This window comes from Cryptomeria japonica, chromosome 11, assembly GCF_030272615.1.
Source record: "Cryptomeria japonica chromosome 11, Sugi_1.0, whole genome shotgun sequence".
NCBI lineage: Eukaryota > Viridiplantae > Streptophyta > Pinopsida > Cupressales > Cupressaceae > Cryptomeria > Cryptomeria japonica.
The window spans coordinates 626,151,867-626,440,224 of record NC_081415.1 but is presented as its reverse complement, the minus strand read 5'-3'; the positions used below and the strand labels follow the sequence as shown (position 1 = coordinate 626,440,224).

Here is a 288,358-nt window from a genome sequence, read left to right as displayed (position 1 = left end):
GTCGACGATGTTGGTCGTAATTGGCATATCCAACTTAATCCTGCACTTTGGGCCTACCGCACGAGTGTCCGCACACCTACAGGAGCTACACCCTATTCACTTGTCTACGGCGCTGAAGCCATCTTGCCTATTGAGGTCGAGCTACCTTCTTTACGGGTCTCTTTGCAAAACATCATCAATGATGAAGCCTATAGGGTCTCTCGCTTACAAGAGCTTGAATTACTGGATGAACGAAGACAAACTGCTTTTAATAATCTCAAGGCTTACCAACAACGAATGAGTCGCAGCTACAATCACAAGGTCAAGCCTCGCACATTTGAGGTAGGTGATTTGGTTCTCAGAGAAAATCCCAAAAATCAGCAAGACAGAAAGAAGAAGAGCAAGTTTGAACCAAATTGGCTTGGTCCTTACATCATTACAGCAGCATATGGATCTGGGGCATATCAGCTCTCAACTACAGAAGCTGAACCTTTGGAGGATCCTATCAACAGCATGCACCTTCGCAGGTTCTACACATAGCTCTTTGGAATATCCTAATTCAAAAATACAAAAAAATTATAAAACAAAAAAATCATTACTTGGTGAAAACCTGGCAAACAAGCGCCGTGTGACACAAAAAACATTGAAAAAACCGAAAAAAAATAAAGAGAAATCATTTCGTCCAACGGTGAAAACCACTTCGGTGGTGCCCTGGGCAAGTACCATGGTGAAAACTAGGTCACCAGCACCATGTGTAGAGACATTGCTCCTCCCTCCTTCAGGATTCACTTTCATCCTTTCACTTTGCACACACTCACAACCTATTCGTTCATAATAAACTTACCCATTCCCATCATGGCTTGTTATTGATCTACTCAAGATTGGTTAGCCATTCATAATAAACCTCCCTTTTCACCTCCCTTTCCATCCATAATAAATCAGATCCTATCAGTGGCTAAGGCAAATCCTACGTCTAGTGATGGGTGTGGAACTGAGAACATCACATGTTTCGTGGAGTATAGTTTCTTCCAACTTCCTTCAGTCTATCCGCACACAATTCGCAATAAAGCAGCATTTGCATCACAGATCCGCAATAAAGTTTTATCTTCTCCGCAATAAAGTATCAGTTTCATGGATTCAGTCTGTTTCAAATGAGACACAGCAGCAACAATGGGCTTCAACAAAATCAAATCTTTCAACAGACTCAGACAACATTATGGTTCAGTGCTATTTATCCTTTCTGTGAAAGTAAACATTGTGATCACAATCAAATAAGACTTCTACAAGTGACAAGAGATACTAAATTTGAGGACTACAATGGATTTTGGTGTCGAGTCTTGGTTTTCTTTTGATTTCATCTTTTGGTGACATGTCTTTTAGCTTTTTTGGGATGTCTCTGACTAGAGATTCTATCTTCAGGATGTCTTTGACTAGAAAGGCGAGGATAGGATATCGTCACCTATTCGTATTTGCTGTCTGTGGATTGTTTCTTAGTAACACTATGACTTGTCCAAGGATATGAGGACACTGTGAGTCTAGTATGAACTGGGGCATTCCTTGTTTGTGACTGTCTTATCTCCATGCAAACAGGTACAATGACTTTTTGGGTCGAACATATGTCTCGATTGTCATAACCTACTTGCCATAATAAAGCTCAATGATGATAACGCACAAGAAGCTCTTTCACTTTCATATCTTCTGTCTTCCATCCCCCTTTTCTTGATTGACGTCCATTGTCCTTCTTGAGTCCGTGTAGCCTGCTATCACATGACTGAGTATAATGACATGCCAAAAACATTTACATTTCATGTAGTTGCACCTGCATTATCACATATAAGCATTTCATACATACATATAGATATCACAATCGTATCACATCCTGCACACAACACATATTAGCACAATTTACATTTGCATTATCATAATCATCTGCATTACATACATTCACATTTGCATCATGCATATACATAAAAACATAAAAGAGCAAAAATACTGCATTGCATCATATACATATTTGCATCCATAAACATAAAACAAACATCACATAAGAACATCTCATCATATAGGTACACATGCATATAGCTCCCGCAAAGATGAATCATCTCATATATATAATCATAAAGTGTCATGATACAATGATGTCAAAATCATATGGCTACAAAAGCACCCGCAGGTGTCTACATCATCATACAAAAATGGTACAATACTGATACATAGGGAGCCCTCTATGGCTATGATGAACTCCCTCCCTCGGAGCCACCTGGCCTCGATGGAATCTTAGCCCTTGAAGGACCCACCCCAGGATCATCCCGCCTGTCCCCTCTATCTGGTGGTGGTGGAGGGCCCATAACCCCACCACTCAATGCCTGTCTCCTCCGGCTCCCTCCCGTAGCTGTCGCTGTATGCGATGGTCTATAGAAGCTCCTCGCTTGCTGATCCGTTGGCACTACACCATAATAGAGATCCCGCCAGTACGCAATCTCCTCCCCTACTCGCAAGACATAAGCATATCTTGCCCCTATGTCCTTCGCTGCCTGTCTCCCCACCCTCAGTGCTGTCTCAACCTCTGTATAACGTTGAATAGCCTAATCTCGCTCCCGCTCAGTATCTCTGAGCCTCCTCCCGAGCCGATCCCTCTCCCTCTCCCTCTCTAACTCCTAGATCTCATCTACCTGTCCCTGGCAGATCTCCCTCAGCTCTATCAGCTCATCCTCCTCTGCATCAGCCCCCTTCGCCTCTGCCTGTGGCTCCCCCTGTACGGGTTCCTGCCCTTGTGCCTGTACCTATACTGGTACATGTCCCTATATCTATCCCTGTCCCTATACCTGTACCTGTCTGGGACCCTATGCTACTGGCACCTGTAGCGGCAATCCACCGCGACCCCTCACCACCCAAGTCTGTCTCTCCTCTCCACCCTCCCTCCATGGTACAACCCTCCTCTCTCCAACTGCTCCCCTCCTCCTCCGTCGGCCTCTGCCCCCATCACCTCCACCATCATCATCATCTCCACCACCGTCTCCATCTAATGGCTATCCCGGATCCGTCAGGTGTGGGAATGGATGCTCTGCCCAGTATGTTGTGTACTCGACATCCATGTCGGCATCCTCAATCTCTGGCCACATGTCCCAGGGTAGGGGCATCATCTCTACCAGCTGCGTAATTGCCTGATCATATGACAATAGGGGTCCAAACTGTGTCTGATCTCTGACAGTCCGTGCATACATGTCTGAGCCGTGGGGCATCCTCTGGATCCTAGAAAACTGCTGGCCAACCCTGTCCACTAGCTGCCTCTCCAACACATAGGGCATTCGGTCAATCAGATACCTGCTCTGGAAGGTGTAGGGAAGCTCAACTGCATCATCCTCCCACTGCTCGCATCCCAGGTATGGTCTCCATATGACCATGTCAATGTCATCTATCACTCACCGCCAGTGCTCCAACCTGCCAATCCATGGCTGCGACGTGATCATGTCATATAGGTGCACAAAACTACGTCCATGTCCCCTACCTCTGAAGTGTATCGGCCTCTTCACTGGCAGATGCTCATAAGCCCACACCTACAATAATGTCACCCCGCAGCCTAATCCCACTGATCCATGGTATATGAACTGATGCAGCTCATAGTAGAGGTGTGCCAGCACACATGGTCCCCAAGCATATCTGGTGTGTTGTGTCACCAATGTCTCCAGTGCTCCTCCCCAACCCATAGCCAACCCCCGTGTCACCCTATCCGGACACAAGAACCCACTGATCGCTCCTCCTACCACTGCTGGCAGCGCTAGCCCTGTGGCTGTCATAGTGTCCCATGCCACATGTCCTGCCCTCATCTCCAATCCTGGGTCCTGGAATACTCGTCTCAGGGCCTCCCTATCTCCATCTTGATCGTATGGGATCAGCTCCCCATCGATCGGTATCCTCAAGATCCTATATACATCCTCAAGGGTGACTGTCATCTCCCCCATCGGCAAATGAAAAGTACATGTCTCGGAGTGCCATCTCTCTGCCAGCGCAGTCAACAGTCCCATGTTTTCCCGAAACTCAGGCACATACAGAACATGTCTCAATCATAGCCTCGATAGCAGCTCGCTCCTCGATTGTCAACTCAGGTCGCAACCTCTAAGTAGACGGGAATCTCTCCCGTGACTCCAGCATCGGCAAATACTCCTGCAATCAAGAAAATCACTCATGTCAGTCATAGTGGCATTCCCTATTTATCACAAAATGCTACTTTTTTATCTAAATGCATATGGCTATCTATCCTAGTGACACTCATTGTTCATCACAAAGTGTTGCTATTTATCACTAGTAGTACTCCCTGTTCATCACAAAGTACTACGTGTGTGACACTCACTGTTCATCACAAAGTGTTGCTCACATTCGCACTCACTGTTCATCACAAAGTGCTGCTCATTTCTTAGAACTCCCTGTTCATCACAAAGTACTCTATCTTAGTACTCACTGTTCATCACAAAGTGCCTTGATCTATCCTAGTCTTCCTAGAAGACCTGCTTGAGTGTATCCTCTCAGCAGTTTATCCAATCGATAGCGTATGTTCATCACAGAACTGTCGATTTGACCTAGAAGACAAAACTTCACACTTTTTTAAATACAAATGCGCCTGACCATCACAAACGCGGCCACATTTGACACAGACGCGGTTTCAAACTCAGACGCGCTTGACACAAACACAGACGCGCCTGGCACCAACAAAGACGCGCCTGGATGTTTTTGGACTTTTTTAGACCCTAGTCTAAGCGCATTTATTGCCCTATCTACCATGCATTAATGACAATATTAAATGCATCAAAGTATGAGGAGGTTTGGTGGTACTTACCGGCTCTCCTACCTCTGCTGGCCTCTGAAATCGACGAATGAGGTTGAATCTGTGAATGAAGGCCATCGTTGCTGACTGCTGCTGCTCAATTTTCGCTCTGCATGCTGCTCTCGTGGATGTGTAGATGACAATGAGGATGTATTTTCCCCCGTGGTCTATCTTATAGCCTACCCTACCCCTAGCCCTCGTTTCCTGAGTCAGTCTTCATTATCCCGTGACTCTGTCACTTTATCCAGTCAGTCCATTCTATCCCGTCTTTCTTATCGAGAGATTGTCTGCAATCTTTTCTGACATTTTCATCCAATCTCTCGAGGGGGCATATCATTCCCATCTTGGGGCAACTTTGTATCAGTTCATCTTATCTTCTTTGAAACAACGCGACAAGCCGCATTGTTTCAAAGAGGGGCAAAATGTAGACACCCAAAATTGTCCAGTCTAATTAAATAAATATTTTATTTATTTAATTATCTAAGCCTAATTCTTCTATTAATTAAATAAATCTTTATTTATTTAATTAATTCATTTATCCTCTTCTAGCCTTATTTCTCATTTAAATAAATACATTTATTTATTTAAATTACCCTTTTCCTAAATTAAATAAATATTTTTATTTATTTAATTATCCCACTTCTTCTATTAATTTAATTAATTCATTAACCTTTTCTACCCATGACACATGTCATTCATCTCTTAATTCATACACTACCTACCCCTTTCATTATTTTATTATTTCTTTTACCTACCCTCTAATCATAGCCGACCTCCTTTTACACCTCTCAATCTTATCCCTTCATTTCATATAGTCTTCTATATAAGGAGATGCTTCCTTCATTATCAAACCCTAATCGTTCTATGCATTCTAATCATCTTTTATGCACTTGACTACACTACGATCCTACTTGCAACCACATTCCGTTCTTTGTTGAGCTCTTGTGCACATAAAATCTGAGAGCAAATATATCAAACAAGATCAATGGAGATAGGAAGAATGGAGATCAAAACCCTATTGGACATGTGATGGTATAATCTTTGTGATTTCGTTTGATTTGCATTGTCTTAGGTAATCTTCATATGTTATGGTGGATCTTTGTTGTTGTTAGGCTAGGGTTTTGTGGTTGAATTCATTTAGCCTTTCAATATCGTTATTATTGTTATCAATTTTCACCATATACACTATCTTCAAACCATTTTTAGGTGTATACAGTATGTATATGTGTGTGTGTGTGTACATATATACATATGTATATATATGTATATGTATATGTATGTATATGTATGTATGTATGTATATATATACATATGTATATACATATACATATATATATGTATATATACATACATATGTGTGTGTGTATATACATATACATATTGTGATGCTAAAAAATATGGTTAAATGAAACAAGCATACACATAGATGAGACACCATAATGAAATTACGAAGCAAATAGAAAGCTAAACAAATGGAAACCAAATACTTATTTGAGATGTCCCATCTTCCTCTATTATTGAGGACCTTGAAGGTTGAAGAATTGTTGGCTCTCAGCGGAGCAATGACCTCCAAAATGGCAACTCAAGAGCTGAGTAGCTACTTCATGATTATGCAAATGGTATGAAAAACATGATTATTATGCATGATTAATCCAATATTCTAATCATGCTAGATGATTGAAATGAAAATGCCTAGAGTAATGATGCTAAAACTATGAATGAAAGGGATCCTTATTTCTCCAAAATGAGGGGTATTTATAGGAATTCCAAAGCCAAATTTGAAGTGGCAGGAATCGATGGTCCAAATTTGATCTGAAAATATCAAGGGTCAAGATTGAAGAAGTTGGAGAAGAGGTTGGAGGAAGGGACACTTGTCATCTCTGTGGTGACAAGTGTCAAGGAGCCTTACTCATAAGAGGGCAAGTGTCCAAGGGAGGAGACATGTGGCAAAAGTGCCATGTGTCTCAAGGGGAGAATATCCAACCCATAAGAGGCTAGAATAAAATAGGTTAGGATGTGCAAGAGGATAGGGTTAGTTAGACCCTAGGATTAGATAGAATGGGTTGGGTTATGGGATGGTTAGGTTAGGTGGTTAAAAGTTAGGAGCCATGTGCTCATTCGAATTTAGAAATTCAAATATTTAGAAAAAGATAATTAATTTCAACAAATCAGGATTTGATTTGTTTTAACTAATTAGGAGATTAGAAGAATGAATTTAAATGAGGGGATGATTAGATTAATTAATCAAAAGGGGATATGAAATTAACTATATAAATCAATCTTGTAGATTTATTTACTAGTAGATGAATAGGGAAAATTAATCAAATTGCTTGTAAATTTAATTAATTAGGAAGGGGGATTAATTAAATAATTGTGTATTTAATTAACTATCTTCAGACCATTTTTAGGTGTATACATTTTGCCCCTCTTTAAAGCGATCTGTGATGACACGTTCATTCAAAGAAAACTCGATTGATTATGTTGTTGATATTGATCTAGATAGGATGCGGATTTGGTCTTGATTTCGATGCGGATTCGGTTTCGATATGATACTGATTTGATTTGAGATAATAAATCTCGATATGATGCAAATTTGATGTGGTTTTGTTTTTTGAGATGATAAATCTCTATATGATGCCCCAGACGCTGATTTATAAATTACAATGTGAGGATGCCCCCTTGGGAGATAAATCGGATAATTTTTCAATGTTTTTTAATATTTCATAATTTTTTAATTTTTTGAATATTTTTGAAATTTTTAGATTTTGAATGATTTTATGATTTTTAGATATTTTTAGAGATGATCTGATTCATTTCCCGATAATAAATTTGAAAATACAGCCCTGCCAAGCTAATTAGTTGATTAAATGATCGAAAATAAGTGGAATAAAAATCCCACCAAAATGCCCCACTTTGAGTTTAAAAAGGTGAATTCCTTTTACCACTCTTCATTTATGCACTTGAGTTGTTTGAAAAATTGCTCTCGAGGAAAGAATGGCGATCCCGTACCACCAGCATAGGTTTGAGCGAGTTCGGCGACACGAGCGTCCTCCGGCCTACGGTCCACCGGTACGTACTTCAAGAAAAATCTAGCTTTATAAATTTTTAGTTTGTTTTTTGAAAAATTTAGCTAGTTTTAGAAAAAAAATTGGTTTTTTAGCATTTTTACCATGTGGGTTTAAAAAAAAATTGCATTTTCCTGCTGGGTTTTTGGTGGGCCAAAATGGGTTCTTGGGATTTTTGAAAAAAAATTTAAAAAAATTCAAAACTTTTACATTTTTCAAAAAGTTATTTAATTTTTTGCATTTAAAAAAAAAATGCATTTGGGAAGCGGGGGGGAGGGAAGTGGCGCCACCAACATTAAGGCCTGTGCCACGGGTGTCGTCGGCGGAGGCACCATTGCTAACACCACCAGGGAGAGCTTGTCAAAAAAAAAAAAATTATTTTTTTTTTTTGTGAGTTTTTAGATTTTTTGATTTTTTTTTTTTGTGATTTTTTTATTTTTCAATTTCACATTTTTGATGAATTTTTTATTTTTAAACGCGATGTTGGATTTTTCGATTGTTGACATGAGAATTTTGATTTTGACTTTTGATGACTCAATTATTTGAGTTTTTTATTAGATTTTTGATTAATTTTGATGATCTGATTTAATTTTTGAATGATTGATTTTGATGATTGCGATAAAAAAAATTGTTGCTCCTCTGACTCCTAAACATCACGATTTTTGATAAAGGTGTTGAAATGTTGTCAAATTGATTTGATTTTTTATTTTGATAGGGTAAGATAGATTTGATTAGGTATCTAATTGATAAAATTAGATAATCCTAATTGATGAAATTTGATGATCAGTTTTGATTATCTCGATTTACATGTGAGATGAGATGAGATTGATAATGACCTCATGATAGATGAGCGTCATTGATAGGGGTTCAATGAGTTTTGATAGAAAATTCAAGTGAGCAAGATAGACTAATAGATAGAGAAATTGAGATACTGATATGATGATCTGATTTGATTGCAGGAGTACTTTAGTGTTCTCCAGTCTCGGGAGTGCTTCCCGAAGACATGGATGTTGATACCCCGCCTTAGTCAGGCAAAGAGAGACCACATCGATAGGTGTGACTTATCTTCCCTTCTTGACAAGCCCCGACTTTTGATTAATCGAGGATTATTGACAACACTAGCGAAGCGTTGGCACAACAAGCATAATACTTTCCACCTACCCACTGGCAAGATGACAGTGGCACCTGAGGATGTGTATCAGATACTGCGCATCCTCGTGATGGGCGAGCTGGTGTATTATGAACTTAGTGAGCAGGGTGGGATAGATGCACTTCGAAGATTATTTTATGATGATGAGATTGGTGGATATGACCTTCCTTGGTAGGAGATGCTAGATATAGGTTATGCCACACTACCTACTGTGCTCGTCGGATTCATCAGGGGTTTCCTTTGTCCTGATCACAAGTCAAAGGGATTATCCGTTAGATGGGGTCATCTCCTTGAGTAGTTGGTGACACAGGGGACTCGATTCACTTGGGGATCATGTATGTTGGTCCACTTGTATTATGACTTGCACTGAGTTGTGTACTAGGGATCAACCAGATTATCAACAGGGGTGATAGTTCTCTAGATATGGGCCTGGGAGCACCTGTCTATCATACAACCATTGGCTAATAGAGATAGACTTGTAGGTAGGCCCTATGTTGACGGATACCCAGGCATCATTGTCTAGCAAAAGCTGGGCAAATTAGAGTATTGGTGACGAGCACTAGATGATCTGGATACTATGATATGGAGACCGTACAGAGATTGTGAGATGTGGCCCGAGGATTCAATGGAGATGTCATATCTATTCTCGACTCGATACCTGATCGGGTCTACACCCTATGTTATTGAGTGATTCCTTTATATGAGGGTGTTGAGACAGTATGGCAAGATACAGGGGATACCACAGGGTACAACTCATTATGCTCGCAGGAGACTAGATATGGCTACTTGGGGGGCCTCTATTTCATATGAGCAAGCATGTGCAGAGAATCTATCATTGGGGCCATTGGATTGGAATTATCTACCAGGTATGATAGATAGCGGGATGACAGTTGAGTACATCGTATATTTTACTGCACACAGGTTTCCTAGGTTGACATGTCCTGATGAGCCAAAGCCAGTTCTAGATGAGGACAACAAGAGGCTATGACGCAGAGCTCCCAGATGACTAGGGGATGGTGGGGGGAGAGGAGGTGGGGGTGGAGACGGAGGGGATGATAGAGATGGATACAAAGGAGATGCAAGAGATCATGGTGTTGGAGATGATGATGGAGGAGATGGTCAAGTAGTGGCAGTGGTATCGACAGGGACTCTAGGAGCCAGCAGTTCTAGATCTTCTAGAGAGGTATATATGGATTGGATGACCCGAGTGGTCAGACAGAGGAGATCGGGTCTAGTGGATCAGGGGCTTTAGGTTCCAAAGCGAGAGGTTCCCCAGGTTGAGCAGGTACCTATAGAAGTATCATAGGTTGAGAAGGTACCTACGAGAGTATCATAGGTTGAACAGCCACAGGCAGAGGCACCTCGACGAATCCTCATTAGGATGTTGTCTCATCAGCAGCAAGCTTAGATTACAGAATTGCAGGGTCAGGTTCAGTAGCTAGAGAGTCGACTAGCAGAGAGGGACTCTCAGCTAGCCTAGCTAGAGGTCCAGATGACACAATTATAGGTACAAGCATAGGCACAGATGTCCAAGGTACAGACATAGGCACGGGGCCAAATTGTCCAGGTAGAGGCCCAGATGGCCTCTCTCATGGTCAAGAGAGATGCAGCTAGGGATAGGTGTTGGGAGGTCGAGGCACAGGTACAGATGTCAAGAGAATCTAGTTCAGGGAAGGCTACTCTGAAGATGATGTGTCAGGCGGTCCGGGATGCTGAGTATTACAAGACCTTATACTATACTAGTGTTCCTATTGATCAGAGGGCTCCAGGCTTCTCACAGTTGAGCAGGAGACCGAGACAGAGTCAGTCTGAGAGTTGAGGAGTGACAGGGCCACTTCAAAGAGATCCCCTAGGTAGGGACCCAAGTACAGGGTATCGGTTGGTGTTACCAGACCTGTCGCATCATAATAGAATTATGCTCCTCACCCTAGTGGTCAAATTGATATGGGACATTGATCCATTCATATACACACCTTTTGTGATGAGATATTGATGATTCCCATGTTGTATATTTGTGATGTATATCATATATTTTTGTGATATCATTGTACCTTGGATATTGATCTATTTGATGATATGATATGCAGTCGATCCTATTCGCTCTACATGACCAATGAGATTATGAATGCATTCTATGTGTTATATGATTATGTTGTGCAGTTACTTTCATGATGCATGTGATATTTTCGATATGCCTATGGATTCTAGATGATGGATATATGCTTCTTACATGATGATGCAGTATTTACATGATGTTATGTAAATGTGAATATGTATGGTGATGCTTATAAGTACTATGTGATGTATGTGTAGTGCAATGCTTTCTATTTTTATGATGTTTTTATGATTTTTTCATGCATGTTAATATGAGATGGATTCAATGCAATGCAATGATGCTACTTTATATGATTGAGATGAGATGGATGCAATGCAATGATCTAACTAAATGAATGAATGATTGGATGTTTTATATGAATGTTGTCTTAGTATAGAATGGTTACATGAGATGAACTAACTTATCATGTGGGATGAATGAATTGATTATTTTTGTTAGTGTCCAATGCACTCAATCACGTAATAAAAGAGATAACACCATGTTGAAGCCTTGGGCCTTGGAAAATATGAGTGTTGTGATCCCATACAAAATGAAATGCAAATCTACTGTAAAAATGCAAATGCAAAATGAAATGCAATGTTGCGATCAGACCAGTCATGTGGTCAATGCTTTTTGTCATCATTGAGTCTTTAAAATGTGGGAACTGAGTGCAAACATCGATGGTATAATTGACCCATGATGACCTGAGCACTACTTTGTTGGGTTTTGATATTGCAAGTTAGCATAATCATCGAGGTATAATTGAACCAAGATGACTTGAGTGTTGCTTACGTAAAACAGGTAGGATTAACCATTTCTATATGCAAATCCAAAATGTCTTCGATGATACTCTGATGATCATGTCTAGAGACAAATTTGCACATGATGCCCTCCTAAATGGCACAAGGTTAGCAAATGATCAACAACACCAAAGACACAAAACCGTTAGATTGTTAGTGTTAGTCAATCAAAAACTAATCTAAAAGACATACCAAGAGAGATACTAAAAACATGCTAATGTATCTAACAAACGAAACAAATATTATGAGGCATCTCCAACTACCTCTTAGCATGGTTTTGGTTCCTTTCTCCCTTGTTCCTCTCCTCTCCAAGTTCCAAAATAGTGTAGCTCTCAGCAGCTTTTTGCACTATGGATGTTTATGGAGGATTGAGATTGTAGTATTGAACTTTGAATGTGAAATAAAAAGCTAATGCTATGCTATTGATGCTAAACTGATATATTTTAACCAAAATAACAAGATATTAGATTGTTTATGCTAAAATGCTCTCTAAAAATGTCTATAGCCTAAATGCATACAAGTTTTCAGGATCTGGATTATGAAGAAATGGGCTCTATTTATAGGAAAAATGGAGCAATGGATGGTTGAGATTGAGCAATCTCAACAAGGGTCAGGATTGAATGATTTCAAATCCATGTGAGGGCTTTCAACCCAATCCCAGGATGACAAGTGTCAATGTGAGATAGGTTGAGAGGGGAGGGAATAAGCATTAAATGCCTGACATGACTTTGGGATTTAGAGTCAAGGTTGGTTGAATGAATAAACTCTTTATTCAAAGAATAAAGTTTTTATCCAATGGATAAACTCTTGTGCAAATGTGAAATGGATGAATATGGTCAAGACAATAAATGTTTGGGGGGACAAGTTTAAAATAACCATAAATGGTTATGTAAGAGCCATAAATGGTCATGTAAGAGCCATTAGTGGTCTTGGAAGACTTTGAGGGTTAATTTGTTGAACACATAAAGCATTAAATGTTTTTCAAAGACTTTGGAGTCTTTGAGAAGTGACTCCATTTTGCTTAGCAATGTGACAATAATTAGGGGATGGATTAGGCTAATTAGGAAGGGGTTCAGATTTTGCAAGTGGATTTGGTGGGTGAGGGAAAATAGGATTTTATTTAAAATAAAAATTCATTTATTTCAATAAAAGTGTGCAAGTTGCATTTGTAGGAAAATGCAAGTGGGGTGGGGATAATGATTTAAATAAATGTTTTATTTAATTTATTTAAAAGAGGAAAAGGGGATTTTAATTAAATAAATAGATTTTATTTATTTAATTGATTAAAATTTGATTTAATGAATTAATTAAAATAAATTGAATAATTTATTTAATTAATAGAATGTTTGGGGATGAATTAATTAAATGTTAATTTAATTAACTGGTGGCTAGTGGATTTTTAATCAAATAAATAGCGAATATTTATTTAATTAAGCTAGACAGATTTGTGTGACTATATTTGCCCCTCTTTGAGACGGTGCGGTTTATCGCGTCGTTTCAAAGAAAGAAAAACTGGTGTGAAGAAATGCCCCATAAAATGTAAATTTAATGGGTGGTATGCCCCCTCGAGAGATGGACCGAAAAATTGCGAAAAATCGAGCAATCTCTCGAAAAAGAATGAAAATTGGCAGGGTGGTAGAAGAGAAGAAGTTAACCATACGGGTGAAAAATAGAAGAAAACGGGGGAAACATGGAGAAATGGGGGGCTTAGGAAGTTCACGGGGACCACGACGGTGAGCTGGGAGAAGTTACGGTGACTACGAAGGGTATAAATGGGGTGAAAGGGGTGAAAATAAGATCATTTGTGACCGCGACCAGTTGAAAACGAGAGCTCTAATAGTGACGTTTGGAGGAGCGAACAGCAGCGACGATGCCGATTCTAATCACTGAGCACAGATTCGAGCGAGTCCGACGGTTCCAGCGCCCAGATGACTACGGACCAGCGGTACGCAAATTCGAAAACTCAATTTTTTGTGCATTTTTGATAGGTTTTTAGCTGAGTCCAAGTCAAGTCGGAACAAAAGTGCTGGAACTGTTGTTTTGGCGCTTTTGCTCCATGAATTAGCGCTTTTGTGCCGCAATGGCGCTATTGTTCCCTTGTTTGAGCGTTTTTGTCATGCATTAGCGCTATTGTATTCAAGTTGTAGCGCTATAGGTTAAGTAGCGCTATTGCTGGGTTAATTGAGCGCTATTGAGTTAAAAGAGCGCTATTGTGTAATGGTTTTAGCGCTTTTGTAGTTGTAGCGCTATGGTATAGCTGATTAAGCGTTGTTGTTAGGGTTGGAGCGCTATTGTTGAAAACTAGCGCTTTTGTTGGTTAAATAGCGCTTTTGTCTTAAGATAAAAAGATGCCCCAGTTTGAATGAAGAAAATCTCCTGATGCCAATGATTGATGGATGACGAGGTGAAGTGGGAGTTGTTTTGAACCATAGCAGCCTGATGAGACTTAGGTCATTTGTTAGAATAAATGTCCATTGAAGTCTAGGTGGTCATGATTGCTTACCTGTTGAGACCCGAAGATACTTGATCAAAGTATCTGTTGATAGTCTAGGTTTAAACTTAAGAAAGTTTGAAAACAAAACAACTGATGATGATTGATGAATGTCCATGTGCAGGAGGATCTGCGCGTGTTGCAGTTACGCGAGCGCCATCCTGCGACACAAGGGTTGCGAGATCGATTGACCCAGGCGGAGATTGATTGTATTGCAGCGACTGATCTTTATGAGGTGATGCACATGCCCGTGATTCATATGAATCACGGATTGATCACAGCGCTGGCAGAGCGGTGGCACAGTGAGACATGCAGCTTTCATTTAGCACAGGGGGAGATGACCGTGACCTTGGAGGATGTGTGGCGCATCCTTCGGATTCCGATTCGAGAGGAGTTGGTCACATATGACAGATCCTGGGGGACGCTTTCAGTGCAGAGGATTTTTGAGGAGGATGTATTTATTGATGATAGCTCTATTGCTTGGGAGGATATAGCGGCACTGTATGAGCCACTTCCAGTAGTTTTGTCAAGGATTGTGGGAGGACTTTTGTGTCCAGACAGGCGGTCACATGGGTTGGCGATGGGATGGGGACAAGTTATCGAGATGATGATGACCGAGGGGACCCGATTTGCATGGGGGTCGTGCGTGCTGGCGCACATGTATCAGGAGCTGCATGAGGTAGTGTACCGAGGGAGGGGGTTCCTTAGCAGTGGGCATGACGTTGCTACACATTTGGGCTTGGGAGCACCTACTAGTGACTCGACCAGTGAGTCTTAGATTTCGGGCAGTGGACCAGTCGTACATGTTTATGTACAGTGGTATGATGAGTCAGCCCCACTTGGAGAAGTTAGAGTGGTGGCAGCGGGCATTGGATGACCTAGATGCAGTGATATGGCGGTCATACTTGGAGTGTGAGCCATGGGATGATGATGCAGAGGCACTGCCATATGTGTTTATGACTCGATTCCTCATTGGGAGGACAGCATATCATGTGGAGAGACAGGTGCCCGGGAAAGTGATGAGGCAGTTTGGACGGCAGCAGGGACTGCCTAGTGGATCCGGAGAGTATGCACGCGTGATTTGGGAGAGGTATGCATGGGGTCCAGTGCTACCTTATGATCAGGCACTAGCAGAGTTTCGGACACTGCAAGCAAGGCCATGGGACCTACGACCAGGGGTCGTTGATGCAGGGGTTACAGATGAGTACACGCAGTATCGGGCAGCGCACCCGATCCTACGGATATCAGACCCAGCAGAGCCGATCCCATCATTTGAGGATGAGAGGGGACGGAGACGGGGGAGGGCAAGAGGTCGAGGAGATGGAGGAGGAGGAGATGGAGGTGGTGGAGGTGGAGGAGGATTGGGGATGCGGAGTCAGCGGAGAGGGAGAGGTGGACTGCCTCTACAGATCTCACAGGGACCACTGATACCGAGAGGAGTTCAGCTGAGTGGGAGGGGGATGGAGAGGGAGATCCCGATGGACAGAGGGGAGGGGACTACTGGAGAGGGAGGTGTAGGGGAGGTAGCTATGGACATCGGGAAGGGAGCCACTAGAGATTTGCGGGACCATATTATAGTGCGCTTGCAGACGCGGATAGAGGATTTGGAGGCAGAGGTGGCAGCTAGGGATGTGCAGCTATTTGCATGAGAGTCAGAGCTGACGGTGGTGCTGCAGGAGAGAGATACTACAGTGGAGAGATTGGCGGAGCTGTAGGAGAGAGTCCAGGTTGGAGTAGGAGCACAGGGGCCTACAGGGGAGGTTATGAGGCAGTTTGGGCAAGCACAGGCTGAGATAGAGTACTGGCGGGGTTTGTATGAGCAGGTGGTGCCAGTGAGTCAGCGAGCTCTCAGTTATACGCAGATGCGGCAGACTCGATCAGAGCAATCGCACAGGATGCAGAGCAGTGGGGGTGTGATGGGTCCTTTGAGGTGGGAGAGATCAGGGGATGCAGGAGGGAGTGGTGGTTCGATGAGGCCTCCACGGAGAGATGGATCAGGTGGTGCAGGCACCAGTGGCGGAGCAGGTGGAGGTGTTGGGACCGCCTCTGGCCAGAGCGGCATTTGAGAGAGCATTTATGCATGGATGTATGTATTGTATCATTTGTTTATTTGGACTGTATCTTGGATGGCTCTTGGTAGCCGATTTTGTAGACTTCATTGTACTCTGATATATGAGATGATATATATGAGGAGATCCCATTTTTTTGATGATATGCATTTGATTATGTATGCATGTTTATGCAGGATGATGAGTTTATTGCTTAGATGGATATGGTTATATATGTATGTATTGATGAGATGTTCCTTATATGCATGTTTTGATGATGATACTAACATATGAATGCAGGTTTATATATGTATGATTTGTTTGATTTTGTTGATGTAATGCTTTTATGTATGGAATGTCATGATGATGATGTATGCTTATGATGATTTATGAACAAGATTTTGGTGTTTCCTATTGCAATATAATGATGAGATGATTTATGTGATGATGTTAATGCAATGGTTGAATAAATGATGTTATGCATCTAGATGCTTGTTTAAATGAATGATTATGGATAAACAAAATGTAAAGTACAAATGTTTATATGATAATGTGTTTAAATGAATGCAATATGGATAAACAAAATGTAAAGTACAAATGTTTATATGATAATGTGTTAAATGAATGTATATGTGTCATGGATCTAAAATGTTATGAACCAATGTTTTGAAATGAAATAGATTTATGATTCTAAATACTTAAATATGTTTTAAGTAAAAATGATAATGGGATTCTAATAACTGCACCATAATGCATTTAAAAGGAATATAATGAATGCAATGCGAATGAATCCTAGAAATAAGCATAATAAGATACTTAGGGAATGGATGAACGGATGCACTTTTTTCACTATGTGGATAAATGAATGTATACCATGATAAAAGATGATAATGGATAATTGACACTAAATGAATGCCTAATAAATGATTTAAAACAATCAAAGACAATTTAATCCCGTGAATGAATCTAATTATTTATGATTGATGCAATGATGTAAATGATTAATGAAAACTAAATGTCAAGAAAATGAACTCTATGTTAAGTTTAAAAATGGCATGAATGTTTAATGCAAGATGCAACTAAATGTGAGGATGATATGATCATGAGGAATGCAAGGTTTGTAAGACTTTGAAAGATGCATTGGTGATGTATCAGAGTACTCGATCATGATTGTATCCAAGACCAGCTTAACTTTCACAGTTTTGCATATAAAACCTACATATGAATGAGTGAACGGATGGGTGATATGCAACGGAATACAATATATAAATAGATGAGATGAAATGACGATCCATAGTGCTCTATTTTCATCATTGAGCTTTTAAAATGTTGGAAGAGAATACAAGCATCTTGACATAATGATTCAAGATGACCTGAGTATTCCTTACATGGATTTTATATAGCAAGTTAATACAAACGACTTGATATAAGGGTCAAGTCGACCAGAGTATTGCTTGCGAAACAGACAAGGATTATCGCCGTTCATGCATGACTTAGATCGTCCTCCTTGATCTTAGGCTGATCATATCCTGAGACAAGTGCATACCGTACTAAGAGATAAAAACCTTTATCCAGTTTGGATGAGGTAGGAGGAACCAAAGGAAGAGCATTGTACCTGCAAACAAACAGCATATACATAAAGAATAAAGAATATGGATCCTTGGTAATGGTTCATGCCCATATGGTCGAGGTATACGCTGTAGTCAGCAAGCCGTAGTGATCTATGACTGTATTTTTGCCTATGATCACGTAACTTAGTGAACTTCCCACATAGACACCATTAGGACATGCCCCAGAACTTCATCGGAAATAATGCACAAACGATACAAAACAATGTTGAAAGATCCCGATATAGATAAACAAATGATTGTACTTACAAATCAACCAAGTACTTGATAGCTTAACATAATTTTCTTGTCAAAGAAAACATCACTTTTGTCTTTGTTTTGGGAAGGAAGGATGCATCCTTGTTGAAGATAGTTTTGAGTGTTGATGTTGATTGCGTGGTCAATTGATAAGTGGTCATTTTGTGTGAGTATTTTGTCAAAGTTTGTTTTGGTATCTGCAAGGATGAGTATGTACAAGGTGTTGCCATGTTTTTGTGTGATTTTTCGATGTTTTATCGATGTTTTTGGATTTTGAATTGTTTTGAATGTTTTTGGTATTTTTGCGAGTCATTTTTTTTTTAATGTTTTTGGTAGTTTGATGATTGCTTGAATGAAGAACTTAATGAATCATAAAACAATGTAGAATTCACTTCCATCAACAGGTTAAAGGCATTGCCCCCAGTTTTAGACATGACTATGAAAAAGCGGGATGCAAGATGCATGCAGTACTTTCACAATTGCAGATAAATAACAAGCCGTGGTTGTGGATGGATGGATGTATGTATGAAGTAGATGTGATCGCAACAAGTCTGAAAGATAATGAAGCCATAGCCTTTACGAGTGGCGCCTGTTTGCCAGGTTTTCACCAGCGTACTTACCCAAGGTGCCACCGGAGTGGTTGTTCACCGTTTGGATGCATGATTTTTCTTTACTTTGTTGAATGTTTTTGTATTTTCTTCAGGACATTTTTCTGAATGTTTTTGGTATTTTCTGGTATGCAGGGGAGCCTGATGCTCTGTATAGCTTAGGTATAAAACCATTTTAGGTGCATGCTGTTGATTGGATCTGCAAGCGGTTCTCCTTCTGATGTAGCCAACTGATATGCCCCGGACCCAAATACAGCAGTGACAACATATGGGCCCAGCCAGTTTGATTCAAACTTTCCCTGATGTTCTCTATTTGGTTGGTTGCGAGGATTCTCTCGGAGAACAAGATCACCTACCTCAAATGTACGAGGTCTAACTCAGTGATTGTAGCTTCTGCTCATGCGCTGCTGATAGGCTTTGAGATGGTTGTATGCAGCTTGTCGCTTCTCATCAAGTAATTCTAAGTCTTGGAGACGGGATACTCTATATGCTTCATCATCAATGAGATTGTGCAAGGAAACTCGTAATGATGGTATCTCGACCTCAATAGGCAAGATAGCTTCTGCACCATAGACCAATGAGTAGGGAGTTGCGCCTGTAGGGGTTCGAATGCTAGTTCAATATGCCCATAGTGCGGGATTCAATTAAACGTGCCAATCACGACCGGCATCATTGACTGTCTTCTTGAGGATTCTTAATGTGTTCTTATTTGATGCTTCGGCCTGACCATTGCCTTGTGGGTAATAGGGAGTGGAAAAGCGGTGTTGGATGTGAAATTTCTCACAAAGTTCGCGGACATCCTGATTTTTGAAAGGAAGACTGTTATCTGTGACGATGGACATGGGTACACCATACCGGCAAATGATGTAATTGAGGATGAATGAGGCGATCTGTTTGTCGGTGACCTGGGTAAGTGGAACAGCTTCGATCCACTTTGTGAAATATTCGGTGGCGATAATAATGAATTTATGGCCATTGGATGAAGATGGATGAATCTTACCCACAAGGTCAAGGCCTCATTGACAAAAAGGCCATGGTGTTGTGATTGGTTGCAGTTCCTGGGCTGGTGCATGTATCAGGTCGCCATGAACTTGACATTTCTTGCATTTTCTGACAAAGTAGTAGGAATCATTTTCCATAGATGGCCAATAATATCCAGCTCGCAGGAGCTTCTTGGCTAGTGACGGACCACTTGAGTGAGTCCCGCAAATTCCTTCATGTACCTCTTCCAAAGCCTTTGTTATCTCATCTTGTTCCAGACATTGAAGGAGAGTACCATCAAGACCGCGTCGGTATAGGGTTTCGGCAATAATGGTATATCGAGCAGTTTGGCGAATGAAGGTTTTACGTTGGTTATTCGATTGGTTGGGAGGAAGGGTATGATCGTGGAGATAGGTGTAGAACTCACCATACCATGGGGATTCAGAACCGACAAGGTGACATATCATCTCGGTTTCAGGGATATCATAAGCGGGGATCCAAAGCTGTTCCACCAAGAACTCGTAGCGTGTTGAATTTTGCAGAAGATCTAGGAGAGATGCGATGGTAGCCATAGCGTCAGCAGCTCGATTCTAATCTCTTGGTATCTGCTCAAAAGTGATAGTAGTAAATGATGTCTTTAGATTGTCCACCATTTGCTTATATGGCATGAGTTTATCATCCTTGGTCTGATATTCATCAGTTGCTTGTCGAATGACCAGTTGTGAGTCGCCATATACTTGTAGTTCTTGTAATTTCCATTGTACGGCTAACCTGAGTCCTGTGATCAAGGCCTCATACTCGGCTATATTGTTTGTGCATGGAAATGTGAGCCTGTAAGACTTCGGGATGCTATCACCTTGAGGTGTGATAAACAGAATGCCTACCCCCGAACTGTGCCTAGTGTATGAACCATCAAAATATAGTTTCCATGGTTATGCTGTTGTGATCATGAATATCTCCTCATCTGGAAAATTGGAAATAAGAGGATGATCGCCTATGAGCGGTGCATCAACCAACTGATCTGCAATAACCTACCCTTTGATAGCTTTACGATCTACATACTCGATGTCAAATTCACTTAGAATCATCACCCATTTGGCCAAGCGACCTGTCAATGCTGCTTTGTTGAGTAAATACTTGAGTGGATCAATCTTTGCAATGAGTTGTACCTTGTGTGTTAACAGATAGTGCCTCATTTTAGTAGCTGCTAAGATTACTGCTAGGCAAGCTCGCTCAATAGGTGTGTAATTGAGTTCATAGCCCACCAGTGTGCGAGAGATATAGTAAACAGCACACTCTTTTCCTTTTGCATTATGTTGTGCCAGTAGTACACCCAATGTTGTACTTGTTGCTGAGATATAGAGTAACAACGGTCTACTTGGATCTGGTGGTATCAACAATGGTGGATTCATGAGATAGTCTTTAAGCGTTTGAAATGCTTGTTGGCATCGGGCATCCCACTGAAAGCGGATATTCTTGTGTAGCAGGTGTGTGAATGGGTGACACTTATCAGCCAATTGTGCAATGAATCTTCAGATGGATTGAAGTCGTCCTTGTAGGGTCCTTAACTAACTGATATTCTTTGGAGGTGGCATGTCCATGATTGCTTTTACCTTTTCTGGGTCGACCTCAATACCTTTGCTTGAGACAATGTATCTTAGAAGCTTCCCGGAGGTCACTCCAAAGACATGTTTCTTTGGGTTGAGTCGAACATGGTATTGTTCCAGTCTATCAAAGATTTTATCTAAGATGTGGAAATGCCCTTCTCTGGTGAGTGATTTTGCTAGTAAGTCATCAACATAATCTTCCATCATGGTATGCATCATGTCATGGAAGATGGTGGTCATTGCTCTTTGATAGGTTGCTCCTGCATTCTTTAGACCGAAGGGCATTACATTCCAGCAATATGTGCCCCATGGACATGTGAAGGTTGTCTTATGTTGGTCCTCTGGTGCGATCTTTATTTGATTATATCCTAAAAAGCCATCTATGAGTGAAAGTATGGCATGTCCTGCTGTCAGATCCACTATGATGTCGATATTTGGTAGGGGGAAGTCATCCTTAGGACATGCCTTATTCAGATCTCTGAAGTCAGTACAAATGCGGATGCCCCCTTTTGGTTTGTCGACAGGCACAATGTTGGAGATCCATTCTGCGTAATCAATTGGTCTAATGAAACCAACATCTAGGAGTTTCTTGAGTTCTGTTTTGACTAGCACTGCAATCTGAGGATGCATCTTACGAAGCTTCTGCTTGACAGGTTTGGCTCCTTTTGCTATGGTAAGGTGATGCATGACTAAATCAGGATCAAGCCCAAGCATGTCTGCATATGACCATGCAAACTTGATCTGACGCTTCTGGAAGAACTCTATAAATTTAGGCTATTCCTTTTCAGTGAGAAGAGATGCCAAATGTATGATGTATGATATGTGGATTTTCAGGAGTCCCCACATTGTACTCTTTGGTTTCCTCTATGAGAATCGTGGATCGTTCCTCTTATGTACTATCAGGGAGAATGTCAAACCCTTCATCCTCAAGCGCCTCAGAGAGGTTTTCACCATTGGATACGCTCTTTCTTTTTACTTTTGTTGGATCAAACAGTGCCACAGTGTGGTTTTCACTGGAAGATCCATGTTTTAGTGTTACATTTTTGCAGCTGAAAGGTTTTGCATCTGCCCCAAAGTATGTTGCACTATTAAGTTCGATGGCGAATCCAGCTTTGTGATCCCCGCTTGGTAGGTTATCCCTTAATTCCAAAAAGTCAATGATGGCCTCATCGTTTTGGAAGAAGTCAAGACATGGGAGATTTGGTTGGTTCCATTCGATGAGTTCAGGGTGGAGAATGGGCATTACTTCATCGATTAGGTTAAGTGTGTTAGATGTATCAGTGAGGGTTAAGACGTTATGGTGAAGGTCGTTAATGGTACTCTCCCTGCCAGAATCAGTCGTAGGATGAGACGTACAGTCTGTGGAAGATGTTTCCAGTTCAGGAACCCAAGTGGTCTTTATCTATGCTTCTCCGTAAACAGGAATGTCTTTGCGTGGCGGAGGTGGTGATGTGTCTTCCTCATCTAAAGTATTAAGCTGTACTGAATCAAATTTCCATTCATGTGAGTCGGTCTCTGAATCACTTTCCAGCATCTGGTTACTATACCATACTGGGATGTCCTTTGAGTTAAATACTGTAGGTGTGATTGGTTGATGTACCTTTGTAATGATCGGTGCTGCAGGGCGGTTAGTGGGGATTAAAGGATCTGGTATAGGGAGTATCGGTAATATTGACTTAGTGGCTTTTGCTAGAACTACTGGTGTCATAGATGCTGCTGCGGGTTGTGGTACAATTGCTGCTGCTAATGGTGTTGCTGATGGGATTACTGGTTCATTTGGTGGGATGAGTGGCATTGGTGATGGCAGTGTTGGGGTTTGGAGCCTTAGTGGGGCAGTTGGGATGGTGCTTGAGGGTGCTTTGATTATGAAAGGTGTCCGCTTTGCAGTAGGTGGACAAAATGGTTTGCTAGGTTTTCCTTTGAACTTGAGTTTAGGAAATATCTCTGTTTTTCAAAGCCTAGGCCTATATTACCTTTGGGCTTGAATTCTGGTAGTAGAGGTTCATGTCGTCCTTGTTTGCAATATCCCAAAGCACTCTGACCATCATACCCCATTCTTTGCATAATGAGGAGACCTTTGCCATACTGGTCCGTAGGAAATGTAACTCGCGGTATATCAGTGGTGATGGGATCTTTATAGATCCATTCCACCAGGTCCTCATCTTGTGTTTCTTCCTCTTGACTCTTTCCAAGAACGAAAGGCGTCAAAGCACATGCTGGTATGTTTAGTGGTTGCGGGAGTACCTGTTGTGGTTTACCATGCGTTCTAGGAGAAGTGGGCATTTGTCCCACACAAAAGAGTTGACTCAAGTTGTATTCCCCAGGACCTTCATCTGCGATCTTCATCTTAAGCTTTTCTTGCTTGGGCATAGTGGTGTTTGAACGGGCAAGAGAGGCGAGACTGATATATGATGTGGAAGAAACGGCTTCTCTATTATTAGGAACGGTAATCTCTGGTTGATGGCTGATATTATGGCAATATGCAAAGGGATTTGCATCACCCAGAATTGTGATCTCTACACCATTATGTGGGAACTTGATACATTGATGGTAGGTAGATGGAACGGCTTGCATGGCATGTATCCAAGGTCTCCCTAACAATAGATTGTATGGCAGAGGAGGGTCCAGAACCTGACAGATGATGTGCTTTACCACAGGGCCCACTCAAATTGGTAGTAGCACAGCTCCTTTGGATGAACGTTCCGCATCATCATAGGCTTTGATTGTGATCTTCTGATGAGGATCCACTGATTCTACCGCATATCCCAATGCTGTGACCAACTGTAGTGTGCAAATATTCAGGCCTGCTCCATTATCGATCAAGACTCGCTTGATCCTATGCTGGTTAATAAATCCTTCGATGTGGAGTGAGGCATTATCAGGTTGTTGGAAGGAAGAATTGTCACTTTCGGAAAAAGTGAGACAAGGTGATGACTTGAGACTTTCAACCATGGCTTGAAATTGGTCCGTATTCAGATTTGCAGGGACTGATACCTCTTGGAGTGCTTGATCCAAGATAGTTTTATGAGAGGGTGATAGGCACAGAAGCTCTAAGATGGATATAAGTGCAGGGGTTTTGTCTAATTGTTCCACAAGATTATACTGCTTTGGGATGGAGGTGGTGCCTTGTGGAGCTGCCTTGATGGTAACTTTGCCGCGACGCGTAACAACATTGCAATTTGAGTTGGGATTTTTGAAGGTTATGGTTGCAATTTGTTCACTGGCAACATACAGATGATTTACAGTGTAATTATACGCAGCCTGCGTATAATCTGTGGTATCAGGGCCTCGTCTAGAAGTGGAAGGACCCCTTTGATCTTGTGATGGAAGTGGATTTTTGAACATCAGATGATCATTATTTGTTGTTTTTGGGTCATGTCCTTCAATTTCAATTTCTCCTCGATCAATAAGATCCTGAATGAGATCTTTCAATCGGTGACAATTACTTGTCTTGTTTCCTCTTCCTTGATGGAATTCACAGTGTTCAGTATCTCTCCACCATGCCAGTTTGACCTGAGGCTCATAGTTTGATAGTTTAGGTAGAGTGACCAAATTTTGAGAGATGAGTTGTCATAACACTGTTTCAATGGGTTCCCCTAAGGGAGTGTATATTCGTTTTTGTTTTTGCTGACGAGGTCTAGGTTCATCATGAGATGTAATGCGACCTTGATTAGAAGGAACATTTGTGTTGTTTTGAGGTGGAGGATTTTGTCCTGCAAATCGAACCACGGGTTGTGCATTTTAGATAGTTCGAGCATCCACAACCCCATCATTGATGACATTCTTGTTTTTATTCCAGAAGTTTGGTTTATCGCTGTTGAAGCGTGGGTGAGGACCATCTTTTGGTTCATTAAATATTTTGATGAGTCCCTTCTTGATAAGTGCCCTTTCACACTTCAAACCCTTGGTGATCATATCATTAAAAGAGTCTGTGTCTTTGACATCCAGGTGAAATTCCGTTTCTTCGTTTAAGTTGGAAATGAATATTTCCACTAGTTCTCGTTCAGGTAACTGAAGAGAACGTCTGCTAGACATTTGACGCCATCGTTGCAGGAATACTGAGAATTGTTCACCTGGTTTTTGTTTGGTGTTGCACAGATCAGCCATGGTGACGTCGCGTTCAATGTTATGAGAGTAATGAGCTAGGAACTTCTGGATGAGTTCCTCAAATGTTCTAATGCCACCTAGTAGTCGGGAAAACCATGATGTGGTTGTGCCTCCCAAGCTTTGGGGAAAAAGGCGCATTAAATAGGTGTCTTCATATGCCACTTCAAGACAAGCGGAATGAAATTCTCTGACATAATCACGAGGATCTCCCTTTCCTCTATATTTTTCAAATTTGGGTGTTTCGAATCCTCGGGGAAAGGGTGGCATATAAAGATTCCTATCAAAAGGATAGGGACAGATGTCATTGAGTGAGAATTGGTTAATCTTGACACCATTATGAAGCTGTTGGGCGAGATTCTTGACTTGTTGCCGCAACATCTCCATTTCATTTGGAGGAGGAGGTGGTGGGTTACCTTGAGGAATGTTATTTCTGATGGGATCTCTACCTCTTTCCTCTTCATGGCGACTTTGTCTTTCTGATGCTTGTCTTAATTGGGCAAGATCAAAGTCAGAGGGGAGTTTGGCTCCTTCTTGAGCGAGTCTTAAGAAGTGAGCATCCGCATTGCTCCTGAGTATTTCGTCAAAAAGTCTATTAAAGAGAGGGTTATGCTGAGCCATTTCTATTGTTGCAGGAGTGGGAGTACTTGGGTTTTCGTCATCTGCATTTCCTCCAAGTGCTTCTTGAAATTCATGGAGATTTTCCTCTTCTTCTTCTTCCCTTTCTATTTCTCATTGCCTGGACTGTGATCGGGTTTGGGTCATTTTGTTTATGAGTCTTTGTTGAAATTGAGTGAAAATGATGAAACGAGAGATTTGATGATTGGTGAATTGTGTTGCACGTGGATCTCTAGCACTCTTAAGGTGGATGTAACCGAAATTCCTTCTTTGAATTGCTTGCTTGTTTGATAAGATTTTGATGTGATAAGGTGTAGAGAAATCTGAGATGTGTTACAGATTGGACTACCTAGTAATGAGAGGATTCACTCATGAACTAGTTTTAACCTGCGTAGATGTGTTTCTTAGGATGAGCTTATTCTAGATGTAGAAACAATCTAAAAAGTGATGTGAAGTGTTTGATTTCAAGCAATATCTAAAAGAGAACTTGGAACAATAACCTCTTAATGTTCTGAGAGTTGGGACGGATTGATGATGAAATGATGTATGAGTGAGATGATGGATGAAAATGTTTTCAACTTCAATAAAAACTCTATGTTATAAATGGGACAAACTCTACCTCTTCCCTTTCAGGTGTTGGGGGTCTTTCTCGAGCTGTGTTGTAGGTGATGCAGACGTTTGGGAAGAAATTGGGATTAATCTTTCTTCCTTGATTTTTGTGATAACTCGGAGCTCTATATTGCATAAAAGCTCTGCGGTTCAATGATTCGGAATCAAATTCGTTTGTTTTGCCTTGAAGGTATAGACGCATGCGATGTAGAAAGACTCTATGGGAGACAAAGATTTGTCGATTGATATAGAAGAATTTCCTCTTTTTGATCAAAGCCTTTGAGCTCAATGGTCTTCTTTTCAAGTTGATATTCTGATGACACTTCTTCTTTCGCAAGATGTGAAGAATGGTCATAAAGTTTTTGCCCCTTTGTTTGCACTTTGTTTTTGATGTTTGGGGTTGTTTTGACAGATGTTTGGTTGGATGAATACTTTGTTTTTGGGAAGTGATTGTCTGATTTTTCTTTGACAAGAAAACAAAGCAAGCACACAAACACAAGAATGTTGCTCAAAGAGCACAAATGAGTATGGGTCTAGATTAACCCAATCCTTGGACTTGTATATGACCCTTCCTTTAGATGTATTTTAAAGTGTATTTCCAAAGCCTGAAGTCGGCTCAATTTGCACTTGGTCTTTAAAATGAACACACTTCAAACACTTTTTTATCCCTAAGGTCAAATGGTCAGTTGTGATAAATTTAGCCCACATCTTGATATTTCTTCAACTTTGGTACTACATACCTTATGAATCCCGCCGTGGTAGGTAAGAATGTGATATACTAAGTCTTGCGCGAGCATAACAAATAGATGATCCCTATGATGGGGGAGTCACCACTTTTATCAAGCCACAAGTGACTTTTCAAAAAGCTATGTTTCTATTCAAGGAAATATGTATGGTGAGTATCTTGGGAGCAAAACCATCTATGCTCTTGCACTAAATTATATCGTAAATATTCTCAATCAATAGAATAGGTGGGCTACTACTTAAAGGTGTTTAGTCATGTTCGATATTTTTGGACATAAGTTCATTCTGCAGTGACTCACTTAAGAGCCTTGTAACTGGTGGTGGGGCCCATTTGTCCTTTCAGCCAGTTACACTGTAGGAACAGCTATACCCAAGGCTACAGCTTTCGCTCTCACCTGATTTCTATAGCGGCTCGAAGGATTTACCGCGCGAGGTCGTTCCCAAGAGTGATGTGTCTCTTGGCAGGCCTCTCTTAAAAAGATAAAATTTTGAGTGTTACTAACACTTTTCTCTTGCACCTAGGACCACGAAAGCCAAGGGAGAGGATAGTGTGTGTTAGAGGTAGGACCACTCGACCGACTTTGTGCACAAGCGTGCCAAACACGTAAAACACTTGTTCTTTTTAATCCATCATTTGCAAATGTGATCTAACTATTTGGAGATGTTGCTCCAACAGCCATGGTGTTCTTTTTAACTTCAAAAGCAATGTGTTTTGTAATCTAGAATTCGAAAATCCTGGTCAACTTAATGAAAAACACGTTTTTGCTTGAAGTAACATTTGTTTGCAAAAATCTAAGCAAATGGATTGTTCTTTTTATTTGCCCAAAAGTGAAGTGTGGCTTGTGATTCTTAAGTTTGATGCAATAAAAGAAACTTTGTGTGTTGATTTTAAGCACCAAAATAAAGATGAATCCTAACTAGAAAGCAATACAATTTTGTGGTTTTTTTTTTTTCAATTTTTTAAGCACCAAAAGACAAGTTTGCAATTTTTATGGTGAGTTTTTAACCTGCACAAACAAAAACATGTTAGTAAAATCGATGTTCAAGGGGGGCTTCCACAAGCCTAATAATTTCCATTTTTGTGGTTACAAGGCGATTTGGACGACACTCTATTGCAATAGCGCTAGTCTGCGTTTTAAACAGAAGCGCTATTTCACACAAAAGCGTTGAAAGAAGGTTTGAGACAGAGAGGCAAAAGCGCTAGACTTTTTCCAATAGCGCTAGAAGAGCTACCAAAGCACTAAAACAAGTGCAAAAGCGCTGAAACTTTTACAATAGCGCTATTTCAAGAACAATAGCACTAAAAGAAAAACTGTCAATAGCGCCAGAACGTGTTCAATAGCGCTAAAGCGCAACCTGTGTGACACTTTCAACAAGCAAACATGTTAGTTACAAAAAAAATGAGATGTTTTTGGTGTTCGATTCACGTCGGGTTCACCAAATGATGCCCTCCTAAATGGCACAAGGTTAGCAAATGATCAACAACACCAAAGACACAAAACCATTAGATTGTTAGTGTTAGTCAATCAAAAACTAATCTAAAAGGCATACCAAGAGAGATACTAAAAACATGCTAATGTATCTAACAAACGAAACAAATATTATGAGGCATCTCCAACTGCCTCTTAGCATGGTTTTGGTTCCTTTCTCCCTTGTTCCTCTCCTCTCCAAGTTCCAAAATAGTGTAACTCTCAACAGCTTTTTGCACTATGGATGCTTATGGAGGATTGAGATTGTAGTATTGAGCTTTGAATGTGAAATAAAAAGCTAATGTTATGCTATTGATGCTAAACTGATATATTTTAACCAAAATAACAAGATATTAGATTGTTTATGCTAAAATGCTCTCTAAAAATGTCTATAGCCTAAATGCATACAAGTTTTCAGGATCTGGATTATGAAGAAATGGGCTCTATTTATAGGAAAAATGGAGCAATGGATGGTTGAGATTGAGCAATCTCAACAAGGGTCAGGATTGAATGATTTCAAATCCATGTGAGGGCTTTCAACCCAATCCCAGGATGACAAGTGTCAATGTGAGATAGGTTGAGAGGGGAGGGAATAAGCATTAAATGCCTGACATGACTTTGGGATTTAGAGTCAAGGTTGGTTGAATGAATAAACTCTTTATTCAAAAAATAAAGCTTTTATCCAATGGATAAACTCTTGTGCAAATGTGAAATGGATGAATATGGTCAAGACAATAAATGTTTGGGGGGACAAGTTTAAAATAACCATAAATGGTTATGTAAGAGCCATAAATGGTCATGTAAGAGCCATTAGTGATCTTGGAAGACTTTGAGGGTTAATTTGTTGAACACATAAAGCATTAAATGCATTTCAAAGACTTTGGAGTCTTTGAGAAGTGACTCCATTTTGCTTAGGAATGTGACAATAATTAGGGGATGGATTAGGCTAATTAGGAAGGGGTTCAGATTTTGCAAGTGGATTTGGTGGGTGAGGGACAATAGGATTTTATTCAAAATAAAAATTCATTTATTTCAATAAAAGTGTGCAAGTTGCATTTGTAGGAAAATGCAAGTGGGGTGGGGATAATGATTTAAATAAATGTTTTATTTAATTTATTTAAAAGAGGAAAAGGGGATTTTAATTAAATAAATAGATTTTATTTATTTAATTGATTGAAATTTGATTTAATGAATTAATTAAAATAAATTGAATAATTTATTTAATTAATAGAAGAATGTTTGGGGATGAATTAATTAAATGTTAATTTAATCAACTGGTGGCTAGTGGATTTTTAATCAAATAAATAGCGAATATTTATTTAATTAAGCTGGACAGATTTGTGTGACTACAGCACATATTAACAATTAATTTACAGACAGTAGACAAGAAAATATCATGTTCCTTCCTTGTTCCTCTAGTCAAAGACATCCTTGAGTTACTTAGAAATCGTGATAGCGTTAATCAAGATAAAATAGTTGAACCATTATTGTCATAATGTTGAAATCATTAGTCAAAAGATATCATCCATTGATATATGTTTGTCATGTTTAGATTGATAGTTGATAGTTGATGGTTGATAATTTGATCTTGTGTTCAACGTTGGATGTGTCTCAGTTTTCACTTGACAAGAGTTGTCTAACTATTGTTCTACATGTTTGATTAAGCTCAAAACGATGAATTTTTTTGCCCCCGATCTATAAACAAACTTTTATTATGGTAAATACAATGATCCAAACCATGGTGAGAAATCACTCGTGATGCATGCATACATACAAAGGCTTTATTATGGATATGAACAGCGCTGATGGAAATGAATGCAAGCGGAAGGATGCATGAACCAATAGATGGAAGAGATAGCTGACAGATAGCGCCTGTTGCCAGGTTCTCACCATCTGTTATTATTGCACTTTTTCTCATATTTGATTTTTTTTTTGTTTTCATTGTCTTTCGTTGTTTTTGTATTTTTTGATTTTCCACTATTTTTGAATTTTTCTGCTTTTGCACTATTTTTGGATTTTTTTGCTTTTCCATTGTTTTTTGGATTTTTTTGTTTTTTCACTATTTTTGGATTTTCTACTTTTTCACTGTTTTTTATTTTTCTACTTTTTCCAACATAAAACTTATTCAGATGCATGCTATTGATGGGTTCCTCGAGTTGATCCCCGTCCTGTGTTGATAACTGATAGGCTCCTAACTCAAATGTTATTATGACCACAAACAGACCCAACCAGTTTGGTTCAAACTTCCCTTTCTTTTCTCGATGTGACTGGTTTCATGGATTTTCCTTTAGTACTAGTTCTCCAACTTGAAAGGCTCTTGGTTTGACCTTGTGATTATAACTTCGGCAAATTCTTTGTTGATACACCTTTAAATGATCAAAGACATTTTGTCTTTGTTCATAGATCAATTCTAACTCTTGTAGTCTAGATACTCGATGTTCTTCATCTGGGATAAGGCCTTTTAAGGATATTCATAGAGAAGGTATCTCTACTTCTATTAGTAGTATTGCTTCTGATCTATAGATAAGAGAGAAAGGTGTGGCGCTTGTTGGTGTGCGAATACTAGTACGATAGGCCCATAGAGTAGGGTTCAATTGAATATGCCAATCTTTGCCAGCATCATTCATTGTCTTTTTGAGGATTTTCAAAATTGTTTTGTTTGATGCTTCTGCTTGTCCATTCCCTTGTGGTTAGTAGGGTGTGGAGAATCTATCTTGGATCTGAAATTTCTCACAAAGCTCTTATACATCCTAGTTCTTGAACGGTCACCCATTATCAATTATAATGGTCATGGGTATGCCATAGTGACATATGATGTAGTTCAAGATAAATGCAACAATTTGTTTTCTTGTGATATTTGTGAGAGGTACCGCCTCAATCCATTTTGTAAAATATTTTGTAGCTACAAGGATGAATTTGTGACCATTGGATGAAGGAGGATTTATCTTTCCTGCTAGATCAAGACGCCATTGGCGGAAAGGCCAAGATGTTGCCAAAGCATGAAGTTCTTGTGTTGGTGCTTGAATTAAATTTCCATAGATCTAACATTGTTTGCATGTTTTAGATATCTGAAAAGAATCTCGTTCCATAGTTGGCCAATAATAGCCCAAGCGTATGAGTTTCTTTGAAAGGGTAAGACCACTTGAATGAGTGCCACAAATGTCGTTATGGACTTCATTTAAGTCTTTCTTAGATTCTTCTTGCTTGAGACATCTTAAAAGAGTACCATCCAGACCTCGTTTAAAAAGGGTATCCGCGACAAGAGTATAATGGGAGGATTGGCAGATGAAATTTCTCTTTTGGTTTTTTGACAAGTCGGGAGGGAGGGTGTTATCTTTCAGGCATGTATAAATTTGGCCATAGTGGGAGGAATAATGCCCAACAAAGTGACAGATAGTTTGGGAATCGGGACAATTATGAGCAGGGTAAAACAACTCTTCCACCAGGATTTCATAATGCTCTTGATTTTTCTGTATCCAAAGTAGAGAAGCAAGTGTTGCCATGGCATCTGCTGCTTTGTTGTCATTTCTCATAATCTTCTCAAAAGTAATTTCTACAAAATACTTCTTGAAATCATCTACCATCTATTTATAAGTCATTACTTTGTCATCCTTTGTTTGGTAATCATCATTGATTTGATTGATAATGAGCTGAGAGTCTCCAAAAACCTGTAATTGTGTGATGTTCCATTCTATGCCCATCTTGATACCTGTGAGAAAAGCTTCATATTCTATTGCATTGTTGGTACATGGAAAACTCAATTTATATGCCTTTGGAATTGTGTGACCTTGCGGTGTAATGAAAAGAATGCCTGCTCCTGATCCATGTTGGGTATATGAACCATCAAAGTACAATTTCCATGTTTTTGTGGTGACCGTTAGGATATCAGCATCTGGAAATTCAATGTGCAAAGGACGATCATCTTGAAGCGGTGCCTCTGCTAGTTGGTCTGCAATGACTTGCACCTTGATAGATTTTTTGTCCACATACTTAATATCAAACTCACTCAGGATCATGATCCATTTTGCTAATCTTCTTGTTAATGTCGCCTTGCTGAACAAATACTTCAATGGATCAATTTTAGCAATCAACTTGATGGAGTGAGATAGTAGACTAGTGTCTCAATTTTTTAGAAGCAAACACTACCACCAAGCATGCTTTTTTTGTTGGTGAATAGTTGAACTTGTATCCTACTAATGTTCTGCTGATGTAGTAAATAACTTGTTCTTTTCTTCATTATCCTATTGTGCGAGCAGAACTCGTAATGATACTTTGGTGGCTGATACATATAGTAACAATGACTTTCCTTGAATTGGTGACATTAGGACCAGTGGATGCATGAGATATTATTTGATTTTGTTGAATTATTCTTCACATTGATTATCCCATTTGAAATGGACATTCTTGTGCAACAGATGAATAAATGGTTGACATTTATCTACTAGTTGAGCAACAAATCTTTTGATTGACTATAGTCTTCCTTGGAGTGATATGAGTTGACTGATATTCCTGAGAGATGTCATTTCCATGATTGATTTGACCTTGACTGGATCAACTTTGATACCTCTAGCTGAAATAATATATCCCAATAGCTTACCTAAAGTGACACCAAAGGCACATTTCTTTGGATTGAGTCTTAGCTTGTATTGTTCTAACCCGTCAAAGATATTTTCCAGTATTTCCAAATGTTCTTCTTTGTTGTATGATTTTGCCAATATGTCATCCAAATAGTCTTCCACGAATGTATGCATCATGTCATGGAATATTGTTGTCATGGCTCTCTGATATGTAGCATCTGCATTCTTTAGTCCAAATAACATGACGTTCCAACAGAAAGTACCCCATGGACATGTGAAAGTTTTCTTTTCTTGATCTTTTGGAGCTATTTTAATCTGATTATATCCTCAGAAACTGTCCATTAGAGAAAACATGGAATGTCCAGTAGTTAAATCCATAATGATGTCAATATTAGGCAAAGAAAAGTCATCCTTTCGACATGCATTATTGAGATCTCTGAATTTTGTGCATACTTTGATACTTTTATCCAGTTTAGAAATAATAACTATGTTTGATACCCATTGAGAATATGCTACAAGTCTGATGAATCCTACATCCAGTAATTTCTTTAGATCTACTTTGACAAGAAGAGCGATATGAGGATGCATCTTCCTTAATTTTTGTTTAACTAGTCTAGCTCCTTGACTGATATTTAAGTGATGCATAATAAGATTTGGATCCAACCCTGGAATGTCTTCATATGACAAGGCGAAATTGATTTGTCGTCGTTTAAATAGTTCCATATATTGTTGCATTTCTTGTTTTGATAGAGAAGTTGTTGGATGTAGAATCTTTGGTTGCTCTATTGTCTCAATGTTAACTTCCTCTTTTGGTTCAATCAATATGGATGACCTTTCTTAATAGTATTCAGGTAAGGTGTCAAATCTCCCATCTTTCGGTGCCTCGAGGAGGTTTTCACCATTAGATGTGTCCTTTCTTTTTACTTTTTCTTGGTCTAATGTTGTCAATAAATGGTTTTCAACATTAGACCTGATATTGTTTTCTTTATTTTCACTTTTGTGACTAAGAGATTTGGCACCCACTTGATTGGAAGATGCGTTGTTGAAATCCCTGGTGAAATTTGTTGCGGGTTCAATTGCATTAAGATAAGGATATGGCATGGTCATTAGGAAAGGTATCAATGGCAGAATGTATTTCATTTTCCCAGTCAATAAGTTCATGATAGATTAGAGGTAAGGGGTCCTCAAGTTGAGATGCTTCGAAGGTATTAAGGGTCATGATAGAGATGTCAAAGTTTTTGATATGTATTTCAATGTCTAGAACAATACTCTTGTCATAATAACCTCTCGCAAGTAGCTCTTGATCATCCTCAATTAAGTCCAAGTCAATCGAATGTGATTTCAATTCAAGTGGGCTAGTTCCTAACGTTTGCCCTGCATACGCATGAACTACATCAACACTTACATCTTCTTCAAAGCAAGTTTCTTCAGCTGATTGTTCAGAATGATAGGAATCTCATTCCCAATTATTAGAATTTGTCTCGCTTGCAGCTTGCAATCTGCAGATTTGTTCATATAGCGTTTGATTTGTTTCTTCTATTTTTCTTGCTATATCTTTTCTTCTCTCATATTCAGCTTCCTCTGGGCTAATATTGAATTTAGTCAACCTTGCTATCATCTCTCCTTGATTTGTACCAGCTTCTTGTCTATTTTTATTAGGAGTTAACTCTGCTTGGGAAGTGCCTTTAGTTTGTTTTTCCTGTTGATTAGAAGCTTTTATCTTTTGCCATTTCATGTTTGTTTGTTCTTGTTGTTTGGCAGATGCTTCTTCCTTTTCAATTGTAAGTTTCTCTTGTCTGTTATCATGTTCATCTTTTTGTTGCCTAGAAGAGGTGTCCTCTTGTAGAGTAGCTTGTCCATACCCTAAGCCTGATTTGTCTGTAGCCTGTTGAGTATGAGGTTGTATAGGTTCTAAGATACCTTCTTTTCTTTTTCCTACAGGACCCGTTCCAGTGTATCCCATTTTCTGAAGGATGTTAAATCCTTTTCCATATTTTTCTATAGATATTCTGACATTATTGATCTTTTGTTGGACTTCTTCATCCTTGTATAGCCATTGTAACACATCTTTGTCCTTTGTTTCCTCTAATAAGGTCCCAACACTAACAAATGCTCCATCAAATATTGGAAGATGTTTCACAGTTGGTTGTTGTTTAGAGTTTGATGGTTTTCCATAGGATTTAGGAGAAACTGATAACTGTGACAGTGCATATTCTTTGTTCTCTCGATCTCTTAGCTGCATTTGTTTTTCCATATTTGACAAAATTGAGGCAAATGATTTTTCCTTGGATTGTGTGTTTGAAGACGATTCCTCCCTATTATGAGGAACAATGACCTCTTGAACCAGTTTTACATTATCACAGTACTGGAATGGATTTGAATCTTCTGAGATCGTGATTTCCTGCCCATTATATGTAAAATTCAGGCACTGATGATATGTTGATGGAATAGCTTGTATGTCATGTATCCATGGTCTTCCCAAGAGTATGTTGTATGATAAGTCCAAAACTAGAACTTGGCATGTTGTGTCTTTCTGCAAGGGTTCCACTTCGATGGGTAATACCACAATTCCTTTGGAGGAACGCTCTTCTTTATCATATGCTTTGATTGTGATCTTTTTATGAGGATCAACTGCATCTTCAAAATAAACTAGAGCACGAACAAGACTTAATGATTAAATGTTTAGGCCAGCTCCCCCATCTATTAGGACACATTTAATGTGTGTCTTATGAATGAGGACTTCAATATGCAAGGGATCATTATGGGGATGTTGCAAGGACATGGCATCTTCTTTGGTGAATGATAAGCAATGAGGGGTTGTGAGGTGTCCCACCATGGTTTGGAATTAATCTACATCAAGATCTTTGGACACTGTCATATCTACTAATGCTCTTTCTAGAATTTCTTTGTGTGCAGGTGAAAGCCTTAAAAGTTCTAAGATGGATATTTGCACGGGAGTTTTTTGTAGTTGATCTACTAGACTGTATTGTTTTGAAGTGGATGACGTGTTAGTTGTAGGACCCAGCAAAACAACTTTGGTTTTGCTTCTTGTGATAGCATGAGTAGGTTCTTGATGTTGTTTCTCTTTAACCACAATCACATTTACCACATTGTCATATGCATGAGCATAGTTCACCTTTTCTTTACCTTTACCATTATGCACTATTGATGATTCACCCTTCTCATAGTTAGGAAGCAGAGTTTTGAAAGTTGTGTGAGATTCATTTGTTGTATGTCCATCCATAGTTATCACTCCATTATCAATCAAATCTTGGATGACATGTTTTAACCGTTGACAATCATTTGTTTGGTGTCCTTTATTTTGATGGAAATCACAATAATGGTTGTCATTCCACCAAGCAGGTTTTACCTTGGGTTCAAATTTTCTTGCTTCTGGAAAGGTAATCAACTTGTTTGCAAGAAGTGTCTTTAATGTTGACCCAAGTGGTTCACCAATGTTGGTAAATTTTTTGTGAAAGAAATTATTAAAAGATGATTTTTGTTTATTGTTATCTTGTTGAACCACTGCTGTGTGATTCAATAAATTGAAAACCGGTTGCTTTGGTTTTACATTGTTGTTATCCACTACCCCATCATTGACAATATTTTGATTTCTATTCCAAAATTTGGGCTTATTATTGTTGTTGTTAGCATTGTTTTTATTAGGATGAACTCCTTCTTTGTATAGCTTCAACTCACCCTTCTTTACCATAGCTTCCTCCATTCCATTATCAATCATCTTTTCAAAATTTTGATGACATTGCATTTTTAGATGATAACTCATTTGTTCATTTAGGTTGTTGATGAATATATCCATTTTCTCGTATTCTCGCACCGTACGGGGATATCGTGAAGCTAATCGTCATCATCTCTATAGAAACATCATGAAAGGTTATTCACTCTTTTGTTTAGTATTACATATGTCTAGCATTGTGACCTCATGTTGTATGTTATAAGAGTATTGTGAAACAAACTTATCCACCAATTTTGCGAATGATCTAATTCTGGGTGGAAGTTTTGAGAACCATTCCATAGCTAGTCTGCTTAAGCTCTTTGGAAATAGTCTCATCAGGTATGTATCCTCATGTGAAAACTCCATACTCATCATGCAAAATTCTCGTATATGATCTTGGGGATCAGTGCTTCCATTATATTTATCATATCTAGGAGTTTCACAACCTGTAGGAAATGGTGTATGTTTAGATTTTTGTCAAATGGGTAAGGACAGATTTCCTGAAGTGAATACTTCTTAGTGTTTCCTCTTTGTATATCATGGATTTGTGTTTGGAGAGTTTCTATTTGTTGTGTGAGAGCTAAGAGAGGATTATCAACACGATTTCTCCTCATGTCATCATGAGTTCTTGTGTGATCATGATCTCTTCTTGTATCATCATGATTCCTTCTTGTATCGTTATTAGTTCTTTGTGTGTCCTCATGAGTTCGTGTATTATCAGGAATTCTTGTGTCATCCATTTTGCGACTGAAAATTTCTTCATTTTTCTCATTCTTATTGTAAGTGTCACTTGATCCTCTCCTTTGTCTTAAATTGTTCATGTCAAAATCTTGGGGAAGTTTAGCACCAAATTTGGCTAACATTAAGAAGTATTTTTCTTTTTCACCCTCCAATATTTTCTCCATTAATTTTTCAAATTTAGGATCTTGCTTGATTTCTTTGATGTATTGATTAGTTATTTCTTCTTCGTGTATTTCATTTTCATGTCATTTCCTCGTGATCTTCAGCCATTTCAAGTGTTTCTATTCTTTTTTCTTCGATCTTTCATCTCTGAGCCCTGGTTAAAACAGACATACACGTGTTTTAAATATTTTGTGAGGTTTCAATTTTCTATAATGTATCGTAATAAGTGATCAATTGTTGAGGTAAATATGATAGATTGATAATACACGAAATGGTCATTCGAGTATTCGCCAGTTTGCAAGTTTTTTCAATCTTAGTTTGGAGTACAAATTTTGTGATTTTTGATATGACCAAGTTCAATAGGAACAATATATCCTATTGGAGTTGAGAAAAAATCAACTCTACAGCTCCTGAAGATCACTTGCATGCAAACCTGTCATAGAAGGAGAGAAGCAAAAAGCTATGGAGGCCAAAATTCAGAGATCCAAAAAAGAGGAGTCATATTGATTGTGCAACAAGAATACAATTCAATAATTACAGTTGTTATTAAAATACAAAGAGAGAATCCTTATAAGAGGATACTCAAAACCCTAAAGTTGAAAACCCTAAAGAATTATAAGATTCCTAAGTTTAGCTTAAGCATAGAGTATAATAGACTAATAATTAAATAAATAATTATTAGATAATAAAATATTACTCTAACACCCCCCCTTAAGATGAACTTAGGGAATAGCTAAAAAATAACTAAGAACTAAAAAAGCATTCAAAAAATGCAGGAAAGCAGCAATGGGTCCTGGCAACTAGGCCTGATGAGGTACCCAAGTACAATAAAATCTCTGTAAAGTGGAGAAAAAAGGAGAAAACCCTGAGGGAAAAAAACTTCTCTCCAAGAATAGATGAAAGCTCAAGTGAAGGACTAAAAAGACTCCAAACAAGAGTGTTCTAGAAGATGGGAACAAAAAGAAGAGAATGAAGAACACCACTGAAGCATGAAATAGCTGCAAACATTGTCAAAGAGTAAATGTTGATCTGGAGAACCTCCACTGAAATAGAGCATGACTAGGTAGAGAAGACTGTAATCTGCATGAGTGCCCTCAAATTACACTACTGGGATCAGATGGCAAACAAAGGCAAACAACTGAACTCGAAGATACAGATGGCATGAAATACCAAATCCTGAAGAGCTGATCAATCGAACCAAGGAAGCATTAAAACAACATGACAAACCTCCCCATAATGCTAAAAAGGGAGAGAGACAGGTACACTGAAAAGAATGACCAACAAGAACTGCATGACGAAGAACCAGGAACATCGAAGGTGCAGAGAAAGTACATAGTATCATGGAAGGAACACTCACTTGACACACATCATGAGGCTAATGTCATGGAAGGAACACTCACGTGACAAAGGTAGATGGCAAACAAAGAAAAACATCAACCCCCCATGGCATTTTATAAGTAGTGCATGTACAATAAGGCACAAGATATGCAAGATCCCAAGTATACAATGCATGGTAGCACTTTATCTTAGTGAATTTGTATAAATAAAATGCTACAATGATCAGAAGAGACAAAAGATTGGAAACGAAAAGAACAACCAAAGACGAGACATCCTGCTCAAAGAAAGAGATCCCAGGACCTTAAACATCCAAGATATTCACTAGAGTGTTGAAAAACAAAAAACTAAATAAAATATACCTAAAGCAGAATCTGGAAATAAAACTCATATTAATGGAAAGAACACAGAACAAGCTTTCCAACGATATAAATTTTCTGAAAAATGGAGGTCAGATGCTCAAGTTATGTCTCCCGGAGTGTAAAAAGGAACTTTTGGCTTTGACAGAAAAAAAAAACCCATCAAAAAAGAAAAATAAAAAATTCAAACCTCCAGATCTGGATAGAGCTCAGAAAGAGCTTTCCTACGATATAAGGTTTGTCGAAAAATGTCTCCGTATGACCAAGTTATGGCCAAAAGAAAAAACCCCATCTTTTAGGGCATAAAGAGGGTTTTTTTTACGAAAATTTTCTAACGCATTTGTAGGTACAGTCGTACGGATTTGTGTGCCTTGAAAAATGTGCCAAGAAAAAATCATGTCCCAGATGCCCCTATCACCGAAAATAGGAAAATTATATATCAAAATTCATGGAATTAGCCTTCTGAATCCAACTATGATGTCCTTTTGGCACCAAAATGTATCAAATAATCAGCTACCCCAAGAAATGGAAAAAAACAACTGCACAAACCCCCGAATACACAAATATGAAGAACAAGGCCCAAAATCTCTCATGAAGAGAACAATGGCATGCAGATATGGATCTCTAATACCATATTGGAGTTGAGGAAAAATCAACTCTATAGCTCTCAAAGATCACCTGCATGCAAACCTGTCACAGAAGGAGAGAAGCAAAAAAGCTATGGAGGCCAGAATTCAGAGATCCAGAAAAGAGGAGCCATATTGATTGTGCAACAAGAATGCAATTCAATAATTACAGTTGTTATTAAAATACAAAGAGAGAATCCTTATAAGAGGATACTCAAAACCCTAAAGGTGAAAACCCTAAAGAATTATAAGATTCTTAAGTTTAGCTTAAGCATAGAGTATAATAGACTAATAATTAAATAAATAATTATTAGTTAATAAAAGATTACTCTAACATATCCTATGATAGAGAACAAGGTTAATCTGATCAAGCGTTGTAGTTTCATGATAAAGGATGATAGATCATGATGAGAAACTATGTTTGAATGATCAGATTATCAAATAAAATATGATGTCGCACTTTGAGATGTTAGATCTTGAACTTGTTGGAGATGAATACTTGAGAAGCTTAGTGTGTCTATTCTTGAATCTGTTTTGACAGAAGATAACATGACTGAGTGACTCGAGAAGATGACCTAGTCTCTATGTTTGACTGTTTGAGAAATGGGTTATTTTTATTTTCTGATTTTGGTGCAGTTTACTAGAAACGTTGCTATACTGGCTAGAAACGCTGACAAACTTATCAAAAACACTAAGGAACAGACCAAAAATGCTGCTATACTGACCAGAAACACTGACAAACTGACCAAGAATACTGAGGAACATACCGTAAAAGCTATTATACTAACCATAAATGCTACAAGACAGACCAAAAATGTTGCAAGATAGACCAGAAACACAACTACAATGCAGTGACTCTAAAGTTCAAAATAGTGATGTTTAGACTAAGCAAATTTGGTGTCTGAACTTAGAAGATTATTATTTTGACCCAACTTTTTGATTTTCAGACTCAGATGACTGATGTTTAAACGTAGCAAGTGCAAACTGAGAGATCTAGTGTTGAAACATGATAAATTTGACATTCAACCCAAAAGAGTTGTTGTTTAGACCAAGAAAGCTCACATTTAGACTAAGGGAGTTGTTGTTTAGACCAAGAGTGTTGTTGTTTAAACCAGAAACTCTATTGTTTAGACCAAGAGATCTGTTGTTTGGATTAGAAACTTGTTTAGACCAAAAACTCTATTGTTTAGACCATGAGGGTTGTTGTTTGGACTAGAAACTCTGTTGTTTAGACCATAAACTTTGTTGTTTAAAATAATGATGTTGGAACTTAGACAATGCTTGTTTTGACTCCAAGCGTTTATGTGTAGATTGAGAAAAATGATGTTTATACCTAGTAAGCTCAACCTTGGAGAGTTACTGTTGAAATATGAGAAAGTTAACATTCATACCAAGAGAGCTGATGTTTAGCTTTTTTAGTCCAAACAGTAGCTCTCACGGTCCAAATATGAGAAAGTTAACATTCATACCAAGAGAGCTAATGTTTGGACTGTGAGAGCTACTGTTTGGACTGAAAAAGCTACTATTTGGACCATGAGAGCTACTGTTTGGACTAAAAAAGCTATTGTTTGGACCGTGAGGACCAAAAGAGCTAATCTATTGTGAAACTTATAAATTTGACAATTTGAAGTTTGAGTTTGCAATTTCTATTGTATTTCAATGGATGATAGCTTGACCTGACTTACAAACACAGAATTCAGATTGTATTTTGTCCCAAAGGACACATAAAGTGTATGTTCAAGAAGCTTTAAAGAAATCCCAAGTTTTCACAGGTTTTAAACAATTGAAAATACATCATTCAGCTTATCCTAAGGAGATTGGCTTCTTTATTAGTTCTTCGCCCACACTTGGTACCCTGTCATCTCACACAGCACCTGTGTTTTTGCCTTTGTGAGAGCTAGTGGAGTCCCATTATGAGCCTACCAATAAGGTCTCAAAAGGGGAGTTCGCACATACGCTCAAGAGGGACATATGGTGAGTGTCTTAAGGAGAGATTCTTCCCCCTCCATGCACTAAGAATTTAATAATGTTTGGAGGTAAACCAGGTAGCTTCTAATTTTAATTGGAACTGGTAAGGGATTTGTTCGGCGCGTTGGGGTATAAACTCAATTAAGAGGTCTCCCAGCCTTGAAAACCAAGGTTTGATATACCCGAAGGTACAGAGGAGAGCTATTCCCGAGCACTGTCGTTGACTTGATTTTCATCAAATCATGTTTATTTTATAGTGGTTTGGAGTACTTGGTATTAATCATTCCCACTTGGGTTGTTCCCCTCTCACCGACCTTAATGGCTTTGGCCTTATAGGCTCCTTGGAAGGGTAGGCCAGCTAAAGATGTTCACTATTGAAAAGAAAAGATGAGTCTAGTTTTCTGATCACCTAAGAAAGGTGTGAGCATACTCGCCTATCATCAAAAACACATAAGACATGTTTGTTCATTTTCATTGTAATTAGTCTATGTGCCTAATTTATCAAAAATAAATGCAAAATCCAATGGCTGCAAACAAAGTAAGTAGTTTATATTATAATCTTTGGTGACGAAATGGTTTATAACTCTGGTCTTTCACAACGAAATAAGTACCTGCAAAATTAACAAACTGCAGATTAGGTTCAGGAAAATGACAGTCCAAAGCAGAAATGAGAAATGCAGAATACAACATTAGAAAAATCAATGAAAAACTGAAAACGCTATCAAATTGACCAAGAACGCTATCAAATGGACCAAGAACGCTATCTAATTAACCAAAAATGCTATTCTGAACACCAAGAACGTTGCTTAATCGACTGAGAACGCTACCAAATGGACCAAGAACGTTGCTAATCCAGCTGAGAACTTTGTCAAATAGACCAAAAACGCTAAGGTATAAACTGAAAATCGCTAAAGTATGGAAAAACATAGAAAATAGAGTTGAGGAATCTCCCATAAACACCATTTGAGATGTCTGAACGCTACAATGGATACCAAAAACGGGAATCAGAAGCCCGAGAGAGCTAATCTGTGCATCGAAAGAGCTAATCAACCTCTCAATGAGATTTCTTGCAAGCAAACTTGTTAAAGATCAAAGGGGCTAGGCCCCATGGTGGGCACCAATTAATGTGATGCTAAAAAATATGGTTAAATGAAACAAGCATACGCATAGATGAGACAACATCATGAAATTACGAAGCAAATAGAAAGCTAAACAAATGCAAACCAAATAATTCTTTGAGATGTCCCATCTTCCTCTATTCTTGAGGACCTTGAAGGTTGAAGAAGTGTTGGCTCTCAGCAAAGCAATGACCTCCAAAGTGGCAACTCAAGAGTTAAGTAGCTACTTCATGATTATGCAAATGGTATGAAAAATATGATTATTATGCATGATTAATCTAATATGCTAATTATGCTAGCTTATTGAAATGAAACTGCCTAGAGTAATGATGCTAAAACTATGAATGCAAGGGATCTTTATTGCTCCAAAATGAGGGGTATTTATAGGAATTCCAAGGCCAAAGCTAAGGTGACAGGAATTGACGATCCAGATTTGATTTGAAGATATCAAGGGTCAAGATTGAGGAAGTTGGAGAAGAGGTTGGAGGAAGGGACACTTGTCATCGCTGTGGTGACAAGTTCCAAGGAGCCTTACTCATAAGAGGGCAAGTGTCCAAGGGAGGAGACATGTGGAAAAAGTGCCATGTGTCTCAAGGGGAGAATATCCAACCCATAAGAGGCTAGGATAAAAGAGGTTAGGATGTGCAATAGGATAGGGTTAGTTAGACCCTAGGATTATATATAATGAGTTAGGTTAGGGGATGGTCAGGTTAGGTGGCTAAAAGTTAGGATCCATGTGCTCATTTGAATTTAGAAATTAAAATATTTAGAAAAAGAGAATTAATTTAAACAAATCGGGATTTGATTTATTTTAACTAATTATGATATTAGAAGAATTAATTTAAATAGGGGGGGATATTAATTAATCAAAAGGGGATATGAAATAAACTATATAAATCACTCATGTAGATTTATTTATTAGTAGATGAATAGGGAAAATTAATCAAATTGCTTGTGAATTCAATTAATTGGGAAGGGGGATAAATTAAATAACTGCGTATTTAATTAACTATCTTCAGACCATTTTTAGGTGTACACACACACACACACACACATATGTATATATATGTATATATATACATGTATACATGTATGTACATACATGTATATATACATGTACATACATGTATACATGTATATATACATGTACATACATGTATATATACATGTATACATGTATATATACATGTACATACATGTATATATACATGTATACATGTATATATACATGTATACATGTATATATACATGTTATACATGTATATATGTATATATGTATATGTATATATTTATATATGTATATCTATACATCTATATATGTATATATATACATACATATGTGTGTGTACATGTCCACACACACACACACACACACACACATATGTGTGTGTGTGTGTGTGTGTGTGTACATATCTATGTATGTATATGTGTGTGTGTGCGCATATATGTACACATACACACACACACATGTGTGTATACTTATATATACATATATTTATATGTGTACACACACACACACATAGATGTACATACATATATATACATACATACATATGGGTGTGTGTGCGTAAATATACATACATGCATGCATGCATGCCTGTATGTATGTATGTAAGTATGTATGTGTGTGTGTATGTTTGTATATATACGTGTATATGTATGTATGTATATTTGTATATGTGTGTGTGTGTGTGTGTGTGTGTGTGTGTGTGTGTGTGTGTGTGTGTGTGTGTGTGTGTGTGTGTGAAGTTAGGCCTTCAAAACCTGGATCTCTATCAACTCAAATGTGTAACACTTTAAGGAGTATAGGGCATTATCATCTTTTTGAGAGAAGACAAATAGGTGGATCCAAGAATAGAAGCATGACCCAATATCATCCTCTCCCTAGAAAACTATGTATAGCTTATGTTAAGCTAGGGATTTTTGTCTCATCCCAAGGGAGTCATATGGTGAGTAACTTCAGGGCATGATCTACATCCCTTGCACCGACATCAATGCAATGTTCAATCAATAAAAAATGGTGGGTCTCTAAATACAAAGGTGTCTAGTCGTTGTTTGAGAGACTTGTGTGCTTCACTCAATGGTAAGCCACTTGAGGCTTTAGTGAACCTTGTGTGGCTCTAAGTCCACCCCAAACTGATACTAATGACATACACCCCCAATTTTGGCTCCAATTTCACCTTTGCCACTTACATAGTAGGCCAAGGGAAAAGCCACTTTGGGTCATTCCCCTCAAGGTGTAAACGCCAACTTGAAGGTAGGCCCTTCTAAACAGAAATGAGATATGGTGAGTTCTCTTGCACCCAATGATATGGAGGCTACCTAGTTTCCTATAAATTAGATTTCTTGATGGTTTTCTTCTATCCCTTCCTAGGTTCCAAGTCTACGCCTCTAGACTTCTAAGTGCTTCCCTACCAGTATTTTCTCACCACACTTGATACAAGCTCATAAAGAAGCTTGTTCTCCATGCTTTTAGATTTTGTCACTATGTTTGCAGAGGTGTAGGACTACCCTTGCTTACTCGTAGTCTGCAAAGTCATCATCTTGTCTGATTTTGCAATCAAACTTCTACACCAGTCCTCCCCTGCACTTACTCCTTTACGGTCACTAAAACCTAGCTGGACTTCTTCCAAGCTCGCCTAGGCTCAGTATGCAGAAATGGCTATGGCCATTTCCTAGTTTCCTCTTACTGCTACTCTACTCTGACTGTACATTTTTGGCTCTTCCTGAAGAACTCCAATGGCCATGTGGATCCCACGGTGGAGGTTCAAGACAGAGCCATATTTACATTATGAATTCAAAACAAAGAAACGAACAACAAAAAGGAAGCTTTAATTACATAATTGTAATGAAACTTAACAAAAACAAGACAATACGACACTCAGAGATAGAAAACCAGAAAACAAACTTGTATGTATTTCTTGTGTGTTTCCTATAGTATCCAAACAATCCAATTCCTTACAATTGGTCTTTTATAGATCATCCATCCGTCATGAAACACATACGGTTACAAACTGGAGAAAATAGTTTTATAACGAGTCATCGGCATAGCCTCAAAACCTGGCTTTCAATGCTCGTTGGTGACTTGCAAAGTTTACACTTTTCCATCGGGTGATCGGGGTAACCAAAACACACCTTCACCGATGGCCGATAACCATGTCCACCACTCACACTTTTCTATCAGGTGTCGGGATAGCAATAAATCCCTTCTTCTGATGGCCGATGCTTTCCTCTGCTTCCTGGGCATTTCCAGGGTCATCGGGACCCCTCCAAACATGTTGGCCCGATGGTCGATGCCATCTTCCTCCACTTTGTGATGTTCCATCGGGTCATCGAGTAGCATTACATTGTGCTTTTCTGATGGATGATGTCTCCAATGTCTATCTCCTCCGCTTGTGCCTTGTCATCAAGTCGTCGAGGTAACATTGAAGCATTCCTTTCGATGGCCGATGACTATCACCTCGACTAGCACTTTCCTATCAGGTCCGCGGGATAGCTACCAAAACATGCCTTTCGCGTTTTCCATTGGGTCATCGAAAAGACTTCAAAACCTGACTTCTGATGGCCAACGACAACTTTTTATGCTCCGCACTTCTTATTGGGTTATCAGTATAACATTAAATAGCTCCTTTCGATACCCGATGGCTCCACTCCACGCCTATGCTTTCTAATCGGGTCATCAGGGTAACTTGAAACTACTCCCGTTGATACCCGATAACAATACTCTGAGCATTGACGACTTATCGGGTCATCGGGGTAAGTGTGAACCACTCCTGCCAATACCCAATACAACCACTCCATACTCTGGCGACCTCATCGGGGTAAGACTTGTTGATCAGGGTAGGTCTTACCGATAAGGAAGTTTTCAAAAACTGCAAGTAAACGACCAAACAAATGGACTAGAGCCAGTCCTTATGTATTTACATGACCACTGGAAGGTATCACAAGCCAAAATTGGTTAAGGGCATTTCAACCCTTAGGTGCTCCTGTACCATACTCCCCCCAAAACAAAGAAGTCAAGTGACTGCGCTCGGCAGCAAGGAAAGATCAATTCGTGACTTAACAAAGTCTAATTCAGGGACCCAGGTCGCTTTAGAATCAGGTTTATGCATCCATTTGACCAAATGTTCCATGTAGACCTGATGTCTAGTCTTCTTGAGAACGTGGGAATCCAACACTTTCTCAGCCTGAGGCATGGAAGAAGAAAGTAAGGGTAGGTCGGCAAGTGACTATTGGACATCTAAAACTCGCGCATCCTCGTTGGGAAGTTGTGCCTTGTAGACAACCAAATCTGCGACATTGAAAATGGGAGACAAATCAATATCAGATGGCAAATCAATCTTATAGGCATTAGAGCCATACTTGGCTAAACTTTACATGGGCCTATTCTCCTCATTTGTAGCTTGCTGGGAACCCCTTTTTGAAGTCGGGCCTTATTCAAATGTACCATCACCAAATCTCCAACTAATTTTTGCACATCTCTATGTGTGGCATCAACTCTGGCTTTAACTTTTTGTGAAGAATCTTGGAGAGCTCACCTGACTTGGTCATGAACCTCCTTCATGGATTGAGCGACATCATCAGCTTGACCACTTCTATGCGACAGATTACCAAGATCTCATAATTCCATAACACCTCGTGGGTGCATACCATACACTATCTCAAAAGGACTCTTCCCAGTAGACCTGTTATCACTATCATTGTACGCAAACTCTGCCTAGTGAAGAACCTGATCCCAACTCTATCCATATTCCTTTGTCAAAAACCTTGAAAGGTTTCCAAGTGTCCTATTGACTACCTCTATTTGACCATCCGTTTGGGGATGATAGGCTGAACCAAAAGACAAATTGGTTTCCAGTCTTTTCCAAAGAGTTTTCCAAAAATGTCCAAGGAATTTGACATCTCTATCTGAAACAATACTAACCAGCAAACCATGGATTCTAATAACCTCTTTGAAAAACAAGTGTGCAATGTGACTAGCATCATGAGTAGTTTTACAAGGAACAAAATGTGCCATTTTACTGAATCTGTCAACAATAACAAAAATGCTATCACAACCAAGCTTTGTTTTGGGTAATCCAACCACAAAATCCATACTTACACATTCCCATGGCCTTATAGGAATAGGTAATGGCTGATAAAGACCAACATTAGTAGTTGTACCTTTAGCTTTCTGACAAATCATACACTGCTCAACATACCTTCTAATATCCCTCTACATTTTGGGCCAATAGTAGAACCTTTGAACAAGTTCCAATGTCTTATTAAGGCCAAAATGACCACTCAAACATCCATTGTGCTTTTCTTGGATCATATTTTCCCGCATCAATCCTTTGGGAACACACGGCTGTCCACCTTTAAACAACAAACCATTCTGCAAAGTAAAGTCAGCATATTCACTATGAAAGTGATTCTGAAATTCTTGACAAACCTTGTAAATGGCTGCAAAATATTCATCATTGGGGTAAAAATCCTTGAAGTAATCAACTCCAATACTCTGAATCTGCACTTCTTGCACTGTTAGTAGCCTTCTACTCAAAGAATCTACTACTTTATTACATTTTCCTTTCTTATGCTTAATAGAAAAAGTATATGGCTGCAAATACTCAACCCATTTAACATGCCTATGACTAAACTTATCTTGTGAATTCAGAAAACTTAAAGCTTGATTATCTGTGTAAACAACAAACTCCTTAGGTAACAAGTAGTGCCTCCACTTCCTAAGACCTTGGACAAGAGCATACAACTCGAGATCATAGGACAAATACTTCTTCTTGGCATCATTGAGCTTCTCACTAAAGAAAGCTATAGGTCTATTCTCTTGACTCAAAATAACACCAACTGCTATATTACTTGCATCACATTCAATTTGGAACAACTTATCAAAACTAGGAAGAATGAGTACTGGTTGTGTAGCTACCTTTTGTTTCAAAAGTTCAAACCCTTTGTTAGTTGCATTGGTCCACTGAAACTTAGTCTTAACTCCTCCTTTGATGGTATCCAGCATGGGTGCACAAATCTCACTGAACCCTCTGATAAACTTCCTTTAGAACTGTGCCAAACCATAAAAACTTCTTACTTCACTTGTTGTCTTTGGTGTTGGCCAACTTGTGATGGATTCCACCTTTGATGTGTCCATCTTCAAATCTCCTCTTGAAACTACAAATCCAATATAGACAAGTTCCTACTTCATAAACTCACACTTCTCTGAGTTTATAGTTAGTTGTTTATTGTACAATTTTTGCAATACAATACTAAGATGCTTTAGATGTTTCTCTTTAATTCTACTAAAAATCAAGATGTCATCTAAGTATACAACAAAAAATTTACCAATAAAATCTTTCAACACTTCATTCATGAGTCTCATGAATGTACTTGGAGCATTACTAAGACCGAATGGCATAACAAGCCACTCATAAAGTCCTTCATTGGTTTTGAAGGTTTTTTTCCATTCATCACCTTCTTTTATCCTAATCTGGTGGTATCCACTCTTGAGATCAATCTTAGTGAAGTACTTTGCACCTCCCAATAAATCCATCAAGTCTTCGATTCTTGGGATAGGAAAATAGTGATTCTATTTATGACTTGAATCTGTGCATAACCTCCATGTTCCTCCTTTCTTGGGTGCTAACACTGTAGGTACGACATAAGGACTCATGCTCTTCTTTATCAACCCTTGGTCCAACAATTCTTGGACTTGTCTAGCCACTTCCTTGTTCTGTTTGGGAGTCATCTTATAGGCTGCTTTGTTGGGTAATGATGCTCCTAGAATAAAATCAATCTGATGGCTTATGGCTCTAATAGGAGGTAGGGTTGTTGGTACTTTATCACTTATGATTGCTTTGAAGTTGTCTAGTAGCTGTTGCACTTCATGAGGTATTTGAACCTTCTTTTCTTGCTTTGTTTCCTTTGGTTTCACTATAAGAGCAAACCCCACTCCTTCTCCTTCCTTAAGAGTGTTAATGAACTCTTTTTCACCTACCAGTAATGATAACTCAATGATGAATAGTGAGTACCAAACCGGTACTGAGAGGGGGGGGGTGAATCAGTACAAGCACAAAAACTTTTCCTGAACAGGTTTGATTGCAGACTGTAAACTACTGGCAATCCCTAACACCGGTCCAAACCAGATTACTACCGGTTAAACATAGTGCAATTGTGAAAGACATGAACCAGTCAATCTTCTTAGCTTTTCATACAACCTACTTCCTCATTTCCACTTTGTCCTTATGCATAAACAAATAATCTATCATCAGAGATATAATAACTTGCTAGATCAACATGATTCACCACTTGATAGAAAACAACAAAACATCACATGAAAAGGACATCACACATGACACACATAATTTTCACGTGGAAACCCAACTGGGAAAAACCACAGTGGGGATGAATACCCACAAGTTGTTTTGAACTCTTTAGAAGTCCGCTCTGTTAGGAGCCTAGTCTTGATAAATACTATTACATCAGGTTCTGTTAGGAACCGATCTTGTTAGGGATCACCCGGTTAAGGGATGGCTAGAATACCTGGTTAAGGGTTAAACCCTGTTAGAGGTTACCTTGTTAAAGGATTTTATGAACTCAATGGATTTGAGTTACCCTGTTAAAGGATTTACAGCAAGCTGGTTAAAGCTACCCTGTTAAGGGATTTTCCAACTGTTGAAGTGATTAGAGATGAACACGTATTATAATGATCTAGTAATAACACTCAATGCCAATGTAGATCCGCTTTAGTTCCTTCCTTCTGCACACACACTATGCAGGTATCAATCCTCTCAACTGGTATGGCAAGAATCGTGTATCTCTGCACATAGATACACACACAACATTTTCCAATAACCTCAGCATGAAACACCACATCGACCTTATAGGAAACAGATAGGTCGGTAGCATAAACCCTAAATCCTAAACACTTAGGTTGAGAAATTTAGTCGGTTCAATCCTAACCATTGAACACTTTGCATTTGAATACAATGGTCTTGAACAGATCTCAAGACATTCTCCATCGTTCGTTCTTCACCGCTTCTCGGAGGTGATAACCCATCACGCGTTCTCCACCATTTGCAGAGACTTCGCACATTCTCAAGGTAGATAGGATCAATCTCCTTCATGCAAGATCCTTCACGTACATGAGGCTGACGTGGCAACATGATCTGATCTCTATTACAATGCTAACTCATCACACAATGCCATCGGTTGAAACACACAGGCTCGAAACACTTCAACCGGAAACCCTGAAGCTAAGACTACCAACATAACCCTAGATACAAAACATTCCTTATACTGGTTCTCATTCCTACATACCAGTTCCGGTTCACAACATCATACCGGTTCACTTGGACAAGCATACCGCTTCACTTTTTCACATATTCCGGTTCACAACATCATACTGGTTCTCTTTGTCAGTTGCTTACCTTCAATAATCATGTTCACTCTTCATCATGTTACCAGTTCACTCTTTAGCATATTACCGGTTCTCTTTTAGCATATTGACATCAATGACAACACAATATCATCATGTCAACGTATTCTGCACATATGCCAACAATCTCCCCCTTTGGCATTGATGGCAATATACAAAGATATCTCTCTTTCTACATCACATCTTCTCCTTAATACTGCAAATATCTTTTCCACTTCACATCTTCTCCCCCTTTGACAACAATGCCAAAGTGGAGGCACAAGTTTCCCTGTTCCACTATGTTGCTCCCCCTGAGGAGTAGCATCCTTGAACACATCAATCCTGAAAAGATATAGCAAAAGTAAGATCGGACTGATGCGGAGCACAAACCTTTAGATTACCTCTTGAAGGGGCAGCACCCCTAACTCACCTCTCAGATAGGTAAAAGTAGCCTTCGGTAGAGGCTTGGTGAATATGTCTGCTAACTGCTCCTTACTGAAAACATGTTCCAATACCACCTCTTTGTTCAAAACCTTTTCCCTCAAGAAATGATACTTGAGTTAAAAATGCTTGGTTCTAGAATGTAAAACCGGATTCTTGGATATGTTAATTGCACTTGTATTGTCACAAAATATACTTACCAGTTCAGATACAGGAACTTTGAAGCCTTTCAATACATGCTTCATCCAAATAGTCTGGGTACAGTTCATAAAAGCTGCAACATACTCTGCTTATGCTGTAGACTGAGAGATACAACTCTGCTTTTTACTCATCCATGAGACCAGTCTACCACCGAGAAAGAATGCACCACCAGTTGTGCTCTTCTGGTCATCTACATTACTAGCCCAATTAGCATTTGTGAACACTTTCAAGTTGAAATCATTATTGTATGGATACCATAACCCATAGTCAATAGTTCCCTTCAGATATCTAAGAATTCGCTTGATTGCTACCAAGTGGGATTCTCTTGGGCTTTGCTAAAACCAAGCGGTAATACCCACTGCATGTACAATGCCTAGTCTGCTATGCACTACATAATGCAACTTACCAATCATTGATCGATAATCCTTCTCATTTACCAATGTTGAGTCATCCTCTTTTGATAGCTTACAACCGGTCACCATTGGTGTACCAACCGGTTTACTATCTTCCATGCCAAAGGTCTTCAACAACTCTTTGACATACTTGGACTGAGTAATAAAGATTCCATTTTTCATTTGTTGAATCTGCAGTCCAATGAAGAACTTAATTTCCCCTATGAGTGACATTTCAAACTCCTTTTTCATCTCATCTGCAAAGGCATGACTCATCTTGTCATCTCCACCAAATATTATGTCATCAACAAATACTTCGCAGATCAGAACGTGATCTCCTTCTGATTTCAAGTAGATATTGCTATCTTCACTTGTTCTTTCAAATCCAATCTTCACAAGATGGGAATGCAAGCGTTCATACCATGCTCTTGGTACCTGCTTCAGTCCATATAAGGCTTTATGTAGCCTACACACCATGTCATTGTCTTCTGATAGGGCAAACCCATCTGATTGCTCTATATACACCTCTCTTCAAGTATTCCATTTAAAAATGCAGATTTTACATCCATTTGGTATACCTTGAATCCTTTAAAAGTTGCATATGCAAGAAGCATACGAACTCCTTCCAATCTTGCTACTGGAGCAAAGGTTTCACCATAGACTTCTTCTTCTTCTTGGGCATATCCTTTACACACTAGTCTAGCTTTGTTCCTTACCACTGTGCCATCCTCATTTAGCTTATTTCTGAAAACCCATTTGGTTCCAATGACATTTTTATGCTCCGATCTGGGTACCAAAGACCATGTACCATTCTTTTTTATCTGGTCAACTTCCTCCTCCATTGCCTTGATCCAGTCTTCATCTTTATGTGCGTCTTTGAATGATTTAGGCTCAAATTCAAAGATCATACATGAGCTTTCTCTTACCTTTCTTCTTGTAAGAATTCCTGCATCTTTATCTCCTATGATATGCTTTGGATCATGATTAAGTTTGACATACCTAGGTATGTTCTTAACAACTTCCTCTTGCTTTTCTTCATCATCCTCATCTTCATCAGCATCTACCAGTGTAGGAGCACAATTGCTAGTACTGGGCTGATTTGCAACCGGTTCCCAGAAGGTTACTACTAGTTCATCACCTACATGCTCTCTGTCGGTTTCCTCTGATTTCTCAGAGTTTTCATCAACCCTAACATTGATGCTTTCAACAATTCTCTGAGTCCTATTGTTGAAACATTTGAGAGCTTTGCTCTTAGTGGAATACCCTAGGAATATTCCCTCATCACATTTAGCATCAAACTTGCTCTAATGCTCACTCCTTTTGATATAACATTTACTACCAAACACTCTGAAGTAGCTTACCACTGGTGTCTTACCAGTCCAGTACTCATAAGGAGTCGTATCCTTTCCTTTCATGATGAGTACCCGATTCATTGTATAGACTACAGTGCTCACCGCTTCTCTCCAAAAGGTGTGAGTGACCTTTCCTTGGATCAACATAGTTCTAGCCGCTTCAACCACAGTCTGGTTATTTCTCTCTGCTAGGCCATTTTCCTGTGGAGTCCGGGGGTCAGACAGTTGCCTCTTGATGCCATTCTCTTCACAATATTTGTTGAATTCACCGGAAGTGAATTCCCCTCCTTGATTAGTTCTAAGGCATTTGATTCTTCTACCACTTTCCTTTTCTACCAGTGCTCTGAAAGATTTAAACTTTCCAAAGGCTTTAGACTTGTCCTTCAAGAATGTGACCCACATCATTCTTGAGCAATCATCTATAAGAATCATAAAATACCTATCTCCCTGCACATTCCTAGTTTTCATAGGACCACACAAATCAGTATGCACAAGATCAAGTAAGTTGTCAGCAGTGAAAGATTTACCTTTGAAGGTTGAGGAAGACATTTTCCCCAGTTGACATCCTCTGCACAAAGGATTTTCCGGTTTGCTCAGCATTGGCAGTCCTCTAAATGCCTTGATCTTACTGGCCTTTACTATGTTATCAAAGTTTACATGGCAGAGTCTCCTATGCCATATCCAGCTATCATCAAACTTAGCCATAAGACATGTACTTATATTTGCATTCAACTGAAATAATTTACCTTTGGTCTGCATACTGGTGGCCATCAGTTCACCATTCTTTCCTTTGATTTTGCAGACTCCATTTTTGAATTCCAGAGTGAGTCCACTGTCATTCAGTTGGGCAACACTCAATAGATTATGTCTAAGACCTTCCACCCAATACACATTGTCAGCACTGCTCTTTCCATTTAGAGAGATGGACCCTCTGCCTTTGACCATACATGGTGCATCATTACTAAAACGAACCACCCCACCATCATACTCTTCCAGAGATATAAACTTGCTCCGGTCACCAATCATTTGGTGAGAACAACCACTGTCAATAATCCACTCATTGGAATCATCCAAGCGGGAGACAAGAGCCTTTTTGTCTGACACATCCTCTTTGACTGCAACAAACACAATATCTTCATTTTCTTCATCTTCCGATTCCTCATCTGTGACACTTTTATCAACTGCTACAAAACAGTTTCTTCGGTTTCCTCCTTTGAATTTCTTGAACCTTTCTGGTTTGTCCTTGTTATCACCATTAGGATAGTTTATAGCGATATGTCCTATCCGGTTACAAGAGAAGCATTTCAAATGAATCTTACCTCTGTATTTGTCGATTCCCTTAGGAAGTCTCTTGGAAAGAAGAGCTTCAAATTCCATCAGAATCTCCTCATCATCCATTTCTCTGCTCTATCTTGGTTCACCATTGGTGCTTGCTTCTTTTCCTTTTCTGGATAGTGCAACAGATGCTCTAAAAGCTGATTCAGTCTTCTGAACACTGCCATCAAAGATATTTAGCTCATAGGCTCTCAACTTTGCAATGATGGAGTCTAGGGATACCTTAGTCTTGTCTATTAATCTCAACTCCTGAATAGCAGCAACCCTTATTGCATAGACCGGTAATAAGGATCTCAAAACTTTGCTAACAATGGTGGAATCTTCCATTTTACCATCTGCACTCTTGATATCTCCAACAACAGTTTTGATTCTTATTCCATATTGTTGAATGGTCTCACCTTCAACCATCCACATGTCTTCAAACTTCCCTCTAAGGCTTTCTTCCTTAGCTTGTTTTACATGCTCATCACCGCCATAGATATTTTCAAGAGTATCCCATACTTCTTTGGGATTTTCTTTATCCTGGACATCAATAAACTCAATGTTAGATAAACTACTGATTAGGGCTTCCATAACTTGCCCATTCTCCCGAATCTCTCTCTTTTGGTCATCGGTGAGAGTACCGGTAGGGATAACATAAACATTCTCAACATAGCTCCAATGTTGAGCACCCATGCTTCTAATGTATATCTTCATTCTATCCTTCCATATTTTAAAGTTATCTCTGTTGAGTTTTGGACCTTCCCTCTTCATCATTACAATAGGATCTTTCCCTCAAGCGGTTAAGCTTACAACACAAAGGACCTGAAGGACGCTCTGATGCCAATTGATAACTCAATGATGAATAGTGAGTACCAAACCGGTACTGAGAGGGGGGGGTGAATCAATACAAGCACAAAAACTTTTCCTGAACCGGTTTGATTGCAGACTGTAAACTACTGGCAATCCCTAACACCGGTCCAAACCAGATTACTACCGGTTAAACATAGTGCAACTGTGAAAGACATGAACCAGTCAATCTTCTTAGCTTTTCATACAACCTACTTCCTCATTTCCACTTTGTCCTTATGCATAAACAAATAATCTATCATCAGAGATATAATAACTTGCTAGATCAACATGATTCACCACTTGACAGAAAACAACAAAACATCACATGAAAAGGACATCACACATGACACACATAATTTTCACGTGGAAACCCAACTGGGAAAAACCACAGTGGGGATGAATACCCACAAGTTGTTTTGAACTCTTTAGAAGTCCGCTCTGTTAGGAGCCTAGTCCTGATAAATACTGTTACATCAGGTTCTGTTAGGAACCGATCTTGTTAGGGATCACCCGGTTAAGGGATGGCTAGAATACCCGGTTAAGGGTTAAACCCTGTTAGAGGTTACCTTGTTAAAGGATGTTATGAACTCAATGGATTTGAGTTACCCTATTAAAGGATTTACAGCAATGATTAAAGCTACCCTGTTAAGGGATTTTCCAACTGTTGAAGTGATTAGAGATCAACATGTATTATAATGATCTGGTAATAACACTCAATGCCAATGTAGATCTGCTTTAGTCCCTTCCTTCTGCACACACACTATGCAGGTATCAATCCTCTCAACTGGTCTGGTAAGAATCACTTATCTCTGCACATAGATACACACACAACATTTTCCAACAACCTCGACATGAAACACCACATCAACCTTATAGGAAACAGATAGGTCAGTAGCATAAACCCTAAATCCTAAACACTTAGGTTGAGAAATTTAGTCCGTTCAATCCTAACCATCGAACACTTTGCATTTGAATACAATGGTCTTGAACAGATCTCAAGACATTCTCCATCGTTCGTTCTTCGCCGCTTCTCGGAGGTGATAACCCATCACGTGTTCTCCACCATTTGCAGAGACTTCGCACATTCCCGAGGTAGATAGGATCAATCTCCTTCATGCAAGATCCTTCACGTACACGAGGCTGGCGTGGCAACATGATCTGATCTCTATTACAATGCTAACTCATCACACAATCCCATCGGTTGAAACACACAGGCTCGAAACACTTCAATTGGAAACCCTGAAGCTAAGACTACCAACCGGTAGTTATGCCATATGAACCCTAGATACAAAACATTCCTTATATCGGTTCTCATTCCGACATACCGGTTCCGATTCACAACATCATACCGGTTCACTTGGACAAGCATACCGCTTCACTTTTTCACATATGTCGATTCACAACATCATACCGGTTCTCTTTGTCAGTTGCTTACCTTCAATAATCCTGTTCACTCTTCATCATGTTACTGGTTCACTCTTCAGCATATTACCGGTTCTTTTTTAGCATATTGACATCAATGACAACACAATATCATCATTTCAACATATTTTGCACATATGCCAACAAGTAACGCATTTGGGCCTTTAGTTTTGCTACCCTCTCCTTCATCACTTAGGGACTAAATATGGTATGTAACTCCATCCTTTTGAAAAGAATAATAGTTCTTCTCTCCATTGTAAATGGCCTTTCTGTCAAACTGCCATGGTCTACTAAGAAGTAGATGGCAAGCATCCATAGGCAGGATGTCACACAAGACTTTATCCTTATAACTACCTATGTTGAACTCAACCCATGTTTGTTCATTTACTACTGCATGATGCTCCTTGTTGAGCCAAGTGACCCTATATGGATTACTATGTGGAATTATTTTCAACTTAAGTTTACTTACTACTTCCTTTGACATAATGTTGTCAGTAGATCCTGAGTCTATCACCACTCTACAAACCTTACTAAGGACCTTGAATTTGATTCTGAACAAAGCTCTTCTTTGAGTTGGATCTTCTTTGATTGGCTCCTTAATCAAGGCTCTTCTCATCATTAAATTTTCTCCATCTTCAGGAGCTAAGCTCACATCTTGTGTCTTGCTACTTTGTGCATCTTCTTGTGCATATGTCACTCTTCTTTCACTTCCTTGAGAAGAAGAGGATTTCTCTGGACATCTATAGGCAGGGTGACCCAACTTTTGGCAATTGTAACACTTCATGATGGAGAAATAGGACCCTCTTCCCGGTCCACTAGATCTACCTCTTCCTGTGTTGCTAGATGATACCCTTCCTCTATAGCTTCTCTTGCTATATGAATCCTCACTTTTCTATATAAGTTTGGACTCTCCTTGGGACCTTTGATCTGCTCCTCTTCCACCAAAACTGCCTCTTTCGCCTCTACCATATTTTCCTTTGCCTCTTCCTCTGTTGCTTTGTTCTTGCTTCTTTTTTCTCTTTTCCTCCACCTTCAGTGCCAATTGATAGAACTTATGCATGGTGTTAGGACATAACAAAATCAACTCCTCTTGAATATTCCATCTCAAGCCATTCAAGTATCTGGCTACCTTGATGCTCTCATCCTCTACCAACTTGGATCTCAAACACAACTTCTGAAATTCCTCAGTGTAGCTACTCACATCCAAGTCTCTTTGCCTCAAGTTTTGTCTCCACTTTTACAACTGTATTTCATAATCTTCAGGGATGTGTGCCTCTTTCACCTTGGCTAACATGCCCTTCCAAGTGGCTATGGGGTTCTTGCCCTCTTTTTGCCTCTCTTCCTAGATAAACTTCCACCAAGTCAATGATGCCCCTCTCAATCTAGATTTTTCCACCTTCACCTTTTGTGCCTCACTGATTCCATCATATTTAAAGTGATTCTCCAATCCCTCTATCCATTCCAGGACTACCTCTGGCTCCATTTTTCCACAAAAAAGTGGCACTCCTTCTAGGGATTTTCCTCCTAAGGCTTTAATTGCTTTAAGGAAAGGTTCTTTAGATAGAATAGGGTCTGGTTTAGGAGACCTATCCTCTTCTGCAACTTCTTTGCCCTTCCCCTCATTGACCTTGATTGTCACTTTCTCAGTTTTATCTTCAACTACGTCTAGTATACTCTCCAATTGTAGCAATCTTTCTTTTAGGAGTCTATTCTCTTCCTCATGATCTTCTACCTTCTTGGCTAACTCTGCATTAGTCACCATTCTGAGACTATTTTCTCCTACCAATTCATTATTTGACATCAACTACTTTCTTCCCAAGTCTAAACTTGCTTTGATACCAATATGATAGGGAGGCTACCTAGTCTGCTATCAATTAGATTTCTTGATGGTTTGCTTCTATCCCTTCCCGGGTTCCAAGTCTACCCCTCTAGACTTCTAAGTGCTTCCCTACCAGTATTTGCTCATCACACTCGATACAAGCTCATAAAGAAGCTTTTTCTCCATGCTCCTAGATTCTGTCACTATGTTTGCAGAGGTGTAGGACTACCCTTGCTTACTCGCAGTCTGTAAAGTCATCATCCTGTCTAATTTTGCAATCAGACTTCTACACCAGTCCTCCTCTGCACTTACTCCTTTACGGTCACTGAAACCTAGCTGAACTTCTTCCAAGCTCGCCTAGGCTCAGTATGTAGAAATGGCTATGGCCATTTCCTAGTTTCCTCTTACTGCTACTCTACTCTGACTGTACATTTTTGGCTCTTCCTGAAGAACTTCAATGGTCATGTGGATCCCACGATGGAGGTTCAAGGCAGAGCCATATTTACACTGTGAATTCAAAACAAAGAAACGAACAACAAAAAGGAAGCTTTAATTACAAAACTGTAATGAAACTTAACAAAAACAAGACAGTACAACACTCAGAGATAGAAAATCATAAAATGGACTTGTATGTATTTCTCTTGTGTTTCCTGTAGTATCCAAACAATCCAACGCCTTACAATTAGTCTTTTATAGCTCATCCATCTGTCGTGAAACACAGATGGTTACAAACTAGAGAAAACAGTTTCATAACAGGTCATCGATGTAGCCTCAAAACCTGGCTTCTGATGCCCATTGGTGACTTGCAAAGTTCACACTTTTCCATCGGGTGATCGGGGTAACCAAAACACACCTTCGCCGATGGTCGATAACCATGTCCACCACTCGCACTTTTCCATTGGGCGTCGGGATAGCAAGAAATCCCTTCGTCCGATGGCCGATAATTTCCTCTGCTTCCTGGGCATTTCCATCAGGTCATTAGGACCCCTCCAAACATGTTGGCTCGATGGTCGATGCCATCTTCCTCCACTTTGTGATGTTCCATCGAGTCATCGGGTAGCATTACATTGCGCTTTTCTGATGGCCGATGTCTCCAATGTCCACCTCCTCCGCTTGTGCCTTGTCATCGGGTCGTCGGGGTAACATTGAAGCGTTCCTTCTAATGGTCGATGACTATCACCTCATCTAGCACTTTCCTATCAAGTCCGCGGGATAGCTACCAAAACATGTCTTTCGTGTTTTCCATTAGGTCATCGAGAAGACTTCAAAACTTGACTTCCGATGGCTGATGACAAATTTCCACGCTCCGCACTTCTTATCGGGTTATCAGTGTAACATTAAATAGCTCCTTCCGATACCCGATGGCTCCACTCCATGCCTATGCTTTCTCATTGGGTCGTCGGTGTAACTTGAAACTACTCCCGCCGATACCCGATAACAATACTCCGAGCATTAACGACTTATCAGGTCATCAGGGTAAGTGTGAACCACTCCTGCCGATACCCGATACAACCACTCCATACTCTGGCGACCTCATCAAGGTAAGACTTGCCGATCGGGGTAGGTCTTGCCAATAAGGAAAATTTCAAAAACTGTAACTAAACGACCAAACAAATGGACTAGAGCCAGTCCTTATGTATTTACATGACCACTGGAAGGTCTCACAAGCCAAAACCAGTTAAGGGAATTTCAACCCTTAGGTGCTCCTGCACCACCCAAGGTCCTCGAAGGCAAGGGGAGATGATACTTTCACCAATCTTATGAGATCTAATCTAAATAAAATATGTGAAGGCACAAGAGAGTCAAATAGAGGTTAATTGTACCTTAGAAATCCAAATGTTTTCTATACTACCAAGCATACAAGAGTGTAAGATAAATAATGAAATTAAATTGTCCTTCGGGATTCTTGCAAAGCGCTTGTTAGTAGTTTTAATGGTTGAATTATTTGGTTCACTATCACCACACATTAGAAATTAGAGTATAGTAACATAAAAAAATCCTATTCTAAGAACAAAGTAAGATAGAAAACAAAACTAAAAAAATAACAAAAATGCAAAAATAGAAAGGACCAGATTTGAGATTTTTTATTTCTTAGTTTTTTTGTTTTTTTTTTAATGTAAACTTTCTAAAAAAGAAAGTTTCTAAAAATAGAAATCCACTAAAAATAGAAACCTACTAAAAATGAAAACTTGCTAAAATGGAAACCTACTAAAAATAAAAACCCGCTAAAAATGGAAACCTACTGAACATGAAAACATGCTAAAACTATAAAATTGCTAAATATAGAAACTTGCTAAGAATAAAAACTTGTTAAAATGAAAATTTGTTGTAATGGTGACAATATTAGGGTTTCTCCCAATGATGTAGTAAAATTGCTAATTTTTGCTTAGGGACCACCACATTAAAGAAGGATGAACCCACTAGATCTACCTTTAAATCAGCAAGGATAGGGTTGAGAATTCTTAGTGGATTTACTGGAATGAAGATTGATACCCTCTTTTAAGTTGAATTGTAAAAATGTTGAAATTAGGGTAAATGTGTTGGAATTGAAGTAAAAACGCATGAACACTGAGCTAGAGTCGTCAAATCGAGACACGAACCTAGATATGAGAAATATAAGAGTGTTTGGATATGTTCTTAGAAGGAAATCCTAAAATGTCAGGACCAAAATGTCCATCGCTTTGGTCCTGTGCACTTTTCATCATCCAAAGGGGAACCTATTCGTCTTTGTAAATAAAGCCAATGCTGAGAATCGTATCTCTGTACCTATTCCTACCCATGATAGAGAAGGAAAAATGGTTGGGATTAGGGATTTGCCTTAGGTAAAACCCTGGTTTTGGAATCAACCATGAAATAAAAATGAAATGTTGAATAAAGTCTAAAACACCAATGAAATACATTTTAATGGAGTTTTGTTTGTCTCCACAAGGAATTAGGGTTTCGTGAAGTCTTCATAAACATAGAACATGAATGTCAACTCCAATGCTTGAATCTTGGCCTTACTTCTACTCCAATGCTTGAAAGAAGACTGATTTCTTGCTCATTTGAATTTGAATGCTTGATTGCATGAATATCTTAGGTTATTATCAAAATGAGAGGGGTAGACCTCATTTTATACATGTTAGTTGAAAACAACTTAATTTTCCAACATGAGCCGACATGGGATCTAGGTTCCCACATAAATGATGTTATTGTGAAGGAGCCCCAAAATGGGCCTTGATTGGGAGGACCAGAGCACTGGGCACTATACTCCCTCAGGACTAGAGTGCTACCACTCTACTCTTGACTAATTGGGGACCAAGAAATGGGGTCAGAAAGTGTGCATGCTGAAAAAGGTGAACTTATTACATGGTGTGAGTAGAATCAAGGCTCCAATCAGGCCTCGAGACACGAACACCAAGGTGAGGGCCCAAATGAGGACAAAATTTTAAGGGAGTACAATTTAGGACGCTACACCTACTAAAAATATAAACCTATTAAAAATGAAAATATGCTAAAAATAGAAATTTCCTAAAAATAAAAACATGTTAAAAATAGAAACCTACTAAAAATAGAAACTTATTAAAAATAGAAACTTGCTAAAAATAGAAACTAGCTTAAAAAAACCAGATTTTTTTAATTTCAAGATAAAAGCATAGGTATACTTGATAGATGCGTGAACAGAGAATTCACCTACGCAATAAAAGAATTGTTTTTTTTGCAATTTGAGGATCTTGATAAAAATTGATCTCTAATACCACCCTCAAAGAAGCCTTCAACTTGCAAGATCAAACTCACCAAGACTCACAACAACAAGCATTAAATGGATCAATTCACGCCTTGTTCACCAAATGTCTACGGGAGAAAATCAACATGCTAACTAGATCAACTAAGAAACCACTAAACCCTAGATGTAAAGCAAAATCCAATCATATACTCACAAGAGGAATACTTGAAAGAAATCAATAAAATCAAACAATTACAAAACAAAGCAAACCCATATTGATGCTGAAGAACTTAGCCTCCATTATCCTTCTTCTCCTTGCATCATATGTGGCTCTTAGAATCGTTGTATGAAAACCTGCAATATTTATGCACAAGAATATGAAGATAGTGGTAGTTGATAATTGAGAATCGATGTTGATTTTATAGATTTTCTGAATTGGGATGAATGGTCAAGTTTGATTTTACAAAAGAATTGATCTACAGTTGAGGATTGATGAGACAAAATAGTTGGAGATAATTATTATACAGAATTAACTTCATAATCGAGATAGACTGAACTGATTGATTAGTTAGAAAAAGGTGATTGATGAGTGTAGTGTCAAAAATTACATACTCCTTTGTAATTTCACCTACGCTTTTGCGACCCCATTAGTGTCCATTCCCCTAGCATTTGGGTAGGCTCATTTAAGCCCTTGCATCAGCCTTTTCCCTCTCAGGATGCTCGAGACACCTTTTGATAGCTATCCTTCAGCTTTTGTTTCATGTTACCCACGTATTTCTCTTCCCCCTTGTCATTTTTTAGCATGTCAATAATGTGTCGCGTGGACGTTAGCACATTGCGCATTAGTCTCACATCTTAACGTTCAAATGTCAGTTCTGAGCATGCCTTTCCACTTATCACCTATCTTGGTCGGTAGAAATGGCTCAAAATCTTTCAAACTGCTCAACGACCTTCTTTTCCCTCCTCTTCTCTTATTTTAAATCCATCTTTTCTCTCCATTCAAGCTCTCTAGATTCTCTCTTCTTTCAAGGTCTTTGGCTTCTCCAAGCAATTTATCTTGGCTTTTGGCTCTCTTGGTTATTCAACCTCTCTTGGCTCTTGCTACAACAATTTCTAGCTTGCTACAACACTCTCAAGATCTCACAATAATCTCTTGCAAACTCTCTTATCTTTCTCAAGCCTCTTTGGTAATATCTTTCTATCATTCTATCTATCTATTTATCCTATCTTTGAGCATCCTAGGATTTATCGCATCCCCTATCTAGTTAGTCATTTTATCATTCTAGCTTTTTTTATCTTTTCGATCTATCTATCTATCTATTTGGGTTGTTCGTGGAGGTGGAAACACAAAAATGGGGGTCTGACTGAGGTGGAATCCAAAACACAACCCCCAACATTTTCCTTCTTGCTTGTGTGCGAGTTTATAATCATAAGAAGAAGATTATTTAGCGAGAGGCTTCAATCGTGGATTGGTTGTGATCTTCCTTCTTTTCCCTCTTCTCGAGTCATTCTAATATTTATCATTGTGCTATTAGCTTATCTTGTTGTTTTTCATTGTTTATTTAATATTATAATTGTATCTTCTACCCCCGTACGATTTCTGTGTTTTGTCTGTACTAGACGACAGTGCATAGCGCTAGTGTCCCAGCTCCGCGCATTCGTCCCGAGGACAAAGATTCAACAGAGTCGTCTAGGAGTCTCATTTGTATTCTATTAGCTTAGTTTCACTATTTTCATCCCCCGACTCACCTTAGCACCAATTTGAGTGAGGTATCAGAGGGTGGTTTTATTCTCAAGAATTAATCACCCCTAAGGTAGCAAATTTCCTTTGTTACAATGAGTCACTGAGAGTTAGTGGTAGTTAGGATTTTTAACATGTGCTATAAGAAATTGAATGAAATTAGCATTTAGATTGAATTCGGATGAATTTGGATTTTTGAAATGTGAAATTGAAAATGAAATGAGAGGAAAGGGAAGTTAATTTGAATTTGGATAAATAAAAGTAAATAATTTAAGAAATTAATTTAATTGAGAGGACATAATTAGCAAATTAAATAATTTGAAATAATTATTTAATTATGAGAATATAACAAAAATTGATTTAATTAAACAATAAAGATTGTTTAATCAAAGCAAATAACTGGTTAAATTATTTAATTAATATTAGAAGAGAAATGATTAAAGATTAATTGATTTTGAATTAGAGAGAAATTCAAATTATGAACTTGAAATGGAGGAACGATATTAATTGGAAAAAAAAGTTGGATTAATTAAATAATTAAAATGATTTAATTAATAAAGGAGAATAATTAGTAAAATTACTGTTCACATGCACAAGACAATTTTAGGTGTCTACAATAATTATATTATACAACAGAAAAAAAAATTCAAAGAAAAAGGATGACATGAGGATACATACCATCTTGTCAATGGGTATAAAAAAATCTTCACAATATTACTTTTGTACATTTAAATTAAAATTGAAAGAAGGATAAGAAAGCACAGAGAAGATTGCAATTACCTCTAAAATATTATATAGAATTTTACACGAATTGATATATTTATATGACAAGACTTTAAGGGCATGAATCAAATGCATCTATCAAATATAAATAGACAAGTAGATGGATAATTGCATTTCAAGCCCCTATAAAAACTACAAGACAATGAGAGTTGTTATTTTATAACAAAACAAGGTTGAAAATGCAATTGCAAATGGAAAGGGAAATACAAGTAGGTTCTTTGTACACATAGTTGTTAGTGGAAGAGGAAAATGAGGATGTGGTGGCATGATCACCATTGTAAAGTAATGCAGGTTCCCTGACATAGTCTAAACAAGTAGAATTGCAAATAAATCAAATGTTAGAGCAACTTCATACATGTAATACAAACATGAATTTGATTATTATAACAACACATAATACTCATCCATGTCAATGCTAAACATAAATAAAAACTCATAAAACACTCAAGTAGGTTTAATGTTTAATAGACAAGGAAGAACAAGAAGAATTACAGTTAAATCAAATGTTGGAGGAAGTTCATACATGTAATACAAATATCATTTTGTTTGTTATAACAACATATCTATGCACTTGTTCACAATGCTTAACATTAATGAAAAAACTCAAAATACTCAAGTAGGTTTTGATTTTTAATGTTGGGATTAATGAAAGTTGTTTAACAAATAGCTATACAAATTTTGTCTTTTTCACATTTGTTCTAAGTGTTAAGGATTATGTATGAGTACTTTCAAAGTCATCCATTCTCTCATGGTAGAGTGCACACTTGAGGCCTTGGTGTAAGAGACGCATTCCCTTGAAACAAGGCATCTTCCCTTCTAAACATATTTTTAGCTTCCATCATTGGGGTTTCTTGTTTTTTATTAAGGGAAAAACACATTTTGAAGGGACCTCAAAACACTAAATACAACAAGTTGCCATCAAGATCCAAATTGTAAAAATGAAGCATATCACCAATAAAAAGTCACAGAAAGATAAAAAAGAAAGGGACAAAAACTCTAGAAAATAAGGAGTAGGAAGGATCTATCCAAGTGGATTGAGGGCTTCTAGTGGGAAAGGTTGTTGATATCACAACTTGCACCATTTAATTTCTTTTAAATATTAAACTATGTGTGTCTAAAAGTTGTCTGCAATAAGGAAATTATTAAGGTTGGGGGTTTTTGCACAAGAAAACAATGACTTAGGTTTGGTCATGCTCCATCAGGAGCTATTGGGATCTCTCTTCTACGGTTTAGTTTTGAGACTAAAGACACTCTGTGAATCTAAGTTAGAGGAACTAAACTATCCTGAGGAAGATATTAGATCTGAAACCAAGAGTTTTAATGGGGTGTGATCATGACTTATCTATAGAATTATCTATCCAAAACTAAAACAACTTTTAATTTCCTATCATTTAAATCTTAAATTATGTGTTGAAAGGTAAATCTATTTTACGTTTGCTTGAAATAAAACCTATCTTATGTTTGTAGGAAATAAAATGATGTAGGAACATCAGACTAGTTCATCTGGTTGATGCAGGAGCACCAGAGTAGTTCATCCGGTTGGAGCAGTTAGCAATGGAATTGCTTAGAGATTGTTGCATATTTTCATGTTTGAGAATTTAGCATTGTGGATTTGGATTTATCACCTTGAGATCATTGTCTTAATCATGTTAGAGATTCATGGCATTTGTGTTTGATTCCGGTGAGATATCGATTATGGTATTGATCTGGTGTTGGTGTGTTCTTACCAGTTGGTCTTGCAGTGAGTAAAGTGAAGCTAAATTGGGTTGCAGATGGTGTTTTCGAACTGACCGATGTTCTTACATAGTTCTAAGCATTTTGGAGATGTTCTTGATGATTTGGGCCGACATATTATGGTTTGCACGTTCCATCATGAACCGATTGATCTTTGGCCAACTTGATTTAGTTGTTGTTGCTTGCAGATGGTATACAGAGGAAGTTTGGAGATTCATTTTGGAGGACAAGGGTCTGAGGAAGAAGAGATCCAGAGCAGATGTAGTTTCTCGAGAGATTCTAGTCTGAGGGAACTGAAGTCCAAAGGGATTGAGGTCTGGATCAATGCAGAACAATGAAGACTATTACCGGAGGCTGAATTGCTAAAAAGATGATTTGCGGGTCATAGATTTGAGCTGTAAGAATTGTTTTGTAATCTTGGGTTGTGGTCCAGCATGTGTAACGCCCGAGGGCATATATAATTCATTAAACTGTTATAAGGATTTCTCTTTCTGATTTCCTGGTTATATCTTGTGTTGTGTGAATCGGTTACTTGTATCTTTCATGGTGTTTGTGTTATAGGCTACAAGGTGGGGTTGTCCTTCATTGGATCTCCCTACCTTGTCTGCATCATAAAATCTATTCTATGTTTTTTCAGGATATAAAATCTATTTTATGTTTGTAGGAAATAAAATCTATTTTAACAAACATTGAAATAGACTAAATTCCATGGGTTAGTTCAATAATGTTTCCATTCTTGCTTTGATTTCAAATCCATCATTTTAACATCTACTATAAAGAAAAACAAAATGCATTGTTGAGTGAAATCAAATGAAATTATAGCACTAAGATTTCTAACATGCATCCATCCATTTAGGTACTTTTGCATGAAAGTAAATAGCTACGACTAGTGTAATCAATTTTTCCATTTGCCTAGGAATTCTTCACAATTTAAACTAAACAGAATGTAATGATCAATATGTAGAACCAGAATAAGAATGAAATCACACAAGGATCACCTCCCTTCGGTCGAGTGGGCCCTACTCTTCCTCTAGTGGGATCCGAAACACAGTTACTCTTAGATAAACTTTGAATTTTTATTGAAATGTATTTCCAGAAGGAAGAAAAATAGGTTTGTGAATTACAAAGTACAAGACTCTACTGCTAGCTAATTTACTAACTACTTGACTAACTAGCTTTCTGAAGAAAGCGAGGGGATATTTATGTTAGCATTGCATTATGTGTTATCATTGATGTCAAATCCTTTGGGTCTGGATTAAGTTTGGATGTGCTATGATGAGTAGGTGTGTTCAATTTAGGCATGTTGTGAAATTGAAGGTTTCTTGGTTTCATCGGATGCGTTTGGTATCTCAAAAGATGTTTTTTCTAGTATTATTTTTGGGTATGGCGTGATCCGGAGCTCGAGGCGTTAGATAGAATATTGAGGATGTATAACGTGCAGATATGTTTTAGGTTCATCTTTGGTGATGTATGTAGCGTATTGATATGTTCGAGGAGGAACGGTGTGATATGGTTCACTTTTCATTCCTTGCCACCACCAGAATGTTTAGTGGAGACCTATTTTAGATCCTTGTCTCAATCAACATTGAAAATTATAATTTCTAGTGATAACATATATTGGAGCATGATTTGGTGATTCAATATATGGATTTTTGTGTTGAAGACATGCGAGATTGAATAAATCCACTGATGGTGTGAGATATTTACCAGAAGCTGTGTTTTTCTTGTGGTGGGTTCTCTTTGTCTTTCTTTCTTCTTCAACAATGATCCTTTCAGGGCAGTGAGCCCATCTGTAGTAAGCATATTGGCAGTGAGCCTTTTAAGGGTAGTGAGCACATTGGCAGTGAACCACCCATTGTAAAAATTACCTTAATCGATGTTTATATATTAAGAATTAGCATTCTCTGTGGTTTTTCTCTTCTTGGGTTTTCCACGTAAATTCTAGTGTTTCTTGTGTCTAATCTGAATTCTGCATGTGTTTCCTAATCCTATTAATTCTGCTTAATATTCTAGATCTGTGCATTAAGGTTAAACTTGTTAAAAAAATTGTCAACCGATTCACCCCCCCCCCCTCTTAGTTGCTCGGATATTCAAGAATTGGTATAAAATCTATGGTTCTTGACATAGAGCTTAACCGCTTGAGGTAGATCCTGATGTTACGAATTGCATGCAGAAAAGATCAATTATATGCAAATAAATATTAAACAAAGGAATGAAAAACATAGAAATAATAACAGAGAGGAGACAATTTTAACGTGATTCACCCAAACTCGGGCTACATCCACCAAATAGAGAGTCCAATATTATTATCCAATAAATCAAACCAATTACAACCAACAATCCCTTACAACTCAATACCACTGCAAAATGCTACAAAATTCTCTACAGAAAACCCTAACCCTTAGCTTTATTTTATCAAGACTTATGTTAGTTAGAAAATTAGGGTTACAACATGTCAGCCAATAGAAAAATAACACCCAATGCCTTTATAAAATAATAAGTCTTTTTGGCCTCGCGGGGTGATGGGAGTCGTTCCTTGACCCCATCTTGGGGGCGCTACCCCCAAACCCCCATTGAAAAATATGGGGGGAAACTCCACTGATAGAAGTAGGTAAAATTTAACCTCCGAGTCTGATTAGGCTTCATATAACTGTTAGGAACCGGAAGGCAACTGAGAGGAGGGGGGGTGAATCAGTTGTCAATGAATTTCAACCCAATTATAACTTAATTAAACTTGATACTTAATACCGGTAAACCAAACTTAATGTCGGTTAATAGATTAACAGTTAATATCAATACTGGTGAAGCTTAATGCATGAAATAGAAAGAGAAACAACATCCACAACACATAACATAGACATTTTGATGTGGAAACCCTGTAAGGGGAAAAACTAGGGTGAAAAACCTTACCCATAATCAGATGATACTACTCCAGATAGTATGTGTATACAAATGGGGTCTGCACGTGCAGAAAGACCAACAGTCTAGAGCACACTGCTCAAATGGGAGTCGCAATGACTACAGTAGGATGGTTAAATCCTAGAATAATGTACTGCTCAAAATAGCATCTCCAATGCTAGATTCAGTACCGGTTAAGCTCTAATAATCACCTTCAAACCTTCCTTGAACCTTCTCTATGTTCTGCTTATATGATCTTCAATATTTGCACATACCATGTTACAATACCATACCATAACCTTACATACCATATCCCATATGTTATCTCACAAATGAGATCTTACATGTATACAAAACCTAAGACCAAATGTGTAGGTCAGCTCACTAAGAATATTATAATAAAATCAATTACAGATAATTCTTGATGCGATGCATCATGTCGGCTCAATACATTTACAATAATATCCAATCAATAAATCATCTCCATAACGTGTCATGCTGATCTGGAATAGATAACGCATACCGGTCCATAACCTAGACCAATCTACTGGTAACAACAAATATGTCAACTTGATTAGACCAAACACCAAAACCAAGTATCCAAACCATGTCTTCGACATAATCAAGTGATCTCCAAATGATAAAAAATCATCATCAGTGTCGGTGAACCATATAACCTACCAGCAAACAATATACCAATGACTGTGCATAAGTCACTAAACTTGTCGGTGAACACAATGTGTCGATTCAACAGTAAACCATTATAACCATAGTGCCAAATCAACAATGTCGATCTCTAGAAGGATAAGTGTTGACATCAATGACAAAACTAATGCAACACATCCATAATACCAACAATCTCCCCCTTTGGCATTGATGGCAACACTAGATGGAAAAACATCTAAGTGCCAAAACATAATGCCAAAAACCAAAAACCAACAATCTCCAGAAGAGATCAATACCAGAAATCAAAACCAAAATACAAAGAGTAAATAACTCTCCCCTAATGAATAATGTCTCCCAAATACAAAGTTTTTCCATAGATATCTCTCCCCCTTTGACATCAAATGCCAAAGCAATAAAAAAATACCAGAACACACAACCAACTACTCCCCCTGAGAAGTAGCTCTCCTCCATCAAAGCCGGAAAAAGGGTTCTATGTTAGTTTATGTCGGTTTCATGCCAATCTTCAACTGTCTAAGTCTCTACCGGTGGGGGTATTACCCCAAGCTACTCTTTGAGACATTCAAAAGTTTCCTTAGGCAGAGGCTTAGTAAAGATATCTGCAATCTCCTCTTTAGTATTCACATAAACCAATCTTACTTCTTTTACTTCAACATTCTCTTTCAAAAAGTTATATTTGATAGAAACATGCTTAGTCTTAAAGTGAAAGACTGGATTCTTTGATATATCAATTGTTGTTGAATTATCACAATAAATGATTATAGGTTCTTTGTATTTTACCTTTATGTCCTTCAACATTTGCTTAATCCATAATACCTGAGTACAATTAGTTGTTGCTGCAACATATTCAGATTTTGCTGTTGATAATGATGTACAACTCTGCTTCTTGCTCAACCATGAAAACAATCCACTACCAAGAAAGAATGCACCGCCAGTGGTATTCTTTCTGTCATCTACATCTCCTGCCCAATTTGCATCGGTGTATGCACATAAATCAAAATTTTCATCTTTAGGATACCATAAACCAAGATTTGTTGTGCCTTGTAGATACCGGAAAATCCTTTTTACTGTTGATTCATGATTTTCTCTAGGATTACTCTGAAATCTTGAAACAATACATACTACATTCATTATATTAGGTCTTGTTTGTGTCAAATACAATAAACCTCCAATCATAGATTTGTATCTTGTTGGATTAACAGGAGCTGAATCATCCTTCAATGTCAATTTATCAGTTGTAGTCATAGGAGTACTTACCAGTTTAGAGTTTTCCATACCAAATTTCTTCAGTAGTTCCTTCAAGTATTTTGTTTGACATATGAATATACCTTTATCAGTTTGTGAAATCTACAATCCTAAAAAGAATTTTATCTCCCCAATCATAGACATTTCAAATTCTTCCTGCGTCTTGTTATAAAAGTCCTTACACAATACATCTTCTCCTCCAAAAATGATATCATCAACAAAAACTTCAATAACCAAGATGTCATCATTAGTCGCTTTGAAATATAAGTTGTTGTTTGCATTACCTTTAGTGTAACCAAGCTTGAAAAGATATTTGACCAATCTAGCATACCAAGCTCTAGGAGCTTGCTTCAATCCATACAAAGCTTTCCTTAATCTACAAACCATATCTTAACATTTGTCAATGAAAATCCATCAGGTTGTTCAATGTAAACTTCCTTTTCAAGATCACCATTCAAAAATGCACATTTTACATCCATCTGATATACTTTATAGTTCTTATGAGCTGCAAATGCAAGAAATAATCTAACTGCCTCAATTCTAGCTACCGGTGCAAAGGTTTCATTATAATCAATTCCCTCTTTTTGTGAATATCCTTTACACACTAATCTTGCTTTGTTCCTGATTACCTTACCATATTCATTAAGTTTATTTGTGAATACCCATTTAGTTCCAATTACATTTTTGTCTTTAGGCCGGCGAACTAATGTCCATGTATTGTTCTTTTCAATTTGTTCTAGTTCATATTCCATTGCTTTAATCCAATGTTCATATTGACATGCTTCAATAACAGATGCTGGTTGAATTTGAGAAATTAAACACACCTCTTCATTTACCAGTCTTCCTCTTGTCATAACACCTTGATACTTATTCCCAATTATCTGATTTTCTGAGTGATTCGGTCTTACATACCTGGGTTTATTCACATGTTGTTGTTCTTTCGTCGCTATGGAATTCTCTGATGATGCCGGTGTGACTGAATCCACATTCTGTACCGGTGCACTCTGTATAGATTCATTTATGATCATCTCAACTACCAATTCAGAATCTATAGACCTTGAATTTCCTCTAAAGTGTTCATCTATCTTCACATTAACACTTTCAATGGTCTTCTACAATCTTTTGTTAAAACATCTATATTCCTTACTCTTAGATGAATAACCAATAAATATTCCTTCATCGCTTCTAGGATAAAATTTACCAACATACTCATCTCTCCTAATATAACATTTGCCCCCAAATATTCTGAAGTATTTAAGAGTAGGAGTATTACCAAACCATAGTTCATAAGGGGTCTTACTGGTTTCACCTTTGATGTGAACTCTGTTGAAAGTGTAAACCGTTGTATTCACTGCTTCTCTCCAGTACACATGAGGTAGATTTGCTTCCAATATCATGCTTCTAGGTGCTTCCAGAATAGTTATGTTCTTCCTTTCCGCAATTCCATTTTGCTAAGGTGTCTGGGGTGCTGATAGTTGTCTTCTGATTCCATTCACTTCACAGAATGTATTAAATTCCTTAGATGTAAATTCTCCTCCTTGGTCAGATCTCAAACATTTGATTTTCTTACCGGTTTCATTTTCTACCATTGCCTTGAATAGTTTGAATTTTCCAAAAGCTTCTGATTTCTCCCTAAGAAAAGTAACCCAACACATTTTAGAATAATCATCAATAATTAGTATAAAGTATCTATCTCCCTGTAGACTTCTTGTTCTTGCCGGACAACACAAGTTAGTATGAATTAAATCAAGAACATTATTGGATTTCTCATAAATACTCTTAAAAGTTATTCTAACTTGTTTTCCCATTTGACATTCCTTACATATCGGATTATGAGGTTTCACAATCTTAGGTAAATCTCTTACTACCTTAGTTGAACTGGTCTTTACAATGCAATAAAAATTCACATGACAAAGTCTCTTATGTCATAACCAACTTTCATCAATATGTGCAATCAAGCATGTCTTATCACTGTTATTCAAATGAAAGATATTGCCTTTAGTCTGATTACCGTTTGCAATCTCCAGTCTAGTTTTGTTCATGATTTTGCATTTACCATTCTTGAATTGTAACTGAAATCCTTTTTCAACTAACTGACCAACACTCAAAAGATTATGCTTCAAACCGTAAACATAATAAACATTGTGAGTATTGTGCTTACCATCCAAAGATATAGTGTCTTTTCCTTTGATTAAACAAGCTTTATCATCGCCAAATCTTACTAGACCTCCACTATATTCCTGAAAAGATAAGAATTTACTTTTATCACCAGTCATATGATGTGAACATCCAGAATCTATGATCCATTCATCCTTTTCTTCAATTTTAGCTGCCAGGGCCTGCTCTACCGGTGGAACAGTAGGTGTTAGTTGATCTTCTTTTATTGCAACAAAAGCCCATCCATTGTATGTCAGTTCTTCATCAGAATCATTAGTAACTCCTTTATCAACATAGTAACAAGATTTATCTCTGTTCTTCTTAAATTTGTATCTTTGATATTCAAGGTTAGGCTTATATGTTCTTTTAGCTTCCTCTCTCAATCTTCCATGTCTGTCAAGACATCTAGATGTTATATGACCAACATTATTGCAATTAAAACATTTAAACGGTGCTTTACCTTCATACTTACTTCCAACTGGACCTTTAGGCATTTTTTTTGCAAATAGTGCTTCAAGTTCTTCCAGTTCTTCATTTTCCCTTATGATATCTTCAAGTTCTTTTGCATACAGTGCTTTCCAATCAGATTTGTTAGATGATGATAATGACGTTGCAGATGATAATGCTCTGAAGGCTAAATCTGTCTTAATTGTAGCAACATGACCAAATTCCTCAAGCTCAAATGCTAAAAGTTTTCCAACCAAGGTATCTCTAGATACTAATGTATTAGGCATTGTTCTCAACACATTAATAGCAATTACTTTCATTTTGTATGCTAGTGGAAAAGCTCTTAAAACTTTAGAAACAATTTCATCTTCACTTAAGGATCCTCCACAACATTGTATTCCTAAAACAATTTCATTAACTCTTTCCATAAAAGAAAAAATTCTTTCATCTTCTTCCATTTTCAAATTTTCGTACCTAACATGGTAACATTCTAGTTTTGCAATTTTGACAGTGGTATCTCTTTCATTCAGTGTCTCCAATTTATCCCAAATATCTTTAGCAGTAGATCGGTTTGATAATCCCATGATTTGTTGATCTGATAATGCGCTCAAAAGTGCTTCTCTTGCTTTGCAATCATTTTCTTGATCTTTACCCAATGCTGGTGGATTAGGTTGATTCGGTGTAGGACCAACATAGCCATTCTTTGTAACTTCCCATATGTTTCTTCCAATGCAATTCAGATGTGTCTCCATTCTGATCTTCCATATACCATAGTTAGTTCCATCAAGTTTAGGATTGTCCTTCCTTAAAATGTTTGTTGCCATAGGATCTCCTTAAGCTGTTAGGATTCTGCAAAAAGAGGACTTAGCTCTGATACCAATTGCTAGGAACCAGAAGGCAACTGAGAGGGCGGGGGGGATGAATCAGTTGTCAATGAATTTCAACCCAATTATAACTTAATTAAACTTGATACTTAATACCGGTAAACCAAACTTAATGTCGGTTAATAGATTAATAGTTAATATCAACAATAACAACAATCTCCCACTTGGAGACTGATCAGACTCCACAAAATATCATCTCCCACTTGGAGTGATCATAAAACCGCTAACCCTATAGCTCCCACTGGCATGAAACACCTTGGACTTTGTTGTTCTATTTGTTGGCATTGCATGAAGATTGCATTAATGAAGTATAATGTTATCATTGATGTCAATAATAACGGGTAATGGAGTTGCATTGCAACCGGTAGTAATGCAGTAATGCAACCGGTAGTAGAGCAATGAAGGAAACCGATATTGGTATTTGAAGCAGAGTGATCAACCGGTAACCCTAACTTCTTGATATGCCAAACCCTAACCGATGGAGCTTGGTGAATTAGTTACGTTGATCTATGATTGAATGGTGATCAAAGATGAAGATGCCATGTATGCATGATGCATGTGATGAGTTTCAAAGTGGTTTTGGCACGTAGAGATAACTGTTTTATCTTGGGAATAAGCAAATGCATAGTATGAAGTGAATAACGCATGATGAGTTACAAGATCCAATGTGCGATGATCTAGGAGTGGTCAAAGTTGTCTTGAATAATGTGCAGTTGATTGCTATGTAATCCAACGGTCATGTTTCAACCGATGTGTTTGTAATCTCTATGAGATCTTAGGTTTTGTGATGTGTTACCGTCCATTGTATTTGCTTATAAGGTCGATGAGTTGTTTGTAATTGTGTTGGCAATTTGGTTAAGTGTGGTAGTGAGACTATTGTCGAACCAGAAGGAGTATCTGTAGAATGTTTTGAAGGCAGATAGAAGCATAAAAGGATCTGACTAAGCAACATAGTGTTATTACCAGATCAACAAAAACCCTGTTGTTCTCTAACAATTACAATAATTAAATCCCCTAACCGGGTAAGCTTTAACATGATTGGTGATATCTAAATCCTCTAATAAGGCGATCCATTAGCTTGGATTTGAAATCCTCTATCGAGGTTACTCCTAACAAGGTATTGCCTTTAACAGGATATTGTAGTCAATCCCTTAACCGGGTGGTCCTTAACCGGATCTATTCCTAACATGATGTTTTTGTAAAGCTTCTAACAAGGCTTGGCTCCTAACAGGGCAAACTTCAGAAGAGTTCAAAATACTTGTGGGTATTCATCCCCACCGTGGTTTTTCCCATTTGGGTTTCCATGTCAAAAATCATTGTGTCAAGTGGTGAATGATTTTGTGGTTATATGTTTTGATATGGTTGATATATTTAGATGACCATAAGTGATCTGAAATGAGTTATTACTGATGTTAGTAAAGTGGTTTAATGTTTTTCTTAAATGGTATGTGAGTTTTAGATCTGTTACATTGTATCATTGATGTTTTATTCAACCGGTATGCTTGGCAGTGCAGTATCAGTTTTTGTTACAGTGTCTAAACCAGTTAGTTTAGTGAATGGTTTATTAGTTGGGATTAAGTTTGGTGAAAGTTTAGTTTGTTTTCTATCTACTGATTCACCCCGCCCTCTGAATAGTTGACCGGATCCTTATTGTTTCATCATATTATCAATTGGTATCAGAGCTATCTAGGTCCTCTTGTGTTAAAGCCTAATCGATTGAGGAAAAGATCTAGGAGAACATGATGAAGAAAGAAGGTCTAAAGTTTAATAGGGAAACTACAGAATTTGGAGTGATAGGATGAAGATCTACATCAAAATCTTAGGAAGTCAATATTGGGAACATGTTGTTACTAAATATAACTTGCCTAGTGGGATTTTGTCAGATGATCAAAAGAAGGAGCAACAAGAGAACAATCAAGCATTGGAGGCCATTATCAATTTCTTGTCTGATTCAGAGTATGTTGATGTCCATGGATTGGAGACTTCATTTGAAGTATGCAAGAAACTCGAGGATATCTATAGCGATGATGAGCATGTTAAGATTGCCAAAGAAGAGAGTCTGAGAGGTAAATTTGATATGCGGATGGCTGAAGGAGAGAACATTCAATAGTATGGTTAGTGGATCAAGGAGATAGTCGGTGAGATCAAAAGTGTTGGTGGTATAGTGAAGGATACCACCGTGGTTAGCAAGGTGTTGAGAACCCTTCTACCGGTCTATGCTATCCAAGTTGGAGAACTCAAGTCTATTGATAAATCAAAGGTAACTCTTGACTCCATCATTGGTAAATTAACTGCATTTGAATTAAATGGTTTTGATGGAAGTGTTCAGAGATTAGAGTCTGCATTTAGAGCTTCAGTTTCAAATCCACCGGTAAGGAAAAGTAGATAAGCTAGTTACAGTCATCAGTTTAGATCCAGCAGAGAGGTTGATGATAAAGACAGTTTGATTGAGCTTGAAGCATTGTTGGCCAAGTGGTTACCCAGAGGTACCGATAAGTACAAAGGTAAATTACCTTTGAAGTATTTTGCATGTAACCGGATTGGACATATTGATGCTAACTGTCCAAATGGAGATAAGGAACAAAAATGTGAGAAGTATAAGAAGTACAAAGGAAAAGGTAAAAGAGATTGTCTCATTGCAGTAGATGGAGGAATTATAGATGAGGAATCTAAGGAAGATACAAATGAGGACATTGTCTTTGTTACCATTAAAGAAGAGACATCAGATCAGAAGGCATTAGAGCAAATCAGAACCCTAATTCTGCTCCCGGTCAATGTTCTAAATGCAATAAGAATGGTCATAAGACAAATGATTGTAGAATGAATGTAAAATGTTATGCATGTGGAAAATTTGGACATATGGCTAATCAGTGCATGTCGAGCAATTACATCGGTTTTAGTAAAGCAATTCAAAAGAACAATGTTACATGTTATGCATGTAATGAGGTTAGACATATTGTTAAGTTCTGTAGAAGCAGAAATCCATCGGTTGGTAATGGATGATCAAATGAGAAAGGGAAAGAAAAGGTTAATGAAATCCGACAAGATCATACGCAGAGATGGGTCAGGAAGTCAAAAGAACAATCAGTAGATGCACTGGTTACTCCACTGACATAGAAGGTTGCTCCTGCATCGGCATGAAGCTCATTCAAAAACTAAGGCAAATGACTTAGGGGTAGGCAAAATTCATGAAGATACTACATATGTCCTAAAAAGAGGTTCCAGAAGATGTTCAAGATATTGGAGATGCTTATCCGACATGAAGATGTTTGATCGAAATCCGGTATCTTCCACTGCAAGTCATTTATATCAATGGCAGATTAGGGTTTTTCTTGGAGAATAAAAGGTCGAATTCACTTCATTTTTTATCACTTTGCATTCAGAAGCGATTAAGAGCAATTCAAAGGAAGTCTAAGGCAAATTAGAGCGATCGATATCATCTTGAGCGATTTCACCAACGATTGGAAGATGTCTTTAGGATTTTTTACTAGCAATGATTCACAGGTATTTATCTTCAATCATGGAAGCAAGATCATCATCTATACCTATCTTTGTTGCATATTTGACTGTTGTTGAGGTCAAGGACCGTCCCAGGCCGAATTTCAAGCAATATCCGCATGTTGCTACCTTGGATGATTCAGTTGGAGCTTTTTCTCGTGGCCCGGAAGGAGTCGTGTATGTCAAAGATGTAAGAGCTTACATTCACTGTCATATCGAGGATTTGGGAACGACTGATATCAAGAGCATATACATGAATGATTTATTGGGAGATTTTGGAAAGATTAAACTTGAATACCAGCATATTGTTGATTTAGGGTTTATCGACATTCTGGATATTCCCAAATTTGAAGATGAAATTGTTAGGTATGTTTTGAGCATAGTGCATGGAGAGTTTATCTGGTTGGATAGACCATATAAGATTACGAAGAAGGCCATCAGGGCAATCACTGGTTTACCATAGGTTGGACAACATCAAGAGAAGAAAGTTTCAAATGATCAGGTCAACAAGATTACCGGTGCAACATCAGACAAGCGGTCAATGAGGATCAGTACTATCACTGACACATACATCAGATTCAGAAGTATGATCATTGGTTACAAGGTAACACAATCAAACTGACCAAATTTTGTTTCTAGCTCTTGCATTTATGCAGCTCATAAAATGATGAGGGAGAATGAGAAGTTGGATCTATGTGGTTAGATGTTGGATGAACTGTTGATTAAACCAGGAAAGATTAAAGGAGAAAAGAAAGGAACTTCCTGGTATGGCAACCTAATTGTTTGTTTAATGTTATTTTTCATCAATGAGACTCCCGGTTTTGGGAAGAGAAAATGGGCATTCGATATCCCGGTAGGGAGGCAACTAAAACAATCAATCGCTACATTGGGTAGTCTAAGAGATGACAAAGTATGGGGTTAATTTAAAGCATTTCAAAAGGATATGAATTCTAGGATAACAGTTCCTAAGAACATTATAGAGAAGTACTCAACCGACATAATCTTCATGATGGTCAAGAAAGATGAAACTTTGATGGAAGTTGTTAGGCCCCGAAAGATTTGGATTGAGGAAATGGGTTATGAAGTTGATGCACATATTCTTGATTCTTATGCACAAATGCTAATTGATGCATCGATAGATGAAACTGTATAAACCTTTGGCATTGCTAAATAGAAGAAGCAAGAGGTTGAAACTGAGTTCAACTAAAAGAAGAGAGAGAAGTAGGAAGAAAAGGCAAGAAAATTTGTGGAAAAGATTTCACAGGACATCAAAGCATTGATTGATGTTGTCCCGGAGAAAGGCAGGAAGAGGAAAGAACCATAAATATTCATTGAGCCTATTGCAGCAAAATCTACATCTGAGGATGACACACCCTTGGCATTCAAAAAGGTACTAAGGAAGAAAACTGAAGAGAACAAGGTAGAGGCTAAGAAGCAACCGGTTAGGAAAGTTACTATCAGGGTACCAACATAGAGGAAAGCACCAAAAGAAACACCTTCAGCTCCATCCAATACTGGAAGAAGAAAGAAGAAGGATGACATTGATCTTGCAATTGAATCTAGTAATGTAACTATTATTCCACCAAAGACTTGTGTAGAGTTAGTTGATGAAATTACTAAAGATGGTATGTTAAAGAATGTACAATTTTATTATGAACATTTAGATAATGATGAACAAAGAGAAGTAGAGGAAGTAGTTTTGTTATATTTGGATATTTATAAGAAAGCCTTGTTAGAAATTGAAGACCAAATACTAGCACAGTTGTATGATATGTTAGATGCTAGAAGACTATCAACAATGCAAGAGGACAAGCATATAAAGATTCAAGAGTTGTTATATGTTTGTGTTTCTATTGCTCCAAAGGAGATGGATAAGACACTTGAAGTTGCAGATAGGAAAATCTTTAACAACAAGCATAGAATAATCAATCTTATGTTAGGAAGGGTCAATGAGATAATCAAGAGACCCACAAGGCATGGGTTAAGTTCTTTGAAGAGAACCATGGTTTTTATACTTCATCACAATCTAAGACAGATACTGCAGATTGAAGGGAAGGGTAAAGGTGTTATGGGTACTTCACCCTCAATTTTGAAAAATATTAAGATAGTGGAAATTGAGCCCCGGGTAGATACAAATGTACAAAAAAATGTTGAGATGCTGAGAAATACAGAGAGTGTAAAGGTTGATAATGAATAGGTTACTAATGTTGAGGAAAACAGTCCTACAGATACAGATGTATAGGATGAGGTTATAGTTCCTAGGGAGGAACCAATAGTTATTGAGACTGCACCAAGTGGTGAAGCCACCGGTGCAAGTAAGGAATATATAAAGGTTAAAACATTAGAGGAGAAGAAAGAGGAATCTGATAGGGAATCGATAGTGAGTCCATCATTGTTGTCAATTGACACCTTACAAGTTGAAAAGAAAAGCATAACTGAGATGAGTTCAGTAGAACTCATGATGATGGTTGCACAAAAAATGTTGAAGGAGGGTTCTATGGATAAAGGGGTTATTGATTAGTTTATCATTGTTTCACATAGACTAGTCCCAGAGTGCATGTTTGACAAAGAAGCGTGCCCATCTGACAAGCTTAAGATAATCACAAAGCACATTTCAAAGGATTTCCAATCCTTGCAGCAAATATCAAACCGACAAGCACTAGAGAGGTTCACACAGGCAAAAAGAGCTACATTTGATCAAGTGATTGAGTCTGAAAGGAAGAAGATTAATGATAAATTAAAATTGATAGATAATGCATTGAGGCGGTGTACTAATATCTATAGAGTATGTTGTAATACAGGTTTGCTCACAACTGAGACAGATAAAAAGATCAAGGATATTTAGGAGGAGATTGCAGGTATAGCCAATTCTTTTGATGGATTGAATTCATTAACTACATCTATATACGGTCAAATTTTAGTTTTGGAAGCCCAAGTTTTTGCTCTTGAGAAGGAAAAAGATAAAATCATAAGGAGAGCCAGAAGTCTTAGAGGATTGGCGAGTCCCCATTGGATTCACTTAGTGTACATAAGGAGTGTATAGATCTGGTTGGTAAGCCCACACCGGCATAGCTTAATGAGAAAGAGTCATTTGCCCATATGTTAAATGGACTTGTATGTATTTTTGGTACTTTCAAATTTGGTTGGGATACCTATCTTGAGCTATTGGAGAAGGCCTATCCAAATATTTTCAAATACATTCAGCTCCGGTAAGGTATTTTGGGACATATTCATTGTACAGTCTTTCATTCTTTGTCCTAGTTTTTGGTATTTTTTATGGCATTGATGTCAAAGGGGGAGTGATATAGATGTGAAAAAGAAAAAAGGGAGTTGTATACGTTAGGGGGACTATAGGTGAAAAACTATGGAGGTATGGAGTATTTTGGATATTCAGCTCAGGGGGAGCAGGTTCAGGATGAAACCGACATATGGAAACCATGATCACTTTTCACATGAGTGTTGCCATGAATGCCAAAGGGGGAGATTGTTGGCAGTTGACACTCAATTGGTTGGTTTCAATAGGTAGTCATTGATGGCAACATGGCAACTTGTTTCGGCTTCATATTTTGGTTCAGTTGTGTACCGGTAGGCACTTCACAGACACTTCACCGACAGGATGGAAGGAATTCTTTGGTTATCGACAATGCAGGCCGACATGGTTTAGAATCAGGTTGTCGGTATTGGAGGCCGACATCTTTTGGATCCGGCATCGGCAATTATTTTTGATATTCATGTATTTATGTTATCTAGCTGACATGTATATTCATATTGTAATTATCTTTGTAAGTTGACTTAAGGCATGATAAATTGTAAAGGGAATATAGGTCAGTTGATTAGATCATTTTGAAATATCATAGGAACATGCATAAGGAAGGAAATAATGAAGGAGATGCGAAATATATGAGAGAGATTATGTATGTGAGGATATTTTTGTAAAGGGTTATTCCGGTATAGGGTTAAGGGTTTCAGATCAGAACAGACGGAGCTTAACCGGAACTGTATTCAGGCAACAAATGCTATCTTTGTAGTTCAATCATTTCTCAGGATTGTAGTCTGGATTTGTATGTAGTCAATGAGGCTCCTTTTATGATTGAGCAGTGTGCTCTAGGCTGTAAGCCTTCCTGCAAGTGCAGGCCCCTATATTTTGTAATCTCTTCATATGGCCAGCGAATTGATATTGCGGGTCACAAATCCCACTGTGGTTTTTCCTCTTTGAGGTTTTCCACGTATAATTATGTGTGTTATGGTATTCATTTATGTGATTGGCTTATTGGTTGCTTTACTTCTTTCAAATCTATATGTATCGGTATACCGGTTGGTGTATGCATGTTTTAATAAGGGTAAAATTGACCATTTCGGTAGAACACTGATTCACCCCCCCTGCCCCCCACCCCCCCCCCCCTGCCTCTCAATGTTCTTGGATTCCAACAATGTAATGATTGAATTTGTTACATGCATACACAACAGTGAAAAATTCTTTCTCAGTTGTTGTATAATTCCTTTCTGTTGGACTCAATTTTTTGCTTATACAATAGATAGCATGCATTGTTCCATTCTCATCTTTTTGTCCTAGGACTACACCAATGGCCAAGTTTGAATAATCTGCATGAATGTGAAATGACTCTCCCCAAATAGGTCCTTTAATAATAAGAGAGTTGGTCAGGGCATGTTTAATATCTTCAAAAGATGTTTGACAATCAAATGTCTAAGAAAATTCTACATCCTTAGCAATATGAATAATGGCTCAACAATTTTACTAAACCCCTCAATAAATCTTCTATAATGCCTTGCATGTCCAAGAAAACTTCTGACATTAGTTTGAGTCTTTGGTATTTCAATTTGTTGAATAACTTGTACTTTCTTTGGATCAACTTTGATGCCCTCCTTGGAAATATGATGTACCAAAACAATCCCTTATGTCATCATAAGAGAAAATTTTTCATGATTTAGTGATAGCATGTGACCTTTACATCTTTTCAACGCTTTATTCAAACTTTCCAGTGACTCATCATATGTTTTCCCATGAACCATATACACCTTACACACGAAGTGGTTAAGTCAACAAAAATGGCTAGAACGACCCTTTGAAAAGTGGCTGGTGCATTACAAAGCCCAAATGAGAGGACTCTATATGCATAAGTTCCCCAAGGACATGTGAATGTTGTCTTGTCTTGGTCTTCAGGAGCCACTTGTATCTGATTATAACCGTTAAAACCATGCAAGAAAGAAAATAAATTGTTGCCAGCTAGGTTATCAAGAACTTGATCAATGAATGGTAAAGGAAAATAATCATTTTTAGTGGCTTTACTCAACTCCCTATAATCGACACAAACACGCCACTTTTTACTTTAATGACCAATGGTGAAACCCATTGACTATCAGAAATTGGATAAATAAATCCTACTTGCAACCATTTTTCTATTATTGTTTTAACAAAATCTCTCAAAGATGGGTTGATTCTTCTTTGCCCCTATCTTATAGGCTTGACATCTTCAGTGTAAATGTGACGTGTACATATTGAAGGATGTATTCCTCTCATATCCTTATACTCCCAAGCGAATGCTTCTATGTGTTTTTCCAGAGTAAGTTTTAACTTCTCTTCTTGAGTTGAAAGCAAGGATGAATTAATGAAGATAGGTTTGTCTAATGAGATTATAATTTCTTTTGTATCACTTTTCCTTTCAATTGGATGTCCAATGTTTGTTTTAAGAGGACAAGGATGTGACTTATCATGAAGGGAAAATTTTTTATGACTCTTCTTTTGAATTTCTTCTTGAAAAGAACATTCTTTAATTTCCTCATGGAGTTATTTACTATTATCAACTTTTTCTCCTTTTTCAACATACTCCTCATATTCTTCAACATGTTCAGATAAATTGACCATGGCTAATTCAACCACTCCATCCCCTTCTGAATCTATCTCATCATCAACCCAATGTTGAGTATCAAAATGAAATGTTGGCTTAACTGGAGGGTAAAGTGTCAACTCTTTATGTTTCTGACCATTAGAAATAGTCATACTGCCAGATCAACAATCTATCAATGATGTTGCAGTTGCTAACCAAGGTCTTCCTAGTATAATTGGATATCTTGATGTCTTCTTCCTAGCTCTGAGTAACAAGAAATCTATTGGATAATCCCATGTATCAATGGTGACCGTAACATCTGTCAACACACCTTTAGGTTTGGTAGTAGATTGATCCGCCAATTGAAGCACAATTGTTGTTGGTTGAATTTCTTGCATTGCCAACATCTTTGCAATATCTACAGTAGTAAAATTTATGGTCGCTCCTAGAGCAATCAATACATTAGGTATCTCAACTCCCTATGCTAAATGTAATTACAAGACTCCCAGGGTCACTATACTTTCGAGGAAGCAATCTCCTTGATAATATATCAGCGAGTTTAGTTTCTACTTGAATTGTGGAGGGAAATTTCCTCTTTCTTCCAGGAGTTTTGATGCAGAATGACTTAATGAGTTGATTAAGTTATGGTATGTACTTAATAGCTTGCAACAAAGGAATCTCTATATTGATTTTCTTTAGCTCACAGAGGAGTGTAAAATCTGCTATGTCAATGTGATCTGGTTGAGAGGAATCATGAGCTACTTGGTCATTTTTCAAATGTTCTAGATAAGGGGCCTTATCAGTAACTTCCTTAATTTTATTAGGTTTCTGTTCTTTTTCTTGAGCTTCTTCATTCTTCTCCTCCTTATCTCCCAAAGCATCTAATTTTGTAGGAACATTATGGTTTCTTAATTGAATATCATTGACTTCTATAACATTCAAACCAGGAGAATTGGTATTAGCCCCAAATGTCTTTCGAGGACGACTATTCTTAGAATTTGGCATAGGTTGAGTTGGTATCTGAGGTTGGTTTACCTACTCATTAGTAGTATAAGGTCTAGTAATAAGAGGTGGAGGTTGTCCCCAAGGCCATTTTGGAGCTTGGTTTTGCCACAGTTGGAATTGGAATTGATTTTGCAGCCACAAAGGTGGATTAGGTTGCCACTGTGGTTGGTTCCATTGAGGATTAATCCACTCAGGAGGTCCTCAAGATTTATGAGGCATTTGCATTTGAAAAGGACTCCATTAATTAGGATTCTGCCATTGATTTGAATTCCAATTACTTTTAGGACCACATTGTCTTGAATTGAATCCTAAATTATGTGATCTTTGTCTAGCATAGTTAAGCTCTTCTTCTATCATTGGTGGTTTCTTCAAATGATTCCTGATTTCTTGTAAAAGATTACAAGAACCTCTCGCATGATTTTTTTCACATATCTCACAAAGATCAATCTAATTTAATGGACATTCTCTCGAAAGATGTTTTGCCCTACATTTTTAACAATATATAGCTAAGGGTTCAATGGTTTTCTTGTCTACTTAAGTATTAAGACGAAGGAGTATATGAATTTTTAAATTTGCTATTTCCTCCATTACTTTAGACACATCAGGTGGTGAAGCCTTATTTCTCCTAAAATCCATAGTCCCAACCCTAGTCCTAGAGTAGTTTTTGCAGATATCAATAATTTCTTCCAAAGGAATTTTATTGATATCTCCTTTCCCCGTTAATTTTAAAGCTTCTCTTGATTCATCATCAATTCCTCTCAAGAAAGTTGTTCGGCTTATGTCCTGATTGAGTCCCTCGGCACACCTTTTATACCCAAACATAAACCTATCAGCATAATATTCCAAACTCTCATGTTCCATTTGCTTCATTCGAAACAACTCTTCTTTCCTATCCCTCACTTGACAATAATCTTGGTATTTATCCAAGAATATAGTTTCCATTTCTTGTCATGTTGATATAGAACTAGCTCGTAAACCCATAAACCATCGTAATGCTGACTCTTTTAAAGTAGAAGGAAATAACTTCAACTTCTGGTTATCCGTGGTATAGTCATAAGTATGACAAAGGACTTTAAACTCAAAAAGGAATTGGTCAAGACCTTCAAAAGCTTTTCCTCTAAAAGTTGGTAAGATCAAGGGTGCAATATTTTTCATAGGAGGCTCATGATCTCCTATATTCAGGTTGATGGGATATGAAAATGTCTTATGAGGTGGTGGGTTATCCACATCTGCTCGATCACCCATCTCTTTTTGTTGTTGTTCAATTTGTTCTTCTTATTCTTCAAAAGTGTCTTGTTGGTTGTCTTGGAATTGATCAAGATTGTAATGTCTTGGAAGAAATCTTCCAAAAGGATCTCTAGCTTGTCTCATCAACTGATTAAATCTTTCCTTATCATCACTAAGGCTTTAACTTGGTAGCCAGATCGTTTTATTCCCTGACAACACCACCAAAAATGGTGGGCAAGATCGTTGATGTCACAACTTACACCATTTAATTTCTTTTCAATATCAAATAGGGTGTGTCTGAAAGTTGTTTGCGATAAGAAAATGATTAAGGTTGGGGGTTTTTGCACCGTAAAATAGCGACTTAGGTTCGGTCATGCTCCGTGAAGAGCTATCAAGATCTCTCTTCTATGGTTGAGTTTTGAGACTAAAGACACTCTATGAATCTAAGTTAAAGGAACTAAACTATCCTGAAGAAGATTTTAGATCTGAAACCAAGAGTTTGAACATGGCATGATCAAGACTTATCCATGGAATTATCTATCCAAAACTAAAACAACTTTTAATTTCCTATGCATTTAAATCTTAAATTATGTGCTGAAAAGTAAATCTATTTTACACTTGCGAGAAATAAAATCTATTCTATGTTTTCATAAATAAAATCTTCTATGTTTGCAGGAAATGAAATCTATTTTAACAAACATTGAAATAAACTAAATTCCATGGGTTAGTTCAATAATGTTTCCATTCTTGCTTTGATTCAAATCCATCATCTTAACATCTACTGTAAAGAAAAATAAAATGCATTGCTGAGTGAAATAAAATAAAATTATAGCACTGAGATTTCTATTATGCATCCATCCATTTAGGTACTTTTGCATGAAAGTAAATAGCTACAACTCATGTAATCAATTTTCCATTTGCCTAAAAATTGTTCACAATTTAAAATAAACAGAATGTAATGAAATCAATATGCAGAACTGAAATAAGAATGAAATCACACAAGGATCACCTCTCTTCGATCGAGCGGGCCCTGCTCTTCCTTTGGTGGGATTTGAAACACAGTTACTCTCAGATCAACTTTGAATTTTCATTGAAATTTACTTTTAGAAGGAAGTAAAACAGGTTTGTAAATTACAAAGTACGAGAATCTACTACTAGCTAATTTACTAACTACTTGACTAACTAGCTTTCTAAAGAAAGTGAGGGGATATTTATACATATCCTTTATTCAAATTAAAAAATAAGGTTACCCGCTTAAACTGAGTAACAACTATGAACTGAACTGAAAAGGAGTTATCATTACATTGATAACTCTAGATAGAAACTAAAGATCATAGAAACAACTGATAAATTGAATTTAGAGGAGATCGAGGACATATCTCCAGCTGGAGCGATCAGGAGTGATCATCACTGGTGTGCTTGCTGAGCTGAACTTCATAACTATTTGTTTGCTTGTTAACTCAAAACACATTCAAGAAAATAAAACAGAACATAATGATAACTATTTTGAAAATCTGAACATTCATTCGCATTAATAAAAAAAGAAGTGAAACATTTAGTCACAAACATTATTTCTAATATACCTCCTAATTAGCATAATATAATAACAAAAAAGAGTAAATATGCATGCATTAGGTATGCGACAGGCATATTAGTTCACATAATATATTAAAAGTTTTAAGTAGAAAGTATGATTAAAAGTAACTTAATTAACTGCTCATCAGCTTCAACAACCTCAACTTCTAATTGATCTAGATTTTCAACCATATTGTGTGTATCTTGGAAGTCCTTTTTGTCTTGCTCTTTTGATTTTTTAAGGCTATCTCTAGTTCTTGCACATGGGCCCTTCTCCTCCAAATTTGTTTCCCTTTATCAACACAATCTAGATCAATAAAGGCCTCATCAGTAGAAACATTAACTCGATTCTTTTGCCATTTGTCCACTAGTATTTTGATACTGTCAGCACTATTACGAATATACTTAAAACTCAAGTTAATGAGATTATCATCAACCCTCTTAATCTTGGCTTCTAGAGTGCCAATGTGGCCTTCACAGTCATTTTCAATAAACTTGCATCATTAACAACTTTTTCCATCATTGGAATAATTTTCTTAATGTATCACCCTGCATATCAACCTTACCTTCACCCATCTCAAAATCTTACTCTTAAGGGAATAAAGAGTGAATTTATTTTGCCTAATATTGCCAAGGATGTTGCCATGTCAGGGGCCATTACTGAGGAACAACGAAAACTCCATGCTCAACAACTCGAATTGATTTATTCATAGTCCGATACTCTTTATGAGTTGATTCCTCATGCACCCAGGTCCTCTACGAACTCGTCAACACCACACTTAGGTTGCAATATACAAGGTTGTAGGCTAAATGAGTCAGATGATTCTATATCAAACCCAACCTACTAATACTCAGTTGAACTGGTTCATTTCCAAAAAAAATCATTTCAAAATCCTAAATTGATCAACAACAACATCACTAACCACTCCTAATAAATACTCCAAATGTTCCTACTCAAAATTCAGAAGAGGAGAATCCTTATTCAAATCCCTAGGGAAAGGAGGCCAATCAAATTTACCCACATTCTTTGGAGAAGAAGATGATGGAAAATTTGCACCCTTTGCAGAGACCTCCATCCTAGGGTTATCATTTAAATTATTAATTCCTTCTGAATCATCACCCATAATATCCCAAGATTGAGAACATGGAGAAGGAGAGTCCCTTTTCTTCCTTTTCCTACATCTACCCTTCTCATCCCGCAGGAGCTTCAAAGACTTCCTCTCATTAGGGTTTCTTGTTGAGAGAGTGGGTGAAAATAATTTTTAGCCTAACAACTATTGTTTCATGAGCCTTTAAAATTTTAGGTTTAATTTCTTTACCATTGTTCTATGCCTAAAAAGAGTAAAAAGGTCAATAGTAAGAATCTTTGATAAAACATAATTACATGCACATAGATTTACACAAATTCTTTACATATCCCTCTAAATTTAGAGGCTTTTAAATACAATGTGATTTAGGGTACAATAAATTTGTAAAATTAGACTTAATAAATAAGCATATATATTTTAAATATGTTTTATTGAAAATTATGCAAATTAATTTAAGAGAATTATTTAGGAAGCATTTTATGGAAGAGACTTTAGGATGAAGGATATGTTGGAATTTTACAGTGGAAAATAAGAGGCCTTACGTTGCCTTTGAGGTGAGAAAGAAGTTTCTCTTAATTAATGTAATAGAGTTTTTTTTCACATTGTATGCATCTATAATTTCTAACATTAATTGTTATAAAAATATGAGATATTTGTTTTTAGCATTAATTTTTATAAAATATGACATATTTCTTTAGCATTAATTGTTGAGATAACCAACTTTGTAAATTTCTAAGCTTTTAAGACTTTAAACTTGTCCAATTGCTATAAAATCTACAAAACCATCTACTTGTAAAATACTCTAAAAATCCAACACTTGCTAAAATATTTTAAGAAACACTTACTAAATTCAATCATAAACCTCTATCAAATTTATAGTACATTTAATATAAATTACAATCCATCACCTTCTTTTGATACAAATGCTAGTAAGAAAAACAAAATGCAATGAAAATCAGAAGAAAAGATTGATGAAAAGAAAACAAGAAAAACAAAATGAAAGCAAAATACTCAAAAAAGATTAGTAAGAAAACCTGACAAAAATGAAAGAAAGATTACAAAGAACTTATTGATGAAAAGAAAACTATAAATATATAAAAATATCGATTTAAAAAAAAGTGTAATATCTCTCAATGTTTTTTACATAATTTTTTAATATATATAAAAACAGCTAATTATAAAATTATTAAGAAAGCATATTCCACATTTATACTTCCATTCAAAATATCTTATTCCTTAAATTATATTTCCCCAACATAATATTTAATTGTTCAATTATCACCCAATAGAATTGATACATACAAATATATCCCACAACCTCCCCCAAAAAGGAAAATACTTCTTTCCTTTTGTCGTTTAGCACATTTTAGTGGCTCAAGTCTGTCATACCAAGTCGAACCAAAAAAAACAAAATTAAAAAAAATATAATTTTTTTTGTTCCTCTAGTTAAAAAGAAGCCGCACCTAACATTTGGAAATAAAATATTTCTTGAGGAGGACGGCAGGGTTTAGTGGTAAATAACATCATCGCTTAGGAAAGAAAGTTAAAACCCCTTTTAATAAAATTATGCATTAAAAAAAACTAAAAAAAACCATCATCGCTTAGGAAAGAAAGTTAAAACCCCTTTTGCCTTTCCATCGCCATTATTACCAAACTGCAAAACGTGCACATCTCGTGGGGTCCACAGACGCATTATTTTATACCATAAAATAAATTGGAAATGTGAGGCTTTTATGGGGAAAAGGAAAATGAAAAAAAAAGCGTATCGGATTTTGGCGAAAATTTAGTCGAAGGGACTCAGCGGGACGACGTTTAAACGGTCGTTATGTTTAGCGGAGGAAGAAAGCAGAGCCGTTCTTTGCAGCGAATGGAAGGCTCTTGATTTTGTTTTTAAAAAGGTATATACGCACTGTATATATTGCATTGCATTCCCGGCTGTCATTTCACGCCCTGCTTTTCTATGTCCGCTTCTCGGTTTTCTACATGTACGTACGTACGTATATATATATATATTTTCTGGTGTTCTGATATTTTATTTTTCCTCCTTTTCTTTTGACTGTTATCTTGGCCTTTCGAGAAGAGCATCTGCATGATCTCTTTCTGCAGGTAAATAAATGAGCATTTGACTCGAGTATTGCATTTTTTCTGTTTTGAGTTTTAATTAGGGTTTTAATTTTTCGCCTGTTTGAAAATGGAGCAGTTGTTTTCGAAATAAGCATTTCGGGACATTTGCTTCAGAGTTTTGGAAATTGTTTGTTAATGTGAGTTTAGGAAGTTATGATATGTTTTCTGGTTTGGAAGAAAATAAGTTGTTGTGTTATGGTATTTGCAGTTCCATGGACAGTGAGTTGTTTTTTTTGGAGTATTTGTTGCTGAAACATAGTCCGGGTTTTGAGCGTGAAGTGGGATTTCTGTATCGTAACTTTTATAGTGTAATTTTTAAAGATATGTTATATGGAGAGTATTTTCAGCGTAAAGGTGTTATGGTTAGTGTTTGTCTTATGTTGATACCAAAGAGTGTCCGACTTTGAGTTTCTATTGGATTTTGAGCTTGAATTGGGAGTTCTGTATCATTATGTTTTATGGTTCAAGTTAGAAAGTTATATTGAAGCGATTTCATATTAGGTTTCGTAGTTTCTGTTTCAATATTCCGTTCATGCGAAAACAGGGTCTAGTTTGGGTTTTGCGCTGAGATTGGCGTTTCTGGATCATTAGAGGTATGGTTTATGTTTGTAAGTTATGTTATGTGGAGGGAATTTTCAGCACTAAGGTTTATGGTTACTGCTTGAATCTTACATTAAGGTAGGGTCTAGTTGGATCTTGAGCTTAGACTGGGTTTTTATATGAATAACTTTTTAGTTAAAGTTATGTTCCGTAGTGGGGATTTCGGGGCTGGTGGACAGTGTTTGAATCGTACATTGATGCAAAAGCTTTGTGTAGTTTGTGTTTTGAGCTGAGATTGGGGTTTATGTATCATTAGCTTCCTACATAAAGGGTTTACGGTATATCATGTTGGGGAATGGATGCTGTTTGAATTTCATATGATGCACAAACGGTTTTAGGTTTTTGAGATTGAAGTGTGGTTTTTGTATAATTATTTTATTAATACTATTAGCTGTGACCAGTTTCAGTGCCAGGGATGATCGTTATTTATTATTATTTGAGTCTTACATTGATGCAAGAACAATTCATGGTTTGGTTTTTGAGCATAAATTGATGTTTCCGTATCACTAGATTTATAGTATAAGTTTTGCAAGTTATATTGAGGGGATTATTAGTACAAGGGCATACATTTATTAATTTAAATCTTATATTACTATTTTGGGTTTTCAGATGCAATTGGGTTTTTTGCATCATCATATTTATAGTGTAAGTGTATAAGTTATGTTTAAAGCTTTAGGAAATTTTTGGTATAGGAGCTTGTGATGGCCTTTTGAATCTTCAATTGATGCAGAACTAGGGTCTGGTTTTGGGTGCAACTTGGGATTTAAATTTTATTTTTCAATTCTCTAGTATAAGTTTTCAGGTTATATTATATTGAAGGGATATTCAGCACTAGGGCTGATGGTCCGTATCTGAATTTTAGATTGGTACAAAAATAGTGTATTGTTGTATGGTGTTTGAACTTAAATTGGAATTTCTTTATCATTTTCTCTGTAATCAATGTTTGTAAGTTGTAGTATGTCGAGGGGATTGTCACTCTGAAGACTGGTCGGTGATGTCTGAATTTTATATTACAACAATTGTTTCTGGTTTGGGTTTTGTGCTTAAATTGGGAATTCTTAATCATTAAGTTTGCATTTTAAATTTGTAACTTGAGGGCATATTCGGTGCTAGGGCTGATGTGTGCTGTTTGACTTTTATATTGGTACAAAATTGTGTCCAAGCGGTTATGTTCATAATGTATGAAGTTTTTTGATGTTCATATCCTTATAATGGGATAATGTTCCACATTCATGTACTTCTGCTTGTTATTATATTAGTGATTTTGAGCTTAAATTGGGTTTTCTGTGGCACGGCCTTTCTTATTTTAGTATGTAATTTGGACTTTTGTGATTACAGCACACATCCTTGTAGTAGCGTTATATAAGAGGCAAGGAATGTGCCATTGAGGTGTTGAATGTGTCCAGTTATGGCATGGACAGAATCCCAAATCAGTCAGCCCCAGACCCCAGTAGTGAACAGTGTAAGGGATCAGCAGGATCCGACTGGCAATAATAATGAGCTCTTGAAGAAAGCACCTGATGGAACAATGAGTCATCCAGTGAATACTATTAGTTCTTGTTCTAATCTTACCTCCCCTCTCCCTGCTGATTCTCCCCTTAGAAAGTTTCAAGGAAAGGATGCACTTTCATATGCCAATATTCTTCGATCAAGGAACAAGTTCATGGATGCACTATCTCTATATGAAACTGTTTTGGAAACAGACACAGGCAATGTTGAGGCTCATATTGGAAAGGGAATTTGTCTCCAAATGCAAGGTTTGACTCAGCCAGCATTCCAAAGCTTTGCAGAAGCTATTAGATTAGATCCTCAGAATGCTTGTGCTTATACACATTGTGGGGTTTTATACAAGGATGAAGGACACTTGTTACAGGCAGCAGAGGTATGTTGTGCTTCTAGCCTACAAATCTATATTTCTCAAGAATAACTGAGATATTTTAAATGATGTTTGTAGGTGTATCTGCTTTGATGTAGAAACTCAATGTAATATCTGGCCACCTGATTTGCACAGTCCTTTCTTTTCTTGAAGGAAACAAGTTTTGATGAGCATATTGTTAATGTGATTATTGTTGAGTTTGTTTTGAGGAGACTTAGGTTGTAATCATTTGGACATTTTACTCACCAAATTATTGCTGAAGAATTTATTTGGTATGTCTTGGCTCTAGGATGAACTTTACTCCTGTAACTGTATGTTTCTTCAGCATGGACAATTATAGAAGGAAAGCTTATTGGATGCTATATTTATAACCAAGCAATGAACTTCCTTATATTGTTTCAATTAAGAAAACGTTTGGGAGACCTTCAATGAATAACATAAGAATTGTCCATTATTTAGCAGATCGCAGGCAAAATGAATATATGTTGGTGAAGTTTAAATAATTGCGCGTGACAAAGAACTTTGCCATAAATATATTCTCTGATCTTACTAAACTTTAATAGAATTGTAGCCTCTAGATGTGGCATTTGAATCCCTTTCAGTGGCCGTGTAATTGCATGTGAACATGTTGCCTGCTGACCTGTTGGTAGTAATGACCTGGATTTAGGCTATACTAGTGCCTGTTACTCAGTTTCTAGAAATTTACAATTTCGTTTAAATTTTTTTGTGGCTTTCTTGTTAGTTAATTTTTTGTTCTATAGTAAAAAAGTGCCAAATATCAAAATACAATAGGGCATATTTAAAAGTGATCATTTGGTAACCAACAATGAATGTGTTAAGCCCCTGAATTTATTGTGAGATGACTAATAATGGAAACCCGATATGGTCTCCAAGAACTAAACAGCTGAAGTTGAACCCCAATAGCTTTATCCAACACAACTCTTATAATTGATAAAGGGGGCTTCTCTCATCCGTTGAATTTTGAATGGGTCATAGCTAAGAAAATCTCTCAGATAAGATTCAAGAAACCTATTTAAGGAATCTTGCACCTGTCTAAAATTCCTCGTATAAGTGTATTGATAAATATAAAATTGGTACAAGTGTTTCTCAAAAAGTAATAACTTTTCTTGGATGAAAATCCCCAAATAAGTCAGTAAAAGCAGTGCTTGGTAAACTTAAGCCCAAAATATAATTGTTTGGTAGGTCATTTTATCAAAATTTTGAAGGGGAATCAAATGAGACTGAATAAGCATAAATTTATCCAATGATTTTTTTTGGCTACGACAGACATACTTCATTGGCAATAAGCACCATAATTGCAATCATGCTGACCATGCTTTAAAGTCCATAGAAGCAATAGTCTGCAAAAAATTGCAATTATACTTGATTAATCCTGAATCCTGGAGCCAGGTGATTTATTCCCTTAAAAAATCTCGATTCACGAAAAAATTGTTGACCAATCGTTGACCCAAATTTCAATGATTTTTTGCATTTAAATCATGTTAAAAACCCCAAAAAAGGGTAAAAAAGTGAAAAATCATTGTATAAACTTGCAAAACCCTAGAAAAACTTGTGAAATTATCGAATTTCTTATAAATAGGGTTGATCCAAGACAAAATCAGAGTCAATGTGGAATCAACATTGAAAAAGTTTGTTATTTTGTCCATTTTTCGGGGGGTCATCATTCCCCACACTTGTTCAAATCCTGTTATTTTGTCCATTTTCGTGGGGTTCATCATTCCCCACACTTCACTTGTTCAAATCCATGAGCTCAACGACCCAACAAAAGCAGAAAGCCCGTGAAATCAATGGCCTAGCAGGGCTTTGAACCTTGGTGGCTGCCTCACCAGTGGAGTGTTTCTACCACAACACTAAACGTCTAAAGACATATATAATATATATAGATATAAATATATGATATTTAATTTATAATTGATATAGTTAATTTTTACTCAAACAGAGACATACAATTCATTATGTGAGCAATATATCGAAAGTGCTCCATAAAATAAATCTGAATGACAACAAACAAGCTTACATAGTTGTAATAAAAGAGCTTGCAACACACAATCATTAAAATTTGTCTCTACCTAAAATAGTAGTTGCAAGCTAGGTATTGCCAAAACCAGTGGCTTGCTAATCTTTTACTTCAGCTAAACAAATGCCTTTTGTTGAATTCTACCCCATATAAAAGACTTACCAATTGCCATCAGGGAGTATAAAGCATTGCAATTGTGGAATATGATTTGATAAGCTTTCTCAAATATTGAACTACCCCTAGAAAGCTCCTTGCCTCAATTACAATGAAAGTCTCGGATCACCTCAAAATGGCTTCCACTTTTATTAAATTCCTAACAATAGCTGGATCTCTGTCTGATAATCTTTGATCTCAGACTTAGACAACTATTTGGTGTATTTGGTGACTGCCCAAATGAATATTTGCCTATGTAATGAGCAATATGAATATAAACAACAAAAATCAATTTTCTACAATCACGGGTTAAACTCTATTTTATTTACTCTATATATCTCTATGCTATGGAAATGTCCTTAAGTTTAAAAAAAAGTAGTTTGTGTCTATTTTTCTACAATTTTTTGTTATTTTTTAAAATCCAAATTTTTACCCACTTTTTTCAAAAAATCTTGTACTTCTGGTTTGCCGATTTCTTCCCCAAATGATTTTGTTTCTATGATATAAAAAAGCATTGCAATTGTGGAATATGATTTGATAAGCTTTCTAAAATATTGAATCAAACCTACAAAACTCCTTGCCTCAATCACAATGAAATTCTTGGATCACTTCAAAATGGCTTCCACTTTTACTATTTGTCTGTTAACTTTTGATCTCAGTTACCTCATAGACTTGGCTAATATTTGATCTCAGACTTGGACAACTATTTGGTGTATTTGTTGACTGCCCTCTTAAAAAGTTAACTGAATATTTTTGCCTTTGTAATCAGCAATATGAATATAAACACCAAAAAAATATTTTATATAATTCATGGGTTAAACACTATTTTATTTGCTCTTTATATCTCTATTGTATGGAAATGCCCTTAATTTTTTTAAAATAATAGTTTTTCTCTTTTTCTACAATTTTTTATGTTTTTTTTAAATCCAAATATGTTTCCCCATTTTTTGCCGATTTTTTCAAAAAATCTTATACTTTTGGTTTGCCGATTTTTTCCCCAAACGATTTTTGCTACTATGCATTTAAACAATACAATATTGAAGTGCATATTGATATGTTATTTTTTCTTAGTGTTTTTGGTTGGGTTGCAATCATGCTCACTTTCAATTGTGGATACCTGTTTGTGTTTTAATGACAAGCATAATGAGCTGATAGATGTTGTTTTCTAACATTTTTAAATTCTTCCAAATTGGCAATGTAAAAAACTCTTGGTGAGGTTCCAATGCTGTAGGGTCCTGAGCTAGTACAGGTCTAACAAGAGGTCATTGTTCTAGAGGTATCACACATGACAAAATACCAAATGATAGCAGAGCCCAATTACTAACTATGACTTTAACAGGAGCATTGCTTGATTGTAAACCTTTAAATTTCCTGGCGTTTGTATGGGTCACGATGAATTTCAATTCTGTCTGTGGCAATATCAGTGGTTCCCTGGGTGTGAGCCTTGAAACCAACTGTCAAGTGGTTGTCTGCCAGATCTCACTGGGACATGCAGAAGTACTGTTGTGTAAACGCAAGGATGAAATCATAAACCCTCAGCAGAAACCAATTGCTAGGTGATATCGACAGCAAAATTTAGCAGTTTTAATTTTTTCAACATTTAATTATTGACAAATTCCAATACTCTGGTGAGTGGCACTATTGGCATTTGAGACTCTTGGCAGTCATTGTTATTGCTAACAATATAAGATTAATCCCTAGTCATTAAAGTGCCAAATAGTTGGTATTTCATAACAGTTACTGCAACTGATAATTACGTGTATATAAGTGTACCATTATTAGTTAATATTTAACCTCAATCTTGGTGAAGTGGTTGCCAAAATGCATAGCTAATCTAATTGCAAACACATATTCCAGAAGTCACACAATGTTTTAGAAGCCCTCTGACTTACTACACTTTGGTAGCCTATTTGAATGGATGGTTCCATTTGAAGGAAGCTTATTTGGAAATATCTGATCTTATCAAGACTCGGATTTGTGACATTTTGTAAATGGAAGAAGGAAGTTTTGTTGCTAATGATGGTACGAGGCTAGTGCATCTTAAGAGGAGGACATCAACATACCTAAATAATAGATGTTTTTCATCAATAACTATAATACTAAATAAAATAATACGGAAGCGTGACCTAATATCTCAAAATATGCCCACGAGGTTTATATACAAATTAAGTACCAATTTTTATTATCACCTTTTGACAATGAATATTTAGTATTTGCAGTTATTTCTGTCTGTACTACTTCACAAAGATAGTTTTCAAATTTGCTATTTAATATTTATAATGGAATTTTCTTAATTTAAACACTTCAATAAATTTAAAGACATGGAAAACTTTTTGCTTCTTTTGCTTTCATGTCTCCTTGTAGAGTATAAATCTACACATCTTTACAAGATTTTCTGCGACCATAAACCATAATGAATCTTACCCCTTACATAATGACTATGATTTTCATAACTGTGGTAAATGCTAGTTGCTATTGATGCTGCCCGTTTGGGTTTAGGATTCTGGTTTGGCAGTTGCTGAATTTTTCCCCAGGTTTGGTACAGATGGGTTTGGATTTATCATATATATAGTAAAAATCTATGTTTCACCACGTTTCCAGGATGGAGATAGGAGGAAATTTCTCGATGCATTTCCAGGATGGGGTTATGGAGGTCTTTTTTAGGGGATGACAATTAAAAGAAAACAGGGGAAATGTAAAAAGAGAGAAAATTTCAAATATACATATGATAAGGCATTCACCATAATCATTAAACAATAGAGTTGACTTTTCTAGGTGCCTGTATGAACCCACCCAGACATTTGGAAACGTTTCTTGTCAGCAGAGGAGTTTAGGGGATGGCTCAATTGCTTTTTTGAGGCATCCCTGTATCCCCAGAATGTCCCTAATTTGGGGACACTTTTAAAAGGGCAGAGAACATGTCCCTGGTTTCCTTACTAAAAATATAGAAAAGTATCCATTATTTGCACTAAATATGCCAAACTGAATACATATGTGAGAACACAGTTGATAATTGATAAGGTAATGCCAATTGTCAAATCATAAATGTCAAAGACAAATCAAAATGGTTTATATCATAATAGCTTTACATGTGGATTTGAAATTGACTTGGCAAACCAAAAATATGAATGGAGTTCAATTAATTGGTGTGTAAGTGGAAAACAATTAAAAAAAAGCTTTTTTTTTTCCCATCTGGCACAGCCAAGGTCAACTTATATTTTATGAATTTTGGACATAGAGCTGGGGTTTGGGGGCAGCACCTTTGTTGTGATATAGTGTGGGGTTGAGTGGCAGAACCCCTGGCACCAAGCCTTTGAGGCCATAGGGACCTTCATGGCACATGACATTTTTAGTAATTTTAGCATTTTCCGTCAAGTGTTAAATCCTCCAAAAATGCACTTTAGTGTTCATAAATTTTTGTTATTTATATATTTTTTGGTTTTAAAAAAAATTCAAAACAAAAAAAGCTACCCTTTTAAAAACTTTTGTGGGTGGTCCCTGGGTTTGCCCAGATAGTGGTTCCCGGCCTTTCGGTTTGGCACTGGTGTATCTGAGATGTACCCAAGTCAAATGGTCAGCCATGGGGCCGGACCCAAGCTGGATCCAGATCAGCAGAAGAACCTGTCCCATCGACAAGGGTTCCTGGTGAATTTGGTATCACAGCTGCCAATTAATCTGTGCTTTATGAGTTGTTAGGCTTTGCCATTTAGCATGTGACATATAAAATTTTTAGCTTGTGCAAGGTCATAAACAATTTGAACTTTTCCTCTGTTAATTGGTTGCAGGCATATCAAAAGGCTATTACTGTGGATCCTATGTACAAGCCTGCTGCGGAGTACCTAGCAATTGTCTTGACAGATATTGGGACGAGTTTGAAACTTGCTGGAAATGTCCAAGAAGGGATTCAGAAATATTATGAAGCCCTGAAAGCTGATAGCCGCTATGCTGTAAGCTGGAAATTTCAAATTCTCATATTACCTAAAAGATTATAATTATGCCAAAAAGAGTTTAGTTTTTATTTTTTGTCTTTTCTGTTCTCTTTATTGTAATTCTAGAGCATGATCAATATTCAATATAGAGTTATGTAATCTGTGCTGTCTATGTTTGGTAATACAGCCTGCTTATTACAATTTAGGGGTTGTGTACTCAGAAATGATGCAATATGATATGGCGCTTAGCTGCTATGAAAAAGCTGCATTGCAAAGACCTATGTATGCTGAAGCATATTGCAACATGGGAGTCATATATAAGAATCGCGGTGATTTGGATGCTGCCATTGCATGCTATGAAAGGTAGGAATTTATGTGATTAGTGTGTGTGATATGATTTTTTGAAGATACTGTACCTGTTTTTAATCTAGAACTGTTTTTGATGTGCCAGAAATTTGTTTTTGACAGGTGTCTAGCTGTGTCGCCAAACTTTGAAATTGCTAAAAACAACATGGCGATAGCTCTTACAGATCTTGGTACCAAGGCATGTTATGAAGCTTTCTGGGCTTTATTCCTTCTTAGTTATCTTTATCCTTAGATTTTGTTTTTGTCAAATGGAATGCATTTTAGTTCAATTTTTTTAAGGAATATGAATTATGTGAAGGCTTTGAGTTGATTATCTATGAGGGCTTACATTACTGGCCTTGAGCACTTGAAGTATGTATATTTGCAGATGCTTAAATTTTGAAGGGCCTGGATGTTTAGTTTTTATTTCTATGAAGAACCGTCTCTCTGAACTGATTGCCATTTACCTCCATTTTTTTATCGCACTTTTGATTCAAACTAATTATCTGAAATTGATAGGTGCCTTATTGTTTATATTTTATTTTCACATCTTTAATAAAATAACTACTTTGTTGGTTTATATGCAAATCCAATGAAGTTATATCCTCCTTTCTTTTAACTCATCTTTTAGCAGAAATATTCTTAAAAAACCTTAACAATTATAAGTAAACAAGGCACAGACTCTTCAAAAAATAAGGAAACTATGAATTTTTTTAATGGAATTATGGATTACAGTGAGTAGCAGTTAATATAAATAAACAGAAATTGGATAGGCTACAAAAGCACTCAAAATCTAAGAAGATATAAATCAAACCATTTCACCAACTATAAATGAAGTCCAGGGACAACAAAAAAAATCGCAGAATAAAGGGTTGCATTCTGCAATCTCACTGGAGAATAATGGATTTAACTTATGACATGGGTCATTCATAGGGACTAGGACAGATTAGGTTTAGGAATATCTTCAACCTTTAGGATCTGGATCATATTTTCTCACCCTGAGCTAGCATTCAGGAAACCGAGTAGATGTTGTGTAAGGTCGACTGCCATTTTCTTGATTATAGGAAATCAATAGTTTTCATGCTATTTTTTATTCTAAGTTCCCATCACAAGACTTAATGGGACACACATACTTTTTGGGGCTTTTGGATTTTTGACAACAAAACAATTGGGGCTCAAACAGGTTTGCATGCTCTAGTACTTACTTTTCGTAATATATATTAACAATCTAGACTAACTACCTGAGGGGAGTACAGAGAGCCCCACTTATATTTTCAATAACAAGCATTGCTATCTTATGGTCTCTTTTTGAAATTGAGGTGGGTACCTATAGATAGTAGGGCTTTATGCTAGGGAAGGTGAAGATGTACTGAGATGGGCAAACATTCTGCCCAACCCCTCATAACACTTATATAATATGGGTACTGTTCACGGATAGAAATCTCAGGGACATCTTGTGGGTTCATTCACTGGGGGCTTGACTCATTTACCAAACATCCTGCTGGATGGACCTCTCTCTACCAGTAGGAGGTGCCTTTCTTTTCTCTACCATTAATAAGCCAGGGTATTTTTTGAAGAGTAGATAGAGGTCTCCACTCTTTTTGTAATATATGATGCCCTCGTTGCTTATTCTATGGGACAGGTTTGGGAATGGGAAAGAATGAGATCAAATTCAGCTAGGTCAAAGCTCTGCTGCCCCGAGTACCCTGCTGGTATGTGTTTGGGATGTGCCCAGAAGGTACATGGGATGGCAAGGTTGTTCCTTGGGGCTTTACCCAGGCTAGACCTGGGGCTACTGAGCATAAAATAATTAAAATAATAAAAAACATAAAAATATAAGCATTACTATATTCTCCTTGAACTTCTCTAGATCCTTTGTCATACCCATTTCCTTCCAACACTGATGCAAGTGTTCATGAGCTCTGTCAAGAATAATGGCTTTGTCAAAGTGCCATTCACAATTTTGTCCTGAACTGTCTTTTGGCTGTCACGGAAATGCATGAAAATTCTGTTTTTGGCACTCCTCTTTTCGTGCACACTCTGCGACAGTCTGGCCATTGCACTTGCCGCTTGTGTCATTGCGTACAGTTATTGTAACCCTGCTCGTGCATACCTCTTTTTTCTTGTTCTTAGTCAGTATATGTAGGACAGTTTTCACAACACAAAAACAAGCATCGTTCTCCTTTATTTTAAGTAACTTGGGATTATGGTTCTGCATCCCTATTGTCTTTTGCGAATAATGTTACATTGCAATAATTTTTACAACTTGAAGCATACGTTTTATCAAATTTTAAATTATTCTATGTTAATAATTAATATAATTAATTTTATATTAAACTAAATAATATTAATACATTATACTGTACTAAAAATAAAATAATAAAAAATATATAAAAATACTGTACCCAAAACTGTGCTTGCTAGCTTATTATTGTTTTCTTGTGTATGTAATCTTTCTCAATCTGTTTTCTGTTTTGTTTGTTTTGCTGTTATATTAAACTCTACTATTGTATCACTTTGCCCCCTTATCTTTTTGATTTTGTAATTTAAGTCACGATAAAATTGGTTGCCTTTTTCTTTATTTCTGCTTTCCTTTCCCTTCTGGTTTCTTGGTCATTTGCCACACTTTATCTATTTAATTATCTTGGCCTACCACTTACCTTTAATTTCTCTTTGATTGCTATCTCATCCATTATGTTGGATCATGGACTATGATCCGAAACATTAATGAGGAAAAAAGTTTACATTGTATTGTGCTAACCTAGATATATCTTGATAATCTGAAGATATATCTGGAGCAGTTTTCTGAGAAGGAATGGTGGATGATGGTTCTTCCACCGTTGGCATCATAGAATCTCATTTCTTTGTTTCTTTAAACATGTTACTGCGTTGTGTTCTTCAACAAAGGGGCTTGGTAAATTGATTCTTCGAAGTGTTTTTGTGGTTTCCTACAAGAACTAGTTAACTCTGGTTAAACAAAGATAATGAGGATTTTGATACCTCTAGAGAGGCTCATTGCCCTCTAGTTTCCCTTTAAGGTTTCAATTGATTGATACTGCATAGGTAAACATGGACAAGAGTTACGTGAGGGTACAAAGGGCCCCACTTTTTTTGTATTATATAGTGATAATCTGGTTAATTTCAGACAGAGTACACAGAATCCTCCACTCTTTTTGTAATATATATTGATAATCTGGAGCAATTTTCTGATTAAGGAATGGAGGTTGATGCTTGTTCCACCTATAAAATCACATTTCTTTTTCTTTAAAGATGTTATTCTGTTGTTTTCATCTGCAAAGTGACTTTAGAGGTAATTTCATTCTTTGATGTGTTTTTGTGGTCTCCTACAAGAAATTCTTTAAGCTTTAGATTGGTACCAGCATATTTGAACATGCACGAGAGTTATGTGTACTGGAACCTTCATTCTGATTTGAGTCTTACCTCTAAAAGGCCATGATTGTGTATTTCTCCTCAATTCTCAATGTACCCAAATCCACTCAAAGATTTGTGTGTTCAGTCTTTTGTCTTTTGTCTGAGTGAGAATGCATATGTCCTGTCCATTGCAAGGGGACTTCCTCGTAGTGTAGTCTCAATGTTATGCTTGTGGTGTACCCTTTAGGGTGGTTACCTTCCAGCTTCAAACTGTTATGTGACTTTTCCCCAAAGTGAAAAAGAAAGATTATTTTCCCATATACATAACCTTAACCCTTTGGATTTAAAATGGGGATAAAAGTCAATGTTATTTTGACCCTTTGCCAAAGAGGGAGATAAAGGCAAAAATTGTATGCAATTATTCCAGAGCTAAAAGAGATGTAAAAGGAATTCTTATATTATTGGGTGAAAAATGAATCCTGAGAGGAAAAATCAAGGCAAAAGAGTTAATTAAATTATTGCTTTATGGGAAGGTGTGATGCTTTGGAACCGCCCATTAAAAATGTTATATAAGTCATGTAGACAACTTGGAAATGGCATGGAGATCACTCAAGGAAGAATGTGGTATGGTGGGCTATGTGCATAAGACTGAGGAGAGGGGGCATATAGTGTGCATCCAACTCAGAGTATAGTGTACAGACAGGACTGTCTTGGCTACATTGGTATAGGCTCATGTTGTGTTATATTAGACAAGTTCTTCTGTGAGTGTGGCATATGTATGAGGGCCAAACCCACTGAAATCTTATGTGAAACTACCCTTTCTGGCTGTTGAATTCAGGTAAGTATACAATTAAATATTACTGAAAATAATGGAAAATTAATATTAAATATATAAATTTTTATTTTGATGTTAAACTTAACTGAAACATGTGAATGTGTTATCTAATTTATTATGTTAGTTATTTACTTAAGAATTCTTACTTGATTGCCACATGCTGTAATATGCACTGGTTATTTACAAATATTTTAATATCAGTGCATATTTTATATGTACTCCAATTTTGTTCAGCGGAAGAAGAGCTTGCAACCTGTTTAAATTGGAGAGAAAATCAGCAAAACTTGAAAAGTAAAAATGCAAAACAAATTAAAGAATGTTAAGTGCTAAAGACTACAATACAAATGTTAAAAGTAAAAAGTAAAATAAAACTTGTGATTGATTCTTGATTGCAAGAGGTTGGAGGAACAAATAATCTTGACCATGGAGGTACCACCATGTAGTAGCATCCATTTTGGATTGGTCATTAATAGCACAAGGACTATTATCTTTTCTTTAGATAAACATGTCAATTTCTCTCCTAACATATTCCACCACTTCAGGATCTAAGTAGAGTCCAGTGAATGCCTGCTTGTATCCAGTAGCAACTTCACTATCTCTATGTGGTGGAGTTCTCCTTGGCATAGAAAGTACCATAGTGCTGTAGTACTTGGGATATAATGCATATGCAAGGAGGTGCAATGGTGTGGTCATCTTGTTTCAACTATGAAGAATGATTTTTTGTTCAACCCTTTTGAAAAATATTTCTTTGGGGTCATTCTCTTTTTGTGCTATTATGACTTTCATTTTTTCTATCATGGTGTCCATACCATCACAGACTTCCCCCAAACATGGTGTATTTGTATCAGCAAGCAAACTTGATCATACTCATGATAGGCCTGATGAAATTCAAGACATATTCCACACAATCCCACAATTGTCATTCGGGATGAATGACTCAACCTTTCGGGCCTTCCCTAAATTTGATTGCTTCTAAACATCCCATTGGTTACTAATAAATATGGCACTCAATGCCTCTTGCATCTTCAACAATTGTCTTATTATGATTGTATGTGATGCAAATTGGGTCTCAACAACCTAGGATCATCTAAAAAATATCTCAATAACACATAAAAAAAAATTATATACATATTAAACATGGTATAAATAAAATTAAATAATTAAATAAATTTGCCTTAAACAATTCCAACTTCAAGAAACTCTTGAAAATGCCTTGTGACATATGGTGGTTTGTCACAAACATTTAGATCTCCTCACCCTCTTCGTATACTTGTTTCACCCACTCTATTTCAGTGCCAGTTGCTTGCATCATCAAGTTAAGGGAGTGTATGGTGCATGGGGTCTAAAAACTGTGATTATATCTTTGCTCAACCAAAGCACCGACAGCTCAACCAAAGCACGTGCAACCCAACAAATCTTTGCATTGTCTGTAATGACCTACCATATCTATGGATTCAATGAGGATTTTAGAAATGAGTTTTGCATCTTTGACTTGCCCCTCACAATCATCCGCCCTCAAAAACATTGTCCCTTTGGGGGACATTGCAATAACATTTATTAATGGACAGTTTTTGCAATCTTTACATCCATAAAAAACAATAGAAACTCCCGATTCAACCAAAGAATCTCTAATCGGTTTGAGTGATGTCTTTGCAAAATTCATCTCTTTCCTAATAAGGTGGTGAACACCTTAACATGCCCAAGACTTGTGAAACTAGGAGGTGCACTATTGATTGCCACCACCATTTACCGCCAATATGGTGATCTCACTAGGTTCAAACGAAGACCATTGGCATAGATGCATGCAACGTGCAATTTTTTGCTCTACAATATCTCTTGTTTCCATTTTAAATACCTTGTCCAATAGGCCTCTTTTGCGGGAAAGATTGGGATATACTTAAGGTTGCATAGAGGGTATCTCCAAGAAAGGATGTTGGGGGGCCATTACTGGTTGACAATCTGTGGGTGAAGTCATTCTTTGCAGACGGATGAGCTCTTAGTTTTGCTCTTTTTGCTATAGTATCAGCTTCTTCTTGCTCTCTAACGAGTGCTGCTATTTGTGTGGCAGGCAATCCCTTCTTATCTAGGTCTTCACACATTTTAATCCCTTTCTCAGGATGGCCACAAAGTGAAGATTCACTCAATAATATGATCTCCTATAATTGGTTTTACAATAATTACAATTCGAAAGACAACCCTCACCTCCTGGATTTGTTCAAACGTTCTAGTATGATTCTATAAAGGAGATCCTTTATCAATTTTTAGTTTTTGGTTTGGACACCCACCCATTGAACTTGAACTAGTTGCCATTCTTTGCTATTATAAGAAATTACACAATTTTAAATTAGAAAAAAATGAAAATAAATGCAAGCTTACATTATGTACAAGCAAATGAATGTATTAAAACAGATTATAACAAAGAGTATGACTTGTCTTTTTTTCTAAAAAATTTAAAAAAGACAAAAATTCATCAAAAAAATGAAAAAATTCATCAAAATCTTGAAAATTCATTAAAAGACTAGAGAATAGGGTAAAATGCTTACTGTAGATAATTGAATCTCCTTTGTGCAAGCTCTCGTCCTTCTTGAAGCACTTCATGATTGATCTCCTTTGAAAATAATCAGCTGCCCTTTATAATGCCAAAATGAGAAAAGATAGAGTGAAGTCACAAAACGAGAAAAAGAGAGTGGAATGATGCTTTAGGGGTCAGATTAGGGTTTACAAGGCAAAAAAAGGTTAATTTGAAAAAACAAAGGTCACTCTTTTAAGTGATTGGTTGATGGGATTGTGGGTTTGCTTGGATGCGCCTAGGGTATGCTCGAGGCACATTGGGTGCACTGTGGGTGTGCGGGTGCATACCCACAACACATCCGATGTGCTTGGGGTGTACCTTGGGTGCACATGAGCGAACCCAGTGTCGGTGCACGAACTGTTACAGCTGAACCCTACAAAGTAGATCAAACTACCTCATACCACTAAACATAAATAGCTACACTATCATATGCTAGTCCATACAAAAACCTAATACAGATGCAAAAGCATATGGATTTCAAAGGATCGATGGTCAATTAATCAAGGAGACAAAGCTCCTTTAAATAGAGTTACAAAGACGATGTTTCTAAAAGAAACAATCGTTAACTAGAGGCGAAGTTAGAAACAACTTAAATGACCTTTAATAACACAGAGAAAAATATATTATTCTAATACCCTCCCTCAATGGTCATCGTTCTAACTACCAAGAGAAATAATAAAGAAGGTTGCCCCCTTCTTCTCGGAACGCGGTGCAATAGAAGACACGAGCCTGCCACTGACTCCCACTTGAGATGAGTCTGCCACCGACCTTCCCAGAAACTGTTGAACTTCTGGAGATACCCAAAATAACACCAACCGTCCAACCTGATGTTGGAGAACTGTCACGATTTTGAGGAAAAATTTGACAAACCCTCCAAACTATTGCAGGTGAGCAAGATGCTCGAAAATAGATTGCAAACAAGAGACTGGTGCAGATGTTTGCACAACAACTCTAGGTGCGACTAAAAACAGACTGCAGCAAAGTACAATTTTTGAGGAAAAAATCATAAACCCTCCCATGATTTTTTTTAGGGACAAAAAATATTTAAAAACCCATAAATTTTTTTAAGGGAAAAAATTATTAAAATCCACAGATTTTTTTCAGGTAAAAAAATATTAAAAACGGAAACAAACATCGATGCCCATAAGCCATCTTCACGCTTTTTGAGGCACAAAAAACGAGGTACTGAGAAGATGCTGAATGCACAAAACCCGAGGTACGAAGTTCAATGCACTGAGACAAGTACAAGCACAAATTCCAAGACAATTTCATTGGCAAAAAAATTGAGGCACAGAAAACAAGGCACTTAGAAAAATCTGAGACCAACCCAAAAAAGCTCTTGAAAAACCCACCAAGAATCTGAAATAAAAATGCAGATTCGATGGCTCAAAAATCGAGGCATGGAAAACGATGCAATCAGAAAAATATGTCGACGATCCAGTTGAGGTCTCGAAAAACCCACTAAGAATCTGCAACCAGAATAAAATTTCAACTTGAACTGAAGGGTCAAAATCCTAGTTGAAAATTGCAGAAATCCTAAGCGGCCATGAATGAACCAGATCGAGCAAAAACACGTGGAGAATAGACGCGGATCGAGGGCAAAGACACGTGACGCGAATTGTAGCAAAAAATCCACGAACTGGAAGCAAACCACTTCGAAAAACTTTTGAAATTTTTCCTAAAAAAATCCTTTTGAATTTTTTTTAGAATAGCTAAAAATCTCAAAAATGATCTCTGCTCTGATACAATAATACAGATGCAAAAGCATATGGATTTCAAAGAATCGATGTTGTTCAATTAATCAAGGAGACAAAGCTCCTTTAAATAGAGTTACAAAGACGATGTTTCTAAAAGAAACAATCGTTAACTAGAGGCGAAGTTAGAAACAACTTAAATGACCATTAATAACACAAAGAAAAAGATATTATTAAGCTCCTTTAAATAGAGTTACAAAGACAATGTTTCTAAAAGAAACAATCGTTAACTAGAGGCGAAGTTAGAAACAACTTAAATGACCATTAATAACACAAAGAAAAAGATATTATTCTAATAAAACCTAGGTTAAATGAGACACAACCCAACATGCCAAGCCACTCACAGGGTGAGCCACCAGGAAGCAGTCATGGATTGTATTATAAACACCGTTGTTAGATATCCCAACCAACACAACTGGCATTATTGGATGGGGACCCACAATAGCCTGAAGCTAGAAATTTTGAAGCCTCAAATCAACTCCACTTGTTTCTTTACTCGCATGAGATAATTAGTCTTTGGTACAGGCATCACATAACCATTTGACAGGTTCCATGAAACATTATGTGCATAATCACCAGATGGAGATCTTAACGGAACTCCATATTCTGCACATCAACCATAAGCTCTTTCATAGTCATAGCCATAGCTCTTATGACCACCTCCTCTATATTCATAGGAGCTTCCCCTTTTGGCCACAACCAAACGGCCACCCTAAAAGCTTTCATTGCCGACATTATAGAAATCGAAGTCTGTCACCAAAAGATTTGAGAGACTCCCACACGCTATTTTATCCACAACTGCCACCTTTAATTTACAATAGAAATCTTCTATTATCAAGACCCTAGAATGGGCATTATCATTATCAGCAATGTCATTTGGGCCTAGTATTTTAGTATCACGTGTCAAATTTTAATATAATTTATTTTATTATAATATATATAAATTATGAATTTAATTTCTATAGTGATTTTGTTTATTATATATAGTATATGCTATGTATTTGATATTTTAAATTAATTTATAATTTAAATTATAAACATGTATATATTTATAATTTTCAATGTATTTGTATGGGCAAACTTAATATATTTAGCAATATTTTCCAACAGATAAACACAATTCAACTGCCATTTTCCCTCTTCAATCCTGGCTTCAATTTACATTTTATTCCCATCAGATCCTGATAAATTCACTGTCAGCCATGGTAACATTTTTAATTATGTTAAATGGTAGAGAAGGTACAGCATTATTGTTGATTGTAATTAGGTAGGAGGGGCGGATTCCAATTGCCTTAGGCAACATTGGAATCCGCCCAAAGGGCTGGCCCCTTTCTCCCTTAAGGTAACGTGTAGGGCTGGGCCCTTTCACACGTCTAGCACAAGGGTGGCATGCTCTATTAAAATAGGGCCTGCCCTATAATTCAACACGCCACTCACACAATAAGTTTTAAACAATAAAAAGCGCGCCAATTCAAATTCAAGAAAGCCGACCTCATTAGAGGCTAAAGTGCATATAAATAAAGGTATGAATGAAGCATTCAAACACACACAGAACACATATTAAAAGGCGAGTTCTGTCTGCAAGTAAGAGGTGTGAAATACATCAGTATTAAGGCGAATATCTTCATCAAAGTGCGAACTCCATCAGCTTCTCTCCATTGTTATCTCTGCTGTTAGGAGAGTGTGAATACCACAAAGTGGTGTTCATTCATGCAAGCATTAAGGCGTATTTACATCCATTAGTCTGCTCCTCATCATGCGAACTGACAGTTGAAGGACCTGCTGTTCTGAAGTTGGTCACAGTTATCAGCTGAAGATGCTATCAGCCCTAAGGGTGAACTGAGATAAGTATTGTAATCAGAATATTATTCATAATCCATAATCAGATCTGAGGATCTTTTCTGGCTGGGTTTTTCCTCCTAGGAGGTTTTCCCAGGGTAATAAGTGTCTTATTCAACTTTGGTTATGTTTCTGTTCGTTCCTAAATCTGAAACTTACTAAATCTAACAGCAAACTATCTAAGTTAAAGGTTAATTCTGTTTTCTGAGTTTTCTATTAATCTGAAAGTGTAAAATTCAACAATTATAAAGGTAAAGTTAGTCATTTAGGAGTGTTATGTTTATGCATGCTTGATGTTATGTATGCAACCAGTTGCTGATTAGGCCTAATTTAACTCATTTAACTCATTGGTGCTATGTTCAGATCTTTTTTTTTGACTAACTATTCTGGTATAAAATAACTTATATTTGGGTGTACTCTGATTATAGTGTGTACATTTATATTTGGGAATAAGAGGCAAATGTCCCACATGTTCAAAACTATTACCCAACCCTTGTTATGGTCATATTAATAGTGGTAAGTGTTACTTTCGGGAGGCCCACTTATTGGAATCAACTCTACAATATGGGCATATCTTCTGATTGGGGGCCAACCATATTCTGAAGTAACCTGTTCATGTTGGTGAAGAATGGTATCCACTTCCTATGTAATGGATAGGATTCATATGTAATTGATAGGAATTTCTTTTGAATTTTCGAGTAGTAAAAATTTAAAATTATGCCATCATTCCATGAATTCCTCTTTCATAGGAGTTAAACCATGAGTTTATTTTTATTTGAGTTTCTTTATTTCTAACTCAGGTTCATTTCCGAATTCTTCTAGAATTCATTCTTGACTGATGCATTGTTGTTTAATGATTGATCAATTGGATGAATTCTGTTGATCATATGATTTGAGGTATTGGTGAGCCATGGTTAAGTAATTGTTGATTAGATGATTGATTAGTGATGCTGTAATGAAAGCTGGTTTGATATATTGGTGGATGATGATTGAATGAATGCTGATTTGATAGAATGATTTGCTGATTGATTGTTTGCTTGATTTGGTAATCGATGATTGCTTTTGTTGGATTCATGAGAAATTATTGATAAGTGATTTTTGAATGCTTGGAATGAAATCTCCTTTATACTTTATTGGTGAAAGAGTCACCACCTTTCATAATAATTTAGTCACCACCCTCCATTGGTGGCTTTTGAGAATAATAAATTATTTTCCAAATGGGTCTCGCTCGGATGTCTTCCTCAAATGAAACCTTCTCCTCTTTATATCTTCCAATGTGAGGGAGCAGTCACATTTCTTCATCATGTCTGCCCTTTGCAAGAGTCACATCTTTTGCAATTTACTACCCTTTGAAAGAGTACAAGACTTCATTTCTGCCCTTTGAAAGAGTCTCAACCTTTCAGAATTACCACCCTTTGAAAGAGTACAACTCTTCATCATTTCTGCGCTTTGAAAGAGTCACAACCTTTCACGATTACCATCCTTTGAAAGAGTACACCTCTTCATCATTTCTGCCCTTTGAAAGAGTCACAACCTTTCGCAAATACTACCCTTTGAAAGAGCACAACCCTTAAGAATTTTTGCTTTTTGAAGGGGAGACTTCCTTATTTTCTTCCCATTCCTTAACTCTTTCTTGATTCACATGCTCCTTTCTTTCTTCTTTCCTCCATAGCCCCTTTAAAATTAACTCTTCTCCTTTTTATATCTCATGTTTGAGGAAGTCACAACTCTTCTTATCATGCCTTTTGACCCTTCATTAAACTTAATTAAATTTTAATTATATTATATTTATTAATAAATCCTACTTCAACATGGGGACATTACATCTTGACTCAAAATGATTTTTATTTTTCGTAATTTTTTTTCTTTTAACCAAAGCTCCAAGAGTCTGCAAATGTTGCTACAGCCATAGGAGCATTAGTTAGGTTAGGGAATGATTCAGCAAACCACAATTATAAATGTAATTTAATTATTTGAAATTCAATTGGGAGAAAGTCAAAAAAGCAAAAAAATGCTTTTCAGTCTGGCTTGACTCAAAATGATATTTATTTTTTATAATTTAATTCCTTTTAACCAGGCTCCAAGAGTCCTCCAAACCCTCTAATTGTTAGCCTACCTTCCTTAAATCACCGGCATTTACTATGATTACAAAAGTTGGTACAAACTCATCCATTGTCATGAAATGATGGAGACAAACTTCACATGAAAATGATGGACTATTTTAGCTTTTCAATCAAGTTTTAGGGTTGAGAAATGCTTATTAATTCTTTCAAAATGTGGATTTGACAGTTTGTTGACAACTTTGAATATACCAGGCCTTGCTTTTGCTCCCGCTCCTGCTTCTGTTCAATCTTGAAATGTGTCCAGTTCTGGACAAATCTGGTATCATATTTGAAGTAGTATCCAGCTGCATGTAAATGCTTATCAATTTTGTGCTGCTGCCTGCTGCCAATAGTGCCAAATGAAGGAGAGGTAGCTTGTAGGGGATTATTTCCATAGACTAGATGAAATATTTTAACCGGTGGCTCTCACAATTGTATGATTGCCTCATGTGTCCTCTAAAATGTCTTCCGAAAAATATGTTCAAGATCATCATTATTTTTTCTTTGCAGGAGTGGAGGGAAGCTCTAATAACATAGGGGATGAAATAACCTCTCAAGATTTGCTGTTTCATAAATTTCATTAAGGGAAATGAATTTCATTGTATAGCATGGGATGTGATATGTGTGTTGCTCTTGTCACAACCTGTCCTATAGAATCAAATCTATGCAGTAGGCTGCATGATGAAACAAAGAGATTTTAGGAGATCTCTGCAATGTTCACCCCTGAATTTTTTCTTTTGAAAGACAATGAAGTTGCTGACCTGTTGTTCTTTTTACTTTAATAAACTATGTTAAGATTTCTCGTGTTCTTGCAGACTAGATAGAAGATACAGAAATGGGTTTGTTTGTTTCTCTTTCATTATGATTTTTTTCATACAAGAAATATATTGCAAATTCAATGACAAACTTTTCCCTTTAAAACTACTGCAAGGTAATTCATTGCATAATGAACCAACCATAAAATATTTTCAATTTTCAGACCTATATGTCAGCAGGTCTGCACTTTCATTGCCACCCAAAGTGGCACCGATAAATGCAAACAAATACTTGAAATGAGGCACCTAGCTATTAGGAAACAATTGCAGCAATACCCAGAATGATGTCTCAATCACCAACAGATCTCCAAACACATTTGCACTTCCAGCCACTGTCAAAATGTTAACCCAGAATTTCTGAAGATGTATATCAGACCTCTGAAAAAAGAGAGAAGGCACCACCAACACACACCAATCTGAAACAAAGCATCAATCATACCAAAACCTCCGAACCCATATCAAAATACTGAGAAAATCTTCATGATAAACCTCCAAACTGGTAAAAAATCAGAAACTCTGTGCATGCAAAGGTGATCCCTGTAGTAGAATCACTCCCTCCAGCTAGGGTGGATCTCTCACTGCTGAAACCAGTGTCCCAGCTGAGGGTTTTCGTCCTCTAACCAGCAGTTTGTGTTCTCTGGAGAAATTCCAGCAGCATTATGTTATATTCACCAAAACAAAAATGCACAAATGAAGGCTCAATCTCCCTTTTAAAGAATGAGAGAGTGAATTAGGGCAACTTTAGGGTTCTCCCACTTTTCTGCCTTAAAATATTTTTCATTTTTAATATTTCCTTTCCTCCCTTGGGCATCCACTTTCTAAGGCATTATTTTAGCTTTAAGTCAAAGGAAATATAATGTTTTTCTTTTAAAAACAATGTTATTCAACTAGGCCATGTGGATAATGGTCCTCCTTTTAAAAACAATGTCATTCAACTAGGCCATGGGGATAATGGTCCCCCTTTTAAAGACAATGTTATTCTACTAGGCCATGGGGGACTCTTTCAAAAGGCTTGAAGGCAACATTAAGAAGATTGAAATGGGCAATAAATTTTTCTTTTCCTTTGAAGCCTTTGAAGTTTGAACTCACCAAAGTTAAAGATAGGAACCCTTCACCGACTGGAGAAACTGGTTGCCCACTGACTTACTATAAATAGTAAGTACTAAAAATAACTCCCTGACACAAATAGAAAACTCTGCCGGAAAGCCCAAGAACCTCCTGCATGATCTCGACCAGGACACAGTGTCCCTTAACCAAAACCATTTAGCCTACAGGAACTCGGAATAGGCTAATGGTACTCCCATGCTGACTAGGGGCAAAGAGGGGACATTACAATCTCTTAATACTATTTTGCATGCCACCAGATAACTTGCAGGGTCATCCATGATTATTGTGTTACAATTGCAACTGATTTAAGAATGCAGTAGTGCCCATGTGAGAGACAAAAAAGTGTAAATGCTGTATTATTATGTCGAGGTATATATAGGTGTTTCTAGTGAGTTGATCTTGTATGTATTGTAGACAAATAAGATGATCATTTACAGGATGAGTTGGAGCTTGTCTGAAATTATTAAAAATAGACACTTACTAAGAATTTATATCACTCCTTGTTGTAACTGCACATGTAACAGAAAACCTTGATAAAGTTTCCCTACCAAATTTACTTTATTGATACATTAATAAGATTGATTTGTCTTTGTAAATGGCTACACACATATATTTCTACTCTTGGATATCATGTTAATGTTGTACACCATTCAGGACACTGTTAAGGATGCTTTTAGGATTTTTTCCTTTGTCATTCAACTCTTTGATACTTGAATATAATAAGAAAGTCATTGTTTAACGTTAAAACTTTGAGATGCCTAAAGTGTGATACAAAATGCAGGTGAAGTTTGAAGGTGATATACAACAGGGTATAACTCATTACAAGAAGGCATTGCTTTATAATTGGCATTATGCAGATGCAATGTATAATCTTGGGGTGGCATATGGTGAGCAGCTGAAGTTTGACATGGTGAGTTTGAACAGAGTACCAAATAGACCGAATCTGGCCATGCCAATCCCAGATCTGAGAAGTCTATAATCTGTAACTAATTTTTGCTCTAATGCTTCATAATTTGTTTCTAATAGTTTTTTCTTGGTTGGTCTTTAGCTGCACATTTCTGTACTTATATGTCATGTAGGATTCAGGAATATGCTGCATTGCCTGCATTATAATGTACATAGACATTTTTGCTTGTTATGTGTTGTCTTCAACATATTGGCATGCATAAGCTAATTGTGTCTACTGAGTTTGTTTTTCATTGTTTGATGGTGTCTATTGAAGGCAATAGTGATGTATGAGCTTGCCTTGCACTTCAATCCACATTGTGCGGAAGCATGCAATAATTTGGGGGTCATTTACAAAGATAGGGATAATCTTGATAAAGCTGTCGAGTGCTATCAGGTGAATTGGCCCATAAATCTATATTTGCTATTTGTGGTTGTAATATCAATGTTTTTCTATGACGATATTCGTCAAGATTGAGAATGTCACCTGTTGACAGTTGATTGGATTTCTAAATTCGCAATATGCTAATCCATCTCATGCATTTTTAATTGGTATAGACAAAATTGCATCCTGGGATTTTGATCTAATTTCCAAAGTCTGCTGATACTTCACAGATGGCTCTGTCAATCAAACCTTCTTTTTCACAATCGCTTAATAATCTTGGTGTGGTTTACACTGTTCAGGTGCGCCTCCTTTTGATCTATAATTGTAACATATACCACTGTCACATGTTCAGTAATTCATTTGAAGTAAACATATTACATTTTCACGAAACCTAGATCTGTTTGTGACATGCAGGGAAAAATGGATGCTGCTGCAAGCATGATTGAAAAGGCTATAATGGCAAATCCAACATATGCAGAAGCTTATAATAACCTAGGTGACTGTATGACAATTTTGATTTAATTAATTATCATTGCGGTTATTATGTTATGTAATATTATTGTATGGCATTGACTAGCAATAAACTACGAAACCTGGGGACGCGTCCCTGGCCTGAAAACCTCTGTCCCAGTCCAATTATAAAAAAATTAAAAGGCAGTGATTTTAAATTAATAAATTAATAATATAAGTTAATGTTAATATAATAATATCAAATTATTGATATAAATATATAAGCTAATGTTGAAAAATTAAATTCAAATTGTTATTATTAAATATTAAATGTTAATGTTTTAAAATTTTAATATGAATGTTTCATATGGGGCCAACATATAAAATTAATAAATTATTAATAGAAAATATTTTAATATAATAATATTTCTTGTCTTAACTTTTAACTTACTCTTACCATACATATATTTTCTGTATTTACTTAGTACTATTTTGATTTTAATATTGGAATTGACAATGAAACTATATGGAAGTAGTGTAGCCTTTGGGCATTTTGTATGTTATTTAACTTATTTCTTTAATATCTATTATGATATGCATATTGACAATGTGAATGAATTGAAATTCTGAATTATGAGTGCATATTGAGTATTGAGTCATTGACAATGTTGTATGTTCAATGTTTACATTATAAAATGTTTTACTTTTCATAGTATCATACACATGCTATATCCATGTTTTCATATGAATATAATGTATATATGCATGCTTTATCCATGTTTTCATATGAACATTTAGAAATTTTGAATATATTTAAAATTTTTCCTATATTTTATATAGCCGTCCCCTTTGCCATCCACCCCCCCCTCCCCCTCCCCCATCCCCAAATTTGGCAAAAAAATTTGCCGTCCTGGAAACTCGAGGTAACATAGGTAATAAAGACAATTTCTTATCAATACAAGAATAAAAAAATTGCTCTTCTTGGACATTGCCTTGCAACCTTTTGTTGCTTTGATTTAGCAGTCACCTAAGTCTTAGTGAATGCCATGCCATGATAAGTTACGTTTATTTGAGGCAGTCATTGGTTTCCAATATTCTGTTAGGTTTCTGCTCAGAAATATTGTGATGGTTTAAGAAGAATCCATTCCTAAGATTGTAAATCAGCTCTGACAAACTCTCTAAGAAATCAATTGAAGTTTATTTAATGAATTCAAGTTCAAGTTGGATGATGCATTGAATTAGTAACAAAATAAATTGAATGGGTATCACTGTTGGGTGGTTCAAAATTGGGAAAGTTTTCGTCTGATTTTTAAATCACAAACAAAAATAAGGTTTTGATAATGCTGTAAAATAATCATGATGTTTCATTTTTATCCTTAAATCACCTTCTTAAATAGAGAAATATTCTGGAAAAATAAACTTGAAGTTTTGAAATGACCTTTTGACTGTAAAAGATATCTACAGGCAGGTCTCTAGTAATTTTCATAATAACTATGTAAGGCACTTGGAGAAAGAGAGAATAGTTATACACAAACATCCTGGTGTCCTTTGTAAGTTTCATATCGCACATCTATCCTTTTTTGATCTTTTACATTTATTATATTTCCCAACAGCCTGCATTACTTATCATTCTGTTCTAGTTTTTCACTCTTGTATGATCGCCAATTCCTCTTCTTTCTCGATGATCCATCAACACTCAATTGGTCCATGGTTTTCTTTTATTATTGGTATGCTAGTGTTAATGTTGCTTGGTTTTCCCACTTTAAATCCAAGTGCCATTCTCTTCCAAACATCATGATGAAGTTTGAATTCTTTCCTTGTGTCCTTTGACTTACGTTGCTCAACTCCTTTGTAAATATGGCTTCCTATTGGGAATCTTCCTGTCCTTGTGGAGATTTTGCTTTGAAGATTTCTCAAAGCAGAATCGTAGCAAGATTCTGCTTCCTTCATGTAAGTACAATAATCTCCTTAAAAAGGGAAAAAGGAGAGTAAGTCATATATACAAATTATTGCCTTGGAGATTCTACTTCCTTCATGTGAGTACAATAATCTCCTATTTTATGGCCTTCCATTTGGTTCCTCCTTTGTTTGCCTTAAGCTTTTTTGGTGGATTTTTGTCTTGAGGAAAATTACTTTCGTCAAGCTTCACTTGAAAATTGTTACAAAATCTCTCACCTATGCTTACTCATTTTATGATGTTTCGCATCATCTTTATTTTTCTAATTTCTTGCTTTCTTTTTCTTTGTCAACCTTTGGAAAGATATTTATTTGGAATTTATTTACTAGCACAGTAGAAAATTGTCAAGGGCTTTGAGCTAAGATTCTCAAATATGGTGTTCACTCTACTTTTGTTTTTATTTTTTTATTCTTTTTAGATAAGTTCTTATATTCGGCGATTTGACCTTCAGTCTATTGGCTATTACTCTGGAGCTTATAGACAATATCGCACATAGATTTTGGTAAAAAATTATCTAAAGTAGCAGTCACCTCCTTTGGAAGAAGACCTATGAATATGGTATTTCAGTCTTTCAACAAAGTTCCTTTTTTCCTTGATACTTGTACAGTTAACCACACATCTTTCACTGGATTAAACAATTTAAGCACAATCTTAGATCTAAACAACTGCACCAAGAATAAAGATGAACACAATAACAACAACACACAACACCAATATTTTTGATGTGGAAAATCCGGTCAAGGGGAAAAACCACGGTGGGAACCTACCCACAATAAGATGATACTTTGCAGTAGTATGTGTAAATATTACAATGGGGAATGCACATGCATTCAGACACACTACATAGAGATCACTGATCAAAATACAATGACCCAGAAGGCTACAACCCTCAGGGAAGGCTCACTACCTTACAACTATATTCGGACTACAATTCGGATTACATGAACTGCAAAGATAGCATATGCTAATGCTTGATGACAGTTCCGGTTAAGCTCTTTTGTTTGCCCTGCAACACCCTCTGCTCAATACACCACACCGAAAGATAAATTCGCTTATTCGCACATACACCACTCTTTGATAATGCAGACTCAACACCCATACCCAAATTATTTGAATATAACACCTATTTATACAAATCATCAACCTTGACTACAAGGTTGGCCAAATCCTCAACACCTAATTACAAAATTACATCCCCAGATACATAAATCAACCATTGGATCAATACAATGTCACAGATACATAATTACAAAATTACATCCCCAGATACATAAATCAACCACTGGATCAATACAATGTCACAGACAACATAACATGGACCCAAATCAATTCCTCGAATGCACAACACCACCAGGAATCTCGCCAAGATCAACCGCAACACGCTACACCACCGAAAATATCGCATAACACGAAGAATATCACTAGACCCATAAGATCTTCAACAACGCGCACAATGATCAATGCGGACCACCAAAACAAATAGGACATGATTAGAAAACACCAACAAGCATGTTAGAACCATTTGCAATAGCTGCACCAACACCACTTAATCAAATCTTCATCGATCAACTCGCTAACACTCAAGAACACTTATCAACAACAACTTGGACAAGAAAGATAACTTGCGGAGCATCAAATCATGAGCCATCTGAAATGGAGATACACACGAACATCCCAAACACTCTCCCAAATCCGCAACACAAGATGTAATCATACCGGAGCACAACGGATCAAACACCAGAGCATTGCAACACTGAACATTGAAAACCGATTTTCATACCAAAATCCTCAACTTGATCAAATCAGCACATAGCATCATGAAATCAATAAAGAATGAAGCATCTCTAGTTGATTCAGCATAGCAAACAGATAAACCAACAATATAAACTCATTGCAAACACCAAATCACCAAACAACTCTCTGCAACATCAAAACACAAGAATATGTTGACATCAATGACAACAACATATCCTAGCAGCAGCAATATCCAACATAACCAATATGGTGAATGACATCCATGTTGATAGTCAGCGGCCACCAAAAAATAGTTAGGCCACTTGAAGCTCCAATAGATTCCACAAAGTGTCCTTGTGAGCTATTATTTTTTCTTATTTTGATTCAGTTTTTTTCCTTTAAAGTAACATATTGGAGTCTGATATGTTGATTTGACACTGTACAGAGCAAAAGATTGGGGCATTGGGGCCCTTAACACTCCACAAGGTAATCTTCATTGGTTGTGGGAAGGGGTACTCATCTTCCTAGATCTTAACATCTCGTTAATTTTCATTTCCCCTTCTGCTTCCCCTTCTTTGATCAAAAGTTCTCTATTGGCTTTCCTTTTTCCTCCTTTGCTGCCCACAATTTGGCTTATCAATTTTGGAAGATGATTGACGTATAACTCCTCCCTCTAACAAATTTACTTCTTTAACTTAGTACACTTCTCCTTCAATTGCTTAATCCATGTTTCTCTTATTATGCTTTCTAATTTTGTATGGAACCATCCTCTTTTCTTCCTCCTTGATATTTGTTTGTTGCTGGACTCCTATTACATCCTCTTAATGTAGAGAGTGATTTTCCATTTCATTTGTTATTCCAAATAGCTCTAAGGCCATATCAAAGGGAGGTTTTTCCTAGGAGTTCCACAATTATTCTTTGTTTGTCACACTCCTAGTTTTATTTTCCTCCCAAAGTTCCATTTTTACCTCGTTCTTCTTATGATTCTGAGGTGCCTGGTTTTTGTCTCCAAGCAATGATTCTTTCATTGACTAAAATTAGTTGCTTTTATGGACCTTTTTGGGCATTGGTCTTAAAAATGCCAATAAATTGACCAACGATGGCAGATTATTGGTACTTACAACATCTAACTTCTTGGACTAGCATGCTTTAGTTGTCAAGATCTCATTAGTTGAGAGTAAAAACTATTGGTCCTTTGACTTCTAACTTCCAAGGTAAAGGAAACTCCAATGCAAGCATAGAGTCCAAATTCATTCCTTGATGTGTTTTCATTCCCCATAATGAAGGTCCTGTTGTGACGTTTTCACACATCGCCCCATTGCAAATGGGGACCCATGTTTTTTGCTCATTTTTGCTCGTTTTCGCTTTGCTTTTTAGGGTTTTGGTTTGAATCCAGTCGGTTTTGGGAGCTTTTTGAATTTCCTTTTCTAGAATGCAAATTTTGAATGCAATGAATTCGCCAGAATGGTCTAATTTTCAATTGGAATGTTGATGCAGAGCTTAAATTTGTCTAAGTGTTGAAGTGAAATGTGAATTTTTTTGTCCGATTGAATATTTTGACCAAATTTTGACCTTTTTTGATTTTGATCCTGGGCATTTCAATTGATTTGTTTTCGCCTCGTGAAGTGTTAAAATGTGAAAAATCATGTTATTTTGGCCTGTAGGAGCAAAATCGCTCCTGTCCCTCAGTGAAGGACGGGAGCTCATTTTCAAATATCTCACTACTCCTGCAGAGTCCGGACAAATTTCGAGTTGGAAGTGATGGAGAGCGGCGAGATCTTTCCATTGAATATAAATTGAAGATTTTCATGAGCACAGAAATGCCTCCAGGAAAAAAATCGCTCCTGTCCCTCTGTGAAGGACCGGAGCTACAAATCAAATTTCGCCTTGTCCTTGCGAGATTTCGATGACTTAACAATTTGAAAGGGTCCAAAGGAAGATGCTTTGTCAAATGAATATAATTTGAGATGCAAAAATGAAGGAGAATGACCTAGAATGACCAAATCGCTCCTGTCCCTCTCCAAGGGACCAGGGCGAGGTACCTTGTAGCTCTCGTCCCTCTCCCAGGGACTAGAGCGATTTCCTTCATTAGGCAAGATCCGAGCTAAAATCAAGGCAAGTTTACGTACAAAGGCAAAGGAAAACATGAGATGAACGCATTGAATACAAATTGAAGATTTTTTAGACGTCCACAAGAGTGCTAAGACCCAGTTCGCTCCTGTCCCTCAAGAAGGGACCAGAGCGATTTTTGGTATAAATGATTTTCTGGCCAAGTTGCAGACAATGTCAGGGCATGGACGAATGGAGTGGAGCATGACGAGTCCGTTGAATATAAATTTAGAACCTGACAAGGTGAAATAAGAGCCACAAGAGGTAGTTCGCTCCTGTCCCTCTCCAAGGGACCAGGGCGATATAGTGAATATATTGCTTTTCACTTAAGTTTAAGATCGATCCAAGTCAAGACAAGGTGGCGAAGGACATTTCAGAGCGTCTTCATCATGCACAAGCACTCAAAGGTCGTTATAATGAAGAGATTTGCACCCTAGGACCTAGTTCGCTCCTGTCCCTCAGGAAGGGACCAGGGCGATGTTAGATATATTGGTCATTGTGTGCAAGATTTACGTAAGGACAAGATTTCGCAAGGTCTTAGAGGGTCCACGGAAAGATAGAAAGGTGATGCATGAAGATTTCAAACGTTAAATAATCGCCAAAATAGACTTAGGGACCATATCGCTCCTGTCCCTCTCCAAGGGACCAGGGCGATTTGCTTTGGATCCTTCGTTTTGCCCCAAGTTCGTGCTAAGTCAAGGCTTCATAAGGATAAACTAGGTTCAAGCCATCATTTGAAGATAACATGCAAGAGTTTTGAACGTCCAAACGTTGCTAGTCAGGCTAAAAGACTCACATCGCTCCTGTCCTTTGGACAAGGACCAAGGCGATCTCATCAAAGGCGCTCATGTTCCTTCAAAAACGAAACAAGGCAAGGTTAAGCAAGGCAAGGGACGGCGTTTGGAAAACATCACAATGAAAGATCGAAGGTCAAAAATGCATATTGAACGTGAAAAAATGAAGATCGCTCCTGTCCTTTGGACAAGGACCAGGGCGATGGACATCCAAAAGGGACCCATGAACGCACACAAGGCAATCAAATTCGAAGGACCATCAAAATGATCAATGTTGAACGTGGAGATGAAGGAGTTGGACGTAAAAAAATGCAAAAATCAAGACAAAATCATGGATCGCTCCTGTCCCTCTCCAAGGGACCAGAGCGATGAGGTACGTCCCCTTTGTTTTCATAGTTTTGGCGCCAAATAAACAAATTCAAATTTCCTTAAATGCTAAGTTCGATAAAATTGAAAATCTAATTTAATTAGCATTTAATATGGCGTTGATCTTTTATTAATTATTTTGCCTTTATTAAAATCGAAATTTGCAAATAAAAAACGTAAGGCATTTAATAATTAATTATTTTAATTAAAATTGAATGGAGCGCTTGGTATTTTAAAGGTCGGCTTTGTTATTTGTTTTAAAATCGTTCAAATTGCCTTATTAATTACCAAGTCGGCCTTAATGAATTGATGGTGTAAGCGCTTATATAAGGAGGTGAAGATTTTCATTTTTACATTATCATTTTACCATCTTCATTCAAGTGCGATTTGAGGAAGACAAAGGAGAAGTGCGAGTTGTGTTTTGAGGTGCGAACTTCATCAAAGGGAGGCATTAACATCAATCTAAGGAGGTGCGAACCTTAATTTCCATTTGAGCAAACTTGTCAAAGGCTTGAAGATCATGTCAAAAACTTGAAAGGTGGCGAAATTGCTATTTTGAAGGGAGATCACGTTGAAGACCATCTTATTTCAAATTTTGCCTAGGCAAATTCCTTTTTTTTTTTGCATTCTAGAGTTAGCTCTCTATTGAGGTATGGCGATTTATTTTTATTGCTTTATTCATTGATCGTCATAGCTTAAATTTTGGATTTTGATAGCTCAATTCTTTTTTAGGAAATTGATTAATAAAGGACTTATCATTAAGTTTCCTAAAAAATTGCTCTCTAATTTATGTTATGTATTGCAAAATCATGGTACTAATTTTGAAATGTTGTGTAGGCATCAAATGGAGATCTCTTCAAGGAAAATCAAGCCGGATCAAGGACGGTCTTCGCCGGGACGATCAAGCCAGGACAGGGGCGACCTCTTTCAATCCAGCGTTCCAAGGCGAGGTACATCATCATCCTGCACATCAAGGACACAAGGAGTTAGGACAAGAGTTAATTAAAGATAGCCTCTCAACGACATCCAAATTGAATATCTAGCCAGCTACAAGTGTCAGATGAGGTGGCATCCTAGTCATCGCTCCTCCAATCAGTATGGTCCTCCTCAGCATGTCCAGATTCAATGTACTTAACTCATGGAAGGTGGCACAAACTCCGATGTACCTACCCCAGCTATCCATTGGTCGATTTTTCTAGAAGGGACATGTGTCCAAGCAATACAATTTTATCATTGGTCAAGCATTAAATGTTATGTAATGGTTGTAACAAACCCTAATTAGGGTTTTCATTGTAAAATCTTGGCCATTGATCTTGAATTGATCTAAGCCATCAAATTGTATTGTGGGCACTATATAAGCCCAGACATTTCATTTTGTAAAGGTTAATTTTAGATGGTTAGAGAGATAATATAGAAATAGTTGAAAGTAGTTAGTAGATAGAGAGTAGAATAGGAGGACAAGGCAAGAAATTGTTGCCATTGATTGTAAACAAACTCCATTTTCATTGAAGTAATGGTGAAATATGTCGTTTTCTTGCAATTTGCATGGTTTCTTGTTGAGTCTTCAATCTTAGATGGTAGATGATTAGATGAATGGAGGAAATGTGATTGATTGATGGTGGAATTCGTATATCCATACTACTAGCAGTTTGTTGATTGCAGACTTGCCTTGTGTAGTCAACTGGAATCGTTCAGCTTAAGCTCAATTTCAATTTGTTGCCTCTTCATTGATATGCATCAACTTGGATGGTATCTATGCCTGCGGTGATGATTTGAACATCATAAAGCTCCCTTAGAAGATCGCACTAGTCTTGTGTAGATGTTCCATTGATGTCAAAACAAGACCTAGTTAGAGTTTCATCAAAAAAAGTCAAGTCATTGCTCCTACATTCTTAGTATTAGGATTAGATCCTCTCTTCGCCCTTATCCTTTTTCCATTTTTTCAAATCTAAGTTAGTAAGAGCCTGTGTCCAGCAAAGCAGATCGGAAGTTCAATCATCATATGTAAGTCCCCTTGTGATTCCAGCAAATCACATCATACCACTGGAGCTTGTCCACACGTAGAGACCCTACTAAAAGAACCTTGGAGTCTACCTAACTGATCCTTTTTGCAGATCTTCAGCAGTTAGAGACTATTTTCTCAAGAGAGGATAAGATGCCTATTGGTATTTTATTCTGTGTATGATGGTGTACAAAATACACGTCAACAGGTCCCAATGGAATTTCCAATTCTTGCTAATATCGAGACACTTTAGTATTTTGAGGACAGATTGTAAAGCCTGATCCGCATTGGGGTTTTGGAGACATTATGTTTTAGCAGATTCTTTTTATGAAATTCTACCCCACCCATGAGCCAGCACCCCCCCAACAAGAATTTTTCCTTTTTGTTATCAAGATTCGCATTTGATTTAATCATATCTTCCTATGATGCATAGGAATGTTGATGCCTTCGATTCAGCTGTATCAAGGTCTTCTTTCCCTTTGGTCTCTAGATTTATCAAAACTTGGGAAAAAGGAAGTCTTTTGTTGTTGAGATGATGTTGTCTTGTGAAGTTGTTTGTCGCGGTACTTTTGTTTTGCTAAGATCCTTTGCTTTTTCCTGCTCTTCTATTTGCCTTTGCTCCTTTGTTCTTTTCACTCTTTTGCATCCTTTGTCTTGCCTTCACTCCTTTTTCGCATCCATTGTGTGATGTCGTGTGATTATGATTTAAGCTTTTTTAAGCACTAGGAAATTGGTACTTTTAGAGTTAGGACGAAGGGTTACTTTACAAGAGGCTTTCAAATTATTGATCATATCATACTCTTCTTGCCATTAAGGACGCTTGTCAATGGATGTAAAAAGTTTTTCTTTTTTGGATATTAGGAAGGTATTTGACCTGCAACATGTATATTTCCAAAGGCTATGGTATTAAAGTACTAGACATATCATTCATATCTAAAAATATCAGGGATATTTTAAGTACACAAACATTTCTCAAGTGTTTTGAACATATCATTCATCTCATTCTCATGTTAGGAGATAGTTCAATTTGAAAAAATATGAGGAATATTATTATTGTACTACATATCTTAAATATTATACCTCGAAAGGGGTAATTTTAGAGTTAGGAGGGGGTTGTTTTAGGAGAGGCTTTCAAATTATTGATCATATTTTACTTTTCTTGCCATTAAGGTGGCTTGTCAATGGATTCTAGGAGAGCATTTGACATGTGACATTGACTTTTCCAAGCAAAGTCCATGGTGTTGAATGAAACTATGAGATGATGGTTATCAAGATGTAAACTATCTGCTTCTTCAAGAGTATTAGTGATGTCAAATAGGTATGCCCTCTTTGGCAAAATCTTTGGAATACATACAACATTATTTTTTGGGTGCCAATCGCTTGATTGTTGATGACATTGCCCTTTTCTATGTGCTTGGTGCTTTGCATAAACAGTTAGATACCCTTGCTCACTTTGTTTTACTAGAGGTATTATTTCAGCATCTATCAGCTATTAGCAATTCTTTCTAGATGTCAATTGTTTAAAGGAGAATTGGTGGATCATGAAAATCTGTTTTTAGTTGGGAGTTTATTGGTATTATATGCTTCTGTTAAATTGAAGATTGAAGCATGCCTAAATCTTTGTTTTGGAGTGCTAGTGCTCTCATAAAAATTTCAAGGATATCCCTCTAGAGATTCTACTTTTTATTGCTATGTATCAGGTATGTTTTGAGGGTTCGGCTTGCTATACTTGAGTATATGATCTGTTTTGATTAGATTTATAATGAATTGTCCACATCAAGTTTGTTTCCTGGCACTATTGGAAAATGCTTTTAGGACCACCTTATTCTTGATTGATGTAGATCTTAATGTGACTTAAGCTTTGGGCATGAGAGATGCCCCTACTTATTGGTGTTGGATGTCAATGTTGTTGGTATTATTGCATCCTTGCTCTGAAATTTGAATAGAATTGGTGCGTTAATTCAGATAGTACTTGGCTGTTCCGCATCCAACGATTCAGTGCAAAGAGTTCCAATTTCGTAACCCAAGTTTGTTTTGGAACCTATTTGTTTGATGAATATCTATTGTCGTAACTATTTTTCGTGTAATTCATCTCTAAATAACTGTATGTGCAGCCATGAGATGCTTGCCTGTTGGGGTCTTGTTGGATGCCAATATGGTTGGGCTTTAACTTTTTTTTCTGGGAGCATATTGATTGGCTGCCTGCATTCAAATCCTAACAGGTTGCTGCTTTCTTCAATGATCTCTTGCGAAGAGTTAAGCGGTCTGAAGGCAGTGTGAAGAGTTACAGAATGATTTGTTGCTTCGAGTTACACAGTGCTTGACCTACGGGGATCTGGGAATCTGTACGGGGATCTGGGAATCTGACACTTTGACCAGCTCATGCTGTAATGGCTATATTTTGTGCCAAATTTCACCTTCACTACATGCTCTAGGATACAACTAAGAACATGTGGACATATTGCAATGCTCCAACTCCCCTTTGTTTATGCTGCATGGGTATGTGTTTTTTTAATTGTCTCCATAAAACAATAAATCAACGTAAAAGAATTTCGAGAAGAAAAGTGGATTTGTTTCTTGTGACTACCATGATGTTCTTTCATCATCTACACTTTTTATATATGCCATGTAAATTACATTGCTTTTTTAACAAGCGCTAATTAAGTTTTTAGATATACCAAATAATTAATGAAAATTTATGAGGTTTTCTGTAACAGAAAAGTTTTTAGATATACCAAATAATTAATGAAAACTATGAGGTTTTCTGTAAACATAAAATCTTCTTATCAAACCTTAAAATAGTACTCATAAAAATAAAAAACAGTAAGTCAGCCTTGTCTATGGGCACAGAGCTTTAATCAATTGATTGAGGGGCACTGCATGGTAAAAGCTTGTGTTAATAACCTATATGCTATAAATGGGATTCTTAGCACTAAAGTTCTCAAATTAATTTGTGGATTGCACTTATATATTGATTTAAATTTTAGATTTTTTTTAATCTGAGTGCCCTTATATGATGTTTTCATAAAAATGGCACCCTGTTCAATTTCCAATCTCCTTTACTCTAGTTGTCTTTCATTTCAAAGTATCTATAATTCTCCTATATGGGTCTCTGAGTTTATAATTCTATGCTCTGCAGTTTATAATTCATTGCCACAGTTTTCAGCACACAAATATTTATGAAGCTTTACATTTTGTTCAATTTTTTCAAACTAAATTTAACCTATTTGACTTCACTATATATATATTTTTTTTAACTTCAGAACTTTCTTGATGATTCATTTTGAACTAGATGGTTCTGGTGAATGCTTATCTAGCAGACATATAATTTGTATGATTTTATTAGATTATATAGGGATTTATTTATTTAGCTGGTATTCAAATAATTGTAGTTTTCCTGTGCTCTCAATATTATCTAAGGCACATGTTTGGATGGTAATGAAATTGGTCACACAGTTATTTTTCTTAAATTTTTAATTATTGTTGCTAGCATTGTTATATTTGGAGATGTTTTCTGACTTGTTCTTCAAGCTAATTTCAAATTGTGTTAACTCTGCACTTTTGTTGCAATGTGTTTATAGGGGTCTTGCACAGGGATGCAGGTAACATCACTCTTGCAATAGAGGCATACGAACAATGCTTGCAAATAGATCCCGACTCTCGAAATGCTGGACAAGTATGTTTTTAGTTGGTATTGTTTGTTCATATATTAAATGTCAAACCTTTCAGTTGTGAAAGAATCCAAATATAATTGAACACACAATAACAAGCCTTTCAGTTGCAAAATGATCCAAATATAATTGAACACACATTAAGATGTTTAATAAATATGTTTTTAGTTGGTATTGTTTGTTCATATATTAAATGTCAAACCTTTCAGTTGTGAAAGAATCCAAATATAATTGAACACACAATAACAAGCCTTTCAGTTGCAAAATGATCCAAATATAATTGAACACACATTAAGATGTTTAATAAATGTCTGGTATGCCTCGGACATGGTTATGAAAGATTATAGTTTATATCTTATTTCCCTTCATGGTTAATAAATGTCTGGTATGCCTCTGCTGTCTGGAATTTGGTTCTATTTGGACCATAAGTGGTAGCAAAATAAGTTAATTAAGTGACTATCAAAAATGCTAAGAATGATATTTTCTTATGGATATTTCTCAAGTGTTTTTAGTCAAGAGTGAAGAAGGATAGTAATCGCAAGGTTCTATGGAATTAGATTCATGTTTGAGGTGTCACAGACTCCTCCTTTGTGGTGTTCAGTTCAGTGAATGCCTTAGAAAGACTTTGCTGTGGATGGTTGCAGTGAAAAATAAATTGAATGAATGATTCAATAATCGGATTATGTATATATAGAGATTACAAGATGATGTTCTAAATTAAGAACAAGTCGTTTAAAGTGAACTACTAAAAAGCTAAACACTAAATAAAGCTTAAAAGCTAATTAACTAAAAAGAAAAAGCTAAATGCTAAATAAAGCTTAAAAGCTAATTAACTAAAAAGCTAAATGACCATTAAACAAGGAACTAAATATAGGTGACTAAAATATAATTAAATATTCTAATACCCTCCCTTAATGGTCATTCTATCTACTAACTACCCTACAGAAGACACTATAGGTCTTTTGATCACAAATGAAAAGAACACTTTGTTGCAGTGGAGACCCTGGATCTGAAAAGTGTTAATGACCAAGAATACCATAATCCATCCAACCTAACGTTGGGTAACCAAACTGAAAACTGAAACCATGATTTTGAGGAAAATCGGCAAACCCTTTTGCAGAAGAGTATCAACTGACTGCAAGATACCACGGTTGCAGATGTTCGCCCTGGCAGGTGCGACCCAAACTAACTGCAACAAAGCACGATTTTGAGGAAAAAACCGTCAAACCTTGAAATAGGAACCCTCGAAAAGAGAATTTACGATTTTGAGGAGAAAATCGAAAAACCAAGAAATCCGAGGGGTTACAAATCATCGTTTTTGTGGAAAAAAAGGTAAAACCCAGATAACTAAAATCTTACGCGAATATCGCGGATTAAAGATGAGATAATTTTCAAGGGTATATTTTAAACCCTACGAACAATTTTTGAGGAAAAAATCGTGAAAACCCTAGGACCTGTAAGACGAGGTCTGGCCTAAATCAATCTGATCAAGGCAATGATATTCAGATATCGTGAACATGCACTATTTCCAGGTGTTGTGACAGTTGTTGAACTTTTGTCTGTGTTCCAACATGATGTTAGTAAAAAATGCCATCACAAAAATGGACGTTGAACAAGGTCAACCTAGTGAAAGCATGAGACAAAAGAATCTGATTCAAAAATCAGAATAGAAGCAGCTGCACAAAAAATCTGAAACCTCGGAGGAGAATTCTGGCACAAATTCCAAAGCACGAATTTCGAGGTTTGGAAGAAACCCAAAAATTAAAATTTTCTGCAAACTTAAAACAGAATTAGCGGAAATCGCTGATTGTTTACAAATTCCAAGGCAAATTTGCTAGCACAAAATTTGAGGCATGGAAAACGAGGCAACCAGAAAATTTGAGATTAACCCCAAAAAGCTCTCGAAAAACCCACAAAGAATCTAAAATCAGAATACAAATCCGACGGCTCAAAAATCGAGGCACAGAAAACAATGCACCCATAAAAATCTGACGACGACCCAGTTGAGGTCTCAAAAAAACACACACCAAGAGTCTGCAACGAGAACAAAATTGACTTGAACCGAAGGGTCAAAACCCTAGTCGAAAATTGCAAAAACCCTAGGAAAATTTTCAATCTACAAAAAAAAACTCCAGGTTGCAAGCCCAAAAATCTCCAGAACCCTAAAAAAATATGAACTGTTGCCCAACACAAAGAAATTCGCCCACGAACCTGAAACCCTCGAAACCCTCAAAAAGACTTCAAAAAAGCAAAATCAATTTTTGATAAAGAAACAATAAAAAAAATCTGCAAAATATTCTAGAAAGAAGGCCATAAATTTTTATTAAAAAATTCGCCAAACTTTAAAGAATCCCATCGACCCGCTTTGATACCATGAAAAATAAATTGAATGAATGATTCAATAATCGGATTATGTATGTATAGAGATTACAAGACGACGTTCTAAATTAAGAACAAGTCGTTTAAAGTGAACTACTTAAAAGCTAAACACTAAATAAAGCTTAAAAGCTAATTAACTAAAAAGAAAAAGCTAAATGCTAAATAAAGCTTAAAAGCTAATTAACTAAAAAGCTAAAGGACCATTAAACAAGGAACTAAATATAGGTGACTAAAATATAATTAAATATTCTAATATGCAGAACCACTGGTTCAAGGAGGAGGTGGTTGTTTAACTGCCTTCTTATGATGGCAGTAGTTGCACAACTGCTTGTTATTCAGGTGGCATTTGCATGATTGCTAGTTTCTTTATGGGTGGTTTTGAAGATTTCAAGGGAAAAGGAAAAAGAATAATTGATGTGATTTGCTACTGGAATTCTATTAACAAGTGCAGGTTTCGTCACTTGATGGGAGAGAGATGAATGCTAATTTTGATACATAAAGGGAATATCTTGTTTGCCTTTTAAGTTGTCATCATTGCCTATGAAAATGTACCCCTTTTTTTCACTTGACAGGTTACAAGCTATTCGACTGGCAGTGCTTGTTGTCTGTCATATTTCGTTCCGTCATGACAAGGCTTATTTTTCACTTAAAATTTAGACTTTTTCCTAGATCTTAGCCACATACCAGTAGGATTCTGCTAGTGTCCTGAATTCTAGACTTTATTAGTTGTAGAAATACAAACAACCGTAGTGATTGTTTTCAGTATAACAACAAATCTCTTCTTTTCAAAACTTTAGTTAATCATAATAACAATACTTCCAAAACTTTAGTTAATCATAATAACAATACTTTCAAAACTTAACCATCAAAAACAGTTACACAAATGCAAGATCTAGCAATTAGGAATACAAGAAGAACACAAGATTTACATGGAAAGTCTTTTCGAAGAAAACGACGGCAAAATATTGCTTATATTAGAAACTTCTTACAAATATCCACTGGAGACACCAATCCCCTTTAGATGATTCGTAGGCAGCAACCCATTGCAGACACCAATCCCCACAACGAAGCACCAAATCAGCAAGTGACACCATTCTCCTTGAATACAAGGCACCATATTTTCTTCTTGAATCATGTAGAATTTTGTGTCTCAGATCAGAAATCAGAATTAATAAAATGAATTTCAGATTAAGTTGAAACAAGTAGGCATGAAAACAAAGCAAGTGCACAAGAGACTCAAAACATTTACCCTGGGAAAACCTCTGATGAGGAAAAACTCAGCTATAAAGACCCACAGGTCTGACTATGTATTCACTTTAAATTGTAACAATACAATGCATAGATAGGGCTTTTGTTACAGCACCTTAACAGTAGATAAGAGCAGCACCTATCACCTTCAGTTTTGTGTAGAATTCAAACAGCAATGTTCAAATCTGATACAACAATTCGCACCCTTCTGGAGATAATTCACACTTGTTTGAGCAGGTTCGCACCTTTCTTTTGAAGAGCAGATCGAACTGAATTGATTTCATTTGCAACCAAAATGTTCTTTATTTATATGAGCTGCTGGGGATGCAATATGGGGTCGACCTCATAAACTTTGGCACCAAAAACCCTTTTATTATTTTGCCGATAATCTTTTTGGGGCCACACGTTATATTTGTTTGCTGTTTGATAAGGTGAGGCATGTTCTCCCTTTTAGGGTCGGCCCTAAAGGGACACACTACCTCTTGTAGCGTGAGGGCCCAACCCTATTTTCTTTCATAGTTACAAAACAACACTCCCTCTTAACTAGGAAGAAAATGAATACATAATCAGAACCTTTAGAGTTCCATCTAGCACACAAGCATAGAATGGATCTAGCACACAAGCATAGAATTACATCTTCCACCTAACACACAAGCATAGGATGGTTCTAGCACACAAGCATAGAAAGTGTAATACACAAGTGGGTCTTTATACAATTACAACCTTCCATCTAGCACACAAGCGTAGATTGGAACCTTCCATTCTTGTACACAAGCGAAGAATGGACCATTCTTGATCCATAGTGAATTACTGAGGTTGAGGCTCCCTCTCAACCTAGACTTCATTTTCCACAATATCTAGTCTGTCGCTGAAGTATTCAAACTTCACTCTGGACAAGGGCTCGGTAAGAATATGTGCAACCTGTTCATCTGTGCTGATATACTGTAGCTGAATGGCGCCTCTTTGGACCATATCCCTAATGTAGTGATAATGAGTTTCCACATGTTTTGACTTGTCATGAAATACTGGGTTGACAGACATCTTTATGCAACTCTGATTATCACAATGAATGGTAGTAGGACCACTAAGTTGTCCAAAGTCCAAACAATCCAACAAGAAGTTTGCGGAGCCATACTGCTTCTCTGGATGCAACAGATGCTACAATGTACTCAGCTTCTGCAGTACTTAATGCTACAGAAGATTGTTTTCTACAGGCCCAAGAGGTTACTGCAGATCCCAAGCTAAAGCAAATACCCGAAGTACTTTTCCTGTCTTTGACACTTCCTGCCCAATTTGAGTTTGAATAGCCTTGCAAGGAGATTGAAGTATTGAGTGAATACTTCAGTCCATAACCAATAGTGCCTCGTAGATATCTCAGTATATGTTTAGCTGCAACAAGGTGAACATGCTTAGGCATGCTTATGAACTGACTGAGAGCATCCACTGCATAACAGATATCTGGTCTAGTGTTAACTAGATACATCAAAGATCCGATCAATTGCCTGTACTCAGATGGATCTGCAAAATCAGAGTTAGTTGCAGAGATGCTCAACTTCTTTAAGTTAGATTCCATAGGAGTAGACATAGGTTTACAATCCATCATTCTAAATCTTTTCAAAATATCAATAGTGTACTTTCCTTGACTTCGGATAATTTCATTAGATTTCTGCCATACTTCTAACCCTAGGAAGTAATGCATTAACCCTAAATCTTTCATTTCAAATTTTGAGGCTAATTCTTTCTTACATCTCATAATCAGTTTATCTTCATCAGTGAGAAATAAATCATCCACATATAAAACCAGAATAAGCATATCATTATTGCATATTTTAAAGTAAAGATTAGCATCAACATCATTCTTACAAAACCCTAAGCTTAGTAAGTATTTATCAATTCTTTCATACCAAGCATGAGGAGCCTCTTTGAGTCCATATAAGGCTTTCTTCAATCTGCAAACATGAGAGTCTCTTCTATGTATTACATAACCTTCTGGTTGCTCAATGTAGACTTCTTCCTCAATAACACCATTTAGAAAAGCTGTCTTAACATCCATTTGATGTAGTTTCCAACCTTTAGCTGCAACAATAGCTATTATAGATCTAATAGAAGTATATCTAACAATAGGAGCGAATGTTTCCTCATAATCTATTCCTTCCTTTTGAGAAAAACCACGAGCTACAAATCTAGCTTTATATTTCTCAATACTACCGTCAACATTATGCTTAATTTTAAATAACCATTTAGAGGAAACAACAGACTTACCTTTGGGTCTAGGTACAATGTCCCAAACATCATTCTTGATGATAGACTCATACTCTTCATCCATGGCTAACTTCCAAGCATGGTGATTCATAGCTTCTTCAACATTGTGAGGTTTAGACTCAATGATGTTGCACATTACTGAAATGTAGTTGGCATGATTTTGAGGTCTCTTGCTTTCTCTGAAGGTTCCTCTAGGAGCAACAAATCTTTTAGCATCTTGAATGGTGTTTCTAACCCAAAGTGGCCTCTTCTTGCTGACCACAATATCCTTAGGTATATCTGTAGAATCCATGGGTTCAGCTGGATCATCCTGAACTTCTTGTTCTGGGGGGTCAATAGACTCCTTCTGTATCTCAGGGTTAGTATCAACATTTGATTCTTGATTTTCAGTCACAATATTATCATCATCAGATAATGAACCTTTAGATCTTTTGAATGCAATATCTTCTTCAAAAGTTACATCTCTACTTACCTCAACATACTTCTGACCTGAAATGTAGATTTTGAAGGCTTTGGAAGATTCACTGTATCCTTCTAAGATACATTTCTTTCCAGAGGGATCCAATTTGGTTCACTTTTCCTTAGGCACATGAACATACACAAGGCTCCCGAAAATCCTTAAGTGGCTGATGTCAGGTTTGATTCTTGTAAAGGCTTCTTCAGGAGTTACATTCTTTAGAGCACGATGAGGACATCTATTCCAAATGTAAACTGCTGTTTTGGATGCCTCCGCCCATAGGAAGGTTTGCAAGTCTTGATCATGAATCATTGCTCTTGCAGCTTCAACGATGGACTTGTTCTTTCTTTCAACAACTCCATTTTGCTGAGGATTGTAGGGAACACAAAACTCCCCCTTAATTTCTGTCTCAACACAGAAATCATGAAAACTACCAGAGGTGTACTCACCTCCATTGTCAGACCTTAAACTTTTAATTCGCTTTCTAGAAATATTTTCAACCAAGGCTTTGAATTCTTTAAATCTATTTAAGACTTCGTCAGACTCTTTATATTTAAGAAAGTAAATCCATGTTTTCCTAGAAAAATCATCTATGAAGATAACATAATAAAGGAAACTGCTAGGAGAGGCTACAGACATAGGACCACATAGATCTGAATGGATAAGCTCTAACTTTTCTTTAGCCCTACTATCACTTTTATGAAATGGACTCTTCACATTCTTACCCATTGCACAACTGTTACATGCATCATCATGGGATAAACTGAGTTTAGGCATACCTTTAACCATTTTACCAAGAGTGGGGAGAGCCTAGAAGTGCAGATGTTCAAGTCTTCTATGCCATAGCTCACATGATTCAGGAGCCTCATGAATGAGGGCTTGAACTGGGTTAGCTGCAAGCTTATACAAACTATTACATCGATTTCCAATAACACGAGCAGATTTGAAACTAGATTTCTTAGACCAAGCACGTACTTTACCTTCAGAAAATGCTACTTGCAAACCTTTATCTTCTAAAGCAGAAATGGAAATAAGATTTCTTTTAATTCTAGGTACAAAAAGAATATCACTGAGTTGTAAGGAAATACCAGAATCTAGTTTTAAAGAAGTAGTTCCAGAACCTTTTACGGAGTATCGAGCATCATCACCAATTACCACATGAAGATTGGTGTCCTTTTCTATCAGATCTGAAAGATGTTCACGGTAACCTGAGATGTGTCTGGATGCTCCACTGTCAATTATCCAAGTATTACTGTCTGTAAGAACATTGCTTGATAAGAAAAAGATAAGAAGATAGTCCTCATTTTGTTTAGAGACAGTCTCTAGCATAGTGACCATACTTGTCACATCTGAAACAACGAATATGAGAGGAATCTCTTGACTTCTTTCTTGGATCGTAGGAAGGAGGTCTGAAATCCTTGCTTCTCTTATCTTTCTTCCAATTCCCACCTTTCTTGGACTTAGCTGTAAGAACATGATTATCATCTTTGTGAGAGTTCTTGTGTTTTCCCCTCACTTCAATGCGGGATTCCTCTTCAATGCAATCAGCTTGAAGACGCTCATAGTTGGGATGTTCAGCTCTCCCGCCGATGCTACAAATGAAGGGATCCCATTCATCAGGTAGACCATTTAATGCAATTAGAACAAGATCTTTGTTTGGAACTTCACAATCAAGAGTACTTAGTTTATCCTTCAGTTCATTGATCTTCATAAAGTAGGCCATGATTGAGTCCTCTTCTTTCATTTTGATATGAAGTAGCCGCTGCCTTAGAGCAAGGGCTCTGCTGAGATTGTTGACTTAAAACATTCCTTCCAAGTGTTTGATTATTTCCCTAGCTGAAGCAAACTTCGATATGACAGTAACAAGATGATTTCTGACGGATTCAATAATGATCTTCCTAGCTTTGGCTGAATCCTTCTTGAACTGTTTTAGTTCCTTTGCATCTTCAGGAGGGGACAACTTTTCTTCTTCAACAAATTTGAGAAGCTCATTCTCCTCAAGTATGAGCTGAATGTGAACTTTCCAAGCAGCAAAATCAAGGGCTCCATCAAGTCTATCTTCACGCTTCAAACCTGACATTTTAATCTGAAAACAAACAACAACTAGATGCAGCAAAAATGACCTTACTGAAATCTGATGTTAGTATAACCTGGCTCTGATACCATGTAGAATTTTGTGTCTCAGATCAGAAATCAGAATTAATAAAATGAATTTCAGATTAAATTGAAACAAGTAGGCATGAAAACAAAGCAAGTGCACAAGAGACTCAAAACATTTACCCTAGGAAAACCTCTGATGAGGAAAAACCCAGCTATAAAGACCCACAGGTTTGACTATGTATTCACTTTAAATTGTAACAATACAATGCATAGATAGGGCTTTTGTTACAGCACCTTAACAGTAGATAAGAGCAGCACCTATCACCTTCAGTTTTGTGTAGAATTCAAACAGCAATGTTCAGATCTGATACAACAAAGTCTACAGATCTTCTTCTTCACCATCATACAGACCTAAAGATGATTCATCAACCATCACCTTGGAAGGAGAGGCTTCAAAACAATTCGCACCCTTCTGGAGATAATTCGCTCTTGTTTGAGCAGGTTTGCACCTTTCTTTTGAAGAGCAGATCAAACTGAATTGATTTCATTTGCAATCAAAATGTTCTTTATTTATATGAGCTGCTGGGAATGCAATATGGGGTCGGCCTCATAAACTTTAGTGCGAAAAACCCTTTTGTTATTTTGCCGATAATCTTTTTGGGGCCACACGTTATATTTGTTTGCTGTTTGATAAGGTGAGGCGTGTTCTCCCATTTAGGGTCGGCCCTAAAGGGACACGCTACCTCTTGTAGCGTAAGGGCCGAACCCTATTTTCTTTCATAGTTACAAAACAACAAATCAGACCTATGTCTCCTCCACAAGTCGGCTCAAAAAGCTAATTGAAATCTGCTTATAATCTTCAATAAATTTCTGTTCATAGGCCTTGAATGATTCATCTTAAAATCTGATAATAATCTTCAATAATTTCTGCCCATAGGTCTGCAATAATTCACCTTAAAATCTGCTCATAATCTTTAATAATTTCTGCCCATAGGTCTGCAATAATTCACCTTAAAATCTGCTTGTGCATGCACTTTAAATCTGCTTGAAACATCAATATCCTTGAATACGAGGCACTATATTTATTCTTGAATCGGGCCTAAGTCTCCTCCACAAGTTGGCTCAATAAGCTAATTCAAATCTGCTTATAATCTTCGATAAATTTCTGCTCATAGTTCTTGAATGATTCATCTTAAAATCTGCTCATAATCTTCAATAATTTTTGCCCATAGGTCTGCAATAATTCATCTTAAAATCTGCTCATAGTTCTTGAATAATGCATCTTAAAATCTACTCATAATCTTCAATCTGCCCATAGGTCTGCAATAACTCACCTTAAAATCGGGTTATACATGCACTTTAAATCTGATCCAAGGTCTGCTCTAGATCTGCTGTAAATGGGAATTATATTCAATAAATTCTTGATAAAATAAACTCCAAATGATCTTTCATTTATACATGCAAATGCAGCCTCCCCATGGATTCAACTCTCTATGCTGGTTGGCCAAGGAGCATATTTAAATATTTTATCTAATTTTTGTTGGCTTGCCCAAAGTGGGCACTCTAACTAAGGGGGGTTGGCAACAAGCAAAATGTTTTTTATTTAATTCTATTGCACCCCAAGTTAGGGTGCACTTCTCAAGGGGTTGTGCTCTATTAAAGTAATATTTAAATGCATTTTTGGTTCATTTTTGGCTCCCATAAATGGGTTGGCCACAACAATAAATAATTATTTTGAAATTTTGAACTCAACAATAGATATGCAATGTATCTCTTCCTTGCTTTTTGACATCTTGATAATAGTACCATAAATTTGGCACAAGCTAACCTCCATAAAATACACCACGAAATGCACTCTGACATTAATGACAATAATCCATAAATAGAACCATTCCATCTTGACACATTGATGACAAGTCTTCCATTCTCTGTTGATAACCAAACCAAAGCTACTAATTTCACCACGAAATGCACTCTGACATTAATGACAATAATCCAATAAATAGAACCATTCCATCTTGACACATTGATGACAAGTCTTCCATTCTCTGTCGATAACCAAACCAAAGCTACTAATTTGATATGACATTGAAACTTGTAACTGCCATCTCAACTTCATTTTCCAAAGCAACACCATTCCACCCTATTTAAACTCAGTATTGCCTGCCACTCTATTGCATTGTGTTACAGGATTGTATAAGACCAATCATAGGTGATCTTAATGTGTGTAACTTGAGCTTACCTCAATCCTTCACATGCTTCATAAACTACCACCTTTCTAGAGATAATGACTTATTGGAATCATAGAAGCAAATATCTTTTTGACTTATTGGAATAATAGAAGCAAATATCTTTGTCAGGAATATTGCTGTAAGCCGAAATAGAAATAGTTTTTAAGTTTCTTATAGTATCGTGAAAATATCAGAAATCCAAAAATCACTAAAAAAATGAAAAAAACTATATTGAAATATGAATTTTTCTTGTCAAGTTTGAATTTGTTATGTTTAGTGCAGACTGCATGTTGTGTCAATACATAGATCCACTTTACAGTTTGACCCCGCAACAAATATCAAACTACAAAGTGACAAACTCAAAAGAAACACAAGGCAGACAAAGCCAATAAGGCTAGTTATTATGAAGTGAAATCTACTAGGGAGCTATAGTCCTTGATGATGAAGCTCTAATATTATGCTCTGTCATAAGTTGATTCACTCTTCATCAAATACAATGGACTTCCCCAAGATCTTAAGGCCTTTCTCATAAAGTGACTCTTCTTCATTAGCATGCCATTTCAAGTTAGGATCAATTTTATCAATGTCAGTTTGTTTGAAGCCTTATATAATTATCTCAAATACCTTAGTTTGAAGCCTTATTCAAATAATTTCTAACTGTGAAAACAATAAATACAATTTATAAATATAAACATAAATTTTCTTTACCTTGAAGTATTTTCATTTCAAGGCGAGGTTATGGTGCCATAAAATCCCTTTCCTTGCTATAGCAGCTTTTTGATCCTATGATTACGGAAAATCTCTTGATGAATTGGAATAGACACTCATCTACCTTTTCAACTTTATTGAAGTAGTCACTATAAAAAAATGTTTGATTGAGAAAGAATCTAGTTACATGGAGGACACAATGGATTTGTTGATGCCACCTTGCATCAATGACCTATAGTGGCATGTATGTACTCGTCTCATAGTCCATCTTCACTGTGATAGCCTCCTTAGCTCTATCCATGGCCTCATACAAGTAGTTCATAGAGGATTTCCCCCCATCGGCTAGCCGCAATACTCTAACTAAAGGCTTAGCAAGTCTTATAATTTCCCTTTGCAAAAAACATTTACTGCAACATTCTGACATCGATATGATCAACAGAACTAGATTGTGACCACTCATTCAAAATTAACATTAATTTCAAATTCATCTTTTGGCTGCAAAGAGTCTATAACACTAGGAAGTACGTGGCAAAATCTCAGCCCCTAGTTTAAGAAGTTCCTTTCCGTATGTGAAGGTGTGCATCATTTGTAACACCCTTGTATGAATGTAATTAAATTTTGTGATGCGTCTGGCTTTAAGCAAAATTGGATTTAGTCCATTCAATTTTATCATGTCATCTCGAGACAATGAGCTGAACTTTGACTCCTTAACAAACTAAGGATGCTTGTCCATCAATAAGTTCCTAGTAGCAACACAAGCAACTACTCAAAGATCAAGGGGGACTTGTTTGACTATCTACTTTCTAAATTAGGCATGCTTTTGACTATGTCTGTAAATGCCATAATCAGCACTTGCAGCATGTCTTCATTTTCTAGATAGTCCGCCATGATGCTTTGATTCCTTTTTCAATTAACAAACCTGATTGTTTCAAAGGATTGTCTCAATATTAAGGCTTCTTTACATGCTGGTTCGACTTCCAACTTGGACTTGATCCTTGAGCATTGCATTAATAACAATCATAGAATCCCCTTCCATCATCAAATGTTTTATATTTTTCAACTTTGTCACACCTTAGCCTCGCTAACAAGGCTTCCCATTCTGCCTCATTGTTAGTGCATGTACCCAGAAACTGGAACCCACTGTATATTAATCCACTCTTCGAGTTGTGTAAAGCAAACTTTGCTCCTGTTAGCCCAGTTTTCCTGCTTGCTGCTTTGTCAAAATTTAACTTTTAGCTCCTTTTCATGGGAGGGGATCAAGACAGTAGACAACTGCTTTCATCAAGCTCCTACATTTAATTACCTCAAGGTTTTGGACTCCTTATCCCTTGAATGTGCTGTCATGAATAAGGTATGAAATATATTAGCATAAAATTGCATTATTGGATCATTCGTTTGTGTCCTGTCACAAGTGTTGCAGCTCATCTAATAGTTAAATGTTAATTTTAGAACCATAGTTACATAAATACTTCCCATCAATTTATTTTCACCCAATCCATCAATTTATTTCACCCAACCAATTTAGTTGAGGTAAAAAGGTATTTTCTTTGCATATATATTTTTATAGTGAAGATGTTAAACTGGAGAGGCAAAAGTTTGTTTAGGCCTTGATTAATACCAAGCATGGCATAATCCCCCTAACACCAGTGAAGATGATTAATTATTTCAGATTATTGGGTGGCTCAAGTTTCCTTAGGTGGTGTTGAATGTGCAAGTCTAATGCCTTTGCATTGTCAGTTGCAGAATGTATCTTGAAGGAAACCTGAATTTCCTGAATCAGTTGGGTGGTAAGAATTTTGTGGTGAAGAAGAATCTTCCATGAAGTATCCACAAATTTTATACTTATTGTTTATTAATTATTTGATATTTCCCTTCAAGGATATCAGCAGCAACTCCAATATCTGGGATGCCTTGATATTCTCTTATCCCTTGGAAGAATGGAAATCCTGAAGCTACAAAAGGAAGAGACTTTAGCTTGTAGAAAGCTTCTAGATTCTGTTCGAGAAGATAAAAGTAAGAAAGAATAGTAGTCATTGTTTTACTAATGGATTTCTGATCACAATTGCAACTTTTTTCTCTTGACGGGAAATGATTTGATCTATGTTTTCCAATGTGGACATCTGATCGATAATAGAGAGGTGAATAAAGGGATATACGAGTAGAATGTGATTTAACCTGATTTTCTAAACGTCTATATCAAGAATATCAATCTGTTAATTGATTGTTGAGTGACCCCAGGGGTTAGGTTGAATCATCTCAGTAAAAAGCTTCCTTGTCCTCTGCATTGTAGCTACATTTAATTAATAATCGAGAGCTTACACTCAGAAGGAATTTTATTCGTGTAGACATTATCCACTGGTTATGATCAATGATAGAGGGGCAAATACTAATTAATAAGGACACACAAGTAGAATACGATCATATGTAGTTTATAAGTTCTCATATTCTGTTGAACCAAAACAGAGACTTGTCTTGGCCCATGATAAACTCCTGTCTTTTCCCTTCTACAGCATGTCAAACTTTTACTGTGGTTGTACCAAGAGCATCAATCATTTAATTGATTACAGAGTCATTTTGGCAATTAAGGTTGAATTGTCACATTCTAGTAAAAATTATAATTTAATTTTCCCCTGCTTTTTTGTCACATGACACAAATAACTAAGAGCATCTACTTACCGACATAGGGTAGGAAAGAATTCTATTTAATGATAGTGAGGTATCTCTGTAAATGAATATTGCTTTTCTATATTAATTATTTGGACAAGGATCTTTTGAATTTAATGGCATAGGTTGTTTGCATATGAGATTTAAACAAGAAAATTTGAAAATCTAGTACTATTTACCAGCATCCAAATCTGAACTTGGAATTGATGTGTTGATGGTTAGAATTATGTTCTTTTTGCTCTAGAAAAGAATCTGTTATTCTAGATGCGTGGTTGCATTTAGAATTTTGATGTAGTTAGTTTGATTGCCTTGTCTCTATTGGCACATGCATTTCTTAAGGTGAAGTGTTTCTTCCAATTAGCTGAGATATTTTTTTCCATGCTTGCAGAATCGTCTGCTAGCGATGAACTATATCTATGAGGGAGAAGATGATAAGCTTTATGTTGCACACAGGTTCAATTCACATTTATTTTTTCTTAGATGGGCATTGCTTGAAAATATGCAAATGCAACGTTGCACAAACGTGCTCTATCACATAAAGAAATCTACATCCATCTGTCTTTTGATATACAAATTTACTTGAGATTATTGTTTTTACATTTTTGTCACATATTTAAGGTTAACTGTTCGAAATGTTTCTAGGTTTATTCTTTCAGAGGTTTCAGGGAAAGAAGTTAGAACAATCATGTAGAAACTGTGCAGAAGCAGTAACACCAAAATGGGTTCAAACAGTTTTCAATAGAGTCTCCATGATAGGAAGATGTTGAGACAGGATAAATTTAAGGGATGCAATTATTTCTGAAAATTTTGGAGCAAATTTTAAAATAATTGATAGAAACTGATATTTGAAAAATATATACAAAAAATAGTAAAACAAGTTGCAACTTACCATTATGTAATCAATGAATAAAATTCATTGAAGTATATATAAAATTGTACCAATGTACTGCGTTTCATATGGACTGGTATACATATTTTTTGTTTTGCGTGTAGGAATCCCTTTTAGATTTAGGTTTAGAGTTCAGCTTTTGTTTTTTTTGCAAGTGGATGGGGATGCCCAGCCATCCCCAAACCCTCCTCCCTGTCTTCTCTCTCCTCCCATTCACTTCTGTAGAGGGGAACACTACATCCCCAGAGTATTATTTTCTTATGAACACTTAATTTACATTTTTTATAATATTGAAACTATGCAGAATAGTTAAAGTCATACTAAATGGATGAACAAACAAACACATACTTGAAGGAAGCATCTAAAATATGTTTATAAAATATAATAGTTTTTCCAGACTTCCAATGTCAATTTAATTACTCATAGATGCATAAAGCATACTATTTGTATGCTTCAAACCAGTTAGTATTCAGTGGGTTCACATACCATTGAGTTACTAGACAAACCAATTTGATGTGTTCACTGTTGTAAGAATTCTCATTCCTAGTCCAGCTATTTGTAAACATACAAATGTGCCCTAATTTTACCCATTTGAGTTGAAGTAGTACATTATTGTAAAAAATACTTTGTTTCATGTTTTCTTTTGCATAGTCAATTATGCTGTCTTTTGCTAAGATAAGATTGTCCTTTAGAGTACCTGGGATATAGATCATTGGTTCCCGAGAAGTTGGACATTCCTATACATATATGTGCACATCATGAGGAAGGTTCCATGTTTGTTTCATCTTTTGAGCATGTAGATAAATGTTGCAGAAAAAGTAAAATTGCTGAATTACAAAAGTGAACATCAGAGGTGTCTCCAAATGGTTGGAAGATGAACAATGACGCTTAAGATAGTGTCAAGAGGTCTTTCGATAGTTTTGTCAAGAGCTCTTCCGATAGTTTTGTGAACTCATGTGCCAGCTTGGTCTAATGCTGCAAGTTTCATAGACATGCCTGTTCCCACACAACATCAAAGCTATTTTAGAGTGCAAGTCAACCTAGACAGCCCTATGTTTGAAGTTAAAACTTAAAATTGATGCCATGACATTGGATGACTAGGTTTGGCAATTGTAATGTCCCTTCCTTTATCTGGCCTAGAAATATAATTAAATAATGAAAATTAAGTTTTAATTATTTAATTTGGTCATTAATGAAAAATTGATTGAACAAAATAATTGGATAATTACATTGAATGATATACACACGCACGTATAGACTTAGAGCCTACAAGACGATGTTCTATAAATAGAACTAGTCGTTAAAGTGAAATCAAATAATCTAAAAAGCTTATAAAGCTAAATATAGCTCAGAAGGCTAAAATATAAAAAACTAATTAAACAAGCTAAATAAGTCGACTAAAAAGCTAAAAAGCTAATTAAGTCGACAATTAAGATGACCACCAAGAATAGAAGATGACCATTATAGAATGGATATTATTTTAACACCCTCCCTAATGGTCATCGTACTCAATACCCAACAGAAGACACTGCAGGTGTTATGATCACAAATGCAAAGAACACTCTGTTGCTACGGAGACCCTCCCAGGATCTGCAAAATGTAAATGACCAAGAGTACCAAAAGCCATCCAAGCTAATGTTATCCTCACATGCGAATTAGAGAGCTGGCACACGCAAATTATGAAAGGTTGAAGCCATGATTTTGAGGAAAAATCAGCAAACCCTTTTGTAGAAGAGTACCAACTCCAAAATAGATTGCAAGATACCACGGTTGCAAATGTTCGCCTTGGCAGGTTCGACCCAAACTGATTGCAACAAAGCACGATTTTTGAGGAGAAAAATCGATCGAAACCAGAGAACTTCCAGAGTCACAAATCCCACGCAAACTTCGCGTATTACAGATGATTTTTGAGGAAAAAATCGAAAAAAACCACCAAACAATTTTTGAAGAAAAAATTGTGAAAACCTAGAAATCCCACGCAAGCCTTGCAGATTACAAATGATAATTTTTAAGGAAAAAATTCTAAACCTTGCAGACAATTTTTTCAGGAAAAAAATCATGAAAACCTACCAAATAGGAAATTTGCTTATTACAAAGCATAGAAGGCTGACTCCTTATGTTCAGAATGCTCTGCAACATGAGCCTGCTCCTGTTCCTGAGACCCTCCCAATCTAGATTGCACAAATGCCAACAATTTCCTGCAATCTTTCTTCATATGGCCAAACTGGTGACAGTAGTTACATTGTACACTTTTGTTCTTTGAAGACTGTTGATATTGACCTTGCCCCTTCCGCTGGAATGAGTGACCTTTACCCTTGTTCTTATCCAATACTTCAGCTGTGAAGGTCTGTTCAGTGGACGAACTAGCGTTGCTTCCAAACTGCGGCTTCCATTGATCCTGCTGTAGAAGCTTTTTGCAAAGATCAGGAAACTTCATATCAACACTAGTAGATGAGATATTGAGCGTATCAATGAAATGCTCAGACGATCTGAGAAGGCTTTTCAGCGTGATCACTACCATATCCTCTTCCACCATGGTACGACCTATGGCTTCCAATTGGTCACGGATGTCCTTGCTCTTTGTAAGATGTGCCTAGATAGATGACTTCTCATCCATCATGATAGAAAACAACATATTCTTCAGAAAGAAAGCTCGGCTCTTGTTTGACATTTCATGAAGATCCTTCAAGAGATCCCAAATCTCTTTAGCTGTTTTACTTGAAGGCACTTGAGGAAGTTGATCATCTGTGATTGAGAGTTTGATAAGCATGACAACCTCTCGATTTTTCGTATCATGTTTGTCTTGATCTTCACCTGCTGCTTTAGGACGAGATTCCTTGGACGAGATTCCTTGCTGTTGTTTCTAGGTGTTGTAGTTGAGGCCGTTGAACTTTTGATTGTGTTCCAACATGATGTTGGTCAAGGATGCCATCACAAAAATTGAGGTTGAACGGAGTCAACCCTGTGAAAGCAAGAGACAGAAGAATCTTATTTTTTAAATCAGAATAGAAACAACTGCAAAAAAACTGAAACCCTAGAGTGGAATTTTTGGCACAAATCCCAATGCACAAATTTCGAGGTTTGGAAGAAACCCAGAAATTGAAATTTTTCTGCAAATTTAAAACTTGCAAATTTAAAAAACGTGAACCCCAGAAAAATTCGATTGATTAAAAATTGCAAAAAGGCAAAATGGAGCTCGTCGTGCATAGAAAAATCACGAAAAATCGCAGAAGCCACAAAACCGAAAATCACGAAAAACCCTAGGCGGAAAAGCGCTAAATGTATGTTCAAAAATTCGGAGGAAAAATCCACAACCGGAAGAGGGAGAAACGCAAAAAAATCGTGTCCAAATTCGCGGATTTGCAAGAGAAACCCACCGAAAATTGCCGCCCCCCCAAAAAATGAAATTGGGGGCAAAAATCACGCCGCCCAGCACAACCCTCACTGAAAAACACAAATGGAGAGAATATCATCTGCAGAGAATGCGCAGAAATCGCGATTTACATATAAAAACTGTCACCGCTGCTAGTAATAAACCTCTAAAAATGCGAACTCTACAAAAAAAACTAGCACAAAGCCCTCCAAAAATCCAAAGTATTTAGATTGTGCCCTTAAAAAAACTTAGATCCAATTCGCCCAAAAAAATTCAAAAAAAAAAATTCACTAAAAAAAAATTTCAATAAGAAATTATTTTAGAATTACAAATTTTCCAAAAATTTAAATCCTGCTCAGATACCATGAAAAATTGATGGAACAAAATAATTGGATAATTACATTGAACGATATACACACCTATATATAGAGCCTACAAGACGATGTTCTATAAACAGAACTAGTTGTTAAAGTGAAATCAAATAAGCTAAAAAGCTTATAAAGTTAAATATAGCTTTAGAAGCCTAAAAAGTAAAAAGCTAACTAAACAAGCTGAATAAGTGGACTAAAAAGCTAAATAGCTAATTAAGTCGACAACTAAGATGACCACTAAGAATAGAAGATGACCATTATAGAATAGATATTATTTTAACAATTAATTCCTAAGTGATGTGATCTCTTATGTCAAGGCCACTTTATTTCCCAAGCTAAATTAAGAAATTCATAAAATAAAGGCTAAGTTGTTTGTTTGGGTTCGGGCACTAGTTCGGGTGAACCTAGTTCACTGGTTTGGCAAAATTTTGAAAAGGTGTTTGGGTTGGTTATTACAAAAGTATATATATATATATATATTGATAAGTAAATAGCTGCAAAGGGGCAGCACACATTGTATTAAGCTTTTAAAAAGTATTACAGCATTCATGTATGGATTTATGCCTTCACAGTATAATTCGTATCATCTATACCACTTATAAACCATCCGCCCAATAATCTATCCATATACAAATCTACTATATTTGTTAGTATAAACGCTTTTGCCCATTAGACTATACGAAATTTGGGCATCTCTATCTTAATACAAGACCAAAAATTCAAACCGCAAACCAAACCAAATTTCCACCATGTTTGTCTTCTTGCATAGCTCTTTCATTCTTATTTAGCGTTGCCCTCTTCTCTACTGCTTTAGCATCCCTCATCCTACACACCTCAATCGCCCTAGCAATAGCCGGACAATCAGCTCCACAAGCAGCATGGGCAGGGCTAGTAGCAACTTCCTCCACATCTCTCGAGTCAACTGGAATCCATTCTTCCCCAAGGCCCAAACCCCAATCTTAATTGCCCTCAAACCTGGAGACTCCGTCCTCCCACTCACCATCCTTTGCGAGTTTTAGCAGCCCTTCATCTTCCATATATTTCTTGACCCATCCCTTCTGTTGGTGTCTGTTTTATCATCTACCAAAGATTAGGATAGGATACCCGAAGGTATTCTATCCTCTCCTGAAAAATCACTACTGATTCCAAGGTCTATATGTGCGAACAAGCGACTTTAGTGGAATAGCTTCTTGGGTAGTGTATGCTGAAATTTCAAGGGGGACTTACGTTTGACAAGTATCTTGAACTGCTGGACTTAGATGGATTTAGCAATTTTAGGCTCTTCTTTTTTTGGGAATTTTTTGGGATTTAGACTTTCAAAAGAAAGGGAAAAAGAGATAGGGTTTAGGAAGGCTAATCTAATCCTACGAATTTCGGAGACGGTATCAATTGGGTGCTCTCGAGAAACCAAACCTTGCTTCGCCACACTAGGGACAACTACACAAGGCCGGTGCAATCTTCAATGGGTTGTGCTTATGATCGAGATGTTGGGATGCATAGGGGATGGGCTTAGACTAACTTTGCACGGTAGAATGGAAATCATCCATTTGCCAAAAGTATGAGCGGAGATACACTGTCATTTGATACTTATCAAATCCTTCATTCAAATTAACAGCAATGAAAGCAAATCTAGATTAATTTTAACTAAGTGTTGAGGCAATTGAAACCATGCAAATCATTCAAATAATAGAGATTACAAAGCAGCGCACATGCAATATATTATCTGGAAATGACCTTAAACAACAATACATCAAAAGACCTCACACTCTCCAAATGAGAGGAGGTAGCCTTATATAGTTTTCAAAAATAAACGAACCACCGAGATCAAACAGTGATCAAGGGCCCAGATTGAAAGCTACAAACCCTAATTAGGGTTTCCCAAAACTAACTACCCTCGACCAATGAGAAAATTACATTTGGGACACTTGTCCTTCTTGCTAAATATGAACCTTCAATGAAAATAGAAGGTTGTTGCATTGTGAAGTGTGCCCTTCTAGAAGCTTTTGGATAAGTTAGGTTCATTGAACCTGGACATGTTGACTTGGAGCAATCTAATTAGTCGAAAGATGACGAGGTGCCACCTCAACGTGTTGGATGTCTTCCTTGAATTCTCCAATTTGTGTCAAGAAATTGTCAAGTATGGAAATTTGATTCTGCTTGGGAGCTTGTCTTTTTTTAATTCCTTCAGGAGATGAAATCCTTCAAGAAGTTGGAAGTTTATCTAACTTTTCCATATTTTCACCCAGTCTAAGAACTTTTCTTTCTTGATGCCTTGAGATTCTTTCAAGTGCCTCGAATTTGGAGAAGAAATCCCCTCGTGAAGCCCTCTCTATACTCAGACAAACCTTGCTCGTGGTCCCGTCTTCAATTCTGAATTTGGCTCGAAACTCCATTTGTGTTTTCTGTGACGATCCTGCCTTTAGTTGCCAATTTATGTTGCGTGGGAGGAGGGTTAAAAAGCTCTGGGTAACCCCTTGCAAATATGAAATGATGGGATCAAGCTGTTCAGGCATTCGCTGTGATCATGTCCTCCTTCTCGATACCCTGACATGCCTTCATCATAATTGAGGAAATTGGAATTTTCTTTGTGAAACATTTCCCATACTTAGCCAAATTTTGGCTATCTTCATGCACCCGGATGAACCTTGCCTGTGAACTTGTCCTCAATCTTTCGTTTGGCTTGAAACTCCAACTGCGATCTCTATGATGATCCCGCTTCTATTTCCTCTTGCGACCTGTAAAACCAAAGGAAAATAAGTTAGAAATCTATATTGGATTAAAGAAAATCGAGGCTGCGAACGGCTAAGTGTTTGTAAAATCACTTCATTTTCATACTTAGCCATGAGAATGGGATTTTCACATGTAAATTCTCCAAGCTTCAAGATAACTGTGATCACAATCCAGCACCAAGTGTTATAACTCCAAAAATTTCTTATACTTAGCCAAAAAAATGATTTTCCTCCCTTAGAAATTCGAACAAATTCACTAAAAATCATTTCTCAAACTCTGGAAAAACTCAGAAAATACATAAATCTGCATCATGAATTTAATTTCACCTTCAAAAATACTCAAAAATTCAGGAGAGATTCAATAATTCATCCTTATACTGGTTGTCTTTCTGCAAAAATCTGTGAAACTTTTGTCAAAAAAGTTTATCCAACTTCCAACAATATCCAAAAATTTCTCCAGATGAACTCCAAACTGAAAGTATTTTACTATGCTCTCCTTAATATTTTCGAACTTCTTGGTGTAGAAATGAAGTTTACAACGAAGTGTTTGTAAATAAAGTTAAATCCTCAGTCATAAACCCTTAAAATCTTCCAAATCATGTTTCCAATGTTAATTTCATTCTTTTGGAAAGTGTTGTCGTGTTTCCAAATTCGAAGAAAATATCTTCCAAAAGTTTCCAATTTGGCTATAAGTTCGAAATATTTATTAATCTTCCAATATTCTCTTAAAACAAACTTTCCATCTTGGATTTAAGTTCGAAATCCTTATCAATCTTCCAATATTCTCCTTTTGAAAACTTTCTGTTTTGGATTTAAGTTCGAAATCTTGAAGGATTTTCATGACATTACTTTGTATTTTCGTTGATTCTGTTTGACTTTTATGTGTAGGCGGACTTTTGGAGGCTTACCTTCATCTTCCTCAAACTTGGGCGGACTTTCCTTACTTGTCCAAGGCATGGCGGAGTTTGAGAAGGCTCTTCAACTTCCTTGGGTGGAGTTTTGAAGGGTCTCTTCAACATGGAGGGCGGACTTTGAGCAAAGCTCAATCAAGGTGAATTTTTGGCTAAGGCATAGGGCGGACTTTGGAACACACCCCGTAGGCGGACTCCTAAGACATGGGCGGACTTCTAGACCTTTGCATCATTTTGCTAGGGTAGGGCGGAGTTTTGATGGGTCTCCAACATAGGGCGGACTTTGGACTTCACCCCTTGGGCACCCCACACACATGGCGGACTTTAGAGTGTCGGCCATCATGGCCTCTTCCAAAACATGGCGGACTTTGAAGGGTTGGCCACCAACATGGTAGGATAGGGCGGAGTTTCAAGACCATTCACTCAGCAACACCTTGGGCGGAGTTTTGGACGAGTCTCCTTACCTTGGGCGGACTTTGGACTTGGTTCCCACATGGTGGAGTTTAGAGAGTCCTAAGACATGGCGGACTTTGGAGGCCTCTCCTCATGGCTCTCCCTAACATGTGTGGCAGACTTTACGCTAGGCTCCCACCACTTTGAAGACCTTGGGCGGACTTTGGAGGTTGCTCTTCAAAAATCTTCCCAACCTATGGCGGACTTTGGAGGTTGCTCCTCATAGGCGGACTTCTAGACCTCTCCATCATGTTGCTAGGGTAGGGCGGACTTCTAAGGACTCTCAATGCTTGGAGGGCGGAGTTTGGATAAGGCTCCCACGTCTTCTTTTCTCACTCCACAAGGCATAGGGTGGAGTTTAAGAGGCATGACCACCAATTGACATGCTTGGGCGGAGTTTTGATGTCCTTACCATCTTCACCAACAAGTTTTGGTGGACTTTGGAGAGTCCACAAGACTTGGCGGAGTTTTGAAGCCTCTCAAGGCGGACTTTAGGAAGGTCTCCTTGAGGGTGGGGTTCTATGCTCCCTCTTCATAGCCTCTCCAACATGCATGGCGGACTTTAGACACCTCTCAACATGGCGGACTTTTGGTCTACCTCCCAACATGGCGGACTTTTAGACATCTCCAACATGGGTGGACTTCTAGACCTTTGCTTTTCAAGGCAGACTTTTGGAGGCTCTCAAGAGGGCGGACTATATATGAAATATAACATTTAAGTATAAGTGGTATTTTTTATACTTCAAGTTATATTTCATATATATTGTCAGGATGTTTGAGAGTGGTTTCAGGTCTCTAGGACTTATAATGCAAAATCTAGTTTTTTGGAGGATTCTCCAATTTTCCAGACTCAGTCAAATTTCAGGATTAGGATGACATTCCTGACTTAGCCAAATTTCTTAGAAAAAATTCAAAATTTCACAGCATAATCAAATTTAACCGGATTAACTTGAAATTTGAAATCCATGCCTAGGTGGATCATTTGAGGCATCACGCCCCCTAAAATCTAGGGATTTGGCTTTTTAGGTCAAAACTTGGAATTTTTGAGTTCCGGTCGAAGCTGATCAGTGGTATCAGTGCAAACCCTAGGTTCCCATTTTGAAAAAGCAAAAAGCATAAAATCTAGGGATTTAGCTTTTTAGGTCAAAACTTGAAATTTTCGAGTTCCGGTCAAAGCTGGTCAGTGGTGCAAGTGTAAACCCTAGGTTTGCATCCCGAAAAAGCAAAAAGCCCAAAATCTAGGGATTTAGCTTTTTAGGTCAAAACTTGGAATTTTCGAGTTTCGGTCGAAGCTGCTCAGTGGTATCAGTGCAAACCCTAGGTTCCCATCCCGAAAAAGCAAAAAGAAGACATCCCTAAAAAATAGGGAAAACTTTCTAAAAATAGCCATACCGGGGATTGGGCTAAGAATGCCAAAAACAAAACTTCCTAAAAAATAGGAAAAAGCAAAAAAAAGCAAACTTTCTAAAAATAGAAAGTTGTACAAATTCATCCAAATCAATTGCGATCTTCGTCCTTTGGCCTCTCTAAGCACCCTGGTGGTGTTCGCATTTCGGAATCACATAACTTGCATAAACTAACTTTCAATCACTAGGGCCTGAAATGCTCTGAACTGGACAAGGCTTGGTGAAACTGCAGCAAAAGGTCATAGGACACTAACAAAAACCCTTGAAAGTAGGAAAAGAGAGGGTCCCCATTTGCAATGGGGCGATGTGTGAAAAAGGTCACCACACCTTCGTAGGCACCGTACCCGTATTTGTTAGTTGCAAGAGAAATGTGATGCTCCTCTCCTTCTCAGGCCAGCTCCTCTCCAAACTTTACGGCTCCAAGGTTTGGACCACAGGGTATTTTCTCACCTCTCCGCCGCTGCCACGAGACATATAATAGTTTTGCAGCAGGGGAATTAAGAGGTTCTCGTCAATATTATCCAGGGCTGCATCCATTTCTCCAAGAAAGGCATGCATGAAGAGCATTTGGCACACTATTTTGGCCCTGGCTTTAGTTACACCCATATAAACCAGCATCACCAAAAACATCGCAGTAACATCGGTGTTTACTCTGTATTTATAGAACGCCCGCAAGAACTCCTCTCCTAGCACCATTTTAATTGCATGCTGCACTAGAGGATGACCTGTCACCATGATGGCTAGCAGGCGCTTATCCGAGACTTCACCAAGAAACAACGTTTTCTGCTTTGTTGCTTCCAAATGTATCGGCATGTCCATTTGCCAACAAACTACTTAGCTTCAAAGAAAACAAGGGCAGAGAGCATATTGATTTTATTGACTAACACCACCTTCTATTTAAAGTCGTTTTCCACCTGTTGTCATGATGAGGTCCCTAATATCATTAATTGTCATCCTTCTTAATATGCTCTCAAATCTTTCCGCACACCTTGCAAGAGATTTCACCCACATTTTCCTTCATTCCATCTCAAAATATCAGTAATACTTTGTGTAATTATTTTTTCCAAAATTGTCCTCCACAACCATCATATCATTCATCCAATATCCTCTGCAACCTGTCCACTACGCTGTTGATCATATGATAATGCCTTATTACATCTCATGTGCTTCCCAAGCATGTCTTCCCAATTCACATGTGCCTATCACCTGGCCAGCTTGTCATGTCATCTGCGATATCAGGTTCCTCAATGACTTAAGTATGTCGTGGGAGCTCATACCCATTAGTGAATGTTATTATACACTTAAATTGACTAATCCCCTATGCCATTGAGCTTAGCCTCATCAACCATATAATTGGAAATTGATGCCTTCGTATCCAAATTGTCATGCTATGATGTATACTTGCTAGTGGAATTGTCTCATTAATTATGCACCCTTTCCTCCACTTGTTTTGCCAATCTGTTTGCCAACTCATTTCCCTCCTTGTATATGTGGCTGATTTTGAAATCCTCAAAGCTTTCCAATAGATCTCTTATTGGTCGAAGCCATTGGCAAAGCGTCCAATTTGGGGTATCATTCCTTCGAATGGTATTAATGGTTATGAGAGAGTCCCCTTCAAGATGAATGCATTTGGCTCCCACCTCCACACCTAATTGCAGGCCCATCATAGCCGCTTGAAACAACGCTATGTTATTTGTTGCATGCCCGAGCGAGATGGAATATAATATAATATAATATAACATATATTATGTTATATAGTATATATCATAGCAGCATTAATCATTTGGTGATTTAATCGACAAAACAAAAGTATAAAGTTTTTTGAAAAAACTGGGAGGGATTTACAAAAAAACATAAAAAATTAAAGAAAAACAATCAAAAACTACCTTTTTATATATTTAAGGGCATTTCCATAACATACAATAATTTTGAGTTAATATTTTAACATGGTGAAATAAATACATCATTTGCAATATAACAAGACTAAAAAATTATACTCCATAATTTATTTATTATTATTATTATTTGATTTACAAAACTACAATTGTGTATATAAATAATAATAATAAATATTAAATAAATTCTCTAGTCTATATTTTTTAAATAAAATTTGCAACAAAATAATATTGCAGAACTTATTTAATATTTATTATTACTATTATCTATTTTTAGAATTGAAATCTTAAATAAATAATAATAGTAGTAAATATTAAATTTTTTTGGGGAAAAAATCTGCAAACCAAAAGTATAAGATTTTTTGAAAGAAATAGGGGGAAAATCGGATTTAAAAAAAATTTGTAGAAAAAGAGAAACTATTTAAAAAAAAAAACTTAAGGGCATTTCCATAGCATATAGATATATAGAGAGCAAATAAAATAGAGTTTAACCCATGAATTGTAGAAAATAATTTTTTTTTGTTTATATTCATATTGCTGATTACATAGGCAAATATTCAGTCAACTTTTTAAGAGGGCAGTCACCAAATACACCAAATAGTTGTCTAAGTCTGAGATCAAATATTAGCTAAGTCTATGAAGTAACTGAGATCAAAACTTAACAGATGACAATCGAGCTACTGTTCGGAATTTAATAAAAGTGGAAGCCATTTTGAAGTGATCCAAGGATTTCATTGTGATTGAGGCAAGGCGTTTTGTAAGGTTAATTCAATAATTTTGAAAGCTTATCAAACCATATTCCACTATTGCAATGCTTTATATTATAGTAGCAATAATCAATTGGGGAAAAAATTGGCAAACCAGAAGCATACGATTTTTTGAAAAAATGGGAAAAAATTTGGATTTTAAAAAATCGCAAAAAATTGTAGAAAAATAGACACAAACTATTTTTTTTAAAAGTTAAGGGCATTTCCGTATCATAGAGATATAGAGAGTAAATAAAATAGAGTTTAACCCATGAATTGTAGAAAATATATTTTTGTTGTTTATATTCATATTGCTGATTACATAGGCAAATATTCAATTAACTTTTTAAAAGGGCAGTCACCAAATACACCAAATAGTTTTCTAAGTCTGAGATCAAAGATTAGCTAAGTCTATGAAGTAGCTGAGATCAAAATATATCAAACAATGATCCAGCTATTGTTAGGATTTTAGTAAAAGTGGAAGCCATTTTGAAGTGATCCAAGATCAAAGACTTTCATTGTGACTGAGGCAAGGAGTTTTCTAGGGGTAGTTCAATATTTGAGAAAGCTTATCAAATTATATTTCACAATTGCAAGTCTTTATATTCCCCAATCGCAATTGATAAGTCTTTTATATAGTGTAGAATTCAACATAAGGCATTTGTTTAGCTGAATTAAAAAATTAGCAATTCACTCGTTTTGGCAATACCTAGCTTGCAATTACTATTTTAGGTAGAGACAAATTTTAATGATTATATGTTGGAGGTTGTTTTATTACAAGTATGTAAGCTTGTTGTCATTCAGATTTATTTCGTGGAACACTTTGGATATATTGCTCACATAATGAATTGTATGTCTTTGTTTGAGCAAAAATTAACTATATCAATTATAAATTATATATCATATATCTATATCCATATCTATTATATTATATCTTTGGATGTTTAGTGTTATGGTAGGAACATTCCATTGGTGAAGCAACCACCAAGGTTCAAACATTTGCTGGGCCATTGAGCTCGTAGGCTTTTTGCCTTTGTTGGGCCATTAGCTCATGGGTTTGAACAAGTGACCCCCAAAAATGGCGTCATGTGAAGAGATCCTTTGTAAGTGCTCTCTTTGGGATCAGACCAAACTAAAACCTAAGTTTCCTCCATAAAAAAACTATATTATATCATTATAAATTTACATTATTTTCAATTTATACTTATTAATATATATTCATATTCTATAATAGTTTAATTTTTAAAACTATTTTATAGTATTAATTATAAAATATAGGGGTTTACTCCTTGTCAAAATGCCATCTATAATAGTGCATAATAGTATTAATTTTAAAGCTAGTGTACAATATTAATAACATATTTGTTCGCATTAGAATTCATTGGGTGGGGTGTCCAGTGAGCTTGAGTCATATATCGAAGCCACAATTTAGAGAAGATTTCCAGCTGCTTTGATACTATCTCATATGTCTCGCACGATTTAGGATGATTGAGGCCCTTTCAAAATCGGTTGATAACCATCATTGCTCCTCCCACACCTTTATTTAGGGACTTGCAGAGGTCAGAAAGAAAAACTAGGGGACAAGATAACAAACGTTTTCAATATTGATTCCACATTGACTCTGCTTCCATCTCAGATCAACTCTATTTATGAGCAATTCAGTAATTTCACGAGTTTTTCCAGGGTTTTGCGAGTTTTTACAGTGGTTTTTTTCACTTTTTTTGCCATTGTTTGGGGTTTTTAACATGATTTTGATGTGATTTACATGCAAAAATCATTGAAAATTGGTTCAACGATTTTTTTGTGGGATTTTAATTTGTGACCTCTCTTTCAAGAGCACAAGTTCTCCACCACTAGGCCAACTTAGGTTGTACAATTTTTTGCAGACTATTACTTCAATGTAATACAAAATTTTAAATCTGTAATATTAATTTTTATAGAATTGAAGTTTGTAAATAATAGAATTAATTGCACACATGAACAGTCCTTGGCTGCAGGTTGGCTCTTTGCCTGGGGGCTCCCAAACCTAGTGGGAGGCCCCCACATTAACTCTGCTCGTGGCTCCATTAATGGAGAAAGAAACAGACGGCGAGGGGATTAATACCCAAAGGCATCCACTAATGGCAGAAAAACCTTCAGTCAAACTGTTCAAGGGCTCCACACGATATTTCCAGACGAGGCGAGGTTCGAACCAGAGGCGACCCAAGATGCAGCAGAAGCCCAAAATCGCGAAGAAGGTGAGGTTGCCTCGGCCCCAAGAGTCATCATTAAACCTAATTCCTCTATGACTGAATGCATTTCTAAAGAAATTGCTAGACTTAGGGATTCTGTGATTTTTCTACCAGCCCTAGATGTAGATAAAATACCATCTAGACAATATCTTAATAAATGGTTTCAAGATACTTGGTGTATTAAATTGGGAATTCAGTTTTCGTTTTGTACAATGTTACAAAAAGGCTTATTTCTTATTTTCTTTCATGATAAAGAAATGTAGAGGAAGGTTGTAGATAAACAATTTTGGAGTGTAGGTAATGCCTGTTTTAGGGCCGTTCCTTGGACCCCTCTTGCATGTAACGAGGAAATAATGGCACTCTCCAACCCTAAATGGGTAGTTATTAAAAATGTCCCCCCATTTTTGTGGAACTGTATATCTAAAATCATGGAACCGCTTGGAAAAGTTATTAAAATTGACTCCTCAGCTACTCTACTACCGCATATGGATGCGAGGGTACTCATTGCCTTCAACCCTGGAGTAACTTTCCCCTCTGGAATTGACATTTGTATTGAAAACCAGCTCTTCTCATGCCCCCTAGAATATTTAGGAGGGATTAATGCATGCCATAGATGTAGAAGAAGTGGCCACTACCTTAAAAATTGCCCACTGATGGTGAAGAAAAATGGTACCTCCTTCAAGAAGACCTCTAGTAGAATCCACCTTCACCCGGACTCGAGGGAGAAAAAAAAATGAACCTAACTCCTCTGCATCCCCTCCTCTAGACCCATCTTCCCTACCCAGGGTTGCTGAATCAATACCCGCATCTGATCCTACTCCCCCTATTTCCCAACCACAAATCCACCCCTGCCCCTCCAGCAATCCTCCCTCAATTGTCGAATCTATACTCAAGTACCGGTCGACACTAAAAGAAGCTACTGTAGCTGCTAGTGAACCTGAATCAGTGGAACTAGATAATAGCAATTTCTCCAATAATTTGGGTGGACCCAGGAAGCAAAATGCTCAGCAAATTGTCCTTGACAAATTGAAAATGGCTGGAGAACAAAGCAAACAATTGGAACTTACATTAATTAACCAAAAGGAGGAGATTGATTCATGTACCATACCCTTCCTCCAAGAGTTGATCGGAGGGGAAGATGGTGGTACTCATATTACCACCAGAGCCACCGAGATGGTCAACCACTCCCCTCATGAACCTAAAGATAATATAAATGACCCCTCTGGAGATATGAACACCCCTCATATTCAAAATACACCATTGGAGTCAAAAGATGGAGGGGATACAGGACCCCCTGAAATGACCTCTGGTAGCACTGATGGGGAGATGGGGCCTACCACTCCTCCTTTGACCAACCCCTAGAGAAAGGGCATGGTAATGAACCTGGGTTGCAGTCGGAAGAAACTGTGACTAGCAATAATGAAAAGGAGACTTCATTTTCCCCTGACCCTAGAACCTTTGAGGTTGGAGCCAAGGATGGGGGAGAAGAGCTAGCTGGTAAAAAACAAAGAAAAAAAGGAGGAAAAGATCTCCTAAGGTAAGTAAAGACAATACAGCTAGGAAGGAGTCCTTGGGACCTGAACAACTCTCTGAACTCAAGAAGAAGAGAGATAGACCACTATCAACTATGGCCTTTGATGCCAACCATCTGTCTAAACCTGAGGAATGGCCCAAATGCTTTGAAGGGTTTAAATCCCTAGGGGACAATACTGAAGCAACCTCTTAGTGATGAAATCCATCTCATGGAACATCAGGGGATTAGAGGCCCCTGACAGGAAATATGTGGTCAAAAGATTTCTAAATATGCACAAGGAAATTGATTGCCTTATGCTCCAAGAACTAAAATCGGTAGGATTCTCTCTAGAAATTGGGTTAAAATCCATCTGGAGAGACGCCACCCCCCTTCACCAATCACCCTAAAGGAAAGGGTGGAGCTGCAATATTGTTAAATCCTAAATGGATGAATAAAGTTATCAAATGGGGACAATCCCCTTGTGATAGGGCAGTATGGGTAATCATACAGAATGAAGGTACTACATTTGGTCTCTGCTCAATCTATGCATCTAATGACTATTGAGAAAGGGGGGAGATGTGGGAATGGATTGCTAAATTAGATGACATCCCCTGGCTCTTGGGAGGTGACTTTAACATGGTAATCAATGCTCAAGATAAACAAGGAGGGAATAAGGTGGAATGGAGAGGTGCAGAGAGAATTCACTGGGAGAGGATGGCTAACAAAATGAGATTGACAAACCCAATAGTAGGTAAAAAAGAGGAGCACAAGTCAATTTGGTACACTTGGTGCAACCACCAATAGTACAATAAGAGGGTCTATTGCAGACTAGATAGGTTCTACTTCAACAAGGATTTTTTTGAAATTATTAAAAATGAGGATGGTCTTCAATATGCTGTCATATCGTATACACTATCTGATTTTCACCCCATTATGATTGGGTTAAAGGTAACTAATTCCTAATCAGCCCTACGTAACCCTAGTTTAAATTTTAGAATGAACACTAGCCTGCTAAAAGATGGTGATCTAAAATGTGCACTGTACTTGGTTAGAATGTTTAACAAACATGGAAATAGTCAATTGACAAACAATGCTAGATGGAATCAAAATATCCCAACCTGGACCTCACTTTGTCAGGTGGTAGGCAAAAAGAAAGCTAAAGATGCCAGAGCATCTGAGGTGCAATTGCACAGTGCATTACAATTGGCAGAATCCGAACTTCAAGAGGATCCGGAAAATGTATCACTCACCAGTCAACTAATCAAGGCCAAAAATGACCTTAGAAGGCTCCAAAACTAGAGAATCAAAGGATGGAGAACAAGGGCTAAACTAAACTGGCTTGATACTGGGGATTTGGGATCTAAGTTTTTCTTCCAGATGCTCAAAATGCAACAAGCAAGAGAGAAAATAGACACCATATGGGAAGAGAATAAGAACCTATCTGAGCCCAATGAGATTCTAGAGTGCTTTGCTCAGTTTTACAAGAAGTTATTCTTTGCAGAACCAGCTAAGGAAGAGCAGGAAAATGCAAGGAAAATAGTTATGTCTTTAGTCCCCAAACTCCTTGAGGAAGAAGATAGCAGGATGCTTGAAAGAACTATCTCTAAAGAAGAAATTAAAGAAGCTATAGTGGCCCTCAATAATGATAAATCTCCTGGTCCTGATGGATTCCCAGTAGAATTTTACAAAGATAATATTGAGTGGATTGTGGATGATTTGCATGTTCTATACTCTGAGGCTATTCACAATGGGTCCCTGGGAGAAAACATAAACCAAGGCCTTATTAAGCTCATTCCTAAAGAGGGTGACAGAACCCCGGTTAAAAACTGGAGACCCATTACACTATTAAATGTGTCATTCAAGATCTTAGCGAAATTGACAGCAAGCAGATTAGAAAAAATCTTACCAAAGATTATCAGCTCTACACAAACAGGATTTGTCAAAGGACGGTATATACTAGAGAACTTAATCACATGTTGGGAATCACTTCATTGGGCAAAAGAGTCTGGGCAGAATGGGGCTATGTTACTCATAGACTTCGAGAAAGCTTATGACAGAATAGAATGGGAATATATTATACAGATGCTCCAGTCGCTAGGATTCCCCCCTGGGTTTTGTAAACTGGTAAAACCCTATTATGTGATGCTAATGCCTTTGTAGAAGTTAATGGAATGAGATTCCCCAAATTTGCACTAACGAGATCTATCAGGCAAGGATGCCCCCTAGCCCCAGCCCTTTTTGTCCTAGCTGTTGATGCAATGTTCTACCTACTTAAAGACTCCTCTGTCACTCCTCCTGTCAGGGGTATTTCACTACCTAACAAAACGGAAATCTGTAATGTCCAATTTGCTGATGATACTGCAATATTAATTAAACTCGATGAAGAAAACCTTGCTGCCCTGCTGAAAAATATAGAGCTATTCTGCCTAGCCTCTGGAAGCAAGATAGCTATGCACAAATCCAACCTACTTGGTTGGGATGAAAACCCCCCGAACTGGCTCTCAAAATTCTCTCTCAACTGGCTGGGCCCTTCTCATATTGTTAAATATCTAGGCATCCCATTCTCTGTCCTCCCAAATCTAAAAGAAATGTGGGACTGGGTAAGGAATAAGATAGAAAAGAAGCTCTCTAAATAGAATAGGAACTATCTGTCTCTAGCTGGAAGATTTAAGGTCTGTCAAAAGATCTTGGCATCATATAACATATACTTCTCTTCTGCCTGGCTCTTCAAAAACTATCAATTTAATAATATCCAAAAACAGATAAGGGATTTCCTTTGGTCTGATGGAAAAGGTACCAGGAAGCAACATGCACTGAAATGGGAGTGGTGTACTATGCATAAACTCTATGGTGGGATGGGTCTAAAAGATCTCAAATTACAGGGTATTGCCCTCGCATCCAAATGGATCCTCAAAGCCATGGATGGAGATGAGCCATGGAAAGTCCTAATAAGGAACAATATCTCATCCTCAATTCCTAAGAAAGCCAAGAAATGGAAGGATCTCCCCATGATAGACCTTCTTCTTGGACAGATAGAGGTAGCCCAAGCTAGGTCAGAGGTCTTTAAGTCCCTATGGAAAGCTTGGGAGCAGGTGAAACACTTGGTGCAAATCAATGTAAATGGAAATAGACAGGGGCAAATTACCAGTGACAGATCTATATGGTGGAATCTAATTCATAATGGGAAACCATTGGCAGCTCTGCACTAAAGTGGCACAATATGGGAATTAAGTATATTGACCAGATTCTGGAGAATGGCCAATTGAGAACATGGGAGGACCTGAAGATTACCTTCTCTATCCCGCAGTCCCAGAGCAGAGCATATAGCATCCTGAAATCGGCCTTAGCCACTTCTCTTCCCCCACCTCACCCTTCTCTCCCCCACTCTTCCATCTCTGCACTCTACTGGGTTGATGGCACACCTCTCCCCTCCCTTAAAGCCAAATGCATATATGCATCTCTCACTGAGGCAGATGACATTTTTCTTCACCTGAACAAATGCTGGGAACTAAAATGGGAACCAAAGGAGTGGAAAGATAGGTTAGGTAAATTCTGGGGGTCTCAAAATGAACCAAAAAAACAATTCTTTGGCTGGAGATTGCTGTTAAATAAACTTCCCATTAAAGACAAGGAGGGTAACTTCCTAAATTGCAAAATTTGTAGATTACCAGAATCTGTAAAACACATCTTTTTTGAATGTCACTTTGCAAAGGAAATTTGGAAATTGTTTGGTCTTAATCTGGAAACTAATGGTATTGAAATCATAAATGTCGTTTTAGGCTAAATTAAGGGCTGTAGGAAAACTGCAAATATCTTCTGGGCTTGTTTATCTTTAGAAATTCTTTGGCTCATTTGGAAATACCGTAATGATGATGTCTTTAATGACAGCACCAGCACCTCACAGAGTCTCTTAGGAGACTCATTTTTTATATTGTTTCAATGCAGGTCACTATGGTTATAAAGTTAGACTCAGAAAAGTTTGATAGATGGATAAAGGAGGGTGCTGCCACCGTTTACATTAGGGAGCTATCCCACGACTTCACATGGGAGAGAGATGAACCAGGAAAGGCAACATTTGAGCAAGCACTCATGGCCTTCATGAGACAGATGGATCGTAGACACCTACACATGGAGATTTCCCGGGAGGAAGCTGACTTGCTTCATGAGCACAACTCACATCCCCACAAGCAGGATATACTTGATGGATGCAGGGAAGTATGGCAGGATGGAAACATGGGCTGGGTTGCCTGGATCCCACCAGTTGGAGACAACCTTGACCCAGATTCTGAAATCTCCTTTTCATAGTCCTTTAGAACTCTATTTTTTTGTCCTTTTGCTCATATAATTATGATGTAATTAGTGTAAACATCTTCCCATAAGTGGAGTTGCTCGTGAAACTCTATATTTTTTGTCTATGCATCCTTCTACGATGCCTTGATGTACTCGTGAAACTCAGACATTCCTGATGACATGTAATGGCTATTTGATATCTAATTAAAAAAAAAGTTTGTAAATAATTAATAATAATAAATATTGAATAAATTATGCAGTATACAGTATTTATTTAAAAAAAATGAATTTTCGATAAACATAAATAAAATTATGTATTCATTTTGAATGCATCTTGATCCACCAAATTTGATAAAAGAAAGTTTAATAAATTTGTTTTCATAAAACTTTTGTTTGTAAAATCAAAAATAAATTTTTTAAACACAAAAATTTTAATAAAAGAAAATTTTTCTCAAGCTTTCGAGTAAATACTTGGCTCCACACACCAATGCAATGGGTGTGTCCGTATTCAGGCATCAATGTGGGTGCATCCATATTCAGCCGTCAACGCGGGTGCGTCCCTGTGCGTTCCTTCTCAGCTCAACCTTCGATGCGGGTTTGTCCATTTGTTCCTTCTCAGCTTGCAGTCTTAGCTCAGCTATTTGTCGGCAATTTTTTTTTCTTAAATAGGGTTTTCGTGTGTTTTTTTCATTCACGATTTAATTCCAATTAAACCTTCGATTTTTTGATGTTTTAATCATGCAAAATTGTTGAAAATCGTGTTGGCTGATTTTTGCCGATTTTTTGGGAAATTAATCGGGAAGCTCTATGATTGCTGATTAATCATGATTTTTTTGCAGATGTTTGCTTCTATGATATATATTATATTATATTATATAATAATGTTATATATATTAATATACAATAATATTTAAATATAATATATATGATTTATTTATTATAATATTAAATAATATAACATATATTATATTATAAAGTAATAATATTATATATATGATATTAATATATAATATAATATCTATTATATTATATTATATAATAATACTATATATGATAATCACTGAATTTATAAAAAACATTAACCGAATTTGTAAACAAAAACTTTAACAGCAATTATAAAGGCAAAAACACTCGGCGGACTGAACCGCTTACCCTCACCCACATCGAGGCTCTCGGGCCCAAACCGGGTAACTTAGAAGAAAGGGAAATATGAAGAGAAAGAGAAGCCGAAAGGGTGAATTTGAAGGGTTTCCCATAATATTATGAAAGAGAAGTGAGAGGCTAAATGGAGATATGTTGAGTTCATTCTTTCTCTTGGATTGAAACCTTCGTGGTTCTGGAGATTGGAACTTGTTGGGCGCAAACCCTTTCGAGAAGGTCAGTTTTGGTGGTGAAACTATCCACCCTAGCTGGTATTTTGCGGAATCACCTAGATTTCACATATGCACTTTAATGTTTCTTTGATCAAATTTGTTAAGTTTTTTTAAAAGACAAATTTCTGGAGGTTGAAAGGATTACAATCTTATTTAGAAGAATTTTCTGTTACAGCAAACAAGTATTGTTTTCTGCAAGTATGTTACTGTCATTTGTGGCATGGAAGATTTATCTCAGCGGCAGGGTTGTGGGTTAAATATTTCTTGACATCGGTTGCTGATGGATCACTGCTAGTTAGTTGTGTTTATCTAATTTTTTCTGCAGCTTGTGTCTGATTGATTTATGAAGTTCTTAGCAATATATAATCGATTTCCAGAAATCTACTTGCCTGCAATCAAGAATACTATTTAAGCTCAGGTTTGAAAACACTGTTTGACAAATTATCGTGAAGGGATAGGTAAAAATTTGGGCAAGATTTTATAGGGGATATTACAGCAATTGTAGACATTTTTCTATGAACAATTTTAGTGACAGAGAAGATTTCTTTTGTGGGATTGAAGATGTCCATTTTAGTGTGCCAATGGTGGCAAACGTTTAGTCATTTAGTTTGCAACATAGAAGGGACCAACATCCTTTTTGGACTTGAAATTCCTTTGTTGGCACTTTGTAAGATGAGTACATTAAGGTTTCATACTTGTGCTAGTGCAAGTAGCTAGTCGTAAAGGAGTGCACCATTGAATTTCATGACTGCTCTGCGTTCTTGTGTAATCACCATACATCTATTTTCAAATAAATAGCTTGATTTTGGACAATGCATCGAAAACTGAAGCCAAGGCCAAGTTCAAATGAAAGCTTGCGTTGTATATGAGCAAGCTAATGCATGATTCAATTTTAAAGTTCTTTGAACTTAAGAAAAAATTCTGTATGCAGGCACAACATAACACAAAATCATTTGTGACAAATGCCAAAGCATCGACATCTTCTACACCAAGAAATGACATTTTTTAGTGCTACTCTACCTATGGGAAATAATTGGATACCATTTTTCAAGCCGTTAAGCAACAATCCCCATACATTCATTCAGATCATAAGCAAATTTCAATTTTTGCGCATAGAGCAAGCTATAGAACGTGTATATTTGTAGCAATTCCAATTGGTGAATAAATAGGAGGGGAAAGACAAAACGACAACAATTTATGTTAGCAATTGCCAATTCATAAACTCACCATAACTTCACATATGCCTACATTGTGCTCACATGTATGCAAACATTGAAGACCGTATCAAGTCTCAAACTCCTTATTGCTTTATTAAGCCAATGAATACGAAAGCTCAAGGTCTACACACCTTTGGCAGTATTGAAAAGGCCTTGGAAATCTATCAACATGGTTTCATGAGTGAACTATGTATGACAAAGCATCATAACGTTTTTGTGCTTGTTGTAGAAAGTTATTTAGAAATAGCCATCACAATTGCTTGTGTGTTTGCTACCAAAGGTTTGTTAGTGTATCTTGTCAATTCTTATGAGGAATTGGATGCACAATTGGACCGAAAAATGATAGTGTGAGGCAGAATCCTTGCTCAGATTCCAAACAATAAAGAACTTTATGCAATATGTATTACACAGGTAATTGGTAAATAATTGAATGGATTAAATGAATGATCAAACGATCATTTATAGTTTACAAGGATCGATGTTTCTTCTAAGAAACAAACAATAACAGAAGTAAAATTAGAAACTACTAATATTTACAATATCATACAATATTGACCATTAAATATAATAACAAAAGATATTATTATAATACCCTCCCTTAATGGTCAATTTGTCTACTACACCAAGGAGCCCCTTGAACTTAACAAACTTATCCGGATGTAGGAACTTGGTGAGAATATCTACAGTCTGGTCCTTAGTAGGAACATATTGCGGATGAAGTGACAATGAAGCTCAACATGCTTGGTTCGCTCATGGAAGACTAGATTTTTGGCGAGTTTGAGCACCCCTTCATTGTGAAATCGATGAGTCTGGGATCTTTGGTCCATCCATAAAGGATACCAAAGTTTGAAGTGCCTTATACATAGCACAGGATCCGCCTCGGTGCAGCCCAATAATTTGATGTAGGAGCTGTCGTGAAGCAAGAAATGTTACTCACTGCATAGCTCAGATCAGGTCTAGTGGTGGTGAGATATATTAAACTGCCCACTAGTTGCTTGAAATCGGATTCATTCTCGACTGGAGAACCAGATTTGGCTGACAACTTCAGGCCTTTCTCCATAGGTGTAGATGCAGGTTTGTAGTGCTACATTTGGAACTTGTCTAGCAGAGCCTGAAAGTCACACAACCAATACTAAGAGGGGGGGTGAATCAGTATTGGAGATATTAAAAATTTCTAACAAAACATGATGCCATTTGAAAATAAATATATGAAAGCAGGCAAAGCACAAATTTTTTTTATTGTGGAAATTACTGTCGGGTAAAAAACCACAGCACAAATGAGCTCTTATTAATTCTAGAAGAATGGGCACCAACCCACAAGGGCTACAACCTTGAATACAAACAACTGATAAAAGAGAGCACCAACTCTCACACAACACCAACTGTGATAAACAAAAACCTCCAGCCTTATAAAGAAGAGAGCACCAACTCAAAATTAATGAGACTCCAATCTCAACAGAAATTCTATCCTTGTTAACATGACACTTATAACTCAAAACCACATAACAATATAAAGATACAGACACAGCTGAATGTATTGCTTTTAGATTTCAAAAGATATTTTTGTGTATCTCTGTAGACTCTTTCACTAATAAAATATACACCTAATCTCTGTTGCTCAGCAAGTGTATTTCATTTTTAATTAACTTCCAAAAACTTTCATCTAATCATCACTTTTCAAAATTTTCCATCAAAACTTGGAATGTTAAAGAAGAACCAAAAATCATTAACTGCAACTCCCAAGAAATATTTGCGCCCGCCAATTCAAAAAACGACCAAGCTCACAAAAAATGGCACAAAAAATAATGTTTTAGTTATCGTGGTCTCTCTGAACAAAACCACACCCCCACAATAGAAGAGATTCCTCCCAAAAACGACATCGGCAATACAAGATTCCAGCAACCAAAATGCATATTTGAATTTTCAAAATTTAAAAAGTATCTACCAGGGGACACTGATTTTAGCAGCCCATGACCTACACAGAGGCAGTAAATACAATAAAGAGAAATTTATGAGCATGATATATAAGCCAAGAAAGTCATGGTTAGCAAAAAACGACCTTTCTCTAAAATACGACTTCCAATTTTATGAAAATCTGCAATAATTATTTCAAAACACGACCAGAGAAAATTTTTGAGCAGCTATACAAATTCTGCACAACTTCTGAAAAGTAATTAGCGCACCAAAAAGAAATTGATAGCCCATGTAACTGAGAGAGCTGCCACACAAAACACGTTTATAGGAATATAAAAAAACGGCTTCATTTAAAGCGATTTATATGGAATCGATTATTTGTAATTTTAATGAGGCCTAGAAAGCATGACTAAAAAAAAAATGACAGACTTGGTTCGATTATATATATCTATCCAACATAGTGCTTTGCCACCACATACCCAAATGCCACGAAGACACAAAAATAAAACTTCAACATACAATATTTAAAAAAAAATCGATTCCAAAAGGAATTGTGTTGATATCGACTCATTTCTGGCAGCTCCGTAAATTTCTGGCAGCTCTACAAATTGTGTTTGAGGCTCATACACGCTGTGAATGTTGGCCATGAGAGCAAAATTGACATAATCAGGCTGTTTTCTCTTCTTCGGAGCAGTTGTCCCTTGAATGAGCTCATCATCATGAAAATTAGCAATTGTCTTAGCCCACCATTTAGGCCGGAGAGTAGAATTGCCAACATCAGATGCAGGAGGTGCAACAAGATCAGGTTCATCAAACTGAAGATCAGAGGAATCCTAAGGAAAGTTAGGTGTTGCAGTTGCATGTGTAGTTGATCCTGTGCAGGAGAAGGAATTGGTGTAGGTGCAGGAATTGGAACAACTGTAGCCCTCCCATCAGGTGGACCTAATGGAAGACGAATACCTAAGTCTAAAGCCTTCAATGGCTGATCCTTTGAATCCACAACTGGAGGAGAGAACTGAAATGACCCTCGTTCCTCATAAAAAACCACATAACGATTGAAGGTGAGACGATTTGTCTCGATGTCAACTAGTCGGTAGGCTTTGTGAGTATCACTGTAGCCGGTGAGCATGAGTTTCTGGCTCTTGGCATCCAACTTGGTGTGTTTCTCATCAGGGATCCAAACAAAAACAGTGGAGCCAAAAACCTTAAGGTGACTGATTCTAGGCTTGTGGCCTGACCAGGTCTCTTTTGGAGTCTTTTTCTTTACAACCACTGGAGGAGATCGATTCAAAAGATAGACTGCAATTTTAACTACTTCAACCCAAAACTTCTTTGTAACACTCTTGTGTTCAAGCATAGATCGGGCCATTTCGGTAACTGTGTGGTTTCTTTGCTCAACGACACTGTTTTGTTGAGGTTTTTAAGGTGTAGTGAGTTGGTGCTTTATGCCATATTGTTCACAAAAATGGGAGAAGGCATAAGAACAAATTTCTCACCCATTATCAGATCGAAGAGTAACAATAGGTTGACCATGCTCTTTTTCTACTAATGCTTTGAACTTTTGAAACACAACAAACACCTCTGATTTTTGATGAAGGAAATGCATCCACATTTTATGATTGAAATCATCAACAAAAGTTAAGGAACACCTGGACCCAGTAACAGAATGAGTAGCCATAGGCCCGCAAATATCACCATGGACTATTTGTTGTACCTTAGAAGCTCTCCAAGAATTGCCATCCGAAAACGGAGTCCGATGCTGCTTCCGAGCTTGACATGCTCCGCAAGCTCCGAGGTTCTGAGTCTGGATCTCTGGCAATCCGATGACAAGATCTTCCTGAACAAGCTTGAGAAAGATAGTGCTCATTTAAGTGTCCATAATGCTAATGCTAGAGTGTACTAACAAAGGAGAGCTTGGCTGCCATGGCAAGCTCTTGAGAATCTCCAGAATCAACTAGTTTGAATAGACTATGATCCTCAAGACTCACGGCAACAGTAGACTGAGTCTCCCGAGCAATGATACTGCATTGATGTGAACTAAAGGTCACGTAGAGGTGAGGAGAATGTCTCAGAATTTGATTGATTGAGAGAAGGTTGAGTTCCATTCCTGGAACTGTTGCAAGGTGTGCGCCCTTGGTCTCCTTGTGTTGTGCAGCACAGCGCTTCGGTTTGTGAGATGGCTTAACCACCTCCTGTGGATTCTATAAGTCTAGTGGTTGTATCGGGCATTAATAGGTCGATCTTTTGGTGCAATGACAACTGCACTTGTAACAAGTGGTATCAGAGCTTGGTCACAAGTTCAAATCCCTCGCTTGCGTTGGGGGGGATTGTTGCAAGGTGTGCGCCCTTGGTCTCCTTGTACTGTGTAGGGCAACGCTTGGGTTTGTAACATGGCTTAACCGCCTCCTGTGGATTCTATAAGTCTAGTGGTAGTATCGGGCATTAACAGGTTGATCTTTTGGTGCAACGACAACCGCACTTGTAACAGGAACATAGTACACGTTGAGGAAAATCAATTTCCTCCCTCCAGATCGAATCTGCACATTGTCCTTTTCGACAATGGTGAACCAATCTCGGCAATGAGTGAAGTGGCATGTGGCACTTGAATCGATATACCATACAGAGGATTTTACATTGTGTGTAGGTTTTTTAGCCATGAAGGTGTAAAAGGCAGACTTGCTATACTCAGTGTGCTCAGCTACATTTGCTTTAGGTTGTGAACCGCTTTGCTTGGCCTGTGCAACCAAGCGTTTACGTCACTCAAGTTTCATATGACCAAATTTATGGCAGTAATTGCATTGAATACTTTACTTCTTTGGGCCTTTTGATGACGGAGCAGAGCCTTCTGATGACGGAGCAGAGTTCTTCTGCTGAGAAGACTGCGACTTGCCTTTATCCTTATGAAAGGATTTGGTTGCGAAAGCTTGTTCTGTAGAGGATGAGCGGGTACTACTGTCGAATTGTTGCTTCCACCGATCCTGCTACAGAAGTTTATTCCAGAGATCAGCGAATTTCAGATCAACATCGGTTGAGGTGATGTTAAGCGTTTCGACAAAATGCTCGTAGGACTTTGACAAACTCTTCAAGGTTATGACGAGCACTTCCTCCTCCATATTCCGACTGATGGCTTCTAACTGGTCATAGATGTCCTTGATCCGATTGAGATGCTTCTAAAGGGATTTGCGTGCATCCATGACTATAGAGGAGCATTATTTTCAGAAAGAAGGCTATGCTCTTATCAGATGTCTCATGCAGCGTCTTGAGATGATCCTGTATCTTGACAGTTGTTTTGCCAGAACGTATTTGAGGAAGTTGATCATCGGTCACTGAGAGCTTGATGAGCATGACAACTTTGCAATTTTGTTCATCAAACTTTGTCTGATTAGGATAGGCTGAAGTGGGATGGGGGACCTTTCCAAGCACCAACTGATCGATGACACGATACTCGAAAATTGTGAGCATTGGTTGCTTCCATGTATTTTCATTTCTGCTGTTGAATTTTTGACTTTCCTCAAGTAGAATATTCGTCAGAGATGCCATCATTGAAAACTGAGGTCAAAGCTGGTTGATCGAATGATGGCACAAATAGAGGCAGGAGATAGTCAACGCATGAAATCGTGTAAACGTGATGCATAATGAATAAAACTGAGGCAAAACACTTGCATTGATTTTTAGGTAGAATAAAGTATTTTTGGGCATAGATCCCAATGTTCAGATTTTTGATGACCCAAAAAATTCTGATACAGACCTAGAAGAGTTTTTGAAAAACCCCCAAAATATTTCTTTTTGAGAGTGGTTTTTCGAAAAACCCTAGCCGCAAAAAAGATATTGAGGGTTCGTAAAAAACCCTAGCTGGGACAAACAGGTTGCAGGTCGAACAAAAAAATGGCAAAAATTAGAAGTTGCCGCTAGAAAAATCCCTAGGTCGCAAAAAACAAATGTTTGCAGAAGGTCGTAGAAAAACCTAGAAGCCGAGTCGGAAAAAATATAGGCATGAAAAAAATCGAGTAGCACACAGAGGATTCTTGCCAAAATTTTTTTCTTGTCGCACAAAAGAAAAATTGTGCAATAAATTTTTTTTCACCAAAAAAATGCAAAAGACTTCCGTCACAGGTTGTGCAGGCGGAAAGCAGAGAGTACGTGCGCAGGAAAACGATCACACAAGCTTTGTAGAGGTTGTGAAAAACAAAGAAATAAATCTTGTTGCCGTCGTCAGGAGCCACAAAAACACAAAATGCCACCAAAAATCAAAGATACAAATACAAACGAAGTCGTTAAAAGAATCGCGTGGAACAACTTTGTGTGGGCTAGAAAGGGCTAAGCACGATTACGAATAGAGAACGAACGTGGGTGGGAAAAAATTTCCCCAAGATAGACCCACAATTTAATGAATGCAAGACTGGAAAAAACTCTTGAAAAATTACACTAAAAAAATTCTCTAGAGAAAATTTTAGAATTATAAGTTTTTCAAAAAATTTTAGATTCGTGCTCTGATACCATATTACATAGGTAATTGGTAAATAATTGAATAAATTAAATGAATGATCAAATGATCATTTATAGTTTACAAGGATTGATGTTTCTATTAAGAAACAAACGATAACAAAAGTAAATTTAGAAATTACTAATATTTACAATATCATACAATAGTGACCATTAAGTAAATAACTAAAGATACTATTCTAATAATATGTGGAATTGGAACTTGTTTTATGTTAGACAAGAAAACAGGACATGGAATAAGAGAAATGATAAAATCTCTTACATGCCTAATATTCACCACACAATTTAAAATAGTTATCTTCAATATAACTCTTAAGTTATTGGTTTTGGTATAGGGTCGGGTATGTGTATAGGAACGGGGTTTTGGTATGCCTAATCTACATATGCATATGTAGGTGCAATTTTTTTAAAAAGCATACCATATTGAAAATATATTTGATATATTATATACTAATAATGGCAACTGAATCTTTGGTATTACTATAATGACAGTGAGAAAAATAATATTAATTGTTAATTGATAGTTTAAAATTTCAATATTATGTCATATCATATATGTCTAGAATTCTAGAATCAGGACTCAAATGAAAATCATTACAATTACAAAATCTGAAAATGATACAATAAAACTTTTGTATCTTGGTCATCAATCTTCATCAAAAGCATCTACATTGAATTCATCATCATTTGCACCACAATCTAATGGAGTGCCTCTCCCATTGGGTATATCATTTGTTAAGAGCCTCATCATCATCATCAACATCAACTCTAGCAAGCTTTGCAATAGATGCATCCAAGTTGGTAACTTGAGAGTTATATCCTCATTCGTCAATTGCCCCTTCCTTGTGGTCACCTCCCTTATGTGATAGGAGGTTCATTGAATCAAGACATGCTGATGTAGGACTTCCTTGATTGGTGGAGCAGTGACTAGGATGCCATCTTAGTTTGCACTTGTACTTGGTAGATGATCATGAAGGAATGTTGAGTGATCTCTCTTGATACTCAACATATGTCACTTGCTCAAAACTTAGTGTGATGATAATCAAGTTTGACCTTCTACCCTTGCTTGTCTATCTTGCCTTGAGGTGATTGTATGACTTCTTTTTATGAAATCTTTTGAATATCTTGAAATGATTCTTCGCCAGTAACCTTCTTAGTATCATTGTGCTTGCTAGTGGAATCTTTTCTCTTGAATGTCATGCTTGCCTTGTATTGTGTTACATCTCGATGTAATCTTGAATGTGCTTCCTCACTCGCTTTGATTCTCCAATCAGACCTGGAAAAGAAAACATTTTAGTCATATTGATGACATAACAAAATTGACTGAATCAATATACCTTCTATCACACTAAACGAAGAATTTTGGACCTTTTGAGTGCCAATGGAGGAGGTTCGCTCCTGCAAGGGAGCAATGGAAGTACTTTTTGCTCCTAGAAGGGAGCAATGGAATAGGAATTCACTCCAAGGTGAGGGCAATAGAAATAGTCTTAATTCTGCCACTTAGCTATGTTCCATTAACTCATGTCTGGGTATTCTTGCCATCCATGCATGTGAATGTGTCAAATTATCCTCAAGGAAGGCTTTAGAATCAAATTTGCTCCCATGAGAGAGCAAAGGAAGGTGTATTCGCTCCTAATGAGGAGCAATGGAAGTATAACTCGCTCCAATCAGGGAGCAATGGAAGTAACCTTCGAATTCACCACTTAGCTAGGTCTCATCAATTCTCCTCTTCTCATCAACTTAAATCTTGTAGTTTTTCTCTCCTAGTGTGTAGATGTGTCAAATTATCATTAAGGAAGGCTTTGGAAGCAAATTCGCGCTCATGAGAGAGCAAAGGAAGATGTATTTGCTCCTAGAAGGGAACAATGGAAGCACATTTCGCTTCTAAGAGGGAGCAAAGGAAGACGTATTCGCTCCTAGAAGGGAGCAATGGAAGTAGTCTCAAATTTGCCATCTTCTTTCCATTCCTTAGTCAAAATTATGATGCATTTGCTTCTTTCCATGATCAAAATGATTTGAAGGTACTTAAACTCGCTCCTTACCCTCAAATATGTTCAAGAAGTTCAAATTGCTCCAAGATGAGGGCAATGGAAGAGGATTTCGCTCCTAAGAGGGAACAAAGGAAGACATATTCGTTCCTAGAAGGGAGCAATGGAAGCACATTTCGCTCCTAAGAGGGAGCAATATTGCTTGGATGACGAAGGAAACTTGCATGTTTGGCTAGACGTGATCTAAGGGGCTCCTCCATTCAATCTATTGTTTATGCCAATGAGTAAGGACGACAATTCAAGAAGTTCACTTCTCAAAGGAGCAATGGAAGTTTGTCAACCTTAATCTCATCCTCCTGATGCTACCTACCTCTTGATAATGTGCAATCACTCCGCTTTGATGGCCAAGGAAGAAATTTGCTCCCATGTCTGGGCAATGGAAGTGAATTTCGCTCCAATTGAGGAGCAAAGGAAATCTTCATGTACTTAGCCAAATTTTGCATCATGCTAGGCTAAAAGATCAAATTCGTTGCTTGATCAAAGTTCCAGATTGCAATTTGCGATGACCAAGGGTATCTTGGACCCCATAGAGGGCTAGAGAAGGAAATTCACTCCTAAACCAAGGCAAAGGAAGTCGGTCAAAACCTAGGCAATGTAAGTCGCTCTTGCCAGAGGGCAATGGATATTTTCCCATACTTAGACAAATTTTGCTCCTGCAATTGACCTTCCTTACTTGCTATGCTCAAATTGACATCACTCGACCTGTATTCAACCTAATGAGGGAGAAATGACTCTACCATTGCCTAGCCACTTGACAAAGTGCACTTCTTCAAATGAAAGGCTAATAGCAAAAGACCCTACTACCACCAACAACTAGCTAAGACAACTAACCTAGAAAGCGAAAAAGTGGGGGTCCTGTTGTGACGTTTTCACACATTGCCCCATTGCAAATGGGGACCCATGTTTTTTTTGCTTTTTAGGGTTTGTTTTCTAGGTCTTTTAGGGTTTTGTCAGTTGGCCTTTGCATTTTTGAGAGCTGTCGGGGAGATCAATAGGATAGCAGGTCCTGCTGGAGTGAAGTCCTGATCCTGAAATTTGGCTAAGTCTGAAAGTCCTAATCCTGAAATTTGGCTAAGTCTGAAAGTCCTGATCCTGAAATTTGGCTAAGTTTGGAATGTCCTGATCCTGAATTTGACTAAGTCTGGAAACTGAAAAACCTCAAAAAACTAGATTTTGCAATATAACTCCTGGAGGTCTGAAACCACTCTCAAACATCCTGAAAGTATATATGGAATATAACTTAAAGTATAAGAAAGAAGATGTTATATTCCATAAAAATTATCCTGATAGAGAGTTCAAAAAGTCAAATTTCGCTCCTGTCCTTCACTGAGGATCCAGAGCGAATTTCGCTCCTGTCCCTCTCCAAGGGACCAGGGCGAAAAACCTAATATCCAGTCCTTCTTGCCAAATTTGGACGAACCTAAGCCAAGGCGCGAATTTGAAATGATGTTTAAAATGCCTTGAGGTTGATATGATCAAGAATTTGCGCAATGGATGCAAAAGGCGCTCTTGTCCCTCACTAAAGGACCAGGGCGATTTTTATAAAATCAACAATTTCCCTCCGAGATTATGCTAAGGCAAAGTTGAGCAAGATTGGAAAGGTCTTCTAAATCATGATGAACAAAGGTTTGACTCCAAAAACTTGATGATCCTAGGCCAAATGCAAAAGGCGCTCCTATCCCTCACTGAAGGACTAGGGCGAAAATCTCTAGAACATCAATTTTACCTTGCAAAAAACGAGTTGAACATGCACTGAAGGGACGAAAGGGATCATTGCTAGCTCCACAACGTGAATTGGCAATTAAAAAATGAAGGATTGAGGACAAAAGTGAAAAGGCGCTCCTGTCCCTCTCCAAGGGACCAGAGCGAAGTTATTGGCATTCACTATTTTTTTACTTGGGCGTTAATATCCTCCAAATCGCATGAAATGCCAAAATCATCAACTTCGAAATATTTGAAAAAATTAATTAAATTGGCATTTAATAAATTAATTTTGGGCCTCAAAAAATCGAATTTCTATTATAAAGGCATTTAAAATTAATTTTTGTGAAATAAAAAATTAAAAGTTGAGCGCACAAGGCATTATTTTGTCTTTATTTATCAAGTCGGCCTTCTTCTTAGTGTTTTTTTATATTTTATTTTTTGGCTTATTTTGTCAAGTCGGCCTTCTTCTTAGTGTTTTTTTATATTTTATTTTTTGGCTTATTTTGTCAAGTCGGCCTATGGGAAATGAAATGGTGAGCGCTCTATATATTTGGGTGTGTTTGTTCATTATTCAAATCGTTCATTCATTATTTCAAGTGCGATTTGGAGGGCAAAGAAGAAGTGCGAAAGCTGGCCTATTTGGAGCAAATTTTCCTCAAGTGTTGAAGACTTAAGATGGTGGAGTTGATGCTTGTGAAGACTAAAGGGGGCGCATTTTGCTAAAGGGAGTCTTGATCTACATTTTGCCTAGCGAATTCTCCTATTTTTGCATCATTTTTTAGAATTAAATTCCCAAGTGGAGGTATGGCGAGATCATCCTAGTCCCAATGTTGAGATTTTGAATTTTGATCCAAGTTTTTGAAAATTACATGGTTAATTAGGAAATGATAACTCAAGATTTATCATGAAGTTTCCTAATTAAAATCTTGAATCTTCCTTTTAAAGTTTAATTTTTAGATTTCAAGACATATTACTAATTTTGAAATGTTGTGTAGGTATCAAGATGGCGACTCCAAAGCCCGGAGGATCTACAAGACGACAGGTTCTCATCAAGGACGATCAAGCAAGGACAAGGGCAACCTCCTCCAGCCTAGCATCGACAAGGATGGCCTTCTTTGGACTAACGTCATCAAGGGCGACTTCTCCAATCCAGTATTCCAAGGCGAGGTACATCAATCATCCTGCACATCAAGGACACAAGAAGTTAGAACAAGGGTTTGTTGAAGAAGCAGATAGTTCCAGATGAATTAATTAAAGCTAGCTTCTCAACAACATCAAGTTGAATATTTACCAAGTTACAAGTGTCAGACGAGGTGGCATCCTAGTCATCACTTCTCCAGTCAGTATGGTCCACCTCAACATTTCCAGATTCAATGTACGTAACTTATGGAAGGTGGCACAAACTCCGATGTACCTACCCTAGCTATCCATTGGTGGAATTTTCTAGAGAGGACATGTGTCCAAGCAATACAATTTTATCATTGGTCAAGCATTAAATGTTATGTAATGGTTGTAACAAACCCTAATTAGGGTTTTCATTGTAAAATCTTGGCCATTGATCTCGAATTGATCTCAGCCATTGAATTGTATTATGGGCACTACATAAACCCCGACTCTTCATTTTGTAAAGAGACAAGCAATAGAATAGCAATTAGAGTAGAGTAGAGAGAGAAGGCAAAGATTGTTGCCAAGATGTTGTTGTAAAAGACTTGTAACTTCATTGGAGAAATGGTGAAATTTATGGGTCGATTCGACAATTTGCATAGTCTTTATACTTCTCATGTTTGATTTCATGTTATTAGATGAGTGGAAGAAATGTGCTTGATTGATGGTGGAATTCGTATATCCATACTACTAGCAGTTTGTTGATTGCAGACTTGCCTTGTGTAGTCAACTGGAATCATTCAGCTTAAGCTTAACTTCAATTATCGCTTCTTCATTGATATGCATCAGCCTGATGGTGTCTATGCCGGCAGTGATGATTTGAACATCATAAAGCTTTCCTTCGAAGATCGCACTAGCCTTGTGGAGATGGTCCTGCGATGTCAAAACAAGACCTAGTTAGAATTTCATCAAAGATCAATCATTGCTCCTACATTCTTAGTGTTAGGATTAGATCCTTTCCTCGCCCTCATCTTTTTTTTCCTTTTTTCAAGTCAAAGCTAGTAAGAGCCTGTGTTCCAGCAATATTCAAAGTAGATCAGACATTCAATCATCAAATGTAAGTCCCCTTGTGATTCCAGCAAATCACATCATACCACAGAGAGCTTATCCACACGTAGAGACCCTACATACAAGAACCTTGAAGTCATCTCGATTGATCCTTTTCGCGACATCTTCAGCATTTGGAGGCTTTACTCAAGAGAGGATAAGGTACCCTTGGGTATTTTATTCTGTGTTTGATTGTGTACAAAATACACGTCAACAGGTCCCCATTTGCAATAGGGCGATGTGTGAATACGTCACAACAGGTTGCTCTTCAATATAGAATATTCTTAATTAAACTGCACTTGTCAGTTAAGGGAGCGCTTGGGAGTGCCTAGGAGTGGCCAAGGAGTATCCTTGCGACCCTAGGTTTGTTGTGGTTATGCTCTTGTTGCTAGATTGGTACTAGGACCGATTGGGTATGGCACTGGGACCCTCGGGTGAAGAACCCAATAACTTAGATATATGTATATGGTGGATCTAGCAACGAAATGCAGAAAATCAACAACTCTCCTTTTTCCTCTTCCATTTTGTAAAATATACCTAAAATGAGGGCATCTTTATAAACATACCCTAAATTGAGGGGAAGCCCCCTATATCTTTTTAAAAAATCTAGGCACTTGGTGGGGATGCTTCATCACTGTCCTTGATTGTCCTAAATTTACTGGTTTGCAGGGATTGTTAGAATCCTGAGGACATGCCTGTAAGGTCAAGTATTGTAAATGGATGTAGGTTCAAAATGGGATTTTCTGGGTTCCTAGATATAATAGATTGGGTTGGTGTAATTTCTACCGGAAAGAAGGCCAAAGATTCTACGTTGTATGGTATGAAAGAAATTAGAAACTAATTGACCTTTTGTTTTTCAAAACTTGTGTGGAGAAGTACAATTAACGTTAGAAGTCCTGCCCATTTTATAGCATTCAAAGTGCAGAATCCTGTAGACTATGAATTTTGTTGCATAAAGTTATTATTACAAGTTGCAAAGGATATATGTCATCTAATGCAGTATTGCAACATTGCTGTGCTAATTTAGTGTTGCAAGACAGTGATAGGCCGTCTGATATATGACATGTTGTAGTCATGATGGAGTTAAGAGTGTTGGAATAACAAAATTCATGTGATAGTCATACATTTTGATCCCCAAAAATGATCCAGTTTTTGTGCTCATTGGCATGTTTTTGAACAATTGGTCATTTCTTTGATGCTGAAGAATGATCAGGGAAGTATGATGTATCCATGTGTAGGTGTTGGTCCACAAGAAGACACAAAGAAATAAAGAGTATTTTGCTTATTTTAGCAAAATTAGCAATTAGTAGAGGGGGTAAAAGTGTGATTGCCATGGTGAATTCACTTTGACTGTGGCAAGTGCATAATTGCTTCTCTGTTGGTTCACAAGAAGACACAATGAAATAAGAGTATTTTGCCCATTTTGGCAAAAGTAGCAATTTGTACAAGGGGTGAAAGTGTAATTGCAATGGCAAATTCACTATGACTGGGGTAAGTGCATAATTGCCTCTGTTCGAACCAGTGAAAGTTTTTTGTGCAGTAATGATGTCTAGTAATGTTTTAGATTCTGAGTTTTTCCTCGAACTCTTCCTATTGAACTGTTGTTCCAGCTTCCCTGTGGCACGAGGGTCTCTTTAACCTCTTGGAGGTCGAATTCTTTATGGTGGAGTCTCAATTCTCTTGTGGAGATTACGTATTGTATGTTTTATATTTATGACTATCATGCGTGTTGTAAGGGCAGAGAGCTTATTTGGGAGTCTTTAGTTTATTCTGGGAGTTGGACAATTTGTTGGAGCTCTGTAGAAGGTTGAAGGGGCTGTGAAAGCAATCTTTGTAGCCATTTCTAAGAACTGATTGTACATTCACATTTAGCTGGAGTTTTTTCCCACGAGGGATTTCTCTGGGAATCTCGGTCTCATTTTTATGGTGTTGAATTCTCTTATTGTCTCTTGTCTTACATTTCATTCACTTGTCTCATAATCTTTTGTTTTTCAAGCAAATAAATTTTATATAAACTAGTTGAGGCTTTCTATGATTGTACATTGCTACATATCTCTGCACAGCACTAACAGTTTCCCTTTTAATCTCTTTACATTTCCCATAAGACTTTACACAAATGAATGCCATGCCCAAGTTTGGTAGCATTTCTGGCTCATTTGATTACTATGCATGTTGCAAAAACAATTCATTTTAAGTTGCATGCATTTGAAATTGTTCACTTTAGTAGTATGATTCCTTGTGTCAGCTATGAGCATGTTTTGGAATTTTAGGGCTTTGGTTGTTGGTTTATGCTTGTCACCACTTCAAATTTTACATTTTTTCTTAGAGTTCTTAATACATTAATTAGTCAAATATATTCATTTAAAAAATTCATTAATCCTCTTTTATCATGCAGGGAATGGGGTCAACGGTTTATGGACCTTTATCCTCAGTACACTACCTGGGACAATTATAAGGATCCTGATCGGCCACTTGTAATTGGTTATGTATCACCAGATTATTTTACACATTCTGTGTCATACTTCATAGAAGCACCTCTTGTATATCATGACTATAGCAAGTACATGGTGGTTGTTTACTCTGCAGTTGTCAAGGTAATATGTTTTGATTTTTGAGAACGAAAATTTATTTTGTAAAGAATAAGATGATTTTAATTGACATAATCAGCAGCAATGTCATAACATGTAGAAAATACTGTTTCAATCGGCTAGTTAACATCATCAAACTTTACTTTTTGATGTTTCCTAAAATTGTGATGACTGGACTTGCATATTTGTTTTCTACTTAAAGCATCATTATCAAGCACTACATAGCTGAGGTGATACAAGTGCTTCAGGATATTTCATTTGCTGTGAAATATGCATACACCTTAACATGAATGTATTAAAGAATGTTATCTCCTTTGATAAAGAGATTTTCATTTCATATAGGTGAATCCACCACATCTATTGGGACAAGACTGTAATGTCCCCTTTTGGGACATACCTGATTTTTGCCCAAAGATAACAAATCTAATAATACAATTTATTTACAAGAGTATTATTTTACTAAATTACACAATAGCAATTGAATTCAGGGAAATAATCAATTAACATGAAAGAAAATGGTAATGAGGATTCCTATTGTAATCGTGCATGCTATAGCTTATTCCTAATAACCAACCATATTAGAAATTTGAGACTGGGAGACTGTCCTCCACAACTGAGTCCAAGAGCGCCAAACAACCAATCAAGTCGATCGGACTCCTTGGTCCACAAGCAATCCAACTCAATGGATGGTCTACTTAATTTAGGGGACTCGTACTCCTGCATCTCCTTATTGTGTTTCCTTGTCAATTCCTAATATGATTGCTTTATGAAAATCAAATGAATAATTACAAATCTTAAGATTCTTGATGGATTGGCAAGTAAATGAATAAATCTGTTCTTACCAATATCACAAATTAATAAATATTGGATTCAACATGTTGCATACCAATTACTTCAACAATATAATGGTCTTCTGCATCCTAATTACAATTTTAATTTCTGCTTATTACTGCTTATTAATTCCAATTTCTTACTGCCTTGTTATCCAGATCGGATCTCTATTTATTATTGTCTGAATTTCTGATTTCAGATCAAAAGCAACTCTCCACCTTTCATTTTAATTAATATGGCTGATTAGCATTTGCTATAAATAAATATTTATTCAGTCTGTTTATTTGTTATTGGCAGTTAATTAATAACTAATCCAGTTGGCCCTAAAAAATGTAAATAAGTATCCATTGATCTCTCCTTAATCAGGTCGGCCCTATGTTAACATGATTGTTACTATTTACTATCTTAATTTCTTTTATTCTAGTCAGCCCTTCATTAACATGATTGTTACTATTTACTATCTTAATCTCTTTTATTCTAGTCGGCCCTTCTTTATTTGGTCATTAAGGAGCTATTATTTATGAGGGCCAATTGAGGTCTGTTATCAGTATTGGTGGGGCATGACAAAGACTCAATAAATTGCTAGAGCACATGCAAAAATGCCATGCCATAAAAGAAACCACCGTGACACATTCAAAACTCTTATGAGTCAATCAAAATCATCCTGTCAGTAATGCAAGTGCCTTTTGCATCTGGTGGTTTTGCCTCAGTGCAAAAGAGTATCTATTCTTTTGATCACTTACACAAGATTTTTTTGGCCTCATTGTGAAACCATTTTCCAAGCTGGTTGTTTTTATTCTCCACATAAAGACCACAATGTACCAAGGGCAGTAGACATTTTTTGGGCATATATTTAGCAATTTTGAGCTATCATGATCAAGTTCTTCGATGGTGATGATTTCTGGTTCACTTTTGGAAATCATTGTGGATGCTTATCAGCTCAATGTCGATTATGCTTTTCCACTTCCTTTCACTTACAAACTGATGTGGCCAAACAAAGGTCATCAATCGAAACTTGTCTGTACTTTTTGCAGTTACCATTAATAGAACAAGCAATGTGGCTATTATCTGCACATTCTACATGAGAAATATAACTGGGCTATCATTCATAGCTACTTGGAACACTAACCTTTTGAAATCTATTAAGTCCACGACTCTTGGAGCCATATAAGGTCCCATTTGCTGTCATTGCCAAACATGCCCTTTGCTCACTCAGGAGCAGGGCAGAGATTCTTCCTTAATAGTTGCTATTGAGGATTTATTTCTTTCCAAGTTTCTGATTGTTTGTGGCTTTGAAAGAAGTAGCATCAGGAACATAAAGCCAGCCTGACATGTGCTTACGACCTTCATCTTTGCAGTTAATCTCAATGCTTTGTGTTTGGAACCTCCAGGTCAACTTGACAGATGTAATGTCGACAATTACGAGACAATCCGATTAGACGAGATTTTATGCTTGTTTGAGTTTCCCATCACTAAACACTTTCCGAATTTTAACCTTCTCTGAAGATCTTACTTGATGTTAGGACACTTACCACTCAGTTGATGCAAACTATAGTGTATATGGATGGATGGAAAGAAATCTTACCAATGCATGCCAAGTGTTTCTCACATTCTACTTTTTATCAATACCCACATTTACAACAGAAATTTGAGAAATTTTCTCTAGCCAGGGAAAACTTGATTAAGCTCCTTGTCGGTTAAAGTCACTGTTAAACATCCTTATTTGTTATACAGTATTTATGACTTGATGTATGCCTTGTTCTCAGGAACTTAGTTGTGGCCATCCATATTCTGGTCCCATGATTTTCATATTATTTATACTCTATTAAAAACCTTATTGAAGGGTATACAGAAGCATAGTTTTTTGTGGAATCACCTGGGATTCTCATGATTCCTCACTTATTTGCATATACTTCTCTTTGAAGTCTTACTCTACTTTCATATCCATGTCCTTGTATTACTGGAAACATTTTCTGGCATTGTGGACCTGATATGAAGATTGTGAGATCATTTGATTTTGTGTATTGAGTACTCAAATTAGGTGTAGGATCATTTACCTCTATAAACAGTTTAGCTTGCTAGATCTGGATATACTTTATGAGAATGATGTCAGTTCTTAATTGGCTCTATGCATGTAATTTTATGTGGTAAACTGTTTTGAAGTATTTTTTAACTATTTCTAATGGTCACGAATAGTCTGGATTAAGAATTTAGAGCAATAGTTTTTGTTTATGCTTACAGTTCCAGGTCAATATTTATTTTGTTTTTTTCCCCCCACAGAAACATGTATTAAACCATGTTCATTTTTATTTTGCTTGTATACTTCTATATCTTGATTGTTTCTTAGTTGCCTGGAAGGGTAAAGTGTTAAACCATCACTATTTATAACTGTTTTTCTGATAATTCTTAATTTTAATCAATTTGACAGGCAGATGCAAAAACTAATAAATTTAAGGATAAAGTATTGAAGAAAGGAGGATTGTGGCGAGACGTATATGGAATTGATGAGAAGAAGCTAGCTACCATTATTAGAGAAGACAAAGTTGATATTTTGGTGGAGCTGACTGGTCATACAGCTAATAATAGGTTAGGGATGATGGCTTGCAGGCCTGCTCCAGTACAGGTACGGGGACGTTTTTTTGACATTTTTAATTTATTGGATCTTAATCAGTGTTGGTGGTGTTTTTTCTGTATATAGATAGATTATCAATAAGAGATTTAGAGTTAGACAAAAATGCATGTAATAAGATTATGTTTTTTTTCTCACAATTTTTTATTTTTTAAATATTGGAAAAACAAAGTTTTTCTTTGCACATAGGTTAAAATTTGTTGCACTAAGTTTGAGTTGGTTTCTGCAATTTTCTAGTGAAATATTTCTGTTTGAGTAAATTTGTAATTCAATGATGTCCATGCAGGCTACATGGATTGGTTATCCAAACACAACTGGTCTGCCTACCATTGATTATCGATTTACAGATTCATTGGCTGACCCCCCAAACTCAAAACAAAAGTCAGTGAAGTTTGTATCTTGTTTATATTCATTTCTCATGTTCGTTCTTCATGCATTTGCATATAGGAATGCATCTTTGTATAGGAGGGTAAATAGTCTTTTCTGAAGTCATGGTTATATTTATACGGATAAGAATTATCTTTGTTTGAACTTGCAGATACATATAAATCATGCTGTATGCATATTTGGGTACAGCTTCTTTATCAAATTTCACGGTTACCTATTCTCAGATATCCCTGTTTGCAGGCATGTTGAAGAGCTTATTAGGTTGCCTGGTTGTTTCCTGTGTTATACACCATCTCCAGAAGCAGGGCCAGTTGTACAAACACCAGCTCTGTCCAATGGATTCATCACTTTTGGAAGCTTTAACAACCTTGCAAAGGCAAGATCATTTTCTTACAGTACTTAACATCTCACATTTCTGACTCGCCTCGAAAATCTGACTAGAGAAGGATTCTGAATATTATGTGTCATTGCTGAAAATTTATAGCTATTGAAGTAGGCTTGTTTATGAATTTAAAACATGGCTAGATGTAGACTATCATTAATTTAGTTGTGAGAGAATTATTTGGGCTATAATAATTTAGTTTAGCTGTAGTTGAATATTAATTGGAAAATGTTGGTCAAATGTACCTGAAAAGACGGTTAAGTGTCTTGACCATTTTTTATCTGGGATTTTGATGTACTATTAACTGCATTCCTATAAGACAGCTAGAGTCCCACTTTATATTCAATTCTGGAATTATTCTCAATTTCTTGAAGAATTAATAGCCTTGGACCCTTTGGATGTACTTTTAACTGTATTCCTTTTAGACAGCTAGAGTTTCACTATATATTCAATTCTGAAATTATTCTCAATTTCTTGAAGAATTAATAGCCTTGGAGATGATTGGTAATAATTATGCTGCAATTCTGGTTGATTCAACTTCTTATCTCTTTGAACAATGATCTACAGAAAAACAATAATTATATATTCATCTTGTTTTTCTCCAGATAACACCGCGGGTTCTATGTGTTTGGGCAAAAATCTTGTGTGCAATACCTACGTCAAGACTGGTTGTTAAGTGCAAGCCTTTTTGCTGTGATAGCGTAAGGGCAAGGTTTCTGTCAACCTTGGAGGAACTTGGATTAGAGTCCTTGCGTGTTGATCTTTTACCTTTGATTTTGCTTAACCATGACCACATGCAAGCATATTCGTTGATGGATATCAGGTTAGAGAGCTCATAATTTGAATTTTGTCAGTGAGATATATTGTTCATAATTTCTTTCATTTTTAACAGACGTATAATCCTGTGACACTTATTTTTATGTGTTTCTTGTTTACAGTGTACAAATGTTACTGCTATGTTTTAAGTGATGTGAAAAGAAAAATTGAAATATTAGAATCTTTTTCAGGCATTCAATTCATAATTACAATATCTGTATTAGTCTTATGTTGGTTAGTCACTTAGTTACTGCATTCCTGGAAACATTTGGCATGAATGTTTCCCAATGACATATATTCTTTATCTTGAAATGTCTTAATGTTTTATTTGTTAATAGTTATCACATTACTTGAAGGAACTGGTAGTTATATCCTAGATAGAATCAAGGAACATGACCAAGATAAAGCATGATAAGGTGGAAAAATCAGCCTTGGTGGAATATTTTTAAATCTTTAATGATTGGACATTTTTGAGTTTTCTCATTTAATGAAATGTTAGTTGACTTTGCTCAGTGTGTGCTTCATTCCAATATTTGCCTTCTTACTGGATAGGCCAGTTATCTGAGAAGGTTGATTCCATTTTGCATGATCTAGATATGAATTTTGCATAAATCTAGAAGCAATGCACACAACATGACCAAACTTCTGACTAGTTGTCTATATAAAGTGGGATTGGTATTTTCCAAAGAAGTTGAGGATTAAGTTCGATGCAAACTTAAATAGTTATAGTAGCATGTTTACAATCTATCATGTTGAGTTTGCGAAGCCAATCATGTGCATATCAAGCTTGAGATAGCACAATAGAGTGACGATTTTTGAAGAATGCGTATGTCAATCATTTCAAATGATTGGTTCAATTTGGTCTTATATTTGTGTATTAAAGAATTAAGAGTACTGGTAATAGTAACTCATCCACATAAACCACGATAATGATGATTTCGCCATCTTCAATTTTCAGGAAGAGATCATTATTAAATTGATAGATAGAGAAACCGAGCGATTGAGAGAAGTTAATTTTTGTATACCAAGCTTTATAACTTGCCTAAGACAATAACTAGATTTTTTAAGTTTATATCAATAGTTTTTTGATAGGTTGTTCAAAATTTTTAGGTGGAGACATGCAAATCTCTTTTTGAGGATCACCATTTTAGAATGCATTTTAACATAATTTGGTGTATTTCCCAACCATTTTGAGATGCAAAAGCAAGAAGAATCCTTATGGTGCTTAGCTTTCCAATTGAGGCAAATTATTAATTTATTAGTCATAATTTATACCATGTCATTGAGTAAAGCCTCTAGTGACTAAGCTTGCCTTGAATTTGTCTACTTCACCATTGGACTTATACTTGAGCTTATAAAAGCTAATGTCAATTGACAATATATCTTTTGGAAGGCAGAGGAAGAAGATCCTGTGTCTTGCTTTTGATTAGAACATTATGCTCTACTATGACAGAATCCCTCCATCTTTCAACTCTATTAGCTTCTTGAAAGAATTGAGGTTTACTTGACTTCTAGTATTCGTTTGGGCTTCGTTGTTGTATCTTTTTCGGTCTTTGTAAAAGGGGTGGACCCCTTTTGTAGCCCAACTTTCACCTCTTCGTACAAAAATGTAGTAATTTTTGATGAAGAAAGATTCTTGAAGTTAACGTCTTGTATTAGGCATTCTCAATTGCTATATTGTGAAAGGTTTTTTTTTGTGACTAGTATTAAATTGCTGTTAACGATTTATTTGTTTGTGGAGGAAAAATCTAAGTTTCCGGTCCTAGTACTGGTTCGAGGGTTTGGTTAGCAGGATTGGTTTTTTTTGGGTTTGGCTTGGTTATAGATTCATCGATACAGATGTAAAGTTATTTCAATTTTAATTAAAGAACAAGTTATGAACTATGAATGCTATATATGGATATGAGGAATTATGTCAATGTCTAATAATTCTGATTTTTATCTGCAGGTCTGAAGGAGAGAGATCATTTAATATTTTCTATGTCTTCTCCAAATGAATTCGATTGGCATATATATCATTTAGGCAACCGGTCAATTGGTGTATTGACCGGTCATGCCTTTTAGGCATGACCGATCAATGCATCCATTAATCGGTGCCTTTACAATTATACCATTAACACGATGCTGATTATCGGTTCAAAAACCCCCGATATGACCGATCAATGCATCCATTAATCGGTGCCTTTACAATTATACCATTAACACGATGCTGATTATCGGTTCAAAAACCCCCGATAGCATATTGTAATATCATAATATAATGACTGATCAATTTAATTAATCGGTTCATATAAACACCGATGATTCAAAGTGCACGATGTATATAATCCAACCGGTGCATTTGTTAACCAATGTTAATGCCAAATGAAGCGGTGTATTCATTAAACCTGATAACAAATATGCCCGATATAATTAAGCCCGATAACAGATGTGAATCGGTGCCAATGTTTATGCACCCGATAGCAAGTATGTATCGGCGAATTTAACCCGATAACTTATAGCATTTAATATGCTATCAGGTTAATACCCCAATAGCATATTAATGCCAATTAACAATAGACATTAATATGCTATCGTGTTGATAGCCCGATAGCATAATGATAAGCAATGTTTGTACAATCCGATAATCATATGCAATATAAATCAGACATGAAGCATGTAGATAAATAACAGAACAAGGAAGGTTAGGAAGATCTTATCTTGCATAAGCTACCATGCATTAACAACAGAAAGATATAAAAATCAGAAATATCTACATATTTGCAGCTGTAATTAAGTTCAAACTACACCACACATAACATCTTTTATATTATATGGTGGTTGGTGACAAACTTTTGGATCTCTTGGGCCTTAGCATACACCTATTTGATCCAATCAATTTTGGTGGCAATTATATCTAGCATAAGGTAGATGGAGTGGACAGCACAAGGTATCAAAAAATGTGTAAATAACACTCGTCCACTAATAACTTAGCCACTCTACAATTTTTAGCATTGTCTATTATAACTTACACAACATTTCGAGGGCCCACTTTCTCAATGTCTTGACAAAGAATGTAAATGCAGCATCCTTAACCTCCCCTTCACAATCCACTACTCTTAAAAGCATTGCCCATTTAGGGACATTGAAATAGCACTTTTTTTGCATCTTTCCAATCTTTCAAGTAACAATCAATGGCCATTTTTTTCATCTTTCCATCTATAAAAAATGGAGAACACCCTTGTTTTGTCTCACAAATCCCTTATGGGCTTCAAGGAGTCCTCTAAATTTTTTTCCTCTTTTCCAATAAGTTGCTACACACCTCAAAACCTTGGCCCTTGTACCCTTTTGGAGTCTCATTAATTGCTCCAACCTTTTGTTGCTAATATTGTGAGTGAACAACATTGAATACCAATATTGAGACTCGTTATGAAATGCCATCTCGAAGAGTCCCTTTGATCTCTTATGTGTAGACACCACATGTTCTCTAGGTGTGGACAAAAATAGATGGCTCTCCGTAGGTTGAAAGTGAGAAGGTGGTGGAGCGGGCTTCATCCCTTGAGATTCTTTATTTAACAAAGGAATGATTTAATTTATGACCTGTTGCTTGATATTCTTTTTTTGCTCTTCAATATATGCCAAGACTCATGCTTCTCAAATGCCATTAACATCTTTGCTTGAACAAAATTTGATGCCTTGTGGAGGGATTTTGCACAAGTGACCTTTTAATTGATTGTATGAACTAGAATATCTAACTTCACATTCACCACAAACCCAAACATAACCCCACCACCTCAACATATTTCCAAAGGGGAGATTTTGGGTCTATTTTGAAGTAGGGTTGACTAACGAAGCTAGAACCATTTGCCATTGTAATACATAACACGACAAATTAAATAGACAACGCATTGGTAGAAATGAAAACAAAAATATATAAATACAACTTATCAGTTGATTCATTTTAAAAAATTAAGCGTCTTATAGATACTTAGAAGAATGAAAGCAAACCAAAAACTTCAAAAACCTACCTCTTTTGAAAAAAATCTTCCTTTACAATCTCCTTGACACCAAATGAACTCTTACAAATGCGTAAGAATAACTCTAAAACTATACTTGTGCAATGGCAAGCAAGAAAATAAGTTCAATAATGGAGGCTAATACGTAATGGTCATTTAGTATTAGTTAGTTTAGTTAGATAGTTTCTATTTGCGTCTTTTGCTTTCGATTGTTTCGTTTAGAAACATCGTAATGTAAATTGCCTATATGTAATTCGTTTCTCTTTATTAATTTAATATGCATTTACCATTTCAGCCCTCATAAATACCACTGTACCATATGACTTTTTGTGAATACAATATATTCAATGTTATCAAACTATTTCACATTATTCAATGTATTCATTTTACCCTACATAGGGAACCCTTAAAATAGGGAACATATGATTTTCAACTGCACATGGGGTAGGTTACCACTTTTCATCAAATAACTATATTTGGTGAATGATAGTTAATGAATAAAATAATATTAATTAAAAAGCATCTCCCTAAGGCATATCTTATGTCTCTCTTAGCTCTTTTCTATCTTTATGATGGATCATGGAGTGTGATCTGAAATTTTGATCCAAAAAAATATTCACATAGCCTAATACAGAAAAAATAGCTGAGTTGCCGAATCAGGTATGGGAATGGGAACGTGAACGGGTACGTGGGTACGAAATGCTGGTACGGCAGAAATTGTTTTGGGGTTGGGCACATTTTCAGTACGTTTATTGTATGTATGTATATATATGTAGGTTAAAAATAGAATTAAGTTTAGAATGTCATATACCAATACATATGCTATACAAAACCATTACAAATTTCAAATTTTGAAACATAATATACTAATTTAAATTCAGTTTTCAATATCAAAAAGATCAAACTAGAATCACTAAACATTTCAGAAACATTTTGGCATCTAAAAATGCAAACTCTGGATGTACCCACAGGAGATTCGTTTCAGAATCTGATTCCGTTACATTTCGTACCCGGAATCACCCAGAAAACCCCACGATTCAGAAACTTAGAAGAATAGCATTAACAAAAAAAGCTAAACCTTATAACATTTAGGGCCTTTATAAATGTCAGTAGGACAATTATACATGAAGTGCAGATTCTTAATAAACATTATGGTCTAACAAAACATAACTCTATTTTCTGCTGACTAGCATGTGTATTCACACTCTTTTGCTCTTTTGAACATCACAATTCTAATTCTACTCTTTCCAGAAAAATCATGCACAAACAACATTTCTTTCTCAGTATTTAGAAATGGTTAACATATCAACATGTATCTGCAATGAGCAATGTAAATGTGTATTATATCTATTGTCTGCTTGAACATAGGTGTATAAACTGCATTTATGTCCTTTACACCTTCCCAGGAGTGCTCCACTAAACATGTTAATATTTTCATATATTTACATGGGTTGTGGCTAGTTATGTATTGCAAAAATGCCCCTTCGAATTTTTAAAATCATCTTTTTTCAGAATTGTCAAATGTATATATAGTTTTTGGATTTTAGGATTCTTCAAAATTTCTTTCCGGTATATACAGATTTTTTTGAGTTTATCAAACAAATTATGGGAGAGTTGCCTTACATCCTTGAAATTTAACACTACTATTTTTCATAACTGATCCTTGATGCATTTGTATTACAATTACAATGTAGTGAAACCAACTGGTTTTGAATATAATTTTTTGTAGTGCAAGGTAATTTGTAAAACTTTGGCTTGCAAATGTTTGGCTTAAATGTTTTATGAACATGTATTTTTCATCGAAATTTCCTAATTTAGATTTGCTCTTTTAATGTGATTGTCAGCTTGGATACATTTCCATATGCTGGAACAACAACTACATGCGAATCACTGTACATGGGTGTTCCATGTGTTACAATGGCAGGATCTGTGCATGCTCATAATGTTGGTGTAAGCCTTCTACATCAAGTTGGTATGTTTTCTATACTCGGTTTTTCCATGCATTTAATACCTATTTGTAAGCTTTCTTGAATGTTATATACACTTCACCAATGATCTACAACACGCCTTAGGTTTTCTTTGAGTTAAGTAGAAAGTTTAGAGAGTTTGGTACCTTCTTCTTGATTGTTGGCTGCTTATTTCACTTAAATTATATCTTGTAAAACGCTTTATTATTTTCTAGTAATGTAGCCCGTTATGCAAATAGTTGATTTATCATTGATTCAAAAGACAGAAGATTTGTTATAATGAGGACACCACAGTTAAAAAGAAGGCAAACGATAAAATTGTAATTAAAATAAATAAATAAATAAAAGGTAAACTGGAGAAAAGAGGATGTTGCATAAATGTAAATAATATTTGCCTACTTTGTGTTGATGAACATTCTTAGCGTTTTGTCCTAGTATCTGTTCATAATTGTATTTGAACATTGAGCAGTGGTACTTAAAGTAGTGTTGATGTGTGTTTTATGCACATAACATTTCAGAATAAAATACCAAAGTAATTTACCCTCTCTTGAACAAACTCACCTCAGATGCTAAGGGTAAGATCAACTAAAACGATTCCAAGGTTTCTACATGTCAGGTCTTGAAGAATGGGTAACTCAATGGTCGATGTGAATTGCTGTGTTCACTTGGGGACTTACCCAAATGTTAGGATTATCTTCTTCGATCATGAAATATGCGGAATAGGTATGCTCACAACTTAGGATTTATCAATGTAGTTCCTGACTTAATTCTTACTAAAAAATGGGCAAAAGGAATAGGGTTCAGGAAATCTATTCTAGGCCTAGGAATGTAGGAAATGATGAACAAGTTTAGTGGAATCGAACTAGGTAGGGTCTCACAAACACGTATTGACACAAGCTTAGTGCAATCGTGTAAGGTATAAGGATTTTCAGACTATCACCATCAAACGTTGACACCACCCAAGTTGATGCTTGTCAAGGGACGCATAATAGTTGAAGTTAAGCTTACTCAAATTTCCAGTCGACCACACAAGGTGCACTTACCATCGGCAAGAGGCTAGTGGTATGGATTAAGGTTTCCGCACAAATATATTTAACAAATCTTTCACTCGATCTAATAAACATGAAAACAAATTCTAATCTAACTTGGAGGAATTGAGAACCATGAATGCAAAGACAACATTTGAAGAGCAAAATCACCAACAATTGAACAATGATTTAGATTCAAATAGCTGCAGCATATACCAACAATTCTACAAAAACTCTCCCTTACAAATGAGAGACAAGGAGGTATATATAGAGTCTCTTACAAAATGGATGGCCAAGATTGATTCAAGATCAACGGCCAAGATCATGCCAACAAAACCCTATAATTGCCCTAATTAGGGTTTACATCGAATATGGTGCCACCAACATATGGCCCAATAAAAAGATACCTAGTCATCAAATAAGGAATCTTCTAGAAGATTCCTCCCTGCATCTCTCTCTCTCCTAGTAAACTTCAAGAATCTAGCCAATACAAAATCTAACTCCATAGAAATGCTAGGTAAGGTATTTTGCTGCAAATCAATCACGTCCAATGAATCCGAGCAAGTGTCCAAAGTGTTCTCCCAATTTGGCATGAGCTTCTGCGAACTATGAACATGAATCAACAAAAAGACCAAATCATCTATCTGACTCTTCTTCAAAGAGTCCAACTGACAAAAATACATAAGTTTCATCTTTCTCTTAATTCGGCTAAGTGTAAACCACTAGCATCACTAACATCAACACCCAATATCTCCTCAATTGAGGCAAGGATCTTCATCTGAATGTCCTGAATCAATCCTTCCATCTCTGTACAACTCAACTGGGCGTTCTCATAAGTTGATTTCTTCACGGCCAATGAACAATACTAGCCATGAAAATCGTTTCCGTCTCCACTGTGCATAATGTTCTCGTTGATCAACGTGGACTTGGGAATCTTCTTCAAAGCTCTGAGGCGTTGAATAGTCTTCTCCTGAATAAGCCGAAATTCTTCCCAAACTCCCTCCAAATACTGGATTCTAAACATGAGCCCTGTTGTCCTATCATATGCCTAGACAAACTGAGTAAGGAAATCATCTACCTATTTTCTTGCACTTTCAATCCACTTCTCCACCTTCGAGAGCGTATCTCTCGTTGCATTATAGTGTGAATGTAGTCCATGATCAACCGCAATAGGGGAAATAAGGGTGGGATTCTCACGCCTTATCCCCACAATATACTCTCTAAGTCTGATATTCTCTTCTCAGTACTTCTCTTCAAGTTCTCTATCTAACCTTGCGTTGATCGCCCTAAGGTTATCACCAACCTCCTGAAACTCTTGCTCTCTTGTAGTACGGCCAAGGGCAACTGAAGTAATCTGGAAATCCATAGGAGTAGCAATGTTTGTTGTCACACCTCCAATAGGAACAACCACTTGCGTAATCTGCATTCATGTGTCATCTCTAGTTATGTGCGACAAAATCTCAACTCTCTTAGGTTCTTTCTCCTTATTGCTCCTAGCTAGGTAGTCATCAATGTTATCAATAGGCTGTACCTCTATCTACTTCTTACTCTTTTCCATACTTTTCATCAGCCAATCAGGAATAGCGGCCATCTCCATACTATCATCGAGACACATATCTCAATCAAGTCCTCTCAATGTCGAGATAACATCATCATCATCATTATCATCAGGATTACTCCTGGTCAAATCATATATATCATTTCCCAAACTAACCTCCAAAAGGACAGTAGGGGATCCCGACTGATCATCATTCTCATTTGGTGGAGTAGATGTCGTTGTAGCATGTAACTCATGAATATTCTCTGGTAGTATCACTGCGTTGGAACATTGCTGGTTTTCCTTATTTTGTTGTGTTATTTTAATTTCCTTATTGATGAGACACTGAGAGGTGGTGAAGGAATGGTAGGTGTGTTGTGACCTTTTTCACACATCGCCCCATTGCAAATGGGGACCCTCTCTTTTCTTGCCTTCTAGGGTTTTTGTTAGTGTCCTATGGCCTTCCGCTTCAGTTTTGCCAAGCCTTGCCCAATTTTGAGCAGTTCAGGTCCTAACGATTGAAAGTTATTTTTTGCAAATCATGTGATTCCAGAATACGAACACCACCAAAGTGCTTAGAAAGGCCAAAGGACGAAGATCACAATTGATTTGGACAAATTTAGACAACTTTCTATTTTTAGAAAGTTTGCTTTTTTGCTTTTTCCTTTTTTTTAGGAAGTTTCGTTTTTGGCATTTTTAGCCCAATCCCCGGTATGGCTACTTTTAGAAAGTTTTCCCTATTTTTTAGGGATGCCTGCTTTTTGCTTATTCGGGATGGGCATCTAGGGTTTGCATTGATCCCACTCACCTACTTCGACTGGGACCTAAAATCTCCAAGTTTTGACCTAAAAAGCCAATTCCCTATATTTTAGGGGTCGTATTGCTTCAGATGGTTTGCCTAAGTATGGACTTCAAATTTCAAGTTAATTTGGTTAATTTTGGTTAAAATGTGAAATTTTGAAATTTTTCTAAATTTTTCTAAGTATGGTTAGTGGATAAGGTTGAGTGTCATGACAGGTGTGCAGAAAGTCCACCCAAGCAAAGGTCCGCCGTGTTGGAGAAATGATCAAGATTCGCTATGTTAGAGGAGCTTCAAAAGTCGCCATGCTTGAGGAGGTAGGCCAAAAGTCCGCCCAAGGTGGAAGGGACACTAAAGTCCGCCCAAGGTGGAAGGGACACCAAAGTCTGCTCAAGGGAGAGTTCCTAAAGTCTGCCATGCCTTGTGGAGGTGGGAAAAGTCCGCCATATGGGAGCCTTATGAAAACTCCGCCCTCAAAGGGGTCACCTTCAAAGTCCACCATGGATGATAGAGGTAGTTGAAAAGTCCGCCATGTAGAGATGTTCCTAAACTCCGCCTTGGGTAGTAAGTCCAAAAGTCGGCCTTGACTAGGATATGCATCAAAGTCCGCCCTAGGCCTTGCTTGAGGTAACATTAAACTCCGCCATGCCTTGAGAAGGTAGCCAAACTCCTCCTTGAAGAGCAAGCTCCAAAGTCCGCCATGCCTTAGTAGCCCTTGATGTTGGAGGTAAGTCCGCCTTAGCAAACAAGAAGATAGAGGAAGCTTGAAAGTCTGCCTTGGTTAGGGTAGGCCCACCAAAAGTCCGCCATGCATGTTGGAGAGGCCATAGAAGTCCGCCCAAATTGGTAAAGAAGATGGTAGAGATACCATCAAACTCTGCCATACCTAGGAGAGACATCCAACTCCGCCTAGCCAAAGTGAGAAGATGGAGGTACCATCAAAGTCCGCCCTATGCTTTGAGGGTGATCTCAAAACTCCGCCATGCTTAAGGAAGCCTCCAAAAATTCGCCATGATGAAGAGGAAGATAAAAGTCCACCCAAGGAGATGCATCAAAACTCCGCCCAAGGTGCTAAGTATGATGTTGAAGACCTGCTTCAAACTCCGCCCTAGGCCTTAAAAAGGTTGTAAGAGATGTTCAAAAAGTCCGCCCTTGGTGTCCTTCAAACTCTGCCATGCCTTGGGAAGTCTCCAAAAGTCTGCCCAAACATGAAGGTCAAACAAAGTCAAAAACGTAAAAATGCAAGTGATGTCACCAAATCCTTGAAAGAGTTCGAATTGCAAACAAAATAGAAAGTTTTTTTTTTTTGAAGGGAATATTGGAAGATTGCCAAAGATTTTGAACTTGTAGCCAAATTAGAAACTTTTGGAAGATATTTTTTTTTCGAACTTAGAAAGGTGACAACACTTTCCTAAAAAGTGGAGTTAAAATTGGAAACATGAGTTGGACGATTTTAAGTATTCCTAATTGAAGATTCAACTTTGTGTACAAATACTTTGTTGTAACTTCATTTCTACACTAAGAAGTTCAAAGTTATTAAGGAGAGCATAGTAAAGTATTTTCAGATTGGAGTTCATCTGAAGAAATTTCGACATTGCTTACTGTTGGGCAAGCTTTTTTGGCAGAAGTTTCACAGATTTTTAAGAAAAGACAACTAGTATAAGGAAAAATTGTTGAATCCTTCCTGAATTTTCTGAGTATTTTTGAGAAATTTCCAGCCTTACTTCCATCCATTTGAAGGTGAAATTGAATTCATGATGCAGATTTATGTATTTTCTGAGTATTTTTCAGAGTTTGAGAAATGATGCTTAATGAATTTATTCGAATTTCTAGGGGAGGAAAATCTTTTTTTGGCTAAGTGTAAGAAAGTTTTCGAAGTTATAACACTTGGTGTTGATTTACGATCACAACCATCCTTGAGATTGAAGGGTTTTCAAATGAAATTTCAGTTTTTATGGCTAAGTATGAGAATAAAATGAAATTTTCAAACAGTTAGCCATTTCGCAGCCCCGTTATTTTCTTCAAATTACGAATTAATTCCTAAACTAAAATTTCATTGTCTGTTTGCAGATCCTAGGCATTATGAAATTTCAAGTGGATAAAGATGCTCCTCCGGAGTCAAGGATGACTTCGAAATGGAAAAATGTTAGCGACACCAACCTCGAACACATCAATCTGAGGGAATTTAAGAAGCGGATGTTTGGTCTGGACAACCTTGTGCCTACCACAACCACACGAAAGATGATGAAGAGTGGCATCGTGCATGCTGCTCGTTTTCTCCCCACCATGCAATTCACTGAATTAGTAGTTGAATGTGCTAAACATTACAACCCCACCAGTAAGGACATTGTTGCACCTGATGGAAGAGTGCTGACAAACATCAGCGATGAGGCCATCAGAGAGGCCTTTAGGATCCCAAAGTACCACAACACGGTGTATGTAACAAAGGACGAAGTTGACAACATGTATCAAGACCATTTGGAGGAATATGATGCCATAGTCAACCATTCTTGGCTGGACAAGCTAAGGAAGGGCGCCTCCAAACTTCAAAGGAAGAGCCTGGTGAGAGCACACTTCAAGGAATACATTGGAGACATGATCGTTCTGCTCAACAGAATAATGGGAAATCCTCAAGGAGCCCCATTCGAGCCCTGGATGTAATGACTGGAGTAAAGATGATAGAATGGGCCCGGATGATTAGCGACAACCTATACAGCGAGTTGAGGAACCTAGAAGCGAATAGGACCTTCTTCATGAGTTCGTACTTGTTTTATTCCTTGGCCAGAACCTACAGATACAGAGACCTCACTTGCAAAGGAGAAGTAGGGAACAAAGAGAACCAGTTTCCAGTCTATGATTGCTATCCCCAGCTCCATATGGAAGAAAAGTTCCATTTTAAAGAGTGAATGATACCTTCCTCATGCACATCACACGGACATTGCAAGGTGGACTGCACCAGAGACTCTCTCAAGAGTCTATGGACTTAATCAGTCGATTCGGGTATTGGTATATCCAATATCCAAAGTTCACTTACCTTCGAATTCAGGGATTCTCTGGGTCTCCCTACAAACTTCCAGCTTACTCTACTAACCGAGTTGTGTTGCTCGAGGTTGTGAGGCAATTGGAAGGGTATATGGCGATTCAAAGGGATAAACAGAAGAAGGCAGGAACTTCCTCTCTTACAATTGGTAATGGGTTGGAAACATGTCCATCGTCACAAGCTGCTGCGATTGCTGAGAAGGAGCTAACTTGGTATCCCTTTTATCAGTACAAGGCAAGAAGGAATTTCGATCCATCCCACAGAATAAAGGTGGTCGAAGGAATGACATTTGAACCCAGGGCCGATCTAGAAGATTATTGGGCTAACGCAGCCGATAGTTTCGAGATCAGGAAGAGGTTTTGGTAGAGAATTCCTTTGAGCATGGTAAGAGCAACAGAGCTATTCAGAGTTGCTGACCAAGTAGAGGATAGCCTTGAGCTTCAGTAGTCGGGCTTTGAAAAGATGAAGAATGAACCACTAGTTTTGATAGATTGGGTAGAAGGAGAGAAATCAGATCTAGCAGACTTCATGAGGATGATGGTTGAGTATTCTAGGTGGTGGACATCTAAAAGGACAAGGCAATTAAAATCCAAAGGTGTGGCCTTGACCTATGAATTGTGGGAGTGGATGACTCTTTGTCCTCCAACCCTTGTACCTCTGTAGGTAATGCTCGAAATCCAGAAAATGTTGGGTCTCGGAAGAGGAAGGAGTTAGTTGGAAGCTCCGTAAAGGTCATAGGAAAGAAGATTGTAGGAGAAAGAAGGGAGTCCAGCGAAGGCCAGTCCATCCTAAGTGCCGCTTCTATCGTACCCGATCAGAACGCAGTTGGGGAACAGGAGATGAACATATGCATGATTAATGATGAAGTGAGAGTGCCTTCTCCTTCGATTGAGGAAGTAATGAAGGAAGTTGTCCAAAGCCCGGACAGAGAGCAAACTGAAGTGCCAATAGTCTTCCTAGATGGCATAGCTTCAAACTCGGGAGGGACAGATGATGGATTTGACTAGAACACCGTAGAGCAATCAACTATCCCGGATTGGTTAAGGGAAAGAAAAAAGGCTAAGGTCCCCAAGGAGGCGTGTTCTGAAGAAATCACAACAACATTTGTAGAGAAGGTTAATGAGCCAGCTATAGCTAAACCACCTAAGTCCGCCAGAAAGTTTTCTTTAATCTAGAGAGACAGTGCGGGATTCAGGACAGTCTAGATAGAAGAGCCTAAAGAAGGAAAAACTAGGGATAACGTCGCCGCAGATGATTACAAGATCACCACCATAGAGCTGGGTAAGCCCACCCAAGACCAAGAGGTCCAGTATTTCAATGACTCTTGTAACGCTCTGAAGGCAAGTTTAGCTCAGGAGAAAGAGAAGAGAAAGAAGGTTGAAGAAGAGAACCAACAATGGAGAAAGTATGTTCTCCATCTTACTAGGCCACTTAACCATGGGATCTCGGCTACCCCTCCACAACCTCTTCAACAGGAATCGATGAAGGATTATGAGGAGATGAAGGGTACGTTCACATAGGCCAAGGAGTGGATTTCAGATGCTTTAGCACGTGCAGATATACTGGTAGAAAATTTAGTGTCAGCACATGAGTCGGCCTCTTCACTGGTCAGCCGTATCCAGGATCTAGCTACCAATTGGGAGGACGTGGAGGAAATTCAAGATGAAATACTTCCTCATCTGAAGGTTATCCGAGGTTTGTCGAAGAGAAGTCTGGTAGATGCAGGTGTCATAGACGTTGGAGATAGGTATGACTTCAACACCTGGTATTATGCCTTGGTTACTCGGATTGAAGTTTTGAAGAAATCTGAGACCAAGTGCTTTGAGACAGAGGAGAGTGTTAGGGAGATTTTGAGCAAGGTGTTTCATGTAGCATCTGAGATCTGGAAGAAAGAGAGTACAAGGGAGAAGCACTTGCAGGCAGAGAACCTCAGAGCCAAGATTCAGTCAAGCTTCTTCAAGGATTCAAGGATGATTGACAAGGGTGATCTTTCAAAGATTGCAAACTTTCTCTTCATCGATGAAAACTTTCTTGCCCAGGCGGTCGAGTGGGAAGGTATCCTCGCCACATGTACCAATGATGCGGACATCATAGACTTCCAAATTAGCAGTTTGCCAAGTGTCACTATGGAGGAGGTCAGGCTTATTGTGTCCAGGTACATCCAATTTGCGAAAGAGGAAAGTAGGCGCTCACCCCAGTGAGATTAGCAGCTGTGCCACATGTCACTTTCTTATTCATTCGAGCTGATAGTGTTTTGGAAACCCTAATTAGGGTTTATGGCTTTCAATCTTGGCCCTTGATCACTGTTTGATCTCGATCATTCATTCATTTTTGAGAAACTATATAAGGCTACCTCCTCTCATTTGGAGTGTGTGAGGTTTTTGATGTATTGTTGCGTAAGGTGATTTCCAGATAATATATTGCATGTGCGCTTGCTTTGTAATCTCTATTGTTTGAATGATTTGCATGGTTTCAATTTCCTCAACACTTAGTTAAAATTAATCTAGATTTTCTTTCATTGTTGTTAATTTGAATGAAGGATTTGATAAGTGTCAATTGATGGTGTATCTCCGCTCATACTCTTGGTAAATGGATGATTTCCATTTTACTGTGCAAAGTTAGTCTGAGCTCATCCTCTGTGCATCCCAACATCTTAATCATAAACACAATCCATTGAAGATTGCACTGGTTTTGTGTAGTTGTCCCTAGTGTGGCGAAGCAAGGTTTGGTTTCTCGAGAGCACCCAATTGATACCGTCTCTGGAGTTCGTAGGATTAGATTAGCCTTCTTGAACCCTATCTCTTTTCTCCTTTCTTTTGAAAGTCTAAATCCCAGAAAATCAAAGAAAAAAAAGAAGAGCCTAAAATTGCTAAATCCATCTAAGTCCAACAGTTCAAGACAGTTGTTAAACGTAAGTCCCCCTTGAGATTTTCAGCATACACTACCCAAGAAGCTATTTCACTAAAGTCGCTTGTTCGCACATATAGATCTTGGAATCAGTAGTGATTTTTCAGGAGAGGATAGAATACCTTTGGGTATCCTATTCTAATGTTTGGTAGATGATAAAACAGACACCAACAAGGTGAAGGAATGATAGTCTTTTGTTTCTTCTTCTTGACCTCCTCAATCTTCTTCCCTTTGGTCTTGACTCCTCCTGGCGTTTTTTTCCTTCTCTTGGGAGCTTGACTCTCTTCATTTGCATGAATCCTGACATCACTGATAGTTCTCTGATCATCTTCGGAAGTAGATTCTTCCGGCTTCATCTTTTCATAAGTGAAGGAAATGCCAGTGTTCCACGAGCGTTGGGAACGAGGGGGGCGGGTTTCTGGGACGGGGGGAGAGCTACTATCAACAGAGCTAGTTACTAAAAGACAAGAGCTAGTATCCGGCCTGCAACTCCTTAACTGCAGGTGGCAGGGGGGGGGGGGAATTATAGTGCCCTGGTATTAATAGTTTGTGCGGAGGGAAAGGTAGTGACAAGAGGAGAGGACCTGTCACTAGATCGAGTTATGATTCTCTCTAGAATGGACCTGCTGCTCTAGGATCCACCCCAACTAACTAAATGCCTTTCTCGATTCAATGAATGGTAAGAAATGACCAAGGTCCTAAGTTTGGGGACGACAAGGGGACGACGGGGTGGTGGTGTTGATATAGTTATACATATACATATAGTACTTGAAAAACTAGTTTTGAAAAGATGTATGATAGTATAACAGTATAAGAATTACATTTCAAATGAAACTATAGGAAAGTTGAAATACTAAATCTAAATACCAAAAATGACATTGAACAATGAAAATCAGAAAAAAAAACAAGAAAAAGTTGAAAAACCTTACCATGTGCTTGAAAAATCTCTCCAAAATGCAATAGAACCATCTTCCTCCTCTTCTTCTTGCTTCTTCTAGCTCCTATCACACTTGCAATCACTTTTCTCACCCCTTCAATCAGTCTTCAAGTTTTTCCTCCTCTTTAGCTTGCTGGAAAAAAAAACTAGTCTTTCAAAATGAGAGTGAAATCAACAAAAAAACATGGTTTTGTGTTGTTTTGGGGGAAAGGGCGGGGCCCACGTCCAATTAGGGTTACCCCTTAACCCCCCAAAAAGTCACATTTAAAAAACAAATTACTTGTATGCATTGCATTTTCGTGGGGGTGACAAGAGACGTCTGGGCGTCTCCCCGTCCCTCGAGAGACGTTTGCACGTCTCTTGAGGGACGGGGAGACGCCCAAATGTCTCCCAAGGAGATGTCTCCATGTCTCCAGCGACGTTTGGGTGGCGGTGGCGGGACGATGGGGGATGTCGCGTCCCCGTCCCCCCGTCCCAGAGACGTCCTTGTCTCCGAGACGGGGCCAAAAAGGGGGGGGACACGTCCCCGTGGAAAATTGGGAAATGCCCATGTCAATTAACTTATTCATCTGAATATCCACCCATGTATGGGAGAAACTCAAGACCTCTCTCATCAATACATTCAGATCAATCTCTTCTGATTCTGACCAATTAGGCAATAAGATTGCCGCCTTCATTTCATTTTCATACTGTGGATGCGTATGATCCCTATCATCTAACACCTGATCAGGAATGAGGAAAAGTCCACACTTCCTCATGAAATCCACTGACATTCTGGACCACTTTCGTCTCTTCATTGCCTGCTCGTCCATCAGGTTGGCCCAATAATCTTCTACGTTTACCTTGTGGATGAACTTCTCTCCCCCGATCCTTCCAACTTTCTTATTTGGATCGAATCTTTCTCTTTTCTTGAAGGTTGCAAATCGATAGAATGCAAACTCCTCACTCGCAGTGCTGGCGTCTAAGGTAGACTGGCAAACCTCCAACGTCTTCCCAACTGAAATAGGGAATGTCATGCCTGTCCTACGCTTCTCTCTCCGAATGGAATCAAACTCTAGAAGTTGTCTCACCACTTCCAACAAGATTATTCTGTCGAACGGATACCTAGGAAGCCTATAGGGTTCGGATTGAAACCCATGAATCCTAAGGTACGTGAAAGTAGGAAACTGAATATACCACGATCCATATTTCACTATTAGCTCTGTTGCCTCCTTGGACGATCTTTTGTGGATTTCGCCTTGCAGCATCCGCGTGATGTACATTGTGAATACACCATTCACTCTCTTATAGTCTTCAATTCTATACATGTTCAGCTGGGGATAGCGCTCATGACTCCTGAATTGTCCTTGCCCATTCCCGACTTCACCTCTACATATCAATCCTTTGTATGAAACAAACCGTGCAAGCAGGTACACCAAGTAGGAAGTTATGGTGAATGACTTGGACCGCTCTACATTCCTCAGTTGAAAGTTCAGATTGTCACTTATTTTTCTAGACCAATTTATCAATGCCCCTCTAAGACAATCCTGGATGAAGTAGAACATCCATCCATCGCATATTGCACCCTGCGGCATCCCCATCACTTTGTTGAGTAGGAATACCAAGTCACTATATTCCTCTTTGAAGTCTGTGCACATGAGTGTCTTGGGAGCCTTGGAATGATGAAGCCTAGGCTCGATCATCCACTCTTTGTTTATTATATTCTTACACGCATCCATCTTCTTCGTGTACTGCTCTTTATATTCATCCTTAGTTGCATTCTTCATGTCTGCTCCACGTGGAATTCCAAGCACCTGAACAATCGTATCCTCAACAAGGTAGGCAATGACAACGCCCTTAGGAGTCTTGATCATTCGCGAGTGAGGATCATAACATCGTGTACACTCCAGGATAAACTCACTGCATTGTATGGACTGGAAATCCAGCGGCTTGAAAAATACCACTCTTCATAATGTTTACATACGTTGGGGAAGGGATATGATTTCCGACTCCTATCCGTTGTCGCATCAGGTTCAGGCTCAGGAAATGCATGTTTGTATCCGTAATCTCCTTCCATTTGGATGACATCTTGTATTCTGGATAGAATTCAGTCTCTAGTATCTTTTGTTGTTCTCTTCTTTCCTTAAATCCGGACTTCGACATCGCACCTGTACGAAGCTTGAAGTTAGAACTTAGGAAAAAATATAATATTCTTAATAGAATTCTTGACTTCTTAATGATTTTAGGCTAATTAGGGTATGAAGTCAAGAAAATAGTCCACACTCTAGGTAGATCTTAACAATTTTAAATACAAAATGTGACAAGATTAGGGTATGAAATCTTCATGAAATCAACACCTCCTTATACTTAGAAATTTCGTGCAAATCATAGTGCAAAGGAGTATACTGGATCAAGAGTGACTAGGGAAAGGTGTGAAAGGTTGTGTTACCACAAAATGTTATGTTTGAAGACACCTTCCGCAGTCAACAATGGAGGTCACAAATCTGAAGACAACCTGCAACTATATGAATAAACCTCTCAAAACATGTTGCAATTATCTAAATGTGCATACATTTGATGGAAAACAACTTATACAATGAAAGCAAGTCAAACCCGGGAATAATGGTATGGCTGGTAAGAGTTAAATTTTCTGAGGACAAGCAGCCATGGCGAAGTTGCAGACCTGTAACAGCCCTCGAATGGTCAAGTGATTGACTGAAAATGACTTTAAAAACTCTCCCAAAGGCAAATCATTGAAGTTGGAGCTGGCTGATAATGAAAGTTTAAGTCTGAAAATAGATGGACAGCCAACAATGGAGGTCACCCCTGCTGCAATAATGGCGTTTAGGCTCAGATCTGAGGCAATGGCAGCAAGTGGGGGGCAATGGCGGTATCAAACATGTATGAAATCCATCAAAATATGCCACAAATACATGCCAAATAGAAATCGTATTTTCCCAGCTATGGTGCCACCTTCAAATCTGAAACATGTCTTCAATCTGCATACAATCTGCCAACAATGGTCTGAGAACAGCAAGTGAGGATGGCAGCATCAAGGAAAATCATCAAAGTTGGAGGAAGAAATCCCAAACATAAAAATCGCCCCTTCACCAAAAATCGTAGATTTCTCCAAAAATGGCGAACTTGACCAAAAATTGTGGCATGAAGGGTCTTCAATGGCAGCAAACCAGTCTGATAACAGCAGCAAAAATGGCAGCCCCAAGGAAAATCGCCAACTTAGAGGTAGGAGCCCTCTAAAATCATCAAAGTTGCCAAACTAGGAAAAAATCACTAACTCCCATAAATAAAAAATCTGAAACAATGGAGTCAAGGAACCTCAATGGCAGCAATGGAGTGAATCACGAAGCTGGAAAAATGGAGGAAGTAAATAGAAGTCTTCAACTACTCCACCAAAACACTTCATCAAAAATCGCCAATAATAGAGAAAATCGCCCTTGCATGGAGACACTTGGCAAATTCAATAATAAAATAATACTGGACTCCTCTCTTCAAACTTGCTTTCATCACCAACTTTCACCACACAAGCAATGCGAGATAAAACACTTGTTCTTATACTTGCTTGAGTGAAACTGATTTGTTTCTAGAAGGTTGAAAACATTAAATGCTTATTGCAAATCATTTAATTGTTTTTGAAATTTATTAAATAATTGTTGCTTTATTGAAAAAACAATTTAAACAAGGTTCTCTTTATTAAAATATTGCAATTTAAATCAAAATTTGAGCCACTTGGGAAAAACGATCCAGTTAGGGATTAAAAAATCCCATCAAAATTATTTAAAACGTCAAAATATTCCCCATAAGGGAAAATTGATCTTAGTATGGACAAAAATTTCCTACAAATCCATCAAAATGTACACAAAAGGGAGCTAGGGGAAAATCGACCTTAGTTTGGATGAAAATACGGACTTAAAAATCACTTTATTTATTCAAACTGCCTCTCTGGTGGAAAAACGACCTCAGTCTGGATGAAAATCCGGACTCAAAAATCATGAAAAACACTCTCAGTGGAAAATCGACTAGTCTGGATGAAAATCGGGACAAAAATCTTCAAAACTTGTCACAAAAGACCTGGTGGAAAATCGACCCAGGTGTGGAATGAATGCAAACGTCATCCGCAACCTTGTCCATACCTCCCTGGTGGAAAAACGTGGGTAGTCACGATAAATCCTGACACTTAGTCAAATTTTATGCTTCTAGGGGAAAAATGACCCTAGTATGGATTCATAGTGGTGGAAAAATGGAGCAAGTATGGATTTCAGGGGAAATCCATGTCCAATCTGGATTCTGAGAGGGGAAAAACGTGGGTAGTCACGATAAATCCTGACACTTAGTCAAATTTTATGCTTCTAGGGGAAAAATGACCCTAGTATGGATTCATAGTGGTGGAAAAATGGAGCAAGTATGGATTTCAGGGGAAATCCATGTCCAGTCTGGATTCTGAGAGGGGAAAACCATGGGTAGTTTGGAATATGAGGGGAAAAGCACCTCTAGTATGAAATTTTGACCTTTAAACCCTTAGAATATGGATTTTCATCCGGAAAATGATGATTTTTCCACTTAGAATGACTTAGAAACTTCAAAACTTAATAAAACTCAATTGGACTTAGGCAATTTCATCAGAAAATTGGAGCGTAACACAAGGAAATCCATCGGAACAAAGTGCGAAATCAACTTAAATAATTCTCTAGGAGCGAGAAAACAACTCCAAAAGGTTTGAAAACACCTTAGCACTTAAAATCACCGACGAGGACATTTTAAAAAACATGTTAACGCTCCAAAAGGGTCAACACACTTAGACAAGACTAGGATCATTAAAATTTCAATTTTATGCGCCCGATCCTATAACCTCAAAAACCCTAAACGGCACTAGGCATGACCAAAACTCCGAGACTCGGTCATGAGAAACACAAAATTGCCCACTAAGCAGCCAAAACCCTAACCTAACAACGGAGAAAGCGGGAAAAGAGGGGGTCCCCGTTAGCAATGGGGCGATGTGTGAAAAGGTCACAAGAAGTAGTAAGTCACTAGTTGTGTGAAACTATAATTTGAAGTTAGCTTTTAACATCATAAACATTCTTCCTCATTCTGTTGTCATCATGTTGTATGGAATTGCAGATCTTGCTCTGTGTTCAGCTTCCACTTCTTATGCTTATATTGATAATTATATCGATTATATGTTTTTTTTACGGTAATTCTATGCTTTTAGAAATGGCCAGCTGTCTCCTGTTTTCTGCTGTTCAGTTATTCTTCTGGTTGTTTCTGAGGTCAATTTCATGCCTACAGTAATTCATTTTTTCAGCTCATGAACAGAGCTTTTTACCTGTAATTATCTAATTATAGACTAATGTTGATGATTTGACCATTGATGTATGATGCATGTGCAGTCATCAATCTTAATGCCTAAAGGGTGAAATTTTGGTATATGGATTTCTGACTAATTTAGTTTTTTATGAATTTAAGTAATTTATCACCTGGTCCTTCTAAACACGTTATATTACTTGTGGTTTAACTCTCTCAGAAACAGTTGTCAGTACCACACAGGCTCCAGTGATCCCCCTAGCGACAGTGAGCTGGCACAAGCCCCAGAGTGCCAGATCTCTACAGCACATGAAGATTCCATACATACTGTAGAGATCTGGAACTAAACAAAGCAGGCACTAATTCTTTTGTGTTTCACAGTTCAGCGTGGTAGTAATTTGTATTGGATCTGTTCCCAACTGTTTTGTTTATGAGGCAGCTCATATTTTAGCTTCCTTTTGTAAACTTTTCTATATTTAATATTATTTTTTTCTAGAAAAGAAGTGATATACCACTCTGCATATGTGTAGGTGCTAAAATACATGATTATTTACTGTCTACTTGACAAATTATGTATTCCTAAAAAAAACGGTACTTAATTTTTCAGAAAACCTCTATTAGTATGAATACTTAAAACATCTACAAGTACCAGTATATTTTTTGGGGGGTTTTGTAATATCGGTTGGTTGTTAGAAATACATTTTTAAGACATGTACATGGATGTTTTATTTTGACGATTCTCAATGTTGCATTACTCACGCAGTTTTTTCATCCACATATTTTTAATTAATTATATACACTTCTGTAGCAAAGGCACAGAACCAGTGTTAAAAATAAAAAATGATCTCTAAACATGAATCATTGTACTTAAACTATACTACCGAGCATGAATTTCTCTCTTTTGATTTAGTGGCTAAATATTTGTCATTGGAACTCCTAGAATTTGATGTTATACTTGATTTTGTAGTCTCTTGTGATTTTATAACAACAGCTGGCAGTCCAATTTTTGTTGAATGTATGTTTGTTTATTGAAGGAACAGCCTTTGCTTGTACTATTTCAATTCTTGTTTCTGTGCTTCTGCAGGTTTGGAAAGATTAATTGCTCAAAATGAAGATGAGTATATCAACAAGGCATTGGAGTTGGCTTCTGACATTTCATCACTTTCATCTCTAAGAATAAGTCTTCGGGATCAAATGTTGAGGTCTCAGCTTTGTGATGGTGCTAACTTTGTTCAAGGTTTGGAGTCGAAATACCGATATTTATGGCAACGGTATTGTGAAGGAGATATCCCTTCGCTAAGGCATCATGATAAGGAAAGCCTACCTGAAAGGCCTACCCCCAACACAGGGGTTTCTATTCAGGATATACATAATGATACAAATGTAAGAGAGATTTTGCCTTGTAACAGTGTTCTAGCAAATGGTGTCAATTCTGTCACATTCCCTGTGTCCATTTTGCCCCCTCCTGAAGGAAATATAAAAGGGGAGTCAAGGCCTGTTTAGCAATGAGGAAACTAGTAAAAACTGATTTTATTAGTCACCGGGGTTCCTTGTGTGCTGCAGAATCGAGCTATACCCAATTGAAGAATATGAGAAAACAGGGTATGGCGTCCAGCAATTGAAGAGGGTTTTAAACCTTGAAGTATTTGGAGCAGTTTTGGTGAATGGTTTTGAAAGTTCCTATGAGGCAGTTAATGGTGTTCTGATTCTTGCTGTTTTTTCTTCTTTTGACCAGTAAGAGGATGGTGGAAATGCATGCTATGAAGGATTACTCTTAAGCCACGGATTGGGTTTTTCCTTACCAGAAATCCAAGATAAATGCATATTTAATTGAAGATGTATACGTGTGTCTCATATTGATTGCTATCAATGATGTAAAATACTTGATTCATGCTATATGGAGGATTACATTTGTTCACATTTCTGTAAATTTCCTCATAGGTTCAAAAATCAAACATTGGAAAATCCCTCAAATAGGCCTTGATTGGAAGCTTATTACGGGGCCCCATTAATGTATATTGTAGCTGCCAGTTATTGGCAACTAATATTGTTACAGGCTACTTTCCACCAAACTGTTCTGGTATAATCTTGGAACTTTTTTTTTTAAGTACAAGCAATAGTCTTTGTATTCTAGCATGGGATGGAAGAGTAGAAATATGGAGTGCACTTTTTATGTGCAAGTCTTCTTTCCAGTTAAAAGATTTTCAGCTTGAAATTTCACGACATTAGGCATGGATGAGTTGGTATTTATTAATTGTCACCTATATTTTTACTTGATTAATCATGTTATAGAGTTGAATACGAACAAATTCTTGTGACCACAAGGTTAACTTTTTTGTTTTCTTGCAGAGGAAGGAAAGGTTACAGTTGTTTTTCTGTGTAGAGAAGCTTATGCTTGTTTAGCTTGGCACATATTTGTATTTAAGGGTTTGTTGACAGCATGGACTGAACATGGTGAAATATGATTGCTTTGGTATATTTGTGATAAAACTTGGACATGAGGAAATATAATGATTGTAGGTTGGGTGTTTTGATAAGAACAATCAGATTTCTTATGTGAAGATGGATTAACGTCTCTATTTAACTTTGACGTCATCTTGGAATAGAATGATTGTTGGGAGGTGTCACAAGAACCATCAGTACTCTTATTGAAAGATGAGTTAACCGTTCAATTTAACCTGTTTTTTATTGTGATAAGGCAGGCAGGGCTCAGGGCCGAATCAGTTATTTGTATACATACAAAGGTGAAGACAAACAGTGTCTTCGTACACAAGTTCAGAAGTTAATGCATAATTTTTTTCACATTTCTGAACTTAAAGCATCCTGGGGGCTGTTTACGGTGCTTGTGTCGTCCATGGTCTAAAGCCAATGAATAAGTAAATTCTAGTGTCTTAATACTAGCTTTACTTAGAGAATTATTGGGCTTCATGCTGAATTGATAGGATTTCCTGTTCTGGAATATTAAAGTTAGATCATTAATACATCTTTTGGCAAATGAAGATTTTGTGTTATTGACAATTTGTGGAGGCCAAAAAATGTGATTATGATAGATAAGTGCAAAAACATTTTAGGATGTGATTAGAGATCTGATTTAAATAAATAAACACTTTTATAGGAGAAAAAAATTAAGACACAATTATGAACCAAACGACATTTTAGGAACTGATTAGAGATCTGATTTGGAGCCACTTGTACCCAATTACGCTGAAGAGCTGAAGGCATATAATGCTCACTTATAGATGTAAAAATGTCCAATAAAAACTTAGAAGCATTAAATAGATGTGTTTGTGACCCTTAAATGTATGAAAAAAATAAAAAAATCAGTTTATTATTATTTTTAATTTTATATTATTTTATCTTCACTTCAACCTTTCAAATCACACACTCAAAGTTTAACTAATCAATCGATTGCGTCTCTCATGCAATCAATTAACTTTTTAATTATCACAATCAATTTATTATTATAATAATAATATAGTTGTAATAGATTTTTTTGTTGTTGTGGTCAACAGTTTAATAAAAATATAATATAATATTTTTAAAGTGTAATAATGAACAAATATTATATCTTTGGTGTACATTACTTGGATTCCTCTAAATATAGGTGTATGTTGTTAGTCCCAACCGGTGCTGAGAGGGGAGGGGTGAATTAACACTATATGGGTATGTTTCAGATATAACCTTAATCAAAACTACTATTCAAACTCAATGCTTATCAGTAAAAGCACCATTGATAACCCGAATGGGAGAAAACCACGGTGTGAGTAGAAACTCAAAAAATCTGCACTCCTGAAGTATGCCCAGTGAAAAGCCATCCCTGTTAAGAGATTACAAAGACATGTTAGGTGCCACTCGGTTAAGGGATTTTCTTTAAGGCCTGTTAGAATCTTTACTTTGTTAGAGGTAGCCTTGTTAAAGGACTTAGGATCATTTTTTAAGATGTCACCCGGTTAAGGGATTTTACAAAGGGACCTATTAAGGTTCACCCAGTTAAGGGATCTTACTGTTGTAGTTATTAGAAAACAACGAAGAGATTGATCTGTTGTAATAGCTACTCTTAGCTTAATCAGATCCAAATGAAGCTCTTCGGTTTGACCACCAGTTACACTTGCTCTGCACTCTATCGGTGCTTTGCATCACACTTGCTCTGCACTTTACTGGTGCTCTGCATTCTTTATCTGCTCTTCACACTATCCGAGCTCTGCACACTCTTCACCACATTGCTATTCACTTAGTAGTTCTGCCCTCTTCTCACCTTGCTGTGCCTCTCCTCAAAATCGGACTTTGCAATTTTTACGATCAATCATTTTGGTTTTCGCCAAAAACTTTTATACCATATTTCCCCAACACATACCCGCTGATTCCTCAATTAGTTTACACCTAACACTCGGTAGATTTGAAATTCAACGCGCTCTCCCTCAATCTCGCCAGCAACTCATCCTTGACTGCCTCTGCAACTCATAATTTCACCAACCTCTAGGTCGTGTTTTGCCTTCTTAATGTGAATTGGAAAATCTGCACAAATCTCACCGTAACTGTTTGTTAACTGTTGTAGACTTCACTATCCGTTTGTTTGATGATATCTTGCCATGACTGACTCACCTTTGGTCATTGCATCCAGCTTACCAGTCACTGCTCCGAGATTCCCAGTGGATATCATCTTTCAACCCACATCATCAGTTCACCGATGGAACTCTTCACCTTTTGCCATCGGTCACTGATCATCAATTAGACTGATCACCTGTCTGTCCAGAGTGTTCTGGTCGTGCATAAGACTACTAGATTGTAATCCGAGTCACCTCTTGTGACCGCATCATCATTTAATTTGCCAGTTTTAAAAAACTGACCTCAACACCTATCGGGTGCTTGACTGACCGATCGACTACTCTGTTTATCATTCAACTGATTAGTCTTCTACCAACACACTGGTTAAGTGTGTCAATGATGCATATTAGGGAAGCATTGAATCCTCCATACTGTTTGCAACCATGAGTAAACCATTGAGGTTTCCAACATCTTCTTGCCTATGAACTTGGCCTTATTCACCGATAAGTGTTGGTCATCAATGAGAATACTAACTGATGAACCGGTTGTGCCAACACCATCATTTATGCCAACAATCTCCCCCTTTGGCATTGATGACAACACTTCAAACTTCTCTTTTAGCAACCAGTCACTTCTACTTGTGCTGTACTGATCTGCTACTCTGTTTGATCTTGAGTAAAGATCTTACTCCCCCTTTCACTGGCTTCCATTCATGTCACATCTGACTTCATTTCCCTTCATGTTCCATCTGACTTCACTCCCCCTTTGACAACAATGCCAAAGTTGTAGTCAAGACATTTTATTTCATATGCTGCAATGACTGCTCCCCCTAACAGGAGTAGTCCATAATCATCAATCCAAATACAAAACATTTTCAGGAAAATCATACCGGATTGATGTTGTTCCAATCTTCACTCACCTTAGAGCATGTAGGGGAATTACCCCTAGCTTACCTCTGAGATACTCAAAAGTATCCTTAGGTAGCGGCTTGGTGAATATGTTTGCAACCTGTTCCTTGGTTGGCACATATTCCCGTCTAACTTCTTTCTCCTGCGCTTGTTCCCTAAGCTAATGGTATTTTATTGCCATATGCTTGGTCTTATAGTGGATTACCGGGTTTTTTGATATGTTGATGACACTTGTATTGTCACAGTGTATCACCACAGGTTCAGTCACCTTTTCTTGGATACCTTCGAAGATCTGCTTAATCCATACTACCTGTGTACAACTTATTGCAACAACCACATACTTTGCCTCAGCTGTGGATTGAGAGATGCAATTCTGTTTCTTGCTTGTCTATGACACAATCCTGTCTCCAATAAAGAATGCACCTCCACTAGTTCTCTTTCTGTCATCAATGTTCCCTGCTCAGTCTGCATCGGTGAAGACACTTAGGTTGAAATCTCCTTATGTGGATACCAGAGACCATACTCATAAGTCCCCTTAAGATATCTAAATATCCTCTTAACCGCCACCATATGAGTCTCTTTTGTATTTGCAACAAATCTAGCAACTAGGCAAACTATTTGTGCTATATCCGGTCTACTGTGCATTGCATACTGCAACTTACCGATCATGGATCAGTATAGTGTCTCATTCACTTCATTACCCTCATCATTTTTGGAGAGCTTGCAACCTGTAACCATCGGGGTTCCAACTGGTTTGGAATCTTCCATTCCAAAGGTCTTAAATATTTCCCTTATATATTTGGTCAGGCTAATGAATATACCATTCTTTAGTTGAGAAACTTGCAGACTGATGAAGAATTTTATTTCACCGATCATGGACATTTCAAATTCTTTCTTCATTTCTTCTGCAAAACCTCTGATCATTTCATCATCTCCTCCAAAGATGATGTCATCTACAAAATTCTCTGCAATTAGATGTTTTCCTTCTTGTCCAGTCTTAAAATACAAGTTACTGTTGTCACTGGTTCTCATGAACCCTATACTTATCAGGTATGAGTGCAGCCTCTCATACCAAGCTCTAGGTGCTTGTTTTAGCTTACACAAAGCCTTTTTTAGCTTACATACCATGTCTCTTTCATCTTCTGAAGCAAACCCTTCCAATTGCTCAATGCACACTTCTTCCTCTAGAACACCATTCAAGAATGCCGATTTGACATCCATTTGGTAGACCTTGAACTTCCTGTAGGCATCATAAGGAAGCAAGATTCTGACTCCTTCTAGTCTGGCCATCGATGCAAAGGTCTCTCCATAGTCCAAACCTTCTTCTTGTGCATACCCTTTGTAGACTAACCTTAATTTGTTTCTTACTACTTGACCAGTTTCATCCATTTTGTTTCTAAACACCCACTTGGTGCCTATTACGTTTTTGTTCTCCAGTTCTTTCTCCATAGCTTTGATCCAGTCTTCATCTTTTAGAGCCTCCTTTGCTGTTTTGGGCTCAATTTTAGGGAGCAGACAAGTACTCCCCCTTGCTTTTCTTCTAGTCAACACTCCTACATTTTTGTCACCAATAATATTGTCAGTAGGATGATTATTTCTGACATATCTTGGTTGTACCGGTTCATTTCTTGGAGCTTCTTCTACCGGTTGTGCAAGTTCTACTTCACATTTTTCCTCATTTGCAGCTACATTAGGATTTTCTGCAGCAGGTTCGACCGATATAGTGTAATCGAATCCTTGATAGTCCTCTTGTTCCCTCTTGCCGTCCTGTTCATTTTTCTCAGAGAACTCATCTACTCTGACATTTGTACTCTCCGCAATCTTACCAGTCCTTTTGTTCAAACACTGGTATGCTTTACTCTTTGTGGAGTAACCTAAGAAGGTTCCTTCATCACTCTTAGGATCAAACTTTCCAGAGTATTCATCCCTCTTGATGTAGCACCTACTTCCAAATACCTTGAAGTAACTCACATTGGGTGAGTATCAACACCATAATTCACACGGAGTCTTATTTGTCCCCTTCTTCACCTGTATCCGGTTCAAGGTATACATAACAATACTCAATGCTTCTCTCCATAAGACATGTGGAATATCCTTTTGTATCATCAGAGTCCTTGTACAATCAATTAGAGTTCTGTTTCTTCTTTCAACAACTCCTTTTTGCAGAGGTGTTCTGGGTGCGAACATCTGCCTCATAATCCCCTGTTCTTCACAGTAATTTATGAACTCTTGAGAGGTGAACTCTCCTCCTCTATCCGATCTCAAACATTTTAGAAGTTCTTACCAGTTCCTCTCTCCACTCGAGCCTTGACGACCTTGAACATGTGAAAGGCTTCAGATTTTTCTTTCAAGAATAGAACCCACATCATTCTTTACGCATAGCATTCTCAGGTTTCATAATGTCAGGGATACCTCTGACTGACTTCATTTTACTAACCTTGTCTATGCAATCAAAATTAACATGACACAATCTTTTGTGCCACAATCAACTATCTTCTATCTTTGCCATTAGGGAACTTCCTACAATGGTGTCTAGGGAGAAAAATTACCTTGAGTTTGTTTACCGGTAGAAATCAGATCTCTTGATTTATCACTTATTTTGCATATTCCTTCATTAAACACCAACTGGTAACCCTTATTATTAAGTTGAGCAACACTTAACAGACTATAGTTTAGCCCTTTTACTTAGTAAACATCTTGACAATTGGTTTTATCATTTATGGCAATAGATCCCTTACCTTTTACTGCACAAGGAGCATCATTGCTGAATCTCACTAGTCCTCAATCACAGTCCTCCATGCTAAGAAGTTTGTTCCTGTCACCAGTCATGTGGTCAGTGCAACTACTGTCAATTAACCAGTCTCCACACCGGTTTGAACTGGAAATCAGTGCCATATCACTTTCCTCTGTGCTATCTTCCTTTACCACTACAAATGCAATCCCTTGTCCATCAAATCCTTCTGATTCTTCATCAGTAACTCCTTCTGCAAGATAGCACTCCTCCTCTTCTGTTTGTATCTTCTAAAGTTATCCTTCCTATCATTGTTAGGACATCTAGATGCAATATGACCTATTTTATTGCATGAGAAACACTTCAGGGGTAGTTTCCCTCTGTACTTCCCTTTTCCTCTTGACATCCTTCTTGCTATTAAAGCTTCAAGCTCATCTTGTTCCTGTTCTTCAGATAACAAGTTGTCATGTTCATTAGAATGACTGGTTCTTGTAGTAGAACTACTTCCGGTTTCTTTTCTTCTCATTGTTGGTGCAAGTGTTATGGAATATTTGAAGGCATCATCAATCCTTGGCATACTATTATCATAGTTGCTCAGTTCAAAGGGAGTCAAGTTACCGATCAGTGAGTCAAGTGTAACATTAATTGTTCCCAAAGATTTGAGTTCCTGAGTTGCAGAAACCCTTATGGCATATTGTGGTAGCAAGGCTCTTAGGATTTTGCTGACCACATCATCTTCCTCAATTTTTCCTCTAGCACTTTTGATGGAATTTACCACATCCTTTATTCTTTTGCTGTACTGTTCTATATTTTCTCCTTCTTGCATCCTCATCTCATCAAATTTGCCTCTTAAAATGTCCACCTTAGCCTTTTGTACATGTGGATCTCCTCCATAAATAGTCTTCAGCTTATTCCACATCTCATAGGTTGTTTTCAGATCTTGAACCTCAACATACTCGTTATCAGATAGAGTACTGACAATCACATCCATAGTTGCAGTGTTATCTTGCCTCTCTTTGATCCGATTTGCAGTGAGAACTCCTGTAGTTTCATTGTACTCTATGCTTACATGATTCTAGTATTGATCTCCTAGGGTTCTTAGGTAGAGCTTCATTCTACCACACCATAATGTGTAATTCTCCTTAGAGAGCTTGGGGCCTTCCTTTTGCATCATCTTGGATCTTTCCTTAAGCTTTTAAGCTCTTCTGAATCTAAGGACCAAGGCTTTGATACCAATTGTTGGTCCCAACTGGTGCTAAGAGGGGAGGGGTGAATCAACACTATACCGGTATGTCTTAGATTTAATCTTAATCAAAACTTCTATTCAAACTCAACACTTTTCAGTAAAAGCACCATTGATAAGAAACATGCACACAAAAATTAAACATAGATGACTACCAAGATTTATCACATGGAAACCCAAATGGGAGAAAACCACGATGTGAGTAGAAACTCACAAAATCTGCACCCTTCTAGAGTATGCCTAGCGAGGAGCCATCCCTGTTACGAGATTACAAAGACATTGTTAGGTGCCACCCGGTTAAGGGATTTTCTTTAAGGCCTGTTAGAACCTTTACCCTGTTAGAGGTAGCCTTGTTAAAGGACTTAGGATCATCATTTAGGATGTCACCCGATAAGGGATTTTACAAAGGGACTTGTTAAAGTCCACCCGGTTAAGGGATCTTACTATTGTACTTATTAAAAAACAATAGAGAATGATCTACTGTAATAGCTACTCTTATCTTAATTAGATCCAAATGAAGCTCTTCGATTTGACCACCGGTTACACTTGCTCTGTACTGTATCGGTGCTCTGCATCACACTTGATTTGCACTCTACTGCTGCTCTGCATTCTTTCTCTTCTCTTCACACTATCCGAACTCTGCACACTCTGTTCACCACTTTACTATTCACTTAGCAGTTCTGCCCTCTTCTCACCTTCCTAGACCGCCTCTCCTCAAAATCACACTTTGCAATTTTATGATCAATCATTTTGGTTTTCGTCAAAAACCTTTATACCATATTTCACCAGCACATACTTGCTGATTCCTCAATTAGTTTACACCTAATACTTAGTAGATTTGAAATTTAAATCTTTTCAAATCTTGCCGCACTCTCTTTGCATGCTCTCCATCTATATTGCCAACAACTCATCCTTAACTGCCTCTGCAACTCATAATTTCACCAACCTTTGGGTCCTGTTCCGCCTTTTTAATGTGAACCGGAAAATCCGCACAAATCTCACCTTAACTGGTTGTTAATTGCTGTAGATTTCATAAATTCTTTTGTTTGATGATATGTCGCCATGACTGACTCACCTTTGGTCATCACATCCATCTTACTGGTCACTGCTCCGAGATTCCTGGTGGATATCATCCTTCAACTTGTATTACCGGTTCACCGGTGTAACTCTTCACCTTTTTCCATTGGTCATTGATCATCAATGACTGATCACCTGTTTGTCCAGAGTGTTCTGATTGTGCATAAGACTACTAGACTGCAATCTGAGTCACCTCTTGTGACCACACCATCATTTCATCTGCCAGTTTTAGGAAACTGATCTCAACACCTATCGGGTGCTTGACTGAGCGGTTGACTACTCTGTTTATCCTTCAACCGATTAGTCTTCTACCAACACACTGCTTAAGTGTGTCAATGATACATATTAAGGAAGCACTGAATCCTCCATACTGTTTGCAACCATGAGTAAACCATTGAGGTTTATCACATCTTCTTGCCTATGAGCTTGGCCTTATTCATCGACAAGTGTTGGTCCTGAATGACAATACTAACTGATGAATCAGTTGTGCCAAAACCATTAGTTATGCCAACACATGCTAGCATTTAGGGTTAATAAATTGAAAGTTGGTAGACAAAAATTTAGTCAAAATTAAAACATAGTTAATATGCAAAGATAATAAAACAAACACTAGTAATATATATTTAAAAAAAAAATTGCACAAAAGTAATATGTAAATATAAATGTTAACTCGTGAAGTAAACATTGTAGATATAAATATTTTAAATACATCTATTTAGAAGATGTTTAGAGATATTGGTTTCAATATAGACAAACATTTTTTAGATACATGTATTTTAAAAATCTATTTTAATTAAATTTCTCTCAAAAATAGAGAAAACAAAATTCAAATATTCAAGTTGAAAACTTAAAGTGATTTAAAAAAAATTCTTACAATGTAGATAGAAAATATTTAAGTTGGAAAATAAAAAGGGAAAAAATAAATAGAAAAAATCGTAAGTTGAAAATATTTTTTTAAAACTTTCTACATTGTTTTTGATATTTAAAGCAACAAAACAAGAGTACTGACCCTGTAGACAACCCTAGACAACAAGGATCGCCAAAGATACAAGGGACTAACAATATTGAGACACAATTTCAGGGCAAGATACAAAGAATTGCATAGGCTACCAAAGGACTCAATCTTCTTACAAGTACAGGAAAATAATGAATTGTAATGAACAAGATCTCCTAATCATGAAGCTGTTATTGAACCACTTTATCAAGAAAACAATATCATGGCAAATATCTTTGACTCCATTCACTGTCTCAACATATTGCCACACTGAAGAGATGATCATTAAAGCTCATAACAAACTAAAATTCACACTTTTGCTGCTTGCATATCATTGACATCCAATTCCCAACAATCCACACACCAATTGACACATCCACACTTTAATTTATACAAGGTCATTGAAACTATTAACTAGGTTGACCATAGAAAAAATACATATGAATTACATAAAGTTGGCCATTCAGACAAAAAATACATAATGCATTCCACTCTAAGAGATAAAGAGGACCCAAATACATCACAACACATCTTCCTAAGCTGATTCAAATGAATCACACACGATAAAACATCCTCCAAAATTGACATCAAACATAATGTGTATAAAAATAATGAAAAACATTAACTAGTCAGCTCAAAAGCATCATCTAATGCAAAATACTCAATGCGGATCTAAACATGGCATGGTGCGATCCATATCAACATTCTAACACAACCTTCAAAGCATATATGAACCAAAAGAGTATGATCCAGATAAGATATGTAATGCCTGCCAAAATAGCCTAGAGAAAATAACTAAACTAACCAACAAGTAGAGATAATTGTTTTTAAAGATCATTTACTATTGCAACATAGTGAACTATCATAACTTCAATTCATAGATAAACTTCACAAGAGTGCATAACATCATGAAGATAACCATAACTAAATAACATCATAACCATAAACATATATCCATTCATTTTTTCCCTAGGTCTTAACGCTACTACTTGCTAACAACATAGCAATAACACATCCATACCATGAAATCATTAAAATTCATTCCATTTAAGATCTTCTCAATACTTTTTCCTATCACAAGATTATGAGCTATCAATGCATATCATCATATCCCCATCAACTATCTAAGTTCATTTTAAAGCACCAAATCAGATGTTCCTATTTCCCATCTTTATCCATTATTCACCTATCACATCATGAATCTATATACATATATCCTTCTCCTACATATGGAACTAGATTATTTCCTTAAGAAAGACCATTACACATCTCCTCAAGAATACTATCCATACACATATGCAAGATTATAACAAGCACTTATCTACTTTCAATTAGAATTCCATGCTACTAAACAAATTCAAGAGTCATATGATACTACAAGAATAAACATAATCTAATCATTCAATCCCCTAATTCAACATAGGATCTCATTCCCAACATAATGAACATTTCTACAACATGAACCATATAATAATACATAATTTTAATCTATTACAAGATCATAGTCTCTACATCATCAAGTCCTATTACATAAGAAAACATGGAATAAGAAGACATAATCTCTCTTACATTTACAATGTCATCATGATACAATATACTATCTCAAATACATAGAAATCAGCTCCACAACTATCCGCATAATGAAGAACCATAGTGTCCATACAGATCTACAACTATCCATTCATTTCCATATTCCAAAAATAAATAAGAATAAGAATTAACATCTTTCAAATCAAGGCATACAAGATCGTTAACATAACCACTACCATCCACAAGATATACACAAGATAATTCTATTTGTATCACTCAATCTTTTAATTTCCTTCTAATCTAGAATTACATACACATTGAATATCCATTTACAAAAATCTCATCCAATACATCTCATTTTGAAATCAACCTACTACAAGTCCTAATACATATGTTCACAAGATACTATTTACATAGTCTTCTTTACTATTACATCTTTCTTGAGTTACAAACCACATGATATCAATCCCAATTATAAAGATTATGCTCCAAGATCCATCCACATGATGAGATAATATAAATCCATGTCCACACATGCAAACATCCAAAGAAGAACGTCCCAATGGAAGAAGGCATCAAGCCACCCGACCATGTGGAACCAAATAGGAACCAAACTCCCCTGTGCTAGGAGATAACATGGGGTTCCAACTCACACTCAAGACCTAGTCTGACACCGAACAACCAAGGGACTCAATATGATATCCACAAGATAACAACCAAAATCAATGATCAAATCACATCACAAGGCTAATCATAAATTAATAAAATCCTGGAGCAATAATCAACATCAAGGCATGAGGATAATGGATACATGTAGGGAAAAATGTCATCACATGCTATCTTCACAAAGAAGGGGCCACACCACACCTTGATAGACATGTGGAACCATCTCCACCTTGGAGCCAATCAAGGGAGATCGGTTTACCGGCCCAATGGTCTTCGTAAGCTCATACTGAGTCATCACTCAAGGGCTATGAGGTAGGGAAACATAAACCAATTTTATTTTCTTGATTAAGTGATTTCCTAATTACCCAAACCCACTAATCAATTATTATTATTACTTGCAATTAAACATAAATTCTTCATGTGGTCCCATGATAGGTCTAGAGCCTAAGCATCCTCTCTAGGAACCTCTTAGAAGCATATTTCTTACGACCCCGGTCCTACACATGCAAGAGACCACTCTCCCAACCATGGACCATAACCTTAGGGTGAAACATAAACCAAAATAACATCACAACAACAACTTGAAGGCTCTCAAGAGTCATAATTATAGTCAGAACATCACTGACACAATTTGAAACATAATATGAATCATATGTCCAAATGCAAGCAAGAGCCTTCACCACATCAACATAAAAATGAACCAAAGGCTAAACATGAGTTCAAAGGCTAATCCATAAAAAATTCCAATCCTCAATAGTGAGGCAATAACATCCCATTGGAGCTCTCATAATCATTCCTCAACAACGAGGCAATCTTCCTCTCGCAGGAGCAACTCAACATATGAACAATATCCTCAATGGTAAGGCACAAATCCTCTTACCGGAGCACAAAAACAACATTTAATGATAAAGATGACATCATAAAAACCTCTAAGGAATTCAATGCAATCACAAAATGCCTTTGGTAAATTCCCAAAATTAGACAAAGTAATCACAGTGACCAAAACTGACAAAACTTGCACCTTGGAGCAGTTCAACACATCAAGAACCCTATTTAGCGTTCCTAGAAGCTATATTAGCATTCCCATGGCATCCTATAGCGTTTTGGGGCCATAATTTAGCGTTTTGGTGCCAAACATTAGTGTTTTGGGTTCAAAATGCTAAAATGAAGAAAAAGGGGCAAGTAAGGTATTGATACTATCCAGAATTGCATAAGGACTGACAAATTGAACAAGAGACACTCCCAGAAAGTGCGGGAGGATGAAATAATAGAAAGGAAACACTTAAATGAAATATTATGATCATACTAAGAGAATTCATCATCAATCTCTAACCACAACTGCACTCAAAAGTGCACAAAACTTCATCAAAATTGCTCAACTTGGGGAGATGAATTAAAGCCAAGAGAGATACAAACCAAAAATCCAAAGGCATTATAATTCCCAAACAACACTCAATCCAACCACAAGACAAGCTAAGACAAGATGGTGACTCACAAAACTCGTGAAAACAACTCCTGACAAAGCCTCAAATACTTGCAATCTTACCAATGTACACAAAATCATGAGGAGATGCAAAAATACATAATGAAATTTAAATATAAATCCAAGAGTTCATTAAACTCAATCAAGATCATAAAGAAGGGAAAGAAAAGATTTATTACGGGAAAATGCATAATATGCATTCCCAACAACTCACTATTCCTAGATTTTAATAATACCTCATATACATATTTTAATCATACATAAATTTTCCCAAAACCAAATTGAAAAGTTTAAACATCAAAATCCATTCACCAAACGATCTTTCAACAATCACAATGCAAACAATCTTTCCATTTAAATTGTAGAGAGAGAAAATGAGTTCCAACTTGGAAATCACAACCAAGGCAAGATTCAAACCGATGAAGAGAAATCCCAAAATCCAACGACTCCAATCCAAAATATTCAATCCCACTTACAACAATCTAATCCAAGGTTCAATCAAAATTCAAAGCTTCAATCCAAAATCTTACAGAAATGCCAACCCCAATAACACATAGAAAAATCCATTAAATAAAAAATTAAACTCAAACTATAGAAATCCATAGGCCAATCAAAAAATTCCATAGAACTATATATTATACCTGATGCTCTGCAAAAAGGATTAGAAAATCTGTTTGATGGCAACACACACAAGAGCACAAGAAACAAACGTTAGTGTTAGCAACAAAAGATTATCCTAAATAAGCATATCTAGAGAGATATTAAGCATGAAATAGAAAGCATACAAACATAGAATAGATAAACTATACTCCTCCAAATGCTAATCAAGATGCTCATAGTTGCTCCTCCCTTGTTCCTCTCCTCTCCAAGTTCCACATGAGTGTAGCTCTAAGATTTTAGCACTAGCCATGGATGCCATATGGAGATTGAAGATGGTTGAATATGATAAGCAAATGCTATGCAAGTGTAGATAGTGATGCTATGAAAAAAACTCTATGCTAATACCAGTATAACAACAATACTCTAATGCTTCCTTCTTTGTTTGAGGAGAAGGGTTCTATTTATAGAAGAAATGGGGAAATGAAGGGTTAAGATTGAGCAATCTTAACAAGGGTTAGGATTGAACGATATTCAATCCATGTGACACTTTCAACCCAATCCCATGTTGACAAGTGTCACCATGAGGAGGCTTGAGAGGAGAGATAAGGAGCATTAAATGCTTGAGGGGACATGATGGTTACCCTAGGGGGTTGGGTTAGGGTTAGGTTAATGGATATTCCTTTTATCCAAGGGATAAATGAATGTGCAAGGGTTAAATGGTTACCTTAGTCAAAGAAATAAATGCTTTGAAGAGACCCATGAGTCAAAAGGATGGTTAAGTTAGAGGAAAGTCTCTAACCAAAGGTAAAAGGTGAGTTAACCATAAATGGTTATGTAAGAGCCTTTAATGGTTTGGAAGACTTTAGAGGTTAACCATTTGAAGACATAAAGCCTTTAATGGTTATTGAAGACTTTGAGGGCTTTGAGAAGTGACTCCAAATTGCTTAGGAATGTGACAATATTTAGGGGATGGATTAGGCTAATTAGGAAGGGGTTAGAAGAATCTAGAAGGGGGTTTAGGCATGCAAGTGGATTTTGTAGGAGAATGCAAGTGGGAAGAATTTTGGGATTTTCAATTAAAATAAAATCATTTATTTCAATTAAATGGTGTAATTTGCATTTGGGTAGATATTCAAATAAACATTAATTTATTTAAATGTGAATGTGAATTTTGGATTTAAATAAATCTTAATTTATTTACATGAGAAAAAGGAAGATAAAACATTTAAATGCTTGAAGATTTTAAGGGAAACCTTTAAAGGCTTAAGAAGACTCTAGAAGGAAGCCATTAAATTTGAAGATTTTAAGGGAAACCATTAAAGGCTTGAGAAGGCTCTAGAAGGAAGCCATTAAGTTTGAAGACTTTAAGGGAAACCATTAAAGGCTTGAGAAGACTCTAGAAGGAAGCCATTAAGTTTGAAGACTTTAAGGGAAACCATTAAAGGTTTCAAGTGGGTGAGGATAAATAGGATTTTAAATAAATAATTTATTTATTTAAAATAGTTGTGCAACTTGCATTTGTAGGAAAATGCAAGTGGGTGGAGGATAAAGGTGATTTAAATAAATGTTAATTTATTTAAATGTGAGAGGTGGGATTTTGGGGGGTTTAAATAAATATTAATTTTTTTAAATGTGAGAGAAGATTTAATTAAACAAATATGATTTATTTATTTAATTAATGGTTTGAATTTGGTTAAGTGAATTAAATCAAATAAATTGAATAATTTATTTAATTAATAGGAGAAGAGGGTTAAGATGAATTAATTAAATATTGATTGATGGTTAAATAATCAAATAAATACTAAATATTCATTTAATTAAGTGGACAGATTTATGTGACTACATTTGCCCCTCTTTGAGACGGTGCAGTTTTATCGTGTCGTTTCAAAGAAAGAAAAATAGGTGTGAAAAAATATGCCCCATAAATGTTAATTTAGTGGGTGGTATGCCCCCTCGAGAGATGGGCCAAATTTTTTTTGAAGAATCGGGCGACCTCTCGAAAAAGAACAAGAAGTGGAGGGGAGGTAGAATAAAATAAATTAACAATAATGGTGAAAGAATGGAAGAAAGCATAGTGAATATGGAGAAATGGCAAGCCAGTGAGTACCCGTAGGTTATGCAGGAGATACAGTGCAAGTGTGGTGTTGTGCTTTTGATTGATACTGTACAATTGATCAAAATGGTTGGACAATTTGGTGCAATCAATTTAATTGCCCCGGTCGAGTCAAAGCATGACAGTTGATGCCAGTTGTTTGCTTGGACAAGATAAAGTCTGAGTAAGTGAATCAAAGTGACCTAATGGTGACTTAGACAATTGATGTAATTGCTTGATGAAATCAAGGTATTTGAAGCAACATACTCGTTGAGACTTAGACAATTGATGTAATTGTCTGTTGTGATTGTGTTTGATTGGTTGATCAATTGATAGTGTGTGCGTGTGATGGATGGTTGTGGTAAATCATAACAACCCTGTTGAGACTAGGTCATTATGATAAATGCCTGTTGTAGTCTAGGTTTGCCATAATCGATTACCTGTTGAGACCCGAAGATACTTGATCAGAGTCTCTGTTGATAGTCTAGGTGTGTGTGAGCCGATGTGCCTGTGTAGATAGAGTAACTGGCTTGATTGAGTGACTTAGGATGGGAAACACAACCCCTCTTGTTTAGAGATGAATGGTGATGAATGTGGCTTGATTGGGTTGATGAGACACGATGAAGGGATTATGGTGATGTTGATGATCAAGATAGGGAGGGTGAAGGGGGTTCAATGTTAGATAGAAGAAATGGAGGACCTATGGCTCATTCCTATGGAAGAAGAGGAAAATAGAGTATCCATTGTCATTACTATGTATGAATGATATGCAACTATTTATGAATACATGGAATGCAATGGAACGTAATATATACAGATGAGATGGAATGACGATCCATAGTGCTTTATTTTTCATCATTGAGCTTCAAAAATGTTGTAAGAAAATACAAGCAACTTGACATAATGATTCAAGATGACTTGAGTATTCCTTTCATGGATTTTGATATAGCAAGTTAATACAAGCAACTTGATATAATGGATCAAGTTGACCTGAGTATTGCTTGCAAAATAGACAAGGATTATCTCCTTTCATGCATGACTTGGATTGTCCTCCTTGATATTTTGTCGATCATATCTTGAGACAAGTTCATACCGTAGTAAGAGATAAATCATTATCGAGCATGGATGAGGTAGTAGGAACCAAAGATGGAGCATTGTACCTGTAAGCAAACAACATATATAAAGAATAAAGAATATGGATCCTCGATAATGGTTCATGCTCATATGGTTGAGGTATACGCTGTAGTTAGCAAGCTGTAGTGATCTATGATTGTATTTTTGCATAAGATCACGTAACTTAGTGAACTTCCCATGTAGACACCATTAGTACATGCCCTAGAACTTCATCGGAATAATTTGCAGAAGACATACAAATAAAGTCGTAGGAACCATCTCGGCTACTCTTAATCACTTGCAGATATCTCGGAGTAGCGTAGGAACCTGATATATATAAATGAATGAATAACCTACAAATCAATCAAGTATTTTGATGGCTTAAACATAATTTTCTTGTCAAAGAAAATGTCATCTTGTCTTTGTTTTGGTAAGGAAGGATGCATCCTTGTTAAGACAGTTTGTGTGTCGATGTTGGTTGTTTGGTCGATTTGATAAGTGATCATCATTTTGAGTATTTCACAATGTTTGTTTGGTATTAGCTCGGATGAGTATGTACAAGGCGTTGTCATGTTTTTGATTTATTTTTGATGTTTTATGATGTTTTTGAATTTTGTGAGATAGTTTTTCAATGTTTTTGGTATTTTGTGAGATAATTTTCCAATGTTTTTGGTATTTGGAGAGACAGTTTTGAATGTTTTTGAATTTTGTGAGATAGTTTTGAATGAAGAATCAATGAATCACAAGTAATGCAGAGTCCACTTCCATCAAATAGGTTAAGGGTATTGCCCCCAGTTTTAGGCATGACTCTGAAAAAGCGGGATGCAAGACGCATGAAGTACTATCCTTAATTGCAGATCAATAACGAGCCATGATTTGGACGAATGGATGAGTGAATGTAGTGGATGTGATCGCAACAAGTCTAAAAGACAATGGAGCCATAGCCTTTACGAGTGGCACCTATTTGCTAGGTTTTCACCATCGCACTTACCCAAGGTGCCACCGGAGTGGTTTGTTCACCGTTTGGATGCATGATTTTTCTCTTTACTATTTTGATTTTTTTTTTTTTTTTGTATTTTCTTCAGGACATTTATCTGAATGTTTTTTGATGTTTTTGTCACTATGTATGGGAACCTGATGCTTTGTGCAGCTTTATGTATAATTTTTTTTAAGGTGCATGCTGTTGATCGGATCTGCTAGTGGTTTGCTTTCAGATGTAGCCAACTGATATGCCCTGGACCCAAATACAACAATGACAACATATGGACCCAACCAATTTGATTCAAACTTTCCCCGATGTTCGTGGTTTGGTTGGTTATGAGGATTCTCTCGAAGAACAAGATCACCTACCTCAAAAGTACGAGGTCTAACCCAATGATTATAGCTTTTGCTCATGCACTGCTGATAGGGTTTGAGGTGATTGTATGTAGCTTGTCGTTTCTCATCAAGCAGCTCTAAGTCTTGGAGATGGGATACTCTGTATGCTTCATCATCAATGAGATTATGTAATGAAACTTGAAGAGATGGTATATCGACCTCAATAGGTAAGATAGCTTCTGCACCATAGACCAGTGAGTAGGGAGTTGCACCTTTAGGGGTTCGAATACTAGTTTGATATGCCCATAGTGCTGGATTCAATTGAATGTGCCAATCACAACCGACATCATTGACTGTCTTCTTGAGGATTCTTAATATGTTCTTGTTTGATATTTCAGCTTGACCATTGCCTTGTGGGTAATAGGGAGTGGAAAGTGGTGTTGGATGTGAAATTTCTCACAGAGTTCACTGACATCCTGATTTTTGAAAGGAAGACCGTTATCTGTGATGATGGACATGGGTACACCATACCGATAGATGATGTAATTAAGGATGAATGAGGCGATCTTCTTGCTGGTGACTTGGGTAAGTGGAACAACTTCGATCCACTTTGTGAAGTATTTGGTGGTGGTAATAATGAATTTGTGATCGTTGGATGAAGATGGATGAATTTTACCCACAAGGTCAAGGCCCCATTGAAAAAAAGGCCATGGTGTTGTGATTGGTTGCAATTCTTGTGCTGGTGCATGTATCAGGTCACCATGAACTTGGCATTTCTTGCACTTTCTGGCAAAGTAGTATGAGTCTTTTTCCATGGATGGCCAATAGTATCCAGCTCGTATGATCTTCTTGGCTAGTGATGGGCCACTTGCATGAGTTCCACAAATTCCTTCATGTACCTCTTCCAAGGCCTTTGTTATCTCATCCTGTTCCAAACATCGAAGGAGAGTACCATCAAGAATGCGTCGGTATAGGGTGTCAACAATAATGGTATATCGAGCAGTTTGGTGAATGAAGGTTTTACGTTGGTTATTCGATTGGTTAGGAGGAAGTGTGTGATCGCGGAGATAGGTGTAGAACTCACCATACCATGGGGATTCAAAACCGATAAGGTGACATATCATCTCAGTTTTGGGGATATCATAAGCGGGGATCCAAAGTTGTTCTACCAAGAACTCGTAGCGTGTTGAATTCTCTGGAAGATCTAGGAGAGATGCAATGGTAGCTATAGCGTTAGCAGCTCGATTCTGATCTCTTGGTATCTGCTCAAAGGTGATAGTAGTGAATGATGCCTTTACTTTGTCCACCATTTGTTTGTACAGCATGAGTTTATCATCTTTAGTCTGATATTCATCAGTTGCTTGTCGAATGACCAGTTGGGAGTCACCATATACTTGTAGTTCTTGTAACTTTCATTGTATGACTAGCCCGAGTCCTGTGATCAAGGCTTCATACTCTGCTATGTTGTTTGTGCATGGAAATGTGAGCCTGTAAGACTTTGGGATGCTATCACCTCGAGGTGTGATTAACAGAATGCTTGTGCCCAAGCCATCCCTAGTGTATGAACCATCAAAATATAGTTTCCATGGTTGTGTTGTTGTGATCATGAATATCTCTTCATCTAGAAAATTGGAAATGAGAGGATGATCACCTATGAGTGGTGCATCGGCCAACTGATATGCAATGACTTGTCCTTTGATAGCTTTACGGTCCACATACTCGATGTCAAATTCACTGAGAATCATCACTCATTTGGCCAAGTGGCCTATCAATGCTGCTTTACTGAGTAAGTATTTGAGTGGATCAATCTTCGCAATGAGTTATACCTTGTGTGTTAATAGATAGTGCCTTAGTTTAGTGGCTGCCAAGATTACTGCTAGGCAAGCTCACTCAATAGGTGTATAATTGAGTTCATAGCCAACTAGTGTGCGAGAGATATAGTAAACAACACACTCTTTCCCTTCTGCATTGTGTTGAGCTAGTAGCACTCCCAATGCTGTATTTGTTGCTGATATATAAAGTAACAGAGGTCTGCTCGGATCTGATGGGATCAGCAATGGTGTATTCATGAGATAGTCTTCAAGCATTTGGAATGCTTTCTGGCATTTGGCATCCCACTGAAAGCGGATATTCTTGTGTAATAGGTGTGTAAATGGGTGACACTTATCTGCCAGTTGTGCAATGAATCTTCAGATAGATTGAAGTTGTCCTTGTAATGTCCTTAGCTGACTGATGTTCTTTGGAGGTGGCATGTCCATGATTGCTTTGACCTTTGCTTGAGACAATGTATCCTAGAAGCTTCCCCGAGGTTACTCCAAAGACACATTTCTTTGGGTTGAGTCGAACATGATATTGTTCCAGTCTATCAAAGATTTTAGCTAATATTTCCAGATGACCTGCTGTTGTGAGTAATTTTGCCAGTAAGTCATCAACATAATCTTCCATTATAGTATGCATCATATCATGGAAGATGATCGTCATTGCTTGTTGATAGGTCACTCCTGCATTCTTGAGACCGAAAGGCATTACATTCCATCAGTATGTGCCCCATGGGCATGTTAAGTCTGTCTTATGTTGATGGCATGTCCTACTGTTAGATCCACTATGATGTCAATGTTAGGTAGGGGGAAGTCATCTTTAGGACATGCTTTGTTCAGATCTTTGAAGTTAGTACAGATACAGATGCCCCCATTTGGTTTGCCGACGGGCACAATGTTGGATATCCAATCTGCATAATCAATTGGTCGAATGAAACCAACATCTAGGAGTTTTTAAAGTTCTGCTTTGACTAGTACTGCGATCTGGGGATGCATCTTGTGAAGTTTCTGTTTAACAGGCTTGGCTCCTTTTGCTACGGTGAGGTGATGCATGACTAAATCCAGATCAAGACCAGGCATGTCTGCATATGACCATGCAAAGTTGATCTAGTGTTTTTGGAAGAATTCAACAAACTTGGGTTGTTCCTCTGAAGTCAAAAGAGATGCCAGATGTATGTGGTGAGGAGTTTCAGGAGTCCCCACGTTGTATTCTTTTGTTTCCTCGATGAGAATCGTTGATTGTTCCTGCTGTGTATTAGAGGGGAGGATGTCAAACTTTTCATCCTCAGACACCTCAGAGAGGTTTTCACCATTGGATACACTCTTTCTTTTTACTTTTATGGGATCAAGCAGTGCTACAGTGTGGTTTTCACTGGAAGATCCATATTTTTGCAGCTGAAAGGTTTTGCATCCGCCTCAAAGTATGCCGCGCTATTAAGTTCTATGGAAATTCCAACTTTGTGATCTCCGCTTGGTATGTTATCCCGTAGTTCCAAAAAGTCAATGATCGCCTCATCATTTTGGAAATGGTCAAGACATGGGGGATTATGTTGGTTCCATTCGATGAGTTCAGGATGAATAATGGGCATTACCTCATCGTTTAGGTTAAGTTCGTTAGATGTGTCAATGAGGGTTAAGACGTTGTGGTGAAGGTCATTGATGGTACTCTCCCTGTCAGAATTAGGCGTAGGATGGGACGTAGGGTATGTGGAAGAAGTTTCCAGCTTAGGAACCCAAGAGGTCTTTATCTGTGCTTCTCCGTAAATAGGGATGTCTTTGCAGGGTGGAGGTAGTGATGTGTTTTCCTCATCTGAAGTATCAAGCTGGATGGAATCAAATTCCCATTCATGTGAGTCGGTCTCTGAGTCACTTTCCAGTATCCGATTACTATACCATACTGGGATGTCCTTTGAGTTAAACACTGTAGGTGTGATTGGTTGATGTACCTGTGTAGATGAAATAATCGGTGCTGTAGGAAGGATTATGGGGATCAATGCATCTGATACGGGGAGTATCAGTAGTGTTGACTTTGTGGCTTCTACCGGAACTGCTGGTGTTGTCAATACTACTGGGAATTCTGATACAGTTGTTGCTGCTAATGGTGCTATTGATGTTATTGCTGCTGCTGGTGGGATCGCTGGTCTGATTGGTGGGAGGATGGGTATTGTAGGTGGTTGTGTTGGGATTTTTAGCCTCACAGGTGGAGTTGCTATGGCCTTTGATGTTGCTTTTATAATCAAAGGTGACCTCTTTGTAATAGGATGATATAGAGGTTTGCTGGGTTTTCCTTTAAATCTTAGCTTAGGAAGGATCTCCTTTTGAAAGCCTAGGCCTGTATTATCCTTAGGCTTTAATTCTGGCTACAGTGGTTCATGTCATCCTTGCTTGCAAGGTCCCAAAGCACTCTGACCATCGTAACCCATTCTTTGCATAATGAGAAGGCCTTTGCCATACTGATATGTGGGAAGCTTAGCTTGCGGAATATTGGTGGTGATGGGATCTTTATAGATCCATTATGTTAAGTCCTCATGTCTGGTCTCTTCTTCTTGACTCTTTCCCAGGATGAAAGGCATCAAAGTACATGCTGGCTTGATCAGTGGTGTTTGAAGTAACCGTTGAGGTTTACCATGTGTTCTAGGAGAAGTGGCCATTTGTCCAACACAAAAGAGTTGGTTCAAATTGTATTCCCCAGGACCTTCCTCTGCTATTTTCATCTTGAGCTTTTGTTGCTTGGGTATAGTGGTGTTTGAACTGGAAAGAGAGGCTGGACTTATGTATGATGTGGAGGAGATGGCTTCTCTATTGTTAGGAATGGTAATCTCTGGTTGATGACTGATATTATGACAATATGCAAAGGGGTTTGCATTGCCCAGCATTGTAATTTCTACACCATTATGTGGGAACTTGATACACTAATGGTAGGTGGATGGAACGGATTGCATGGCATGTATCCAAGGTCTTCCTAACAATAGATTGTATGGCAGAGGAAGGTCCAGAACTTGACAGATAATGTGTTTCACCATAGGGCCCACACGGATTGGTAGTACCATAGCTCCTTTGGATGAACATTCAACATCATCATAGGCTTTGATTGTGATCTTCTTGCGGGGATCCACTGATTCTATTGCATATCCCAAAGCTGTGACTAATTGTAGAGTATAGATATTCAGGTCTGCTCCATTGTCGATCAAGACTTGCTTGATCCTATGCTGGTTGATAAACCCTTCAATATGGAGTGAGGTGTTATGAGGTTGCTGGAAGGAGGAGTTGTCACTTTCCAAGAAAGTGAGACAAGGTGATGATCTTAGATTTCCAACCATGGCTAGGAACTGATCTGTATTTAGGTTTGCAGGTACTGATGCCTCTTGGAGAGCTTGATCCAAGATTGTTTTATGGGATGGAGATAGGCACAATAGCTCTAAGATAGATATCAGTGTAGACATTTTGTCTAACTGTTCCACAAAGTTATACTACTTTAGGATAGGTGGGGTGCCTTGTGGAGATGCCTTTATGGTAATCTTGCTGCGACGTGTAACAAGATTGCAAGTGGAGCTGGGATTTTTAATTTGAGGGTTATAGTTGCAATTTGTTCATTGGCATCATATAGGTGATTCACAGTATAATTATACGCGGCTTGCATATAATTGGTGGTATCTGTGTTTCTCCCTGAAGTAAAAGGACCCCTTTGATCTGGTGATGGAAGTGGATTTTAAACATGAGATGATCATTGTTTGTTGTCTTTGGGTCATGTCCTTTGATTTCGATTTCACCTCGGTCAATAAGATCCTGAATAAGATCTTTCAATTTGTGACAATTGCTTGTCTTATGTCCCTTCCCTTGATAGAAATTGCAATGTTCAGTATCCCTCCACCATGAAGGTTTGACTTGAGGTTCATAATTTGATGTTTTGGATAAGGTTACCAGATTTTGAGAAACCAGTTGACATAATACTGTTTCGATGGGTTCCCCTAAGGGAGTGTATGTTCGCTTTGGTTTTTGTTGACACAGTCTGGGTTCATCTTGAGATGTGATGCGGCCTTGATTTGGAGGAGAAACTGTGTTAGTCTGAGGTGGGGGATTCTATCCTGCAAATCGAACAATAGGTTGTGCACTTTTGATAGTTCTTGCATCCACAACCCTGTCGTTGACAACATTTTTGTTTTTGTTCTAGAAGCTTGGTTTGTCACTATTGAAATGTGGGCGAGGGCCATCCTTTGGTTCATTATATATCTTGATAAGCCCTTTTTTGATGAGAGCCCATTCACATTTTAAGCCTTTGGTGATCATGTCATTGAAAGAGTCTGTGTCTTTAACGTCCAGGTGAAATTCCATTTCTTCGTTTAAGCTGGAAATAAAAATTTCCACTAGTTCTTGTTTAGGTAACTGAAGAGAACATCTGCTAGACATTTGACACCATCATTGTAGAAAGACTGAGAATAGTTCACCTAGTTTTTGTTTAGTGTTACATAGATCAGCCATGGTGATATCACGTTCAATGTTGTGAGAGTAATGTGCCAAGAATTTCTGGATGAGTTCTTCAAATGTCCTAATGCCACCTGGTAATTGGAAAAACCATGATGTGGTTGTTCCTCCCAAGATTTGGGGAAAAAGTCACATTAGGTATGTATCCTCGTATGCCACTTTGAGGCAAGCTGAATGGAATTATCTGATATGATCACAAGGATCACCTTTTCCTCTATATTTTTCAAACTTGGGTGTTTCGAACCCTCGTGGAAAAGGTGGCATATGAAGATTCCTATCAAAGGGATAGGGACAATTGTCATTGAGTGAGAATTGATTTGTTTTTACACCACTATGAAGTTGTTGGGCGATATTTTTGACTTGTTGCCGCAACATGTCTATTTCACTTGGAGGAGGAGGAGGAGGAGGAGGAGGATTACCTTGATGAAAGTTGTATCTAATGTTCTCTCAACCTCTTTCATCCTCATTATGAATTTGACATTCTCATGCTTGTCTTAGTTGTGCAAGGTCAAAGTCAGAGGGGAGTTTGGCTCCTTCTTGAGCAAGTTTTAAAAAGTGAGCATCAACATTACTCTTGAGTATCTCATTAAAAAGTCTATTAAAGAGAGGGTTGTGTTGCACCCTTTCTATTGCCGTGGGAGTAGGAGTGCCTGGATTGTCATCATTTACGTTTCCTCCAAGGGTTTATTGGAATTCATTGATATTTTCCTCCTCTTCCTCTTCAATTTCTTATTGTCTAGACAGTGACCTGGTATGAGCCATTTTGTTTACAAGTTTTTGTTGAAGCTGGGTGAAAATGATGATGAGTTGTTGATGAAATGAGAGATTTATGGTTGGTGAAATGTTTTGCATACAGATCTCGAGCACTTTAGAGGTAGATGTGACCAAACTTTTCTTCTTGATTTGCTTGTTGTGTTTGATTGACAAAGTTTGATGTGATAAGGTTTAGAGAAATCTGAGATGTATTATAGACTCAACTACCTAGTAATGAGAGGATTGCACTCATAGACTAGTTTTAACCTACGTAGAAATGCCTCGTAGGATGAGTTTATCCTAGATGTAGAGACACTCTAAAAAGTGATGTGTTGTATTGGATTCAAGCAATATCGAAAATAGAACTTAGGATAAAAACCTCTTTAATGTTTTGAGAGTTGGAATGGATTTGATGTGATGTGAATGTGATAATGAATGAAATGTTTTAACTTCAATAAAAGCTTTGTGTCACATATGGGAAAAATTCTTCTTCTTCTCTTTCGGGAGTTGGTGGTTCTTCCCGAGCTACGTTATATGTGATGCAAATGTCTGGAAAGAAGTCAGGATTGATCTTGCCTCCTTTGTTTTTGTGATAACTCAAAGCTCTATATTGCATAAAAGATTAGCGATTTAATGACTCTTGATCAAATTCGTTTGATTTTCCTTGAAGATAAAGACGCATGTGACATAGAAAAGCTCTATGAGAGATAAAGATTTGGCTATTTTAGATAGAAGAATTTCCTCCTTTTGATTAAAGCCTTTGAGATTAATGGCCTTATCTTCAAGTTGATGTGTTGATGAAGATTCTTCTTTCTCAAGATGTGAAGAATGGTCATATAATTTGATACTTTTCTTTTGCTCTTTGTTTTTGATCTTTTGGTTTTTGAAAAATATTTGTGTTGGATGAATACTTGTTTTGAATTTTGGATTTTATGATGTTTCTTTGACAAAAAAACAAAGCAAGTACACAAACACAAGAATGTTGCCTCAAAAGGCACAAATAGGTGTGGGTCTAGATCAATCCAATCTTTGGACCTTTTATGACCCTTTCCTTTAAATGTATTTTAGGTGTTTTTCCAAAGCCTGAAGTCGGCTCAATTTGTACTGGTTTGACACAAAACAAAGACACTTCAAACACTCTTTATCCCTAAGGTCAAATGGCCAGTTGCGATAATTTCAGCCCACATCTTGATATTTCTTCAACTTTGGTACTACATACCTTATGAATACTGCCGTGGCAGGTAAGGATGTGATATACTAAGTCTTGCACAAGCATAACATATAGATGATCCCTATGATGGGGGAGTCACCACTTTTATCGGGCTACAAGTAACTTTTCAAAAAGCTATGTTTCTACTCAAGGAAATATGTATGGTGAGTATCTTGGGAGCAAAACCATCTATGCTCTTGCACTGAATTTATCACAAATATCCTCAATCAATAGAATGGGTGGGCTACTACATAAAGGTGTTTAGTAATTTTTGATGTTTTTGGACATAAGTTCATTATGCAGTGACTCACTTAAGAGCCTTGTAACTTGTGGTGGGGCCCATTTGTCCTTTCGACAAGTTACATTGTAGGAACAACTATACCCAAGGTTATAGCTTTCACTCACACCTGATTTCTATAGCGGCTCGAAGGATTTACCGTGCGAGGTCATTCCCAAGAGTGATGTGTCTCTTGGAAGGCCTCTCTTAAAAATATAAAATATGAGTGTTACTAACACTTTTCTCTTGCACCTAGGACCATAAAGCCAAGGGAGAGGATAGTGTGTGTTAGAAGTAGGACCACTCGACAAATTTTGCACAAGTGTGCCAAACAGGAAACACACTTGTTCTTTTTAACTGATTTTCATTGCAATGTGATCTAACTATTTAGAGATTTTGCTCCAACAATCATGATGTTCTTTTTAACTTTCAAAGGCAAAATGTGTTGTAAACTAGGAACTTGAAATCCTGGTCAACTGAATTGAAAAACATGTTTTTGCTTGAAGTAAAATCACTTTTGAACTTTGAAGAAAAAAAATGGCTTGTTCTTTTTAGTTGGCCCCAAAATGAAATGTTGATTGTGAATTTCCTTAAGTTGATACAAGAAATGAAAGTTGTGTTGTTGATTTTAAACACCAAAATAAAGATTGTTCCTAACTTGCAAATAAAATTTGAAGTTTGTCATTCCTTTTTAATTTGCAAGTGGGGTTCTTTTTACAAACCAAAACTAAAAATGTGATTCTTTTTATGATCCAAAATGAAAATGTGAGGTTCAATTTTTAAGCCAAAAGAAACAATGAATTTGTTGTAATCCAACTTTGAAAACAAAGTGAAAGAAAGAATTCAATGCTTTCTAATCTAACTCCTCCAATCCTGCATAAACAAACAAACAATTAGTCCAAAAAATAAAATAAAATGAGGTATTGGTGGGCTTCTACAAGCCTAGGTTTTGATTTTTTGTTACAATAAAAAAATATTACAACTCTCTGTTACAATAACTTCACTCTGTGTAAACAAAGAAGCGCTATTTAACATGAAAGCAGTAAAGCGCAACTGTGTGGCAATTTAAACAAAAAAAGTTAGTAGTTTTGTAGAGAAATCTTGTGTTGGATTCACGTTGGGTTCACCAAATGATGCTCTACAAAAAGGATTAGAAAATCTATTTAATGACAACACACACAAGAGCACAAGAAACAAACGTTAGTGTTAGCAACAAAAGATTATCCTAAACAGGCATATCAAGAGAGATATTAAGTATGAAATAGAAAGCATACAAACATAGAATAGATAAACTATACTCCTCCAAATGCTAATCAAGATGCTCATAGTTGCTCCTCCCTTGTTCCTTTCCTCTCCAAGTTCCACATGAGTGTAGCTCTCAGCTTTTAGCACTAGCCATGGATGCCATATGGAGATTGAAGATGGTTGAATATGATAAGAAAATCCTATGCAAGTGTAGATAGTGATGCTATGAAAAAAACTCTATGCTAATACCAGTATAACAACAATAATCTAATGCTTCCTTCTTTGTTTGAGGAGAAGGGTTCTATTTATAGAAGAAATGGGGAAATGAAGGGTTAAGATTGAGCAATCTTAACAAGGGTTAGGATTGAAAGATATTCAATCCATGTGACACTTTCAACCCAATCCCATGTTGACAAGTGTCACCATGAGGAGGCTTGAGAGGAGAGATAAGGAGCATTAAATGCTTGAGGGGACATGATGGTTATCCTAGGGGGTTGGTTTAGGGTTAGGTTAATGGATATTCCTTTTATCCAAGGGATAAATGAATGTGCAAGGGTTAAATGGTTACCTTAGTCAAAGAAATAAATGCTTTGAAGAGACCCATGAGTCAAAAGGATGGTTAAGTTAGAGGAAAGTCTCTAACCAAAGGTAAAAGGTGAGTTAACCATAAATGGTTATGTAAGAGCCTTTAATGGTTTAGAAGACTTTAGAGGTTAACCATTTGAAGACATAAAGCCTTTAATGGTTATTGAAGACTTTGAGGGCTTTGAGAAGTGACTCCAAATTGCTTAGGAATGTGACAATATTTAGGGGATGGATTAGGCTAATTAGGAAGGGGTTAGAAGAATCTAGAAGGGGGTTTAGACATGCAAGTGGATTTTGTAGGAGAATGCAAGTGGGAGGAATTTTGGGATTTTCAATTAAAATAAAATCATTTATTTCAATTAAATGGTGTAATTTGCATTTGGGTAGATATTCAAATAAACATTAATTTATTTAAATGTGAATGTGAATTTTGGATTTAAATAAATCTTAATTTATTTACATGAGAAAAAAGCAAGATAAAGCATTTAAATGCTTGAAGATTTTAAGGGAAACCTTTAAAGGCTTAAGAAGACTCTAGAAGGAAGCCATTAAGTTTGAAGATTTTAAGGGAAACCATTAAAGGCTTGAGAAGACTCTAGAAGGAAGCCATTAAGTTTGAAGACTTTAAGAGAAACCATTAAAGGCTTGAGAAGACTCTAGAAGGAAGCCATTAAGTTTGAAGATTTTAAGGGAAACTATTAAAGGTTTCAAGTGGGTGAGGATAAATAGGATTTTAAATAAATAATTTATTTATTTAAAATAGTTGTGCAACTTGCATTTGTAGGAAAATGCAAGTGGGTGGAGGATAAAGGTGATTTAAATAAATGTTAATTTATTTAAATGTGAGAGGTGGGATTTTGGGGGATTTAAATAAATATTAATTTTTTTAAATGTGAGAGAAGATTTAATTAAACAAATATGATTTATTTATTTAATTAATGGTCTGAATTTGGTTAAGTGAATTAAATCAAATAAATTGAATAATTTATTTAATTAATAGGAGAAGAGGGTTAAGATGAATTAATTAAATATTAATTTAATTAATTATTGATTGATGGTTGAATAATCAAATATATACTAAATATTCATTTAATTAAGTGGACAGATTTATGTGACTACAATACCTACCATGCATGAATACAAGGTAGATAATATAAAACTATATTATTTACTTACCCTCACAGAAAACAACCAAATAGAATAGAGGGTGGGTAAACTTTATATTATAACTAATTATGCAAATAATAATAATAAGTAGTAACATAAAAATAAATGGGATAATAATAAATCTAATCCCAATAATAAATAAATAAGTAAAAACTTAATAAATAGAAACTTATAATTAAATATAAAATTTGTGAGATTTTGCCAAGATCAAGAGCTCAATGAAATGTACAAAATAGAGACACAATATAGGACAAGAATAAACTGTATTCTCATCAATAGAAAATGATCAATAATCTCAATTACATACAATGTAGATGAGCTTGCTTATATAGGCAAGGCTAGGGATATGTGAGCACACAAACATGACATGTGGCTCAATAAGAAACAAGGGTAGGTAGGAAATAGGAGTGGGTAGGTAGGAGAAATAATATAATAGTCCACATGAGGTGGATCACCCACTGAATGTGGAGTGTAACAGCAAGATCAACACCATAAAAGGTGGAATTTCTCCTACACACACTATCCCAATGTGGCACAAACACCCAAGTGTCTCATACCCAAACTACTATGAGATGCATTTCCTAAGTAAACTTAAGTAAGTGTAATAATATCCAAGATGAATAATTATTTACACCAACAAAATCAAATCAACAATATAACATTAACAATAAGTAATTAATAAATAAATAAAATTATAAATAAATAACCATTAAACAATAAATAAATAATTAGATATTCAATTAAGTGATAGATCAAATTAATCAATAAATTAGTCTCAGTTAAATAATTATAAAATCTAAAAAATAATTAAATATCAAATAATCAATTAAACACTAAATAAACCAAATAAATAAAAATCCATGCTATATAATAAATGAATATAAACATTAATAAATCATATAAATATGAATATTAATTAAATAATAACCACACAACACATCACCTAAAGCAACTTGATAAAAGGGTCAAACATCGACATAAGACTCTAACCACCAATTTAGACACAAGACAACTGACAAGGTGAACACCTAAGCCTAGAGTATGAGAGGGAAACACATACCATCTCCAACAACTTGCCATTTGGATAAAGACACGCTCAGACCCGTGAGATCATGTGGAGTTGATGTCTAGTACCTGCAATCCTGCATCCACCACTAAGCACAATACAACATACATACAACATATATACATCATAAATGATCAGGCAAGTGATAGAGAATCACAACATCATATTGTGCTTACAATGAGTGGTATGACATTATCTCTAATCATGAAGACACTAGAAGACAATCACAAACATCACAATGTCAATTCAATCATCATAATCATGGAATAGGGTTAGCATAATCAAGATGCTATCATAACCTCATAAGCAATATAATCATTACATGAATAATGAGCACACCTAGATCACTACACATAAGTTTGATTAACATATTAGTTCCAGGACATAACTTCATCCACATAAATCATAATGAATCCACTAATGTCAAAGAGACTATCAAAGCACAAACCTAAAAATGTATATCACGCCCTCTCATAAAGGATGAGTTAGGGAGGGGCACTACAAGATAAACCACTAGAGTCGGTAAGAGACCAACACAATTGACAACACTGAACACATACCAACACAACTTCACTTGCTGATCAAACCAACAATGGAAATTTGAACTATAACACTACATGAACCATATGAACTTGTCCTCCAAGCAGCAACACTTGAATCACTATAGTGGAGCAATGCAGAGCATTCTGTGGACCAGTCTTGATAAACAACCTCACTATCAACAAAATGCCACAACCATATTCATAAGTTGAGTAGCTAAGAACCTAAAGACATGATAGTGTAACATCCACAAAATGTAGACACCGCATGCCAACAACATTAAGAACTAAAGGAATGCAGAGCATTCTTCCATAAAGACATTTAAATATTGTTTCCTGTATTTTGTAACTTCCACTATTATAGCCTTCCAAAAACACCCCACACTAACTCAATATCACCACTATGCAACATAACATTTGAACACTCATTTTCAAACCATCCACAATATCTACATAGGTAGAAAACTGCAACTTCCTCATGGTGACATCAATGCCAACACTTGTACCACTAATCAACAATGAACTCTTTCCAACTGTATCACTCTCCCTTCTTATTGTATCTCTCTCACCCTTTGACATCAAGGATAGGGTGCAATACTACAAACAATAACTCTGTCCTAAACAATAAGTCTCTCTCTCTCTCTCTACCATAACATTCACTGCTTCCCAAAGAGAAACCACTACATCAATCTAGGAGATGAAAGATAAACATTGATTCTCCCCCTAGAAAGATGAACCACTTCTATGCATCTAGTTTGAAGGAGGGACAATGACCTTTGATTTTTGTCGGAGATACACAAAGGTATCCTTTTTTGGTGCCTTGGTAAAGATGTCTATAATTTGAGCCTTTGTAGGTATATATTCCAATGTGACTTCCTACTTTGCAACCTTTTCTCTTAAGAAATGATACCAAATATAAATATGTTTAGTCCATGAATACATAATCAGATTCTTTGAAATGTTAATTGCACTTTTATTGTCACACATAATAGGAATTTCCTCATCATACATCACCTTGATATCTCTGAGAGTTTTCTTCATTCACATCAATTGAATGCAACAAGATGTTGCTGTTACTACTTATCAAGTTGCCATTAGTTTTTATATTCAAAGTCATACTATATACTCTAGTCGGTTAACACTACTGAATCATGCAGTCAGTATACATAGAGAAGTTGGTATGCACAGTCTAGTCGGTTACAGAGGAAAGTAGTCACAGAACGCAGTATACACCGAGCTGTCTACCAAGTATCATTTTATTTCTACCGAGCAGCAAAGATGACACACCGAGTTGATATACACCGAGTGAAATGTGTTACCAGATACATTGAACCTGGACATGCATATGAAAATGTGTTACAAGATCGAGGCACATCTAACCATTATCACATTGGAAATTGCACCAAAAGATTGTGTATGATTTTGAGATCAATCTAACCAATGAAATATTTTGTATAGTTATTCATTCAAGGAATCATGTTTGTAAGATCGAAGCAATGAATTAGATCACCATCTTAAGAGATCTATTTATACATCATGAGTTAAGGGTGTCTATGTGTGTAAGAAGATTGTTACAGAGACACATAGGTCACCGAGAAGGTTTTCAGAGAACAGTCGAAGAACAGAGTAAACATAAGGGTTTACCGAGTTACTATATGGGTTACCGAGGTATGCTATAAGCAAGGTAATCTATTATGAGCACATAGAATCAGCTATAACATTTCAGATGTAAAGTTGCAGATATTTGTAATGATTTTATTGTAATATTGTGAAGTTGAAAGAGAAACCTTTAACAGGGTAAAAGACTCTAATCAAGTCTATAAATTGTAAAGCCTCTAACTAGGTGCAACATTTAGAATAAATGTTGTAAAATCCTTTAGCAAGGTAGATCTAACAGATCTTGTTACTCCTAACAGGGTAAGCTATCAGAAATAGCTAAAATGTAGCTCTAACCGAGCACTCTTTATTATTGCAGTCGTGAAGTTGTGGGTGCCATCCCCACCGCAGTTTTTTTCTCTAACCAAGAGTTTCTATGTAACCAAAATATATGTGTTATGGAGTGAATCATGTATGATTGTTATCTATTTGCTTTAACTTTATTTTATGTTACTGCACTATTCTGTTTATGCATAACAGTAAAGTTATTATTCAAGAAAAGTTTTGCAGTACTGATTCACCCTCCCCTCTCAATATATTAGCTTTCCATATTGGGCCTAACAATTGGTATCAGAGCTTGAATCTTGGAAAAGGGTTTAACTACCTAAAGAGAAAGATCCTATCAATGGAAGGCTACAAACAATATCAGAGGATTGTGTATCTGCAAGAAGAGCTGGATCATGCTAATCAAGTGATTGCAGACATGCAAAGGCAAATGCAAAAATCTCTGAAAGTAAGAAGAAGATTATCTGATGACTTGCAGGATTCTCAAGAGTTAGTGGAACAAATTGAGACATCATCTGAGAAGAGTATATCTGAAGAGTTTGAAGAAATGATTGGGGTATTGAAAGAAAAGAACAAAGCATTGGCTAATCAACTAAAAGAAATGAAAAGAGAACATGAACATTTCAGCACACAAATGACTAAAAATCTAGATGCATTAAGGACAGCTGAGGACAAAATAAGAAATCTAGAAAGAGAGAAACAACAACTTGAAGTCTTAGTATCTGATAAAAATGATGAAATCATAAGGTTGACCAATGAACTTGAAATAGAGAAGAAATCCAAAGAAACACTGAAGAAGAGTTATGAAGCATTAAAGATGTTGGATGAGCAATTGAATTCAAGAAGACCCAACAAAGATGCAGGACTTGGTTACAAAAGAATTCATACTACCGAGAGAGGAGAATCATCAAAGGAAGCTGGAAACAGGAATAACATCAAAAGAAAGAAGCCTATTTGCTACTACTATGGAAATCAAGGTCATACTGCCAACATGTGCCAAATCAGAAAAGGTAAGCAACTGAATATCACTAAGTCCAATGGTTATTGTTACAATTGCAATAAATATGGTCACACATTTAACCAATGTAGGACAAAGTCTGTTAACAACTATCAGAAGGCAAAATACAAAGGGTTTTGTAGAAACTGCAATAGATATGGACATAGTACTGAGAAGTGCTGGCTTAAGCAAAAGAACTACATATGGTCTGCACACCGAGCAAACACTAGAGGTTACCGAACTCACACAGATTCTTACAGACAATATGCAGCAGTACCATGCGATTACAACACAAGGATATGGTGTGAATGTTGTGGAAGATATGGACATATTAGTGCCAACTGTTTTATAAGGTTTGGAATGAACAACCAAAGATCATGGAGAAATCCTAGTATGGCATGTTTTCATTGTCACAAAGTTGGACATTTAGCTGGAGATTGCAGAGATCAACCTAGAGGAGACACTGAAGAAATAAAAGAGAAATTAAAGATGATTTGGAAAAAGAAGGAAATTGTGTCAAATGAAGAAAGCACCTTACCTACCGAGTTAGGTGCACCTATTCCAAATTAATCAGAAAAGGTATGAAGGGATTGCATTCTCTGAAGGTTAAAATAATAACAGTTCCTATTATATTATGTACTAAATTCAAAATCTACATAGTTAAGATGCATTAGTAAGTTTGAAATTCTATCAAAAGTACTTTACAGGAAACCTGTCAAGTCGGTGAATACAAAAAGCTTGTCAAGTCGGTAAATGAAGGAAATTTGGTTACTTGGTTAAAACAAAAAAAAAGAGAGTAAACTGGTTAAAAGGTGAACCGAGTGCATTTAATATCTTTGACCTAACCTACACGAAGCCCGATAAGATATTTTGTGTACTTAAAAGCATTTTCGTGGTCATTTACAGTTACCAAGTTTTTGAAAGAGCAAAGCAAAGCGGTTCCAAGGCGATCAAACCTCATTCTAAGTGAATTCAAGGTATTTACATCAAATCTCATCACACTATTAAGCTAGCTTACCGATCTTATCAAATTGTTACTATTTGCTGAGTGTGAAGCATCTGCTGTTTGTAAACCGTCAAACCCTAAGGATAGTTTGCTAAGTTTTTACCTGAAATCTACAATGGCGCCCAAGATCCAAGATCCCATAGTTGTCAATAATGTAGAGAAGCCCTCACTGAAATACACTTTGACTCCTAAAGTCACCTATGAAATGGATGACAAAACCGCCTTTGCACTCATCCCGGATTGAGTCTTGTTAATCAAAGATGTGAGATTCTTCACCAAATGCCGTGTTGAAGAAATCGGTCATGTTGAGATTAGAGACACCTATGATGAATTATGCACCGATGGTGTATTAAACAACAAGTATGAACACATTAGAATCAAGGGATTGATTGAAGCCCTAACCTACCCTCATGTGTTCAAGCCCCAATGGGTCAAGTTTGTTCTAAGCAGAGTTCATGATGATTTCATGTGGCTAGAAGAGCAACCATTCAAAATCACCAAGGAAATCATTCATGTGATCACCGGTTATCCTATCCATGATCATGCACGAGCTCAAAAGATGATATCACAGAAGGAATTAATCAGCTTAACAGGAGTAGAATCTGATTATAGAGGACTGAAATTGAACATTGTCACTGATGCAAAACTTAAGTTTGCCATTAGAGTAACCGGTTACTATTTCTTCCAATCTGCAAGGGAAAACAGTGTACCCTGTGCTGCAGTTGACATAGCTTATAAAATTGTGAAAAAGGGAATGAAAATTGACTTATGTGAAGTGTTACTGAAGAACCTATTTGAGAATTTGAACACAATAAGGAAGCCGAAGAAAAAAAACTTGGCAAATACACTAAAGTTTGGTTCACTTCTTGTAATCTTGTTTTTCTACTTTGAGAAATTCTTTCCATCAGTCGGTAAAGTAGTTTGGGAGCTCCTGACCAATCACCCATCAAATTAATGACTTTATCAAGAAGCTAGGTGATAATTTCAATGATATAATGGATGATTATTTCAGTAAATTTTAGGAGAAAATGCACAACAGGTACCGGATTCCACCCCAGCTAGTGGAGAAATATAAGGATGATATATGCTTTGAGGTAGATACTGATTACTATTATGTGAATGCTATGGAACCAAGAACTCAATGTTTGCCACCTATGGGTTATGAAATTGACTTTGATATCACACAACAAAAAATTGATGCATATCTTACATTACCAAGGCATGCTACCGAGCTGAGGTATGGAACCTATGAAGAGGTGAAGGGAAAAGTAAAAATGAGCATTGTAGTACCCAAGGCTACAAGAAAAGCAACAAAGATGATAAAGGTTTTAATGGAGAAATTCGGAGAAGATTCTTCCTCCACACCTGTCAAAGGCACTCTTGCCATCACTAAAGAGGAATCAAAAGCTCAAGAGGCAACAATAACATTGAGCACCGAATTGCCTACGGGTAAAGTGTTGAAAAGAAAGAAACTGGACACTTCAAAGGCCCTACCGGCTCCTCCAACAAAGAGACCTAATACAAGAGCATCAGTTGTATCACTGAGTAAGAAAAAAAAGAGTGTTACTGCTCCCAAGGTAACCAAGACCTACAAGAAATCTACTCGGAGACTCATTTTGGTAAAAGAGTCTAGTGATATAGAATCTGAGGATGCCAACAAATTCTAGATTGTCAAGAGCAAGAAGGTAAATATACATAGTGTTGAAAACTTTTGTGCCAATCTAAAAGAATATGGTGGATTTGGTTCAATTAGATATGTCAAGTATGAAACAAGAAATAATGATGAGAAGAGACAAATTGAAGAAGTTGTCGTTTGCACACTTCTAAAGTTTCGGCTAGCTCCATTAGAACTAGTAAAGTCACTTCCAAATGAACTTTACTTGCATATTGATAATAGGTGGAAATATGCAATGGACTCAGAGAAACAAATCAGAGAAAGAAGTCTAGTCCATCTATTTCCTGATATGTCTGTAGCAGAAATAAAGGAACATTTGACAACCTACAATTCTAAATTTCTTGTCAAACAAAGAGCTTTAAAACTGATGAATGGGCTATATGTTGACGTAGAAAATGAGACAAAAGCAAAATGGCAGGAAATCTTCAAAACTAAAGATGCCGGTAAATAATCTATAGTTGAAATCATTGATGTCACCGAGCACGGTCCTAATGTTACCGAACAAGACCCGACTGACACTATTCAAATTGATGAAGATGTCATGGATACAGAGGAACCAGAGCAGGAAATGATAGAAGGCACTACATATGCAAAACTTGTATCTAGTGAATCCATTTTAGAACAAGTTCAGCCTTATCCACCAATCAATCCACCTGTCTCTACCGAAGCTCCTCAAGATATAGCACAAAGCACCGAAGGTCACAAGTCTACAACAGGAGAAGAGACTACTCAAGAAAAGACCTCTCAAGCACTGTCGAGCGCTGAAAATGCAGCAGCCGAGACACCACAGCAGCTACAGGAACTGACCAGCCTCTACCGAGCAACCTACCAAGGGTCAGCAAGCCTCTCAAGCTATTGTCTTGGTCCAACTGACCAAAGGTAAAGAGAAGAAGGTGAAAAATCATAGCTTCAAAGTTGATTTATCTAAACCAATAGTGTTGTCCAATGTGGATATATCAAAATTAAAGGGGTAAGCACTCATTGATTTCGGTGAACTATGCAAAGCAAAGGCCGAACAAGAAAAAAAGATGGCCATACAAAAGAAGAATAAAGTACTTCAGAAGGTGAAGACACTGCTATCAGATATGCTACCTACAACTACAGTGTCAAATGATGCATCCATCCACATTCAACTAGATGAACTCCTTAATCAAATAGAAACATCCAGAGTAGATGCATCTGAGTACTTGAGCAAGCTAAAAGACAAGGAGCTTGCTGCAAAAATGATAGAAGAGGTATAGAAAGCTCTAGCTATTGGCAAAGTCAAACTTGTCAAGCATATTCTTTATTTAGTCAAGCATATTCTTTATTTATTTCAAAAACTTTGTACATTTTCTATATTCATTAAAGATATCAAGAATAAAACTGATGCAATTGAGAAAGAGATCACCGATCTCTCAAATAAGTTGACCACCGAGCCCAATTCAGTTCAAATTTTTTATACAAAGCTTCAATAACTCATGGCTCAACAATTGGAACTAAGAAATGAAGATCATAAGATCAGGATGGATATAATGACACTCCAGACATTATTCCTTCCTCATCTTTCATCAGTTCAAGAACAGATTAACTGAGCTACATGCCTATCTACTACACAAGAGGGAAGCACTCTTGATGGCTTAATATCCCTATTGGCTGATATTCAAGCACAAACTTCTTTAATGGAAAGTGTAAAGGCTGCACTCTCTGTCGCACTTACCGATGCCCGGACAAAGTATAAATCTATTTTTGATCAGTTACCACCCTCGGATGGAAATTAAGTTTTTGATGTTTGTCAAAAAGGGGGAGTGATATTATATATTTGGAGAGTGATACAGTTTTGATATAGTATTCAAAGTATTGTATACAGGGGGAGTATACCGAGCAGAGTAACCAGAGCACACAAGCACAAAATTGAGCATGCAAAATCAGAGTTATGTACAGTATAATGATAAGGAGAGTATATCTGATTATACTACTTCATTGACTATTGTATATACTGTCAAGTATAGTCATTTTGCAAAGTATATAGATTTTTGAGTTTTGACTTTGAAAGTAGTTTTGTCAAACATCTCAACTAATGTCAAAAGGGGAGATTGTTACTACTTATCAAGTTGCCATTAGTTTTTATATTCAAAGTCATACTATATACTCTAGTCGGTTAACACTACTGAATCATGCAGTCGATATACACAGAGGAAAGCAGTCACAGAACGCAGTATACACCGAGTTGTCTACCAAGTATCCTTTTATGTCTATCGAGCAACAAAGATGACACACCGAGTTTATATACACTGAGTGAAACGTGTTACCAGATACATTGAACTTGGACATGCATATGAAAACGTGTTACAAGATCGAGGCACATCTAACCGTTATCACATTGGAAATTGCACCAGAAGATTGTGTATGATTTTGAGATCAATCTAACCAATGAAATATTTTGTATAGTTATTCATTCGAGGAATCATGTTTGCAAGATCGAAGCAATGAATTAGATCATCGTCTTCAGAGATCTATTTATACAACATGAGTTAAGGGTGTATATGTGTGTAAGAAGACTATTACAAAGACACAGAGGTCACCGAGAAGGTTTTCAGAGAACAGTCGAAGAATAGAGTAAACAGAAGGGTTTACCAAGTTACTATATGGGTTACCGAGGTATGCTATAAGCAAGGTAATCTATTCTAAGCACATAGAATCTGCTATAACATTTTAGATGTAAAGTTGCAGATATTTGTAATGATTTTATTGTAATATTGTGAAGTTGAAAGAGAAACCTTTAATAGGGTAAAAGACTCTAATCAAGTCTATAAATTGTAAAGCCTATAACCAGGTGCAACATTCAGAATAAATGTTGTAAAATCCTTTAGCAAGGTAGATCTAACAGATCTTGTTACTCCTAACAGGGTAAGCTATCAGAAATAGCTAAAATGTATCTCTAACCGAGAACTCTTTATTATTGCAGTAGTGAAGTTGTGGGTGCCTTCCCCACCACAGTTTTTTTCTCTAACCAAGAGTTTTTGCGTAACCAAAATATATGTGTTATGGAGTGAATCATGTATGATTGTTATCTATTTGCTTTAACTTTATTTTATGTTACTGCACTATTCTGTTTATGCATAACAGTAAAGTTATTATTCAAGAAAAGTTTTGCAGTACTGATTCACCCCTCCCCTCTTAGTACATTAGCTTTCCATATTGGGCCTAACAGTTGCTTGAATATATTTTGCATCTGTAGCAGATAATGATATTAAATCTTGGTTTTTGCTGTATCAAGAGACCAATCTATCCCCCCCCAAAAATGCACCACCACTGGTACTTCTTTTGTCATCAACCACTTGTACTTATTTTGTCATCAACACATTTGACCCAATCAACATCCATGTATGCTTTCAAAGTGAAATTATCATTCTTCTTGTACCATAGACCCAAATCTAGAGTCTCTTTCAAATATCTAAATATCCTTTTCACTGCTTGATCATGTGATGGTTTTGGATTAGCTTGATATTTGGCAACCAAATAGACAACATGCATAATATTTGATCTTGAAGCAGTCAAATACAACAACCTTGAAATCATAAACCTATATTGTTTTTGATGAACTCCAGAGATCCATCATCCTTACTTATCTTGCAACCATGGTCATAAGAGTTCCAACTGGTTTACAATCTTCCATACCAAACTTCTTCAATATTTTCTTGATATACTTGTGAGAAATGAATATACCATCAATTGATTGTGTCACTTGAAGACCGAGGAAAAATGATAAATCACCATTCATAGACATCTCAATTTTTTTCTAAATCTCTTACAAATACTATAATCTCCTCCAAAAATGACATCATCAACATACACAATAGCTATTAAAAGTTTATCACCTTCAACTTTGAAATAAAGATTACTATATGCTGTACCTTTCTTTAAGTTTTGTTGCAACAAGTAGTTATCCAAGCATGTGTACCAGGCTCTGGGAGCTCTCTTGAATCTGTAAACTACCTTCTTGAATTTGTAGACCATATCTGGATCTTCTGACAACTTAAACCCATCCGGTTGTGTTAGGGTTTAGGAAAATCCAAAGCAAATACAAATTAACAATTATATGTAGTTAAAAATGCAAAAGATGAAGAAAAATGCATAACACAGATAACACAAAGATTTTACGTGGTTCACCCAAGATAAGCTACATCCACATAAGACAACCGTTTGATCTTTCTTATTATCTAGTAAATCAGTAAAACACCATTACAATGCCTATTTTTTTCCAACCACTTATAACAAATAATTTTAGGGCAACACTCAAAGTCGGTTACTTTTAGGGTTTTTTTAACAAAAAATGGCAAAAAAATTCCCTCAAGGGTTGCACCCCCGAACCCCCACTTGAGGCACGACCCGACCCCAAACCTCGATGAGGATACATAATCAGTGTACAATACTTGCATGATAAATTGCCACATATCAACAATCTCCCTCTTGGAGACTGATCTTGGACAATACTGCTGAACTTTTAGCTCCCACTAGATAAAAATCCTTGACTTAGTTGTTCCTTAATTCCATGATTTTTCAATCAAGAAGGCTGAGAGAAATTGAGGAGGAAATAAACTTCTCCCATGGGACTACCTTTGTGAACATTTCTGTAGGATTGTCTGTTGGTCCCCACCGGTGCTGAGAGGGGAGGGGTGAATCAACACTATACCGGTTTTATTGGATTTAACCTTAATCAAAGTTTCTACTCAAACTTAACACTTATCAGTATAGGCAGCATTAATAAGAAACATGCACACATAAAATCAATCACACATGAAAACCAAGGTTTATCATGTAGAAACCTAAATGGGAAAAAACCACGGTGTGAGTAGAAACTCACAAAATCTGCACTCTTCTAGAGTACGCCAGGTGAGGAGCCACCCCTGTTAGGAGATTACAAAGACACTGTCAGGTGCCACCCAGTTAAGGGATTTTATTCAAGGCCTATTAGAACCTTTACACTGTTAGAGGTAGCCTTGTTAAAGGACTTAGGATCATCAATTGAGATGTCACCCGATTAAGGGATTTTACAAAGGGACTTGTTAAAGTCCACCCGGTTAAGGTATTTTATTGTTGTAGTTATTAGAAAACAACAAAGAGAGTGATCTACTCTAATAGCTAATCTTAGCTTAATTAGATCCAATTGAAGCTCTTTGTTTTGACCACCAGTTACACTTGCTCTGCACTCTACTGGTGCTTTGCATTTCACTTGCTCTGCATTCTATTGGTGCTCTGCATTTCACTTGCTTTGCACTCTATTGGTGCTCTGCATTATTTCTCTACTCTTCACACTATCCAAGATCTGTAGAATCTCTTCACCACTCTGCTATTCACTTAGTAGTTTTGCACTCTTCTCACCTTGCTGGATCGCCTCTCTTCAAAATTGCACTTAGCAATTTTTACGATCAAAACTTTTGGTTTTCACCAAATACCTTTATATGATGTTTTGCCAACACATACCTGTTATCTCCTAAATGATTTTATAGCTAAAACTCGGTAGATTTGAAATTCAAATCTTCTCGCACTTTCTCTGCATTCTCTCCATCAATCTCGCCATTAACTCATCCTTATTTGCCATCGCAACTCATAATTCTAGCAACTTCTAGGTTGTGTTCTGCCTTTTTAATGTGAAACGAAAAATCCACACAAATCACACCTTAACTGGTTGTTAACTACTGTAGACTTCACTAGCAGTTTTTTTTGATGATATCTCACCATGACCCACTCACCTTTGGTCATCGCATCCAGCTTATCGGTCACTGCTCTGAGATTCTCAGTGGATAGCATTCTTCAACCTGTATTACCATTTCACCAGTGTAACTCTTCATCTTTTTCCACCAGTCACTGATCATCAAATAGATTGATCACCTATCTGTCCAAAGTATTCCGGTCATACTTTAGACTACTAAACTACACTCTGAGTCATGTCCTGTGACTGCATCATCATTTCAACTACCAATTTAAGAAATTGATCTCAACACCTATCGAATGCTTGACTGACCAGTCAACTACTCTGTTTATCCTTCAACCGATTAGTCTTCGACCAACACACTGCTTAAGTGTGTCAATAATGTATATTAGGGAAGCACTGAATCCTCCATACTATTTGTAGCCATGAGTAAACCATTGAGGTTTACTACACCTCCTTGCCTATGAACTTGGCCTTATTGAACAGTAAGTGTTGGTCATCAATGACAATACTAATTGATGAACCGGTTGTGCCAACACCATCAGTTATGCCAACAATCTCCCCCTTTGGCATTGATGGAAACACTTCAAACTTCTCTTTTAGCAACCAGTCACTTCTACTTCTATTGTATCGATCAACTACTCTGTTTGAATCTCCCCTTTCACTAGCTTCCATTCATGTCACATCTGACTTCATCTCCCTTCATGTTCCATTTGACTTCACTCCCCCTTTGACAACAATTCCAAAGGTCTAGTCTAGACATCCTATTTCACACACTCCAATGACTGCTCGCCCTAATAGGAGTAGTCCATAATCATCAATCCAAATACATAGAATTTGTAGGAAAATCATACCAGATTGATGTTGTTCCGATCTTCACTCACCTTAGAGAATGTAGGGGAATTACCCCTAGCTCACCTCTGAGATACTCAAAAGTATCCTTAGATAGTGGCTTGGTGAATATGTCTACAACCTATTCCTTGGTTGGCACATATTCCAGTCTAACTTCTTTTTCCTATACCAGTTCCCTAAGATAATGATATTTTATTGCAATATGCTTGGTTTTAGAATGCAATAAAGGGTTTTTTGATATGTTGATGGCACTTGTACTGTCACAGTGCATCACCACAGGTTCAGTCACCTTTTCTTGGATACCTTCCAATATCTTCTTAATCCATACTACTTGTGTACAATTGATTGCAATGGCCACATACACCACCTTAGTTGTGGATTAAGAGATATAGTTATGTTTCTTGCTTGTCCATGACACAATCCTATCTCTAAGAAAGAATGCACCTCCACTAGTTCTCTTTCTATCATCAATGTTCCCTACCCAATCAGCATCAATGAAGACACTTAAGTTGAAATTTCCCTTATGTGAATACCAAAGACCATACTCATCAGTCCCCTTAAGGTACCTTAATATCCTCTTAACTACCACCATATGAGTCTCTTTAGGACTTGCAGTAAATCTAGCAACCAAGCCAACTGCTTGTGCTATATCCGGTCTACTGTGCATTGCATACTGCAACTTACTAATCATGAATTAGTATAGTGTCTCATTCAATTCATTAGCTTCATGATATTTGGAAAGATTGCAACTTTTAACCATCAGAGTTCCAATAGGTTTGGAATCTTCCATTCCAAAGGTCTTCAATATTTCCCTTATATATTTGGTCTGGCTAATTAATATACCATTCTTTATCTGAGATACTTGCATACCAATGAATCATTTTTTTTCACCGATCATGGACATTTCAAATTCTTTCTCCATTTCTTTTGCAAAACCTTTTCTTATTTCATCATCTCCTCCAAAGATGATGCTATCTGCAAAAATCTCTGCAATCAGATGTTTTCCTTCTTTTTCATTCTTCAAATACAAGTTACTATTGTCACTAGTTCTCATGAACCCTATACTTATCAGGTATGAGTGCAGTCTCTCATACCAAGCTCTTGGTGCTATTTTTAGCCCATATAGATCCTTCTTCAGCTTACATACCATATCTCTTCCGTCTTCTAAAGAAAACCCTTCCAGTTGCTCAATGTACACTTCTTCTTGTAGAATACCATTCAAGAATGCCAATTTGACATCCATTTGGTAGACCTTGGACTTCTTGTAAGCAACATAAGCAAGCAAGATTATGACCCCTTCCAGTTTGGCCATGGGTGCAAATGTCTCTCCATAATCCAAACCTTATTCCCGTGCATGCCCTTTGCAGACTAACCTTGCTTTGTTTCTTACTACTTGACCAGTTTCATCCATTTTGTTTCTAAACACCCACTTGGTTCCTATCACATTTTTATTCTCCGATATGGGCATAAGGGTCCAAGTTTCATTTTCCTCAATCTTCTTCAATTCTTCCTCCATAGCTTTGATCCCGTCTTCATCTTTTAGAGCCTACTTTGCTGATTTGGGCTTAATTTTAGAGAGCATATAGGTACTCTCCCTTGCCTTTCTTCTAGTCAACACTTCTGCATTTTTGTCACCAATAATATTGTCAATAGAATTATTGTTTCTGACATACCTTGGTGATGCCGATTCATTTCTTGGAGTTTCTTCTACTGGTTGTGCAAGTTCTACTTCACATGCTTCCTCATTTGTAGCTACACTAGGATTCTTTGCAAAAAGTTCGACCGGTACAATGTAATCAAATCCTTGATAGTCCTCTGGTTCACTCTTGCTGTCCTATTTATTTTTGTCAAAGAAATCATCTACTTTGATATTTGTACTCTCCACAATCTTACCGGTCCTTTTGTTCAAACACCGATATGGTTTACTCTATGTGGAGTAACCTAAGAAGATTCCTTCATCACTCATACAATTGAAATTTCTAGAGTACTCATCCCTCTTGATGTAGCACCTGCTTCCAAATACCTTGAAGTAACTCACATTGGGTGAGTATCAATACCATAATTCATAGGGAGTCTTATGTGTCCCCTTATTCACATGTATCCAGTTCAAGGTATACACAACAATACTCACTAATTCTCTCCAAAAGACATGTGGAATATCCTTTAGAATCATTAGAGTCCTCACACAATCAATTAGAGTTTTGTTTCTTCTTTCAGCAACCCCATTTTGCTAAGGTGTTCTGGGTGCAAACATCTGCCTCATAATCCGGTGTTCTTCACAATAATTTATGAGCTCTTGAGAAGTGAACTCTCCTCCTCTATCTGATCTCAAACATTTCAGACTCTTACTGGTTCCTCTCTCCACTTGAGCTTTGAAGACCTTAAACATGTGAAAGGCTTCAAATTTTTCTTTCAAGAATACAACCCACATCATTCTTGATAAATCATCTACAAACAACATGAAGTATCGGTCCCCATAGAAACTCTTAGTCTCCATTGGACCACACAAATATGTATGCACTAAATCGAGCACATATTCAAATGAATAAGATTTGTTGCTGAAACTAGATCCGGTCAACTTTCCTAGTTGACATTCTTTACACATAGCATTCTCAGGTTTCATAATGTCAGGCATACCTATGGCAGACTTCATTTTACTAACCTTTGCTATTCTATCAAAATTAACATGACACAATCTTTTGTGCCACAACCAATTATCTTCTACATTTTCCATTAGGCAACTTCCTACAATGGTGTCTAGGTAGAACATATTACCTCTAGTTTGTTTACCGGTAGCAATCAGACCTCCTGATTTATCAATTATTTTGCATATTCCTTCATTAAACTCTAACCGGTAATCCTTATTGTTAAGTTTTGCAACACTTAACAGACTATAATTTAGCCCTTCTACCTAGTAAACATCTTCACAATTGGTTTTATCATTTAGGGCTATAGATCCCTTACCTTTTACAACACATGGAGCATAATTACCAAATCTCACCAATCCTCCATCATAGTCCTCCATGTTGAGGAATTTGTTGTTAGGAACCGGGAAGGACAATTGAAAAGGGGGGGATGAATCAGTTGTCAATAAATTATAATCCCAAACAAATTATTCTAACTTAAATCTCAGTGCTGGTAAAATTGATTAACAATTATAGTATTACCAGTACAACTTAATGCATGAAACAGAAAGAGAAACAACATCAACAACACATGACAAAAAGATTTTGACGTGGAAACCCTGTAAGGGGAAAAACCACGGTGGGAAACCTTACCCACAATTAGTTGATACTACTGCAAATAGTAAGTGAATACAATAATGGGGTCTGCACATGCAAAAAGGCCAACTGCCTAGAGCTCATTGCTCAATCACAAAATTAGGAGTCACATTGACTACACAGTTGGACGGTTAAATCTAATAATAATGTACTGCTTCAATTTAGCATCTTCAACGCTGGATTTAGTACTGGTTTAAGCTCTACGCATGAGGACCAAATACCTTCATGACCTTTAACAACCTTCCTTCAACCTTCAGATGATATCTACGTGATTCACACAAGGATATGCATATTTTCGCTCTTCACACTGATCTTCAATATTCACACACTCACACACACTTCTTCCAAATAAGATCTTACAATTATTTATACAAAACCTAAGACCTTAATCATTAGGTCGGCTCCCAAAATATATTACATGTAAATCAATTACAAAATAAGTCTTGGTGCAATACAATATGTTGGGCTCAATACATTTACACATTATCCAATCAATAAATCATTCCAAAATCGTGTCGTGCTAATTTGGAACATGTTTTTCTATGCTGGTTCATAACCTGGACCTATCTACTGGTTAAGGCAAATATGTGAACCCGATTAGTCCAATATGCAAAATACCAAATGTAAACATCCAATCCATGTCTTCGACTTAACCAGATGATCTCCAGATGATAACAAGTCATCACCAACTTCCTGAGCTGTTGGTGAAACATATATCGGTAACTGCGCATAAGCCAATATCCATGCTGAGACCACAATGTTCCGGTTCATCAACAAACCAATATAACCAGAGTGCCAAATCAACAATGTAGACCTCTAAAAAGATAAGTGTTGACAGGCAGAAGTGCAGAATCAACATGCATAAAAGACATCAGAGGAAGAAAAAGGAACAGATGCAGTTGATCCTGAGTCAAACATTCTATTCTTTCTGGAGGTCTACATTGTTGATTTGGCACTCTGGTTATATTGGTTTTTTGATGAATCGACACATTGTGGTCCCAACATGGATATTGGCTTATGCACAGTTACTGGTATATGTTTCACCGATAGCTCAATAAGTTGGTGATGACTTGTTATCATCTGGAGATCATTTGGTTATGTTGAAGACATTGATTGGATGTTTTCATTTGGAATTTTGCATATTGGACTAATTGGGTTCACATATTTGCCTTAACTCACAGACAGGTCCAGGTTATGAACCGACATAGGAAAACATGTTCCAGATCAGCACGACATGATTTGGGAATGATTTATTGATTGGATAATGTGTAAATGTATTGAGGCTGACATATTGTATTGCACCGAGACTTATTTTGTAATTGATTTAAATGTAATATCTTTTGGGAGCCGACTTAATGATTAAGGTCTTAGGTTTTGTATAAATAATTGTAAGATCTTATTTGGAAGAAGTGTGTGTGAGTGTGCGAATATTGAAGATCATTGTGAAGAGCGAAAATAAGCAGATCCTTGTGCGAATCACGTAGATATCATTTGAAGGTTGAAGGAACGTTGTTAAAGGTCATGAAGGTATTTGGTCCTCATGCAGAGAGCTTAAACCGGCACTGAATCTAGCATTGAAGATGCTAAATTGAAGCAGTACATTGTTATTGGATTTAACCATCCAACTGTGTAGTTAGTGTGACTCCTAATTTTATGATTGAGCAATGAGCTTTAAGCGGTTGGCCTTTTTGCATGTGCAGAACCCATTACTATATTCCTTTGTTGGTATTATGCATTGGTTTTGTCATTGATGTCAACACTTACCCTTTTGGAGATCTTTGGTTATATTGAACCGACACATTATATTCACTGACATGTTCACTGACTTATGCACAGTCACCGGTATATTATTTACTGACAGGTTATATTGTTCACCAGCACTGAGGATGACTTATTATCATCTGGAGATCACTTGGTTATGTCGAAGACATGGTTTGGACACTTGGTTATTGGTCTAATCGGGTTGACATATTTGCTGTTACCAGAAAATTGGTCTAGGTTATGGACCAACATGCATTATCTATTCCAGATCAGCACGACACGTTATGGAGATGATTTAATTAATTGGATATTGTTGTAAATGTATTGAGCCGACATGATGCATCACATCTTGACTTATTTGTAATTGATTTAATTGTAATATTCTTAGTTAGCCGACCTACACATTTGGTCTTAGGTTTTGGTATATATGTAAGATGTCATTTGTGAGATGACATGGGATGATATATGGTTATAGTATTGTAAAATGGTATGTGCGAATATTAAAGATCATATGAGCAGACCATAGAGAAGGTTCAAGGAAGGTTTGAAGGTGATTATCAGAGCTTAACTGATATTGAATCGAGCATTGGAGATGCTACTTTGAGTAGTACATTATCATTGGATTTAATCATCCAATTGTAGTCAGTGTGACCTATTTTGTGATTGAGTAGTGAGCTCTAGGTGGTTGGCCTTTCTGCATGTGCAGACCCCATTTGTACACACATACTATATGCAGTAGTATCATTTGATTGTCGGAATGTTTTCCCACTGTGGTTTTTCCCCTTACAGGGTTTCCATGTATAAATCTCCATGTTATGTGTTGTGGATGTTGTTTCTCTTTCTGTTCTATGCATTAAGTTTCATCGTTATATATATTAACTACTAATCTGTCTACTAGCATTAAGGTTGGTTTACCGGTATTAAGTATCAAGTTTGATTAAGTTATATTTGGGTTAAAATTATTTGACAACTGATTCACCCCCCCTCTCAGTTTCCTCTGGGTCCTAACAATTGGTATCCGAGCTAAGTCCTCTTTTTGCAGAAGTTCAACAACTTGAGGAGATTCTATGGCAACTAACTTTCTCAGGAAGGACAGTCTGAAACTTGATGGAACTAACTATGGTATATGGAAGATCAAAATGGAGACACATCTGAATTGCATTGGAAGAGACATATGGGATGTTACAAAGAATGACTATGTTTCTCCTTTATTGAATCAACCTCATCCACCAACATTGGCTAAGGACATGGGAAATGATTGCAAAGCAAGAGAAGAACTTTTGAGTGCATTGTCAGATCAACAAATCATGGGATTATAAGACCGATCTACTGCTAAATATATTTGGGATAAATTGGAGACATTGAATGAAGGAGATACCACTGTCAAAATTGCAAAACTGGAATGCTTCCGGGTCAGGTATGAAAATCTGAAAATGGAAGAAGATGAAAGAATTTTTGTTTTTATGGAAAGGGTAAATGAAATTGTTTTGGGAATATAATGCCATGGAGGTTACTTGAGTGAAGATGAAATTATTTTTAAAGTTTTAAGAGCATTGCCACTGACATACAAAATGAAAGTAACTACTATTAATGAGTTGAGAACAATACCTAATACATCGATATCTAGAGATACCTTGGTTGGAAAACTTTCAACATTTGAGCTTGAGGAATTTGGTCCTGTTGCTACAATTAAGATATATTTAGCCTTCAAAGCATCATCATCTGCAACATCATCATCATCATCTGAAAAATCTAATTGGAAAGCGCTTTATGCAAGAGAACTTGAAGATATCAGGAGAGAAAATGAAGAATTGGAAGAACTTGAAGCACTATTTGGAAGGAAAATACCTAAAGGTCCTATTGGAAGTAAGTATGAAGGTAAATCACCATTCAAATGTTTTAACTATAATAAAGTTGGTCATATGGCATCTAGATGTCCTTATAGACATGCAAGATTGAGAGAAGAAGATAAAAGGACATATAAACCTAACCGTGAATATCAAAGATACAGATTTAAGAAGAATAGAGACAAATCATGTTAGCTGATGAAGGAGTTATGTATGATTCTGATGAAGAACCGATAGACAATGGATGAGATTTTTTTTCAATAAAAGAAGATCAACTGACACCTACTATTCCACCAGTAGAGCAAGCCCTGGCAGCTAAAATTGAAGAAAAAGATGAATGGATTATAGATTCTAGATGTTCACATCATATGACTAGTGATAAAAGTAAATTCTTATCTTTTCAGGAATACAATGGAGGTCTAGTAAGATTTGGGGATGATAAATCTTGTTTGATCAAAGGAAAAGACACTATATCTTTTGATGGTAAGCACAATACTGACAACATTTACTATGTTGAAGGTTTGAAGCATAATCTTTTGAGTGTTGGTCAATTAGTTAAAAAGGGATTTCAGTTACAGTTCAAGAATGGTAAATGCAAAATCATAAATAGAACCGGTTTGGAGATTGGAACCGGTAATCAAACTAGAGGTAATATCTTTCATTTGAACAACAATGAAAAGACATGCTTGATTGCACATATTGATGAAATTTGGTTATGACATAAAAGACTTTGTCATGTGAATTTTGATTGCATTATAAAGATTAGTTCATCTAAGGCAGTAAGGGATTTACCTAAGATTGTAAAACCTCATAATTTGGTATGTAAGGAATGTCAAATGGGAAAGCAAGTTAGAACAACTTTTAAGAGTATTTATGAGAAATCCAATAATGTTCTTGATTTAATTCATACTGACTTGTGTGCTTCGGCAAGAACAAGAAGTCTACAGGGAGAGATACTTTATGCTAATCATTGATGATTATTCTAAAATGTGTTGGGTTACTTTTCTCATGGAGAAATCAGAAACTTTTGGAAAATTCAAACTATTCAAGGCAATGGCAGAGAATGAAACCGGTAAGAAAATCAAATGTTTAAGATTAGATCAAGGAGGTGAATTTAAATCTAAGGAGTTTAATACATTTTGTGAAGTGAATGGAATTAGAAGACAACTATCATCACCCCAAACACCTTAGCAAAATGGAGTTGTGGAAAGGAAGAACAAAACTATTCTGGATGCAGCTAGAAGCATGATATTAGAAGCAAATCTACCTCATATGTATTGGAGAGAAGAAGTGAATACATCGGTTTACACTTTTAACATAGTTCACATCAAAGGTGAAGCTAGTAAGACCCCTTATGAACTATGGTTTGGTAATACTCCTACTCTTAAATAATTCAGAATATTTGGAAGCAAATGCTATATTAGGTGAGATGAGTATATTGGTAAATTTGATCCTAGAAGCGATGAAGGAATATTTCTTGGTTATTCATCTAAGAGAAAGGCATATAGACGTTTTAATAAAAGATTGCAGAAAATCACTAAGAGTGCAAATGTGAAGATAGATGAACAATTTAGAGGAAATTCAAGGTCTATGGATTTTGAACCGACAGTTGAGATGATCATAAATGAACCTATACAAAGTGCACCAGTACAAAATATGGATCCAGTCACACCGGCATCATCAGAGAATTCCATAGTGACTGAAGAACAACAACAAGTGAACACACCTAGGTATGTAAGACTTAATCACTCTGAAAGTCAGATAATTGGGAATAAATATCAAGGCATTATGATAAGAGGGATAATGGCAAATGAAGAGGTATGTTTAATTTCTCAAATTGAACCAACATCTTTTATTGAGGCATGTGAAGATAAAAATTGGATTAAAGCTATGGAAGATGAATTAGAACAAATTGAAAAGAACAACACATGGACATTGGTTCCCCGACCTAAAGACAAAAATGTAATTGGAACTAAATGGGTATTCAAAAATAAACTTAATGAAGATGGTAAGGTAATTAGAAACAAAGCAAGATTAGTGTGTAAAGGATATTCACAGAAAGAGGGAATTGATTACAATGAAACCTTTGCATCGATAGCTAGAATTGAGGCAGTCAGATTATTTCTTACGTTTGCAGCTCACAAGAACTATAAAGTATATCAAATGGATGTAAAATGTGCATTTCTAAATAGTGATCTTGAAGAGGAAGTTTACATTGAACAACCTGATGGATTCTCATTGACAAATGATAAAGATTTGGTTTGCAGATTAAGGAAAGCTTTGTATGGATTGAAGCAAGCTCCTAGAGCTTGGTATGCTAGATTGGACAAATATCTTTTGAAGCTTGGTTACACTAAAGGTAATGCTGAGAGAAACTTATATTTCAAAGTGACTAATGAAGACATCTTGGTTATTGAAGTTTTTGTTGCTGAAATCATTTTTGGAGGTGAAGATGGATTGTGTAAAGATTTTGCTAATAAGATGCAGGGAGAATTTGAAATGTCTATGATTGGGGAGATAAATTTATTTTTAGGATTGCAGAATTCATAGACTGATAAAGGTATATTCATATGTCAAACGAAGTACTTGAAGGAACTATTGAAGAAATTTGGTATGGAAAAATCTAAACCGGTAAGTACTCCTATGACTACAACTGATAAATTGACATTGAAGGATGATTCAACTCCTGTTAATCTGACAAGATATAAATCTATGATTGGAGGTTTACTATATTTGACACAAACAAGACCTGATATAATGAATGCAGTATGTATTATTTCAAGATTTTAGAGTAATCCTAGATAAAATCATGAATCAGCAGTGAAAATGATTTTTTGGTATTTACAAGGCACAACAAATCTTGGTTTATGGTATCATAAAGATGGAATTTTTGATTTATGTGCATACACCGATGCAAATTGGGTAGGAGATGTAGATGACAGAAAGAGCACCACCGGTGGGGAAATATTTCTTTGTAGCAGATTGATTTCATGGTTGAGCAAGAAATAGAGTTGTACATCATTATTAACAACAAAATCAGAATATGTTGCAGCAGTAACTAATTGTACTCAGGTATTATGGATTAAGAAAATGTTGAAGGACATAAAGGTAAAATGCAAAGAACCTATAATCATTTACTATGATAATTCAACAACAATTGATATATCTAAAAATCAGGTATTTCACTCTAAGACTAAACATGTTTCTATCAAATATAATTTCTGAAAGAGAACGCTGAAGCAAAATAAGTGAGATTGGTTTATGTGAATACTAAAGAGCAAATTACAGATATCTTTACTAAGCCTTTGCCTAAGGAAACTTTTGAATATCTCAGAGAGCAGCTTGGGGTTATACCCTCACTAGTAGAGACTTAGACAGTTGATGATTGGCATCAAAGCAACATAATTAATAGAGAAACCTTTTTTCCAACTTTGATGAAGGAGAGATACTTCTCAGGGGGAGTAGTTGGTTAAAACAATTGGTTATTGTAATTGGTTCTATGAATTGGTTGTATTTGGTATTTGTATTGCTTTGGCATTTGATGTCAAAGGGGGAGAGATATCTATGAAAAAAATTTGTATTTAAGAAACATTATCCTTTGGGGAAAGATTATTCATTGGGGGAGAGATATATACTCTCTGCATTTGTTTTTTTATTTTTGGTATTGATCTATTCTGGAGATTGTTGGTTTCTAGTTTTTGGCATTCTATTTTGGCACTTAGATGTTTTTCCATCTTGTGTTTCCATAAATGCCAAAGGGGGAGATTGTTGGTATTATGGATGTGTTGCATTGGTTTTGTCATTGATGTCAACACTTATCCTTTTGGAGATCTTTGGTTATGTTGAACTGACACATTATGTTCACCAGTATGTTCAGTGACTTATGCACAGTCACCGATATATTGTTCACCGGAAGGTTATATTGTTCACCAACACTGAGGATGACTTGTTATCATCTAGATATCACTTGGTTATGTCAAAGACATGGTTTGGACACTTGGTTATTGGTCTAATCAGGTTGACATATTTGCTGTTACCGGCAAATTGGTCTAGGTTATGGACCAACATGCATTATCTATTCCAGATCAGCACAACACATTATGGAGATGATTTAATTAATTGGATATTGTTGTAAATGTATTGAGCTGACATGATGCATCACAACTTGAATTATTTGTAATTGATTTAATTGTAATATTCTTAGTTAGCTGACCTATACATTTGGTCTTAGGTTTTGGTATATATGTAAGATCTCATTTGTGAGATGACATGGGATGATATATGGTTATGGTATTGTAACATGGTATGTGCGAATATTGAATTTCATATGAGAAGACCATAGAGAAGGTTCACAGAAGGTTGAAGGTGATTATCAGAGCTTAACCAATACTGAATCTAGCATTGGAGACACTACTTTGAGCAGTACATTATCATTGGATTTAATCATCTAATTATAGTCAGTGTGGCTCCTATTTTGTGATTGAGCAGTGAGCTCTAGGCAGTTGGCCTTTTTGCATGTGCAGACCCATTTGTACACACATTCTATCTGCAATAGTATCATCTGATTGTGGGTAAGGTTTCCCACCATAGTTTTTCCCCTTACAAGGTTTCCATGTAGAAATCTCTGTGTTATGTGTTGTGGATGTTGTTTCTCTTTCTATTCTATGCATTAAGTTTCACTGGTATTAATATTAACTACTAATATGTCTACCAACATTAAGTTTGGTTTACCGGTATTAAGTATCAAGTTTGATTAAGTTATATTTGGGTTGAAATTAATTGACAACTGATTCACCCCCCCCTCTCAGCTGCCTTCAGGTCCTAACATCACTTACTATCTGTAGTAGTATCATCTGATTGTGGGTAAGGTTTCCCACCGTGGTTTTTCCCCTTACAGGGTTTCCACATCAAAATATCTGTGTCATGTGTTGTGGATGTTGTTTCTCTTTCTATTTCATGCATTAAGTTATACCAGTAATACTATAACTGTTAATCTGTTTTACCGACACTGAGATTTAAGTTGGAATAATTTGTTTTGGGTTATAATTTATTGACAACTGATTCACCCCCCCTTTCAGTTGTCCTTCTCAGTTCCTAACATTTGTTCCTATCACCAGTCATGTGGTGAGTGAAACCACTATTAATTGCCCAATCTTCACGCTGGATTGAATTGGAAATCAGTGCCATATCACTTTCCTCTGTGCTATCTTCCTTTACCAGTACAAATGCAATCCTTTATCCATCATATCCTTCTGATTCTCTATTGGTAACTCCTTTTGCAAGATAGCATTCCTTCTTTCTCTTCTCTTTGTATCTTCTAAAGTTATCCTTCCTATCATTGTCAGGACATCTGGATGCAATATGACCTATTTTATTTCAAGAAAAACACTTTTAGGGTAGTTTACCTCTGTACTTTCCTTTTCCTTTTGGCAGCCTTCTTGCTATTAAAGCTTTAAGATCATCTTGTTCTAGTTCTTTAGATAAGAAGCTGTCACATTCATGAGAGTGACTGGTTCTTGTAGGAGAACTACTTCCGGTTTCTTTTCTTCTCATTGTTGGTGCAAGTGTCATGGAAGATTTGAAGGCGACATCAATCTTTGGCATACTGTTATCATAGTTTCTCAGTTCAAAGGCAATCAACTTATTGATCAGGGAGTCAAGTATAACATTAACTTTTCCCAAATATCTGAGTTCCTAAATTTTATAAACCCTTATGGCATATTTTGGTAGCAAGGTTCTCAAGATTTTGTTGACCACATCATCTTCCTCAAGTTTTCCTCCAATATTTTTGATGGAATTTGCCACATCCTTTATTCTTTTGCTGTACTTTTATATATTCTCTCCTTATTGCACCCTCATCTCATCATATTTACCTCTCCAACTGTCCACCTTATCCTTTTGTACATGAGGATCTCCTTCATAAATAGTCTTCAGCTTATTCCACATCTCATTGGCCATTTTCAGATCTTGAATCTCAACATACTCGTTATCAGATAGAGTACTAGAAATCACTTCCATAGTTGTGATGTTATCTTGATTCTATTTGATCTGATCTGTAGTGAGAACCACTGTAGGTTCATTGTACTCTATTCTTACATGATTCCAGTATTGATCTCACAGGGTTCTTAGGTAGAGCTTCATTATACCACACCATAATGTGTAATTTTCCTTAGAGAACTTGTGGCCTTCCTTTCATATCATCTTGGATCTTTCCTTAAGTTGTTAAGCTCTTTTGAATCTAAGGACCAATGATCTGATACCAATTTTTGGTCTCCACCGGTGCTGAGAGGGGAAGGATGAATCAACACTATACTGGTTTTATCGAATTTAACCTTAATCAAAGTTTCTACTCAGAATTAACACTTATCACTTTAGGAACCATTAATAAGAAATATGCACAAATAAAATCAATCATAAATGAACAACAAGGTTTATCACGTGGAAACCCAAATGGGAGAAAACCACGATTTGAGTAGAAACTCACAAAATCTGCACTCTTCTAGGAGTATGCCTGGTGAGGAGTCATCCCTGTTAGGAGATTACAAAGACATTGTCAGGTGCCACCCGGTTAAGGGATTTTATTCAAGGCCCATTAGAACCTTTACCCTGTTAAAGGTAGCCTTGTTAAAGGACTTAGGATCATCAATTAAGATGTCACGCAGTTAAGGGATTTTATAAAGGGACCTATTAAAGTCCACCTGGTTAAGAGATTTGACTATTGTAGTTATTAGAAAACAACAAATTGAATGATATGCTATAATATCTACTCTTAGCTTAATTAGATTCAATTGAAGCTCTTTGTTTTGACCACCGGTTACACTTGCTCTGCACTCTACTAGTGCTTTGCATTCTTTCTCTACTCTTCACACTATCCAAGCTCTGCACACTCTCTTCACAACTCTTCTATTAACTTAGCAGTTCTGCACACTTCTCACCTTGTTGGATTGCCTCTCTTCAAAATTTCATTTAGCAATTTTTATGATCAAAACTTTTGGTTTTCACAAAAAACCCTTATACCATGTTTTTCCAACACATACCTGCTGTCTCCTAAATGAGTTTACACCTAAAAATTGGTAGATTTGAAATTCAAATCTTTTGACACTTTCTCTGTGCACTCTCCATCAATCTCGCTAGCAACTCATGCTTATCTGCCACTGTAACTCATAATTCTAGCAACTTCTAGGTCGTGTTCTACCTTTTTAATGCAAACTGGAAAATTTGCACAAATCTCAACTTAACTAGTTGTTAACTGCTGTAGACTTCACTAGCAATTTGTTTTGGTGATATCTCACTATGATCGACTCACCTTTGATCATCACATCCAGCTTACCAGTCACTGCTCCAATATTCTCAGTGGATAGCATTCTTCAACTTGTATCATCGGTTTAACTCTTCATCTTTTTCCATCGGTCATTGATCATCAAGAATACTGATCACTTGTCTGTCTAGAGTGTTCCGGTCATACATAAGACTACTAAATTGCGCTATGAGTCACCTCCTATGACCGCATCATCATTTCAACTACTAGTTTAAGAAACTGATCTCAACACCTATCAAATGCTTGACTGACCGGTTAGCTACTCTATTTATCCTTCAAACGATTAGTCTTCAACCAACAAACTGCTTAAGTGTGTCAATAATGCATATTAGGGAAGCACTGAATCCTCCATACTGTTTGTAGCCATGAGTAAACCATTGAGGTTTACCACACCTCCTTGCCTATGAGCTTGGTCTTACTCACTGGTAAGTATTGGTCATCAATGACAATACTAACTGATGAACCGGTTATGTCAACACCATCAATTATGCCAACATTGTCACTTGTGTGAATCTTCTCAAGTTGTAACTGGCCATCCTACAAAACAAATCATATGAAGTGGCACTTGAGATGAATATGTTTTATCCTTGAATGAAGAAAAAAATTATTTTCAAGATGAATGGCACTCTGGATATTAGTATACAATGGGCTATCCTCTTGCACCTAGCCCAATTGTTCGAGAAAATGTTGTAACCAAATCATCTCCTTGTTAGCTTCAATAGTAGCTACATACTCAACTTTAGTGGTTGAAAGAGCAACAACCTTTTGCAGTCTAGAAATCCAACTAAATGTAGTTCCCCCTACATTAAAAACATATCATGTCGTACTCCTCCTTGTATCAATATCACCTGCCAGATCAGAGTCAACATATCCTCGTAGAGTAGCATTTGATCCTTTGAAACATAATGCCTTGCTACTAGTACCTCCCAAATACTTGAGAATCCATTTGACAACATTCCAATGTTCCATTCCTAGATTGCTCATATACCTACTCACAACTCCCACTGCATGTGCAATATCTAGCCACGTGCATACCATCACATACATAAGACTACCAACAACTCATGAATACGAGATGTTAGACATTTTATTTACCTCTTCCTGTGTATTTGGACACATCTCCTTAGTCAATTTGAAATGAATAGCCAAAGGTGTACCCATTTCTTTTGCATTCTGCATGTTAAATGTTTTCAACACCTTCTTTATATACTCACTTTGGGACAAAGTTAATGTTCTATTTTTCCTGTCTAGTGAAATCCTCATACCAAGGATTTTGTTAGTTGTAGCCAAATCCTTCATAGAAAATGACTTTGCTAATTTATGTTTACGTTCATTTATATGCTGCATGTTGATGAATACTAAGAGGGGGGGTGAATTAGTATACAAAAAAATACTAAACTCAAACACTTAAACAATTTAGCAGTAAACCAGTATAACAATTTTACTAACAAACGGGTTAAGACAAATGCAAACCAAACAACAAATAAGGCATTCACACATAGGAGGACAATCACCATAACACAAGAGATTTTGACGTGGAAACTCAAATGGGAAAAACCACGGTGAGATGAAACTCACAAGTAACTATCTGCTGAATAGTAACCAGACCGGTTAAGGTCATACAATGTTCTTCACTAGAATAGATCCTATTAGGAATCTCAATATCTGTTAGGAGATAAGTCTGATTAAAGACTACCTTGTGAGAGGATTTCAGATCCACAATTGTGAACCACCTTGTTAGAGGATTTACAAAGGCTTTGCTAGGCCTACCCGGTTAAGGGTTCCAGACTTGTCGAAGATGTGAGTAATCTGGTGGAACCTAAAATTATCCGGGTTGGACAATCAAAAAATTATTGTATAGGGAGTATATCTTACCCAAGAATATTTTTTGCAATGTGATTATATTTTGCATATAAATAATTTAAAAATAAAATATATTTTTACAAAAGGGCAGGGAGAGGGAGTTGAACACTCAACCTCTCAACCTGACCTTCCTAACTACCCATACCTACCCTCCCCTTTTACCAATTGCTCTATTGTATTACTTGAAAATGTTTATTAGGGCAAATTACTATGGATAATAATTTGCAAATATTTCCACAAGATTTTAATTTATTAAAGTAATCTTGAAATGTGGAAATACATTTTTAAATATGTGATTTAAATAAATTATTTTTACCCTAAGACATTGGTAAAATATATATTAAGGTAAAATGTTATTTCATATAAATGGATCTTATTTTGAAAAATGTTTCAAAGGTGTGAAATGTTTCAAATCACAAGTGGAGATAATAAAAAGCATTTGTTTATTTAAGTGGATTTTAATCTTTTCATATGCATATTATTCGCCCTAGAGTTAATAAATTGAATAATTTATATTAGGGTAAACCATCTTATCATGTAGTTAATGGTTTGATTGGTTTGTTGCAAGTATGCATCCCATGTGCTAAATTATTTCCAACCAAATTGAGTTTGCCTTCAAGATGAAAATCTATTATGGAATATTTGCCAAGGTAATGCATTTTTATCAAGCGGAGGTAGGCATGTTTTAATCATTTGCTTTTGATTTATTATTTTAAAGGTAAAATTAATCTCAAGAGGTTCTTATGGCAAATTATTTGTTACTTTGGAAATTATTCAAGTGAAAGTAAAAACACTCTCAAATCTTTAATATCCTTATTTGAATGTTTACTCAAGAAGTTTCCATTTACTTTTGGAGTTTTATGTTAATATCATATTTTATTAGAAATATTTTATCCTAATTGTGTGCAAAGATCATATGTCTCTTTAGGGGGAAAATATTTTTATTTGCATGGGGAGAATATTATCAATGATTTTATTAAATATATCCCTATGAAATAGGAACATATGACCTATCAAGCTAGTTGATTTTTTTTATGTTTTGTGCATGATACTATAGGCAAAAATTATATTTCTTGGGTGCATATTAAAGGAAGTATCCCTTACTCAAGAAATTTAATTTAATGTTTTGATATTATAATTTGATGATTTTCAGGAGCACCTTGGCAAAAGAAATCTTGTTTACAACATTTTATAGGATAATAATAGTTTTCAATATTATCTTTTGAAATTACCTTTTGAGAGGTTATAAAGGGATATATTTTATCACAAAGAAAGTTATATTTTATAAGTTCTTTTACCATGGTTAATTCTTTAATTTGATGACCTAATAAATTTTTGCATTTTGATATTATCATTTGATCATTTATATTTTTCACCCTAAGAGAATAAAATGGAACATGTATATATTAGGGTTGATTTTATGCAAGATCAAAGAATGATTATTATTATTTTGGAGAAAATGTACTTTTACCATAAGTAAAATGATGAAAAGCATTTATTTATTTAAGTGATCCTTCCATATACATATTATTTTCACCCTAGGTAAATAATTTGAACATATTCATTAGGGTGAGTCATTTAATGCTTGATTGGTTTTTGCAAAGGTTACTTTATATGATATAATATTTCGGACCCAAATTAAAGATTACCAAAAGGTGAGAAAGTATTGTAACATTATCGGAAGGGAAGTATTTTCTTTTAGTTACTATACAAAATCTTTTACCTTATGTTATTTAATAAAAACTATTATTGGAATAAATATTTACAAGTGTTTAATACTTTGATTCAAGTGAATTGTTGTAAATAAGTATTTTACATAGGGTAAAATGATTATTGCCTAATCTAAAGTGGAATATATTTAATCTTTAATTAATAAGGGATTTGATTGGTTTATTTTATGTGCAGGAGATATTGAATATTTACGGGAAGTATTATCAAAGTGGAGGATAAAGGATATATTATTGAAGCTTTATTTAGTGTGTATTTTAGGGATTCAAATGTAATTATCTCTGTAAACCAAAGGGTGTGTCCTTTGGAAAAACAACTGTCTATAACTCCCTCCTATATGCGAAAGGATGTGTCCTTTCACATATGTCTTTTGGATCAGGTATTTATAGGGAGTCTTTTTCAATTAAAAAAATGGGGACAAATTCACAATCTATCAGGCTGCTAGTAAGGGCTATGGGATGTCTGTATTGGAGAAGTCTGTAGGAATGGAAGTATCATTTTGAGCAATCACTGTGTAATGGAGTATTTGTAAGTGTAGCTATTGTATGCATTCATTCTCCATAAATTAATATACAAGATTCGCTGTTTCAATTCCACAATTCATGTATACTTTTGTGTTGATGAATTTCATTTTGTCCTCTTGATAAATCTGATAAAGGGTTTAATACAGTGTGTCACCACAAGCTGTTATAATTGAATATAAGATTGGCTTCTTCATGTTCTTATAGCACTTAATGGAACCTCTGTATTGATGGTCTTGTGTTTACAAGTTACCTTAAAACTATCTCAAGAGTTTGATCAAATTGTTTGTCCACAAAGTATCATGTATATTCTTGGATAGAGGCACTGGTCTGTTATTCATTTCTGAGATTTTGATTTGTATGCATAAGGTCCTTACAGAGAAACATTCTTCCATATCCTATTTGAACTAATCCTTGCAGATTTCATTCAAGTCTTGAAAGCATTTCATTTTCAATATACAATATCTTTAACATACACTTTTATTCATATTTAGTTTTCAGTTTTCAAAGTATTCAGCTAAAGCACATGATATAGCATAGTTGTAGAACACTAAATTGGCAGTTGTGTAAACTTTCTTAGAGGCTTAAATCCACATTTAAATAAGTCTTTTGTGCTTGAGAGGGAAGGGTACACCCACCTAGGTCTTGTGGAGCCTGAAGTGTAGAGGGATTTGGTCTTCGACCATCCTTGTTCGTTGGCCAAGGCTGATTGGATTTCCTAAGGAGTTGGAAAGTCTTTGGGTTTTCCAATCTGCGGTTTTGGGCACCAACATAATCAACAAGTGAGTGATATAAATACTAGCATAATATGCTTGGTTAGATCCTTGATAGCTCGTTGTTAATGCATTTTAGCATTACTTCAGTCTTCAAAATCTCCACACTCTGTTTCTTCACACAGACCTAATCTTCTTCTGTGATCACACATATAAAAACCTCATCAACCACCTAAAAACCCTTACAACCTTCTAAAACCATAGACATGATGTCCTTATAAAGGAATCTGATTTCATGTCGGTCCAATAGGATTACATTGCAAGTTCCTAGGTTCAGTGCATCTGGACACATTTGGTAACATGACACAAAATCACCGCCAAAGTGTCAATGGATGATAAATCATCACAAATATACTAGTTGGTAACTCATCATAGAGTAATACTGGTTCATACATTTACTAATTACCGATTTACACATTTTAATAATTACCGGTTTGTCAAAATGAAGACTGGGAAAAATGATAACAACCGCTTTGTTCCTTCGTATCGCTTTGGGATCCTCGAACCGCTTGAGTCTTCATACCGCTTGAGATCCGTAAACACTTTCTGCAAAACACCAATATTCTAAAGACTATAATACATAATACCGGTTGGAACAAATACCGGTTGAGCATAACTCATACACACAAAAAGTGATCCCAAAGCAAGTGTGTGTCCATCAATGACAATCACAACATCATCATAAAAAATGCGAACAATCTCCCCCTTTGGCATTGATGGAAACACTTAGGAAAATTTTTGACATCTAAGTGTTTTACAACAAAATATGCCATAATCAAAATTACTCCCCCTAAGCATATACACTATCCCTTTTGTAGAAAATACAATGTATACTAGGCCCTTAAAGAGATAACATGAAAGCATACATGGAATTCACCCAAATTTTTTAAATACAAAATACTACTCCCGCTTTGCCAACAATGACAAAGTATTGTAGAATAACCCCTTTTTCTCATTATCATTAATATAATAAATGTTTATGACAACAATGAGTGAAACTTATCAAAAATTGATTTAAAATCCTGCATGAAGGTCTTCATGGATAAGGACCATGACTCAAGCAATGAGGTAGCAACCTCACTTTTCGTTTGCATCTGGGATACCTGTTCCTCCATGGCGTCCAAGGTACTCATGTCTTGAGTGACCATTAAGGCATCTGGATTGAGATAGCACTTTTGAAGTATTTGCAGTCAAGGTAGTAGAACCAATTGAAGTTCCTACAAATCTCGGGTCCGGTTATTGATCTCCAACTCTATTCAGGTAGTCTAGAGTTGAAACTGGTGAACAGTTTGCCCATATGTGGTGAAGGAATCATAGGGCGTCTTGAAGGTGCTTATATATGCCTGCAAATCAGTTTGCAGTTTGTCTTTCTGTGCAAGCACATCATCACAGAATAGATGGGGTTGGCTTATCTTATTGAGTAGTAATTTCCCCTCATCCATAGCATCTCTTATGTCTTTTTGCGCTTTCTGAAGTTCAAAATTTGGCTCGTTTAATTTATTCACTAAGGCAGTGTTCAGTGCCTTTTGATGCTTCTTTTGTGCATTGGCTTTAGCAACATCTTCCAGGCATTGCACCTAGTCCTCTACAACTGTGCATAAAAGTTTTAGTTGGGCTAGAGAGGAATTGGTATTGGAATCAAACTAGTAAGAGTTTCCACCGTAGTTTGAATAACATCTTGCTCCTTCTTCCTCCTTAGCACTTCTAGTCACTCTTGGTCAAGCTTAATGCTTTGCAACAAATTCGATTCATTCGCAGATTGGAGGTCAATGGGACTGGTGATGTCAGCCAATTTAGCTTGACCACTAGTTGCCTTTGGTGTCTCCACTTGTGTGCTCTTTGCTGCTTCCTCCTTCTCTTTGGCTCTTTTCTTTTCCTCTTCAACCTTCTTTTTCTCCTCTACTTCTTTCTTTCTCTTTTCTTCTTCCTTCTTTCTATCTTCTTCTTTCCGCTTCTCTTCTTCTTTCTTCTTCTCCTCTTCCTGTTTCTTCTTCTCCTCTTCCTTTTTCTTCTTCTCCTCTTCCCGTTTCCTTTTCTCTTCCTCTTTTCTCTTCTCCTCTTCCTGTTTCTTTTTCTCCTCTTCCCGTTTCCTTGTCTCTTCCTCTTTTCTCTTCTCCTCTTCCTATTTTTTTTCCTCCTCTTCCTGTTTCTTTTTTTCTTCCTCTTTTCTCTTCTCCTCTTCCTGTTTCTTTTTCTCTTCTTCTCCTCTTGTTTCTTCTTCTTCTCTTCTACTTGTTTCCTCTTCTCTTCTTCTTGATCTTTGTCAGCCTTTTCCTTTGCTGTATCTGAAGTGACATTTTCACCATCCAAAGCATCAACGTCAATAGGGTCCATTTGTTCAGTGACTGGTTCTCCTTCACTGTCATACACCTCATCTGGTTTTCCACTTTCTAGTTCTTGCTCAGCCTTCTTGTTGGCTTCAGACACTTGGTGCAACCTTAGAGCGACTTTGGCATGTGAGTGTGTATCTTTTACCAATTCTGACTTTCCCTTCTAGTAATAGGAGTCTTCTTCTTCTCATGAAGAAGAGGCTTTTGTATTTATCCATAACTTCATATAGCTCTGAATTTGACACATCAAGAAAATATTGTGCAAAATTTTCTTCTCTTATTTCCTGTTCCTTTTCTATGGCAATGCGCCATTTGTAATCTAAAGAATTATATAAAGAATCCAGTGTCACAGATCTAATTTCTGATGGCGATTGGTCATTAATACATAAATATTGAATAACTTCCTGTTCAACTTCCTCCTTTTCATTGTCATTAAAATCATCAAAATGATCTATTAAATCACTTAGCACTTTTCTCCTAATATTCTTGATAGTTGTTTGACAATGTGTCAATGGTTTGTAAGAGGAAATGTCTAAATTTACTGGTGTTGATGATGCCGGTTCATTGCTAGTTGTCTTTGTCTTCTTCCTTGTTTGCCTAGTCTTTTTAGGCTGTACCTCAGGTTTTGTATCCTCAGAATTTGGTGAGGTGTTCTTAGTTTTCCGCTTTCTTTCAAAGACCTTGGCAGGTGCAACTTTCAGTTTCTTCTTTGCCGGTGACCTCTTGGTCACTTTAGGACTTGCTGAAGTAACCGGTGCCGATACTGATGGCACTGCCTTTCCTTTCTTCACTAAAGGTTCTTCAAATGGTGTTACCCTCTCCAAGTAGGTGCCAGTTCTCTTCTTCTTTGGATCAAGAGGCGAGGAAAGTAGGGTAGAGGCATACCCATCAAGCATGTCATACATCACCTCATATCCCATAGGCTCCACTTCTTCCTTTTTGGGCTCAACCGCCTCCATTATGCACTCATCTACTCTAATGATAAAGAAAATGTCCTCTTCTTACTTCTTGACAATATCGCTAGATATTCTCATCCTCTGGCTCATCTTGCGTCTAAACTCATCAAAGTATTTGTTCAGGACTTCAGGATAATCGGTTCCTACCACTTGAAGACTTTGTCTAATTTGCTTGGTAACCGGTTGGTCAACAGACCATTGTATATCACTGACTCCTGAAAAATAGCCTTGAAAGTAGAAAAAATAATCCTACCAACAGTTGTCCAAATTTAAATCTTAAGGCATTGTCCTGTTTAATAGACTTCAGGTTCACCAGAAGTTGCCTTTGCATACACGTGCATAAATCAAATGAGGCATCTTCCATGATCATCCTGTAGGTGGCATTTACCACTGCAGTAGAGACAGAGTTAATTCTGCTAGTATAGAATGTCCGGTAACCTATCACCATACAAGCATACTTGATCAACTCGTCCTTGATGGTATTGATGGTCATTCCCCGTTGGTCACTCACAAAACCAGTGAGCTTGGTCATTTCCATCTTAATGACTTTCCTTAGGGTTGGCACTTCTCCAACGTTATAGAAATTGGTGATGGCATGAATCACTTCCATTGTGATGTCATGTGTCCACTCAAGATACATTTTGTCACCATGCACTCTGCTTAGAATGATGCAGATATGATGTTCTATAAATTCTTCAAGAAAATAGACCACATTGTGAAGTTTCTTTCTTTCCAGGATGCTATATTTCGGTTTGATCTTCTTGTCATTCTCGCAGAATAACCTTAACTGAGAATGGATCACTAGAGATCCTAGGTCTTCTATTTTGCAATCAATATAATCTAAAATACCTTCCTCAACTATAACACTAGTGGGTATCTAGGATAGGGCATTATATTTTGCCTTTTGTTGGATGAAATCTACTGAATCAATAGGTGCACTAGAACTGGAGTGTGATGTAGAAGCCATGATAAATGGATAAACAAGAATTTTGATAAATACCTTCAAAAATCTGCAATTTAGGGTTTGCAAATTCAGCTTCACCGCACACTACTTCAGTTGCTAGATTACTGCTTTGTGTTCTTCACTTGATTGATTGATATTATCTCTAGATTCTTCTTTCAAAGTTTTTTGAAATCTCTCTGAATCGTAAAACAAATCGCCTTTGGTCGCTCTGCACTTGAGAATTTCTTCCCTCACAAATTGATAAGTGAAAATGACTTGAAAATCCCTTTTAAATGAATTCTTCACCTACCATAATAAATGCTCCACCATTAGGGCGTAAAACCCTAATTTGCCTTTTACCATTTCTGGTCTTCTTCCAATTGACAGGTATCACATACTAGTTAAGGTCTTTTACCATATAAACCGAGGGTTCGAAACATTTCATCGATTTGCTCCCCCTAATCTTTTTTGAAGCTTAGTTTGCTGGTTCAACGACTTCCACACTAGGTGCAAAAACCAGTTCTTCTTGTGACACTTCTTCAAGTTTCTTCTTCCATGTTGTCTTCATATTTGCTTGAATAGTTTCAACATCAATCTTTCCTTCCAGAGTGACCGGTATATCATCTGATATGTTCTTTCTCATTTTGCAGGTTCTGGCAGGGTGTCTCAGTTTGTTGCAATGATAGAATACTACTCTAGGTGTTCTTCATGGTCCATTGTTCATTCTACCATTCTTCCTCTTGCATTTTGCAGTAGTGTGACCACTACCATGGAAAATCAAATAGGTTGCTCTCCAATCGGTTACCGCTTGATAGCCACCACCACCCAACTGATGGTCATAGGCACTATACCGGTTTGGATTCTGGTTCACAGAGGATTCAGAAAAAACTCCTTGACTCCTTTGAGGATATCTTCTAGTGTCGTGTATAATAGACCTACATTCAAATGCTCTATGCCCAAACTTGTTGCATGCATAACAACTACCATTGAATCTATTGGATCTAGGCTTATTGTTTAGAAAGTAGGGAAAATTATTGTAAGCCTTACTTCTACATACATTGGCATTGTGTCCCTCCTTGAGACAATTAAAGAAAATGGGTTTGAAATTTTTCTTACCTTTATCCTTTGGTGCCGGTTGCTTCTTTGATGCTCCATCTTTTGTTCCAGAGGTCTCACCTTCCTCATAACTAGAAAAACCAAGTCCAGTGGTATTCTTTACCAGTTTTGCTAATTCAAGCTTTTGTTCTAGCTTAACAGTGCTCTTATTGAATTTGGCAAGTATTTCCTTTGACTCAGTGAGTTCTTTAGAAATAGTAGCATTGGATTGCTTCAAGGTTGCATTCTTAGAAATAGCCATGTTTAGTTCACCTTGCAATTCTTCTTTCTCCACTTTTTTCTCTTGGAGATGAGCGGTAAGTGCACTGATTTCTTGCTTCAACTTGGAGATCTCATGATCTTCGTCTTTTACCAGATCTTCAAATTTCCTCCAGTTCTCAAGCTCTTGACACATTCTGATAGTTAGTCCTTCTAGTTCCCTTCTTAGGTTAGCATTAGATTCATTTAGTTTTTCATCTTCTTCAACTAGGGCTTCCATGTCTGCTTCATCAGAAGAACTATTTTCAGTAAGCTCCATCAGTTTCTCAACATGCTCTCTTCTCTTTGCTAGAGAGGCTTTATATTTGACTTTGAGTTCATCAAAGGTTTTCTCAGTCTAAGTGAGATGATGAGTAAGCTCCCTCACAATTTATTCCCCCATATCTCCGTCCAAGTGGGTAAACTTATAGAAAGGTTGGCTCTGATACCAATTGATGAATACTAAGAGGGGGGGGGGTGAATTAGTATACAAAAAAATACTGAACTCAAACACTTAAACCGTTTAGCAGTAAACCGGTATAACATTTTTACTAACAAATCAGTTAAGACAAATGCAAACCAAACAACAAATAAGGCATTCACCCATAGGAGCACAATCACCATAACACAAGAGATTTTGATGTGGAAACCCAAATGGGAAAAACCACGGTGAGATGAAACTCACAAGTAACTATCTGTAGAATAGTAACCATACCAGTTAAGGTCAGACCAGTTAAGGTCATACAATGTTCTTCACCAGAACAGATCCTGTTAGGAATCTCAATCTCTGTTAGGAGATAAGTCTGATTAAAGACTACCTTGTGAGAAGATTTTAGATCCACAGTTGTGAACCACCTTGTTAGAGGATTTAAAAAGGCTTTGCCAGGCATACCCAGTTAAGGGTTTCACACTTGTCAAAGATGTGAGTAATCAACAAGTGAGTGATCTAAATACTAGCACAATATGCTTGGGTAGATCCTTGATAGCTCATTGTTAATGCATTTCAGCATTACTTTAGTCTTCAAAATCTCCACACTCTGTTTCTTCACACAAACCTAATCTTCTTCTATGATCGCACATACAATAATCTCATCAACCACCTAAAAACCCTTACAACCTTCTAAAACCCTAGACATGATGTCCTTATAAAGGAATTTGATTTCATGTCAGTCCAGTAGGATTACATTGCAAGTTCCTAGGTTCAGTGCATCTAGACACATTTGGTAACACGACATAGAATCACCACCAAAGTGTCGGTGGATGATAACTCATCACAAAAACACCAGTTGGTAACTCATCATAGAGTAATACTGGTTCATACATTTACCGATTATCGGTTTACACATTTTACCAATTACCGGTTTGCCAAAATGAAGACTGGGAAAAATGATAACAACCACTTTGTTCCTTCGTACCGCTTTGGGATCCTCGAACCACTTGAGATCGATAAGAACTTTCTGCAAAACATCGATAGTCTAAAGACTATATTACATAATACCGGTTTGAACAAATGACAGTTGAGCATAACTCATACATACAAAAAGTGATCTCAAAGCAAGTGTGTGTCCATCAATGACAATCACAACATCATCATAAAAAATACCAACACATGTTAGACCCAACAACAAGCATGTTATCAACATAAATTAATGGGATAATATAACTGCCATTATCCAATCTCTTAAAATAAACACAATGATCAAAATGACATCTGTGGTAACCTTGTTCAACCATGAAAACTATCAAATTTCAAATAACATTGTCGGGGTGATTGCTTTAGGCCATACAGACTCTTCTTGAACTTGCACACTAATTCCTCCTTACCTTTGACGTCATCTCCCTATGCTTGCTGCATGTAGATCTCCTCCTCCAAATCCCCATGGAGAAAACCCATTTTAACATCTATCTATTCAAGATGCAAGTCTTTTGCAACCACAAGACTTAGAACAATTCTAATTGAAGTCATTTTTACAACTGGAGAAAATATTTCATCAAAATCTATACCCCTTTTTTGTGCAAAACCTTTTACCACGAGTTTGGCCTTATATCTTTTCTGTCCTGCATCCTTCTCCTTCAACCTATAAACCCATTTTTTTGGCAAGGCTCTTTTCCATGTAAGTAATGGGACTAAGTCCCAAGTCTGATTCTTCATCAAGGAATCCATTTCCTCTTTCATGCCTAGCTCCCATTACTGTTTGGCATCCACTTGCATTGCTTTTTCATATCCTTTTGGTTCACCAAAATCAGTTAATAAAATAGATTACAAAGAAGGAGAAAATTTTTCAGGAGGTCTACTTAACCTCGTATAACATCTAACACTTGCAGGAGTTTGTGGGATATTTTGTGGTTGCTGAGCATCAGGTACTAATGGCATTTTATTTTCAAGAATCTCATCCAGCACCACATATTCCTTTTTGACTTGTTCAAGCTTCTTTTCCTGTATTTGTTCTTTATACATGACCTTCTCATTGAATATAACATCTCTACTTCTAATTATTTTTTGATTTTCAAAATCCCATAACCAATAACCAAAGTCATCCATTCCATATCCAATGAAGGTACATTTTTTAGATTTAGCATGAAGCTTGATTTTGTTTTCTTTATCAACATGGAGAAAATCTTCACAACCAAAGGTTTTTAGAAAAGAATAATTTATCTTGTTACTAGTCCATACCTCCTTTGGAATGCCACCATCCAAAGGATTTGAAGGTCCTTTGTTTATCAAATAAACAACAGTATGTACAATGTCTTCCTAGAAATGTAGGGGCAATCCAACATTCAATCTCATGCTCCTTGCACCCTCCATAATGGTCCTATTCATTCTCTCAGAAAAACCATTTTCTTGAGGGGTTCCTGGAACCATCTTATGACTTCAGATTCCATTAAAAGTAGTAATATTCAAATTCTTTGCTGCAATACTCGCCTCCATTATTAGGTATGTGACACTTCAACTTTTTTCTTGTCTCATTCTCAACCAAAGCTTTCCATTTCTTAAAAGTTTAGAAAACATCTGATTTCTATTTTAGGAAATATACCCATGTTTTCTTGGTTGCATCATCTATAAAAATAGCATAATAACAAGAGACACCAAAGTATGATACCTGAGTCGGTCTCCATACATCTCAATGCACAAGCTCTAATTTATCAATCTTATTCTTTTTCCCAACCTTGAGAAATATGATTCTTTTCTGTTTACCATAAACACAATTTCTCAAAAATCTAAATCAATCTGCTTCAATCTTGGCAACAAATTTTAGAGTGAAGGATTTTCATCCCTCTCTCACTCATGTGCCCAAGTCTATGGTGCCACAATTTTAAATTTGTCCTTGCAAAATCTATTGTAGCTATCCCTGCAACAACTTTTTCTGTAGTAGCTAAGGTAGAATTAATTATTACCAATGCACAAATACAATGTGCCTATTTATTTACCTTTAACTACTACTAATGCACCTTTAGTGACCTTTTAGACATTGTCTGTAAAAGTAACTATGTAGCCTTCACTGCCCAGTTGTCTTGCAGAAATTGTATTTCTTCTTAAATTAGGAACATGCCTTACCTCCTACAACAACAATAATTTTCCATTCTGAAACTTGATTTTTATCTTGCCTTTTCTAATAATTTGACAGGGCTCATCATCACCCAAATATACCTATCCAAAATCACCTTGTACATAATCTAGAAAATATTTTCTATGGAGTGTGGCATTAAATGAAGCCCCTGAATCTATTACCCAAGAATTATTAACATTATCTAAACATAGAATCAAGGTATCTTGTAAAGTATTACTTGCAACATTAGATTCCTTATTGTCATCTTCATTTCTGACTCCTTGATTGTTTTTTTGAGACCAACAATCTTTCTTTAAATTTATCGGCTTTCCATAGTACCAACAATCCTTTCTTCCTCTGGATTGAGAGTGTCCTTTCTTTTACTTCCCTCGTGACTTCTCACGCCCAGGGCTTTTTCCTCTTTCCTTTGATCTTCCCTTGTTCTCTACATTCAAAATAGTACCCGATGATGTTGAAGTCTCACCCATTCTTTTTCATCGCATTTTCTTGCTTAGGATAACACCAACAACATAAAATTTAAAAGTGTTTGTATCAGAGACAAAGTTACTTACAACCATAACCAATCTATTCCAACTTTCTGGAAAAGAACATAAAATTAAGAGAGCCCTAACTGTTACAAGCTAGGGTTGCCATTTCACCAAAAGATCAACATGTCAATGCCTGATACAACCACTAGACTTATATTATCATAGGAGGCTATTAAACCATGTCATGAATCCCCATGAGGGACACTGACCCACTACCAACAATCCCCCTCCCAGCATCACTCACTGCAGCCTGCATGATTTGAACCTGTGACCAAGCTCTGATACCATTTGTTACAAGATAGGGTTGCCGTTGTACCAAAATATTGACTTGTCAATGCCTGATACAACCACTAGACTTATAGAATCCACAAAAGGCAGTTAAACCATGTCATGATTCCCAACGAGGGATGCTGGACCACTGCCAACACTAACCTCTTCATCAAAGTTAACTTTTATAGAAGTCAATTGACTGCTAATTGTATTAAATTCAAAAAAATGATCTGCTCCAGGTTGTCCCTCACTCATTTTCATATTAAACAAACATTTCATAAGAAATATCTTATTTAAAGCTGAGGCTTTCTCATATAGTTTAGCCAGTTATGACATCAGTTCTGTAGTCGTTGTTTTTTTTGATATATTGAATGCTATAGACAATGCAAGGCACAACCAAATGGTTCTTAGTGCCTTTCTATCTAGAATATCCCAATCTTCATTTGATCACAGTCAACTTCATTGTCTTTCCTTCCAATGGCCGCCACAGATCCTTTTGATATAAACAATCCTTCAACTATATTTTCCATAACTGATAATTCAGGCCGTTGAACTTCTCGACCTTGAATTTGGTTTCTTCCATTGCTCCCACTCAAATCTGAAAGTCCCTGCCAATTTACAGAAATACATGGCTCTGATACCAATTGTTAGGGTTTAGGAAAATCCAGAGAAAATATAAATTAATAATTATATGTAGATACAAACACAAAAGATGAAGAAAAATGCATAACACAGATAACTCAAAGATTTAATGTGGCTCACCCAACATGGGCTACATCCACAAAACACAACTGTCTAATCTTTTCTTATTATCTAGTAAATTAGTACAACACCATTACAATTCCTTTTTTTTTCTATGCTCTTATAACAAGCAATTTTAGGGCAACACTCAAAGTTAGTTATTTTTAGGGTTTTTTTCAATGTTGTTTTTTCTCAACAAAAAATGGTAAAAAATATTTCCTCAGGGGTTGCGCCCCAGAACCTCCGCTTAGGGCCTGGCCCTACCCCAAACCTCGACAAGGATACATAATGAGTGTATAGTACTTTTTGGATATTTTGGTTATTAATGCTGCTAGGATATGGTGTTGTCATTGATGTCAGCATATTCCCGTGTATTGCTTCGGTGATTGCAAATTGGGAAAATCTTATGATCCTGTTTGCTGCTTTTATTTTGCTGATAACTATTTTGTAGAGTTCGGTATATCCTCCTGTATATACTGGTATGATTAGATCTTGTGCTGATATTTTGGGATATTTCCTGGGATGGTCTTTTTTATCTTCATTTCAAATGGTTCATGATTTGGTGCTCCACAAGTTATCTTTCTTTGTGACAGTTGCCGATTGGTTGTGTTATTGAGATTTCAAATGTTGATCAATGAAGATTTGAAAAGTGGTGTTGGTATAGATGTTCCTGATGATTCTAACATGCTTGCTGGTGTTTCCTAGTCTTGTCCTATTTGTTTTAGTGACCCATATTGATCATTGTGCGAGTTTTGGTGGTTTTCATCAAACAGTGATGATTTTCGTGTTATGCGGTTTTCTTGGTGATGTAGCGTGTTGCGATTGATCTTGGCGTGATTTATAGTGGAGTTGTGCATTTGGAAATTTGATTTAGATCCATGCTATTGTATGCAAATCATTATATTGGTTTTGTGGTTGATCTTTGTACCGTTTGTTGTAATTTTGTAATTTTGTAATTGAGGGTTGAGGGTTTAGCCGACCTTGTTATCAAGGTTGATGAATTTTATATATAGGTGATATATTCATGTAATTTAGGTGTCGATGTTGTGTCTACATTATATGAGAGATGTTTATGTGCAAACAAGTGATTTATCCTTTGGCATTGAGATTGAGGAGATATTGGTGTTGTAGAGGAGACATCCGTGCTTAACCGGAACTGTAATGAGGCATTTGGAGATGCTATTCTTCAGTTCATTTCTTTCGGATTGTAGTCTGAACCTTATTGTAAGTAAGTGAGACTTCCCTAAGGGTTGTAGCCTTTTGGGCCATTATATTGGAGCAGTGAGCTCTAGGAAGTGTGCCTGAATGCATGTGCATTCCCCATTGTAATATTTTTACATACTACTATAGAGTATCATCTTACTGTGGGTAGGTTCCAATCGTGGTTTTTCCCTTAACTAGGTTTTCCATGTCAACATCTTGGTGTTGTGCCTTCATTTTACTTATATGTCTTATAGCTACAGTTTATCAGATCTATTTTTTGTGGTCAAGTTTGTTAGTCTGGTGAAGACTGATTCACCCCCCTCTTAGTCTCCCTTCTTGATTTCTGCTAACAATACTTGCATGATCAATTACCACATATCAATAGGTTGTTCAATATACATGTCTTCTTCAAGTTCTCCTTTCAAAAATGCCAACTTGACATCTATCTGATTTACCCTAAAGTTCTTATATGTAGAAAATGCAAGAAACATCCTTATATCTTCCATCCTAGCTACCAGAGAAAAAGTCTCCTCAAAGTCTATAACCAATTTGTGAATAGCCTTTACAAACTAGTCTTGCCTTATTCCTTGTGACTTGTCTATCTTCATTCAACTTATTTGAAAACAACCACTTTGTTCCTATCACATTCTTGTGTACTATTATAGGTGCCAATTTCTATGTTTGATTCTTTTCTATTTGATTCAATTACTCTTCTAGTGCTTTCATCCAACCTTCATCCTTGCTAGCTTCTGCAATTTTTTTTGACTCCACCTGAGACATAAAACAAAATTTTGCTTGTTCACTAATCTTAGAAAGTATTCTTCTTGTCTATCTCCAATGATTTGATATTCTAAATGGTCCTTGCGCACATACATTATAGGTGTCGTAGGTGCTTGTTTTGGTTCCTTTTCTTCAACATTTGTCTCTTCTTTTTCTTTCAAAAATTCCCTCTCTTCTGCAACAACTTGAGCATCCTCTATCCTAACCTTAGATTTAGGTGCAACATGATTCCATTCTTCACTCTATTTGACATTCATACTTTCCACAATCTTCTTCACCCTCTTGTTGTAACATTAGTAACTCTTTCTCTTTGTAGAGTATCTCAAGAATATTATTTCATTTGATCTTGCATCAAAATTTTCCAAGTTCATATCTTCTTATGTAGCACTTGCTTTTAAATATTCTGAAATAGTTGACAATGTGTATTCTTCCATGCCAGAGCTCATAACATGTCTTTGTATGATTCACTCTTAATTGTACTTTGTTAAGAACAATATGCACAACTTCTTTCCAATACACACTAGGCTGATTAACATATATCAACATAGTTATAGACATCTCAACAATATTCCTATTCACATCCAGTTCATAACAATCCACACATCAATTCACACATCCAAACTTCCATTTATACTAGGTTATGTTACAAGTAGGGTTGCTATTGCACCAAAAGATCGACCTGTCAATGCCTGAAACAATTGCTAAACTTATAGAATCCACAAGAGGCTGTTAAACCATGCCACGAATCCCTAAGAGGGATGCTATACCACTACCAATAATCCCCCTCCCAACGTCACTCACCATGACTTGCATGATTTGAACCTGTGACCAAGCTTTGATACCACTTGTTACAAGATAGGGTTCCCGTTACACCAAAAGATCAACCTGTCAATGCCTGATACAACCAATAGACTTATAGAATCCATAGGAGGCTATTAAACCATGTCACGAATCCCCACGAGGGATGCTGGCCCACTGCCAACATGTTATTCATTGAAACCCTGAACTATGTTAGCCACACACACAATATACATGAATTACATAAAGTTGGCCGCCACAAGCAACTATACACAATGTGGTCCATTGCAGGAGATGGAGGTGACCTAAATACATTAGAACACATCTTTCTAAGTCAATTCCAACAAACCACACATGCTAACACATTCTCCAAAGTCAACATCCAACACAATATGTAGAAAATAAATAAATCTCATTAAATAGTTGGCCCAAAAATAATCTTTCAAGGCAAATTACCTATTTTCAACCTTTAAAGTCAATCTCCAATGCATATTTGGACTAGAAGAGTATGATCCAAATAAGATAAACTAACTGAGTCTATCAAAGACCAACACAACTAAACATGCCAAATCACAAACCAACAAAACTTCACTTTCTGATCAAACCAACACTTAAGATATAAACTAGAACATTACACAAACCATATGAACATATCCTCCAAGTCACAACACAACAAACAACATAGCAAAGCAATAAAAAGCATTCCCCTGACTAGTCTTGATAGAAAACCTCACTATCAACAAAGTACAATAACCAATCTTCACCATCTGAACAATTGAGGACCTGAAAACATGATAGTTCAACATCTACACAATGTAGACATTATGTCCAAAACCAAAAGCATAATCTTAAAAAAATAGAGGAATGCAAAACATTATTCCATAAGGACTTTAAATACTCTTTCCTACATATTGCAACTTCCACTACTATTACCTTCTGGAGACACCTCATACTTACTCAACA

General features: G+C 36.9%; 1 protein-coding gene across 2 annotated transcripts; it reads left to right on the top strand.

Annotated features, from left to right (window-relative positions):
• Positions 1-92,132: 92,132 nt before the first annotated feature.
• On the top strand, positions 92,133-211,334 carry LOC131063143 (probable UDP-N-acetylglucosamine--peptide N-acetylglucosaminyltransferase SPINDLY). Of its 2 annotated transcripts, none has more exons than XM_059213863.1 (18): positions 92,133-92,284; positions 94,449-94,992; positions 100,963-101,124; positions 101,294-101,469; positions 101,575-101,650; positions 116,629-116,757; positions 117,070-117,189; positions 117,408-117,476; positions 117,592-117,673; positions 130,171-130,265; positions 144,698-144,762; positions 182,482-182,680; positions 185,934-186,128; positions 186,421-186,515; positions 186,762-186,897; positions 187,509-187,726; positions 193,559-193,686; positions 210,312-211,334. In XM_059213863.1, the coding sequence occupies exons 2-18, from the start codon at positions 94,507-94,509 to the stop codon at positions 210,728-210,730; spliced, it is 2,850 nt and encodes a 949-aa protein (XP_059069846.1). In that variant the 5' UTR covers positions 92,133-92,284; positions 94,449-94,506; the 3' UTR covers positions 210,731-211,334. The 2 variants fall into 2 exon arrangements, with proteins under 2 accessions (XP_059069846.1, XP_059069847.1); XM_059213864.1 differs by lacking the exon at positions 210,312-211,334 and adding an exon at positions 209,448-209,906.
• Positions 211,335-288,358: the final 77,024 nt, after the last annotated feature.

Excerpts from the sequence above, each read along its gene's own strand:
- LOC131063143 (XM_059213863.1), top strand. The coding sequence starts at position 94,507 with ATGTGTCCAGTTATGGCATGGACAGAATCCCAAATCAGTCAGCCCCAG. Across the intron at positions 144,763-182,481 it reads AAGCTTTATGTTGCACACAG|GGAATGGGGTCAACGGTTTA; the intron begins GTTCAATTCACA and ends TTTATCATGCAG. Across the intron at positions 187,727-193,558 it reads TATTCGTTGATGGATATCAG|CTTGGATACATTTCCATATG; the intron begins GTTAGAGAGCTC and ends TGTGATTGTCAG.